Here is a 212,500-nt window from a genome sequence, read left to right on the forward strand (position 1 = left end):
AGAATTAATTCTGGGGGAAATGGCATGAAAATGATCAAATTTAAAGTTATTGAATATCAGCACAAAATATCAGCCTTATCAGTCATATCAGTCTAATCCTAGTTCAAGGTTTTCTACAGTGATCTGGTACAGATCTATAGATATAGATCTATAGATATATCTCTCTGGATATATAGTAAATAGAACATGTTCCTTATTCCATGTTCTATAACTGTTCTAAATCAATTCATGATACCAAAAAATAGATGATAAATCAATTTATTCTGAATAAAAAAAATAATGTGAGTATAATAAGTGTATGTATAAGTAATAAATATCTCTCAGCTCTATGGCTGACAGTTATACTGCACCTCGCTCCCTGTGTGACTGTTGAGTGGGATAGCAAAAGCCATCCCAGGTTTCATTAAAGTTGATTTTTATTAAAATGCACTAAAGACCATCAAGGGATTGCATTTAATCCATGGGAGGAAAAAACAACATGTCTCAATGATTCCCTGGCTACATTCTTTGCATACATTTAACGTCTTACAAAAGTAAGTCCAATTCAGCATCAGCATTTTAAAATACAGTACAAACAGATTACTAGCTACTTACCCAGGAGGATTTGGTCAATCCCTGCCTACACCTGTTTAGAAAAGCCTTTATATGCATTGACGTAGACACAGCAAATGCATTTAAAACCTAACAGCCCTGCTTTGCATCAATCCTTAAGTGAACTTACGCTCACTAAAACAAGTATTGGCCAAATATGGCAGATTCAAATTGGAGAAATTATAATTTGAATCTTTTTTTTTTTTACATTTTCTCTTTCTCCGGGGAATCATAAAGTACTTTACATACATTTCATACATACATTATTTGAAAATGCATTAAATTATGATAATATCATACATTCGCCAACCCACGCGTGACGATGGTAAATCTTATCAGTGTGAGGGAAAACAGGGAGAAGTGGAGAGACATTTTGGAATGAGAGGAATCATTCCAGAGGTAGAAGTTAGTGGTTGGAGGTTGGAGGGAATAGACAGGAGAGAAAAGAGAATAGCACTTTACTGGTAGCCTGAACCACAACACTAGTTCATGGAGTAAAGTCTCCACCTGCTGGTCCATTGAAAGTACTGTTAGAGTCAACTCAGAGTTGACTCTAACATTGTGACCTGAGGATTTTTTTTCTTTCATGTAAAACCAATGTTTCAATTCCTTTGACAGACACCAATGTTAAATCCTTACACATTTACATTTTTCCCCCCATGTTGGGAAAGTCGACTCCAGCAACACCCTGCTTTACATTCATACAGATTCACACATTCACACTGGGAGCTGCCCAGTACAACCACAGTCTTCTACCGTTGGCTACTGAGGGGCTCCCTTGGAGCAGGAGGGGTCCTCAAGAACCAAGGATGTTGTTGAGGAAGGAGAGGGCATTATCCATTTAATGATAAATACATTCCAAGCAAGTCTGAGGATTTGAACTGGCAGCCTTCCAGTAAGCCCACTTCTCCAACCTCTAGGCTACCGCTTCCTTGACCTAATAGCCAGGCAGCTGGAGTCTTCAAGCATGATGAATTTGAAAGACATGCTGATAGTTACAAACCGTTGATTCATCCATTTTTTCTAGCTGCCTCCTCATTTTCAGGGTCATGGGGGGGCTGGAGCCTATCCCAGCTTAAATCAACAAGTTGGAGCTGCAGAGAAGAGCATCTTATTAATTGAGACACTGTAGTTTCTCCCTATTTGCCCAAATTAAATTCTGGTGTCAGGTATGAACAATTCTCCACCCATAGGAAGACATAGAAAATGGAAGCCTCTTTGTTATATCAACGTCACTCTTTTACCCAGTTTGGAAATATAGAGTGGTTACTGTACTGTTGAACAGGACCAGCAGAACAAAATGACAACAATCTAAGAGGTTGCCATCTTTGTGCACTTGATCCATTGCAGAGGATGATAATCCTTCTTCCACCCTCTGCCACATACTATAATAAACCCACAGCCCAAGAAAGGAAAGTTATATAGATCTATTCTGTTTATGAGTAGATAAGATAAGAGAGTTCAACAGACAATGCATCTTCCAAGGGTGTGACTACAGAGATAGTCTTGTGTTATCTGTCTCTGTTTCTGTTAGAGGTTTGCCTCAGATCATGGGGTGTTCTCAGATAAGAGTAGACCAATAAGAACCAATGATCTGAAGTTGAAAATTGCAGTCAAACCAATCAGCAGTTTAAAGATTGGCTTACAGTATCTGTAAAAATGTCTTTGTTCATAACACTGAAAGTAGGCAGATCATCTGAGAAAAGGTCAAGAGACTTTGCAACCTGTACATTGGGCACATACAGCAGTTTTACATACAGTTTTTACCTCCTAGGTCTGAAGCTCCAGTCATGCTGCTGCTCGGTCTGGTTCTCCTCTGCCTCCTGGCCAGCTCTCCCTCTGCCGCTGCCCCATGGCAGGACTCTGTTTCTGGGCTGGGGTCGGTCTTCACTGGGTCTTCCAGGAACAAGCTGCTGCTCATCTCCTTCGACGGCTTCCGCTGGGACTACGACCGAGACGTGGAAACCCCTAACCTGGACAAGATGGCCCAGGATGGGGTGAAGGCAGCCTATGTCACGCCACCCTTCCTCACCATCACCAGCCCCACACACTTCACCCTGCTCACAGGTACACAACGCTGATTTGGGGGGAGGGAAATTGTGTGGAATAATCTAGCAAAACCTCCAGTTCATACTAAGAGTAACTTAAAGTAATTTATGATGACAGAACATCACTAGTACAAAAACAGAATCGGTCACTCTCAGCTTTTGAAAACATCAGTTTCTCGAGAATAGAGACCCAGACCTTCTTGCAACCCATCACCTGAAGTACTGCCTCAGGTCAACATGTGCATTCAAACTTAAAGCCTGTGTTTCAACAATTTCAAATGCCATTAGACATGGCAAGACTATATCTACAATGAAGGACTTGCAAAACTGAATTAAGTCTTACTGTTTACCTTGAAACAGTAAGAAGAGCTCCTAAAGGTTACTAGACTTAAGGAAGCTGATATTGTCCTGTATCAATATAATCTAATCTATCGTACCCCAATGAGCAAACTCTATTCTATTATAAACCTAGACTACTCATAAAGCTGTCATATTTTGCAATCTCTTTCATCTATATTTTCCCCTTTTCATCAGGACGATACATTGAGAATCATGGGGTAATCCACAACATGTGGTTCAACACCACCACTCAGGAGAAGAAGCAGTACTATATGACTCAGTTTGTTGATTCCTACTGGGACAATGGCAGCTTGCCCATCTGGATAACAGCACAGAGACAGGTGCTCAAGTTATCCATCTATCTATATTTCTACCTGTGTGACCATATTTTAAGGATTTCCTGGATTTTCTGTCTGTATTATCTAATCTGTCTATTTATTAAACATTATATGGGCTCAAAGCATTTTGTTGAACGAGCTTCACTGCCTTCTCTTTCCATAAATGTTATAGCAGTTTGTGCTTCATCCTCTCCCAGGGTCTAAAGGCAGGCTCCCTCCACTTCCCTGGCACAGCAGCCACCTACAAAGGACAGACTGTGGAGGTGAGGGAAGTGGAGCCTCGTTTCTACAACTACTCCAACGAGACAGACTGGAGACTGAACATTGACAAGGTGATTGGAGAGTGGTTCCACCAACAGGACCTGGACTTTATCTCCCTGTACTTTGGAGAGCCAGACAAGGCTGGGCACAAATATGGACCAGATTCCCCGGAACGCCGGGAGATGGTCCAGCAAGTGGACCGCACTGTGGGCTACATCCGGGACAAGATCCAAGACCACGGCCTCACCGAGCGGCTCAACATTATCATCACTGCCGACCACGGGATGACCACAGTGCTACGAAATGGATTGGTTGAGGAGATCATCCTCTCCAAGATTCCTGGCTTCAGCTTCAGGGATGTCAAGTTCCATCTTGTAGATTACGGTCCTTCTGGGATGCTGCTTCCCAAAGAAGGGATGCTGGAGAAGGTGTATCAGGCTCTGAAGGGAGGCCACCCTCACCTCCATGTGTATAAGAAGGAGGAGATGCCAGCAAGACTGCACTACAGTAACCACCCTCGCCTCCTGCCCCTCATCCTCATCGCTGACCCTGGATACGTTATCAATGGGGTGAGAGTGTGCACAGACAGGCCAAGTACATTTATTCACAGCACAATATTGCTGAAGCTGAGTGTTAAAGAGCTATCTCTGCATCATTGTTACCAAGGATCTGTCATTATAGAAGCCTTGCATCACAAATCTCAACCACGGCTGGCTCCTTCATAGAGGTCCAGTGGAGAATTGGCTGTGGGCAAATGACTAAATATAAAACAACTACGCATGAAAAATAGAGATAAATGAAATAGATTGTTGCATGGCTGTAGGTCAATTCAAGTGAATTTACTGTGACACGTAACTGTCTTGTCTTTAGTCCTAGTCTCTACTCTAAAACACTGAGTTGTAGCTTGAGAACTCAGTTAACCTGAACAAACACTCAGTTAACCTGAACAAACAGGTGTTTTTTAGCTAACTAGCCAGCTGGTTAATTTAGCAAAGCACCAATGTTAATGTTAATATGTAACTACTAGCCACTACTAACGTTAGCTTCTACTAGATACACTATGGTTAGCTAGCTGACAAGCTGACATTATCATGACTTGATCAGTTCCCCGTCAAAAACAGCATAGCTATCCACTATGTCTATTGAATACTGTTGAGACGACCAAGTCTCAAGAAACACAACCAGCTGTTGACAGCTGTTAATGCTTATATTCCAATATGGCTGCTAGAGGGTGTCCATTTAATGACCGTTTTTTCATGCCAAGAATTCACAAAAAGTAATCAGTGTATGCCCTAGAATTTTATTCTTGGCAGGGTAGAAAGTCCTCTGAGACAGTATTTAGACCACCATCGGACACTAAAACTTTCCATTGAAACTCTCCCTATAGTTATTGCCTGTGCAGTTCAACAAAGGAGAGCATGGCTTTGACAACCAAGTGATGGACATGAAGCCTTTCTTCAGGGCAGTGGGGCCTGACTTCCAGAAAAACCTGATGGTGGGGCCCTTTGAGACGGTCAATGTGTACCCACTGATGTGCCATCTACTGGGGATAAACCCAGAGGTCAACGATGGACACTTGGACAATACCAAACACATGCTGGTCCCTAAGAAAGACACAGGAGGAGACAATTATAGTAAGTTAATTTCTGCTGTTATCATTCCAGATATTATTTTGTTTTTTGGTCTGCAGTGCAACTTACTGTTAGTGCTGAACAGTGAAGCAAATTTATAGTGGTATTGCAATAAGAAAGAATGCTCTACATCACAGAGGCTAAAATTGGCATTTATTAAAGCAGTGCTAGACAACTTTGGTCACCTTAGCCCTGAAGTGATGAGAATGTACACACCAAAATTATTTAGAGCATTGGCTTTGGTGCTCCACGCTAACACTTTAGCATACTCTGCTAAGTGATGGTCGGCAACTAGCATTATCCAACTTAAGAAGACTGACCTTTCAGCAACAAAACGTTGTTCGTGATTTTCATCATATAGACTGTAGATTTATACATTTTAAAAATGAAATATAATTTACTCAATATAACTGATGTAGCCAGGTTTATTTTTTGGAACTATTTCAAGTGATCAACCACATATCCCTTCACTGCACACAGATTTTTAGCTGTACACAGTCAATGCTAGCTACTATCACACAACATAGTGTATGCTAAAGTGTTAGCATGGAGCCTATCACTCAACATAGTGCAAACTATGCTAAAGTGAGCCAGCAGAGCCAATGATCTGTATGATTTTGGTTTCTATATTCTCATCATTTAACTAAGTTGACCAATAGGACAAACTCCTAAAATCTTGGTGTATTCTTTTGCTAATGTAGACTGATGAAGAGCAGATGGACTTTTGACTTGAAAGAAAAACACATTTTAGGACATCAGCAAAGGCAATGCTTCCAACAGGTCTTATCGAGATAGCAGATAATCTGGGCCATATAAAAGATAAGATAGTGAACACTGGAGAAACATAGGGTAGATGTCTTCTAGATAAGAGATCGCAATCTAGCATAGTGATAGTCATCAGGTGATCACACAGTGCATATTACATCATCTAGCAGCTGTAAAGTCATTTCTTATCAACAGGTAAAAGGTTGTTTGGTCCATGTCTGTACATATTCAAGCAAGTTTGGTGATCATACCTTCTCTGCTGACATTTGTAAAAATCTGTGTAGAAATGCACCAGCCTCTTTGTCTTGTGTCTGTGAATGTATCTGTTTTTTAGTCTGTTGTTTGCTTGCTTGGCTGATTTTTGCCTGCCTTGTTGCCTGATTATCTGTCTCATCTGTCTGTTATCTATCTGTCTGCTATTCCAGACAGGAATATCCAGTGGCAAGTGCTTGTCGGCCTGTCAGCAGTGGCTGGGTTTCTTGTATTAGTGTTCATAATGACCACTACCTACACCATGTGTAAAAGGACCAAGGCTGAAAAGAGGTTAAGTGTGGTTAAGCATAATTTAATTTGTCCCTACATATTGTTTTTCCAGTCCCAAACATTGCAAAAAAAGTTTGAAAAAAATAGTATGATACTGATGTGATTTTATATATACTTACTAACACATTAATCACATATATAGGTTAATCTGCATCTATTCAATTAAAAACAAAAGCACACAAATTTCACTAAAATCCATCATTGTTGTGTTCATTCTACCAAAGGGTGGCAACAAAACCCCATTATGTTTACTGTCCAGTCAATCCCCAATCTATTATCTCTCTCTCTCTCTCTCTCTCTCTCTCTCTCTCTCTCTCTCTCTCTCTCTCTCTCTCATCTTTCTAACCTCTCTTACTCTGTCTCTCTCTCTAGACTTTCCTATTCTCACTCTACCACCACTCTCTTTCCCTGTTGTCATCCCCCCCCCCCCCCCCCCCCACCTCTCTCATGTTCCCTACTAACATCTTTCTTTCTCTTCCCCCAGTTACAAAGAGAAACATGCTGCTGGTAAAGGAGAGGAGGACATGAAGCAAACCAGTTTTTGAGAATTTGGACAGGTTTTTTGGTTGTTGTTGTTTTTTTAATCTTCCGGAAGGAGATACAGGAAATTATAGTATGGTCACTGTAAGCATAGGCGCCGATTCCGTGGGTGCTTCCGGGCCCGAGCACCCACGGAAAAGGCCGAGCACCCACGGGGAAAATGCACTTGATAGGCCTACTGTATATGCGCCAGGGCCAAATTTACATTGACTTGATAGCAAACTCCACCCGCTGCGCGGCATAGCCCACGTTGCAAAACAAGTTGATCCAAAGTCATAGTTTTAATGTGATTGGCTAACATTAGACGCAGTGCGCACTGTCCAATTGAAAGTGATGTCATATTCAAGTATCGCGGTTAATCTGACGTCAATGGTGAGTGAAAAACAAATCAAATTTTTAATATTTAGTAGCTGTGTGGGCCTATGTGTTGATGGTTATTTAATTGACTGTATTTTACTGTGTGCGCTTGTATGCTTTCTTTGCGTGTGTAACGATATTATAACTTGTTCGGCTTGTTAATAGGCCCCTTGTAGCCTATACTGTTATGTCAAGTTCTTTATGAGTGTACTATAGCAGCGGTGTCTCACAGCCACGGTGGTGTCGGATTGTGCACATGGCCTATGATTTATGTTCATGTGAGCCTTTTTACTAAATAATTTCGGTGGCATTGATTATTATTTTCCGTGCGTTTCATGGTGTGTATCGTTAGTTAAACTTTTGATCTCCAATGTGTGTGTGCGTGTGTGTCGGTCGCTGTTAATTTCCTATGGTGCTGAAATGCGTGCGTTTGACTACTTTTTCCAAATCCGTATAGTAACAAGTCATGTAGGCTATGGTTATTGCAGAAGGTTTATCTTGGGCATGGGGGTGGGGGTGGGGCATTCAGCTGTTTTGAGCACCCACCGGCAGAAACATAAATCGGCGCCTATGACTGTAAGTGATGGAGGAGAACTTCTTGGTCACGGCCAATAGAAAGTTAGTATGAAAAGAAACTTGACATGTTGCCTTCTAGAGTTGGCCTGAGTGTAATTACTGCCTTATGATTTAATGTGTCTACCTGGTGGAGAATTCAAGGTACTGTACTATTTAAGAACAGACCCAAACATTGGTTTATGCTTCCTCTTTGCTTTAGGTCAACTTCACCAAAAATGAATTATTATTAACTTTGCAGTAGTAGTATGGCTCTTTATTACTTTTACTAAAATGACAAATAGAAATATAATATATTTTGTCCTTTGCCTTTATGGATAATGTGGCATCCATGCTTTGGGGCAAAGTGACATATTTATGCACATTTACATTTATGTGCTATGCTTGTAGCTGGGCATTGCATGAGCCTGTAGCACCACCAATTGACCATGTTGTATACTGAATTTGAATGGCAGTCACTTTGGAGTAGAGGCCTGAAAATGGGCGTACTTTTATGTGTTGAATAAAAACCTGCATAGTGCCCTTATAGCCAGTTATTGTGAGAGCCAGTTGTGAAATGCCTGTACGGCCATTTTCTTGATGTAATTTCATGCAGCATCATTGGAATTCAGCTACTATAAACGGTAAAAGGGCATAGCAAGTCAGATTTCTTGTATGACTTTTGACATGAACATTCATTTATGAGGGGCACTTGTGATTGGAGGGGAAAATCTGGACAGAAAACAATGAAAGGTGCTCAAAGACTACCATTAAAGTGCCTCTTGAGCAAGGCACTTAACCCCAAACTGCTTCAGTGGAGTTGCCTAGTGGCCAATAATAAAAGACTGTGACTGTATTGAGCAGCTACCAACTTGTGTGTAATTGAATGAGTATGAAGAGTGCTGAGTTTGTTTAGACAAGCATATGTGGAAAGTAAAACAACCACATGTGAATGTCTTTTAATCACATGCTAAAATATGTTCAGCACATGCCAATGTTGTGGACAAGAATGGTCATCAAAATCTCATTCCAACTGTAAGCTGTAACCAATATTGATTTCTAGAAAAAGGAAAATATGAATCCAATAAAAATATGGTTCTGTAAAGTTAAAAAAAGGAACATTGTGTTTGAGAAATCTCTAATATTACCTAATTTTAGAAAGCAATGTGTTATATTACCTTGTTACTTATTAGATTCATATACTATTTAGGCCTAGGAGTTGAGTTGAATGATATCCAAGATATACCTTGAGAGGACACAAGGAAACAGCAAACCAGGCTGCTTTAACAGGGTTTCCGCGGGTCCTTAAAAAGTCTTAAAAAGTCTAACATCCAATAATCTGAATTTTAGGCCTTAAAATGTCTTAAATACGATTTTGACAGGTCTTAAAAATTTATTGCATTATGAAGTTAACATTACTTTTATAAAGTTGCATTAACTTCAGTCTCGTTTTTAAATGTGTTTTTGGGAAAAATGTGTATTGATCACGCTGTAACAAAACTACAAAACGAAACCAACATGGAATCAATAACGACTAATGCAAACTGTGCAGCCTGGTCAGAATTTATCGGAGCAGACCCAGCTAGTGTGTGGCGTTGTGGTGTGTGGGCTAACGTTACTTTCATCTAAAATGGGCAAGTGCAAGTTCAACGAGATCTGGCTCGAGAACAGCCAATTTAGTGCTTGGTTGAAGCCGGTTGAAAACACATTTGAAGCCCGCTGCACCTTGTGCAAGAAAACGCTGAAATTAGGAACGATGGGTATAAAGGCATTAGAGTAAAAAAACAAAACATAAAGCCACCGTAAAAAGCCAGCAGCAAACGCCTGCCATCACCCAATATTCTGGAGCATCAAAGTCCAGATGCAACTCCTGCAACTCCGGTAAGCGACCTCCGGACAGCGTTTGGATCTACGCCAACATTAAAAGCGGAGGTGCTCTGGACTTTACACACGGATCTATAATATCCTATAATGCAATAAACAATACATATAATAAATAACTGTATATGTGTGTGAGCTGCTAGGGATTCACTGACTTGCTCACGGACACTTTGGTTTTTTGCTGACATGGGGCACAAATCATCTGGTTTAAGGATGGTGTCTTTAACTACTAGTCCATCCTGCTGCCCCAATATTTATTGTTATATATTTATTTATTTATTGTTAAAAATGCTCATATCCTTTGTACTTTTTTTGCCAGTATGGACGTGAAATAGGTCTTAAATTGCATTCATAATGGTCTTAAAAAGTCTTAAATTTAACTTGTTGAAACCTGCAGAAACCCTGTTTAAGAGAACAACCTCTTGGTTTTAAGTTATTACTTTTTTCATAAGCCCCAGCCTTCCCTCCTGTAAGTTCAGAAAGTTCAGCAACACACTCTCTCTCTCTCTCTCTCTCTCTCTCTCTCTGCTCTTTCACACCCACAAAAACACTCTCTCTCTATCCACGCAATCAATATGGAGTAGTTATAAAAGTATAAAAGTTGTGTTCTGTTCATGAGCAGATAAGCGCAGGCCAATATCCCATATTAAGTACAAACATTAATAAGGGGTGTATCCACTGAGATTGTAAGATATAAGAGATATAGTCTCACATTATTTGTCTCATACTGTGTGCATGATGCCAGTGTCAGTCATATCGTCACAGTTAAGAGAGCGGAGCAATGAGGGCTTCTCTTCTGAGATTAAGGATTGTAGTCAGCCAAATAAAAACGGTAGTGATTAAATCAGAGAGAAAGTAGACACTGGCGGAAAAAGTCAAAGAAAGTTGGAAATCAGTGGATTTTCAATTAAATCAATTAGATCTGAAGCCCCAGTCATGCTGCTGCTCGGTCTGGTTCTGGTCTGCCTCCTGGCCAGCTCTCCCTCTGCCGCTGCCCCATGGCAGGACTCTGTTTCTGGGCTGGGGTCGGTCTTCACTGGATCTTCCAGGAACAAGCTGCTGCTCATCTCCTTCGACGGCTTCCGCTGGGACTACGACCGAGACGTGGAAACCCCTAACCTGGACAGGATGGCCCAGGATGGGGTGAAGGCAGCCTACGTCACGCCACCCTTCCTCACCATCACCAGCCCTTCTCACTTCACCTTGCTCACAGGTAACAAAAACAGACAAAATAAGAAATAACACAGTCATCAATTTGAGGTAAACATACAAATATAATTTTCATGTACATTTATTACTATTTACATTTATTACTATTACTATTATTTATTACATTTGATACTTTAAGCCTGTCTTCCCACAAAGGGAAAATAAATATTTCTAGGTAGGCTTGTTCTCTGTAAAGCCCTTTGAGACATGCTTGTGATAAAGGGCTATACAAATGAATGAACTTGAACTTTATTTTAGTGCCATTTTTGACACCATTGATCACAAAATCCTAATTGATCGTGTAAGAGAAAATCTGGATGTATTCGATTTTGATTCATACTTGGAGTCAAAATATGTTTAAAGGCTGTAGTATTCCCAGTGGTCATGTCTTTGTGGTTTAAATTAGTGATACTGTAGTCAAGTACTGTAGGTGACTGAATTGAGAGAGGGTCACTTTGAACAGTTGCACTGATTTTTGTGTTGATTTGACAAGCATGTGAGAGGGCGTGAAGTGACAATCCTCAAGATCCTTGTTTGGTGTTTTGCACTCAATGTAGGCACTAGCTCAACATAATAATAAAGACACCCAATGTAAACTGTGGCTAACAAATGATAGCGAAACCTAGTCCAAAGAAAACAAGGCAAATCTGCATCGCTCCTCATTGGAAGGCAGTGCCTTCCAATCCCTGGAACAGCGATACTGCGGCCCAGTCTTCGAGCCAGACCTGGGAGTAGTGCTCAGCCCAAAGAAGGAGTGTGGGGCCGCTGCCTTACAACCTCACTACCTCACACAAAGTGAAGGGTAGAGCTTTGGTGCAATGTCTGTTGGGCATAGGGCAGGGGCAGGCTTAGACCTGATACACCTTGGCAAAGGAAACTGCCTCTCAGATTGTGGAATGTAACTTCCCTGGGGGTGGGGGCGGACCTGTGCTGGTGCGTGCGGGAGGTTAAGAAATGTCACCTAGTTATAGTCTGGCTCGCCTCCACACACAGTGTCGCCAGTGGAACCAGCCAAACTCCTTGATAGGGGGTGGTCTCTCACCTACTCAGGAGTTGTCTGGGTGAGAGGTGCCAGGCAGCGGTGGGGATACTCATAAGTCTCTTGCTGACTGCTGCATTTCAGGACTTTTTCCCACAGGACAAGAATGGCGCCTCAATGTGACTATGAGTTGAAAGGGAAATTGACTGTTGTTTGTGCATGTGCACCTAACTGCAGTTGAGAGTACGCAACCTTCTTGGAGATGGTGGGTGGGATGCTGGAGAAGGCTCCACCGATGGACTCCTTCTACTGGGAAACTTCATTGCTCACTTTGGCAAAAACTGGGAAATGTGAAGGGGCATGATTGGGAGGAATGGCCTACCTGATCTGAAACCGAGAAATACATTGTTATTAAACTTCTGTGCTAGCCATGGATTATTCATGACAAACGACCACATGGAGGCCCATACGTGTACTTGGCACAAGAGTGCTTTGAGCCAAAGGTTGAAGACTTTGTAGTTGTTTCATGAGACCTGAGGCCATGTTCTGGACACTTGGGTGAAGAGAGGACCGAGCTGTCAACTTATCACCATCTGGTGAGTTGGATCAGAGGGCAGGGGAGGCTGCCAGACAGACCTGGTAAACCTAACCATGTAGTGAGGGTTTGCTGGGTAAGCTTGGTGGAAGATTATTTGAATGATTTCAACTTTCCCCTCCAAATGGGCTTCTCCAATCCAAGAAGGGGGCTGTTGTTAAGTTGAGATTCAGCAGAGAGGTACCAGCACGCCAAAAGGCTGGAGCTGCTGCAGTCACAGAGGTGAAAGCCCAGGTGTAGGAAGAGTTTGGCTATGGAGAATGATGTTCAGTTGGCCTCAAAGACATTCTAGCAAACCATTTGGTGACTCAAGAGGGGAAGGCAGTACATCACCCAGGGCATTCTCTGCAAGGGCAAGGAAATGTTGGCCTCAACTGGTGATATTGTAGAAAGGTGAAAGGAACACTTTCAGGAGCTCCTAAACCTGACAGACATGCCTTCTGTTCAGAAGGCAGTGCTGGAGAGCAGTAGTTCTCAATCCTGGTCCTTGTGGTACCCAGAGCCCTGCTGGTTTTCATTCTAGTCATCTAATCACGGACTGATTTAGACCTGGGACATCAGGTGAATGTAATTAACTTCCTGGTAGGATGGAAACCAGTGTTGGAAATTAGCACCGGCCACCGGCCAAATGCTGGTGAATTTCTGAAGTGGCCGGTAACTTTGATCAACCTACCAGCCACGGTGGCCGGTTAGCTACGTCTCCTTCTGCATCTCGAGTCTCGACCAATCAGAGTAAGGTTCGGGCCACTGACCGCCAATTTGATTAGACGTGAAATTCAAATTCAAAGCTGCGTCTAGTCTGCCGCAAATTGCATCAGAAGAAGAAGAAAGAAATATGAAGGACTAATGTTATTTAAACAACAATGTGGCGTTACATTGCGGGTGTAAAGAGAGCGGCTGATGTAAGTACACCTACGCAAGAGGAGACAACAACTCTCGAACCAAAAGTTAAAAGGCGATTATTTTTAATGAGAAGTGGAGAAGAGCCGACAGTGGGGAGTTACGTGACTGGCTAGTTTTCGATGAGACTAGTCAGTGTTTTGCTCCCACTGTTGGCAACACGCGGAGAGAGAGACAGTAGCTGCGGTATGAGACTTTTTGTTTTTCATTCTGAATGAAATCATTCCGAAGGAAGATTGTCACGCAAGTGTTTACATGAGCGCTAAATATAACGATCGCATTGAGATGTGCGTTTACATGCTCCACAGTATGTAATCAGAATAAAAGTTTCTGACATGCGCAAAACACCGAACCACTTAACACGGGCTTATGTTTTTAAAAGATGGACCTGCGTTATTTATTTACTGCTGTTCTTTCTGATGAAGCAACAGTTTTATCACAACATACGACTCCATAAGTGTCAGAAAAAGACGTTTTGTTTTGCCCCCGCAATGATTGGGTCCATTTGTAATTTTCACCGCGTAACCCGAAACTGGCCCGGAGAGGACTTGATATAAAAACGGGCTGCACCGCCCACATCAAGCCCGAGCGCCCCGGGGTTAATAACAAGCACATCCATTCGAATCCTCCCGGAAAAATAGGGTAACGTAATTGACGTTACTTGCGTTAAATGCGCGAGCATGTGGCGAGATAAAGTGATCGGAATGAGTGTTTACATGACGAAATTTTTCGACCGGATTATGAAAGGGTTAAACCACCCCTCTCAAACGGAATGAAATTTCATTCAGATCGGCCAGTTTATTCTGATTGAAGCGTTTATATGAGGCATTTTTATTCTGATTGGGCTGCTATTCTGATTAAAAGGCTCCATGTGCCTAAGCAGACCACAGCAGTCTGTCTCTGTTAGTCTACCTGTCTGCCACTGAACCAGCCTGTGTCACATTGTGGCCGGTCTGTCAGCATTGTGAGCGAAGTCAGGCCACTGGGGCTCAAACTAGTGTGTGTGTGTGTGTGTGTGTGTGGTAGATTGTTATGAGTTTGTTAAAGTTTGATGTTAAAAGACTGTTAAGGTTCTGACTTAAAATGGATCTACAGTGCACCGCTGTTTGGGTGTCTGTATTTTGTTTTTGTGCATTTGAAGTGTGTGTGGTGTGAGGGAGAGAGAATTAAAAATGGATAACCATAGGTGAATATATATTAAATTAATACTTGTTATCTTGTTTTTTCAAAGCAAGACAAACGTTACACAAAATTAGTTACACACAAAAGTGCGATTACAAAATGGTGGCTGGTAAAAAATATGAGTGGCTGGTAGAATTTAGAACTTTTTCTTCCACCAGCCACTTTGGCTGGTGGAAGAAAAAGTTAATTTCCAACACTGATGGAAACCAGCAGTATTCTAGGTCTCAAGAACCAGGATTGAGAACCACTGCTGTAGGGTCTGATCCCATCTCGTTGGCAGAGAGGTCACTGAGGTTATCAGACAGTGGGAAGTAGTGCAGATGCCATGGGTGGACGAGATCCGTCCCAAAATTGTAAAGGCTCTGGATATCAGTGAGGTGTTGCGGCTGACATACTTCAAAATTGTTTGGATTTCATGCACAATCATTTTGGACTGGCAGACAGGAGTGGTGGCACCCATCTTTTACACAGCGGTGTGTTCCAGCTATCGAGGGATCACACTGCTCAGCCTACCAGGGAAAGCCTAGGCCAAGGTGCTAGAAAAGAGACTCTGGCCAATGAATTCATGGCGAGAAATATCCCAGAACATGGGTTTCAGAGAAACTCAACTATTTCTGTTGTTATTACTTCTGTGCTAACAAAGCACAACACTGCCATCTAGCATTTCGATGGTCTACGCACAGAACTATAAATGCTCGCACTGCCATAGACACCTGCACTGTAGCTGCGGTGACATCTTGACGTTGAGCCATAAATTAGCCTTCAGAGTGTGAATGCAGGACTAGAACCTGCCTGTGAATTTGACTTTACCAATGAGAACAACTTGGAGTCAGAGACTTGACCCCCTGACGCCTTACCTTCCACCAATATACGATCTTCAACTTCAATTCAAGGAGTTCCAATAGCGGCCACTAGGCCAGCTGTCAAAGGACACAAAAATCACAAGCTGCAGCCTCTCATCAAAGGCACAACCAAGTTCAACTAATGCCTCAAGTCTACAGAAACAGAATGGACTCAAGCCACGCGATCTTCAGTAAGCATAACCTGACTCAGTAGCGCTCATATCGGAAGAATCAGTTGACTTGAATGTGACTTGAATAATGTCTTATATAGGCTTATATAGGCCTACCAGTCTCCCCTTGCTCTCCTCTCCTTCCCTACTCAACCCTGCATGCCTGAGTTGTTTGCCATCAGACATGGCTTTCTGTCATTTCATCAATTTATTTTGTGCTTTTTTTAGTAGTGTGTAGTCAATAAATGTGTGTGAAATATTCCTTTGGCTCTTCTGTGTGGACATGTTTCTAGCTCGTACCTTCAGAATACATTCAGAAGTGCAATCATTTGAGATTATTTGAAGTCAACTTGATTTCAAAAAATAATTTCCCAGGTTAAATGGGTGGTGCCCCGATTGAACTGTTTTATGGAAGAAATTGATGATTGATATCCTAATCAATTCTAAATACTAGTTAATGAGTACGACCCGTAATCACAACTAATTTTCAAACCTAGAGAGCACACCCTCACCTAAGGCAATCCTGTCTACATTCGTTTTGTCAATTTGAAAAAAGCCTATGACTGTGGTTTGTTGCAGTCGGGATAAGATTCAGCACCTGTTGTGGATGATGTCATCCTTGTGGCTTCATCGGACTATGTTCTCTGATGTGCACTGGAGCAGTTTGCAGGTGAGAGTGCCACGGTCAGGATGAGGTTCAGCACCTCCAAGTCTGAGGCTATGGTTCTCTCCCGGAAAATAGTGGCCTGTCCCCTTCATGTGGGGTGTAAGCAGCTGCTCTAAGTGGAGTAGTGTAGGTATCTCAAGGTCTTATTCATGAGTGAGAGTAAAAGGGAGATTGTGAGATTGACCGCCGCTTAGATGCAGCAGCTGTAGTAATGTAGGCATTGTATTGGATCATGCTGCTAAAGAGAGAGCTGAGTCACAAAGCAAAGTTCTTGAAATTAGGCCATAGTGAGCTTTCTCTTCAGGGTGGCCAGGCTCTGACTCATGACAGGGTGAGGAGCTTGGCGATCTGGGAGGACCTCAGAGTAGAGCTGCTGCTCCTCCTTATTGAGAGGAGTCAGTTGCAATGCTATGGGCACCTGGTAAGGATGCCACCCGGCTCAGCCAACTGGGAGCAGATCCCAGGGCAGACCCAGGATGCAATGGAGGAAATACATCTCCCAGCTGGCCTGGGAGGACGAGCTGGAGGGACTACATCTCCCAGCTGGACTGCGAGGAGGAGCTGGAGGGACTATATCTCCCAGCTGGACTGGAAAGAGGAGCTGGAGGGACGACATCTCCCAGCTGGACTGGGATCATTGGGATCCCTCAGGAGGAACTGGAGGAAGTTGCTGGGGAAAAGAACATCTGCAGCAGATCAGTGTTGCTTGCCCTGATGCCCCTGAGCCAGATAATTGGCATGAAAATGGATGGATGGATTTATTCGTCCATCAATATAAAATGCATATTTAATTTATTCTAGGACTTCAATAATCAATTTCAAGAGTCACTACGCACTATGTTTTGATTGTCTCCACCCTGACACCTTTGCCATTTTAAAAGACACAATGAAGGTTTTGCAAATAGACAAGGGAGATGGAGCAGGAGCAGTGGACTAGTTTGCAGAAAGCAGCGGTGGTCAGTCTTATCGTTTAAGACGTGAGACTGAACAGAGTGAGTGACAAGCTCTGAATGCAATTTAATTGGATACCTTCTGCATAGTAATGTTGACATTCTGACAAAGATTGATGCCTGTTACCATGGCGTGGCCAATAACATCAATTCTGATTGTAAAATAGTCTAAAAATACTCAAATGTACTCCACTCAAGTCTGATGTGGTTATTTTCTTTTATTTTTCCCCTATTCATCAGGACGGTACATTGAGAATCATGGGGTAATCCACAACATGTGGTTCAACACCACCACTCAGGAGAAGAAGCAGTACTATATGACTCAGTTTGTTGATTCCTACTGGGACAATGGCAGCTTGCCCATCTGGATAACAGCACAGAGACAGGTGCTCTAGCTATGTATCTGTCTGTCTGTCTGTCCGTCCATCTGTCTGTCTGTATTTCTGTCAGTAGCCTACAATCTAATCTACCTATTTATTAAAGACTATATGGGATCTAACATTTTGGGTGCATTTTGGCATGTTGTTGGTGATTGCCTTCTCTTCAAAAATGTTTACATAGCAGTTTGTGCTTCATCCTCTCCCAGGGTCTAAAGGCAGGCTCCCTCCACTTCCCTGGCACAGCAGCCACCTACAAAGGACAGACTGTGGAGGTGAGGCAAGTGGAGCCTCCTTTCTACGACCATGCAAACGAGACAGACTGGAGGCTGAACATCGACAAGGTGATTGGAGAGTGGTTCCACCAACAGGACCTGGACTTTGTCTCCCTGTACTTTGGAGAGCCAGACACGGCCGGGCACAAATATGGACCGGATTCCCCGGAACTCCGGGAGATGGTCCAGCAAGTGGACCGCACTGTGGGCTACATCCGGGACAAGATCCAAGACCACGGCCTCACTGACCGACTCAACATTATCATCACTGCTGACCACGGGATGACCGCAGTGCTACAGACTGGAATGACTGAAAAGATCATCCTCTCCAGGATCCCTGACTTCAGCTTCAGAGATATCAAGTTCCAGCTGCTGGATTATGGTCCTTTTGGGATGCTGCTTCCCAAAGAAGGGATGCTGGAGAAGGTGTATCAGGCTCTGAAGGGAGGCCACCCCCACCTCCATATGTATAAAAAGGAGGAGATGCCAGCAAGACTGCACTACAGTAACCACCCTCGCCTCCTGCCCCTCATCCTCATCGCTGACCCTGGATACGTTATTAGTGGGGTGAGAGTGTGCACAATCAGGTCAAGTACATTTATTATCAGTTGGGTGAGAAAGTTCATTTTATTTTCCATCTGCAAGTCACACTCTTTGAGAATCTAGGTTATACCCATAATTGACATACTAAGAAAATTACAGATTGAGACTTTAAAGGTAATATTTTGATTATTAAGAATAAGACCTAGATCAAATGTGGTAACAGAATGGTGATTCTCTAGTTCAATGGGTAAACTTAAAGTGCAGAGCATGGCACCAGCACTGCCGGTGTTTCAGATCCCACTGGGTCCTCTTCAGATGTGACCTTTAGACAAATTTAAAGCAGAAAGTACCGTTCAGACGGCAATCAAGACTTCTGATGTCTTGATTGCCCTTTGTCCCTCCAGATAACTTACAAGTAAATTATTACATGATACTGTATCCTGATATACCTCATATCACACATCTTGCTAATAAATCTTTGGTTTCTGTGGCTGTATAGTCATTCCCACTGCAGAACAACAAAGGAGACCATGGCTTTGACAACGAAGTGATGGACATGAAGGCCATCTTCAGGGCAGTGGGGCCTGACTTTCAGAAAAACCTGATGGTGGGGCCCTTTGAGATGGTCGATGTGTACCCAATGATGTGCCATCTACTGGGGATAAACCCAGAGGTCAATGATGGACATTTGGACAAAACCAAGCACATGCTGGTCCCTAAGAAAGACACAGGAGGAGACAATGATAGTAAGATATCTACTGTGATTATTTCAGATGTCATTTTATTTTTTAGTCTGCAGTGCAACTTACTGTTAGGGCTGAACAGTAGTGCAAATTCTTATTGATTAACCAATATACAACACGATACGATACGGTACGATACGGTACGCTACGATGCGATGCAATGCGATGTGATTTGATGCCATGCGATATGATACGATAGGATTGCTATTTTGGGAGAGCACCTATATAGAAACCTAGCTAGGATGTTACAGTAAAAGGGGAGAGAGCAGGTATATCATCACGGTTATCAAATGGGCTGCTTCCATCACAGATTTGTTTTTGATTTTGTTACCGAGTCATTTCCAAGCATATTATTGGTCTCAACAACATTAGGCTAAAGGGATGGCTGACCATGCTGGCTTGAAACAGCCTGTTCAGCAGTTAAGAAACAGAATTATATCATCAAAAAAGCTTAAAGTAGCTTAATTATGACCATTACATCAAGCACCCAAACACCCAACTTCAGCTTGTGTACCTAGGCTTCTTCCTTCCATGTACCTAGGGCTCTAAAAGGTGGAAGAATGTGGTGTTGATGTAGCTGTAAATATAAAGGTGGGTAAACTATGACTTCCAGTGATCATCACAAGGCAAACCACCACCAATATAACTACAAATCAATTGTTTGTTTTTTCCCAGAAAAACATTATTCTGTGCCATTACGGTTTATGTCAACCTAAAAAGGTGGATGAACTGATTTGGGTTTACTGTCTAGATAAGAGATCCCAATCTAGTCATCAGGTGATTGTAATCACCTCATAACACGGTATATTACACCATCTAGCAGCTGTAAAGTCATTTCTTATCAACAGGTAAAAGGTTGTTTGGTCCATGTCTGTACATATTCAAGCAAGTCTAGTGACCCTATCTTCTCTGGTGTCGTTTGTAAAATCTGTGTATGCACCAGCCTCTTTGTCTTATGTCTGTCTTTCTGTGAGTAACCCTTTTTGTTTTTTAGTCTGGTGTTTGGTTGACTTTTTACTTGCCTTGCTGCCTGGTTGTCTGTCTCATCTGCCTGTTATCTGTCTGCTGTTCCAGAGAGGAATATCCAGTTGGAGGTGCTTGTCGGCCTGTCAGTACTGGCTGGGTTTCTTGTACTAGTGTTCATAGTGACCACTACCTGCATCATGTGTAAAAGGACCAAGGCATCATGAGGTGAATAATATGATTATATGATTGATAATAATGTTATCATCAAAACATGACACTTTTAAGCTAATCATTGCCAGGTCTCCCAGCAACCCTTACTCCTTTAATTTCTATGTTTTTGGTAAAATCTTTCTTTCTCTTTCCCCAGTTATGAAACCTGGTGTTGATGAAGAAGAGAAGAACATGACGCAAGCCAGTTTTTGATAATTTGGACAGACAATGTTTTTATTATCTTACACTAACAAAAGGCAGCAGTTCATGAGCAGCAAATTACAGTATGTTCACTGTAAGTGATGGAGGAGAACTTATTGGTTAATGCCAATAGAAAGTTGGTATGAAAAGAAACTTGAGATGTTGCCTTTTAGAGTCTTACTTGCTTATGATTTAATGTGTCTACATGGTGGAGAATTCAAGTTATTGTTACTCCACTACTATAATGCGGTTAGAAAGAAAAAAAAATATTCCTTCATGAAAAACCAATCATGAAAACTCAAAAGAGCTGATTTTTTCTTCCTATCTGCTTTGGCCAAACTAATTATGGAAAAGAATTACATTATCAGCACGAGAGGTGAAGCAGGGATGTAAAACGCGTTTTTATTGCTCCGTTGTTTCTACTTGCTGAAATGTGAAATGAACTAAGACAAACCGGTCTATGAGTTAGTGTGCGGCAAACCTAATATCTATTAACTATGCTTCTCCTGTATACCTGTCTACCTGTATCACTAGAGCTGGAATATGAGATATATGCACATTTACTTGCTCAGTATATATTTATGTGCTATGCTTTTAGCTGGGCATTGTGAGAGCCTCTAGCACCACCAGTTGACCATGTATCATATGGAAGAGTATATGACCCCCAGTGATATAATGGTAAATCAAAAGGTGGGTAAACTATATGGCACCTCAGTTGGTGAGCATCATGAGCCAAATGACCACCAATATAACCAGAAATTAATTATAAAAGCATAAATTTGTGACTTTTCCTTAAATGACCCTATCTTCATATAACTAACATCAGTTTGATACTACTTAGTATGAATGTATAGTATGGATTTCTGTCATAAAGCTTTATGTCAGCCTAAAAAGGTGGAATTGTATTCGGCAAATACAACATGGATAAACTGAATGACACTGGCATTGAATAAAAACCTGTATAGTATCCACGTCTCCTGGTTTGAGATAATACTAAGTCCAAACCTCATCCAGCAGGCTGCCATAACTTAACATAACTCAAAAACAAAAACTCTCTCTCTCTCTCTCTCTCTCTCACACACACACACACACACACACACACTGTCATTACAGGGTAGTTATAAAAGTGCAGTTGTCCTCTGTTCACGAGTAGAAAAGATAATATAGGCTATATATAATATCCCAATATCCCATGTCAAAGTTTTATCTTATGTCATCTTATCTAAATACAAACATTAAATGGAGGCATGTCTGCAGAGGTTGGTTGTGAGATAGGCGAGATAATAGTCTCATATTATTTGTCTCATATTGTGTGCATGAGGCCAGTGTCAGTCATGCTACTGCAGTTAAGAGAGACATAAGACATTGATTGTGCTCTGAAAATAAAGATTGCAGTCAATTCAAAAAGCTAGTGAATAAGGTACTGAGAAGATGCATTGGACTCGAATATGTATAGTTTACTGTCTATTGTATGGCTTGAAGTCCTCTTGCAAGTCCCCTCCCCAACCACACACACACACACACACACACACACAGTCTTATTAACAAAATCAAGACAAACATCGCCCCCATGCGGCTACAGACCATACAGCATATAGAACAACAACAAAAGCAGCACAACACGGAGGGAATTATCCATTTAGACTGGACAAATAAAACAGGCACCAAATCGGAATTATTGATACAACCTCATTCATTTGATATTGTAACGTTTTCTAACGTTTTAGCTCGACGCAGTGTGCGTGTGTTTTCAATTCACAGCACCAGGAAACTAAACGAACAAGAAGACCTGTCAAGGATGTACGGAAACGTATTTGTATGCGGCCTTTGTTAAGGCTACAAGGCAGTGCCTGGGAGCGAAATATAAATACCATTTCGTGTTATGAAGAAGATAGGATATTTTTGTCTCAACTATCCACACTTTGGTCAGCTGTGTGTTTTTCTGCCGCAGCCTCCTCTGGTATTATGAGTGTAAACAAAATGGAGGGTAAGAAGCTCTGTTTTTAAAAATTTACTGGCTTTCAACGACCTGTAGCTTGGTTTAGCGTTTTCGTCGTGGGCTTGAGTCATAGACTGTTAAAAGACTGTAATTCGGTTGTAGTTTAAAGTGTGTGTGTGTGTGTGTGTGTGTGTGTGTGTGTGTGTGTGAGAGAGAGAGAGAGAGGGAGAGAGAACGAGTGGAGGAGAATAGTGAGATTCGGGAGTCGCGCGTCAAGCTAGCTCACTAGACAGAATGATCTTACCTTCAAAATAAAAGCATAAAGTTTGTCCCAAGGTTTTGTTCATGTGCACAACAAATGTATCAAACTACTCAATGTAGTTATTCCACTATATACATGTGTGAAGCTATAGCCGAAAAAACAACATTATGCTATGTTGTTGGTGTTGTCTTAATTCTGGCTGACGTGACAGTGGTAGATTTGGGACACTCCCCCCCCCTCTGATTTCGGATGTTTTGGTCCAAGGAATTGCCCAATCTCCAAACTAATAATTCAGCATACCACAAAATGACCGACTCGGGGGATGCGGACTGTGTTCCCGGGTCCTCTGGCCTCAGCAGCGGTGGCGGGCTGAGTTTTCCCCCGGGCAGAGGGCTCCCGGGCCGGTCCAGGGGCCTGTCCTCCCCCCCTCCACCTGGAAGACTGACCTCCCTCAGATCCAGGGACCTGACGCTGGGAGCCTTCAAAAAATCAAAGGTAATTGATGTTTTGTGCCAGTAGCCTATTCAATAGGGATGGAACGTATATCGAAATTCAATATATCGCAATACAGAAATGTGACAACATGTATTGTGGGCTCCCCACTTTTTTCTCCCTGACAGAAAACCTTTGAGCCAAACATCAAAGCTGTGAGGAAAAGCAAGGATGAGTGAGTGACTGTCAATAAGGCAATTGTCATGTTTTATGTGTGTTTTTAACATCGCACATTTTAGCCTGCTATAGGTTTTTTTCATTGAGCATAAACTTTGTCATATTCGGTTCTTTTCCAGGTTACGGGAGGAGATCCACATGGCACCGAAGAAGGAGAGAAGAGAGCGGGAGGAGAGGAAAAGAGAGAACAGAGGGAGGAGGAGAGAGAGGCCTCAGACCATCCAGTCTCACTCCATCTTCGAGCAGGGTCCCGCCGACTCCATACGCAAAACAGGTTCACACATTACTGTTCTTTTCTTTTCTGTCTTCAGTGAGATGGTAACATGCAGATTGGAGTTTTTGACTTTTTCATATTCAGTTCTAATCTTTTCATCATTGTGACGGATTGTTGAAAAGTGTCATTTCAGTTTCGTTTATCTTCTCTCTCCCATCCTCCTTTCACCACCCGTTCCACCAATAAATAAACAAATGAATGAATCAATTAACTCAGTCACTCTCCTCTCCTCCCCTCCCAGCCTGGCGTGGTGCTACAGATGTGTGTGACTCCACAGCCTCCCCTGTATGTAAATTTGTTAAGAAGGAGAGGAGAGAATCAGAGGAGGATGAGGACGAGATACTCAGTAAACTGCAGCGAGATGATGTGAGTACTTACTGCTGTCTGCTATACCTTGACATCACATTTACACACTGAACGCGCTTCACACCTAGTTAGTTTTAGAGCAGTCATTCTATGACCATGCTATATCTATTTTACTTGGATATTACTTAGTTATTGCCAGTCATTACTGCGTAATTAATGGCCTGTAATTTAAAGGGTTACCTCAATTATTTGTCTAAAATCTCATTCCACAAACAGTGGCATAATGCTTCGTTATACTCATTGCCCCTTTAATTTTGTTAACTTTCCTCTATTGCACTTTGTAACTTTGTCTTGAACAGTGCTTTAAAAATGATGATGATGATGCTGATGATGATGATGATTATTATTATAAACAACACCAACAACAATACTAGTACTAGTACTACTGTTAATAAAAATAATAATAATGATCAGCTCATTTGAGTTTAATAATTGATATTTTGTCTTCCCAACTACAGTTTATAGATGACCCAGGTCTGAGGAACGATGCCAAACTGAGACCCATTCAGCTACCTCTGTGTCAGTCCAGCAGCTTCATAAGGACAGAAGCATTGACAACCACAACATGTAAGAACCTCACCTCTTGCTAAAGTTGATCTTTTATATTATTGTCATTATATTAACATGGTTATATTACGTGGTTATTAATGAGGCTGCTGCAAGGCATGAATACCTGTTTCTGCCAGGTGAAAAGGTGTTTTTGTTGTCGTTCTGGCAGGTAAAGAGGACCCTCCACTCTTCAGGACGCCGTCCTCCGTACCTCCAGGTAGAGGGGTCCAGAGCGCGGCGGAGCTGCCCAGGCCAGAGCAGCCGTCGCTGGTCCAACTCTTCCAGGATCTGAGCCTGTCGGGTGGGGAGGAGCTGTTCTTCATCCAGCTGCCTGACTGTATGCCTGGCAGAGCGTCTGTCAAGGCCGACTCTGGCGTCGGCCCTACGACGGAGAAACCAGGCAAGAAAGAAGGCAAGGCAGAGGACAAGAGGGCCGCGCATCTAAAAGCACAAGTGAGTTAATACAGTGAACAATCACCTGTGTTAGCGACACGTCTGGTGTTGCTTTTCTGCTTTAGAGGCCAATACTTTAACCAGAACATAATGTGTCGTCAAGATTTGTTGACAGATAATTGCTAAGCTCATATTGGTCAAACCCTATTCTGAACCGGTTGTGTTGAAAAGTAACACTCTCTCTCTCTCTCTCCAGGAGTCTGTGGTTAAGGAGGACTGTCCTGTGCTGTCCGACTTCCCAGAGGGCTTTCTGGGTAAACTCCAGATCAGGAAGTCAGGCAAGGTGGAGCTGAAGCTGGGTGACATTGTCATGGACGTTTCTGAGGGAGCCGCATTCTCATTCCTACAGGTGTGTATGAGTGTGTATCATATATGATGCATATATGATGTTGCTACATTGGACTACTGCAGTACTAGACAGTCATTACTGTTAACCAACTACGTATAGTACATTGGACTGCTGTAGTACCAGACAGTCATTACTATAGCACACTGGACTACTGCCTACCAGATACTCACTACTGTTACCGACTGTGGTACTCTGGACTACTGCAGTACTAACTCATTACTGTTAGAAACCATGGTACACTGATAATATCTCTTTCTTATGCACTTGTTTTACTTTGCCAAATAAAAGCGATTCTGACAACTAGGCCACCCTGCCACAATTAAAATTGAATCTTCTCCTTCCCCTTGCAGCAACTGGTTTCTGTGCGTCTGTCTGACGGTCGAACCGGAGACATGACGGTGTTGGGGAACGTCCACCACAAACTGGTCTTGTCTCCTGACTTCCAGGCTCTGCTCCGAGAAGCTCCAACAAAGCAGCCGCAAGGACACCGATAATCTGTCTGCTGCCTGCTACATGCTAACCCGACCCAGGCATAAGCTACAGACTTTTTTCTACAGGAAGGAAGGACATTTCTACTTTGACTTGAACACAGAGACAAGCCCTGGACACTGTTACATAAGCATTGATGACACAAAGTATAGATGGCTGACTTCTCATTGAGAGGAGAAGATACTATCCATACTGCACACTCCAGCACAGCGCCTATCAGGATTGTGAGATGGGTCTAAAATATTTTTCTAATATTTTTCCATCACAAGTTGGTCTGTCCTCTTGACCATTACGCTCCAGTCCACAACTCTCCAACACACCAGCTATCAGGACAGATGACTCATACTGGGACGACCCATGTGGATGTTTGTGCTGGTCTTGAATTTAAAGGCTCTTATCCAAGGATGAAAAGCACAGGAACAACCAAAGTACTAATGATTGTATTTTAGGTGCATTCAACCGACCGTTCATATTTGCCCAGTGAAACAGACCAAAACTGTGGTCCCTTATTGATTTCACCTATTACATCCATTTTAATAATGAAGGGCAGGTGTACATGAACAGAAAGAGACGGTTAAATTAGAATCTTTTACATCTCGAGACAATTGAAACATGGATAAAAGTGGCAGCCACTTAATATTAAGACTGTGGTCCCAATATTTTGTAGACTATTCTCTTACCATGTTGGTAATGTGTTGGGGTAAAGACACATTTTGGCACAGACTGATACTGTCCAAAACAAATTTGGACTGCTACACAGCAACCGCCAATGCACTGATAATGTATACAATGGCATTTGTAACTTTTATACTGTTTCATTAAGAAAACTGGGGTCAAGTAGTATTTTCAGTGTAGCTGTCAGGTTTGGTTCTTTGCGTGAACCTGATTCGTCCAGCCACAATTTAGTTTTAGTTTTTCAATCAATCAATCATAAAAAAGTACAAATTTACTACAACTGTTTTTTATCAGGTTAATTAGACTAGTGAAACAAACACTGGTGTTCTCTTTTTTCATGATACTCCATTGACTATAAGTATTTATCATATACTACTTGACCCCATTTATCAGTCTGTACATAGGATTTGCCTTTTTTTGTTGGTCTTTTATACTGTGTGCTTTCTTATAAACTTCGTTGATTTTTTGTATACAATAGTGCTCATTTTTTAAAAGAAAAGTTTTAATTGCACTACAGAGACCATAAAGAGGTCATTTTGTAGAAAAGTGTAGGTAAATGTTTATTCAGTAAAACGATACAAAATACGTACTTAATGCAGTCTGGTTATACTAAATACATTCTAGAAGCAAAAGGAACTGTCAATACTGTAACTGTGTTCTTCATAACTTCACAAAAGACCCATGACTTGAAAAAATCATGATATGCAGTTTGATACTAAGATTAACAGCTGATACTGGCCAGATTTACTTTGACATGAAGGATGTTTGCCTTATTGTGTCACAAAGAGAAACAAGGAGAAAAAGTATGGAATGAGATTTTTGCCGGTTTAGATAAACCATAAACTGATCAAATCCACATATTTCCTCTGTAATATGTCAAAACATGGGTGTCATTTCCCCTACCTCCACTTCACAGTTAGTAAGTGCTGTGTATTTATTGGACAAGATACAGTATTTTTCAGTTGATATTTAGAGGGGATGTGACCCAATACGCCACTCGACTCAGCAAAACATAATTCTTTGGATGAAAGCGCTCTGAAAGAAAGCTTATCCTTTTATGATCGACAAAAAACGCCAATGTTTTATTGCAGTCAACAAAAAAAAACATCTCATATGAGCTTGATTGGAGCAATGCATAATTTTATAGTACTTGTGTTCAAAAACTGTCAGCTGAGAGTATTATTATACTGGATTTTGCCCGGACTTATGCCATAATGAATGACAAATATTTCACAGTTTGAGGTTGCTACTGTACAAGCTTATGACGCACTACGACGATGCACAACTGCTCAACACTACAGCCAGTGATGGAAAGAGTTTGGTCAGGTTGCATTTATGAGAACTGTATTGCTGAAAAATCCAACATCCAAACTCTTTCAATCAACGTTTTAGCATGAAATACAAAAAAAAAAAACATAGAACCGCGTGGTTGTTCTTGGGACGGCAACTCTAACCTTTACATTCCCTCAAGTATACTGTGGTTACGTTCAGGGCGATGAAACCTTTTATTTTGAAACATTGCAGACAGAAATGTACAAAGCAGAACCTGTGCCTGTTTTTGAAGACCTCCTCCAATCATCTATCGCATCATTCAAGTGCCTACAAAAAAATCTGAAAACACTCCATCTCTCTGCCTGGTACAATCCCAGTCAATATCATTTCTGGGATGTATATCTGTAGCTTTTTCAATGGATGTGAATGAAAATCATTTTTACAGGAGAGGGGCTTCAACAAGCATCAAGGAATCATTCCAGCTCTACACAATTTTCCATCTGAATGTTAATAAAAGTTTTGCCCTGTTGAACCTAAGACGCGTTCATGACAACTGGGAAGTTTACGAAGGAAAAACAAGGAGAGGACAGCGTTGGGTCCGAACCTTTCCCGTTTCCAGTTGTCACGAACGCACTTTAGCTCCTCTCGTCTCAGTAGATAAACACGTCTTATGCCTTCTTCGTACCCTTAACAGTCTTTGCTGAGCTAGATTTCATGGTTTTCCCGGCTGTTTTCGACGTCCCCGACGCCTTCTTGGCCGCTTTAGCTTTAGGCTTCGCCTTCTTCGTGCCTTTCTTGGCCGCCGTGGTTTTTTTTACAGTAGCTTTTTTCCTGGCGGCCAGCGTTTGCTCGCGGAGGAGGTCGTCTCGTCCGATCTCCACCATGTGGTCCTCCCACGACTTCATCTCGTTCTTGTAGCGGATCTTGTCATCCTCGGCTAGCTGTGTGTACACCTGAGACACGGAAAGAGAGGAGAGGGGATTTGAGGGGAATTTCTGGTTTCATGTACATGCAGCGGCAATGGAAATCTATATGAAATACAGTAATTCATAAGTGATTGTGTGTTCAACCTGTCTCTGATGGCTGAACAGATTTCTCCAGTCCTCCATCAGTGACTTCATCTTTGCCTGAATGACAACATCAACATCATTATTATTAGCAATATTATACAATAATCTTTGTTGTCCATAGGCATGGAGATTCTTTTTTGCAAGGCAGGCACACAAATCATTTACATGAAAACCAATACATTTAGTTGTGGATATCACTGGGAAAATAAATACTGGTTCCAACACTTAACTGACTTCAATTTTTGGTCAACTTCGGAAAAACGTTTTTTTAAATTCAGGTTCAAATTTTTCAGTAGAGTGAGTAGAAGGGCAGGTAGACTTTACATGATTGTAGGAAGGTATTGTACACTCTACACAATATGGTAGACTTTTCTATCTACACAAAAATGTCACAGAAGGGGGATGCAAATGCTTAATATTTACTCTGAATATTGAGATTTTCTCTCACACACAACTTGATTTGTAGACCAGGGAATCTGCACCACAATACTTTGTTTAGGAGGAAAACACTACTATAAATGTGTGTATTCCTGGTACAGTAAGGCACTTTGGATAAATGCGTCAACCAGATGGCCAGTGTTAAATGTGGTGATCCTGTGCCGCTGTCACCGACCTGCATACTGATTCCTCTGGCCTCCTCAAAGTGCTCCGACATGAAGATGTTGAAGGAGGAGCGAGGGCGTTTGGGCTTCCCCAGGCTGGTCAACTCCTGAACGAGAGACAGAGAGGGAAGAGAGAGAGACGATGACATGAAGAGGGTGAAGTCAAGCCACCTGACTGTTACTGAATCCTCACTGATTAATTCCTCTGCACTTAAATCCATCGATTCATTTTTCCTGACAATGATCTTGGGTCTAAAATCATCATATCTCTCTCTTTCCCTGTCTCTTACCCTCTTCTTGCGGATGGCCTTCCTTTTGGCCATCCTCTGCCTCTTCTCCAGAGCTTGCTGTTGGAGCTGTACCGGGGTCAGCTGGGCCTGGTACCGCTGGAGGTCCACTTTGAACTGCTCCCGGGCCCGAACAGACGCCTCCTCAAATGGCTACAGGGGGGAGAGAGAGCTTCAGTGACGTTTCTTAAAGCTTAACACAAGCTTTGGTCACAGCATTAGACTGAAACACTGAGCTTGCACTCACAAATGGAAGAACTTGCATTAAGTGCAACAGCAGAATAAGTCAATAAACACAAATTCCATAATTCCTAGGCACCAAGTAATAAAGAAGAACAACAGTGGATAGACCAAGGCACTAACAGGTGATTCCAACTGAAGCCATCCATATTAGGAATGTATCCACTCATTGTACAATAAAGTATTTTGGATAAAAGCATCCACCAAATGGCATTTACACTGCAAATGTTTAGAAGTAGATGTTGGAAATACCCGTTTTTGTTCTGGGTTCATCGTTCTCCACTGTTGAGCGATCCTCCTGATGATTTCCACCGATTTGATTTCTGAAGGGAAACAATAACAAGATTGTCGTCACCATTATGATTCTGTCATGTTCATGACTCCAGATCCAAGAAATCTCAGACAGATCTACTTCAGGTATTTCCTGTGCATTTACATTTTATTGTGATTTTAATGTGTTTTCCGAGTAATTTTTGTATTTTTACTGTTTTGTCATCCTTTATCTTACCTTATCTTTTATTATAGCTATCATTACTGCCATATCAGTACAACACGGTCAGGAAATCGTCGTTAGACATACACATTACTGACACACATAATAAAAAAACAGCAGCATCAAAAAAAGCATCAAATGTTTTAAATCTACCTGGGTATTGTTTGGTAACGAGGGGCTGCTGTTGCTGAACAAATCTCATGTATCCATTCAGAGGTCTCTTTGGAGGGCTGCTGGCTTGAGAGCTCAGACACTTCACCGTGCTGAGGTATGGAGCAGGGAGCACACTGGTACACCTAGAGCACACACACACACACACACACACACACAATAAATACTCAAGATGTAGACTGAAGTGGGCCACCTAAGTGTTTAATATGCAGATAAAACCCTAGCATTCATGCTCTCTTGTATAGAGAGAACTTCACACCAAACTCCATTCAAAAATCTGGCAATTCTATGGTGCCTTGCTTATCAGCAAAACTACATAACTGTTAGAACATAACTCCACACATTCTACAAAATCATTAGCCGGCACTCTTCAGTTCGGCATACTTTAAATACACCAAGCAGCACATTTTATTTTTTTTTTAATCAAAAGTTTTAGAATTGGTTCGCCTCTTATTCCTCCAATCGTCTTCCACCAAAATGCAGTTTGGGCTGATTTTATTGAAATTAACTGCTGCTTACTGGATCATCTCTATGCCGAATTTACCAGGAGACTCTACCGAATCGTAATCGATGTGAAGCCATGTTCTACCAGGTGTGTACATTTGCGGATAAGCAAAGCAAAATTAAACTGCTACATTTTTGAATAGATTCGTTGTAGCATTTCTCCACATAAGAGAGCACAAGAGAGAAGGACATGAGAGAGAGAGGACATGCACATGTACAAGGAAATTGGATTTCTATTCCAATCTCTCTCTAGCTCTCTCCACATGTGCATTAGTTACAATGTAATGAATCCGTCTGGACTATGGCTAATATTATCTTTTCTATTACAAATAGCTATAATAAGGCCAATACGACTCACACAACACGTCAGGCAAATCTGTCCATTCAAACTTGAACGACACAAACGTCGGTGGCAGCCATGTAACAATAAAGTTAATCTGGATTGAAATTTGGCAGGCCATGAGGTGGTTATATTTAGTTGGCTGATTAGCCATTAAACGCTGACAATAATACAACAAAATAATTAAATTAGCACCTATACCAGGGATGTAATGGAGGGTAAACCCCCCTAAACTCAGTTTACCCACCTTTTTATTTGCAGAATAGAGTTAACCACCTTTTTAATCTGATATAAACTGTTGATATGAAGAGAATACATCACACTAAGTAGGGTCGAACTAGTAGGCTAAATGGGGAAAATTATAAGCATATAAAAGTATAAGGGGAAAAGGCATATGTTAACCAATGTCAGAAAGTGACTGATTTTTATTAACAACAGTGGTTGACTGGAGGTCATGGTTCACCCATCTTTTTATTTACCACTACATCACTGACCCATATCAACCTCTCAAAACCACGTTTAATAAGATATCTTATTTCTGATGATAACAATAGGAGCTGCAATATCTGTAATAACAACACAGCAAGTTAAAGCTAGCTGACTAGCTCTCTCGACAACCGACGGTAAAGTAACTTGAGGTTAGCTACCTTGCCAAAGTAGTTCTGCACGACAAGACACTGAAGGACTTGGCCAACAGGCTAACACCAGTCGTCATTAAGCTGAAAGGAGCCATGTCTACATGAATTAACCTAAAAAACGTTACGCAAAGTAAGAAAAGACAGACTTCTTGTCCAAGTCGATCAACGGGTTTATATTTTCATGCATTAGATAGTTTTACGTCAGTCCAGGCCTCGTCTTTCTCCCCTCTGCTAGCATGCATACTGCAGAAGGCGCCTTCTGTCTCTCCCGGTGGATTGTGGGAGAAGGTCAGAGCCAGAGAGTATCCAGGCGAAGCGAGATGTTTCACTCCGGCTCACTTCCGTCTTCGCTTAAATCCTGTTGGACAGGCTAGACAGAAAGGCACGATTTTTTAATGCATAATTGTTTATTACTTTCTACTACTTTTGCGTCATTTTTATTTAACCGTCAATGCAATGCAGTGATATGTTCTTCATTGTTATACTGACGCCTGTATTTTGTACATTTGCATTGTTCATTTTAAAAAGAAAAGATTAAAAAAAATATGTAGCCTACTTGTCAACACACTTTTCTCATTAGTGCCTTTATCAAACCACCTGCTCCTCCTTGACTTTCATATAAAACAAGGTACTGACAGTTTGACAACAGCACAATAGTGTGAATACAGCCTTCATAAGCTATAGGCTACTGACAATGCTGTGAGACTTATGCATGTCTTTCAATTCATTTAACAGGTGTTCCTGTTTCCCGCATGCGTAGTGATGTGATTTATGAAGGCTCTTGCATGAATTAGCTGCAGTATGCATTTTCTATCATGAAAATGAATCGTGAAAAACGAATGGGAAATTTAATTCCGCAACGCAACGTTTCAGCTCTATTGTGCAATGATCCAGTCTGGCAGACAAAGGTTTCCAAAAGCTGGAATGGGATGCAAAAAAATCGTCTTTGGTTTGAGTAATTTGTGATTTGCAGCAGTACATTCAGCACAAAAGCTGGCACTATATAACACTAACACAGCCATGGAATGATGATCAAACAGGTTTTGATGTTATCAATTTGTGTATCAGTAATGCTCTCTGCAAGCCAGTACACACTTCTTTTTCGGTCTGCTTGTGAAGGTTCTTGTTTTCTGTAATGACCTAGCCTTCCTGTAACTCTGAGCATGTATTTGTATGCCTATTTATTGTACAGTAAACAGTTAATGTTGCAGGCCATAATCAAAACTGAATTAGACCACATTAAAATCAAACAATCTTATTAATGCTTAAAGGAATAGTTCACTCAAAATTGAATTCTTTGTCATAACTCACCCTCATGTCAGTTGAAACTCTGGTGAAGTTCGTATGTCAATATAACACACAGCGACTTTGCTAGTGCTGCTCCGTAGCAGCCTTCTCCAAACCAACTGGAGTGAATGGAGACTGTTTCTTTAGAGTGCCAAAAAGGGCAAAAAATGAACAGAAAATTGCTAAATGCAGCATAGGCCAAGTGTTCTGAAGCCAAACGATTGAACTGTTGTCCAAAAGTCCAATATTCACCTTGCTATTTGGAGTAATTTTATGCTCATTTTTTGCCTTTTTGGAACTCTAAAGAAACAGTCTCCATTCACTCCAGTTGTTTTGGAGAAGGCTGCTACGGAGCAGCGCTAGCAAACTCACTGTGTGTTATATTGACATACAAAATTCACCAGTGTTTCACCTGACATGAAGGTGAGTGGATAATGATCAATTTTCATTTTGGGGGGTGAACTATTCCTTTAAATTATACCATGTAAGCACAAGGGCGCGAACAGAATGAGATCACATGGTTACATGATTAAAAAATGGCTTCCATCACATCAACATTAGTGTGACAAAAACTGAGTTCGACCATAAAGTAATGATAAAAACTGTACCATTCTTTAATTCAGTACAAAAGGTGCCAAACAGGCCTCAAAGACACAACTGAGAAACTTTGTTTACACCGGAACAGAATATTGGATTTTTTACCCCTTTTGTAGTGCAGATCTGATCTGAAAAACCATTCAATCTGCATTACATAGAGTTAAACATTAGATAGATAGACAGCTAGATGGCTAGATAGCTAGTTTCACTACAGGTCAAACATAGGATAACGAATATAACCCTCAGATATTTAAAAATCCGATTTTTTGTGCCTGTGTAAATCCAACCAAAGACCCAACATCACAGCTATTCTCAGGGGAAACGGGTACATAAATAGTTTTTAATGACAGCTTTACATGGTTCTTGGATGATTTTCTGTTGTTTTTTTTAAATGCAAAGAATAAAACAATAATATAGGTCCAGAAGTTTTTTTTGTTTTTTTTTAATACTATACAATAAAATAAAAATATCTGAATGAAAATAATAATAAACCTACAAGGATGAAGAAAAAAGAAAACAGTAATACATGATTTGATTCGGAAATTTTCCCGTTTTCAGGGCAACCATAACAGTACATTATTTCATCTGCTACAAGACGCAAAAGAAAAAAGAAAAGGAAAAACCTCCGCCACCCGCCAGTAAATGAAAGAGGAGTTGTAATATTGAAGGGAATATTTTGACGTTTTGAATTTTAGCTACTTGTCTTTTACTGTGTTCCGACTGTGGGAAATAGAGTTCGGCATTTGCCCTTCAATGTTTACATGTAGAGGCTCAGTATCTTTCTTGCTGGCTGTTGATGGGACACAATAGCAGGGACTGAACCTGTGATTTTCCAGTTACGGGACAGTATCTCCAACAAAGGCTTGTAGTTGAAGGACATATGATACTTATTTCCTGGCTTTAGCAATGAAAGCTGTAAAATTTGTGAGAAACCTGTGCTTTATAAATACATCTTACTTGACGAAGAATCATAAATGCGCTAAATTTCAAAATGTCAAGGCATCCCTTAAACGATGATACGCAACATTTATCATCTGTGCAAAATAAAATCCCCGGCCTTCTTTCGAAAAAAAAATTAAAATAAAAATCTCTTAAGTGATGGTCTCAGATTATTATTAATGATGATGACAGTATGGTATGATGGATGTTACCTAAGATTACTTCATGATTCCTTACTATAATTTACAGTGTGTTGTGACTTTAAAAAAAAGAAAGGAAAAAGAAAATTTCTCTGCATGGTTTTTTTTTTCGTTTCTTATTTACATGGCATACTTTTGGGTCCAATCTTTTGCTAGTTTGTTGTATCTGAGGAGGAAAGAAAAGAGAGAAAAGTGAGTGCATCTATGCATTATCAACAATGACAACATCATATACACATAGAACTTTTTTTTCCCACTACGTTTAAGTGGTTCAATGACAACAAAAGTCTGACTGTGCAGTATTATGTTTATTTCTGAGCCGCAAATCTTTCTAGCAATGGCGTTGGCTCGCTAGAACGTAAGCACCAATTTAAAAATGTCATTACAAAGTGCAAATAATATAATTTGGATGGAGAGCTTGTGAAATTGTGATGGTCAAGCAGTCTCATTTGTGATTACTACAGCAGAATAAAATGGAGCTAATATCGCGATTCATTTTTCGTATTGTCACATTTTTGTATTGCGTTATACAGAATCTTTATATATCGTCCCATCCCTATCCAGTATTGTGACATCTTTTTCCTTGGATTTTCTGTTGATGAAGTTTGAGTTTCGCTTAGAACCAAAGATGTCACTAAATTTAAAAACACAAAAACAAAACAAGAATCTCACAGATGTCAACTTTAATCCTGGTACTGACCCGATACCTGATGCTGGTATTGATATTGGTGCACCACTGTAACAAACCACCACATCAGCCTGTCAGTATACTCACTTGTCTTTGTCGTTCTTGTAGATGTGTGCTATGTCGGGAACTAAGGGGTCGTCTGGGTTGGGGTCACAAAGCAATGAACATATGGACAATAAAACTGAAACAGAGTATCAAAATCATTACATTAGTAACATGTAAGAGGAATATAGACACAAAATATGTATGGAATGGGCCTACTTCTGGTCCCCTAAAGTGACAATAATGTCTGAGGAACCTTTGTCTCAGGGTGGGAGACTACATTTCTCAAATGGGTCTCAGTGTTACATTTTCAATCTCAAATTCCAAACTTTGATTTCCTGACTGCATGAGAAGATCTTGGTCGGTGTTCAGTATGACTGTCAACTAGATGGCTCTTAACAACAGCAAATATCACAATATGTGAGATATGAAATGACAGCAGCAAGCATATAACTATAAAATGTCTAGTTGTGTGTATTAAGATGGGCATTTTTTCCATGATTCTCCAGATGTTTTGCCTAGTTCCAAAACTCTTCAAGATCCGGAAATTATTCTGTTTATTTTCTATTGTTTTCCAGACTTTTGAAGGAACCTCGGGTCCAACCATGAAGGCTGAAGAAGTTTACGATCCTCTAAACTGAAGGATAACTCAACAAGAACCTAGGAATCAGTAGTACTGCCTGGTCCAACATAATGCAACCTTAACAACACCTGGTAGTAATGACAGAAACCTGGCTACAAAGTGATTCACTCCAAAAAGAGATATTCACCATTTTAAACATATACACATCATGTCACAAAATAATCATGTAAGTCATGAAAGTTTGTGGGGGGAAAACTCATCACAAGCATTGAAGCCATTAACTATTTCAGGACATTTGCCTTCAAAGTACTGATAGTTTGCAGTGTTTTATGTGCTTGCTTGATTTTTTCTTGCCAGACACTTGAATAAACACAAAAATTAACACATCGGATATATCACACATTGCATGTTTCTTCAAGTATACTGAAATTTATTTGAAAACGTATTTACCCACATCTAAATGAGAAAGCAACGTGTAGTTAGAGATAACTTAGACCTTTAGCTACTGTTAAGAGTGTAGTAGTTACCTTTAGATACAGCTAGTACTATAGTAGTTACCTTTAGATACAGCTAGTGCTATAGTAGTTACCTTTAGATACAGCTAGTGCTATAGTAGTTACCTTTAGATACAGCTAGTGCTATAGTAGTTACCTTTACACACAGCTAGTGCTATAGTAGTTACCTTTAGATACAGCTAGTGCTATAGTAGTTACCTTTACACACAGCTAGTGCTATAGTAGCTCCTTTAGATACTGTTAAGGCTATAGTTACCTTTAGATACCGTTAGTGCTGGAGACCACTGTGACCGTAGAATGTCCAAGCAGATGCTCCCATTGCTGTTTATATTTGGGTGATAGATCTTTGTTGTAAACGCTACCTGTAAAAACAAAATCAAACAATCCAATTTCATTCACATAGTACTGTGGAAGCTGAGATGTTTCCAGTGTTTCCTATGTAGCCGTTTGTAGCAGCCACACAGGTTGTAACTTTTGGTTTTAATTTCACATCTCTGCCATTTTCAGTCCCAGATTTGGTTCTAGTACAGGTTACAGCACAGAACCTGTTCTTATTTTAACACTTTATGCCTACCACTGCTGCATGAATATATAGGAAACAGTCATGATTTGGTAATAAACCTTTGTTCTCACTAGAAAAACAGCACACTAAGAAACCTCAACATTTTTAAAACCTCTAAAAGTGAATTTTAGACTTAAATTGGTCTGTTTAACTGTATTCAATACCTTTTAAGTCTTGGGTTAAGATCTTCAGATATGATTTAAAAGATATAAAGACTTTCAGGACCTGAAGACACCCTGACTGTACAAAGATCATCATAAATTACACAGTACAAGACCACAAAGCTTTGAGTAACCAAACCAGTTCTTGCCTTTGGTGGCTTGAAGGGGTAGTCGGTGGGGAAGTGGATTGTGAGAAAGAAAACTCCTCCTTGGTAAGGACTGTCACCCTGACATGAAGAGACAAGAGACCGGTGTGTCATAAAAACATTTTACACTTTGAGCATTATTATTCAGAATCATTGCTGTAGCCATGCACGTGAATGTACAGTGGATGTTGTCGCCCAAAAACAGGTACAAGAGAGCAATTGGAGGTTTGTGTGGAAAAAAGTTGAGGAAAAAAGGCAGAGAAAAGAGAACTAGAACCTGTGATTGATGGACTGTGTTATGTCGGATAGGACTGTGTGCATGTCACAGATAACTTTACCCTGACTAATCACCTAACTGGTGTACCTAATTATCTTCGCTGAAGAATAAATATCTACACTGAAGCCATAATGACTTCTTCTTTGGCTTCCTTAGCCAATGAGTAGTAAATAGCAACAAATGTGGTTATTCATTATTATAATTCTGGATTCTTTTCATCAACATAGTCTGACTGTAACCAAAAGAATAAATAATTTTAACTTTAGTACTACTGTTTATCAAATAAGATCAAGATCAAGTTCTGATGAAAGAAGTGTTTATGAAAGAAGTGTTTATGATTTTTGGAAGCAATTCAAATATTGACCAAAAATTTTTTTTCAGAAAACAAACTAGTTGGTGTCAACTAAAAGCTTTCATAAACTTTCATAATACTATGAAGCTGCCAAATACTGCACAACTGGGGCTGGAAAGTCTTTTTTTTTTTTTTTTTTTTTTAAGAGCCACGGTGGCTGACAGGTTAAAAAAATAGAAGCTGCCAACAACGGTTATGTGGCAGGTTGAGTAAATGTAATTAATAGCCAAAGCCTAAATTTACCAGCATTTGGCTAGTAAGTGGTACCAATTTTCCACTCTGTGAATGATGAAGGTGGGAAATTAACACCAGTCATCAGCCACCAGCCACTTTGACATGTAACCAAACATCATTTTAAAGACCATTCCATTGTAAACACATACTTGGCTGGTGAAACAATGAAAGGGCGTGGTGAATTTTGTCATTTACTAGTCATTGTGGCCTGTAGAAATAAAAAACGTCTCACCCTGTGTATAAACCATGTACAGGTACAGGCTGGGAACTGATAGTTTGAACAACTCGCCATAGCTTCTAATGGACAGTTCCTAATGTACCACGTGAGTCTTTATCAGAAGACTGAAAGCCTAAAGTGATGGCGTAATACTTACCGGACCCATTATGGTAGCCTGCCAATGAAACACTAGAAGCAAATGAGGGAGAGAGAGAGAGAAAGGGAGAGAGAGACAGTCAGAAGAATGCTGTCAGAAGTCTCCAACAAAATGTTCATCAATCATTCACTCAATTCGACTTCATCTGCATGACCTCATGCCTTTGCCCAGGTTTCAGTATGATTGTAGGATATGATGGCAGCTGGCCTACATCTATTACCAGTAGATCACACAGTTACTAACAACAGCCACTCCCTTCTCCGGTCTCTGGCTGCATTTGGATTATTTAAAAGGTAACCAATCCAACTGACCACAGGGGTTTTTTCCATAGAAAACCTATTTTGGTGGCAGTGCTGCAACTGGAAAAATGTTAGGGAGCTGTGGGAAGAATTCAGTTCTGGGACACATATTTAGTCCCAGTTCAAATCGAAACTGTAGTCATGACCTTTGACCTTGAAGAACCACAAAAAGTAGTGGCTGCGGGGGCATCCTATTGGCTAAGGCGCATACCATGACGTCCTGAGTTTAAATCTGACCAGGGACCTTTGTCGCATGTCACCCCCCTCTCTCTCTTCCAATCTTTCCTGTCTCACTCAACTGTGTACTATCAAAAACTAGGAAAATAAGGCCCAGGTTGAAAATAATCCTTCAATATTTGATATGTTTCACAGAGGTTTTGATAATATGAAAGCAATGTGTGTACTCACAGTCTTCCCCCACTGGTCCAGCAGAGCACTGCGCTGGAGGGTCTCTCTGCAGATCCTGCAGCTCCTGAAGAACACAGAGGACATTTAGTCAGTCATTCAGCCAGTCAGTCAGGTAGATATCTCTTTTTAAGTGGTAATCCTTGAAATTCTCTTTTTTTTCTCTTGTCATATTGGCGACATCTTGACATTATCTGTCAATCAAACAGTGTGTCCAGCACTGTGACGTCTTTTTCCTTGGATTTTCTGTTGAAGTGTGAGTTTCTGTAGGTGTCGCTCTTTTCTTTGTCTGTTCAGCCATGGTGGCTATTGCTGCTCATGCTAACTACCCAGTTCTTCTTCCATTTACTGTATTCCAAACAAACTGGAAACGTAAAACACATCACTTCCTGTGCGCCAGAGGTTTTTTTCCCCAGGAAAGTTCTAGCCAGAGATATTTTAAAATGGAGAGGAGATTCACACTTCGTATACTTCCAATTTTACCACTGGCTTATGAGCGCCCCCTGGCACAGTAAGTAAATGAGTACAAAGAATGACTAAGCGTGAATGGGGCTACATAGCTAATGCCAATTCATGTGAATCTGCAGCTATCAGGCCCCAATGTTTTAGTGGTGTTGGTATTAAGTCAGTCCCAGCATCTCAGAATACCACAGCTTGCATAGCCACTTACTGACAATTTCAATAGATTTTTTTCTTGACGCATCTTCCCTAGCATTATAGCTAACCAACACTGATTGGCCAAGTTGGACTTTGTGAATAAAAATGCTGTTAACAGTATCTATGAGGACACTCTGCCCCAAAATGACTTAAACTAGTCATAATTTCTCATTTTGTAGAAATCCTCCATAGACTCATTATGGACTTACTGTGAGTGGTCTGCCTTCTGCTACACCCACTTTGACCTACCTGACACTGAGTTTTTACAACAGCAAATGTAAAATCTTCCATGAACTGCATATAGGTTGAATCACTACTGTGCTATTACATCATATATCATCATCATCATTTCATTTTCCAGTACAATTCCTGGCCTCCAAGAGTACCAGAAGTTGTTAGGGGACACCTGCTTCCAGTGTATTTTCCTTTTGAAAGCAATTGGATATATTCGGTATGCCACATCTACCGGGGATGTGATCTGGGCAGCGCTAAATAGCAGGAAATAATGGCAGGGAAAGCAGGGGAACAGGGCATTCATAGTTAGAAATGAACGACAGTGTGTGTTGTGAATTAACTTCCCTGGTCTCTGCAGTGCTGCTTGTCCACCGCCAAGAGGATAACAGGGTTGTTGTCCCGTTACTTAGACAGGTTAGAGAACACAAACAGTGACAGCTTGGAAAACAGTGACAGATTGACATGAGGGCAGCCATCCAGGGTAGTTATTAAGCTAACTTCGCTAACTGTTAGCGACCTAGCCCGAAACTTTGAAGTTGTCATCGGACGTCGTGTCGTTTCTTGGCAGTGTCAACAGACAAACTGTGTCCAGAAATATTACAAAGTACGCCAGAAGTTTTTTCAGTACACGGGCGACACTGAAACATTCGTAAATAAACCTTTGTCGGTTAGTAACTCTAGCCACTGCTGGGCCAAATAGCTGCCGTTAGCTGGCAACCATAGCTAGCTAGTCAAACTTACCTTCTGTATTCTTTTCAGTGCCATGTTGAAAGATACAACTTGCCGCCTCAACTCACTTCGACTCGTTCTTTGTGTTCAACCGTTTTATTATTGCTGGGGAGCTCAATGAATCTAATTTATTCCCTGAGTAGCTAGATCACCGGGGATGTGTTTGTGTTTTTATGAAGACCTCTTTTGTTTCCGCTTTCTTCTGTTTACGGTTGGTCCGCTGAAGTGGATCATGGGAAATGTAGTTCTCTATGTTGCATTCAGGAGAAACCGTCGAAAAAAAACTTGACAAGGCAGAAAAAAAAATGCTTACACTGTTCACACGTTTTAACTCGTCCGAGGCCGTCAAGACACAGTAATTGAAGTTTCATGTAGCCTTTGGTTGCTCCTGATCAGCTATTTTCTATTACATATGCAAAATTTGTGAGTGATACATTTGAGTTCATGTTTTACAGCAAAACAAACATTGCAACGTCAACCACAAACCAAAAATCCAGCAAGTAGGCTACTTGCAACTTGCCATCACAAAATGACTCATATAAATGAAAATCGTTCAATCATTTTTGTTTCATTTGAATACTCCTACATGAAATAACCTCTAATTTGTTATAAATTAGGCCTATATTATATTCCTAACTTTACAGCATATTTCATACTGCACATATACCATATATTTGGTACATTATAATATCGTACATATTGTCTGCTGCTGTTTTGCACACTCTTATTGCTGTAATCCGTTCCTGTTCATTCATACTTTCATTCATACAATTTCTTCTTGCATGTTCTAGTCCTGATATATTGACTACAGGTACTTCCTTGTTGGTGACATTCAGAATTTAGGAAGTTGGAGAAATCAGTGTCCACCAAACCCTGAGTATTAACCATCTGACAGCTGATGTTAATGTGATTTTCAAGTTGTATTTAACAGATGAAAGTTGAAGTGAACAGTATTTTCTAGTAATTACCACCTGAAAGCTGAGGTGAACATTATTTTCAAGTAGGTATCTCACATCTTTCCCAAGACTTGAATGCAGCATTAAAACACAATGCAATTGTGCTTTTCTCCCAACAGGCGGTGCTATTTATGTGGACTCTCCCCATCTACAGTAGCCTATAGACAGCAGTGTAGGATTAGAAGCCATGGGCCTCTGCATAGGCTCGGTTTGCTGCCAGAAAAATAGATCAATAAATGTCTACCGCATTCATTATCAATAGCATGACTGCATGGCAAGCATGAAAGGCGTCTTGTCTGAGGAACTTAGCAGATGCACACAACACAACCTGTTTTCACGATACATTAATATACCAATGCAACAGAAAAAGAAAAAAAATCCAGGCAAATCTTAATGGATCAGAGAAATCATGTGTTAAGAAAGTTGAGTTAAGAGTGAACCTGATGCTCTCGTTTTGTGCTTTTTTCATGTTGATACCTAACTACTGCTTACAGCAACTGCTGTTTTGCATCTTATCAGGTCTATTGAGGATAAAGTTTCCTGGTGTTTGCATAAGTTCATTCCATAGCCATACTTACATTGAATTACATTTTTACACGCACATTTTGTGCATTTATTTATACGTGAGACATTCCTAATTCCATAAAAACATCCTGGACAGACCGCCAGTCCAACAGATAGACTGACAATCACAATCACATGTACGGGCAATTTAGAGTCTCCAAACCACCTGACCTGCATGTCTTTGGACTTGTGGGAGGAAACCGGAGCACCCGGAGGAAACCCACGCAAACACGGGGAGAACATGCAAACTCCACACAGAAAGGACCGGGGCCGAGATTCCAACCCAGGACCTTGCTGTGAGGCGACAGTGCTAACCACTGAGCCTCCATGCTGCCCACATGAAGGTTTTTTTTGGCAAAACTCCTGAGAATTTGCATGATGGATTTTACACTCATCAAACATTCACCCGCCCATGTTGTAAATTTGAAGTCACAGAAAAGAATTATAGATGTGCAAGCCAATATTTGAATGAATAGTTCACCCAAAAATGAAAAGTTGGTCATTATCTACTCACCTTCATGTCAGGTAAAACACAGGTGAATGGAGACCATTTCTCTAAAGTTCCAAAAAGGGCAAAAAAAAATGACCATAAAATGACTCCTTTTTGGGACTCTAAAGAAATAGTCTCCATTCACTTCAGTTGTTTTGGAGGCACTAGCAAACTCGCTGTGTGTTATATTGATATATGAACTTTACCAGTGTTTCAACCGGCATGAGGGTGAGTAGTGACAAAAAAATCATTTTTGGTTCAATCACTATTCCTTTAAAACATATTTCCTCAGATTTATCTTTTCTGGAATGTTTTTCAACTTATTGAATCTGTCAATGCCACTTCTCTGTCACAGATCTACAAATCACTGCATCAATGCACCAAAGTCTCTGCAACAACTGTAGCACAAAGAAGGAAAATGGGGGGAGAAAAGAGGTTACTTTCAATCCCATTAAATAGACTAGACATTTTTTAATTGCAAAAAATAAATGCGTACAAACACTCATACAATCTCAGTTCAAAGCAATATATTGTATAATGAAAAATTCAACTTCATCAGCAAAACATTTCAAAATAAATTCATGCAATAGACAGCCACTTATTATTTTTTAGCATTCAAGAGACTCAAAGTAGTAGAAAATTTGGATTTATGGATATGATAAGATTACCATTCTATCTGTATTTTCAGCGGTTACGTCTTGATGGATGGGATGATGGATGTGCTGCAAAACATCAAACTCCTTAATGATGAATGTTCAAAATATTGAATAATATGCTTTATCACCCCCTTGTGGATTTTAAATTAATATAAAAAAGGTCAAAGTCATTTTCAATAATTGAGTAATTTGTTTTTTCAATGGAAAAGTGTGTGTAAGTGTGTTCATGGATGAGTATGTGGTCTCCAGCAATGGAGGACTTAGGTTTAAATGTTGGAAACCTCAAATCCATTTTGATCCATGACTGGAAAATGACTGATCCAACCGATCTATGGAGTTTGCATATAAAACAGACAGTGTAGGCACCAGCAAGAGTAGACGGTACACCTTCACCGTTCACATGAAAAAGAGAACATATTGTAGAGAATATTATAGACAACATATATGAGCTGTAAACCTTTAGGATTAAAGTTGTGTTTCTGGTTAAATATGTGTTTCTGAGTTCTTCTCTCAGAGGGAACAGCAGTAAATGTGAGAGATGCGAAAGAGATTGTTAATAAAAGTATGGAAAGTCAACTAAGCAACGTAAAAGGAGTGTCATGATTACCTTTTAAATGATGTTTCATATTCATTTACTATCAGTTATGATAGTTATGATTACTGAAAACTGAAAGCAGTCAATTACTATTATTAGTCATATTATTTGTTATTAAATTGTAATTCTCTCTTTTTTGACATTGTTTTGTGCTGTGAAGCGTCTTTGAGTACCTTGAAAAGCACTAACTATCATTAATGGGGTGTCCATAATGTCTATAATGTGCTGCTAATAATGTCTATGATTTGATGTCAACAATATTCTGCCAATAATGTCTATGATTTGATATGAATAATAATGTTTGTAAAGTGCTGCCAATAATATCTCCACTGAAATCTGAAGTGCGTTCTTCAACTCATGGTAGAATGATATCAACTTTAACAGATGGAGAAAAAAATTATTTTTCTTTGAGCATATTTCCATCAAAATGTTTTGGATGTTATGTCACATTATTTGACCTGCAGTCTTGCATCCTCTCTCTCATAACACACTCTTCCTAGATATTTTCTGTTGTTTCATATGTTGTGGAGGTGGAAGATCACCTGAAGGAGGCTGTCTGTTCTGCATAAAGTGACATTTTCATGTTCCTCTGTTGGCCCTTGCTGTAAACCCTGTTGACAAATGTAAAGATAATGGAGCAACAGCAAGAAAAGAATGTGCTCTAAGATCATGAAACAGTAAACCACAAACCAACACCCCTACTGGAGAAACGTATTAAACTGCTGAGGTTGAATGACTACAAATCTGACAATGCTCTGCACTGCGATGTAGTTTTGTGCATAAGCTAACTTAGTGTCTCATTAGCCTATCAAATCATTTGCAAAACATTTTTCCATGTAGTAGAATTTGCTCATAGGAGATTTACTTACTCAAAAGTGGACAGAAAGAATTATGATTGGTCCAGAGAGATGACCAATGAAATTAAAATCGTTACGTTAAAAGTGAAATCCCCAAATTGTTAGTTAGCTTACATTAGCAGAGCTAACATTACTGCTCACTGTTAACTGTTAGCTAATGTTTACTACATTAAGGCCACCTCACTTGGCAGAATGAACTACTGTTCACTGTTAGCTAACTCGCTTAGCCAGTTATGTTTTAACATAATAGTAATCCTAAAACTCACCTTTGTAAGAAATGTGTTTCTACCTTGAAATGGAGAGCATCACTAATGTGACCTTTTCAAATGGAGTGGAAAGCTGTGATTCCAATTTTTTTTTTTCTCCAATCATTCCCACCTCTGATTTCATTGGTCATCTCTCTGGACCAATCATAATTCTTTCTGCCCTCAGAACACGTTTGAATAAGTAAACTCCTATGAGTTAGAATTCGCAATGCATTGCTGCAAAGAACAAGTCTCGGGTAGAGCAGCTCTCAATACCACCTCATATCTGTGAAAGAGGAATGAAAGTGACTCATGTACATGGTGTGCTTGTTCCTTCACCTGCAGTCAAATCCAAACATAAATGCATGTATGGTTGATAATCATTTATTTTATAGGGGATACGCCAGTGAGATTGCAATCTCTTTTCAAGGAGATCTGATGACAAAAACTTTTACAAATCCTACAAAGGAGGATACACAATGACAGTCACTCACACATGACAACACAAGGCATTCAGAAAGATAATGACATACACATCTGAAGCAAAACATTATAGCTAAAGGTTAGCTAGTACTGCTAAGAACATTAGATGAGTAAAAAAAAAAAGGTCAAGCAACAAGCTTATAGTGTGGATGGAGAAAGGAGGAGAAACTGATTTTTATTTGTCTCATTTTTGTTTCAATCACGATAACGATGCTATCAGTACTGGCAATATTGTTGTCTTTGTTAAATCTTCCAGACACAAATTATGTGAAGATTTACATTTTAAGACTTTGTATTTATATCATCACCAGGCAGGAGGGGGGCCATGCATACCAGTGCTGAACCAGCGCTTCTGTTATTTATTGTTATTTAAAAAAAAATAAAAATACAGCACTTTGTATTCTACATGTGTTGTGTTGATTTATAGAAAATAGTTCTTCTTTGACCTGCAAAAATAACTCTGAAATGTTCCATGCTGCCGTGCTGACTCTCCCCAAGGGGGCCCCTAAGACATTTGCGCTTGAGGCCACCAAAAGGCCAAAGCCGGCACTGCTGCTTAGCCCCAGGTAGGGGCAAAATGTTCCTTTAAAACCAAGAATTTGTGTGAAGATGGCAGGGATTAACCCCTCCAGGCTAGTGCCCAATATCCATAACAGTTTTGACAGATGGCATATCAAATCTTTGGGCATCTATATTTTTTATTATTTTATTTTTTGACCTGTATTATATGCTGTGACTAGCTGAGTGGACAGGTATGATTGCATTTTTGCAGGTAGACTTGGTCAGTGTGGACTGTACATGTATGATAATACTGTATGTATTCAGTTGTAAGATGAAAATAAGTCTTGTTTCATGAAAATTTCAATAAACATAATTTACAAAAATAAAAATCCATTGGTAATGACCAGGTTGTTGGCAGAAAACTACTTTCCTCCTGTTTGAATTTCTATATCTTATTGTGATACTTCAAGCAATTGTAGTTTTGCATGTAAAGTCAGGGAGGGAATTTGGTATGAAATGGGATGGGATCAACCTTGACAGCACCATTAGGTGGAGCAGAATGTCATGGCCTTGGCCTCTAGGTCCACCTTATATAATACAGACAGACATCATGCATGATGGCAGCCTAATAATACTGTCATAAGCTGACATAAGCTCACAGCATAAACACCGCCATTATGTTGACACGAGCAGATCCAGGAGGAACTAGAGCTTCACTTCACTGTAAACACGGCTGCAATTTGTTTAGCGATCCCAGTATTTGTGTTTATGTGAATTTAGCCCAATTAGGGCGATAGCTCGATCTTTCCGACAGATAACCGTAATTGTCGCTGCGATTAGGGACATGGACTTGTCTCAGATTATGGTAGAGGAGGCTCTATATGACAGGTTGATAGACAGTGGTGCTCGAGGAGGGATGATCTGAGGTCGGACTTCAGCAGAAAGCCTTACCCTTTTTAACAGAATTCATTACATGCAAACTTGTTCAACTCGTTTTGTCCAGGGAAGGCTTACTGGACTGGGTTGTGCGTTTCACATTCATGTCACTGTCGTCCTGTGAAAACCTTATAACTCAGAGGTGTGACCAAGTCAACTTTGCTCAAATCCCAAGTCAGTCTCAAGTCTTGAGGCACAAGTCTCAAGTCAAGTCCCAAGTCTAAATGTAGATTACCAAGTCAAGTCCATGTCATTAATGTCAAGTCTCAAGTCTAAATGTAGATTACCAAGTTGAGTCCAAGTCAAGTCCATGTCATTAATGTCAAGTCTCAAGTCTAAATGTAGATTACCAAGTTGAGTCCAAGTCAAGTCCATGTCATTAATGTCAAGTCTCAAGTCTAAATGTAGATTACCAAGTTGAGTCCAAGTCAAGTCCATGTCATTAATGTCAAGTCTCAAGTTAAATGCAAGTCAAGTCAGAACAAATCAAGAGTCCAGTATCAATTTAATATCTTAAAAAAAACGAAATATCTAGGACTTTTCAATGCAATATGGTTTTAATAGGATAAAAACTTAACTCGTCCAGCTGCATATGATCTTGGTGAGTAGTTTATATTCTGGTTTTCATGGCGGTGAAGTGCCGAATAACCCCCATGTTAAAAAGTAAGTGCTTGCTTTAAAAAGGACCGAGTTTGGTTCCTTTAAAAAGAACTAGATGTGAAAACACCCAATGAGACTCTAGATGGCGTTATTCTATGCCACGCCAACAATGCAATGGCATCCAAAAAGCAACTTTCTATTCTATTGCAATTGACAAGTCATGTTCCCAAGGCTTTCAAATACAAGGTAGGCTTATTTAATATGATTCATTTTAGTATTGAACTGACCAAACATTTTGCGATCCCCAGGGAACCCAAGTACATAGAGAAGTGAAATTGACAACAGAAAGAACCGCCCTAACCTGTAGACGCTCCAGCAGACTCTGTACACACATATAGGCGGTTCTCCCTATAGGCTGAATAGGCAAATGCCTCAGGCCTCAAGCATGCTTTGATGTATTTTTTCTACTTTCACAAAACCAATCAAAAGCACTGATTCGGGGGAAGGCCCACCCCCAGCAAAAGATGGATGTTATTGGCTGAGGCCCCCTTGAAAGTCTTGGCTTTATTTATATGGTGTCAACTTCATAAACAGGTTTTTGCACATGGTTGAAACTGGATTGAGGAAGTTTATTCATGCGGGCACAAATTGCAAATTAAAATGGTCATTCATTTTCCTTTATGGGGATATGAACTTCAACATTCAGAAAACTTAAATATATCCCTAAATGAATAAATACTTGTGTTGTAATTGTCAGTTGTGTTTAATACCCCTCGTTTGCTCCATCCACACAGTAGAGTGAGAAGGAATTTAGGGCAGAATAAATCTCTCTCTATCTCTCTCTCACACACACACACACACTAGACTGGACCTCGAGCGTCGCGACACTGGTAGGAGTGATTTACAGCGATGGCAAATCTACGGCATCGAAGCTGCCGCAAAGGTATGAAAAACGTATGTTTTTTGCAACAGTGATGGCAAAGTGTCGCAAAAGAGTAGGCGGCTAGGTGCTGTTCGTTACGTAGATAGCCGCCTACACTGACCTGAATATCTATCGCTGGTGAGGAATCTACAAACCTCCTCCAATATAATGGATTTTAATACGATAATGCGTCGTTTCTGTGTGTGTTTTCAACGAACAACCTTTCGCGTTGAAGACGGTTGCACGGCAGGTGTGATGTTCTGTTCGACAGCCCTATTGTGGGACGTGTAATGAAAGAAAGGGGCTTGTTTATAATGTACAATATCGAGCTAGCTATCGAAACTGGGACTAAATAGCCTCTTTGTGCGGTTTCGGAAGATCATTTTCTCCTTGCCATCCCACCTGCTTCTGTAATTGCTGACTGAGTACCTCTTCCGTGTCGTTACCATCATTGCTAACGAGAGACAGAGGAGTGTTTACGTCTCTCCAAGCGAGGAAGTGGAGCTGCGGCAAGGTAGCTGAATTTAGCCTGGACAACACCGGAAGCAGGGCTATTTGTCCTTCACAATATAGGCGCAAAATATTTCTCTTTTGAGATGGAATTAGTTTTGTGGTGTGCAGAGCAACAACCTTTGGGAGGAAAACAACAATTGTGTTTTCACTGATTACGGATGTATCTGTGTTTGTATTCAGTTTGGTGGTTTGTGTTACTGTAAAACAACACCTTCGCCCGTGGTGTTTTATTTTGGAATCTGTGGTCGGAATTCTTGCTTTTTTATTCCAACTGGCTTGACACTGGTAGGAAGTGGGATGTGGCCAGGATGTATTTATGCTGCTGTTCGAGATATGAAAATCATTGAATCGGCGCTGCTCTGGGAGCTCTGCTTCACTATCGGACACACCGGAGGTTACGGCAGTGTTGACTCTCCGTCGGTGTTGTTGTCGTTGTTGTCGGTGCTCAGCAACACCGAAAACGACCAAAGCTGCTGGGCTGGCTCGTCTGCATTGGACCATTTCCATGAAGGCTTCTCAACCTCACGACACAATAATTTCTCAAAATTGTGTGCGGGTCTATATTCTCTGATTACGTAATATCAATATGTGAATCGATAAAGTCACATCCTTGACTTTTATTTTTTATTTTTGTCTTGGACAAAAGACTTTTTTTTTATTATTATTATTTTTTTTTATTTGTACGAATGTCAACAACTCAGCATCAAGTGATGATGGAGTCTTCTCTAGCCCTGGGTAGACTGGAATTGACCCCCAGCCCCTCCGCTGTTGGGGTCAGCCTGGCCCCGCGGCTCTCCGGCGGACCCCCGGCGAAAGACAAGAGCGGCCAGCGGCCTCTGGGGCCCCAAGCTCCGGCACACCTGAACGGCTGCGTCCCGCTGTCACATCAGGTGGCGGGTCACAAGTACGGGGTGGATAAAGTGGGTAAGTTAACCGGACAAGAGTCCAATTTCTCTACAGGTTCAATGATTGCAAGCTTCAGTCATAAAACATGAAGGATTTTATGTAGCCACGATACGTTCCGTTCCAACGTCATGCCAAATTCTATTAAAAATCTGGCAATTTCATGTGGTCTTGCTTAACGACAAGCGTACAAGCCACATATAACACAATTTAAGGCATATTATAAATCATGTGGATCAAATGGTAAATTCGGCGTGCATGTAATCCACCAAGCAACTCCTTGCACAAAAATCAACTTTTGTAGTCTAATTGTTTCACACTACTTGCTACTTGCTACCTCCCATCACGTTGTATTTAGTTGGAAGAAGGTTGTGGGAAGAACAAGTAAACGGAGATAGAAAAGTTGACTTATTGAAATAAGTGCTGTTTGCTGTATTGGATGTATGCCGAATTAATGAGCGTGTCCTAACGATTCATTAAAGGTGTTAAGTCATGTTCTACCAGGTACGTACGTTTGCTGTAAGCGAGGCAACATTTAACTGACGGATTTTTGAACGGTGTTTTGCATGACATTGTTTTGCTACAAGAGGGAACGGCACGTCAGGGCTATGATTTATGCACCTGTGGAAATGAAGCATCTCTCTGTGTCTGACTCTCTCTCACTTACTTCTTCACTCTGAATTAATCATGGTAAGCTTTTCTCACGTTGCTAACCTAACCATGCAACAACAAATGGGAAGAAAAGGCTACCATGGGAAAGTCATTGAAAACCCCTGATAGTATATGGTGTCTCTCTCCTCCTGATATTTTCTCTCGCTGACATACACACACACACTTGCGTATATACACTCACACTCCTACACGCAGGACACCTGATGTTATCAAAGACTCCATTGTACATTATCAGGTGAGGTGTTGAGCTGAATTGATCGTGGATGATAAATCGGTAACGTGTCAAGTCCGGCACAATCTCGGCTGGATTAGTCATCACAGTCAGCTGCTGGTTCAGTCAGTTACCTTACTGAAATCCTGGAACATACATCTCCATGTTTTGGGACAGAAAGGTTCATCTTCAATCCATGCATTTACAATGGAATAAAGATGAACTTAGTCTGAAGATACTTCCGGAGGCCTGCAGTCACCCAGGGTGCGGCCAGCGGGCCAAACCTGTCCATCCACAAAGCTCTTTTTGGGAAAGAGTTCCTTATTCTGTTTGGGCTATTCAAATCAAATCTAATTCCAGTCCCTGTAACTGTAGCTAAGCATGATGGACTTGTCTGCACTCTTTACCCCAAGTGACCTTCTCTGGTGTTCATACCAGTTAGGAACACATGAAGAAACAGCTGAATATGAGCATCAGTCCAGACTGCGGTTTGTTACGCTAGGCTTTCCAAGCATGAGGAACTGCTGGCTATCAGATGTCAACGTCTGTCTCCTTATACCCATAAACCATTGCATTTTAGGGTAATTTCCTGTAGTTGGTTCAGATTATATTCTCACCTGGTTCTCACTGCTAACAAACCTCACCACAGTTCTCTTGTTAGAGGACTAAGACTCGCATTTTCAGGCGTCGCGGTGCGGTTATTTGGTGCCACCTGAGTTCACATGGCATTGTTCTCACCTGCTCAAACAAACCGAACTAAAGGAGTAAAAACTCCAGAGTTCGAATAAACTGCCCCGAGCATTAATAACTTACTTATTACAAGCATATTAACAAATACCACAATGACATACAGCCTAAGAAGCTAAATGAGTGAGTATGTTGCATTTTTTGGCCCTGTGGTCCACTCCCGGCACAAAATGATGCCCTTGGACCGCCATGTCATATAGTTTGTGCATGCTTATACTGTCTGGCACCGTGATCTACTTGTAAGATAGCATGGCTTGTGAGGCTTGAGAGAGACTGGAAAGATAGACGAGAGAATGGTTATGACTAAGGATGTGTGCAGGACTCAAACTCACATGCTCTTACCTCAGTTTCCCTGTGTTATGTACAAACCACATAAAGCAAAAAAACACTCAGCTTTTTGAGATATTATTTTAAGACACAATTTATTATTATTGTTGTGTCTTTTGCATGTCCTTCCTCTCTGTCTGCACTGTCTACCTCCAAATAAAGTAGAAATAAGCCATCAGTACAATTTATATTTGACAACGTAATATTTTAGAAGTTTCATATCTCACTCTCAGAGAGAATAAACCTTACATCAGAGAAGAAACCTTCCATCAACCGCGTACAATCAAGTTAACAGGCAGATACAATAGCTGTGACACAGTGTTGAGACCCAGCTAGGCATCTCCTTTCTTCTGCAAGTTCCTATAGTCATTGCTTGCTGTTGAACAAGTACTGGAATCCTGTTTAGCTTGTAATGCCGCAGCCTGACAACGACGCTGCCATGTCTCCCTCCCAGCGCTCCATTTCCCCAGGGGTTACAGTCTGGTTACTACACCGCAGGATTTCTTAAAATGTGGCTCCACTGATAAGTTCTTTCCTCAAAGGTGTGTTAGTCACGGAAATCACCCGGTGTAGTGTAGTCTTTGGTCGGAATGAAAACCTGCATACTCTACCTGCCTGCCCCCGGTCAAGACCCAAAAGGGATCACAAGCCTTTGACTGGTGGGTTCTTACATCTGGTAGGAAGTGCTTAGTTAATGAGGCAGGCTCCCAGGATGAAACTTAGTTGAATTTACATTTAGTTTAATGTACATTTGTGAGTCTTTAAATAATTCCAAATCTGACGTCTTTTTCTTTGGATATTCTGTTGATGCAGTTTGAGTTTCTCTTTTCTTTGTCTGTTCAGCCATGGTGGCTATCACTGCTCGTGCTAACTACCCAGTTCTTCTTCTATCTATTCCAAACAAGCTGCAATTTTCCATTTTTTACCCATCATGTAGGCTTTTAGATTGTAATAGAATTATTGTAATAGAGTCCAATAAAAATGTCTCATTAGAATCATTTGAGGTTAAGGGTTTCCCACAGAAAACCAGTGTAGTATTATTGATCAATTCTACAATGTAATCAAACAATATCCTCCATATCTATCATATTGGAGGTTGATGACTGGCCGATATCTGTTTTTTAATAAATCGCCAATATCATCCCAATATATCAGTCTGTCCCACTAACATTCTGAATTGCACTTTAGTTTAGGCCTACATCTATTGTCACTTCAGCACTGCGTCTGATTTTTTAGTCACGTTAGCTGTTAGCTGTATTATCATTTTATAGCATTGACACTTTAGGACAGTACTTTATGGGTGGTAAGTAACTTCCATCTGATAAGCTGGCACATCAATGAGGAACCTGATGACTAACATGTGATCCCAGTCATGGGATAGACTTTACTTTGATCGACTGACTGACTGACTGGTTCTTTGAATGGCTGAATAACTGGTTAGTTGGCTGCTTCAGTGACTGACGAACTGATTCACTTACTATTTGAGGGACTAACTGTCATCATTATATTTTATCGATAGCATAGGTTTTCCTTACATATTGTACACTCTACAATACTGAACCACCACAGCAGCAACTCAGCATGAAGTTACCCTCTTAGCCAGTGGCTTGGGCTTTTTAGAGTGGGATATAAACTTAGGATGCGTTCACAACCAGCATGTTTGGAGCAGTTTAATTCAAACCTGGAGAGTTTTCTCCTTTAGTTCGGTTCATGTGGCCAGGTGAGAACAATGCCATTTGAACCCTGGTGGCACCAAATAACGGGGCAGAGACGCCTCAATATACAAGTCTCAGTCCTCTAACAAGAACTGCAGTGCGTTTCGTTAGGAGTGAGAACGTACTCCAACCAACTACAGGAAACAACCCCAAAACACAAGGGTTTACGGGTAGAAGAAGAAGGATGTTGACATCTGATAGCCACCAGTTCCTCATGCTTGGAAAGCCTGGCGTAACAAAAAGAACAGAGGGCGAACCCACAGTCTGGACTGATGCTCATGTTCAGCTATTTCTTCATGTGTTCTTAACCGGTATGAACACCAGAGAAGAAGAGCGCAGACAAGTCCATCATTGCTTAGCTAACGTTACAGGGACTGGAATCGGATTTATCTATCTATCTATCTATCTATCTAAAATTACAGGGACTGGAATCGGATTTGTCTCATCCAGAGTTACAAAGTTACCCCCTTTTTCCCCTAACCGGCACTAATAACTTAACTATAACTACTGACTATTATGATTTGCATTTCATTTGCATTTATTATTTGCATTTACCTGCATTCATTTGCACTGTCTGCACTGCACTGTCTCTATTGCACTGCACTGTCTCTATATGTACATTACCTTTATCTTATTTTAGTACCTATTTCTTCTATTACCTTGCTGTACTTCAGTCATACTTGACATTTCCTTGGCATTGTCCGCCAATTGCTGCTGTGGCACCTGAATTTCCCCAAGGGGATCAATAAAGTGCTATCTCATCTCATCTCATCTCATCTCATCTCATCTCATCTCATCTCATCTCATCTCATCTCATCTCATCTCATCTTATCTTATCTTATCTCATCTCATCTTATCTTAAACACCACTAGCACACACTGCAAGCTGTTGTCACATTAACATTACATTTTAGGTATTTGTTTGAGTACTAATACATAATTATTGGGTTTTGGAGAGATGCTGTGTTTGAGAAGCCAAGCTGAAGTGGTGCTTGGTATCGGCGATGCTAACAGATGCCAATAACTAAATACAACAACAAAGCTATTTGATGATGAAATGCTATCAGGGGGCCTTTAGATTACAAATAGGTCTGACCTACATTGGAGGATGCCTCCCTTTTTTTTGTGGATTGATTATAGCTCTAGGCTATCATTTAGGATTTGGGAATGTGGTGCTGCTGTTAAATGAAAACCACAACCTGCAGAAGTAGGTTTTCCGGGAACGGAGAGAAGAATTCACACATGTATTTTTGAATTTATACAATGGGTTTTTAATCGGCTTTAAAGAGCATCGCTGGTTCATGCGTGATGTTTGAACTTAATGCAATTACAGCGTCTGATGCAAGACAGACAGGCAGAGGTGAAACTCCTGGCTTGATACAGAGCAGCAGTGCTCCAGCAGACCTAGCTTACATGTTGCTACATGTTGTTTTACCTTAATGTTGATGGGGAGCATTGTAGGCATCACAGTAAGACATAAAGTTTTTTGACCTGGAAGCTACAGTTACATGTCAATCAAGTTAGTTTTTAGATTGTAATAGAACCTCCAAAGGATGGCTGGTCACTAGGCTTTGACTGATATGGGATTTTTGAAGGCCAAAAAATGACAGTATTCAGTGTTTCAGTGAGAACTTTATTCTTGTCAGGGTGGAAAAGCCTCTGAAACAGCATTTAGACCATGAGACACTAAAACTCTCCGTTGAAATCCAGGATGATTATAATAATGAAATATATTCTTGCATACTTGTGTGGAATCCGATAAAAATTTCTCATTAGAATCAATTCCGGTTTAGGTCTTCCCATAGACAACCAGTGTAGTATTCAATTCTACAACAAATATTTAATCAATCAAACTGCATCATATCCATCATATCAGAGGTGGACAATACTGACTGGACCAGATCTGATTTTTAAAAAAAGGCCAGTATCAGCAAACTGACATATCAATATTAATTCCCCACCCTGATTGTAGGTGGCGTAGCCTGTGTTTCAGTTTGCAGTCAGCATCTGATGCAAGTTATACACGCTGCTGTGAAACTCAACATGATAAAAGCAAATATGTAGAGCTGATTTCTCTGTCTTTGAATTTTCTATACTGCATGTCTCTTTCAAATCAAATCTGCTTCATTGGTATGACTGGAAAGAAACCTGTGGTACCAAAGTATTATACTGTAGCATCAAGTTAGATGATATTATAAACCTTATCAGATGACTAGTAGTTATTAAACAAAAATCAATAAATATCAGTGTTATCAGCAATAATACAATAATAACTATCCAATATCAATTCAACTGTTCTATTCAATTAATTATAATATCCTCCCTGCATATAGATACGCACACTCATAAACACTCCCATCACATAATTGGACGTTTCCTCCCCACTTGTAGCTTTTCTTTCTCTCCCTTTTTTTCTCTTCATCTATCCCCCTTCTCTTTCTTTCCCTCTCTTTTTCACACTCGTATCTCATTAGGATTATCTCATCTGATTGGCTGACGGTGTGTGTGTCAGTAAGCCAGTTGGTCGTGACAGTGTTGAGGTTGATGTCTTAACACCACCGGCACACTTCTAACCTACCGCCTGATTCGTTGACTGGCTGACTGGTTGACTGACACACTTATAACACAGTGATAACCAGGGGTGTAACAATGGGTTTACCTGGATTCACCCAACTGGATTCACAGTAGAACATTGAACGTGGAATGGAACCTGGTTACATTAAGATACTTGATTCTTCCTAATATTAGGGTTAAAATAAATACATGAAAGTGGACAATGACACACTACTTTGCCCTAAAATTGTAATAGTAGTTTAGGAGTACTTATTCAGTTCTGATTGTGCTTATATCACAATATAATTTTCAAATCTACAGTGATATTGCATCTTGCAAGTATGACTCAATTTACAGTAGGCTTGGGTGATATCCAAAATGTAATATCGCGATGCTGTCCCGCCAAAATATCGCGACATACAATATTATCGCCAGGGTTTCTGGGGGGTCAGTCATTTTTTTGTTTTTTTTGTTTTTGTTTTTGTATTTTATTTCTTCTAAATTACCTCAAATTTCTAGGCTATTAAAAATATTATTATTACGTGTGATATTCGATAACACGGAAAATATAATGATACACGATATTATCGAATATCGGCACAAGCCTAATTTACAGTCATTAATGCCACTTAATATTGGCCTATTATGAAACAATTACAGCAACAAGTGTGTCAGTTGCATTTACCTATTCATTTGATCAAATGATGCAATGACCATTGATTAACAATCTTCAATAAAATTTGAAAAATGGATAATTATTATTTTTTTAAATCTTTTTTTTTTATTATTTGTGAGAAAAACAAACAACAAAAAAAAAAGGTCATTACAGACTCACATACAAAAACACATCCTTATAAAGAAATAATGAGATAACAGACCACAAAAGGGGGGGGGGGGTTAGGGTTAGGTTAGGGTTTTACTAGGGCTGCCCCCTAATAGTCGACCAAATGTTAGTCGATGAGAAGAGTCTTAGTTGACCAAGTTTTCATTGGTCAGTTAGTCGCAGGGAAACCCCCCCCCCCCCCCCCCCCCCCAAAAAAAAAACAACCTCAAACTCGATACGGGAGCTGCGCCTTGTCGTTAAAAAGTTATTAGACCAGGGTTGCACTTGGCGGGTGTATTGCCGGGGACCCAAGGACGTGCAGTGTCGGATTTGGTGCATTTTGGACACGTTCAATATTAATAAACTTTGAATAAACAAGCGGACAGCGCTCTGTGCAGCAGCGGGGCTCAAAGCAAGCGACTGATAGCCTATGCCTATTGTGTGGTTTTTTTGGGTGAACCACAGTGTATTTCACCGGTGTTTCTGACCGCTAGAAGCTGCGACTTGGGTGTGTTTTTTCCCGTGAACCAGAGTGTATTTCACCGGTGTTTCTGACCGCGAGTAGCTGCGACTTGGGTGTGTTTTTTCAAAAAAAAAAAAAATTTAATTAAATTAATATCATAAACGTGCGACGACTAGTCGACTAATGGCTTGAACTAACGACTACTAGTCGACTAGGAAAATCTTTGGTCGGGGGCAGCCCTAATTGTGTGTGTGGGTGCTAATGTGTTTATGTCTATCTATAACTCATATTCAACCACAAAGGTGACTAGCACATTTCCTGTTTATAAAGACAATGTGAGAAATTTTATATCTATGCAAACGTGCTAGGTTTTGTATATTGAGTGTGTGTGTGTGTTTTTGTTCTAAAGAGAATCCACAGATCAGCCCAAGAGCAGACTAATCCTTTCCTTCCCAAGTTGACTCAGTCCGTCTGTAATCAGCTGTGGTCGGCCTGTGATGATGTAACCAGGAGAATCATGTTTTTCCTTAGAGCGTTCCTCTTATATCTGTCTATACTGGCTGAAGGCATACCGGTACAGAATGGCAACACATAGAATGGACATTTCCATGAAAGGTCGAGCAATTTCAATGGACTTCTAACATGAGGAGTATGTTTTTTTTTCTGTTTTTTGATGATTAATCTAATTTCTTAGAACTGGTCTCCCTTTCAAAGCCCTTTCTGTTCATTGTGATTAGGAGGAACCAGTCAGTAGTGTTAAACAGAACAGGAGCGTCCAGTCTATCCTGTCTAGTTCTGTGATCAGGTCTCAGAGTTGGGGGCAATAAAGGCAGAGTCAAGTTTCTTATTGACCACTCATGAAGATCTACAGTATGTCATTACCCTACCTAGATGAAGGGCAAAGTCCCTCATACCTCTCTCTCTCTCTCTCTCTCTCTCCCTCTGTCTCTCTCTCCCTCTCTCTCTCTCTCTCTCTCTGTCTTCATCTCTCTTTTTCTGTTTTTTTATTGCCCGGTGGTTAAGCTCTATGTGTGTTTGATAAATGACAGAGAGTTTATGGCTTCATGTTAAACATTAGGCTAAGCGGTGTTACCGTTGGAAGCGTTGAACTGTTAAACTGTCAACGGTCAAATAGAATAGAATAGAATAGAACTTTATTGTCCAACCAAGGCAGGAAAATGGTCTTTCCAGCCATGTAGAAATGTAGAATACTTGAGCATTCCCAATGAATTGCTTGCTTTTTTTGATTGTTTGACTAGTTAAATAAGTTGTGAGCATATCCAGAAGAATGTGCGTCAATTGTTTCAAGCCTTTTGACCATTAAATCCTTCAGTCCACTAGTCAAGTCCACCAGAATGTGGAATTGCTCGCAGACCAGTTCTGTTTTCCGGGAAACTAGTTAACGTCACGGATCGGAATAGCAAGGCTACAGCTTTTTCTTTTTTTTTTTCATTCAAGATCTTCCTCTCATATCCACCCACGCAGCAGACACACACACAAACGCACTTCAGCTTTATAAATCAAATTGATATGATTTGTTCAAGTTTGACTGGGAAAAATCATTCCAAAGATGTGGAGAATGAGCTCGAATTATCAGAATATTATGAAACAAAAGAGGATAAAAACAAAAGTTGTACTGTTTGTGATTGAAAAAGACTGTTGGTCTTGTTTCCCTGAGGCCAAAAAGTAAAAGACCAGCTGCCCATGAAGCCAAATAACTGGGCCAGTCTTATGTACTCTCCAATAAAGCACAGAAATTGGTCATATTGGTCAGCTATTGGTAGCAGAATATATATTTTTTATGTTTTTCTCTTTGTCTCAGGTATTTTACACCAATGTATATGTAAAAGCAGGTAAAACCTTTAAAAATACATAAAGAGGACATAAATTAGTTGTGTCAACTTTTGGTTCTGTTTTTTGGGTTAGGGTTTATTTATTCTGATATTTTTTAACTGAATGATCAAGAATTGTATTTATTTATTGCTTGTTTATTGATTTATTATACATCATCTGGTAAATTCAGAGAGGTGATAGATATTCCCTTTCCAAAAAAAGAAAATAACCTTATTTTTTGTTTTATTTTGCAGGTATTTTGCAGCATCCAGATGGAACAGTTCTGAAGCAGCTACAGCCTCCACCAAGAGGTCCACGAGAGATGCAGTTTTACAGCATGGTAATATAGACACACACACACACACACATCTACATTATGCATACATTTTATACACACACAGAGAACTGCTCACACAAACACAGATATTTACAGCACTTGTCAGTTAAATATGGACTTGATTCACAGTCCATTGTGTGTGTGTGTGTGTGTGTGTGTGTGTGTGTGTGTGTGTGTGTGTGTGTGTGTTGGCCCACACAATACAAGTAGCCACACACACACGCATTCATAGATCCACACATTCACCACACTTGTGAGTCACATATAGACTTGTTTGACAGCACATACAACACAAAGTGCAACACACACACGTGGTTATGTCTTCACAGCACACACACACACACACACACACACACACACACACACACGCACATGCAGGTAGCATGACAACACACACTGAGTGACGTGTGCCTGCAGGCTACTGCTCTAGCTGTTTGCTTTAGGGCTTAGTAAAGCTGTCAGCCTCAGCAACTCCCATACAACCAAGAGTGAGTCACCGCATTATCTCTGCCCCGCTCTGACCAAACTAATAAAACCAAATCTCAATGCATATATTAACTAACACACTGGTGAATAAACAGTTTATGTAGTTGTAGACCCACAGTGTCATTTCAAATTGTGATTCCCCCAGGATTCTATTCTTGTCAGGGTGGAAAAGCCTCTGTAACAGCATTTAGACCATCACGGGACACTAAAACTCTCCACTGAAACCCAGGCTAATAATAATAATAATAAAGCATATTCATGCACACTTGTGTGGAGTCTGATCAAAGTGTCGCATTAGAATCAATTCAGGTTAAGTACTTTTCATAGGCCAACTTAGGTGTAGTGTAGAATAATGTTGAGCTATAGTGATATAGCTCAACATTGTGATATGGTCTAGTTGATATATTACCCAGCCGCTATCAGCTGACATCATACTGACCAAGGGTGGAAGTAGCTAATTATCTGTAACAGAGTACACATATTGTGGCTCTCCATCAGCAACAGAAACTGGACTGTGGAGTCATTCACAGTGAAGGGACAGTCAGCAAAGAAGAGAAGAGTAATCTTTGTTTGTGTACTTTATTTTTTCCAATGGAAAGAAGTTTGAACTCTGTCCTCGTCCTTTTTAGAATCGCAGGGAAAAGATCACAGCTAACAATGTTCTCTTTTCTAAAAAGTAACTCAGTAACTTTTACTCTTGAGGACTTTTCAAATGAGCTACTTTTTACTTTTACTCGAGTAGATTTTTACACCAGTATTTTTACCTCTAGTCAAATTTCAGTGAGGTGACACAGACCAAAATCTTCAAATCCAATTAAGAAAGAAAGGTTTGGGAAAAAAATGGAAAATAGAACCCTTACTGGATCATCCCTGTTTAGTAGAACTTGGATTACAGCTAGAATTTCTCACTGCAACTTTGACTCAGTGGTAAAATGTTATCATGAAATGATCACAGAAAGACTGTATAAATGGTATAGAATAACAAATAGTTTCCACAACACACATACACATACAACACAGTCCTGAATTGGTTATGAATTTTCTCATTTAAAATAAATGAGCCTCAGTCATGAAGCATATGCTGTTACATGCTAGTGTAACACTTTTGTATGTGTGTGTGTGTGTGTGTGTGTGTGTGTGTGTGTCCTAGGTGTATGCGGAGGACTGCTATGATCCCTGTCTACTAGAGCTCCAGAGCCATCTGCCCAAATACTACGGCACCTGGTCGTCTCCTGACAGCCCCAACGGTAACAAAAACTGTGTGTGTGTGTGTCTGTGTGTGTGTGCGTGTGTGTGTGTGTGTGTGTGTGTGTATGTATGTATAGAAACATATTCACCAAGTGTGGTCAGGGAGGAACCTGCATCATATCAGAGACACGTTGTATACAACACTGACTGGCTGATATCTGATTTTTAATAAAAGACCAACATCTATCAGCAGACCAATCATCAGTCTAACCCTATAGCACACATTTTGACGTGAGCACACATTTTGACGTGACCACACTTGTGCCTGTGACTCAGACCTGTACCTGAAGCTGGAGGACGTGACGCGGCGCTTCGTCAAGCCGTGCATCATGGACGTCAAGCTGGGCCAGCGCAGCTACGACCCGTTCGCCTCGCAGGAGAAACGGGAGCAGCAGATCCGAAAATACCCGCTGATGGAGGAAATAGGCTTCCTGGTCCTCGGCATGAGGGTGAGTAAGACCTGGAGTCTGACGTGACGGATTTGCACTTCTCTTTGAAGTCTGTTAGAGTCTGTAGAGTTTTTCGGAACGGGATTTGGAGGTTTGACATTTCAGCCCAACCATCGTCAGTACTGTATGGACCAAGCATAAGCATTAATGCAGGTTTTTATTTTGGGTGTTGCAGCCCTTTAAAGCGCGGGTCTTAGTCTGACCCCTGCTAGGTTCACACGCACTGTCCCGCTGCTTCCCTGACATTAGAGAGGGATAGAAATAGATAAAAAAAAGAAAGAGAGAGGTAATAAGGGGGAGGTGGAGAAGTGGGGAAGGTACGTATATAAATATATATGCATATGCATATATACGTATATATCAGAGAGAGATAGGATCAGCTTCATTACTTGTGGGTTGTAGAAAAAATAAAGTTGGTGCCTATCAAGTTTCTTTTATCAGTTGTTATATGAAAACATTGAAACTCTTACTCTGACTGTTAAGTACGGTTAAGTTTCATAACTTTAGGGGCCTATTGAACCCGTTTTACTATTCTGAATACTGACAAAAAATATCATATCGCAACTGTTTTGCTAAATATTTTGATTGCGATACATATTTCAATACATGTGGACACAGCTTTTCACTATATAGCTCCATGGGTAGAGCAAGGCACTGACACTGCCAGGATTGGGGGTTTGTTCCCGACTGAATCACCCATATTAAGAATGTATGTACTCATGGTGCTGCTTCATTTTAATGCGTTTTTCAAGGGAATTGTAACTTGATTTTAAGGTTAAACAAACCTAAAGCTAACTAACCCTAATGGCCTTTGTCTCTTGGACCCAAATCTGAGAATATTTTTATTGTTAGATATGATTTTGTCCAGAATTCCTTTACTGTCTGTATTGTAGGTAGAGAGATAACAGAGAAACTATGATCAGAAAAGTCATTCTTCTACATTCTCTAATTGTGTTAACTTCTTGTAAATGAAATAATGCTGAAGCTTAACAATTCATCAATTTGCTGGGGACCCCCTGGAACCCCCTCAAGGACCCCTGGTGGTCCCCGGACCCCACATTGAGAACCACTGGTCTAAAACATCCCCAGCATAACATTACACAGATAGCCAAAACAATTCTATCCTGATGGTAACAGTTGCTGACTAATTTTACTGCCGGATCCCAGTTTCTTTTAGATTTAACTCCCTTCACCTGTCATTTGATTGTGCATTTGTTTTACGTGGCCCGGCTTCCCAGTCGGGTGGAGTCTTCCATTTTCAAGCGCTGTGATTGGCCAGAAGGTCCAAACACCGCCCGACCAGCAAACGTTGGTGTCAAAAACGACCCGAACCAGTTGTCTAACCGCCCAAAACGTTGTAGAACCCACTGGTATTGCTCTGTATTTATTATTTCAGAGATTGAAGAAAAAAATTAAATTGTGTTCCGGCCCAATGACGCCCCTGGCTATACTGATGAACAATTGGAATTGGGTCAATATTTAACCCATTTCATACTTACCCATGTGATATGTAAAATATAGCACCATGTTCGGTTTCTTTGCAGAGCTGAACAGCAAACAAATTCATTGTTGCATACGGGTGATCACGCCCGCACACACACACACACACAATATATATATATAAATATATGTACATATATATACACACTGAGCTCATTGTCACATCCTAGACTAGGCAAGCTAAGCGAATATGAACTAACTCGCCCTGATCGCCCTTAGCTTCGAAACACACACACACACACACACACACACACACACACACACACACACACACAGAGTTTATCTCCATCCATGCAAATAGCCATTGTACATGCTATGCTCTGTGTGGTTTATCTGGTGCTTTCCCAGGCTATGGAGCAGAAAACACACATTATAACACTGTCTCATTATAGGGCCCGCATGGGAGAGAGGGTAGGAGGGAGACAGACAGAGAGAGAGACAGAGAGAGAGAGAGAGAGAGAGAGACAGAGAGAGAGAGAGAGAGAGAGAGAGAGAGAGAGAACAGGAAATGGAGAGCTTCTTATCTGTCGGAAAGTATGAGGGTGAGATAGTGACACATTAAAGAGAGGGTTGATATCTCCTCCATCAGTTTCCTACATAACCTACTGTCACCACCATCGCCATCATCATCATTAGCGCTGTCTGCCCTGCTTTGGGGTTTCCTGTCCTATCTCTCAGGGGCAACAAGAGAGGATAGTACTTCTCATTCGGTACGCTGCACGACGTTTTTCTGCAATCGTAACAAAAAGAAATACAAATCTGCCATTGGGGTCAAATAACTGCAAATCAATGCAAGTTTTTTTCAGCGTTTTTCTTTAATAAGTGGAGTGTGATCGGCAAGAAAAGCATCACTTCTGTCAGACGTTCTGAAGTAAATTATTGTACCTAGGATCTGAACTTCGTTATATCCCACATCATATACCATGTAAATGAATATCTCTCATTTGAAGATAGTTTGATGGGTCTGCACTAGGCTTGGGCGATATCCAAAATTGAATATCACGATATTGTCCCGCCAAAATATCGCAATATATGATATTATCGCTTAAAGTATTATTATTTTTGTTTTTTAGCCTACCACAAGTAGATTATAGGTTTATAAGATTAAAAGCTTGCACAATTTGTGATCTAAGCAACACATGGTACCATGGCCAGGAGGGGTGGGTAACGTTTTTTTTTTTGTTTGTTTGTTTGTTTGTTTGTTTTTTGGGGGGATGGGGGGTATTCAATATCACGGGAATATCGATATTTATCGATATATCGATATTTCAATCACGATGTATCGCTGAGAAGTTTCTCTGAAGAGTGTGTTTCTGAAGCAGAGGTGTCCCTGATCACCCTGAAGGAGCTTTGAAGTGTTTCCTGAAGAGATGCAGGTCTAACCCACCCTGTGAATCCAGTACAAACTAGCCTATTGAGTGATGAAGGATTGTCCTTAAAGGCCTAATAGTGTTTGTCTTACCTCATACAGTCAGCCATTGTTCGGGGGCAGTTTCATCACTGCGTGTCCGACCCTTTGTAAACCCATCATAAAGCTGCTGTTTACCTATGGATCAGCTAAGTGCTCTGACGTTTGCCCATATGGAGCCTGGAGGAAGTCTTATGCAATTGTTTGATCTTCTCCGCTGTAGCATAGGCTGAGTAGAAGATAGGCCCTCGCTTTGTAGTGGGTATAAGCTACATGTGATTGTTACACAGGTGACTTGGATTAGGCTGATGCATTGATTTGCCAATACTCATATCGGGACGATGTTGGTGTTTTATTAGAAATAAGATATCGGCCCATCACTGGCCTCCGCCTCCAATATGATGGAGGTTCCTTCTTTACCACAGCTAGTCCAAGGATCTTAAGCCCTGATTTGTGCCGTTCTCTTTCCCTCTTTATGATTGGGAGAATATGACATCAAACTGTCTTGAAATTTACAGTTTAATGTTCAGTAGCAAGCACAGTGTCTTTGGTGTCCCAAAGATGAAGGAATGACTTGCAAAGCAGTTTTAAAAGTTGAAATGTTACTGAAATAAGTGTCACTTGTTGGATTAAACCTATGCCGTAACTACATGTGAATTCATTTTCAAGAGTCTGTTTTCTCTTGTATGGAGAGAACATCACGGCAACATCTGTTAAAAAAATCTGGCAGTTTCATGTGACTTTGCATATTGGCAAACGTACACACTGTTTACGACCCTTTACAAACTGTTAGGATCCACTCATCAGTTCTGCATGCATCCAATACACCAACCTTTACTTATTTCAATTCAACTTTTTGAATTGGTTCGAGTTGGTTCTCCTCTTATTCCCACAATCCTCTTCCATCAACATACACTGTGGAGGGCAGAGTGTGAGCCAATCATAATAATTGATAAGTGCTGCTTGGTGGATCACACGAATGCTGAATTTACCAGTGGCTCCTGACGATTTGTAAAAGGAAGGAGGAAAACTCAACCATAAAACACTTAAACACTGTTACAAAACCAGCTGTCGGCGATGTACTGCACCTTGCATTTCTGGGAAGATCAAGGATACAGTTTGACAAGACTTTCTCTCCTTCACAAACAGAGAGAACAGTGCAAAACGGAGCTACAGTGCACCTTGGATCAGGTTTTTTTTTTAAGCATCTGTATCTGCCTGGCACTGAGCATGGAAAACTCCCAGTCTTATCGCTGCTGTGTGTTTGTTTAGAGAGAGAAGAGACTCATTAGCGGTAATGATGTTCCCGATGAAGGAGTGATAGTCGGGGAGGAGAGAGTTACGGAGAGATTGAAAGGAAAAGATAAAGACAGACAGGGAGAATATTCCTGGTCCAGATGTCATAAGTAAGACAGAAGGCTAACTGTGGCGTCATTAATGAGATCTTAACTTTTTAATAGCCTGCCTATACCAACCTATACACACCCACAGGACCAATGCAAAGTCAGTGCAGCAGGACCGGCCTACATCTGAATTTCCCATTATCCATGGCCTGAAACCTGAGTATATTGAAGTATTACATGTTATAATAGCCGCTGATAGTATGTGGCTTTGCATGCGCATCTCTGATCTCAATCAGCTAATCTTACAATTTGTCACTTGGGTACGAGCGTCATTTGATATCTTCAATGACGCAAGCACATTTTGTCACAAGATCTCTGCGGAAAACCCTGAAACGCCATTCTCTAGTGGTTTAGTGGCTTAAATGTATTAGAATATCCTCCACAGGTGCCTAGAAAATGAGTTTAAATGAGTTACATTAACACAGTAATAATAGGCTATTGGCAATAATTGATGCAGTTGTTCAGTGTTGGGCTCATTACTCCAAAAATGTAAAATGCAAAGTAATATTCCTGTTGTTATTACTCCCTGGAAGCAGTAATTAGTTGGTTAGTTGTAGTACTTTTCCGTTACACATTCAGAATTGGTGATTGCATCTTTCCTTCTCAAATCAAACCTCCAAATGGCGCTGATGTCCAAAGTTCTTGTTTGTCTTCTTGCTCAATAAAATCATAGTGGGAGTACTTCCACCATGAGAAAGTCAACTTCTACCATTTCACATCTAGTTTAGTGCGAGAGGAGGGTGACTAATGATGAGGAAATCTAATCGGGTGGGGGGATGGGGGTAGGATCTGGTTTTCATTCATTCATTCATTCATTCACTTACTTTTGTTACCACCCAAACTCTACGCTTGTCTTTTAATATCCAGTCACACAAGGGCACATTAATGTAGCAGCTCTGAAGAAGCCAGGATCTTTAGGTTTGACTCACTGAATCATAAGGCGAGTCATGGGCGAGTGTAACCGCAGTGATGGTGTTTCACCACAAGATGGAGGCAGTGCTGCACCTATTGCTCAGAGAAAACAAGAGATAACTGTCATCCATCCAACTGTCACTCCAGGGTCACAGGAATATTTTGTTACATCTGTTGTCAAGATGCAGTGACCTCTGACCCTGTTCTGCTTCCTATTGGTTGCTTGTTAGGTCGGTGACGCACAAAATGAAGCTTGTTCTACTGTTGGCCTTGTTTGCAGGCAGGTGTTCACATGGCTGTGATCAACACACACACACACACACACACACTAAAAGTAATGTATTGTTGTGTTTCAGGTATATAAGGTGTGCAGTGACAGTTTTGAATCCTACGACCAGCACTACGGGAGGGGACTGGTGAAGAGCACTATTAAAGATGGTACGTGTGTGTGTTTGTGAGGGATATTACATCAGCAAATAGCATTTCAATTGTAAAGTGGCATATAGTTAAGAATCTAAAAACAAATTTAATCTACAAATTGTCAAATGGACCAAAACCTTTCTCTCCCTCTGTGTCCTGCTTCAGTTTAAAGATACTTAGCAGGCTGAGATATGGAAACAAATAGATGAAAACAGCCACTTCTTTAGTCTTGATTATAAATGTTACAATATAATACAAATATATATTTACTATATTTATTAGCTGACATTATCCATCTCTTTGTCTCCGCTCCTCACCTCCTCTCATCTTCTCTCCTCCTCTCTCCCCACCCTCTTTCCTTTCCTCCTCTCCTCTCTTTTCTTCCTCTCCTGCACATTCGTCTTCTCTCCTCCCCTGCTCTGACCTTCATTCCTCCTCTCTTCTCTCCTCACCTTCTCCTCTCCTCTCTTTCTTTACTCCACTCCTCTCCTCTCCCCTCTACTCTCTTCTCCCTTCATCTCCTCTCCCCTCCTCTCCTATCCTGTCTTTCCTCTCCTCCTCTCTTCTGTCCTTTCATCTCCTCTCCCCTCCTCCTCCTCTCTCCTCTCCTTTCCTCTCCCCTCCCCTCTCCTCTCCCCTCCTCTCCTCCTCTCCTCTCCTTTCCTCTCCTCTCCTCTCCCCTCCCCTCCCCTCCCCTCCCCTTTCCTCTCCTCTCCCCTCCCCTCCCCTCCCCTTTCCTCTCCTCTCCCCTCCCCTCCCCTCTCCTCTCCCCTCCCCTCCTCTCCTCTCCTCTCCTCTCCTCTCCTCCAGGCCTGTCTAAATTCTTCCACAACGGCGTTGGCCTGAGAAAGGACGCGGTGTCGTCCAGCATCCGCCGGGTGCAGCGCATCCTCCACTGGTTCGAGTCGCAGCGCCAGCTCACCTTCTACGCCAGCTCCCTGCTCTTCGTCTACGAGGGTCTGCCCTCCTCCTCCTCTTCCTCCCCCTCCTCCTCCCCTTCCTCTCTTCTCAGCACCCTGTCCATCAGCCCGCCGGTGGGGAAAACGGTCGTGTTGTCGTCGGCGGGCGACGCGGATGCCGGCGGAGGAGAGGAGGGGAAGGAGCGGGGAGAGGAAGTGGCGGAGTACAACAACAACAACATCCGGGTGGCGGCACCCTGGGACTACAGCCTGGCTACCATGTACGCCAACCACCGGAAGGGTGGTCACCACCACCACCACTGCGCCAAGGAGCATCTCCACGGCAACGGCGGCGACACCGCGGCAAGGAGGACGAGCCCGGCGACCGACGAGGACGAGGAGGAGGAGGACAACTCGGCGTGGAAGCTAACGGGCGAGACGCGGCTGCAGCCGCAACCGAATGGAAACGGAATCAAATCGCAACTGGAAGGGGAGGGGGAGGACGGAGAGGGGGAGGACGGAGGCGGGAGGAGGGAGGAGGAGAGAGAAGGACAAAGGAGCGACGCGGGAGGGGGAGACGGAGACGTGGAGGTCCGGATGATTGACTTTGCCCACGTTTTCCAGAGCGACAGCCGCGACCACGGCTACGTCTACGGCCTGAAACACCTGCTGACAGTGCTGGAGCAGATCCTCCACGACGCCTCCTAGGTCCGTCGGACACGGGCCGCTCCTCCTCCTCCTCGCCCTCCTCCTCAAGCCTTTACCTCCTCGCCTCCTCTCTCGCTCCCGTCAGCTGCTGCCAATTCTAAAGCTGCACCGCCGTCTCCTTTCCCTCTCAACACTCTTTTTTTTGGGCAGTTTCGCTTACATTCGTCTCAAAAACCCCCTCGGAGGAGAGAGGGAGGAATCAAAGAAGTGAAACGTGAAACGGAAATCAAGCGTGACATCATTGTCGTCATCTCACCTATGAGTTTGATGGTCTTGTCGGTTGTGTGTGTGCGTGTGTGTGTGTGTGTGTGTGCGCGTGTGTGTGTTCCATCTGTTTGTAACCAGAGTGGAGGTGATAACAGCTGGCCACTCTCTTTCCTTGTGATCAGCAGCACTATATGCACTAATCATACCCATGAAGGCATTGCGACCGTAAACAGGACATGGCTTCAGCTGCTTGGTTTACGATGCTCAAGCAAGCACACAAGTTTTCAATTGAATCTCACTTCAGTCCATTCAAAATAAGTCAAATTGAAAATAGAGTTTGACTGATTCGGGTTTGTTGAAGGCTGATACTGATATTTTTGGATTGAAGCTGCCCATAGCCACCAATATTTTGTGCTGTCATTCACTATCTTCAATATTTACAACCAGTGCAGTATTGATCAATTCTACAAAAAATATGTAATCAGCCAAACTGCGTCATATGCATCATACTGGCATGGATGATACTGATTGGATCATATGCAATTTTTAATAAAAGAACAATATTGGCCCTGTATAATGGTCTAAACCTAATAGAAACAGAAACTCAACTCTCATTGGCTAACGCTAAGGCATTAGGTCTGGATTACTTTTCGACAGCTGGTTTGACGCAACCATCTTCTACTGGTCAATAGGTTTTGATAGTTAAAAACTGACCAAAAACCACCTTTTGTTTTGACTGAATGCAAAGTGTACCAGTCAGTAGGTGTTCATTTCTCAGATTAGGTGTAGGGTTCTCATCAAATCAATTATCAACAACAATCGGGCTCTAGAGTCGGTCTAGAAAGCTAGCTTGAGTAACTAGCTGGCATGAACTCTCTAACCACCAGGCCGCCCTGTTGCAACAATTAAAGGTGCGATCACACCTACATTTACACACCTGCAGTTTTCTTTGGTCCAAACCGTAGAGGAAAAGTTTACTTTGTCGTGTTTTTGTATTCAGTTTAGGTTCACACTGCCCAATTACAATCGAATCAGGGCTTGCAAACAAAAGTCACATGACTCAGAAGTAGCTTGTTTATTGGACAGAGTTTTGGTGACCTGTCATCCTGCCAGGTTAGAGAGTCAAAACAAATCTGATTCCAGTCCCTTTAACTTTAGCTAAGCATGATGGACTTGACTACACTCTTCTTCTCTGGTGTTCATACCAGTGAAGAACACATGAAGAAATAGCTGTATATGAGCGTCAGTCCAGTTCAGAATTCGATTTTTTTTTAATTGCTCTATTTTCCATTGTGTATTACTATTAACTCAGTTAACTGATTTGTTGATTTGCAACAACATTGACATGCAACTGAATTCTTTAAAAATGAACTGCTATGGCTGGGTTCAAGATGGCCTCTTGAAGGGTTTATTGACGCAGAGTTGCTGTAAATTTGCTGAGCATCCGGTAAACCAAGCAGTCTGAGTATGTCCAGTTTTAAATTGGGTCGTTGTTTTGGCATAACTCTTAAACATGTCGTTTGTTTTGTGTTTTTGTTGTTTTGAACCACTGTCTACAGGTATCTAACTCAGGTAAATTTACTGTAATCAAAAATACTTTCGTTATTAATATTACTACTATTATTCTCTCTCATCGAGACGATCCTCATCCTGTTCGGTTGTTCTGAGCTATTGTTTTATACCTAACTTTACTAGATGTTTATGCTTTTGTTTTAATACCTTATCTCATCCGTTTTGACCTTACCGAATCATTTTATCGACCTCTTACCTTTAGCAGTGATTCCACAGACAGTGTGTGATATTTTAACATGACTGTTTAATCGTTGATGTACATTGTCGGCTGCCAAATCGCCCCGCCCTTTCAGAAACCTGTGCTCTTTGCCGTGTTTTGTGGTCGATGTTTCCTCAGATGATTTTGATCGGTGTCGCCCCTCTTTCTGCCCTTGTGTGAGGGATGGGATTATACCGCTATTGTCATGCGAAAACCTTGTGACCCCAAATTTTTTGTTAATTTTTTTTTTCTTTAATCGAAAGGTTACGTTGATCCCGAGTAAGTTGGAAGCAAGTGCCATCACCCTAGTATCAATGAAACCATAAGTTATTATATTATTATAGAATGAATCGGTTTAAAAATGGGCATCGATATGAAAATCAATTTTTTTTTCCCAAATCCTGGAAAATTTTACTGTTTTTTTTGTGTTGTTTTTTTTAGGTTTTCACCCGACAGGAGCAATATGTTATATGACACATGACATGATGTGATTAGGTGACATGTCGTTGTCTAATATATGACATGTCATAAGGACTGTAAGATTGTAAAAAGAAAAATTGCAATGCGCTGCTTTGATGACTAAGGACTAACAAACTGACCAGAATGCTAAAGAGAGAAAGACAGGAGAGAGACATAGCCTTGATTTAAACTGTTGAAAGTTGTCTGTTAGCTAGACTGAATGTTTTTTTTTGTGGGGGGGGGGGTTTTCACTTGGGTCAGATGAGCAGAGATGCCAAAGTAGTGGTTACTATAGGGGAACAGTCCGCGTGTCATTTTACGAAAATGTATACAAATGTTGGATACACTAAGTACAGCTGCAGATCTCCTCAGCAATCTGTTAGCAACTTTTGAACCGTCACTTGCATTTGTTCGGGTTTCCAGTAGGTAGTTGGACTGAAGCTGCCGATATTCTGTATATCTCAGTATAATATTCAGCGTTTCCCCGCAAAATTCTATTCTTCTCAGGGTGGAAAAGCCTCTGAAACAGCATTTAGAGCATCATGGGACACTAAAACTCTCCACTGTTATCATATCGGCAGTGGACGGCACTGACCGGCCAATATCAGTTCTATTGAAAGGCCCAATATATTGGTCTAATCCTATTTTCCAGTGTGAAATGCATTTTTTCTCTATTACATCTTTGACACACTAGGACAAATGCGCAGAGCAGCAGGTATAAGACGCATGCAGGTGACGGGTTGAAATTTTCTAAGGAGTTGTCAGAGAAGATCTTTGTCAAACGTTATGTAAAACTTCCTCACTTTACCTATCCCATAATACTAAAACTAAAAAAGGTCTCCAGGTTGTTCCAATGCGTTCTGCCCTTGTACAGATTTCCATGACATCGTATCTGCTTTTTACTTTGTGGTCTTTGAAATCTCACTGCCCCGGTTCGCCACAAACCGACTTCGATTTTTAATTTTTAATTTTAACCAATAATATGCACTCACCTCTTCAGTTTATGTAGCTTGTAATATATGGATATAACGAACAATATGAAAATCCTGATCTTTTGCAAAGTGTAAATGAACTAGATTCGTCGCGTTATGATTTTCATCCAATCGGAACCAAAAGAGACTGCGAACTATTAGAGTATATTATTTTCTCTAACATTCTTTCTTGTTAATAAACTTGATAACTTGCTACATATTATGGAATAATCAAGGGGGGGAGCTTCGGGGGGGGGGGGGGGGGGGGGGTTAAAGATGTTTACAAGAATTGGAGAAGAAATTGTTTTTTTTTGCCCGATTTCTTTTATCACTGCCTTATTTCTGTTGTCGTCGTCTCCATGTTGTCCATGTTTTGAATACTGATTATCGATTATTGCTCATTCTGGCAGCTTTGTGAATCTACACTCATTGGAAACTCCACCCTGTGTTTCTAGCTGGTTGTATCATTGCTTACTAAGAAAAACCATATTGTGCATTTTTGTACTGGGCATTGTTGATGTAATTGGTTTAATGATTGATTGATTGATTGATTGATTGATTGATTGATCAAATTGCAGACAGTGATGCAACAGTTGGAAGTAAATCCATTTTATCGGTGTAAGTGATCCGAAAATCAGGCCATGAAGAAGGTGGACAGTTTTACCAACAGCTACGACCAAAAAAAGCATACTTCTGAAATTGCCATCTGCTATTGGCTGATCTGTGGTGCCAGGTGATGTCACCTGTTATACTCTATAGAAGGCGACATCACCTGGCACCAAAGATCAGCCAATAACAGATGGCAAACTCAGTAGCATGGTTTGAACCATTTGAGGTCAGGCTTTTACACAGATTTGGGTTTGGGGTTTAGTTACTCTTTAATGCACATTTAAATTCTTGTCGATTATGGGTTAGAGAGATTCTTCAGCCAATGGAAACATGAATTGTCTAAAATGTGGAAGTCCGTGTACAAAACAGTCTGGGTAACACCGCCCACCTCCTTCACCTCAAAATGTTGCGAGCGTAATGTCTGGATGCACCTACAATACTGGAATCTGATACAGTGTCACTATCACTGTCAGAGACTTTCCCTAAGCCTAAAATCTGACACCAAGAGCCTTGGTAATATGTCAGTGACAGTCTTTTGCACATAAGAAGAAGAATGTTAAAGAAGAATGAGACTCAGCATCTTTAAATTTGACCGTTTTCACGACCAAAAAATGTCAAGTGTTCATGGCTTCCCCCTTAAATTCTTATCAGGGTGGAAAAGCCTCTGAAACAGCATTTAGAGCATGAAAAACTCTCCACTGAAACCCATGATGATAATAAGAATGAAAACATATTCATGCATACTTGTGTGGAGACTGATCAAAATGTTGCATAACACAACCAGCAATTCTACAATAAATATGTAATCAATCAAACTGCATCATATCCATCATATCAGAGGTAGATGATACTGACTGGACCAGATCTGATTTTTAATAAAAGGACAATATCTAGTCAGTATCGGTGCATCCTTTTCTGCTGTTTCACGAGTTATGATTAGGATGTAAAAGACAAAAATAACATAATTTGTATACAGCTCAATTTGATATTTTCCTGGCAAAACAAAACTCTTCTCATGGCCAGGAAGTTAGTTTGACATAAAATGAGTTATCTTTACATTCAATAAGGCCAGGACTTTATGATTTTTGTTTGTTTGTTTGGTGGACTTTTTTTATTTTTTTTCATTTTTATCGGTCTGTGATGCACTGAAGACTAATGGAAAAGCCGATATGTAACATCTGTTTTTATTTCCGTTTGCTGTGAACAAAAATGACTAACCAAGCGGTCGCTCTCCCTTAATGGAGGCCGAGAAGAAAAATGCAGGGAGGGACGACGGCCAATCAGAATCCCTCGCTTTCAGTTGGGGTCATAGCTCCGACTGAAGCCATTTTGCATCCCCTCTTCTGCATTTCAAGTGTCAGTTTAATTCAGTTGGGGATGTAATGCTGCATTCACGTCATGTGGGAGGATCCATCCGAACTACTTGACAGTTCACGCATTCTGACTCATTTTATGCACTCAAATGGAGGATTTCTGTAGACTTTGGTTGCTGCTGATCGTTTTTGTCGCACTTCACACACATGCAGTTAGTGAAGATACATTGTACTTCATGTTTTACAGCAAACCAAACATTGTAATGTCAACCACAAAGCAAAAATCCAACAAATAGTGTCCTGTCATAACATTTTAGGACACTAATTTTATTCAGTACATCATTCCATACACTTGACTGGAGGTCCATCACCTGAACATGAGAACTCACATCTGCCGTCTTTCCCACGGGACGTGAACGCAGCATAACATGGTACAAGTGAGAAACTCAGTTTTGACCAGAATAAACTATCTGTACTCAAGTAGAAGTAAAAAGAAGCAGTGTAGGAATGTACTTTAGCAAAAGACTAGTGGTTCAAAAATTACTATCCATTTGGTATATAAAAAAAACAAAACCATGACCGCATTATTTATAAAGAAAAAACAAATCCCTAATTCTGAATGGCCATGATATCCACTGGCATTTTTCTTCTGGGTGAGAACTTCCTCTTTTTATCCACTTAAGTGTCTTTATGTAATGCCTGACTGCAACGTTCAGGTGCAAAAGCCACAGTCAGGAATTGCCGAAGCTGTAACAGTAACGTGTAAAAAGCTGAACATATGCATACTTCCCTCCCTGGAATCCCAAACATGTTTTGGGGATGATTGGTCGACCCTGCAATGGAAGCAAAGCTGTTCAGTTCCTCATTGTGGCTTTTTTAGTGTTTTCATTTCCATAGACTGGATTTAATATATCTGACAAATGAGCCTAAAGCAGAAAATATCATCAGTGTACATAAGGAGAGGAACTCAAATATAAAAAAAAATCCTCTACTAGTACTACAAACCTTATATTCATTATTTTTTCAACAATAAAAATATTAATCAAAATATTTGATGAATGAATTGGTTGATTGCTGGAATGATCATTTTTGTATTTTTTTGTTTGCGTTTCATTTGAGTGTGTTTTATATCCCGTTTCTCCAGATATCTGCTGCCTTGTCCCATAAAGCACATATTCTCTCCCAGCATAGATTTTACTCCATACACCAACCTTAATGTTTGTTGAGCCCATATGAACTGTTTTTTTTCCCTGAAAATGAGACGTTTATTTTGAAAAATAACACTAAATCTCAATGGGGCTTGTCTGGATTCATGATAGACATACTGGTATGTATTTTCAACTGGGGGCAAACAAGTGGGGCAGTGTTTAGGTCTAAGTTGGTTAGTGCATATTTCCACTAGGCTATGGTAGCCTCAGGATTTTTGGGACTACAGAATCTATTTATGTGAATTTTTCATTAAAAAAAAAAAAAGCAGGTAATCATAGCCATGCAGTCTGAAACTGGTTGTGTTTGACCAACTGTTGGTGACTGCCAGTCATCTTCTGTTTATCTTGATTTTTCCAACTCGGATTTGTTTGGGACGTGGCATGGAAACATTTCTTGGGAATAATCTCATTGGTTAGTTAAACCTCAATAGGTGGAGCCAGAGCCATGGGTGGAGCCATGAAAACACATTTTTTCAGAGCACAAGTTAGCTAACTGGCAAACTTGAATGACAAAGAAAGAACTCTGGTCAAAATATAAATATAAATCTGAATGTCAGTGACTTCTTGTTTTCATTCATGACCATGACAATTCATTATGTTGAAGGTCAGCAGCTAGCTAACTAGCTTCCTAGATAGCTAAATGCTAGTATGGCTAGTTTGAACTTGGAAGGTCAGCTAGGCTAAGTAGCTAACCTAGATAACTTAGTATGGCTAGTTTGCATTTTTTCAAGTTAGCAGAGCGCTAGGCTTCATAATATTAGCTAGCTCCTCTTTTACCTCGTCTTTTTCACTGGCTACACAATAAACAGACATGGACCTCCTGCAGCTTAACAGCAAACTTGCAGTACAGGTGAATGTGTGTGTTTTTTTACCAAGAAGGTTAAAGGTCACCATTGCATCATAACTCTTAAACTCCTGTAGCAAAATTTTCTCAGTCCGACTTTGGAGGGCGTTTATGTGAAATTTCTGATATATCTGATAGCACATGAATGCACAATAACAATACTTACACTGAAAAAATTTGGTTTGGCTCCGCCCATTGAGGTTTAACTCAGAGTGTTGTTTTCAGGCTTTTCTTTCAGCGCAGACTTCTTGTGTTAGGATGGACACACTGCAAAAATATTTGCCCCAATTTGAGTATTCCAAAAAAATGCCAGAGATCTGAGTGATAATACTGCATCATATTCAGTTTTTCTCTTCTAATCCGAGTAGCCCAAACTTGAAAGATACACACATACACACACTTACAGTGGGTGATTAGATTAGTCTTAACACCGGTAAATTGAATCTAAAGTTCAAGCGGCATAGCAGTCAGATGAGAAGTTACACATCTTACAGGTAAACTAACTCACATTTCCCCCAAAAAATGTAGTTAACTTCAACTACAACTTAGTGCTGCCTCAAATCGCCCCCCGTATATCTAAATATATAATCCAAAATGCTATATATACGCTTAGAAAACACAAAAAAACTTTGAAATACATCATTCAACATCTGCAAAATGTGTGTTATGTTGTCTACTGTGGACTCAGTTTCCTACCATACCATACTGTATAATTTTGTACTTTGGATCATTTTGAGTGTAGGTGTCAGGTGATGTCACATTTTCCAAACAGTGATGTTATGAAATACATCATTTTGGAACAAAGCGGGGTGAAAAGTATGCCACACGTCTGCTGATGACACTAAAAAAACAAAGCGTTTAAATAGTGTTGTCCCAAATGAAACACATCTGGAAGTCTCATATCACAATCGGAACGGGATTTTACTAATTATGACTTTTTTGTACATTGCATTATGAACTGTACAATATGTAGAAGATTCAATAACAAGCTGTATATTTGGCAGATGAATAACTATTATTACTAATAAAATGTATTCCCAGTGATTGAGCTGCATCTTGCATTGTCTTCTGTCATCACTTAGCCAACAGGACCTTATGATAACTTTATGACTTTATTGTCAGATAAAGATTAAGTGCCTTAGACCAGTCTTAGATATAAAGATATCAGAGGGGGTATGAAGCTACACAGAATTCATGACAAAGGGATCATATTTAATACAGCAAAGTACCATCACACAATCGCTCCATTACTATTTATGGATCAGCTTTTTACATTTGTAAGCATTGCGTATCATAAATAAAAGGGTTAGGGTTATTAGGGTTAGACCAAAGCATGGAGCCTATATAGATCTTTTATTATAAATCAGATATCAGTCAGTCAGTGTGGTTCACCTCTGATAAGATGCAGTTTGATTGATAATGTATTATGGAATTGATCAATACTACACTGGTTATCTATGGGAAGCCCTTAGACTGGATTTATTTATTTTTTTGATATGAAAATGGTCAAATTCAAAAGTACTGAACATCAGCATAAAAGATCAGCTATGACTATCTTCCATCTAAAAATATAGATATCGGCCTTGACAAAACCCATATTGGTCAAACCCTAATAGCAAAAACAATGTTACTTCAGCCTTTCAGTAAGCAGTACAAAGCACTGAACACACACACACACACACACAAGTTGTGGAGAATTAATTAACTTGTAATACTAGTCACAAAGCCTTAAGACTTTTATGACCTGCCTGAGTTGAGGAATCACAATAGTTTTATTCATCAAAATACAAAAATATCATTTATATCAAACCTAAAAGTTCTTAACATAGAATGTGTTCTCTTCTGCTATATCTAAAGTTTGTTGGCACAGTCTGTTTTTGAGCTGTGCTGATGTAGTGATCGCTAAAACACTAATTAAGCTCCCAAAATGTACAAAAATGGTCCAGTTGAGACTAAATTAAACAAACAAATTCAAAGTTGGTGAACAAAATTTAAAACACATACTATTATCTACATTAGTAATCCAAAATAAAGCAAATGTAGTTTTCATTAAAAAAAATCTTGAAAGATACAGACATCATGATTTTCACAAATTGTTTGCTGTGCATGCAAAACATCTCAGATTTATATCTGTGTTTATCATATAAAAATATATTTCATAATAAAAAGAAAATCCCTGAAGGGATACCAAGGGATATAAATTACTCTGCGTTAAACAAGGCAAATCCCTCTGTTCTCAAAACTTATATCGAAAACAGATTGTGTTATGATCCAATTTCACTGACCATATAAGCATGAAATTGTAAATTAAGTAGAAAATTTGGGTGCGAGATCAAAACCATCCATCCATCCATCATAGTCTCTGTAGCATAAAATAAGGCACAAGATATTAAATTAACTTCCCATTGATAGGCACGATCCCATGAGTTTAAAATGAATAATGAATACAAGTTCCTTAAATGCCAAACCTTTTGATGGCCCAGCACTATCTGTAGTTCGATATTGTGCTACCCATAATTCGAGATTGATCAAAGGAAAAAAAACAAGACTAGGTCAAAACCTAGTATATGGCTGGACCGTGTATAGGTGTGCCACGTGCCACGGCCGACCAATGGCCCGCATTGATCCTCCCGATCCAAGCCCCGTAGCTCTGGTACCCATCGGTGCCGAAAACGGCATTCGCCGGACACTCGGTGACGCATCGGCGTCGGGACCCCCGCCGAAATCTCGGCCGGATCACCGGGAACAAATCGGCGCCCAGCTATCGGCACTGGCCGGAACCGTGCTCCCGGGAAACTCCGGGAAGCGTCGGCAGTAAGCCCTCAGCGCGCCGAAACCTCCATGCTTGTCTGTGTCTCTCTCTCCGCCGACAGAACAGAGGGCTGTCAGGTGGACTGAGCTCGCGCATATGCATCAAAATAAACGGCGATATGATATAATTGTATAGATTCTACTTTAGCTTCAGTTAGCTTCAGCTTACATGCATGATATTGGTCAGCCTGCTTACTGTGTGGGAGAAACGGGTTCCTGATCTCAGCGGAGAAACAAGATGGCGGAGAAAATGAAACTTACATTTCTGGCTCTGTGATCCTATGATGTGCCACGTGCCACGGCCGACCAATGGTGTAACTTCATCACTCAGTCAGTCAGTCACTCAGTCAGTCAGTCACTCAGTCAGTCAGTCACTCAGTCAGTCAGTCACTCAGTCAGTCAGTGAGTGAGTGAGTGACAGACATTCGCGTTTATAGGGCTGGCCCCGCTGTTGCGGTCCAGCCAAAAAATAAACACAGTAAAGACACACATACACACCTATGAAATGCCAGAAAATCAACTCGTAAAATATGGAACAGCTTCATATTAGGGCTGCTTATGGTTATTTTCATTATCGATTAATCTATCGATTATTTTGCCAATTCATCGATTAATCATTTTGTCTATAAAATGTCAAAGATAATGACAAATGGCCATTGCAACTTACCACAGGTCTTAAAATGGCTTACTTCCAAAAAAAAAACCCAAAGTATTCCTTTTATAATGATATGAAACAGAGAAAAGCAAGCAAATCTTAGCATTTGTGAAGCTGTAACCAGCAAATGTTTGGTATTTTTACTTAATAAATGACTAGAACGATTAAATCGCTTATCAAAATTATAATTGATTAATTTTCTGTCGATCGACTAATCAATTAATCGACTAATCGTTTCAGCAATACTTCATATAGTCATCTACAATGAGCTGTTAACATGTCTTCATGTCCTACATTTCCCTTCTCCTCCTCTTTCATAAAGATTGACTGGATATTTGATCATTGCAAATTTGAACGTCAAATACATTTTTTCTAGAATATACAAACTATCCACTACCGGTTTTGCTATATGTGAAAAAACAGATTGTTTATTCCGTTACTGTTTTCTACTGTAAAATGTTTTGGGATGGGGTGGACAACTGGAGGTGGATGGAGACATTCTTCTTGCTGTGACTTGAGATGAGTCTTTCTCCAAAGGAGTTTCCACTCACTATAGTCTCTTCAAGGCCTGTGGGTAGTACTTCAGGAAGATCCTGTGGGCGATCTCGTAAGTGTCTCCCTGAGGTTTGGTCGGGTACTTTCTGCCGTTGTAAACAAAGCCCTTTTCTACCTGGAAGGCAGCCTGGTTGAAGGTGTCCTGCTTAAACGGCCGTCCGCTGTCCAGGCACTCCACCAAGGTGTTGACGAACAGGCTCCAGCGCTGGGCGTAATAGTCCTCCATCAGGCCTCCCCACTCTTTGCTGGCGTAGTCCAGGATCTCACCACTGGGACCCCATAAAGTGATCTGGTTTCTGGCGTTCATGTCATAGAGCTGCGCCTCCTTCTCGTCCAGACCCAAGGATCGTGCCTGCTCCAGCCATGTCCCCAGGAGGAAGTTGCGGTCGCTAGACAGCAAACGGTTGAGCTCGGGCAAAAGGTCGTAGACCAGCACACCGCCTGCGGTCAGCAGCTCTGGCAGTTTTTGGCTCTGGAAGGCCTCTGCGATATCGAGGTAAAACGCTGATGTGAGTACTTGCAAGACCTGCCGTGTCACATCCACAAGATCGTACCGGAACGTTTCCTTGGACACCAGAGATGGTGCCACCTCAATAATCAGTTTCCAGGCTTTGTACAAGTCGGCCGGATCATACCAGATGCCGGTATTCATGCGAAACGAAGGCCGGCGCACCAGTGGGCTGTGGTTGTGGTTTCGGTAATGCGGCACAGTGCAGTTGTAGACGCTGGCAAACAGAAGCCTCCACGCAGCGGTCAAGTTCTCGTGTGTGCTGCCGTAGCGCCGGATAGCATAGAGTGACGCCCACTTCGCCAAGTTCACCGGCTCCTTGCGCCAAGCCAGTTCGCTCATCAACTCGTACACAACGGGATTCTGCTCGATGCCCTCGGGCGTCATGCCTAAGCCCACCAGGGTGGAGTTGGGGAAATTCAGGGCTTTGAACGGCCCGGAATTGATGCTCTCCACTGTGCCAAAGAAACCGCTGTTGCCCCCGAAGTTGTTCAGCATGCACCAGATGAAGGGCTGTCCGTAGAAGGACTCGGTGTAGGAGAAAATTGGCTCAGTCTCGGCAAACAAGTCCAGCACAATCATACGGCCGAGGGGCACTCCGTGCAGAAGGGCCTTAATCTGGGCCGGCTTCCAGAACGCTGCGCTACTAAAGAACAGCCAGCCTTGCATCAGCCAAATTGCCTGAGGATCAACTGGGGAGAAAAAATTAGATTTGGATGAGGGAGAAGAAAGGGACAGTTCTTGAACATGACCGGTAAACATTAGTGGGGTCGAGGGGGGCTGTCTGTGCAAGACAATTGGGCAGTAGCGTTCAAAGACATGACAGCAACTATCACATTTACAACTTGCAACGCTAACCGAATGGTCACCCAGAACTCACCTGCGGTCATTGAGGCAAAGACAGAGCGACTGACTGCGGACAGATAGGTGGGGTCGGAGGAAGGAGGAGTCATCTCGTTAAAGGTGTCTGTGTTGTAGATGTGATCCGTCCCGAACTGTTTCACCACCTGGGACAGGTAGAGGGAACCGATGTGAAGGAAGAGGGGGTCACGGGGGTCTAAGACGTAGGCGCAGGAGTAGCTGCAGTTGAAATGAGCCCAAGGCCCCAATCGGGTTACATTCGCTTTCGGATACAACCTGAAAGACAAGAAATACTTTAATGATGCAAAGGTTTTGGTTTCTACATCGACTTGTGCTTTGTGTTCTGCTTGGCTTGTCTGTATGGACCGAAGTGTAACGTGAGGAGTAATGCTGGCAGTTATTAGTAGCCATATCCTCATAGAGTGGGTATCTGAAATGAACGCATCTCGGAGGAAATTAAACTTATTAAACAGGGAATACCTTGAGTTTAGAGTTTCAAGATGCTGACTTGTATATAATTTCATTCATAGTTGTCTGCTGTATACAATAGAAAGCTGTAAAATTGTAAAATGTTGACAACCACGAGGGACAGGCAGCAATATCCAGTGAGTGATTAGATTCACCTGAGTATTCCTTTGGGAATATTCCCGGAGAAGGCTGGCAAGACGGGAATCATGCCGAAGGATCTCATTCGCTCCAAGATTTTAAACTGCAAACACAGATGATTTTATCCTCAAAAACGTAACAAAAAGTCCTTAAGACACAATGTGCTTTACTTTCATGCCAGCAAATATTTTGATATCTCATTTTGTAATGCTTTTCTCACATATTCATAGCTTAATTTTTTTTATTTAAATTGCATGACAAGCAAGGAATTGCCAGTACTTGGAGGTAGAGCTGCTTCACATGCCAGGACTGCGGTAGAGGCCCGCCAAACTCGAACATGTTTCCCATACGGTTCCAGGCAAGAAAGGCGGGGCCAGAGAAGAACTCTTCAATCTCCGACTGGTTCAAACCAAGAGCGCGGTAAACCTGTAGGGAGATATTAATTTATTGTTTACATGCTGCATATATCGAGGTAGGCATCAGCATAGTAGTGGAGTATCATGTATCTGCTTCTGAGGCAAGTTAGATTTGTTAAAAAAGTTTCTCTTCTTTCCTGCTTATGAAATTCATTCTTCATAGCTTGTAATAGTCTTCATGTCATCCTCTTCCTTCTGAATACTTCCCCCTCTCCCTTATCCTCTTCCTTGACTTTCTCTGAAAATAAGATATTTCTCATTTGTTAAAGAAACAACCATCTACCTCATCTCCTTCGCTCCACTTTCTATATCTAGCACTTCTCTATCATACATGATCATTTTAGGAATACAGAAATATCTGTTACATCTATGGGACGGGCCCCGTGGCTCTGTCCCTTGCACCTCTTAATATGGTTGCTTGTAATACTTACACTTAGTTGCCCAATTTCTTACATTTCTCTGAATGCCTTTCAATAACCCTTAGAGAGTGGGTGTGAACTTGTTGCTTCCAATCAAAGGTGGGTGTAAGGGCGTCACTTGTTAGCTAGCTAGCCAACTAGTTCATGAACATCGAGGCGTCTGTGATTGCAACCTCGACCGTTACTCCAAATACCATGCCTCTTTATCAATATGCGTTCTTGTGTAATATCTAACCGCCGAACCACAATTCCAAAACAAACAATTGAGAGGATGGAGATTGGATAAAGATCCTGGAAGTTTACTTGCCAGTCGAGGAAGCATCGGATGGTGACTTGACCGACAAGAACGAATGGAAAACCCCAAGATTCATTGCGCGAACAACGCATCATGTCCTGACAGCTGGGAAAATTAACAGCCATGTATTTTAATTGATCGCACGCACAACATGAAGCACACAGTCCATCTCAAACTGTAAGGAAGCGTCTCTGTGCTGATTTTCATGAGAAGATTGTGCTCTCCAAGACAACTTGGGAAGAACGTTCTCCGCAAGGTCACAAGTATCGTCTTGGCATTCTTGGATTTGATAATCAGCTAACACGCCTTGTAGCTGCATTGCATTCTGGTCTATTGAGGCTTCTGTCAGTGGAGAAATTTGTCTCTCTCCTCTTCTACGATGGATTTCTCCCTGTATGATTGTTGAACGTCTCTTGGTACAAAATGGTGGCTCTAGAAAGAAGCCCTCGCTCTTTGATTCTGAGGGACTGACACCAAAATCTGACATTTACCGCTGATGCTTTATAAGTTTATCAAACTTCATTGTAGCTGCACTGGAAATATCTGGACGTGACGTCACGTTGTCTACGATTGGCCAGTTATCCCCAGGAATAAGAAAAATACACCACCAAACAACAAATGGACCCAGAAATGCAAGGTACATTGTCAATAGATATTTTTTAACAGTGTGTCTTTTGCTGTTTACCTCTTGCCACAGGACCTCTTGGCCAGTGAAGGCCAGTGGCAGATTGATGCCATTGAGCGCCATCCAGTCGATCTCTCTCTCCCATCGTGGCCAGTCCCACCACACAGAGGAATAGCTAACAGTGCATACGTTCTGATAATACCGGAATCTGGACCATGACACAAAAATAACATGCTTAGTTTAGTTGGTTTATTTTATTCTCAAAGTAATACAACACTGAAAGTGAAGTGATGAAATGCAGAAAGAAAACAAAGAAGAGAAGATCATTACAAATGTGTGCAAGTGAGATAAAAAAATAAATAAACAAGGGGTTTCTAGAAATTACCTCACCTCAAAAGAAACAAAACCAAACCATCAAGCAAAGCAAATCAAGATGCAAAGCAGACAGCTGAATTGGATAACAGAAACTAACAAGCTTTTGTTACCATCAGGCTTTAAAGTGCAGTTTGTCATTCATATAAATGTGAATAGTAATGGTAAAAAAAACTTCATGCAATGCATTTCAGTAACAATGAAGTGCAAAAATGTTTTCTGTGATATCAGTGTTTTTTTTGCATCCGTTGGCCTATTTTGGATTTCCTTCATTTTTAAAATCAATATGTGAGCTTGTGTTGGGATTGTTTTTGCCTATAATTTTTTAACCCAGGCACCTGAGATAAACCTCCTATATCTAAGGACTTCTCCTTAGAGCGCTGACATCTTTTACTTGCGCTTACTTGTGCACATTTATCATCTATAACTTATACAATCAGAAAATTTATAACATATATCAACGTTATATATATGACAAAAACACAGATACTGTTTTACACCACTGCATATATGAGCCTAAATTACCCGCAAGTGGAAAACACAAGCATACAGAAAAGTACACCTTTGCACTCTACAAAAAAGGAGCTGATATAAGCTCATACCTAGCCATGACTTGCTCTTCGCCAATAAAGGTAGAGTAGTCATGGGAAAAAAAAAACTGTGCCATGCTCGCCATGGATTCTACAATCTAATCAGTGTGCACATGAGATAACTGGGGTGAGCTGATGCGAGCCTAATGCACAACAGATAATTGAAAGGAAGGGTCCTTTAAAGGGCCCTGCTGCCGCACAAGTGTCCATAGCTCTCACAGTAAACAATGAAAAGTAATGTGTGACAATGCTCCATTTGTCACGCGCCCATGGGTTTCTAGCTGTGGCTGTGCTGTAATGCAGCAGAGGGGGCCGGGAGACTTTTGGGGGGGGGTTGTACGCACCCCCAAATGCTGCCACCGTAGAATTAGAAGGGATAGAGTGGGTGTTATTTGATATAGCGTGGCAATCTCCTTTGGTACACTAGAAGGTTTGATGATGCTGTCATGAAAATAGACATTGCTTCATTTACTGGACAGTTTCCATACCAAATGACCATTCTGTAATGTTGATTTGAACAGGAATGGCTCTTCTATCTAGTCGAGTTCTACAGCTACCACTGCGGGAAGTTGGCACACATCCGATGTACACCAGCGTGAAATGCATTGGGTGGGAAAACAACATTTTCAAAGAAGCCGTTTTGCTGATGTCAGTGAAATCAGTTTGTCAATGTGTTGCACAATTAGGAGTTCCCCAGGGCATAGGCCCTATACACAAGCCCACACACACACACAGGGGGTATAAAAAAAAAATGCAAGAACACCAGCCTGTGGAGTCACCTGCCTCTTCAGAGATGTACAGAAAAAGGTGAGGCATGATAAGGACTTTTTTCTAGTGTGACACATCAAGGACATGAAACCAGGAGGGAGGAACTGAATCAGATGGCTTAAGAAGACAATAGTGTGTTTGGTTTTGTTGTTGTTAATTTTGTGGAGAGCTCTATACCCAACCTTACTTTCAAAGAACTCAAAGGCTGGCATCTAATCTTGTTTTTATGGCCCACGATGAATAAAACTGAGATTTTGTTGATACCACACCATACCATACCTGTTGGTACCATACCAATATGAAATAATCATACAAGCCCTCATGCAAGCCCCCAAATCTTTTCATATCAATGGTCTCTCCCAAACAGATCCACATTAAACCACTGACACTCATTTGGTAAAATTTTATCCCAAGGAACCCCATCTGAGAAGATGTTTTTTGTTGGATATGATTTGGTACAGAACTATAGAAATGTCTATGGGTGATAAATGTCTGTGGGGTTGATAATAGCAGAAAGGGGCAGATTCAGCTATGATCAAAACAGTCACCCACTCTCTCATTGTGATAACTTGTGAAATTAATCTATTCCTCATTTTTGCGTGGACCCCATGGAGCTCCCTTCAAGGGCCCCTGGGAGTCACAGGAACCCTTTGAGAGCCACTCTTAGAATACAGAAAAGCCCCATACATTCCGCTCTCTCTTGCAAGGATAGAAGTTCACGCCAACGTCCATTTAAACACTGGCAATTTAATGTGTCCTTGCTTGCTCGGCAACCTTACCAACATCGTAGACTATGACTTAAAACCGTTAACGTATCGTTAGGGTCTTCTGATAAATTCGGCATGTAAGTGATCCACCAAGCAGCACTTAATTAAAATAAAATCACAGCTGTTTGAATTAATTCACGCGGCTCGCTTCCGCCCATCACCGTGTATTTTGGCGGAGAAGACTAACGGGAACAATTGTAGAAGTTGACAATTGTAATTAAATAAGCGCTGAATGCTGTGTTGAATGTATGCCGAATTTAAGAGTGAATGCTAATGGCTCCTAAAACAGTCTTAAATCGTGCTGTAGGATGTATGTACCTTTGCCGATATGCAACAACACAGAAATTGGCAGAATGGAGTTTGGTGATAGAAAACGGACTCCTTCACTCACTTGTGCTGGGTGTTGATGCGCAGGACGCCGGTGAGCTGGGGCAAAGGACGGGGCAAATCCAGCTGGTCGCCAGACCAAGAGACATGGCAGTTGCAGAAATACTTCAAGTAGTTATAAATGCCAGATGCTACTGCCACCCCGCTGCTGCCGGTGGCGACTATCTTATTGTTTTTAGTGGACCGGAGCTCACACACATCCAGGCTGTCGTTAGAAAGGCTCTTGTTGACTGATATTATGAACTCCGTAGATCTGTTCCCCAGCAGGCGTTTAAGTAGCTCGACCACTGCTCTTCCCTGTGTCTTGTCGCTGGCTTTCGGTTTTAGATGGTCTAGAGTGGAAAATTTGCACTGTACCGTTACAACAAGACAGAACACGACGACCAAAACGACACCGCAACCGCTCCTGAGTGACATTTTGGTTCCCAGTTCAGTCAAGCCAGAGTTTCCCACCGTAGCATAAGTTTTTAAAAAACAAGTTTATTTCTCGCATTTGCAGACAACCAGGAAGCGTCGGTTCACCGAAATGCTCCTGGCCAATCAGAAAAAGAGCTGCCCGCTCAACCATAATTTACAGCCAATCACAGACGAGAGTTCTTATAAAACCAGTTTCAATGGGGAAACCACAGTTACTAGGTTATTGTCCGTCATGTGATGAATCTGTCACATGAGAGGAGGAGAAAGTGGCTTGAAATTAGGTCTGCAGGATGATAATAACATGGTCATGCTATATAAAGCATCAGGTGAAACTTTCACCTTGCTGAATCATTTTATGTGCTGTGCTCCAGGGCAGATGGTTAACTTATTTGTTTGTAAAAGGATTTATTGAATCTTTGTATCCCCAGGGCAAACAGAAGTGGATGTTTGCCGAGCAAGAGTTTGCGGTTAAGATTTAAAATAGGCTGTTGCAGTTACTGTTGATGGGTTGTTTGGCTCATATGTAATGTAATTGATCAATTAGCCAAAGCCTCCAATTCACATTTTGTCACAAATTCCCTTTGTTTCAATAGTGGAGCATGTGAACACTTTTGCTCCAAACTGATACTGAACTGAAAAAAAGTGACAAGTTTGATAGCACAAAATGAAAACAACATGTTACCCTAAACAGAGTATGCAATAATGTAAGTCCTTGGTTACCAGAAATTGCAACATTTTTACAGAATGGATCTTCTATATTTTAGAAATACTGAATTTAATCATTCTTAATGGTAATGATTTTTTTTCACCCAATACATTTCTCAATGTCATCTCAAAAACAACCCAACAAGAATTTACACACTGATAAAAAAACAAGGAAGAGAGGCCAAGTGCTGCAAAAAGGACTGACATTTCACAGTGACCAAAAAGTGCAAAACCACAAAAAGTGCACAACAGAAAACATTTCAGTTGTAATCCATGACCATCACTTTTCTTCATGTCATGTCTTCATCAGATCAGCTACTTATTCCTGGCCTTTTGCCAACAATCTTTTAACCACTCTCCAACAAAAGTAAATGAATAGCAAGTGTGACAGCCCTCCCACTCTGTTGCGTGCTTCCTGGTTGTGTTTCTGTTACAGGTGATTGACAGGCAGAGTTGGGAGTGTCCCTGATGCTGATGTGGGACACCTGGGATGGGTGGATCCCAGGTTATTTAAGATGGCTGCTCTCTCTTCCTCATTCTCTTTCTCCTCTCCACCCTTCTTGGTGGTTTGAGCTTATGCTCCCTTTTTGGTTCTTTTCCTTCACCATACAACACCCCCACACCACACTTTACACTCACCCCTGCAGTGCATTCACTACTGATGTTACAGACTTACACCCTTATTCTCATTTTGGATAATTTACTTATTTAGGTTACAATAAATATTTTGTTGTATTACTTTAAACATGTGTGGTCTCCCTTTTTGTCAAGTCCATTGAACCTGGGCTGTGACAAAATGGGGGCTCGTCCTGTTTAAGTTTTGTTGAGTTTGGCTCAATAGCGATTATGCCTAGTGAGGTTGTGTTGTTTGTGCCTTTGTCTTTTGCAGAGTGGTAAGTGGTCAGCAGGTTACTCTGGCTGGGTCTCAAGGCATATTTGGGGAGATTCACACACATTCTTTGTTAGGTTGTTTGTTTGTGGTCGATTTGAGGTGAGAGTATGAGTTGTCCCCAGTTTTGTAGTTTTGCTCATGGTTGATAAGGTGAGTGTTCTGAAGTTGATGTTGAATTACTGTTGTGAATACTTGGTTGTGGTAGCCATTGTTTGAAGGAGTTTTCCCCTGTTAGGCTCAGCGGTGAGTCCTGTTTAGGGGGCTTACCTTGGTCAATTCTAGTGTGGCGGTGAAAGTGGGTAGAGCATTTGTCTCGGGAACACCTCAGTGGGTTCTGGGGGTCGCTGGCTTGCCAGTTGCTCTCCAGCCCCACTGATTTAGAGTGTGTAAGTACCCCCCACAACTAGCTGCCTGAAGACTAGGGCTGAGGTTGGTTAGTTAGCTGTGTTTATGAGTTATTTGAGGGCTGGGGAGTCTCCTTATGTGGTTTGGCTATCCTGATCCTTGTGTCTGACACAGTAATGCCAGCATTTGTTGAGGCTAAAACACTTGGCCTTGTTTTGCTCAAGCTTTCAGCCTATGTTAAGCTTGCAGTTTGGTCATGGCTTCTGCGGTTTAATTTCTTGATTCTCCTTGTGAGCGCTTACTGGATCAATGTAGGCTACTAAAGAACAGCTGTTGAAAATAGCTGAGTACTATAAGGTTGAAGTAGGTGATAAACGGTTGAAAGATAAAATTAAAATTTTGAACAGCAAAAAGAGTGGTTGATGATGCAACTTGAGCATGAGAAATTTAAACGGCAGAAGGAACTTGAACTCCAGTTGGAACTGGAAAAAATAAAATACCAGACTGAGCAGGCAAAATTAGAACTGGAACAGTGTAAACTGAATCTGATCAAAGAGGGTAAGTTGTCTGATGTCTCATGTCGGGGAAGTGGTGGTTCCACAAATCATAATAGTTTTGACATCATCAGTAATTTAAGGTTGTTGCCAACATTTAATGAAAAGATCCGGACACATATTTTTCACTGTTTGAGCGCGTTGTGGACGCACGTGATTGGCCTGATGTAGAGCGCACCTTGATGCTTCAGTGTGCTTTTACAGGTAAAGCGCAGGAAGCATATTCCTCTCTAAGTCCTTCTGAGGGTAGTGATTACACCAAAGTTAAAACCGTCGTTTTGAAGGCGTACGAGTTGGTTCCGGAGGCTTATCGCCAGCGGTTTAGAGCCTGCAGGAAAACCGATCGTCAAACACAGAGTTTGCATGAGATTTGGTGTCTCACTTTAACCGCTGGTGTTCTCCTTCAGGTGTGGACACATTTGATGAGCTTTGTGATCTGGTGATTCTGGAACAGTTGAACAATTCCTTGCCTGACTCTATTGCTACATATGTGAATGAGCGGAAGGTCAAAACTCATAGCGAAGCAGCAGAAGAAAGTCGGCGGCTTTCTTCTCACACACGCGCACTAAAATGTGGGCGTGTGTGCGTTACTGTGTACGCTGTTGGTTTGTGTGTCTGCGGAGGGAGGGGGAGTTGTGTGTTTCTGTGTGGAGATCCTATACTTGGAGACTATTGGGATATACGTATTAGACACATTAGGAGAGTAAATACACTTTTTCCATTCTGAATGAAATAATAAAATCTAGATCTAATAGATGTACAAATGTGAGAACAGGAACACCGCCAGTTAACTATTACCCATTAGGTCTATTTTATTGGGTAAAAAACAACACTAAAATAGTTTTTTCACTAAACAGCAAAAAGTTTTATAACTTTATTTTTAGCTTAAAGAAATGTTTTTTTCCACATCCACAACAGACGAAAACAGGAGCGTTCTCACACATCCCAGCAGGGATTCTATCAGCGGTCTTCTTACAAATGGGGGTAAACAAGAGATGGGGAGATACATCAAAAGAATAATAAAAAAGGGGTGTATTCCTCGTCAAAGCCTATATATATACCTGGTCTCTACAGACATTAAGTGCTGTATTTAGCTGTCAGACATCCACTCTGTCAGACAACCCAGCTGATCTAGGCCTGCTAGACCTACCAGGCCACGCTCCCAGACCTAGATCCTACTACGCTTCGGCAACCTGCAAAAACCGAAATCTTTTTTATCATGGCATCCGTATCTAGTAAGTGTCTGAGATCTTTCTTATTTCAAAGTATCTTTAAATATTATTTAAGAGCATTATGTATATTATTTTTAATCCAACAAGGTTTGTTAAAACGGGTGTTAACAACATTCGGGGATCCCGCGGAGAGGGAAATCCGGGGTTGTGAGAAGAACTCAGAGATTCTGCAGAAGGTAAGTATTTGTAATATTAGCCTACAATATTTGTAATATTAAATACTGCTGTGTGTCTAATAATAATAATAATAATAATAATAATAATAATAATAATATCGTTGTAGCAAACTGCAGCATCATTCCAGACACACCCAAGAGACCTTCTCTGAAGAGATTTTTGCCCAAAAAGAATACCTCCACCAAAAAGATGGTTAGTCTCTTATTTAGACTATTTTCTCCTTATTACTACACACCCTGATTTCAGGGTTTTGAATTGAGTGTGTTTTTATTTTGTGTAAGATGACACTCTGAACAACATCGATGAGCTGGCAAAGTTTTTTTTTTTTTTCACCTTCAAGCACGTCCGAGACCAAGAATAGACGACCTCTCTCGCCGTAAAAGATTGAGCTTTGAACCTGGTGAGATTCTCTTGTTTTTAATTGGATAACAAACAGGGGACTTGGACGTGTAGTCAATTAAGAAAACTTACACATTATTTTCTGTTTCAGCATCCTGTGACGAAACTCTGGTCGCGAAACGACCTGCGGCTCAGACTTCTGCAGGACCAAGCATTGCCCAGGAAGAAACTATTTGCTTATCCTCAGATTCGGAAGAATGGACAGATGCACAAATTCTGCCTGGTGAGATGCTAATGTTTTAAGTAAGACAAATTTTGCTAAACTGGTGTAGTGAATTAAAAATCTTACATGGCAATATTTATTTTCGATTTCAGTATCCGGTGACGAGACTCCACATCCACAGCTCCAGAACCCCCAGCCGCAATTGCAGAACCAACCCGTGAAGAAGCTGTTCATCTGTCTTCAGAACCGGAGAGTTGGTCTGAAGCGCAAATTCAGTGTTGGGATGACAACGATTTTCCCCAGGAAGAAGGGCAGCGAGTAGGATCATTCCGTACATCCTTCCGGGGACAAGGGCATCGAGCAGGATCATGCTTCTGGGGACGAGAGGCCTCAACTGGACCATGCCAAGAGGTCGTATACGTTCCACAAGATAAAATTGACCGTGTGGTAAGAATGGCTAAGGCAATATTGATGTCTGTTAACTATGTGAAAATTGCAGAACATAAAGCATGTATTGAAAGAAAACGACTAGCTCGTATAATGTTAAAATATTCCAAAATACAACAAGCTAACGCAAAACAAATTGATCGGTTAGTCCTAGGCAATTGCCGCAAAGGAAATCGGGTGACTAAAAAAATGGAGTCAGTGTGTTTATTTTATGTTCTTTCATCATGCCCCCCAAAAAGTGTCTATGTAAATCAAAATATGGTAGGCGTAGTGGATATGTTACTAGTGATGATGATGATTTGGATTATGATAATGATAGACACATGACTCCTACAAACCTTGACTTTGAACCCACCACACCCTTCAAAAGTTTGTCTGATATAGAAAATGAGATTGACACCATGTGGCAGGGTATAGAGTCGGATTCGGAGGAATCTGTAGTGCCTTTAGAAAGTGACAACGAATCACTAGATTTTGAAACGTCTCTCCTCAAAAACATATCCGATATTGAAGATAGTGTTGAAAGCATGCTGCAAGATGTAGAACAATCTCCAGACCTAGATCCTGAGTCCATGTCTCCTGCGGATAGTCTTAAACTTTTGCAAAGCTGGGGTATGTTTACAGGGAGCGTAATAGAAATTATAGAAGATTTAGACCATTCTAATTTAGATTCTGAGCAGTGTAAAGCAGGCGGGAGGTACTGTTCCAGCTAAAAATGGCGCAACCTTGAACAACAAATTAAGCCCACAACTAATGGAGCGTATAAAACAGGCGGGTGGTATGCGTGATTTTACCATTACTGAAAGACGAAAATGTAACAGGGTCGAAATATGCCAAAATGTAAACTTGCGAAGCATTAGACTGGATGATTTAAATTTAGCGTTGTTGAGACACAAATTAACGTAAGTAGTTAATTTTTCAAACAGCTTAGCAGCACCTGACGGTATTTTAAATGTTGTCCTAAAAGGTCCTTCTCTGTCTAGTGCCGTGTTAAATGCCGGAAACAGCTACAACGCAGAAACCTTTTTAAACACGATTGAACAGGTAATGCAAAGCAATGACAGAATGTTGTCAGATGAAGGGCTTGAGTTTGTGGTCCGTATAGCCCTCAAACGTGGAGGCGGCGGCGCTCGGCGTAAGTTAGGGAGTATTCCATACGATCAAATTATTCAAAAGAAAAAGGCTTGTTTATACATCCCAACAAACACAGACAATAATCTGTTTTTCTATGCGTATAGCTCGCTTTATGAACCCTCATCAGACAGAATCTGAAACTTTAGAACAGGCACGTCAAATCCACGTGGGGGTAGGATTTGATTTGAACAACACATGGGTATCAAGATTCTAGTCTTCTATCACAATGATGGAACTAAAAAACTATAAATGTATCAGACACGTAAACAGCCCCACCCTAACACCTTATGGCTTTATTTCCACGACGAACGTTATTACACCATACAAAACAAAAATGAATTTTTCGCAAGTTCCTATGTTTGCGATTACTGCTACAAAGGCTATAAAACCAAGGCCTATCACAAGTGTAAATATTTTTGCAACATCTGCTTTTCTGACGACTGTCACAAAAACCGAGAATCAAAAAACATGCGCTGTCCAGACTGTTTGCGACTCTGTAGGTCGACGTATTGTTTTGACAAACACAGAAGTATTGTAAATACGACCCAGCGCGGGGGAAAGTTCAGACCGCGCAATCGTACCAAATACTGTGCCGACTGCGGCCGTGTGTACGCTGTAAGTAACAAAACAAATGCTGTAGTCCATAAATGCCAGAAGGGAAAATGTGGCCATTGCGGAGATCTGTTAAGGTCTGACAAAGAACATCAGTGTTTTATTCAGCCTGCAAAGGGTTCAAAACCGCAGACTAAATACATCTTTTATGACTTTGAGACACGAACAGATGAAAACAGGCATGTGGCAAATTTTGTCTGTGCCATTGATTTTCGAGGCAAAAAATGGTGGGAGGTTGGTCCAACATGCATCGAAGTCTTTGTCCAAAAATGTAGACAGCCAAAATACAAAAATTACACCTTTATAGCCCACAATGCATCAGGATTTGATAACTACATCATGCTTGACTAATTTACAAAACAAGGTACCACACCCAGACTGACAATGCGCGGTAGCAGAGTTTTGCTGATGTACGATGTAGCGTACAAACAGATGGATTGACTCATACAGTTTTTTACCAATGCGTTTGTCTAAGACTCCCACGGCATTAGGTTTTGAAGATGCAAAAAGGATACTTTCCACACTTTTTCAACACCCTTGAGAACTACAATTATGTAGGAGCGTACCCTGAACTGCGCTTCTACGGCTATGACAACATGTCAGATAAAGAAAGATCTGATTTCATGCAGTGGTACACTACTGTTTGTCACGAGGTGTTTGATTTCCAATTCGAGCTGCGTAAATATGGAATAAATGATGTCGTAGTATTGCACAAAGCATGCACAATTTACTGCGAAGCGTTTATAGAGTGTACACAGCTAGATCCTTTTAACTACACCACTCTAGCCTCCTGCTGCATGGCCGTGTTTAAAACACATTTCTTCCTGGAAAACACACTGGCACTGACGCATGACGGCGCCTACATCAACCAACACAAGACATTCTCCAACGCGTCTATTCAGTGGCTTGAATTTGTTGTGGCCAAAAACGACACCGAAATTCATCACGCGTTAAATCATGGTGAGGAACAGTTTACGTAGATGGCTTTTGTGAACATGACAATCACCGCACAGCTTACAAGTTTGCAGGATGTTTTTGGCACGGGTGTCCGAAGTGCTACAACCCTGGCCATAAAAACCTGGTCAACGGTATTTCATTTGGTGTTTTGTACAGACGGTTAATAGAAAAAATACAGGCTCTTAGACTAACGTACAAACTAAATGTGACAATGATTTGGGAATGCGAATGGGGGAGTCCAAAAGAACAGACCCTGAAGTGCAGGGTTTTTTGAAAGATGATGCTCCTGAAAGACTTGACCCCAGAAAGGCATTGTTTGGCGGACGTACTAATGCATACCAGTTGTACTACAAAGCGGCAGAGGGTGAAAAAATTCATTATTATGACTTTACCTCCTTGTACCCTACAGTGCAGTCCCGCAAAAGTTGCGCGATCGGACACCCCAAAATTATCTTTCGCGATTTCGAACCTGGACCTTTGGATTGGTAAAATGCACTGTGCAACCTCCTCGTGGTTTGTACCACCCAGTACTCCCATTCAGATGTAACAACAAACTAATGTTTCCCCTGTGTAGGACATGCGCTGAGACACAAAATCAGACCAGGGATTGTAACCACAACAATTCTGAGGGCTCTCTCAGGAGTATGGGTCAGTTTTGAGCTACAGAAGGCCATTGAAAAAGGGTACGTAGTTGATAAAATTGACGAGGTATGGCATTTTCCACAAAAAGAACTTTGTTTAAGGAATATGTAAAAAGGTTTTTACAACGAAAACAGGAGGCTTCCGGGTATCCCAGCTTTGCAAAAGATGACGAGTCAAAGGCTAAATACATTAAAGAATACCGTGAAAGAGGGTATCCAGTTAAAACCTGAGAAAATAGTTGTCAACAAAGTCGTGCGAAGCATCAACAAACTGCTGCTCAATTCTTTGTCAATGCGTGAAAATCTACCCACATGCGAATTAGTAACAGATCCTGAACAATTTGCCTGTTACATGTTTGGAGATCAATATGATGTTGGACAATTTGCATTTGTGTCTGATCATGTAGCGATTGTTCAGTGGCGATATGCAAACGCACAGGCAGCTAAAACCAAAGACATAAACATCTTTATCGGGGCCATGACAACTGCATACGCTCGACTCATGTTGTACGATTTAATGGAGAAACTAGGGGAGAGATGTATCTATTCCGATACAGTGTGGTGTTTGTGTCCAAGGAAGGAGACTGGGTCCCAGAGTTGGGGCCTTTTTTAGGTGACCTAACTGATGAGATTAATGGGGATACGGGAGAGGATGACTACATTGTGGAGTGTGTCAGGTGGCCCAAAACGTTATGCATATCAGACACTGCACAACAAAACCCAGTTGAAATGCAAGGGTGTCACTCTAAAGGCCTGAAATGCCTCTGTTGTCAGGCATGACACCCTTGTAGATCTAGTTAAACAGTTTGTGTCCCATGACGATCATGATGAAAGAACTCAAAATATAATGACAAACGGACACCATCGTAAGAAATAAAAAGACCTTTCAGCTTAAAAACACTTCAGTTGAAAAAGGACTTCAGGTGGTGTACACGAAGCGTAGGGTGTTTCCAGATTTTACAACATTGCCTTATGGTTTCTGAAATGGCTGTTAAAGAAATTACCGAATTTGATTTTAGACTACAACATCCTTTTAGTTTAATTGTATCAGGCCTGTCAAACAGCGGAAAGACTTTTTTGTAAAAATGTTAATTGAAAATGCAGACAAACTCATGTCTAAAAACATTGTTTATATCTATTCATGTTGGCAACCGATATATGATGACGTGTTGAAAATTAGAAATGTGAATTGTTGAAGGTTTGCCTGTTTCTCTATGTGATGAATCTTTGCTACCTGTACATAAAAACAACCTGTTAATTATTGATGAATGATGCTAGCAAAATGTGTTTACAAAGTATGTGCATCATAGGAATTTGAGCTGTTTATTTAGTACAGAATTTGTTTTTTCAAGGGAAAGTTAGCAGAACAATTAATTTGAATACCAAATCTAATTCTATTTAAAAATCCTAGAGATAAATGTCAGGTTTTTCTTATGGCTAGACAAATGTTTCCTGGTAAAAGTAAATATTTTATGGAATGTTTTGAAGATGCTACAAGTGTGCCTTATGGGTATCTTTTGATTATAAAGCCAAGACCTCAGATCATTTACGTCTCAGAACAGATTTGCTCTCTGATATGCCTGTTGTGTACATGCCTAAAAGCAAATAAAGCAACATGTCAGAACGTATAAGAAGAAATTTGTCTTTATTACGATTGTTACATAAAGCGTCGCCTGCTCAGGAAAAGCTTATTATTCAATCTGCTTCTACAGACTTTATTTTGACATTGTGTGAAATAGCTTTCAATGTTTTAAAAGGGAAAATTCCTTTAACAAAGACACAATATCAAAAGTTAAAAAAGAAAGCGGGGATTAAACTGATTGCTGATAAAAAGGTGTTTGACCAAGAAGAAAAAGCTGATAAAGCAATCTGGCGGATTTCTCCTACCTCTCTTAAGTGTGGCTGTACCGTTTATATCAAGTCTTATTGCATCAAGAGGGGGGGTAGAAGATCATGGAGCATGCTCAGAAAATGTTTCTAGTGCCTCAACAGCAGTTAAATCTTTTAAGACAACAACCGGCTCAACAATCTATTTGGCAGACTGTAGAAAACGAACTGGACAGATCTATTAAAGACATCTTGGAACAAAAAAGCGACTATTTACATGAAAAAGCCCAAAAATACTCAATCGCCTTGCAAAGACTTCTAACAATGGTAAAGCAGGGAGCGCAAGAGAAGGAATACATTAACTTTATCTTTTCCAAACAACGTTGATATTGATGCTAATACTGGCAGCGATTCAGAGCAGACTTATGCGGATACAGATGTTACAGAAAAGTCGTATACAGAAAAAAAATGCAAGACTAAAGCGCAACACATTTTGGATAAAATGTTAATGTCAAGACATATTACTTCATGGACCAAGCAGGGGGAGTTTATTTTTAACGGAAGTGTGATGAGGGGTTCCCGTGTGCGATTTAATAAATGTTACAGCTTCTCACAGTGTTCCTGATGATCAAAGACCTATAGGTTGGGAAGAATTTTTGCAATCTTTAGCCTTATTGAATATCCCTTATCAGTCGTACCCAGTGGTAAAGTCAAACAAAAAATTACAGAATATTAAAAAAAAAATTGCCAGAGCCTTCTAAAAGGAAAAGGCACCAATGGCTACCCCTTTTGTAACCCCTAAAATGAGTTTTTAAAAGTAGTTATCTTTTTGTCAAAGTTGTAGGCCTACTGTGTTCAATGTAAATGACAAAGATTAATAAATGAAACAAACCAGCATATATCGTTTAGAGTTGTTTTTTATTTAGACATGTTTATTTAGACAATACATTTCCTGACTGAACACATTGCACACAATTAAAAACACTATTGCTACACACTACAGAGGCTCATATTTTTTTCACAAATTTACAAACCATAAAATCATTCCTAGACAGATTGTTACTATATTTATTCATTACTTCATCATAGGATAAGCCTTTTTCCATGTGGTAAAGAAAAAAACACAATGATGACCACAAACAATAGAACATACATTCTGCACTTGTTTTATAGAATACTGTATAGCCTTACAATTGTTGTTGAGAAATGTAGAAATAGATTCTGGAAAATGAGAATATGAAGGAGGGTTGCCAAAACTGTCAAAGAAAGATCCAACACCTTGTTTGTTTATGTAAACTGCTAACCAATGTTGACCACTCTGGTAAGAAGGATCTGTATTCAACACTAGCATAGCAGGAAGTTTTTTAATAGATGTTTTAGGAAGCTGATCACTGGCAAACACTCCTAAAAAGAGTTTTCTTGGCTATTTTATTAACAGAGGCTGTTAGTTCAATTGTATTCATTCTGTAGTCGTTTAGAGTGACTAATAGTAATCCAGTAACACCTGTCTACGATCAGATATTTCGATGACTGAATCAAATATTGAATAACATATTAAATTAACTGTTCGGTTGAGAGCGTTTCTAAAACGTGCCTCTAGCCTGACATTGCCGTTTTTAATAAGTGAGATATGCTGTCCGCAACCTTCATCAGGAGTCATATTAAAACAAAACAGGCTATAACCACGGCAAAATTCATCCCGAGTTATTGATAAAGGTTCGTTTTTAAGAAAATAGAGGATGTGCAAGCACAAATGAAAGGTATGTTATTGCGCCAAGGAGGAATAAATGTACATAAAAAGTTAAATAATGCTAGTTTTCTTATATCATGACTGTCAACAACAACAGGTCAATATTGCAGACAGCTCTGTCCGTCAGTTATATAAAGACAATATTGGCCTCTGTCTATTTGCATCAGTCTTCTGTATGCTTGTAAGTATGTAATCTTTCTCTGATGTAATCTTTCTCTGATATTATTACAGCACTAACCCAGCACATTTTTCTGTGTTGATTTTTTTTAAATGGCAAGGTAGGCTAGGACTAGTTGTTTTGCAGCTAAACTGACTGCAGTCTTGTTTCATTTTCAGTTGGTTTTATTGTAGCATATATGCAATATTATATTTGTATGTAATGAAATGCATACAAAAATACATTTGAAGTGGGATATATTACCAAGATATGCGTATAAATATCTCAAAGACACATGCGATGCTCATGTCATGCAACTGCTGAATTAGGGTACTGGCACCTTTTTTGGTCCAATTCAGACATTGGTCATTGCAAAACCCCAACCAAAGGCTAATGACATGGACATTATTTCTGCAGCCTTATCAGTTGGACGTTCGCCACATTAAAGGCGTAGATAACGTGCTCGCAGATGCTCTGTCCCGTGGGCTTTTGCCATGAGTTGTTATAATTCACTGTATTCAACTTTGCCTCCTCCGCTTTCTTGTCTTCTGTCCTTCTCCCTCCTCTTAAATTGCTCCTAGGTACCAGGTTGCTGAGGTGGGAACGGGAACGTTAGACTGGTGTCTGGAGTAGCTGTGTAGTATTCAGTTGAGTGTTAAACTATAATGGTAATGTATGCCTACTATGTTTAAATATATTTGTGTAGACCTAATTTATTGGCTACAGGGGACTGATGTATATATAATTGTTTTCCTGTCTTGGGAAAAGGGAAACTTATTTCTTACATTTTGTATTTTCTTCAATTGGGTACTGGGTGGGACCCTGTTCTTAAGGGGGGGGGGGGGGGGGGGGGGGCGGCTGACAGCCCTCCCACTCTGTTGCGTGCTTCCTGGTTGTGTTTCTGTTACAGGTGATTGACAGGCAGAGTTGGGAGTGTCCCTGATGCTGATGTGGGACACCTGGGATGGGTGGATCCCAGGTTATTTAAGATGGCTGCTCTCTCTTCCTCATTCTCTTTCTCCTCTCCACCCTTCTGGGTGGTTTGAGCTTATGCTCCCTTTTTGGTTCTTTTCCTTCCCCATACAACACCCCCACACCACACTTTACACTCACCCCTGCAATGCATTCACTACTGATGTTACAGACTTACACCCTTATTCTCATTTTGGATAATTTACTTATTTAGGTTACAATAAATATTTTGTTGTATTACTTTGAAACATGTGTGGTCTCCCTTTTTGTCAAGTCCATTGAACCTGGGCTGTGACACAAGGGAAAGCAACTTTATTTTTATTGTAAAATTTAGAAGGCATTTTGTCCGAATGCCATGACAGTGTGGCCTAGAGGTGTCAGACATGCTGCTGAAGTTAAGTGTTCAGTAATGTTTTTTGTAAATCAATTCTTCATTTAAAGGCCTAATATAGGCTACCCTAGAGTTTCCCTTACGATTGAATATCTGATGGATCTTAGGGAGCTGCTAAACCCTAAAGTAGTTTCATCAGTATGGTTTTCATTGGAGAGTTGTAGTGTCCCATCGTCTAAATGCTGTTCCAGAGCCAGTACTGCCAGTTCCAGCACTATTTATCTAGTGTCTGCACGTTTTTGAGCCTCTATTCATACAGAATCCTTCATTTATAGGATTACATGCTCCTCTATGGGTTGAGAAAAATCTATGATCTTTGGGCTCGTGAAACCCTTTCAAAATCCATTGGATAAACTCAAAGAGCTCAAGGCTAATTTTCCTAGTTTCAGATAAGTTGATATTTTGGAGATGCAAAGTTTTCATCTGACATCAACAAAAACTTGTTCACTTTGATGTGAATCTTATTTGTAGGACCTACAGAAATGTGAATGTTGGCAGTGGCACAATAGAAAAAAAAAGAAGATAAATCAGCAAAACATGGGTACCAGTTCCTGTGTGAAGGAGTGAAGTTCTCAAAGATGTAAGACACTTATTCATTGAATTTGACAAAAGTAAAAAAAAACAAACACAAAGCAACTTGCCTTCCCATAGCCATGTGAGTCCAAATTGGATCTTGTTGTTTTTATCATTATAATGGAGAGCAAAGAATCAAGCAAAACGTGCTAGAAATCTATTTGGAAGCCATATCTGGATCACATCAGGAAGCATTCAAGATAAATGCTCCCTTTAAGTTGATAGTTTGGTGATCCAGGTCTAATAATTTATCACATTAACAAAATAACGTCTCAGTCATCACTCCATTTTATCCCCAGAAACTGTGTCAATATACCTGGTTTGGAAGTGAAATGATATTAGATGCAGGGACTTTGCCACATCTTAGGGTTTAGTAAACGGACGCCCTCGCTCTTTGGTAATGATTTCTACTCTCTGTGCCTTGACAATGAATCAATAGGTAATACGAGGTCATATGGAATCAGCTCCTTTGCAATTGGTCAGAAAGCTTTCCACCCCTTTTAAAACATATTAGCAAGAAACAAGAGGGCAACAGACAACCGGCACGATTTGGGATTACATGTTCGAGTATTTGGACCGGTTGGACAGCTTGTTGTCGTGCAGTAGCTCAAGTGACAGGAGATGGAGAGGCTGCTGGTGTTCCTGGCCTTGCTCTGTGGAGGCCATGCTGAACGTAAAGGTGAGACTTCCCAGGACACAACAACTGATAGCATTCTCACGTCTGAAAATCTGGTTTTTGTCACACATCCAGACTCTATGGGAAGCGCATGAATTGGCCATACGGACCTTTATAATTGTTTAGTATTGTGAAGGCATCAGTCCTATCAAAATTCCTGTTCCTATAATTCCTATTTTGTCTGTTCTTGTGGAAAATACACAAAAACAGACACACAATATGTCAAAAATGATCAGGAGATCTAAATGATGATTGTATATTGTCAAGTTTTGACAATATCTTTGAATGAGCACTTCGTATCTGTTTGGAAGCAAGAGATGTTTGAGATGTGTGCTGCATTAGAATTTTAGTATTTAGTATCACATCTCTATTGAAGCCTTTGGCACTAAAAGCAGCTCTTCAAAAACTGATAATGTTGTGTCCACTGAACTTTTGTCCTGTGTTTCATCATATGTTGCTAAATGTGTCAACAGTACAAACTTTATAAAGGTATAAGCAAACACGGGGATGTGGAAATAAGGGAGATTGGATTTTTCAATTTGTCCTGGTAAAAATCACACAGCCATACACAAAGATCATTTTCACTGAGTAAAACACCTCTGTTTGTCCAGTATTTATTTATTAGCTATGCTATGGTCAATGAACACACAGAAGGGAAACTGCTACCAAGAGTAGAAGTAACAAATTATATTAACTCTTGTTCCTGTAATTCAGTAGCTTTTTGTGTACTTGTAATTTTTTGAGTACTGTTTGAAGTCATTAATTTCACTTCTATTTCAGCATGTTTTGACAGCAGTGTTGTACTTTCCTACATTTTAAACCACATCCACAAAGTACAAATTTTGTGGGCTGTCCATGAGCATTGCATCAGAAACTGGCCAAACGTAAATTGCATCTGCATGCAAACCTGTTAAAGCTAAAGTTGCCTGCCAGCTAAAGTTAACTAAATGTAACGTTAAATGACTCAAACCCATCCATCCAGCTACAGTGTTTTTGGTTTGTGTTAGCCTGGTTATTGTTTAGCTAGTCTATTAGCCTTGCTAGCTAGCTGGAGAGCTAATAGCTAAAGAAACAGAATAATGGGGATAGACATGATCATTTTTTAAAAATCACATATCGAATAATGATGATGCATTTCAGAATTAGATTTTTATCATGCTCAACATTTATCTCATCACATTTATCTTAGCTCAGCAGTTTGAATAGTTAGTATTGAACTCTCTGCTTTTGTTTTTTTTGCATTTCATAGGAATGATGTAGGCTAACTCAGTAGCTTTTACTTTAAGGACATTTTTGAGTCACTTCTTACTTTTACTTACGTAGATTTTTACACCAGTAATTTTACCTCTACTTGAGTAAACTTTCAGCAGAGTAACAGTATTTGAGTAGGATATTTTGGTATTCTTTCCACCCTGACTGCTACAAATCTTCTTGTCACACAGTCATATGTTGACCAGACCTCATTAATCCTCATTAATCCTCATTAGACCTCATTAACCCTTTTCATATGAAAACGTCCCCGACTCGGCAGTAACGCTAATATATTGACCTTTGTCTTTGTGTATTTTCACAGTATACACTTGTTCCCATCCTAATGTTCATCATCTCTTAATAATCCTTTGCAGATCTCTCAGAGAGTGTTTTCACCTTCCCACTGGCCACAGGGACGTCCCATGTTAAACTCACTGCCAATGTTCAGCAGCCCATCGCTGCCATGACCGTGTGCCTGAGGTTTCACTCTGAACTGACCCGCGCCCAGTCTCTTTTCTCCCTGGCGACCCCGACCGACCCCAACGCTCTGTTGCTGTACAAACCCTCCGTCGGGGTGTACAGGGTGCACATCAAAGGAACCTCCCTCAATATCGGCGGGCAGCCGGACATCACCGACGAGTGGAACTCGGTTTGCTGGACCTGGGACTCCACCAGTGGCTTGACCGCAGTGTGGGTCAACGGCAAACGCAGCGCCCGGAAGGTGCTGAAGCGCGGTGCTACTATAAGCGGCACGCCCAGTATAATTCTGGGTCAAGAGCAAGACACTTACGGTGGAGGTTTTCAGGAGAATCAGTCCTTCGTAGGGGACATCACAGACGTCCACTTCTGGGACAGCGTCATCTCTCCCTGTGAAATCAGGTTCTACATGGAGGGCAATACCTTCGCTCATGGGAACATTCTCAACTGGAAAGACCTGCAGTGCACCCCCACTGGCACTGTCCATGTGGAGAAGAGTGACTTTGATAAACTGTCATGCTATTAAGTCTGTTAAGACTGCAGTATATTAGCTGCTGTCTGAGATTAGCTTGCTACAAGGAGTAGGAATCTAAACCAGATGTTAGTTCATCAAGCAAATATTCAGTATTAAAAACACTATACAGTACATTGTGTAATTAATTGAAATTGGTCCCTAATTTGGGGGATATTAGTCCTGAAATCCCAATAAAACCCATCCAACACCCAGGATTTCAGCATTAAGGGGTTAACAGTGCATCCTGCCTTCAAATCAACTGCTGTTGCAATAATTGAATGTAATGATTCAAGCATTAGTTGGCAGGTACTATCTGCCAAGCAATGTCTATGCATGTTTCCACATGTGCCTGTGTTTGAATCTGGTCTGTACATATAGGAGAATGTCTTCAAAACTTACCAATTTATCAACAAAAAAGAGAGCCATATTGATGTGATCTAGGGATTCAGTGTAATTGGTGAAGATGAAACAATAAAAAATGTACTTTTCAATGGCTTTAACTGTCTTTGTTTTGAGATGTGGCAATACAGATAAGAGTAATATACAATCTCACATCTAAAACCATTCAATGCTTGGGGTGCAGCTCAGTTGCTGGCATTGCTACCAATCCCTGTCAGTATTACAAGAGTCATCGGTTCTTACCAAACATGGTCTTGATTCATTTGGTTTCTTTACCTGCTTACTCCTTTTCAGGGTCACAGGGTGCTGGGAGCTATCCCAGCATGCACTGCATTGGTCCCTGGACAGGTCACCAGTCCATCACAGGTGCTAACACAGATAGAAAGACACTCACATTCATACCTATGAACAATTTACAGTCTCCAATCCATCTGACTTGCAAGAGAAAACCAAGGAGAACATGAAACCTCCACACAGAAAGGATCGAGAATCAAACCTGCAACCTTCTTGCTGTGAGGCGACAGTGCGAACCACTGAGATACCACTCTGCCATTACATTATTACATTTCAGAACAGCCATAATTTAAAAAAGGCAGTGTTGAAGTGCTCTTTTGGGTTTGCCAAAACTATGGGTTTTCGAACACCAATACTGATACTGAAATTTTTGGATTGAAGCTGCCAATATTGATTGTTTTATCTTTAAAATGGACCATTTTAATGCCAAAACATTACAAAAAAATTACAAGAATTCAATGTTTCCCACAAAATTGTATTCCTGTCAGGGTGGAAAAGCCTCTGAAACAGCATTTAGACCATCATGGGACACTAAAACAATAAAAAAGAATGAGAATATTAATAATGCTACTATTACTACTAATAATAACAATATATTTGTGCATAATTGGGTGGAATCTGAATGGAATCAAAATGTCACATTAGAGTCACTTCAGGTTAAGTTCTTCCCATAACCAACCAGTGTAGTATTGATTAATTCTACAACAAAATAAATGTAATCAATCAAACTGCATCATATCAGAGGTGAACCACAATGACTTGCCTTTATCTGATGTGTTGAAAAATGCCAATATCGGTTCCATATATCATATATCAGTTCCAGATGTCTGCATGGCACCCACCCTGCCTATTTATTTGACAAACCTGAGGAAGTAAACCTGGGAATTGGTTTTGCCTTTTTTATGTCCAGAAGATGGCGCTCTAACCTCATAACATATTTTAGCATATATCAACAGATCAGCTGGTGTGGAAAACATGAAACGAGACCTCATTCATTTTCACTAGGGTTCGACCCATATGGGTTTTTGAAGATGCTAGTTCCAGTATTTTTGTATTGAAGCTGCCAATATTGTGCCAATATTTACATTTGACCATTTTTATTCCCCCAAAATGACAAGTTTTCAGTATTCACCCCACAACTTTATTCTTGTCAGGGTGGAAAAGCCTCTGAAACAGCATTTAGACCATCATGGGACACTAAAACTCTCCAGTGAAATCCAGACTAATGAAATTATTTTAGTGTTAGCAGCTCTTTAAGGCAGAGTGGCCCACCACACATATTCAATGGTAGGGAAACTCTGGGATACATTACTGCCTTTAAATGAAAAATTAATTTACAAAAACATTATTGAACAGTTAAATAAAAAAGAAATAAAATGTGCAAAGAAAATACAACAAAGTCACAACAGAACAACAGAATCACAATGTGAAATGACAGAATTTGCAATTTCTGAACTTTGAAACATTACTTTCCCAGACGTGAGTAGTAATCTGTATATGTAACTAACTCTATGAGGGAATGAGAATGTAAGACTTAACAAGACTGAATATACCATTATTTTCACATGTGACCTCAATGGTTGTTAACTATTTTATGCTTTTTTTTTTATTTTACAAATTGTGAATTTACAAATTGAGAATATGAGAATATACAGGACCAAATGATTTTACAGTTTGTGTACAACTGGATTTCACAACTGGATATGATGCTGTCCTAAAGATGGATATTTGTAATGCCACAAATTAATGCTATGGAATGAAATCACTCACAATTTGGGTCTGGATCATATAACAGCCAGAAGAAATAAATCAGTTGTGAATGCCTGTGTAAATTCTTTGGCACAAGTTACTCCAACAGTTAGTCTCCATATGTTTTTGCAAACATACATTCCTGCTGATTCCTCTGTCACAGAAAGTGCAGCTATTTTTTTTTACCCTGTAAAGGAGGTCATTTTGAATAGCCTAGTACTTGGGGTGGGAAACTACCTGGAAGAGCAAGTCCAGCCCGGCTCCTTCCTACTGTTGCATACCAAGGTACATCATAAAAACATTTATCATTTCACAGATGCACTGAAAAAAATATTTTAAACAAATGGAGCTGAAGAAGATGTGTTGCTAGCTACTTTGGTAACTGTTTGGTTTATCTATTTTGTAATGCTACTTTTATATATAAGCCAGTCTTCCAGGTAGACTTTCCCACCCCAAGTGTTCAAAATGGCCGCCGTGTGAATAAGGTCAATAGCCAGTTCATGAAAGCTTTTCCATTTGCTGTTCTAAACACTCGGTGTCTGGTTGGTCTTTCCAGGTTCTTCTTATATTTATTCCAAGCAAACTGAAAATGTAAAATGCATCACTTCCTGTGCGGCATAGGAGTTTTCCCAGGAAAGCATGAGCATGCCAAATCAATTAGGATAGAATCCACATGGATGTTGTTTATCCCCCGTATAAATCACCATGTCATGCTTCAAACTTCTCCTCACGCTGAATCCTTTACTGTATATGGCAAAGGTAGGCTATCAGCAGTCTCCTTGATGAGTCTTCATGTGCTTTTGAAAGTGAGGGTTTGAAAAAAAATCTTTACAGCACTCATAAACGCTTTGTGCTGTATTAAAGATGTGTAGCATTTTTAAACATCAATATATCATAATTGTGATACCTTAGTATAATTAAAGGTCCCATATGGTGTAAAACAGGATTCCCCTTGCCTCTGTGATTATAAAGGAGTTGGATGGTCTATCTAAACATGGTGAAAGTATCAAAACGCACGGTCGCACTAAATCCACACAATCCATATTAGAAAAGCAAGCCTCTAAACGAGCCGTTTGGACTTCTGTAACTTTGTGGCGTCACAAAGGTTCACTCATTATCATTTTTGTAAGAAATAATAGTCTAACAAAGTGTTTTGAGCGGTTGTCATTGTTTATTACCGGAGAGTTTTCCCTACCTGTAGCCGCCGGGCCGCGGCGTCTCACGTTTCACTCTTGAAACGGTTAGCCAATCAGAAGAGAGGGTCGTTAATATTAATGATCCTTAAAGACACAGCGACAGAAACAGCCTGTTCTTGGTAAGGCTCAGAGAGATGCTGGAAAATGAACGTGTCAAAATGGATTGAGAGTGTTTTTGGTACATGACACCACACACACAGCTTTGAATGGACCTAAAAAAGACATAAAATAAAACACTGGAAAGTGGAGAATATGGGACCTTTAACATAAACAAATAGTCAAGATGATTGGTAGCCTCTATCTCACACCACTGGTGTTAGTGCGAGTGATTCTCAAAATTAAATCATATTTCCCATAAACCTTGATGCTTCCTGTCCCCCCTCCCCCTCCCCCTCCCTGGCGTCTTCGGCTTTACTGAAGAGGATCAACATGTTGGAAGTGATTTTTTCCATCGGCCTTTCACTCCTTCCATTATCCTCCATTGCCAGAAACTCTGAAAGCTTTAGCTTCGTTTGCACTGGTTGAACAGCCTATTTTTTACAGCCTGTTTTTTATTAAATATCATTTTTAAGTCATATCAATTTTTGACCAGTCACTTGACCAGACCCTGACTTGGTCTAGCTCCAAACCAGGAAAACCTTCAAAGTTCACTTTATGTCAGATATGAAACATAAGATGAAAAATGCAACAACTTCATACAGATGCATTTTTTTATTAACTTTATCAAAGAATTGCATGCTCAGGTACTCTAGTGGTTAAGATCCCCCGCCTCTAGAGCTGCCCACTCACCTTTTGTTATAAAAAAAAAAAAAGGAAGAAGAAGAAGCATTGCGATTTCTGCATTGCTAGAGTGAAAAACAATGTCATTGTAATTGTAGGTATTATTACATTAAAGCTGCACTAGGCAACTTCATGCTCCAAATGGCAATGAGAGGTAGTAACTGTTTGAAAATGTTTTAAATCATTACCCAGAAATCCAAAGAGACAAGAGAGGCTAAAGATCTAATGTTGGTAAGTCCAGCTTTAGACGGAGCGCTGGTCACTGCTGTTTAGGAGACAGTTTGGATTTCACTCTTAAGTTTTGATTCGTCACTTCCAGTGTGGAGAAGATTTTGCAAATAGGGTGAATCTATGGTGTCTCAGTTAGTGGGCGTTGGACGCTTTTCTCTATTGCAGCCCCACTTTGTGGTTTAGGCTGATAAGACAGGTGTATTTTTACATAAAAATCTTGCCTAGTGCAGCTTTAAAGTTCCATGTTATCTTGTTAGTTCTGGTTAGTTCTTACAAATAACACTGTGAAAGTCGCTCATTTCGACAAACACGTTCCCCTCAGAAGCGTACTCTAGTGCTCTCCAGTTGAGGACATTGCCAGGAGCGAAGGACTTCCCTTCTATATAGAGTCTGATCTCACAGGGAGAGAGGACCCTGTCCCACAAGTGGACATCCGTAATGTCGCCTACAAAGGACTGCTTCATATGAAACCCTCCACCGTATGTATCCTGCTCTTGTCCTAGAATTACACTAGGCTTTCCCGTTATGGAAAGGTTTGCCCTGAGGAAAGCCCGCACGCTGCGCTTGCCATTCACCCAGAGTTGGGTCAGGCCGCTTCCGGACTGCCAGGTCCAGCACACCGAGTTCCATCCGTTCTTGTCGTCCGGCAGCCCGAAGAAGTCGAGGTCGGCTCCTTCCACGTGAACTCTGTATTTCCCCAGCTGGTGCGGCTTGAACAGCAGCAGGTTGTTGTCGTGAGAGGGCGTGGCCAGGGAAAACAGGGACTGGCCTCGGTGCTGCTCAGAGAAGAACCTCAAGCAAAGGGTCATGGCTGAGATCGGAGTTTGGGTGTTGGCAGAGAGTTTCACGTGAGATGTGTCGCTCTCCTCTGGGAATGAAAACACCTTCCCCGACAGATCTGGAAAGGAGGATAGAATTATTTTTATAGTAGCAAAAAAGAACGAAGAAGATAATAAATGAAACGAAGAATTAAGAATCAAAGAATTGTTACAGAGAGCTAGTATACGGTAAGCATCCCTCACAAACGGAAGAGAATTAGGGCCACGTGAAAAATGTGTTTGAGCTCTGAGATTCAGAACTGAGTTTAAATCCAGATTTCATAGAATAAAGTCAGAACTCAGAATTGTCTTGAAACTCAGAATTCATTTTTTTGTTTCTCAGAATTCTGCCCTAATCCTCTTCCGTACGCTAAAGATTTTTCGATTGATTTGATTTCAACTGACAACACAGCAGCCCCATTTCACACAGCAAAAAGTATCATCAAATTCAAATCTGCTTAGCTGCTCATCATTTCCTTTTCATGCAGCTAATTTGCGCGTAGTTTCTTCTCAAACCGGCCGCTGCAATTTCTTAACAAAGTGCTTTTTCACCGTCAACATCCGCTTTGCAGCCGGAGAGAAGGACGATAAACAGCAGCACCGCTGCCATCATGTTCCCACTGCAGAGGTATGAAGGACGCAGAACGCTGTGGAAAGAATAACATGACATGGATGCTTTCATTATTTCATTAGTGCATAAATTTTTTTTAATGTGGATATCCCCAGTGGGAATCTAACCCCTGAAACTGGAGAAATTGATTGAAGCATGTATATCATCAATGCAAATTAGTTGAATTCTTACCTTAATGCTTTTTTCTTGTGATGAAGAGAGAGTGTTCAGCTCCAACCTGTTCGCCCCCTCGGTTTTATGAGACTGACTATCTTTTTGCCCATTTATGAACAACCGAAAAGGTAGTGCCTTCGCCTTTGATTGGCTCCTCATCACAGCCGGCATGCAAAGACAAGTATGCCCATACTATGCATTCACTTCAGCTCACAGTAAAGATATAGGCTATTGGCTCCGAGGGTAAATTCATCTGATGAACTTTGAGGAATGTAGACCCTATAGTACTGACTGTTCCTTTACAGATGGTACAGACAGATTTGAGAGATACAGCGCACCTGCCTCCCTGCTGAAGTCACACATATAGCTGCACTAGGCAAGATTTTTGTGTAGAAATCAGAGGTGGGGACTCAAGTCACATGACTTGGACTCAAGTCAGACTCGAGTCACAGTTTCAATCACTTGAGACTTGACTTGATGCATGAAGAGAAGACTTGAGACTTGGGTTCTGGTGACTTGGAACTTGACTTTGACTTGTACTTTGATGACTTGAAAAGGTTTCTAAAGTCTTGAGAAAAGATCTTGTGTTTGTGTAAATGACTTAGACTGAAAGTGATGAGATTTGTTCCAGCAGACGACTGAATTTAAATTCTGTTTTCTGAATTTGTATGGAATGACTGAATTTATTGAAGTTGAAACTGATTATAGAAATCAAACTCATGATGCTCTTACCAGGTTTTTATCCTATTAAAACCATATTGCATTGAAAAGTCCTAGATATTTAGTATTCTTTAAGATATTAAATTGATACTGGACTCTTGATTTGTTCTGACTTGACTTGCTGTTCTACATTTAGACTTGAGACTTGACATTAATGACATGGACTTGACTTGGACTTGACTGGTCATCTAAGAGTTAGGGTTAGGGCTAATTTAGACTTGGGACTTGACTTGAGATTTGTGCCTCGAGACTTGAGACTGACTTGGGACTCGAACAAAGTTGACTTGGTCACACCTCTGGTAGAAATACATCCATTTTATCAGTCTAAACCACAAAGTGGGGCTGCAGCAGAGAGGAATGTCCCATCCCAACTAATTGAGACACCATAGACTCGTTCTATTTGCCCAAATGAAATTCTGGTGTCTGGTACAGCCACTTCTTCCTCCACAGGTAGTGGCAAATTGAAACTTAAGAGTGAAGAACGTTGTGTATATGACAAGTAAACACACTTGAACTTGAACTTGAAATCCAAACTGTCTCCTAAACAGCAGTGAGCAGCGCTTCAGAGGAAGCTGGACTCATCAACATTAAATCTTTTCCTCTCTCGTCTCTTTGCTATCCTTTGGTCTAAAGCATCACGATAAACATGAGCGACCTGTGTGCAGTTCACTGACGTCACCTTACAGGATTTCTGGGTATTGAAGTTGAAATTTTTCAAACAGTTAGCATTTGAAGCCACCAATGTGTGAAGTTGCCTAGTGCAGCTTTAAATCACATAATTGCTGCATACAACCAGTTTTTACCCTTTATTTTTCCAGGGTAGTTTTGTTTTTAAGCAGCGCCTCAATTCACATTCATACAGTCACACACATTCAAACCTGGCAGATGCCCGATACTGCAACATTTTCTGTACATATGTATGGCCATCTGTAGACTTGTTAATGTAAATACGATTATGCGCATAATGCACATTTGTACATCATGTATCTATGCTGGAAATTCACATATCTGCTTCTTCAGCTTTCGCACAGTGTTATATATACAGCATATACTGACATTGTCATAATGGTGGCACTATTTCATACTGAATACATATTAATATTTTTATATTTTGTAACATTGTGTTTGTATATACTATATACATATATGTTTATACATATATGTATTTATATATACTTATATATTTACTTACATACAGTCTACTTAAAGTGTTGAAATCGTCAGCAACATCTTTATATAAACCCACAATTCTTTATGTCCTATTTTATTGCTTTTATTGTGTTTTTAAAAAAGAATTTTTATCACTTATTTTTACTTTTATCAATATTTTTATATTCTATTTTTGTGCTTATTGTCCCTGGAGGGATGATGCATTTCAACACTGTACTGCTTGGCCTGACAGGGGCGCTATGATTAAAGGTCAAAATATCAAACTTTGAAAGTCCATAACTGCTACACCACCGGTCCGATTTTGATGAAACTTGGAGGGATGATACATCTTGTTACTGATTGGCCCAAGGGATGCCTGCATCATTCATATATTCTATTTTTCTTTTTCCCTGCTGAATTGTATTACTTTTGCTGCTACAACAACCTAATATCCCAAGGGTATCAACAAAGTTCATCTCATCTTATACAACCTCACCACTTTGTTGGTCACTAAATGCCTTGTTCAAGAGCTCATTGATGGCAGCTGTTGAGCCAGGGGAGTGTGATCGTCATTCACTTTTTCTGCTCAGATTTTCTGTGGAAAAACTGAAGATTGGTGAATACCACCTGCCCATCTGCCACATGACCCACTCAAAGAGCTTTGAAGCCCACCAATCCTATATCCCAATATTTTGAAAACGGAGGAGCAGGAGGTCTGCGATTCTCTTCAAATGTTGCATTGTCTTTCCAGGTTGTTGTTTCCAGCGGCGTCCAAAGCAGCCGTATGGAAAGGGGAGATTGGGAAGTAGGTGGAGTGGCTTGGCAGCAGGGCTTTCATTTCTGCCCTTTTTTCCAGAGGTCACACTGTTCCTTCCACACAACACAATAGCGTCCTGTAAATCCCAGCGGAGTTCACCCTCTCTCTGAGGAATCAATTACTGGAGTAGCCTTCTCAACTATTATACAAGGGAGAGATATTTTTCCTGCCGGAATGGAGTTAGAGTTCCAATTAGAGGGAGATACATTGAAACAACAGCATAGTTTCAATTAGAAAAAGTCAATTAGAAACCAACAATAATGTAAGACAGGACACAAAATGAATCCCCAAGTCTTTATTATTGATCACAAACACATTGACTTCCATGTCACCGGTTTCACTGTTTAATACAATCCATGACTCACCAAGAGTTGATCACAACATTTCATCTGAACACTTAGAAAAATATGTTTTCACTGCAAGAAAATAATGACAAATCATACAATAACAAAATAAAGATCAAATTCAAGATCAGACTTTTTGATTGCCAGACTAACAGGATTGTTGCTGTTTTACCTGTGCCTCACTTTGCATGTTCATTAACAGATATGTTTCAGTGTAGCACAGCCCACTCTAAATAATAACCATTTTTCAAGTTTTAGCAGTCCATCAATAGTGATTTGTGGGAAATGAGTTCACTTTTATGATAGCATAATGTACAAAAATGTAACAAGGCTAAGATATGTTGAAAAATAAATATGTAATTTGGACAAAATTCTATCGCAATGATTAACGTCTTTCGTCAGTGTCGTTTTACTTGATTTTTCATGACAAAATATTCTGAAGCGACTGGAAGAGATTTCACACATTTCACTGGACATTTTAAACACAGTTTCAATGAAAGAATGCTTTATAACATCAATCCACACAAAATGACCACAGAAAGAGCCACGAGCACCGAGGATAATCTGGGAAAGCACTGATATGATGTCTTCATCTCATCAAAGGATTGATTTGATATCTTCTGAATATAACACTGGTTTGTAGCTAGTGGCAGCCATGGTAGAAGTCCCCCCATCCTGCATGTATAAAGCATTAATACTGTGATTGCCTGTGCAGCCTATTCTTTCTTTATCCATGCTATTTGCATTCCAAATGTCTGGCATTTGGGATGCAGCAACAGAGTAGCAGTAGTGCTTCAAGCATATAGTAAACCGTGGGACTTGTACAATGGTTGCATCTGTAGATCCTATGATTGCACAGGAGTTAGAAAACAGTTGGTCCATAGTTTCCATGGAGAGTGAATCTTAAATGGGTTTTCCACTGCGTAACTGTACCAAGCCATATACATACTTAGGGTGAGTTCACACCAAGCAGATTTAGAGCGGTTTATTTAAAACTCTGGAGTTTGGTTTTAGCTTTGGTTCAGTTGGCCAGGTGAGAACAATGCCATTTGAACTCTGGTGGCACCAAATAACGGCACTGAAACGCCTGAAAATGCAAGTCTCAGTCCTCTAACAAGAGAACTGTGGTGCCGTTTGTTAGGAGAGAGAACGTAATCCAACCAACTACAGGAAACCACCCCAAAACACAAGGGTTCATAGGTAGAAGGAGATAGACCTCTATCTTAACTGGTATGAACACCAGAGAAGGTAAATTACAGAAAAGAGTGCAGTCAAGTCCATCATGGTTAGCTAAAGTTCCAGGGATTGGAATCAGATTGGTTTTGACTCTCCCTTGGCGCCAAAATCTCTAACCTGGCAGGATGACAGGTTACCAAACCTCTGTCCAATAAACAAGCTGCTTGTGAGTCATGTGATGTTTGTTTACAAGCCCTAGTTTGCTTGTAATTGGGCAGTGTGAACCTAAATGAACCGAATGGAAAAATGCAACAAAGTCAACTTTTCCACTATGGTTCAGACAGAAGAAAACCAACTGTAGGTGTGACTGCACCTCTACACGGGATGGTATTTTCTTCCATTATGTTCTGCTGATTGTTTCAGTACAGCTACACTAAAAGCATGCTGGTAAGGTACCGAACATATTGGTAATGGACGACTTTTCAGTATGGGTACAGCATGGTACTTCTGCAATGGAGAACACTCTTCACAAGGGGCTACAGTACGTTACAACTCATACACAACACTGCACAAATTGCCACTAGAGGGGGACAGAGGGCTGCAGTTGGGATCATGCACACACACACACACACACACACACACAGAGGAGAGGAGGGAAGCCTGGGGATTCTGCTTGTTCATGATGGAGGTGTTGATCACTCGTCAAATCGTCCCTCCAGGATGCTTTCAAAGGAGAACGGGACAAATTTGAAGCCCTGGCCGCAGTAGAACTTGTTCTGGAACTCCACCCTGAAAAAGGACAAGACCGAGAGGGAAGAAATCAGTGACTGGAATTTGGAATTGAAATGAACCTACTGATAAGACGATATTTTGCACCAAATTCGAACACAGTCATGTCATGCCAGCGGAAATCCCAAGTATTGAGTGTTTCCCCCAGAATTGTATTCTTGTCAGGGTGTAAAAGCCTCTGAAACAACATTTAGACCATGATAGGACACTAAAGCGAGGTCGGTTCCTTAACGTAGGGTGAGGCAGCTTTCAGTAAATTAAGTAAAAACCCTTTCTGGTCACCCATCTAAGATAGAAGAAGAAGCTTCGGTGTCTACAGAAACAACTCAAAGCAGTACATGATGTACCGTACTCACTGTAGCAAACACATGAGTATTGTTTCCATCTGTTGTCTGGGCAGTGTGGCAGTCTAGAAACCTACGTTTATTCTAGTTGTAACAGAGAGTTATACTTTGCTATATGGAAAGCTCAATAAACATGTTGTGAATAAGCAAGAGACTCGTGCCACCGCTTCCTGAACATGAGTTGAAAAAACCTCAAATAAACTTCCGTTGCTGCAGTGTGGAAGCGTGGCAAAGGGAGGGGGGAAATCCAGGTGGAACTCTTTGATTTCCATATTCAGGAACCCGCTCTGCCCATTAGCCCACATCTCTGGCTTTAACAAGCTCCGTGTTGCACAGTTATGAGGCCCAGATCCTTCGGCAGCAGCCAGCAGGAACGCTTTGCCTCGACTGTTGCGCCTTCGCATTGTTGCTGTTTGCATGACGTGTTTAAAACGTTCGGAGATGCCAGAACTGTGTATAAATGAACTGGGAGAGTCAGCGGATGGGACGTTTATGAGGAAAACAGTCTGCATCGGCTCAGATCGGTATGCGACCAAATATGGCTGCAGTGACCAAAGGCCGTTCAGAGCCAGACCGATCTGTCAGTGGCACTTCCCTTGATATTGCAGCCAATGAAATTAGGCTCTGTCGTGCTTCCTGGTCATGTGGCGTCACACGGGAACACATCAGACCATAGACGATAATGATCATACGTTTGTATGTTTTCATTCCAAAGTGTCAAAAATATCAAATTTTGGCGAAGACCTGCTACTTGGTGTTCATTGGTCAATATTAAAAAAACAGTTATTATACAGTTACACTTATATCTACTATAAGCAAAGGTCTGTCTTAAGATGACTCATAATATTAATGATAACCCTTAATGTACTTTTTGATGCCAGCAATCATTTTGTAAGAAAGTGAGTCATTTTTTTCAAATGGTGGATATCTCATATTGGAATGAAACTCTACAGTAAATGAGTTAGAGTTGATTGAACTTTGCCTAATCTCTACATATCAGCTAAGTTAGGTCAGTATGATTATATCCTGATTTATTCTAAAAGGCATTACAGATTCTAAGGCAAACGTTGCATACAGTGAATCACAAGATTTTTCTGTGTGAGTGAATGTGTGAGTCAGTGTTCCCAAACTGACCGGATTGACTGTTTTTTAACTGTGACTGTTACTGTGTTGTAGTGTTTTCCGAATTTTTCTCAGGACAACATCATTGACTTGTATCCACAGTTAGCGGAACACTGTAATTCCCAAGTCTCGACAACCTCTGATGTCTTCATTTATCGGAAAAAATGGACAAAACAAAGATTGGGTTTTCAATTCCCTCCTGGCCTCAGCAGGCGAGGGGAGCGCCCAGGAATGTCTCCCAGCCGTGGCAAATATTTGGCCTGCCAAAGCTGTGAGAGGGCAACACTTAAAAAGAGGGAAGAAATGAGAGATCCGCTCATCTGCCTCTCCGCGCAGCTGTGGAGGTGGAAAAAAACGCTGCAAACCAACACGCACTGCGGTTGACTTGCTCTGGTGTGTGTGTGTGTGTGTGTGTGTGTGTGTGTTTCTACAGACAACTCATCAGCGTCTGCGTGTGAACACTGGACACCAGAGCAGAGGGTCCAGGCTGACTGCTGTTTATGTTGAACGGGACTATTTCCATTCGCTCACCTTTGCGAGAAATACTCCACTACTCCTTTTAGCCTTTACTTAACTAGGGGAGGCTTGTGGAGCAGGCGTGTTGTTTTTCTGCTTTACATTCATACAGTGATGCACATTGAAACCTGGGAGCTGACCAGTAAAACCACAGCCTTCTGCTGTTGGTCACTGTGTGGCTTCACTGCAGCAGTTGGAGGTTCAGTGCAATTTAACTAAATTACCGGGGATCATTTTGAGCGACCAACTCTTTTCCAAGGAAAGCAGCAATTGGCGGCTCAAAAAAGTCCCTAGAAGGTGCCAGATGATGTCATATGCTAATTTGCATATGAATATACAGTATTTTCTATAGTCCCCGCTCTAAGTGGAGGGAGGGGACTACACTGTGTATGTGTATCATCAGACATCATCAGGAAAATTTTCCCAATGATTATTGATATATATATCAACAATTTTCAAATGAAAACGCTGGCTGCAGCCTAGCCTAAAAGCTTATTGAGTACCCTATAATAATAAATAATAATCATAATAATAAATCATCATGTAATATGAACCATTAAAAAGGAATACTGAGTGCTCTGCTTTTTTTTTTTTTTTTACATAAGCATGTATGAAAATGCCTTTGTGAAATGAAAATCGGTGTTCTCCACATTGATTAACGTAATATTACATCATCTTCAATAACAGAAAGCATTACTGTCAGAGAGCAAAAATAATAATTCTACGCCAATTTAGGCTTAATGTTTTTTCCATCATAGAAAATAGCCAGCAGTGCACTGCATTTAACTATACATTTTCTCAAATTAAGATAACAGGAGCAAGATTATAAAAATAAAAACTTTGTCTATGTATTAACTTGAATTGAAAATTTTGAAAACACTACAAAGGCCCACTATAGGGCTAGTATACAAAAGTTAAGACTTGGTTACAGCATTGTATCTATACAGCTACTGCCTAACACTTACTTTAAGTGTTATTATTCAAAAAGATGAGCAAGTCATTTTGTGGATGTAAATGTGAATGCCTTCTGATTGTTGTAGAACTTTGATTGCCACATTTGAAGGATAGTAGCCCAACCATTTGGCGCATTAAAAAGCAAAAAAAAAAAAAAAAATGTTTTTGCTTGATTTGCTAGTTCCACAGTCATCTCTATCTTTAAGGATTAAGTTCCATATTAAAGGCATGTAGCTTATGTAGGTATAAGATTGTCTTTTTTCATCCACTTACTCTATGTATCCTTTTCATATTCATTTCAGCATCAGTCAGTGGTGGGGACACTCAGTTTAAAAGCTTTATCGCAACCTAGCTATTAGGCTGCGTTTTCATATTCAAACAAAATTTCTGACTTCTGATATGATGTGAACGCATTACTGCATACACCTTCACCTATACCTTCACCTCCAATACCTAATTTTTTACATTTCATGTATTTAGCAGAAACATATCTATATCTATATCTATATCTTACTTTTACATGATACTCTATCAATACAGGATTGACCTTGTGACCTGTGAGGCGCTCTAAGCACCACACTGCCAGCCCATGTGCAAGGAGGGATGCACGCCGACGTCTTCATCTCTCTCACTACACAACACATACAGTAGGCTTCCAGGAAAAACAGCACAGCCTGAATCATAGCCAGCTGCGAGGCGGTCAGATCACTTTTCACTAGTTTACAGGAACGGCAGACGAGAGCTGGTGTTTGACAGGAGCGGAGGGCCGTGAGCTGCGGCTTCCACTTGAACCTGCGTACACGGATCAGCCCCGAGAGCGGCGGGTATAAAGCATTAACGCCCTGCCGCTGTCCAACAAAAACACACAACACGTTCTCCCCCTCTTTTGCTGCAGTCATTTCAAAAGCATGAGGTAAGGCTCTGCGTTAATAGCACCAACCAGACAAGACGGATTAAAGAAAATAAACGCGCTGCTGTCACTTAACACGTTAAAAAGGGAAGGTGCTGCGGTACAGAAGTGCAGAGTGGGCCTGTTAATCTCAAAGATAAAACCAAGGGGGTTTTTTGTTTTTGTTTTTTTTCTGTTTTCCCATAAGACCGTTTTCTTGATAGAGCGGGAGGAGAAATGAGCCAATAGAAAAGTGGATGGTCACTAAGAAAAGGCAGAAATGGCTCGAGGCCAGACAGCGAAGACGGACTACAGGAGTCCAGAACCTTGTCATCTGTCAAGCTCGACTGCCCCCATCACCCTGCAGGGTGTCATTTCACCTGTCATATTCATCTTCATGTACAGCCAGCGCCAAACGCTGTTTCAATGCAGTGCATTGAAACAGCGTTCTATAACTGCATTCTATAACCAAAATGACTCTTTTGCTTCAAGCGTATTTCTGACCAACAAGTGATCGATTCTATTTTATTTTCAATTTTATTTGTTAATGTGATAAGTGTTTCTTTTCACAATAACTTAATTCGACTGCAATTACCTTTTTTTTTGGTGATTACTGTAGCTTGTGTAATCCATTATTCCCCAACTGTTATGTAAGTGTTAATATGATTTTGGTGGTTTGGTGGTTTTAATGTGTGTTTTCTTTTAACAGTAGATTTTCTGATAACAATTACCATTTCTGTAATCTTTTAATAAGTAATCTGTTATTCTCCAACTGTTACATGATAAGCGTTAATATGTATCTGTTCATATAAGTGTTTTTTAATACTAGTGTGTGATAATGAAAGTGCTGTCCTTTAACACTATTTTATTCTGATTACAATTTCCCCAACCATTATTTGATGAGTTTTAACATCTATCTCTTATTATGCTGTTGTTTTTTCTTTTAATATGATAAGTGCTTTCTTTTTCCAGTAGCTGTATCTGATCACAATGGTAATCCGATTACTGTCATCTGTTATTCTGCAGCCCTGGATATCGTACTCCATGACTTCACCATGCTGTGTGTGTTGGGTCAGTCGGGTGGAGGCGGTGCTAGGAGGCGATGGAGCTGGATGTGTGATGTGTTTGGGGTTATCTGGAGTCCTATACGCTCAGTTTGGTCAACTACTTTTGGGGCAGCAGTGTTTAATGTTGCTGACATTCCTCACATGCACAAAAGACTGAAGTGCAACAGACACATGGTTCAAAAGGTGAAGGGTGACAGCCTGGTGTGGGTATGTGTTGGATCAACGTTAATGTGTGTATGTGTGTGTGTATGTGTATGTGTATGTGTGTGCATGTGTGCTTATGAGAGGCTGTGTAGGACATCATTTGCACGTACATATATAAGAAGCACCTGCACATGGGTGTTCCTCCCTGTATATGTATTCAGTGTTTTACATATATATATATATGCAAATGTATCATGTGCTTATGCAAGTATTTTGTAGTATGCATGTATGTAAAAGTGTTTCATATGTATTTCATTTATGTGTGTGTGTGTGTGTGTGTGTGTCTAACCAGTGGAGGCGGAGGGCGTGCAGGAAGGCGGACAGGCCCTCCATGATGAGCAGGATGCAGACAGTGAGGGTGGCGAAGGCCGAGAAGATGATCGCCAGGCCGAAGAACCCGCCCCCGCTGCGGGAGGACAGACCCAAGTGCATCACCATGGACCACAGCACCTCCGACAGCTCTGCAGGCACAGACACAAGAATTTCATCAGTCTGGCTTTCAGTGGAGAGTTTTAGTGTCCCATGATGGTCTAGATGCTGGTTCAGAAGTTTTTTACACCCTGAGAAGAAGAAAAGTCTGGGGGAAACACTGAATCCTTATAATTGTTTTAGCATGAAAATGGTCAAATGTATAGATATTGAGAATTGGCACAAAATATTGGTTATCAGCAGCTTCAATACAAAAATATCAGTATCAGTAATGCCCTTCCAAAACCCATATCTACACCTGTCCAACCCCAGTTCAGACTTCATGAAACATGGTAATAAACAACAAATTGTTGTAATTAACTATAATGAACTGTAGTTTAAAATTAGTAGCCCAATCATTTGTCTGTATTGTTTCAATATGATAATTATATTCTGCCATGTATTGTAATTAATAGTTTTAATAAAGATGTTGAGTGACAACATTGTCTTCAATCTCATTTGACATAGAAATAGTTTCATTTTATTTTATCCAGACTCCAACATGAATAATTCAGTGGCTCAGTTTGCCCTCAAGCGGCTCAATTTACCCACTTGCTAGGCTCAATTTACCCCCAACCTGGGGCAAATTGAGCCAAGGAACCAAGTTGTATTTTCATTCTTCTTTCGTTTAGCTATATTCTTACCAGTTAATTTGAAAGTCAACATCCTGAAATATGGGCTGAAGCATTTGTTTTAGTTCTGTCTCATTTTACCTTGCCAAGATAACATTTTTAGTAAAAACTGGCTCATCTTACCCTGCTCTCCCCTACATACTAACATAACGCTGTGTGTGTGTGTGTGTGTGTGTGTGTGTGTGTGCGTGTGATACTCACGTGCATGAGCCAGACTGAGGGCCCAGAGGCGCAGGTAGGAAGCAGTGTTGGAGATGCAGCCCAGACAATACTCTATGGTGTGGATGGCCTGGTGGACAGCTACATCTCCAAAGTCAAACTGGAGTGGAGAGACAACATGCTTGACACAAGCTCTGGACATATTTACATATTTTTTACATATATATATTTACATTTTTATGCATTTAGCTGATGCTTTTGCTTTTGTCCACAGTGACTTACAATGAGTGAGGAGGTAGCGGTTATGGGATGGTCTCTCTAACCAGCATGCCAAAGTTAAACTGTAATGGCACAAAGCAACCACACTGCTTTGTCTCCCTGGCTATTTCCTTACCTAGCATTTCTGTATCATATCATTACAGGCAGGGACATGAGGAATATTTGTCCTATTTTTTGCCTGCAGCTTTGATCGCAACACACTCCTTGGTTGCTTGTAATGGATAAGTGATACGAGCATCAGCTAAATGCATAAAATGCAAAAATGGATTTCAAATCTGTGGACTGCAACAGAAAATGTACATTATTGAAACAGTAAAATATCCAGTATGTCATTGCTAACACATTTATCTAAGAAACCGGTCATCTTAGCTGATCAACTGAGCCAAGTCATAACATAAATCACCATGAGAGATCATTATCACCCAGCTCATGGCCAATCATAACAATCTGAGTGTCACCGTGGCATGAACAGTGGAAACGGCTTGGCATGGAAATTCCGTTATCTTCTTAATGAGCATTGTTCATAACAGGCTGCTTTGACCTCTGACCCCTTGCCACCGCCTCAGCTCTAATCAGGCAGAACACAAAGAGCAAAGACGTCTGGTCTGTTTGGCTTTTTTTCTTCTCCCCCCCACCAGCAGGATCACAGTGCAGGGCCTTGTTTGTGTATTGTAAAGGCCGACAAAGTTCCTCCACTCACTCCGTCCTGGAGCGAGGGTAGCCTTTCCTGTATGAGGTGGGCTGGGAGGAGGAAACATGGGAATCAATCGCTCGACGTCGCCGTCGTTGGGGTTTGGCTTGGCGCGGGCCCGGCTTCCTCTTTCCATGCTTCTCTTTTGTCCTCGGATCCGTGCAAAAGAGTTCATGGAACCGGCGCTCATTGTTCCCGTTCAAAGGGTCTCGGACGCAAGTGCACTAATGAAAACAACACCGGGCCCAACATGCCGTAATGGCAAAATGCAAGGAGGCGAGCGGCTCGGATGATAAAATGCTGTCCCCGAACATTCCAGCTGAGCGCAGTCATGCGATTTTACAGAGTTTAGAATGTTCAAGAGGGGAAAACGTAGGATCTGTGATGGAGGAAGTGAATTAACACTAAATTAACAGTTCAGTCAAAAGAGAGTTTTGTGCAGCCACACACTGCTTCTGACTGATTTGCAGTCCACATTGAGTCACAAGAAAAACCCAGGTGCTGATTTCCAGTCAGTGTTAAGAGTGCGACTCCTCCTTTACGAGCACACTGCAAAAAAACATATCCATCTCAACAAGTCATTTAATCTAGTATGGAGTCTTAAATTCTTATTGTTCTTAAAACAAGTGAAGAAATCTGAGATTCAGGTAAAACAATTGTTTCCAATGCAAATAAGCTTGTTTCAATTTGTCCGTGTTGCTTATTTTTTAAAGATTTATTTTTAGGCATTTTCATGCTTTATTTGACAGAGATAGTGAGAGAGAGACAGGAAAGTATGGGGGAGAGAGAGGGGAGGACATGCAGCAAATGACCGCCGGCTGGACCCGAACCCGGGTCGCTGCAGGAAGGATTGAGCCTTATATGGTACGTGCTCTACTCGGTGAGCCACCGGGGTGCCCGTCTGTGTTGCTTTTTAACATATCTTCCTTAAACTGTGCAGTACGTGAGAGTCTGTGCATGTTAGGGTTAGACCGATATATCGGTTTGCATATATACAGGGCTGATATTGGCCTTTTATTAAAGGTCCCATATTCTCCACTTTCCAGTGTTTTATTTTCTGTCTTGAGGTCCATTCAAAGCTGTGTGTGTGGTGTCATGTACCAAAAACACTCTCAATCCATTTTTACACGTTCGTTTTCCAGAATCTCTCTGAGCCTTACCAAGAACAGGCTGTTTCTGTCGCTGTGTCTTTAAGGCTCATTAATATTAACGACCCTCTGTTCTGATTGGCTAACCGTTTCAAGAGTGAAACGTGAGATACCACAGACACAGCAGCTACAGACAGCTACAGGCAGGGAAAACTCTCCGGTAATAAGCAACGACAACCGCTCAACCGAAAAAAACACTTTGTTAGTCTATTATTTCTTACAAAAATGATAATGAGCGAACCTTTGTGACGCCACAAAGTTACGGAAGTCCAAACAGCTCGTTTAGAGGCTCGCTTTTCTAATATGGATTGTGTGAATTTAGTTGGCGACCGTGCGTTTTGATACTTTCACCATGTTTAGATAGACCATCCAACTCCTTTATAAGCACAGAGGCAAGGGGAATCCTGTTTTACACCATATGGGACCTTTAAATATCAGATATCTGCTAGTCAGGGTCGTCCACCTCCGATATGATGAGGTTCATCCCTGACCACAGCTACATAAAAACAGTCTGTAAAGCCTGCAATGACATTTTATTTTCTTTAAAGCAGCTGCTAACCACCTAAAAGAATGTCATTAGTATTAGTTTTAATGGAGAGTTTTAGTGTCACTTCATGGTATAAATGCTGTTTCCATCCTGACAAGAATAACATTTTGGGTGAAACACTCAATCCTTGTTTTTTTTTTTTTTTTTTAAGGTTTTTGGGGCATGAAAATGTTATCGTGAGATAAGCTTATCGTCCCATCCCTACTGGGGGGTGAAAGGATGAGCGTTGGAAGAGGTACTGGGATAAAGGGGGATGCTTTTTCGGGGGTTATTGGTTTGAGTAGCTTCTCTGTTCTTTGAATGACCCTCCAGGACTTACCAAGCTCTGTGGACTAGTCTAGTAAACGCAGATCATAGAAGTGTTATGGGTGATTTATGAATTTTCAGGTTACATGGAAAAGTCTAACTGGAGAAAATATTTCCTCAGCATTTCAAATACAGTGCATTGATTATTCCCAACATTGTAGTTTGGAATTGAAGTGATTTGTTTCCAACCAGAGTTTTCCCTGCAGCCTGCCTGAGAATAATAAAGTTTTATTCTGACCTGACAAATTCTCCAAAAAAAATACCTTTTTCCTTATTAATTGTATTATGCTATTACACTGGTGTAACGTTAAATGCATCAAAATTACTTACGGACTAAACATGCAGCTAAACTCTTTTTTATTAAACAGTACATTTTCTGTCTGAACTGTACCAACTTCAGTCTCTAACACACACCATGAATTCAAAAGAACCAAAATACTCTTTCCAAACACTCACTACTAACTGGTATAATATTAAATCACACTACACAACCCAGAAAATATATTTTTTTCACTTTTACCAATGCTAAAACACAGCATCTCTCAGTCAAGAGGAACTCTCAGTGACTCATCACACATTGTAGTGTCACAATGAGAACAGTGAGCAGTGTAATGTCAGAACTCCCAGGTTTAAAAGAGGGTCCAGTGGCCCACAGAGGCATTTGGTTTCTGAGCACGATGGAGGCGACACAGCAAACAAGACGACAAAGAGGCAAGAAGAAGAAAGGCTGGGAGATACAGCAGAACCCACAGCAGCAGGATGCCCAGGTATGGCCCTCCCACAGACCAGCAGGGAGGAGAGCCTACCTACCTCCTCTCCCTGAGGAGAGAGAGACCGGGGTCCCACACCATCTCCAGAACTACAGGAGACAGGAGAACAACTTGACCAGGCGGAGGGAACGGGTACGGGCCCAGGAAGAGGTCTGGATCCGTGCCTGGGCTGAGGAACAGACCGCGGTCCAGAAGCAATCCGGCCCAGAGAAGTATCAGAAGATAATGGAGGAAGAAAATTCTCTGAAGCGGGCTCTGGGCCTGGACTTCCTGATCCAGACCCATGAACAGCCCCAGGAACAGGCCATCAAGACTGACGCTCAGCTGGAGGAGAAGCCTGCTGGTCAGCAGACCCAGGCTGCAGAGGATTCTCTGTCAGACCTCCAGCTGCAGCTGAAGGAAGCGCAGAAGCTTGCAGAGCAGCAGGCCAAGAAAATCCAGGCCATTGAGCAGAAGAACAAGGCTCTGCACAACAACATCGAGCAGCTTAACGAGGATCTCCAGAGAGAGAAGAACCTCAGCGCTCAGGCTGAAGAACAACATCAGGCTGCCATGCTGCAACTGCGGCTTAAATTTGCTAAATCTGCCATCCAGGAGACAGATGCTAAGCTGAAAGCAGATGCACTGAAGGACGCTCTGCGAAAGGAAAAAGAGGAGGCAGAGAAGGCCAAAAACATCACCAAGCAGGCCGTGGAGGAGACCCAGAAGGCCGTTGAGAAGTGCCTGGCCGCCCAGCTGGCTCTGAAGCAGGCTGAGGAGAAGCTGGAGAAACATCTCCTCCAGTGGCAGCAGGAGAGGGCCGAACTGATCAAGGCCAAAAATGACACCCAGCGGGCCATGGAGGACAAGGAGCGAGAGTGGGCTGAGAGAGAGCGCTTTGTGCTGGGAAAGATCGCAGATCTGCAGCGGGACATGAGTGAGACTTTGGAGAAGAAGAAGAAGAAGAAACGTGGCCTTCTGAGAAGACTCGCTGATGCCCTGACTCCCAGCCGCAAAGAGAGGACAAGGAGGACAAGATGGAGTCAACCTCCAACTAGGACTCCACTAAACCTCCAATTCCTCAAGTGAAGCACCATGACACCTGTGCTCACACACCTTGCACTTTGCATCCTGAATAAAAGATATCAGCATGATATCTAAAATAATGTACTGCCTGTATAGTTTTACTTCTGTGAGAATTGTAAGTTCCACTACAGTCAACAGTGTGTGTGTAACTAAACTACCAATTGTTTATGTGGTTTTGCTATTTAAATGCTGTTAAAAACAGGGCCTTCTCTCTCCTCCCTCTCTCCTAAACGATCAAACTCAGAAATGTAAGTGGAGCTACTATGTTACTCTACATTTATCTTATCCTGGAGTTGCACCATGGCCTCTAAAAGAAGTCTTAACATATTGCTGAAGTTTGATATAGATGGGTATATCAACTTTGCAATAGGCTACTGGATGTGAGAATCTAAAAGCTAAAGGCAAATAGAGGGTATTAAACATGATGCAGCCCATAATTACAACCAATAGAGAAAAACCAGGGAGGGAACTTAAATTCTTACTTGTCAACATTACAACCAACCAAATGCTTATGAGGTTAAGGGTCAGAACCACGATAAATATTACAAAGTATTCCTACGATCCAAGAATGCTCATGTATTATGTAATCAGAATTGTTCCAATGATTATGAAGAGGAAGAAGAAAAAGAAGAATAGGAAGAAGATGAAAGATGATGGTGATGATGTTGATGATAATGAATACTCAGGGCGTTATAGATATGTCAGCTTATTTTGCATTAGCCTTCATTCCAAGTCCATTTATGACTTGTTATAGGATCTTCAACTAGAGTCTTAGTCTTGTGAGTCTAGGACTTCTAGGAACTTTCTAGGAAATCCCTGAAACAAGTCAAACTGCATCGGAAACAGCTGGAATTACCTCATCCCATTGGTAATTTTCTTTTAACTTGTTTTAATAAAAATGCAATTATAAGAATCAACATGTGACTAAATGACTTGTTAAGATGGACATTTTTTGCAGTGTGGCTTGTACACAATATCACATACACACACACACACACACACACACACACACACACACACACATATACATATATTTTACAATCACCCACAAATGCATGCCTTATATAGTTGAGGAGAGGAGTACAGGAGGTTTAGACAGATCAAGTTCAAATAAAGACCACAACTACAGTAGGTATCACAAGCACAGATAGACAGGCAGGCTACAGGATCCAGACATGCTGAGAGGACACCAAACTTGGGCTCTTACCGGCTCTTCCTCTGCGTGCTTGAAAGTAAGCAAAGGTCAGAGGTTAGTGGCGGCGTTCAGGAGCCGATGGGTGAAAGTGAGATGAATAAACTGCATGTATCATGCTTGGTCAGTTTTGTCAACTCAAAAGACAAGGAAAGACAAGGGGGGGATGCAAAAGGCTCAAAAAACTGAATTGATTGAACATGTTTTGGCTGTGTTGCCATCATTGTTTATTTTTCCAGTAAATATTGAAAAAGCCTATGGACAATCCCTCGCATCAAACTAATGCTGCACGCTTATTTAATGCTCCCATCATGAATCTCATATTAAATCTGAGGGAAGTTTTGACTCGAAAGATTAGATTTTCATTTAAGGGATTTAGGGATGGTCTTATCCAGTGCAACTTATAATGAGAGCAACAGTAGAATATGTTTAAATTCCTGGATCGTCAGCATTGCCAGTAACCATGGTAAGAAGTGCAAAGTTCAGAGTGTGTGAAAAGGGAGAAAGGGTTAAAGTTTTTTTCCATATTGTTGCATCAATAATATGAAGCAAGTAAGTGTACAGACGCTACTACTTTTTTCCTCTCTTCTCTTCCCAAATCCAACCATTTCTATTGAAAGTACTGGGCAGGTTTGTCCAGCCTGATACTCTTACAGTCACTTAAAACACTGCTACTCCCAACGTTATGCAATATCAAATTCCACACCCTGTTGTTAAATCATGGCTACTTCAGCGAGCGCCAAAACCTTATGCGTGAAAGGATCATCACATAAAGCAATCTTATAAGATAAGAGTTGGGCAACACGCTATCAAAACATAAACACGGTGAGATTTATAATGCGGGAGACACCAAACCTCTGAGTCAGAGGGAGAGAAAAAAACACGAGGGTGATATTTTCAGAAATTCCACTCGCTGCTCTAAGGGCTCGATGGGGCTGGTTCTCATGAAAACCACCTCACTGTTTATGTTTCTGAAATGGAAAATCCATCTCTTATCTGCTCCATTCCATCCCATCCCATCCCTCCCTCTTTCCCTGCACTCGTTCGTGCCCACATTACCCCCATCTCTGGGTAACACCCATAAAAAAAAACGACTGCTTTTTTATATGCAGGTCCAAGAGGGAGTAAAGTATGATGTTAGTGAAGAGGGTGAGGCAGAAGATACAAAGTTTGGGCGTTTTTGGACTATTGTCCTTTTTTAAAAATCAGACATGGGCCAGTCAATGTGATCCAACTCCGATATGATGGACATGATGCAGTTTGTGAGATTACATGTTTGTTATTATATAATTGATCAGTACTACACTGGTTGTCTGAAGGAAGCCCCATTAGAACTGATTCTAATGCATCATCTAAATGCTGTTTCAGGGGGTTTGGGTATAACACTGGAAATTTTGTCATAAAAATTGTCATATTTCAAGATATTAAAAATAGGCACAAAATATCAGTAGCTTCAATCCATCGGTATTGGCCTTCAAGAACCTATATCTGTGGGACCTGTATCTCCCCTACTCTGTATCCCTTACAGTTTTCCTACTGTTTAATTAAAGAAGACTAAGGGGAGTTGACTGTCTACCTTGGCTGTTTTTCAGGAGACTGAGTTCAGGAGGAATTTGCATTATTCTCTGCTAAGTCAGTGGGTGGATCATGTTTTAGTGCCAGGTTGCAACATCATGTGCTGCAAAAACATGACTTTTGCGGGAAAAGGGCATAGCAGGTAACAAGACTATAACGGACAGACAAGATTTCTTTAAGAAATGGGTTGAATGAATGAATATGACCTCTCTTGAACAAGGAAAGAAAATCTGCATTCTTAACCTAAGAGAGGACAAGACATTACAACTCCCACGTTTCAGAACCAATGTGGTGGTGAAACCAGTGATTGACAAAGCCTCCAGTCAGTAAAGTCCAACAAAATCAAGTCAAGTTCATTGCTTAAGTCAGGGTTCCTACACAGGTCTGGAAAATATGGAAATGTATGGAAAACGATTTTAGTAGTTTCCAGGTCTACATACGTTTGAAAATTACACAAAAAAAGCTTGGAAAAGTATGATAAATTATTGTTGTACTATCCCTATACATACGACATCTTGAATATTCTGATATTTGTTGCTATGAAGAATAATTTTAGAGTGATATATCTTAGTAGGGGCGAGATGACTATCAGATAGGGATGGGACAATATATCAAAATTGAATATATTGAATTGTATCGTGAGATAAGCATATCGTCCCATCCCTCCCTGGAATTTTGAAACTGAAACTGTGTAGGAACCCTTTAACATTCTTTGAACAGGTTGATGGTCGCTGAATTTTGATGGACTCACCTCATCGCCCTCCTCCGAGTGCTGGGAGAGCTGGTCGTGGTCCATGATGCCAGCCTCGTCCTCCGTGGGCCCGTTGCCCACCCGCACCCCTCCGAATTTCTGTGTGCCCTGTTGGGTGAGTCCGGTGCATGATGAGGACACGCCTGTTTGCTCTAAAGACTGCTCTAGATTCTCTGCAGGGGTTTCTTCCCTCTTCTGGGACTAGATACAAAAGCCACAAGAGCTGTGTCTAGCTTAAAGCAGGCCTTGGGGTGTACGCTTTGTTCTTATTTTGTTTAGGTGGGGGACGGGCACCCAGTAAGTGAAGGGTTTCATTCCAAAATGAGATATATCCACCACTCGAGAAACATGACACCTGTACTTACAAAATGACGCTTAGCAAGGAAATTTAAACAAATTTTGGTACTTTCTAAAGAACAGTAAGCTAGTGAGTCAAAGTAAAAAAAAAACTTTGAAATGTATATAGAAATATACATTATACATACTTATATTTTTCATTCAGTCATGTCCATGGAATTCATGATGTTGGAATCTAACCCTAGCTAACTAGCTTACCTTAGCTATAGGCTAGTATGGCTAGTTTGAATTTGGAAGGTCAGTTAGGCTAACTAGCTAACCTGGATAACTTAGTATGGCTAGACGGCATTTTTTTTCAGTTAGTAGCAAGAGCGTTAGGCTTCATTAGCTTCCTCCTGGGCTTCAGTGTAATGTTACTTAGCCAGAAAAACCATGACTGTTTGACTCCGACCACTGAGGTTTAACTCAACCAATGTGATTATTTCTGCCTCCAGAGCAGCTCTGCCTCTGAGAAATGATTGCATAACTCCAAAATGCTATATTTTAGAGATATTCAATGATGAGCTTCAGGTAATGATTATTTTTTTAAAATGGATATATAGCCTTTTGGAAATGAATTCACATTGCAGATCAATAGCTGTTAGGGTGCCCTCAGATTATAAGGTATGGTGTTGAGCAAATTTCCGATCAAAATATCAAAGCTTTTCCAAGGCATGCTTTAAGCATAGTTTCATGGCACAACCAACACAACCAACCACAACATTACACAATACAATGTACGTTGAAATGAATGGCAGAATAGAAGTGAAAGAAAAACAAATGGTTATATCAAAGGTTAAAATATAGGTTACATATCAAAGGTAATAGTAAGGTTATAGGTGGGGTCAGAGCGACATACCAGGTGCTTTTTCCACAGGTGCTGACGCCGAAGCACCATAGTTTTCACAATCAGCATACAGGGTACACATGCAAGGGCAATCAACACCAACAAAACCTGGATCCCCATCTACAGATTCAAACAGAGAGAGGTTAACAAGGCGTTGGAGATGTGTAGCGTTCGTCACAAGATGCTAATGCCCTGCACAAGTCCTGTCTGAGGCCCAAATCGTTCTTCTGTCCAGTTCAGGAGAGGCATGTAGCTGCAATTTTGGTGTCTTCATTCTTTTTTCTTATTTGAATTGAAAGTTTACACAGCAATTTATGTGTTTAGTAGGTTTCATGACCTTTGGGCCTTTGAAACCTGTTAAAAAACATTTTCATCTGACAACAGCGACATGTTGATCTGATGACAGTAACCAGTGAAGATGTGACAGTGAACCAAGAATAAAGGTTGACTGACTTCCTCTGCTCTGCCTGTACTAACGTTGGCTGTTGAAAGAAAGCAGGTCAGAAATGCAAGATCTTCTACTGTAGGTCAACTGCATCTACGTTACTTGCAACAAGGGTGGGGAATTAACACCAGCCATTAGGCAAGTGCTGGTACATGGTACTAGTTAGAGACTGGGGGTGGGAAGCCGGGAGAGGCAGAGGGGCGAATGGGTGAGGGAGCACCTGTCCCCGGTACAGGGGCTTGTTGGTGGGGTCGTTGTAGTTGAAGAGACACATGTTGATGAAGTGGATGAGCAGGCTGGGCGCGTCCTTGGAGGTGAAGGCGTCGTAGGCCGTCCACTTGTAGAGGACCAGCAGGATGAGGTAGCCAAACAGGCTGGCCATGAAGACAATCTCTGGGATGAAGCCCAGGAAGATGTTCAGCGGCTTCTTGAAGTACCTGCAGTGCAGTAAAGGGGAGGAGAGTCAGACTTAATGTACGCCATGTTGTAACAGATGCTTTACATTGGAAATTAAATTAAATTCAGTACAACTTTATCCCACATGGGAATTACAATTCAAGCTGAAAGATTCCCCGATTTCACCCCTCTGTCTCCCCCTCTGGCGGCAAGAAGTATTTGAAATGATGTTCGGATTACAGCCAGTAAACCCACCCAAGTTAAAATGCCATACCCTGACAGGATAATTTGACTTTCAATAACTGTAACTTTTGTAAAGAAATTAGGCAATAATATCGCTTATGACAGTATAAACACTGAGACTTGACAGTATGCTTATAGTATGTCCCATTAGCATATCAGCCAAAAATTATTTTGCTCTTTGGGTAGGCTAGTATACTAACCAGCTAGCGGCACTCTGCTACAAAGCTCAGGTAACCTGTTTTGGCTAATGATGTTGGAGCCGTTTTTTCAGCATCTGCCATAGCTGGAACGGGAAAGACACTAGCGGGCTAGTTACCAATGCTAGCTAGATTTCCATATGTAAAACGCGTAAAACGTCCTGTGTGCAGCCAAGATTTCGTCCTACTTGGTACAAAAATACTGCCAATTGGTATTGTGTAAGCTGACTACACTCAATGATTACTTCACCATTTTTTGGGTTTCAAAACTCACTTTCTGGCCCGTAGTCTGTTTTGGAAGAAAAACAACCTGTCAGAGAGCTGCTGATGCTGCTGCCATTCCTTGGTGACTGATAGAAGTCGATGAAAGTCATAGAATACTTAATGCCCCTTTGAAATTTGAGGAAGTTATTTAAAGACACTTGACTCAAGAAGGAGGGTTTTCCACTTGGATAAGATTTTAAGACTCAACACTAGACTAAATGACTTGTTAAGATGGACGTTTTTATGTGTATTCAAGCAGTAATTACAACTAAAAGGGTTCTAAGTAGATACCTACTGTGGTGCCAGTGGCTACAAACAGATCATATAAAGTGACTATATGACTGACCACAACAACAATTGTACTTCAATCTACAGTTATGCGTCCTATTGAAGAATCCTTGGGCAATATACCCTATACCTGTTCACTCATTGTTGGCAGATCTGGATAAGAGCATCAGCTAAATACATGTAAAGAATGTGGAGAAAGAGAGAGAAGTGGTGAAAAGCAAACTGCATAGTATGCCTTTCATGACAAACTGTCTTTATTCTGTCTGGAGTACAATGCATAACTCGTTTCAAATTAAAAATATTAATTTACTTCATTACTTCCGTACATTACACTATCTGGGAAAAGCAATAAATGACTGTAAAGTGTTACCATCCAACAATGGTCTTAAGTGTGGCACTTACAGGTGGTTGAAGAGACTGAGAGACACTCCAAACAGCATGTGGATGACACCCAGGATCACGGACATCTTCATCTTGAACGAGTTGAGGAAGGTCAGCTTGTTGGTCGCAATGTTCCAGATCTGGAGATCACAACAGGTCCAAATGTTCAAAATTGACCAAGAAAATCTGACTGTGCCTGTTCTTTCTTATATTTGTTACAGGGTGCGTTAACACCAAAATGTTTGGAGTAGTTAATTTGAACTCTAAAGTGTTTACTCTTTTAGTTCCCCACTCAGTCCAATAAACGAGCTACTTGTGAGTCCATGTGACTTTTGTTTACAAGCCCTAGTTTGCTTGTAATTGGGCAGTGTGAACCTAAATGAACCGAATACAAAAATGCAACTTAGTGAACTTTTCCACTATGGTTTAGACCAAAGAAAACCAACTGTAGGTGTGATCGCAGCCATAAATTCTTCTTGTTTTTGTAAGCATGCAGGTCTTACCGGGTCAATTCCGAGTGGATAAGGCCCGTTGAATACACCGGGAACGGCTGGGTCTAACTGTAGCACTGAATTCCCATCGAGCGTTTCAACCCTAGAACAAATCAGCAGGAAATAGGAAATGAAGGGTCATGAAATTCACTCAGAACATGAATGAGCAAGTAAGAAAAAGAAAATCAGAAAAATGCCAGGGATATGGTGTATGACAATACTGGGTATTGGGTAGTAACTGAATGAATCTGATTAGTATATGACAGGGTCCATACTTTCTCCAGAATTTAATTTCCTGACATTATATTTCTTCCATACATTTCCAGACATTTTTGTGCAATTTCCAAACTTTTTAAGACCAGGAAATTATCTAATTCATTTTCCATACTTTTCCAGACTTTCCAAACCAATGTACAAACTAGGGTCAGAAAGGAACCTCCATTATATCGGAGGTGGCTGATATCCGATATTTAATAAAAGGACAATGTCGGCCCTAAGTAGGAATGGCTGACTTACGACCAGTTGGCTCCTTTGGTGCTAAACATGGGCCGGACACTCCAGCCAGAGCCGAACATGTTGAGGGATTTGGAAAAGCAGTCGTTGTAGATGATGCCGGTGTAGATGGAAAACATCCCCATCAGCAGGATGATGTACCGACCAGCAAACACCATGTTGAACATCTGCAGAAAAATCATAATAAAATGGATTAAAATGGTAGGAAATACTACTACTACTACTACTACTGTAGCAGCGTTACACATCAATGTGACTAAACACCATTTAATCTCATTTTAACTGAGTAAAATCAGAGGCTGAAACCATTTGAATAGTATCATTCCAAAATGAGATATCCACCATTTGAAGATCTTGGTTGACAAAATTATGTTAGGTGGGTTTTGATCTAAGTATGTTTTTGCAAATTATGGCTTATGAAATAAAAAAAAAGCTCAAAGGAAATGGCAAAATTCAATACAATTTCCCCAATATTGCAAAAATGTATGCTTGCTCAAAGTGGAAAATGAAACTTGATGGAAACACATTTGTTGAGAAAATAATGATTGAATTGTCATGATCATGACGACAAATTGTTGAAACTCATTGGACGACAGTTCAAAAATGGCTTTAGAAGTTCTGAATTGTTGCCTGTAAAATATCTGTCCATCACAACATTCCCAGAAATGTCATACATGTTGTTTCTAATGTGTGTAAGTCTCCATTGTGGTTAATACATCAGAATATCACCATGTTGTTTGACAGTTGGATGGAAACATAGCTAGATTCTACGTAGGTATTCGTCTGAGAGCACAAGGTACGGTTCATTCAGATTATCTATGCATTTCTAAGAGTCTGTATTCCTTTACCTCATTGTCACTCTTCTGGGAGAGGAGGCGACTCTCTCGGATGACGAGGTAGAGAGCAGCAGCGGTCATCAGCGCGCCGTGACCCATGTCGCCAAACATGACCGCAAAGAGGAAGGGGAAGGTGATGATGGTGTACGGAGCTGTAACAGGTGACACACAGTAAGAAACCTGTCACACAACAGGGCTGCACTATTATCGTAAAAAACAACATCACAATATCGACTGCTGCAATTTCCAAACCACAAGATGCTGCATGTTTTAAGTGTTTCAAACAGCCACGTACATGATATTTTTTCATTTGCATAATCTCTGGCTTACAATTTGAAATTTGGAGAGAGTCTTACTGTAACTATGTACAATTATGTCAACATACAATCAGACACATCAATACATCAGGGGAGAAAATCCATATAATAAACTTTTTCTACATAATTTGAAATGCTAATGTTTAGGATTTGTTCAGTTTGAAAAAAAATGAGAAATTATCTTCCATAAAAATGTCAGCTTTTGCTATGTAGGGATTGCAATTATCAGCATTGCAATTTCAAGACTTTTTCAATGGATTGTATGGCCCTAACTGAATCCAATGAAAATGAAACCATGGAGCTTTGGAGCAAATAATACTAAAAGTGCAACATGAAAGTAAACATAAAGAAAGTATGGTTCTATTTAAAGGACAGTAGATAACTAAAGTCCTTGGTTGACAAAATAGAATTGGGTTTTCTAGCCAATAGCTGGGTTTTCATCCAAGCATTTTTTCATAAATTGATATGTTGAATGGTATATTGAATAAAAGCTGAATCAGCAAAATTAGAAAAAAATTTGGAACTGCGGAAAATGTTTTTGCTGATTCAGAAATTGCTATTAGAACTGACTTGAGACTAATATTATGGATACTGAATTAAAATCTAGCCTAATATTATGGATACTGAATTCAGATGTAGAGTTTCATTAGTGAACAGTGAATTCCAGTATAACCTGGGTTGATCTCCCGGTAGTTCCCGATGCCGTAGGCATCAACAATGTTCTGGAAGCCTGAAGTGAACTTGTTGGTCTTGTTGAAGGTGGGTGGAGTCTGCTTGGTCTGCATCCTGTTGAGGATGGACGGCACTGTCGAGCCGCTCCTCTCCTGTCAAACAGACCCACCACTCGTCAATATCACTCTTTCTTACTGTGCATGTGGTAGTTGTGTCTATAGCTGGCAACATATCCACAATCTGTAAGGGTATAACTGTGGATTCCTTTTCAAAATGAGGAATAGTTTGATTTCACAATAATGTATTTCACTACAAATTATCCCAATGAAATAATGTATAAATTTACACAGTTATTAAATTCAGTACTAAATCCACAGCAACAAAAATCTTCCTCTATATATATATACCGTATTTCCTCTAATATTGGCCCGGGCCTTTATTTACCTCAACTGCAGAGGGTACCAGGCCTTTATTGGAAGCAAGCTTATATTAGAGACAGGCCTTTATTTCTAATTCCCTCTGTTTGATAAGTATATTTGCTCCTATTTTAGTACGAAGCCTCCTTGTTTTCTGATCTGCTTCTGTTAAGGTACGTTAGGTAGACGTTTTTTTGTTACTGCAATGCATTACGATAATTACGGTAATCGACGACGGCATGCTCCAGAGACTTCCGCCGGCCGAGCCGTCTTGTGGCACTTGTACGTTACTACAAACTACAGTTACAAACAGGCACCAGGAGTTTACCGGTATCCACCGTTGTTTGCATGTAAGCTGAAGCTAACTGAAGCTAACTGAACCTGGGCACCGATGTGTTCCCGGTGATCCGGCCGAGATTTCGGCGGGGGTCCGGGGCTTGGATCGGGAGGATCAATGCGGGCCGTGGGTGCGGTGGAGAGGCAGCGGTGGAGAGAGGAGACAGACACGGTCCAGCCATGTACTAGGTTTTGACCTAGTTTTTTCCCCCGGCCTGTATTTGAGGCCGGCCTTTATTTGTTCGTGTCGACCACGGCCCCGGCCATTATCGGAGACCCGGCTTTTAATTGACTACAGGCCACTATTAGAGGAAATACGGTATACTGTATATATATATCTTTAAAAAGTTCCTTTAACAGCTTAATCACAAAGTGCTTTGCAGGGAAAAAATACAGATAAAAATGAGATAACCAAGAAAGAACAAATACACCAAAAATGATGGATATGGGGCCAGATCTTTTTTATGTAATTGTTTTTTCCCACTTTTGAGCTTGTTTTGTTTCTTATGTTCTTTTTTTGCTTGTTCATTTCATGCATGAATTTATTTTCTGCTAACCAATTTTCTTTTGAATGTGTTTTCTATTTTTTATCTCCCCCTAATATATTTTTGTATTTTCTGCATTCCTGTGAAGCACTTTGGTTTTAGATAAGTGCTATATTATTATCATTAGGAGTAGTAGTAGTAGTAGTAGTAGTAGTAATGTTATCTGTGATGGGAGGCACTAACACAAGGGAGCGTTACATCAAATCTGGAGTATAGGTAAATCGTTTCATAGATAAACAATGCAAGGAAGGGTGAACGGACCAGATGACTCAGAGCGACCTCCACAAACCCTAATGAGTTATTATGTTTGGCTGTATGCTACGATTTCTGTAGTAATGGTCTATTCCTGTTATTTCAGCAAGCTTTGGATAGGAGAGTGAGGCTTCAGTGCTTCAGTGACCTCTGTGTGAACCACTATACAAAATCAATACAATTCTGTCTTTGTTTCCATGGTAGAATGTGAGCAGCATATCATTGATACTGTATGACGATATTGCACTGTTCCCACTGTTTGCAACACACAATACAAAAATGTGTAATGACTCAACAGCAGGCAGTGACAGCACGCAATAACAAACAGGAAGCAGAGTCATGAAATCAAGTGGGTGGTGGAAGCCAGGAGAGAGTACCAAAATATCCTGCTCAAGTAGAAGTACCATTATTTGGCAGAAATTTTACTGCTATACTGCTATTTATACTGCTGTAAAAATCTACTCAAGTAAAAGTATAACATAGCTCATTAAAAATGTAGTCATTGTAAAAATTATTGGATTATTTTAAAAAACAAACATTACATATGATCTTTCCCATAATATGCAAAAAGGATGAGAGGATAGAGAGATATGCACATTTTATAGACTATGTTGAGCAGTCATTATTCAATCAAAGATAAAAAAATAAACTGATATTGTCCATCCTCATTCAATAACGTTACAACATTGATGTTTCTTTAACTATTAGCTATCCAACTAGCTAGCAAGGCTAGTGAACTAGCTAGACAGCAGCAAGCTAACACAAACCAATAACACTGTCTGGATAGATGGCTTTTTGGCTAATGTTAACAAAGCTACTATCACGGATACGTTTCGGCATTTAATGTTACAGTAAGTTAACTTAACATTTCCTTCACATGCTTGTACAGGTTTGATGCAGATACAATTTATGTTTGGTCAGTTTCTGAAGCAAAGCTGATGTAGCGCCTATACATTTGTACTATGTAATGGATTTTTACTTAATAAAGTAAAATACTTCAGTGCAATAATTAAGTTTTTTTTAGTGTCCTATAGCACAAAATTACCATGATATATCTGTGGGGGTTGATAGGGTTGTCAATATCAATGACCCAACTATAGCTGCTGAGATTTCTGGCTTTCAAAACTCACTTTCTGGCCTGTAGGCCTACTCTGTTTTGGAACAAAAACTCCCCACCCATCGGAGTTTCAAGACACTCCCTCTCTGCTCTAATTACCTAGCTTGCTTGTCTGTACTGTGAAAATGTAAATGTATTACTTATGTCAAGTACAGGCCACCGTAAGCTCTGACAAAGACCTGACGATGTTGTTGCAATTGCCTTGGTTGCTGATAGAAAAGTCATAGATTACTGAATGCCCCTTTAAGTAAAATGAGCGACTTCGAAAAATACTCAAAAAGTACAAGTGCACAAAAAAGATACTCTATCACAGTATCGACAGTAATTGGAATCTGTTACCATTGGTAGGAGCATAGACGTTAAAGAGAGACAGGAAGGTCACCAGTTCATATCCTGGGTCAGGATATGCAGGATATTCATGCTACCTCAATAACAGTAGAAGACTGGTTGTACTGGGCAGCACCCAGGTGTCAAAGTGTGCAACTGTATGGGGGTGAACCTCAGCGTTGTTGCAAAAGAGCATACATGGCCATATGAAAAAGCTAGATACGCGAACTCACCGTCCCTCGGCGCAGGGCGAACTGGATGGAGTCCAGGTCAGAGACGGGGCACCACACCTCGGCGATCAGACACTTCTGGGTGACATCGATGTTGCAGAGGTTGAGCGTGTGGTAGATAGCCTTCATCTTCCTCACCTTGATGAACCACACCCTCATGGTCTTGGAGGCGGCCTGCAGCACCCGCTGACGGTGGTCCTCCGTTTGGTTCAGCACCTAGAGGAGCAGCATGGGAGGGTTGAGGGATTTGTCAATCAACGTACATTTTCTGCCCAAATAAGGGATTCCGGTTCCATTGCCTTGTCAGACTAATGGGAAAATGTATAAGGGTGTAAAATGATCATCCCTAACTATGTCCGATGCTAACACTGACTATTTTGCTTAAAATCTTTAAGAAGGATTTAATATGTATTTCTTTATTTGTTAAGGCGTGTGTGGACCAGTTTTGAAGCCGCAATGAACAAATGTAAAAAATCGCTAGCATTAACTAGCTTAGCATTTCACATTCAAGAATAGAGAGATGGCTCCCATGACACAACATCCGCACCTAGTTTGTTAGCAAATATGTTTTTTTAAATAGATTAAGTTGCTAACACATACAATAAATTAGCTAGGTATCACATATTTAAAGGACAAAACGATTGGTAAATGGGAACCAGAAATCCTATTCATTTCCAGCAGAGGCGAAAATGACAACAACACTTAAGTGGTCTATAAAAGTTAACATATCTTCTGTTCCTTGACTTTGATTGGTCTTAGGCCTTGAGGATGCTATAGAATGACCTGAGGTGTGGTGGTACATTAGTGGTAACCATGATGCAAAGACTGTATGTTTGTAATTTTATATAAATTGGTAGGGCACTCTTATTTTCTGAAAATCTCTGGTATGGAGTGCACCGGTTTGGTCTCATTGTGTTTGTGAATTCAGCTAAAAAAAAACTGTTTACATCTACCTGGTTCTGATTTCTTCAGCATGTTTTTTAAATTACATAGTTATTCTGAGGACACAGTGATGTGTGCTACATCTTTTGTGAAGGTACTGTAGTTTTGACCTTTGCTTGTAATGTTGGCGATCAAGAAATTCTTCTATTCTACTGTTGCACTCATTGTACGTTACTCTGGATAACAGTGTCAGAATTTCTTCTATGTAAAATTGGGTAAAATGTTCTTTTGTGTGCATTTCATGTGGAGGACAGGGTCAGATTAGGGCAGCGTAACCTTCTCTCAAGCAGAACCAAGAGTTTTTTTCCAGGCTTAATAAGGACAGAGTTTGGGGGAACCACAACATTATGAGAGAGGAAAAAAAGTCTTTCACAGATAAGAACTAATGCACAAGAAAACGCCCACCCACACTATGAGGATTTATGTCACTGGAAATACATTTTGTCAAGGAAAAAGTACCAGCAACCTGAAAACAGACATCCTGTTGTGCAAAATGTCTGATTCATTTCTTTGTTGTTTAATAGGCAGCGATACAAAGACCCATTTTGAAAGAATTATTAATAAAAAAAAAATTGCACTGCAAATGGAAATGTGGCTTAAACAATACACAGGCTTTACTCCAAGGTCAACTACCTCAAAGGAAACTGCAATCTCTCTCTCTCTCTCTCTTTCTCTCTCTCTCTGTCTCTCTCTCTCTCTCTTTTCATCCTTGGACACTTTTGTTGCCGTTTAGTTAATGTTATCCAATTCAGTTTTGTTTCTTTGTCATCTACTTTTCTTTGATACAGCCTGACATCAGATGTAACAAATATTCCTCTCTATCCCTAGAATTCTACTTATGATAGAGAAATTCTAGGTAAAGATGAAAGGTACAAAGGTTTTTTTTTTGCTCTTCCTTTGTGTTCCATCATACGATTAGTTGAACGTACCATTTGGAGGTCATCAATGCGGGTGTTGACCCCAGCCAGCATCTCCTTCCTCTCCTGAGGCGTCTCCGGACAGGGGTACAGAGAGGCGCGGAACCTGGTCAAACACACAGATCAAACTTACAGCATCTAACACACACATTGCTGAACTATGCTGTTTTCGCACGTTGGCGGCCCCTAATGGTAGGGAGCGATAATTGAATTTTCACTTATCTTATCTTCACTACCCAGAAATCCTTTAACATGACGTCAGTAAACTGTTTACCAACCCGGCTGGTCTGTGATGCTTTATACCAACATAAACCAAAGGGACGAGAGGCATGAGATAACATTTTCCACAAAAAGTGGAAATATCTTCTTTTGAGGTAACTTAATCTTTCTTTTATAGATGGTCATAAGAGATGCATTTTCTATTTTAAATTTGTCACTTGCTGTGCAGAAAAATGTTCCATAGTGGATTTTTATTCTATTTTATTTCCTTTACTTGTCGATTGGTAACTAACAATAACTTGAATTGGAATCAGTTAGGATGATGATGATGATGAATAATGGACAGGTATATGACACCCACCCCTCACAGATCTTCTTCACCCTGTTCTTCAGCTGGTCACCTTGGAAGAAGATGATGAACACTGACTTGTGAACTTGGTCTCCCTGTCAGAAAGAGAAGAACATATTATAGAACAATCAGTACTGTGTGTTTGGTTGTGATGTGGCAATATGCGAATTAACCATTTTCCTTTGTATTTTTGTATTCTTTGTGTGCTTCTTGACATTTGTTTGTATTAATTATCTGTTTACTATAGTCTATCTGCTTTATATCTATGTTAGCCTGTGCTGACCGTGGCGGGGTCCTCCAGAGGATCCTCGATTTCTGCCTGACGTAAAAAGACATTGCCGCGACACACCCTCCACAGCATCCTCTCAAAGGTGGGAATCCTCTCCCTGCTGATCACACCGGCTACAAACCTGCACAGACAAAAGACACAAGTGTTCAAGATAGATATATGCAAGTAAATTAAAATCAAACAGATATACGTACATAGCAAGCGTTTAGAAAACTAGAATTTAGGAGATGGATCATTGCCCATAGGGATTGGACGATATATCAAAATTCAATATAATTCGCATGCAAAAATGTGACAAGACGTATCGCGGGGCAGAAAAATGAATCGCGATATTAGCTGCATTTTGTTCTGCTGTAGTAATCACAAATGAGATAGCTTGACCATCACAATTTCACAAGCTCTCCATCCAAAGCTCTCCATCCAAATTATATTATTGTCATTTTGTAATGACATTTTTAAATTGTTGTTTACATTTCAATTGCAGTTTCAAAATGTGTACCCACATGTGCTGCAATTCATATTTAATGAATTCATATTCATATTTACCCCAGTCGGAGCGGGGCCCCGCGGCCGCCCTCGCTGCCCTCCATCAGGGCCGACGACTCCTCCAGCAGGTTGGGATCCTCCATCTGTCAAAGCCGTTAGGAAGACCATAGTTAGCCTAGTTTATTTATTAACACACATAAATGATGATGGTCTCTTGACTGAATGTTTGCCGCACTGCACTGTGCATTTTTTGCACTTTGAAATAAATAGGACCTATATCGTACATAAGCAACCTCATCCTTTGATTTTTTAATAGAGTACAGATTTTCTATTAGATCTTGCGTTTCTCTGAAATCGGCAACCACCTCCTATTATCATTTGTTAGCAATGCTAGCACAAGTCAATGGTTAGAAACCAAACCTCTTAAAATCACTTGCAAGCCATTCCATATACTTCCATAGCTGTAGTAATAGTAAGAATACATAATAGAACTTGCTCAAAGCACTTGAAGAGGATTTTGAAAGCAGTTTCATACCCCATTGACTTGCACTAGCATTGCTAACAAATGCTAACAGGAAGCTGGTGCTGATTTCTCACAGACAAAAACTCTGATGTCAAAATGTTTTGAATATTATAATAGTGGACATGGTTAGTGATAGATAGGATAGGCCTCTAAAATCACTGAACCTCCCCTTTAAATAAGGACGGGCAGAGCACCGTCTCTCCAAAACTCCAATTGTTATAATATTATCTCTCAATCTTAACTAGGCTGAATCTTCTATAACTTCCCTTTTCCCCTGGAGAAGCATCTACACTGCACTGGAAATCAGACAAAATGACTTGAGGTATTGGGGGCTAGAGAGAGCAGCAGAGGGATATGGAGAGAGTAGATCAGTGTGGTTGAAATGAGATATTTCTGAGAACACACATTCAGGTGAAATCAGTGCACCTCATCAAAGAACTGCTGCGTGCGACGCAGGATGTGCTTGAGCTCCGTCAGCTCCAGGAAGTTCTTCTTCAGGGCTTCCTGGTTGGTGTTGATCTCCTTCAGCTCGTTCTCCAGCTTCTCGAAGGTGGCCTGCAGGAAAAAATCGGTAATGTATATAAATTACTACATTGCAAGTCAGGGATTTTAATGAACAATCCAGATGGCATGTACAGTATGTAATGCTTTATTACTCCCATAAATTACTGATGGGGTGTATTATTCCCATCAGATTCCAGAATACGTCTACCACACAAAGTATTAGCATCAGTCTGGACAGTACTAGAATGGAAAGAGGATGTGGGAGTTCACTGAAAAACAATGTAGGTCATTTGCTTGGTAACTACTTCTCCCAATCACAAATAAAGTTGATCTGCACGGAAATGAAATCACAGAATCACTGCAGTAGCAACTACATTAATAGACCATCTGGACAGGGCTTATGGCTGCAAAAACATTTTTTTCCATCTTGCATTGTCCTGTTAAATCAAAACCATCAAATCAAAATCTGCCCCCCCTTGGAAAAAGATAAGATAGTTTGGTAACACTTTACATTAAGTATTCATTAACTAATGTTAACTAATGCATTTACTAACATGAAATAAACATGAATAACAACATTAACAAAGACTAGTTTGTTAAATTCACATGAACTTGTTATACATGTTTGTTAATAATAAGCATGAACAGTGACATTAACAAAGATGAGTTCAAATTAAATGCACAATAAACTGCGTTAATTAATGTTGTTATACATGTTTGTTAATGTTAACTAATGTTTTTACTAACATGAATTAAGCATGAACAGTGACATTAACAAAGATGAGTTAATATTAAATGCACAATAAACAACTGCATTAAGTAATGTTGTTACATGTTTGTTAATGCCACTGTATTGTCTACATTGAAACCCTAACTCTTCATGTATTACTTAAACATATCACATTGAAGTCTGGTGTTTCATGCAATTAGCAATTTGCTCTCCCGACCTCCCCATGGTAATACTAACGCCATCTGGAGAGAAAAATATTTTTTCCATATTGTAGCTCTAAAATACATTCAGTAACTGTAAATGAATCATCAGTTACCTCTAGATCAATCATGTCCCTGGGGAAAGGGACTTCTGGATTTTCTCCAGTGTCCACCATTGGGATGTTAGCCTTCTTGATCTCCTTCTCCACAAACCCTATGGACCAGAGAGAATCCATTATTGAAGCCATTAGCATCAGCGTAACACTGCTGTTGGGTAAAAAACAGGTATCTGCATTTCTGTAGTCAATGTACATTTTTTAGAGATGGAGAAAACAGTGCGTATTTTCTCACTGACAGTATTTTTGAAATGATACGATGGGGTTTTAACAGGTTTCAAGGGAAAAGGGGACAAGAAAAATAAAAACATGAAAGCTGCATTTATGTGAGTGATAAAGGATCAGAAATTCAAAACTGATACACATCCCAAAGCCAGATTGAATCAGAGTAAGATGCTACACCAAGCTTTTGGCCAAGGCTGAGTGTTCATTTGTCTTATTACTTACTCAATTTCCTGTCCATCTCTTCACATCTCCTCACTTCATTGACAAACTTGCGCTGGAACACATTCACGTCCGGATTCAGCTGCGAGTGGAAAGGGAGAAAAAAATAATTATGACATGTTTATGTTTTTGGCATTTGGCTGAAGCTCAATGACTTAAACTGTAGAATAAGTTTAAATGTCTAGATCATAGCACAACAGTTAAATCAGCACACTTAAAGGTGCTCCCAAGGGTTTCAGTCTAACACTATTTAGCCAAAAAAACTGGGGTTCGTTGGCCCCGCCCATTGAGGTTTAACTCAACCAATGAGATTATTTCTACCTCTAGAGCAGCTTGCCTTGGAGAAATGTTTGTAGAACTAAAAACCCACTGTGCCTCTTTGCGTGGCATGATTTGAAAATGAAAAATGAAAATGCTTACATCTCTGAACTGGACCATGCCCAGCTCTCCCAGTTCGCTGACGCAGCAGTAGGCTGCCTCTGACTGGAGAAAGAGCTGGGCCAGGGTCATCTCCTCGCTCCTGAACAGCTCCCCCATGGTGACCTGGACACACCTCTTCAGCTGCAGAGAAATACACCACACACCTGGGACAGGAATACACAATGATTTTGTTTAGTGTTTTTTTTTTAAATTCTTTGGTTGACTTAACTTGTATTTCTTAAAACAACTATAGTAATCCTCTAATACATTTTAGAACTACTATACTGTACTGTTCTATACTGTACTGTACTGTACTATACTATAGTATACTATACTAATAATAATATATATAATATATAATATACTAATAATTATGTTTTGCATAATGCCGCCACCTATTCAGGTAGCCCAAGCCTCTCTCTCTTATGGAGAGGACGTGACGCCGAACTCCATTCAAAAATCTGTCAGTTTAATGCTTCTTTGCTTATCGGCAAAGGTACATACCTGTTAGAATATGACTAAGACGTTTCATGAATCGGTAAGGTCATTTTGTAAATTTGGCATAGAGATGGTCCACCAAACAGCAATTTTTTTTCAATAAAATTTCAACTTTTAATATTGGTTCACGCTGTTCGCTACCGCTCTCGACTGTGTATTTTGGTGGAAGAAGATCGTGAAAATAACAAGCGAACCAATCCTAAAGGTTGATATTTTATTAAAATAAGTATGGCTTGGTGGATGACATGTATGCCGAATTCAAGAGTGGCTCCTAAGAGTTTATTAAAGCTCTTTAGTCATGTTCTATCGGGTATATACCTTTTACCTATAAGCAAGGAAACATTAAACAGCGAAATTTTTTAATTTTTTAGGTAACGGCACGTAGTCTATCGCCTAACGATCGACAACACTGCAAATACAACATGCACAAAGCGATGGACAAAATATCAGGCTACTAAATCGCCATGCATGGCGAACAGCTAAATTATTTCCCTATGAAGCTGCGCTATCTGAATGCAATAAGCTGCCGAGAAACACGAAGAGGCGAGCCTCGGTGATGTCACAGCATCCTTCCTGCTGCAGTGCTGCCCTTCATCTCTCAAGGACGCCATGATGCTGGAGCCTGGCCTAGCAGCCCTAAGAGCATCTGTCATCTCCAATGACACACAATCTGCTGTCTATTTTTCAAACGCTACTCACGATATCAAATTACACAATGAAATTAAATTATATACTTTGTTCTCTAATGTAATGCCATTATGTATTATGCGAGAATCATGATAAAGCCAGAATATGATTTGACTCGGTTATTCTGTAGGCCTAGTGTAACGTTACTATTCTGTGGCAATATTTGGGAACAGGACGAATCGGCTCATATGACAAACATAACGCCATACATTTAATTCCTTTTGGTAAAAATACATCCTTTGCGATCATAAGGTACTATGAGAAACGAGCAGTTGTCATTTTCACAGCATCACGCAAAAATAACGTCAGTATTCGTACATTGACGTATGGAACACGTCCTAAAAATGACCAAATTTCAAACATTTTCAGATAGTCTAATTCTTCATCTACTTACAGTTGGGATCTGGACCTTGGCAATTTCTCCAGTCCTGTCAAACCCTCCTGTCTCAGCACCGAGGCTGGATGCTGGATGCTGTGGTCCAGGCAGCTGCGTCAAGCCACACAGAGTTAGGCAGGCTAAAACCGGAACATAGGCGATTTTAACTTCAAAATAAAAGCATAAAATATGTAACAGAAAATTTGTAATAAAAAGGCACAGCCACTGTACCTGTAAGAGTGTGTAGTACGCTCAAACAAAATATTTTGATCTATTTGCAAGCTTTATGTAAGTGGATTAAGTAGCCTATTTCTAACTGAAATGAAGTGTTAGCATTTTTCAAACCCAGATAAATTTAAATGTCTGCCATCCGTGCTCAAAATGTCAGTGCATTTCAAATGTGTTAGTTTAATAGCCACACATGTTGGTGCTCTGTATTACTTAAAAACGTTGCAACACAGGTTAGTCAATAAGGCTTTTATTTTGGAAATCCCGACCTTGTTTTTAATAGATATTATGACAGGCACACACACACACATACACACACACATACATTTAAAATATTTATTTATGTCCACAAAAATTACAAGCATACAAAGGACATAAACACTATTAATGCAATCAGATATTAGGAGTCAGTCAGTTACACACACACTCACACACTAACTGATGAACACAGAGGGCTTTTAACAAATAGGCTCAGTAGAGAACAAGAAATACAGATGAAAACAGAAATAACAAAAGCATATCACAAAAGCACAAGCACAAAACATACTTACTACAGCTTATACACGCTGTGTATAACCTGTTTTGTTGTGTGTTATTTAATCGCATCTCTGAATGGGCCGAGTCTAACAACATCATAGCAGACGAACAAAATGGGTTCAGAAAGACATGGAGTTGTCTGGATCACATTGCCACCTTAACCACAATTATAGACTCTAGGAAGAAGCTAAAGAAGCCAACTTTCTGCTCCTTCATTGATTTCTCTAAAGCTTTTGACCATATTGACCGGAACTTGCTCTGGGATAAACTGTCATTACTGGGCCTAAATGGTAACATTTTGAATTGTCTTATTGCTATGTATGAAAAGGTGAAGTGTTGTGTCCGTGTCAATGGCTGTCTTACAGACTGGTTCCCAGTTGATATTGGAGTAAAACAAGGCTGTATTTTATCCCCCATTCTGTTTTCTATGTACATAAATGATCTTTCTATGTCAATCAAAGCCTTAGGTAAGGGTGTCTGTATAGATAAGGAAAAAATATCCATCCCCTTATATGCAGATGACATCATCTTAATTTCTGAGACTGAACATAAATGTTGACAAAACAAAGGTGGTGCATTTTAGGAACCCATCAGCTCCCTTAACTTTGTTCGGATTTTCATGTGGCCCTTCACCACTAGAAGTCGTTAAGGAGTATACATATTTGGGGCTGATCCTAACAGAGTTTCTAAACTTTGACAAAACTGTTAAGCATCTGGCAATGCATGCAAATAGAGCTCTGGGTGCTATCATAGCCAAATGTAAATCTATGAGTGGCCTTCCTTTTACATGTTTTACCAAACTGTTTGAATCTCTGGTTTTACCCATTCTGACATACGCTGCTGCTGTTTGGGGTTACAGAAGCTACTCTTGTGTTAATGCTGTCTTTAACCGAGCATGCAGATTTTATTTAGGAGTTGGTAAATACACCCCAACTCCTGCCATACAGGGTGATATGGGTTGGAAAACTCTATGGCAACGCCAGTGGTCATGTATTTTTAAGAATTGGCAGAGGCTTTGTAGCATACCTGATAGTCGACTCTGTAAACGTGTGTTTCTGTGGGCTTCCCAATTGACTAATGTAAAAAATTATATGTACACTATGAGAACTTTTTTTAGCTCCATGCATATGTCCCACCTTGCCCGCACAGATAGAGTCTATTCAAGAAATGACTTAAAGAATTTGACATTGCAGTATCAGAGAGTGATGAACAGAAATGGTTTCAGTTAATAAATAAACTTAAGGGTAACAAACTGTGTACTTATTGCCTATTTAAAAGTGCTTTTGATACAGAGCCATATGTACAAAGTATCTTATCAAGGCAGCACAGAAGCGCCTTTGCTAAATTCATATGTGGAATTGCACCTTTAGCTATAGAAACTGGTAGGTACACAAACACCCCAGCCGATAGACGGTTCTGTACCGTATGTAATAATGGTTCTATTGAATCAGAAGCCCATGTACTCTTACACTGTGAACTCTATACAGACATTCGTTCTGAATTATTTTTTCAACTTTCAAACCATGTTGCAAATTTTAATGAGTACGATGATTTAAATAAATTGTGTGTAGTTTTAGCTGGTAAATATTGTATCAACGAATGTGCCAAAGCTTGCCACCTCATCCTTAACAGAAGACGTTCATTCATGAGTGTCTAAATTTTATAAAGCAATACTAAGATTGTTTTATGTTCTTTGTGTTTGTGTGTGTGTAATATGACCTCTATTTTTCGTGTGTGTGTGTGTTATGTATGTATATGTGTATCAATGTATCTGTACGAATGTATGTAATTATGTGTGTGTATATTTGTTTGTATATATATATGTATATATATATATACATACATATATTCTAGTATTTTTTTTATGTGTATTATTTTTATCCTGTGTCTCATAACTCTAAATGAGTAGTCCTCAACCTTCTTTTTTATTGGGGTACTGTGTTTGTTGCCCTGTTTGTCGTGTATGTTGAGGAGTGACACATAAATAAAAAATTATCTATCTATCTATCTATCTACTTAAATAACTGAGGGATGCATGGTTGAGATGCATACAATATGGTGAAATATATTTAGACTATGTAGCCCCCCCCCAAAAAAAAACTCTGATTATAATAATTAAGATAAGATAGCACTTTATTACTCCCCTTGGGGAAAATCAGGATAATTATCATGCACTCACAATATGCTTATAATACCCCTTGTAATTTATCATGAGCAGCACCTCAAGCAAAGTGTTAGCGAGAAACCCTTCTGAAACGTCCTGAGAATAAGGTCTACCAGATGTGCTGGAATTGCCCACAACTGGCCAAGTGTTGAGTCAGTACTAACAAGATCCTCTAGAAATTTTCCTCTTACAAACAGGCTCAGTGGAGTTTCACCCCTTCACAGTTCCACATGGTGTGAGGGTTTAAACCAGGACACTGGCCTGCTGCCAGTGAGCAATTTTGGAAGCATGGAACTCCCATAATGTACATAAATTACTGCCGGAGGCTTCTACGAGAAACAGCTTTTCAAAGATAGCTTTCTCCCTCATTCTGAGGTGCCATGTGCTTTTCATAACTCCTGTACATTAGGATAGTTTTCAAAGTATTTCCTTGGAAGAGAAGAGAGTGCCACATGAAATGAAATATCAAAGTAATGACTGGAAGGCGCTCTTTGGTAATGGGGTTTTCCATGGATTCCAAAGAAGAGGACTACTGTTCAAAGCATTGTCCCAAAATTATTATTCCGTTGCTGCTGTTGGACCTTGATTCTGAGGTGTTAGTACCTAAAAAGATGGTGTGGATGATTGGAATTAGTAAAACAATCCATTTGCTCTGTGTGCTTTCTGAATCAACCCCATGACTCCAGCAGTTGATTGGATGAAGTGACTATCCATCAACACAGAGACTATTTAAAGCAGCCATGGTGCCGTCTTGCTTTCATTATTGTCTACAAGTAGAAGTCTATCTAAAAATATAAAAACTAGTCATTTTGTTGATCTTTGGTATATTTTCCCCCACCACTGCAAACACTTTAAGGGATTTCAACCTGTGTATATAATGGTCCTCAAACTTCTACACATTGAAGGTGTTGAAGGGTTTAGTACAGAGCTCTGCAGATGGATCCTTTAGAAACTCCATAAGCATTATTTTTACATTTGAAAAGACTGTTTATTGCCTATGTTGGTCTTAAAAAGGACTCGATTTGCTCTGGTCTTGGTCTTGACTTGGTCTTGACCCCCTTTGGACCTGGTCTGAACTTGGTCTTGGACTTGACTTGGACTTGACTAAGGTGATCTTAACTACAGCTGTGCTTCCACTTATAAAATGGCTATCAAAATGAGATGTGGATACTTGACTATTGTGTAAATTACACACTGCTGGAAGATTTTTTTGTTGACATACCTGCTTCATCAGATAGAGTCTAGTAGATGACACATAACAAAGGTCATAGCTTGGATTTGATGTCATGAGCATTTAGTACGCACCTTGGCCTGTTGGGGCAACTCACAGTCTTGTGGGACAATGTTCTGCCCTGAGTTAATGTCTTAGGCGGAAATTATACCCTTAAGGGCAATTTAGGAAAATAATTCTCAGAAAAACCATAACTGCAGCTGATTAAATCAAATGTTACATAAGTCTCATGAGTGGGGATTCGTTTTCCCCTCATGACAAAGCCAGTGGTAAACGCAGCTGCTTGCTTTTAGCAGCGCTCTACTGTATGTGCAAGAGTTTTGATCTTGCAACTTTTTCAGCAACACCATTCCTGCTATTCATTTATGAATCACTACTTCTTGTCCTCCTCCACAGCTGCAACCATTCTGTGTCATGCTGCTTGAATGCACACAGTGGTGGAATACTGAATGTAAATTTGCAGGGGAATGCTAGGTGTGTAATCCTCTCTACTGTGCCTTTACACAGGATGTGAGTTCCTGTTGTTGTTGACACCAATACCATTGACGCATTTTAGGCTTGTGCATTTACTGTACTTCATACCTCCATACAACAGTTAGGAAATTGTGAATAAAAATGTATGCTAATGTGCCTGTGTTGACACTCGGATTACTTTGGGGGCGCTGGGTCAAAGCTCAAGATCAAGATCAGCAGAGGGAGCACTGATGATAGCCTGAAGGGCTGAAACATTTGCTTACATTTTCTTTTGTCGTTGTTTTTCATTTTTTGCACCATGTCAAGTTAAAGGAACCTTCTTTTTTCTTATCCCAGCTTCTTCATGTCCCTATTTTGAGGCTTTATGCCCTAACTGGCTAGTGTGCAAACTCCTTTTCCCCTATGAGGGAAAAGGAGTTCTTGATCCATGCCACACTTAGCACAGCTTCACTCTATACTGAACATGCTCTGCAGAAAGGGGGGGAAAGGAGTGGAAAAAACGAATAGATCCTGTCTGACATTCCTCCTGCTGCTGTGCCTGAGCTTGTATACGAGGAGCTCAGCACAGCCCCGCTCTAACTATTCCAGCCATGCTGATGGGACAAGGCCAGACCGAGGGGGTGTGTTATCCGAGCATTGGAGTTGGGGGGCTGGGTTTCCCATTTGTAGGTGGAGTCTCATTGATCTGTAGGTGTGGTTAGGGAGGAGATAGGGGAGGGGTTTTAAGAGAGGGGGAGAGTCCAGGGGAAAAAAAAGAAAATAGGGGGCTGGAGAGGAAAAACGCCGCTGGCTGGAGCTTGACTGGAGGGTTTCTCTGCCTGCTGTGGCATTCACATCCCAGCGCTCATGTGGTAACATCCAGCACCGCTCGGCTTCCCCTGCACACTGGCCTGAATCCAGGGATTAGAAGGAGAGAGGGCAGAGAGACGAGGGAGAGGGAAAGAGATAGAGAGAAGGAGTGTATGCATGCCTGAAAGAGATAAGTGGAGGGGAGAAACAGTACAGAGGACCAGAGAGCAGAACAGACCCAGAGAGGGAGCAGCAGGTGAGAAAGGGAAGAAATCAAGAAAGCAGAAGCAGCGGTGAAGAAGGTTGACTGGTTTTCAAAGCGCCCCGACATGGCAGCCATGGAAGCACTGGAGACCTCGAGCGCCCACCTGGAGCCACACACCCTCACCGAGATCTCGGATGACGAGGTCAACCTCCCACCATCGGACGACGAGGATGATGCCGGCGCCACCAGGAAAGAGCAATCCGCCCTGGGCGCGGAGGGCGATGCCGCCGACAACAACGAGGACGAGGCGGCCAAACTGGACCCGCAGGTGAACGGGGTGATGGTGCTGTCGCTGCTGGACAAGATCATCGGGGCGGTGGACCAGATCCAGCAGACCCAGAACGGGCTGGAGGCCAGGCAGCAGGAGATGGAGCGTTCGGTGACGACCATCCAGGGCGAGCTGACCAAGCTGGCCAAGAGCCACAGCACCACGTCCAACAGCGTCAACAAGATGATGGAGAAGGTGCGCAAGGTGAGCGTCAACGTCAAGACGGTGCGCGCCAACCTGGAGAAGCAGGGTGGCCAGATCAAGAAGCTGGAGAACAACGAGGCCGAGCTGCTCAAGAGGCGCAACTTTAAAGTCATGATCTACCAGGTGAGAGAGAGAGCGCTTGTGCGTACGTAAGTGTGTGTGGTTTGTCTGTGTGAGGTACGAAGTTGTGTGTGTGTACATGACACCTGATTGGCATAGGGATGGGTGTGGCACGCTTGTGATCCAAGGGTAAAAAAAAACCACTTGGGTTCCTGAAAGTGAATGAAAGCCCTCTCGCTGCCACATCACTTTCCAAAATTGCGGGTAAAAATGATTCAATGGCGGTTTAAAGCACCACTGATGGTTTGCCACAGATGTTATTCAATTTGAGGAGGTGCAAAGGCTCAGGCAGAGGATTTTAGGGAGTGGTAAAAGCTTAAGTTGAAGCGCTGCTGGCAAATGCTCAAGCGACAGGCTGTGCTATCTGTCATCATCGCCCCATGCAAGATCACAAAACATGCTATGAATTAATATGTCATTTTCAGATGATATTTAAGAGAAAAAAGTTCCTTCTGCCTTTTCTCCCTAGCTCTTTTTTCTCTGCCTAGTACTTCTTTATCATACATGATCATCCCAGGTACACAGGAATATTCATTACATCTATGGTCTGGGCGCTGTGGCTTTGATCCTTACAGACCTTATGTGAAAATACTGTGTGAGGAGAAGTGCGCTTTAACAATTGAATTCTTACATGTTGAGTGTTGAGCCAAACATCAAATACAATACAACTAAAAAAGGAGGAGGCACATGCAGAAATGGGGAAAATTACTGGATACACCACGAAAAATGTACGCATTCCGGCAAGAAATGAACGCTCTACGGAGGGCTTTTCAAAATGCATTGTGTTTCAGTCATTTTTTTCACCAATTTTGGAAGTGCTACCTCGCTCTTTCCTGAGTAGTCGTATCGGACCTTATATGAAATTTTTTTTAAATGAAAATAACATAGACAGCAACACTGTCTTTTTAAATGAGAGATTCTATGATCCATGGATGTTTCCAAGTTTCCAAGTTTTACAAATCCAAGTAAATGCATCTAATACACAGGCACAATGATTCAGTATGTTGTCGACTGTCTATCCAGAGATCATGGGTGTGTGTCTGTGATTGTTATGGTCCAAGATGTTGTTCCACACTATGGGTCATATGAGCCCCACCCGCCCCGCGCCCCACCCCAATATACTGTACATTGGTTTGATACTTTATGTCCACTACAGGTGGCTTCCAGCTACTTTTCCTTCCCTAGCACACCATGTTTAAGCCTTAAGAATACAGGCCTTCACATGGCTGCCCAAGTCATACGGAATCCATTCGGAAAGTCATTTCACTCTTTCCCTTTTTTTTAAACAAAGATGGAAAATACCACAAGCACACTCAAGGTCCTGTTTAAGGCGGAGGAGTGGTAGGAGAGAGGAAGAAGGGAGTGAGGGAGAGGAGAGCTTTGAATGGCAGATGTTTCATTGGAAAAGACAGTGTGTAAGTTTCTTTTTTTTTTTTTCAGGGGAGTTGAGCAGGGGAGCCCCATTTCTTTTTTTAGCCCTGCGAGGCTGCAGTGTGATGTGTAATAGCTTGCAGCTTTTTGCACAGTGGCGCGAGAACATTCAGAGTTTCCACCCTTGACTCAGACATCGTGGCTCGGACAGTCCTCGCTCGCTCTCTCTCTCTCTCTCTCTCTCTCTCTCTTTCTCTGTCTCTGTGTGTCTCATTCTCTATCCGAGAGTTGAGCAGATGTCAAATGAGAGGGGTGTCTTAGGCAACTCTTACTGTCTGGCTATAAATGATTGTGCATTAATGTTAATCTAACACACACACATACACACAGAAATATGTGGTGAGTGTACAAAATACCAGTACACACACCCGCAACACACCTGGCTTTCTCCTCCTGGCATCACATCACCACATTTTCTATATAATGATCTGCAGATGACTCTTCAGAGCAGGGCAGAGCTCTCAATTAGAAAAGACTCATCTCCATCATCACATTTGAGGGAATTTGATGATTGGATTATTTCTCAATCCGAAAGGGTCATAAATCAATATTTTAATGAGCAACTGATAAAACCGAGGAGCTGAGGGCTGCAAGTTTCCAATACAGTGTATGTAAAATACGACAAGCTGAAAAACAAAACGGGTTGAGATTTTGCTGGCGTTAGCCAACAGCTTGGGCCCTGTGGCAAGAGAAACTCCCCCTGAAATGCCTATCTCTAGCTTTCTCACTAACTCAAAACACTGGCTTTGTTTATGGTTGCCAGCTATGACATAACCTCAGATTCATCTTCATTAAAAAGGCAAACCACAATGTGTTTTTCTGTTTTCAATTTTTATGTGTACTCTCTCTCTTTTGCCCTTCAAGGGCAGATTCTTTCAAAATCAGCACTAGACGGCGAAAGACTCCACCAACACCCCCTCGTGAACTCTAGCACTGTTTTTTTGGCTACTTAGGAGTGTGTGTCAACACATAAATACTTGCCCTTTGTGAGGATTCATTAGTATGGTCGGCTTTCCTCCATGTCCAAACACCTCATTGCCACTCATCAAGAAGCCTTAATAAGGCTACTGTGGTAAATGGACTTTGGTTAGAGTCCTGTAACAAAAGAAAACAGCTTTGATTCCTGCAACAGCCATGTGTTGGTCAACACCAGTGTGCTTGAGCAAGACACTGAACCCCTACCAGCACATTGTAACAAGGTCTGGATGAAAGTGTTAGCTATATAATTTCAGCACAATTAATTCAGAAGGGGTGAAGGCTTGGTCACATCTGATTTCACCAAAAGAATTTGAAAAAGGACATCATGTCATGATGACATCATGTGTGATCGGGAGGGCATTTCAAAAGTTAAGAAGGATGCTAATAGCTAATACCTACCACTTGACACTGAGCATAGCATCGGTAGCTAAGTTAGCTGTTAGACACCAGCATGCTAGTTAGCTTGTATCACTACGGGTAACGTAAAAACATCTAATCATTATGCATATAAGTACAAGCTAGTCCTGCCTCGTGACTGAAAACCATGCTGAATCTCTTCTTTGCTTATTTTTGTACTCTGCTGGATGACTGTTGTATAATTGGATGATGTGACACTTCCACGATTAGAGACTCCTCCATGTTGGGTTTTCTTTCAGAGGTGAACATGCCCAAAGTAGCATTTCTATTGGACAGGTCAGAGTTCGCTACTCTTGAACTCTGCGCAAATGAGAAGGGACTAAATTGCTTCACAACTTGAAATTATGTGTTTTTTCAATGGAAGTGAATGAGAAGCAAAGCAAATTTTCACGGACTTTGGTACATAGTTTGACCGCGCCTTAAAAGTTCCCCCAATAGAATTACATTCTGTCGTGTCCCCCTCCCCAACATCCAGTAAGGTGCTTGGTTTCATGGTGATTGGTCAGAGAGTTTCCTTCCATAGCTGTTTGGGACTTCTTTACTGGTCCAAGCCAGTCAATAGTGCCTTGTGGACACTCATGGCATTACATAATATTTTGGCCACTTAACAGTTGCTGTCATCCAGAACAATTTACAACAGTAGAATAAGCAGAAATTCTTACATCATCAGCATAAGTGGAAATAACCTATAAGAAGAAATGTAAGAGTCAAAGCCACAGTGCCATGGCAATAGATCTAGAGTAACAAATATTCCTGTGTCCTTAGAATAGTGATGTATGATAAAGGAATAAGAGCTGTGAAGAAAAGGTAGACGGGACGGGGAGGAAGATATGGAGTGGGAGGATGTGATTCAGGAGGATGTGAATTGTTCTTGAAGGATATGGAGATTTTCTTCTTCCTTACACCGGCAGCATAACTTGCTAGACCAGTGTTTCTCAAAGTGGGGGTCCGGGAACACTCAAGGGTCCTTGAGGGGGCTCTCCAGCAAAACTAGGACTGGCTTAATCTCACAGTAATTTAATTCACTAGGAATTACCCCAGTTAGAGTAGTGGAAAATGACTATTGTAATTCTAGGGTTCACTCTCACAGCTATTATCTTAGTGTAGTCAAAATTAGAATTCAATACTCCTTCCCATGTAGGAGTCCCTGGGTAATAATTTTATCCACTGAGGGTTCATGACCTAATGTGTGTCTATTTGGAGTCTGTGACATGAAAATGAGAACCACTGCATTTGACCCATGCAGCCTAGCAACAGATATTAACATGGCAGTGTTTCTGCTTCTAGACATTTTTCCAGTGCGCTTCTCAAACTTCAATCCCTTTTGATTTGACAGCGTATCAAAGGCAGCTCATGTGAGGTAGGGCACACAAGGTTTTGACTCAGACACTCCTAATTTGAATTTGGGAAGAGTCTAACTGGGATTCGTGCCCTGGGGAAAAGCCCTGCCCCGGCCCTCAGCTGATAGTAAAAACACACTGTAACTCACTGGTGTTTACTGTTAAAAAGGGGTAGCTCGCACAGGGAGAGGACACAGCTTGAGCGCTTTGTAGTGAAGCACGGGGTGTTTTATCTTCGCTTTATTAGTGGCTGTCGACCCGCCAGTCACCGCTCCACTCCCTATAGGGCCCCCTCCACAAGTGTGGTCCTGACTAGGGTTAGACTGATATACGGCTTTGCAGATACTGATCTTTTATTAAAAACTGGATATCGGCCAGTGTCATCCATGACTGACAAGATAGAGACAGTTTGATTGATTACATATTTAGTGTATAATTGATCAATGCTACACTGGTTGTCTAAAGGAAGGCTTTAATGCAACATTTCGATCTGATTCCACACAAGTATGCATCAATATGTATCTTATTCTTATTGGTTTCAATGGAGAGTTTTAGTGTCCCGTAGTCTGTTTCAGAGGATTTTCCACCCTGAGAAGAATAAAATTCTTGGGGAAACACTGAAGCCATATCATCTTGGAGGATTTTTTTTGGCCTGAAAATGGTCAAATTTAAAGATATTTGATATTGGCATAAATATCAGTAGCATTCATTCCAAAACATATTGGTATTGGCCTTCAAAAAGCCATGTTGGTCGAACCCAAAATAACCAGGCTTCCTTTCTGTGAGAGAGAGGGAGGGTAGTGTATCACGAATGCTAACAATATGCTGAAAAAGCCACTGGTATGCTAAACTACAATGTGGTAGGGGTGAAAGAGGAACCTAATCTGTGGAAACTCTGTCAGCACATCAGTGAAAGTGACTGTCTCCCTGTTAGCACAAGCAGCTGTCTTCCTCTGGGAGTGTGTGTGTGTGTGTGTGTGTGCGTGTGCGTGTGCGTGTGTGAGAGTGTGTGTGTGTGTGTGGGTGTGTGTTTGCGGGTGCAATTGAAGCCCAAATGTCCAGTAAGCCCTAGATTCACTCCCTTAGATCTGTGATCAGTTCCTTGACAGCTGAGTCCATATGCTGCTATGCTGCAGCCAGAGAATAGGGTTTGCTGCACTTACTGTGGATCCAACCTGGAATGTGGCAACTGTGTGTGTGTGTGTGTGTGTGTGCGTGCATGCGTGCGTGCGTGCGTGCGTGCGTGTGTGTAAGAGACAGAGAGAGCACAAGGCAGAGTGAAAGGAGTGTGCTAGCCGTTCATGTTGCTAAAGTGGGGTCCTTGTGGGGGTTTGAGGTTAGGGAAATTCTTTAGACATGGTTAAATAAGAAAAATTTAATCTAAAAATTCAAAATTCCTGCACAGTACAATTCTTGGTATGATTTGGGGAATCTAACCCGTGTCATCGCAGTTGAATGCAAATGTTTACGCCCATCTACCACCCCAACCTCCATAGCCTTTTCCACTGCCTCCTTCACTTAATCCTTTCGTGGTGGGAAATCATATTTCTCTCACTTTTGGTGCACGGAGCACATATTTGCATTAAGATATCATGCTCGTTTAGGCTAATGAAATTTCAGATCAGGCCATTGAGAAGTTGAGATATTGCAGAGTCAGCTCAGTTATTGACCTACACACAAACACTTGCTCTTTGCTTTTTGAAGCTAGTTAACTAGCCAACAGGGTAGTGTTAACTAATACTACTAATGCTAGCTTCTACTAGATGCATTAGCTAGTGTGCGAATCAGATGTGTTTACGAGAAAATGGTTAGCTGACCAGTCATTATTTGCTTGCTAACAAGCTGCTACTTTCTAAACACAAAATTTACCAGATTTAAAAGTGGCAAAATTATTAGTTGCCAGCTACAGTATGTCTAATTCTGTTGAGACAGCCAATGATAAGAAACACAACCAACCATTCACAGCCACTTGCCAGGTGTGGACATCCAATATGGCTGCCAGAAGTTGTGTTACTTCACGTGGGGGAAAAAGCCCTCTTAGCAGATTGAAGTTTTGGTTAAAACATTTCTCAGAGGCTGCTATGACAGCTATCTGAAAAATGCAATCTAGCCAAGTTATCAAGGTTAGCTAATGCTGACCAAGTTCAAACTAGCCATACTAGAGTATAGCTATCTAGATAAGCTAGTTAGCTAGCCTGCTGACCTGAAGATCATGAATGCCATGGTACTAAATGAAAAAGAAGTTATTGCATTCATATTTTTTTAGATTTTGACCAGTTTACTCTTTGCCATTCAAGTTTGCCAGTTAGCTAACTTGCGCTCTTAGAAACTGCTTCTTTGGCTCCGCCCATTGAGGTTTAACTCAACCAATAAGATTATTTCTGCCTCCCGAGCAGCTCTGACTCGCTAACATTTCACTTCACTAACATTTCATTCACTAGAAGAATGTAAGAATGACTATTCTGATCAAAAGTTTGCCTCTCTCCACTGTTATCGCTCCACCTACAGTAGAGAAAGTTATATAATTCTGAACTGGATCACACTGAGGGGGGGATCAAACGGAAGTCTGTGGCCTATGTAGGCTATGTGTATTTGTTCATTGTTGACATGTCAGAGTGAGCGAAAGAATGAATTGATCATTATGAGGAGAGTGCATGGGATACTGTGTGGGAGAGAAAGAGTGAAAGCAAGGGAGATCTCCATCCACTTTGCACAGGGAGTGGATGGGTGTGTTCTGATGAAGAGCAGGGACCATATTTAGACAGCTGATTCATAGCACAGGCATCCCTCGCTCTCCACTCTAACCTCCTCCTTCTCCTCCTCCTCCTCCTCCTCCTCCTCCACTGGATCCAGTCAAAGCCCAGTTCCTCCCTCTATACTCCCCGACTCCTCCACCCACCAGGCCAATTCATTCCTCCCCACTCCGCTCCACCCTTCCCTACCACCCTTAGTACTCTACCACTCCTTTTCCCCTCTCTCTCCACTTCCCTTTCATTTAACGATTTTTCTTTTTTTGTTGGGTTATTTTAAAGTCGAGCAGATTAGATTTATTGAGTTCATCAGGTCGTCTCATTGAGTTTGAGATGTTTTACAAGAGCAACCTGAGAATAAAAAAGCATTCATCGGTCAAACAGAAATAGATTAAAAAATGCAATCACAAACATCATAGAAAATGTGAGATAGCATTGCTTTAAAATCATCAATGGGTGCAAGCAATTCTCAATTTCAAAGTGCTTTGTGGTCTGTTATATATATATATATATATATATATATTTATAGAAAGCAGTCTTGCCATGTTCAGAATTTAAAACTAACCAATAGTTAGTTAGAAGTGGAAATGTGAGATAAAGGGGAAACTTCAACCTTATAGATAAATATAATATATAAAACAAAGAAGATCCAGTCTGCAAAGATTTTAACCTTTTGCCAACCATGTAATTAAGTTATGTACTATCCTCTCAAAGAGTGTCATCATTTGCTTTAAAGTGTTTTGTAAGAGTGCTTTTCTCAAATGAGTGGAACTCTCATTTTGTAACAGTACTCTTCATATGTTTCAGTCATTTGGATATTTCCTTGGTTTGAGCAAGACCCAAGCCTGAGGGATTTCAATTTGCAAGTTTCTACAGTATTCCTCAATCTCTTATGGATCTATGACACTTATTGCGCTCATACTGTAGCAAGTCGCTCTGGATTGCTAAAGCTGATCAAGCATCAGCTAAATGCCTAAAATGTAAATGTAAAGGTACATCTTTTTTCCTTTAATACCACAGTTTTCATCCAACCCCCTGCTTTCCTTCCCCTGCATTCTCCTCTACCTTCCACTTCTCCTGACCTCCAAAAGAATCAGGATCTTGGACTCTGGAAAGAACAATCTGTCAGAGCAGATTTTGCTCATCCTTCTCTTCTATGCCTGCTTTCCACCGCTACCACAAAAAACACCTGTTGCCCCCATCCACTCGCGCCCTATATTTCAAACAACAGCATCTTGACAGCGCTGTCAGATTTCCATCTCGTTTTATCGCGATCGCAGCTCCATCCAAATGAGTCACAAACGAGGGAATGCGCCGTTCCGAACATTATGCCTTCAAAAGATTCAAACCAGATCGGCAACAGTATGTAACATAAAGTACAAATTTCGCGAACGGCCTGGGAACGCTCAGGGCCCCGTATTGCTTTGCATATAAATTCATCAAGAGCAAACCCATTCTTCTCACACAGGTCTATCCAGATCCATATATGGAAATGTGAGCAAGAAATGTTCCTGTTCTCCCAGCTCGGTTTACAAGCCAGACTGTGTGTAACATTGTTTCGGCAGGGAGAATGACTTTTTGGTGGGGTGTTTTTTGGCTTCGGCACAGTAGGTAGGGGGTGGCGGGTACGTCAAGCCCTCTTGTCAAGACATCATAGGCTTGAGGGGGGCTTGTCGACAAAATGGAGAGGAAAGGAAAGAGAGAGACAGAGAGAGAGAGAGGGAGGGAGAGGATAAGAGACAGAGAGGGAGGTAACAAAGGGGATATGGAGAGAGAGAAAGAGAAGGGGGGAGCAATCTAAAAATAGCGACTATCGCATACTTGTTTGATTGTGAGAAGGAAAGGGCCTTTAGGAGATTGGGTTCCTGTTTGGTTTGCAGGTCCCAGGCCGGGCTTGGTCCACTGTTGCTGACATTCAGCCCACAACATCACTTTAGTTTTTACTTTATGACAGTTGGACACTTGTCATGAGTCAAAAAAGAACAACTTTTCCACCTTTTCACCCTGGATCTGATGTCTTTACCTGGCACTTCTGTGATGCTTCTGTGCATGATGGACTTGTCTTGCTCAGCTAGAATACTTCAGTATTCTTGTGCATCCTTTCAAGGAGTTGGGAAATGTACTCCTCGGCCCATATACCGAGGAGGCATTTCACCTTATCTTGACTGCAAGTTTGCCCTCGGTTCCTTTTGTTATGCTAGGCTTTTCTAACTGTGAGTAACTGCTGGCTATCAGATGTCAACATCCGTCTTCTTGTATCCATAAAACCTTGCGCTTTGGGGACGTTTCCTGTAGTTTGGTTTGGATTCCATTCTCACCGCTATTAAACCGCACCTCTTGGAAGAGGACAGAGACTCACATTGTCAGGTGTCTCGGTGCGATAATTTGGTGCCAACGGAGTTCGAATCTCATTGTTCTCACCTGGCCAAATGAAGCAAACTAAAGAAGTAAACACTCCAGAGTTCAAATAAACCGCTTGAAGTGTATGAGGCAAAGCTGTTCAAAAACCACTTCAAACTCCTAGGCCCTAATGGAAGCAAGCATAGAGATAACATAATGCATTTATATCTCTATTGTATGAACTGAAGGGTCTTATCTCTTGACTTGTATGAAGATCCTGAGCTTGTTTATACATTCGGTTGTAGATTCCCTGTGAACACTGGGGCTTTCCTTTCTGCTTTTCTCAATAATTATCCATATAACAAAGAAAGTATTCTATCACACACTGAAAGGCTTCAGGCCCAGTTCATTACTTCCATATCCATGAGATGTTTACATATCTAATAGGTTGTCATGGAGCAGGCTGTTCAGAAATAGTTTCATATCTTTTCTGAAAAGCTTGACAAATCTGCAGTAATGCTGTCCACTTGACATCAATAGAGAAATTATTTTTCAGATCCTCGTCTTACCCAAAACCATTCTTTCACTGACCAGAAGTTTTTCCACATGAGTCAGACTTTGATGACTCATGGACTCATGGCAATGAAAACATTAGTTTGTTTCATCATATGATCCGCTTCATCATATGATTCCAGATCGGAATCCTCTCACGGTATGGCTAATGATATTATTAGCCCTGAACAGAGAGCCCTTTATGAAAACTCACGTAAGCACGTAGATTTATGATGACATGAATGTCAAGGTCACTTTGTCAGACTTTATAGTCTGGTTTTGACCTCGACACTTCCGAAAGTTTATGGGATGTTAAGCAACTGCAAGAGCCCTACTTAGTGGGTGAGAATTTAGCCTCATTGCTCTAATGGGCATGTTCAATTGGATTTTGCTTTGAAACAATGCAGATTAGATGTCATGCAACCAATGACAGCCCAACATCACTTCAAAAGTCCACCAAATATACACATTTAATTGAAACTGACATAATACATTGAGATGCTACAGCTGTGCAAGGCTGCCTTTAACATAAAGCTGCACTGGCCTAACATTTGACTACGCACATCGGTGTCCTTCCATACTTAGAGGCTTAAAGAAAGGAGGAGGACACGTTGTACAGGGGAAGACAGCAGCAAACGCCAGAGGAAGAAGCCACTTCTTCTTGCAGCCCCATAAATCTCTCCATAAACACCAACCTCCTCCATTGTTATTGGAAAGAGTAACAAGGGGTGGCCATGGGAACAGCCACCGTCATCCCTCGCCATCCAAGTCACTGTTAGCCAAGCGTGGGGAACTGTACATAGACCCAGAGAGGGCCAGAGACAAGGGAGACGGGGCTGCCAAGCATTGGCTACTCGTCCCATAATAATCAGATCCCTTTTTGGCAGAACTCAGTTGAACTCTGCGATTAGGGCTTGAGGAAAGTGGAAGTGAGAAAAAGTAAAAGGCTGCTTGACTTTAGCTTGTCTTATTGTTGAAATGCTCTGGAAATATATATGTGAGATATATGAGTTCTGAGTGGTAGGCTTTGTTTTGTGTGTATTTGTGGAAAGGTAAAAGTCTTGGATATGGGACGGGAATGGAACATTCATAGCATCCATATGGATGTCATCACACGGGGAATTATTAATGATAGGGTTCTGTGTTTACTCATTACTAAGGATTGTGTGTGTTTGTGTGTTTTGGTGTGTGTGTCTCCATATGCACGTGTGTGTTTGTACATGAAAGTACACGATCAGAATGCCCCCGGACGAAAGTATGTTGGAAAAACAACCTCCAGTGATCGCTGACAATGGCAAGCTGTGTCTTGCAGTGACAGTTGAAGGGTGTACGTGTGAAAACAGCACAGAGCTGCCTAACACACACATGTCTGCAGCCATGGCAACTCTTTAAGAAATCCTTATTTGTGCTAGATTCATGTATGTATCCTTACAAAGCTGCTGTGTCTGAAAAGGCAAGAGGTGATGCTAACAATGATGTGAACTTTAACCATTGGCTATAAAGCAAACCCTGTTTTCGCTGCATTTATGCAGCCTTTGCTGGTCTGAAACTTGAATAGACAAGGGGGTTATGCTGCCTTTAAGTGCTTTCGGAAATATTGTAATTATGAGTTGGCCACACATGAATAACCCAACAAAGAAGCAAATATGTCTGGGAAAGAGGGAATCTTCTGAGATACCTGAATTGCAGAGATGTGACGTTTAGGGAGTGGAGAGCATGGAAGTCAACAATGGATGTGATGAAAGTGATGTAATATACTTCTATAGTATATATTATTGTTTATATATTAACCTATTATTTTATGTAAACAGTTAGTATTGTTGCATGTTTCTGTTTTCACTTTTTAACTTTTAATGGTCACACATACAACAACCTTTGGCTAATAAATTTATTAAAACATCATTTACATGCTTGGTGTGTATTTTCTAACAGCCATCAAGGAATCACGTACAGAGTCCATTTTGTTATTATTTCCAACTACGACTTCCAACCTAAAAATCGGAGCTTACCAGGAGACCTTGAAGGCAACAGTTTGAGCATCTCCTATAAATTTCCATCTGGGAACACTTTGTCTTCTTCCAAGGAACCTTTTCAGATGATAAGATGACCTGGCAAGTGCTTTAGCTACTGTTGTGTGTGGGGGCGTGACCCATGGGTGATAGGGGACCTCCAGGATTTGAGATGTAACACCTGAATTAAAAGATTACCCGTTACATTCTTTGGAGAGTTGATCCTTCATGGAACACCTTTACATGTTTATTTTGGTCTGTTGTTTTCATCTTTTTCATCGTTTCATTTAGTATATAAGCTCCTATAGCTTGTGAGCATTCCTTATCAAAGACTATGGGCGGTGATGAAGTGTTAAATGAAAAGCTTGGTAAACTATGACCGCCAGTCGGTGATCATCATAAGGCAAACAACTACCAATACAAATAAAAATTAACGATACATTCAGAAAAGCATTAATTTATGCCTTTTTTTCTTAAAAGACCCTAAATTTATATAACGTACACCAGTTTGACACTACTTAGCATAGTGCATATGAATTTACAACACAAAGATTTATATCAGCCTAAAAAGTGGGTAAACTCTACTAAAGTAAACTGAATTTAGGTGGGTTTATCCTCCACTACATCTCTGTTTATGGTTATAGCATTTAAGCTAACAAGCTAGCAAAGAGGAATGCTAACAATGCTTACATGTTGTTTTCTAGTCAAATTAGGTGCCATTAGAGGTTTTTTTTTCCCCATTTGTGATTAACACCTCCTAAAGAAAAATAACAAGCTTAAATTTCAAAATGCCAAGGAGTCACTTTAAAGCAAATGGCATGAAGAGGTGATTGCAAAAAGGGATATCAGTCTTTCTATCATTTATAACTTTACTTCCTGGTTCTTAGTGTAGCCTATATGACAGTCATGACTGACTGAAAAAGTCAGTCAGTCATGACTTTGATCCATCTGACTCCTCACTACTGGCTGCTTTCAATGTTGATGCAATGTTGATATTCTACTGATTGTAAAAAAAAAAATGTTTAAATGGAGGAAAGGAACAAAGAAAGAAAGGAGGGAAAGAATGAAGAATAGAAGGAAGGGGGAGAGAGAAAATGAAAGGAAAAAGGAAGGATGGAAAAAAGAAAGGATGGAAGGAAGCAATGGAGGAAGGGAGAAAGGAAGAAAGAGAATGAAAGGAATAAAGGAAGGACGGAAAAGAGCAAAAAGAATGGAAGGAAGACAGGAAGGAAGAAAGAAAGAAAAAGAGAAAAGCAGGAAGTAAGTAAAGAAAGGAGGAAGGAAGCAATTAAGGTGAAAGGAAAAAGGAGAGAATGAAAGGAAGGAAGGGAGGAGAAAGAAAGAAAGAAAGAAAGAAAGAAAGCCCAGGTCGCTGCTGTGTTCCAGTGCTTCTCCGTGCAACAACAGGCCTGGTGACTCATCCCTCTCTCTCCCCCCTCAGGGACCTGTGGCATGCCATCACTTTATATAGCAAACTCTCTCTCTCTCTCTCTCTCTCTCTCTCTCTCTTTCTCTCTCTCGCTCTCGCTCTCTCTCCCTCTGGGTCCCATGTCCCTGATTAAAGGGGAGGCGAGGCCAAGTGGAAAACGGGAGGAGAGTAGGGAGTTCTCTCCCCAGAGTTTTATGCTGTGTGTGACCATCACACTCTTTCCCATGGCACTCACATGAGAACTTTGCTCGCACGCACACACACACACACACACACACACACACACACACACACACAGTGCATGCCCACACATCTATCACCCAAAGGAGCCTGGGATCTTGGGTGGGCACTAGGGTTAGACTGATATATTGTTTTGCTGATACGGCCTTTTATTAAAAATGTAAAAAAAATATATGATGGAGGTTTCTACTTTGTTTACTCAGCAGCTTCATGGGTGGCAGTCTGTAAAACCTGCCTTAAAGGTGCTATGTGTATCATTTTACACATCAATATATCATTGTCAAATTAATTTTCATACATTGGTATAATTACCGTAAACAAACAAGACCATGGTGGAGCCAATTGGTAGCCTCTATCTCACACCAGTGGTATTGTTAGTGCTAGTGTTTCTCAAAATTAAGACTACATTTCCCATAAACCCTGTTGCTTCCCGTTCCTGTACTTCGGTTAAAGATTTGTCTTTGGCTTTGCTGAAGACGATTAACATGTTGGAAGTGATTTTTCACTATTTCCACCAACTCTGAAAGCTTTAGCTCCATTTGCTCTGGAAGAACAGCGCCCTCTTCCTGTTTTGTGCCGTAAAGCGATCCAGCAGATTTTCTGCCAAATCCAACATGGTGGTTCACAATGTAAAATGCAGTGTAGAGGCTGGTAGAGGCTGCCAATCTTCTCTGCGATGGTCTTGTTTGTTTACCGTAATTATACTAATATCTCAAAATGAATGTGGTAATGATTTATTGGTAATAATTTCAAATGCTACACATCCTTTAAGAGGAAAGGAATTTCATTAGTCTGGGTTTCAGTGGAGAGTTTTAGTGATGGTCTAAATGCTGTTTCAGAGGCTTTTCCACCCTGACAAGAATAGAAATCTGGGGGAAACACTGAATACTTGTAATTTTTGGGGATTTGTTTTTACATGAATATGGTCACATTTAAAGAAATTTAGGGTACATCAGCACAAAATATTGGCTATCAGCAGCTTCGTTAGGAAAATATATATCTGTTGAACCCTAATAGGTTTCCCTAAGCTCTTCAAATGCATAACTTCATTTGTGTTTTTGCAGTGAAATGATAGTTTGAAAGAGAGATTAAAGACAGATAAAGGATCAATCACAAACCTGACCCCAGTTCAGATCCCAGGACCGAGCTTCCAAAATACTCCATGGCTGTTTTGTACACAGTAGCCCCGGACTCGGCCAACAGCGTCTGCATCCGAGCTTGTGTCGCACGTAGCCAGTTGTTGGCGGTCGAGCGCGCGGCGCAATTAATTCTTCGAAGTGGAATATTTCCATTTGGAGGCCAAGGAAACTTTCTTTCATCTAAAATTAGCAGTCTTTAGGAGACGTTTGATTTGAATTTTTTTTTGTTTGTGTGTGCTTTGTGGAGCCGGGGTGGGGTGGAGCTTGTGTACGACGGGGTATAAAGACTTTCAAATGAGGGAATGAAAGGATTTATACATGGAATTCTACCTCCGAGTGTTTCACATGGGACACTGTATCCTGGAATATAAGATAAAAAAAAACATCTAGTGTATACTTTACTTTGGATAAAACACTGAAATACTCTTTTCTAAATATATGTTTGTACATCAAGTAAAGAGAGTGCTGACTTTGTCCTCATTTGCTCTTTTAACTGCCCTCGCTGGTGCTTGACATCAGCAGTTATATCATGAGGATTCCCTGTTTGGATTTACTGGAAAATCCCCTCGTTGCGTGTGAGACGGTGTGTGTGTGTGTGTGTGTGTGTGTGTGTGTGTGTGTGTGTGATGGCGTGCGTACACACACATGCGTACTGTACATAGACAAGGCTTTTCCACAGCTACAGCAGTAGGGGAGTTCTTGGTTGTGGTTTGGGCTTAAACAGGAAAACAGAAACAGAGAGGGGTGTGTTAGAGCGGGATTCCTCTCTCTCTCTCTCTCTCTCTCCCTCTCCCTCTCTCTCTCTCTCTCTCTCTCTCTCTCTCTCTCTCTCTCTCCCTCTCTCTCTCTCTCTGTACACATGGCTGATGAGTGGTTGCAGTGTGGGCTGAGGGCGGAAAGCTTCCATGGTGCGGTTCTTGTCCTCCACATGCACACACACACACACACACACACACATACACATACACATACACATACACACACACGTATACATACACGATCATACAAGCACACATTTGGGGACTCACACATACAGTCTGGCAGAAAGACAGGCAGTCATATGCACACACACACATACACACACACCTTCATTCAAGTACACTAACACATTCATACACACGCACACACATGTCCACGTCTGCATAAACACACATGTTCATGTAAGTAAATATACATGCACACATATACACACAAACATTCATGTAAATATGCACTTTCACACACACAAACACAAGTTCATACAAGTACACACACACACACAGGCAGAAAGACAAGTCAACAGTCATCCATACACACACACACACACACACACACACACACACACACACACACACACACACATACACCCCTCCAGCGTCAGGCCTGCTCTCTGACACATGGTTGTTTTTCAGTGAAACAGCTTTTTCCTCTCATCTGGAAACATTAGAGCTCCAGTCAGACAGACTGCTGTTACCGTGGAAACGACAGTGAAACTGATGATTTTTAAGGCGAGGCACCACAGGTGAAAATGATCGCTTTGGCTGGATCAGACAATTTGGAGATATTATGATTTGCTTCCATGACTACAGTAGTTTCATAAAATATACAAAACAATAATCAAAAATCAACCATAAATGGATAATATATATGTTGTTATACCAGTGGCATCAAGTACACCAGTACAAATTTAGCTAAAAACAAGCAAACATTTGAAGCTACAATATACAACTTTTCACCATGAGGCAGGCGTATTAGCCCCGCCCTCCTCCTCCTCAGTTGGTCAAGGTCCTGCCCCAACACTTGTCACTCATCTTGACGAGCTGTCTACCTTCAAACAGCATCTAAACTGAGGCTGAAGTAACCAGTAGGGGTTAGCTTTTGAACGTTTAGCTTCGCTGTACTTTCTTTTCTGACTACCATTGTTGTTGTTGCTATGTCTTACACTGCTCTGTGGCTGCTAGCCTCACCTTGATAGTCACAACTTGCTCACCACTGGCCACGACCACAACAACCCCGAAACATCCGCAACATCACTTAAAAGACCATTTAAGGCAAGGGGATTTAGGCATGAATGCACAGACTGATAATGTAGAATAATTCCTATTCATTTACTGCTATTTTAATGTGAAAAAGTTGCATATTACAGCTTTAATCACGAGTTTGAAACAGTCAATAGGAACCTGCCTGAGGACCTTAGGCAGCTAATTTGTGAACAGGTCACCAATGTAAAGACACTATAATTTGGGGGTTCTACTGTGCAGCACAGTACAGTAGAATAGACAGCGAGTGAGGAGAGTCACCATGCAAACTCATCATGAAAGAGAAACGCTGCTTTGTGCTGACAACACACGGCATCAGCCAGCTGATCTCAGCAAATGACACACCCACACACACACACACATACACAAACATACACAACAACAGTACAATGACTGGTGGTGGATGACTGGGCTTGATCTGATACACACATCCTCAATTAATTTGCAGAAACACACTTAAAGTCCTAATCTGTACTTCTACTATGGTGCCCCCTGTTGAAATACTGTTACCCCACTACTAGCTTGGTTTATGTTCATTTTCTTTTATTCTTGGAGTATATTTTCACTCTAAAATTGCATGTATTTTAATGATTGATGGTTTTACATGCCATGCCTCCCTAACAATATTCTTGTGACCATACAGCGATTATGTAACCCAACCCAAGTCCAACGGAGCAAATGAGTGTATTATTACTAGTATTATTAAGAGTGTACTATTAGTGTGTTATTATGGAGAGTGAAATAGTGTGTGTATTCATGGGTTTCTGCACACACACACACACTCATAGTGGGTGGTATGGCTGTTAGAGGGAGAGAGGGAGAGTAAAAGCACTGTAAACACCTTTCAGACGAATGACTTTTCCACCAGCCATGAGTCACTGCAGCGATCTCTCCATTACCGAAAGACGGAAGAAAGAAAGAGGGAAAGAAAGAAAGAGGGAGAGAAAGAAAGAATGAATGAAGGAGGTAAACAGAGGACAAGAAAGTAGAAATGTAGATAGATAGATAGATAGATAGATAGATAGATAGATAGATAAAGTTACATACTAGGGAGTTTCACAGTGGTTATGTTGCTAGGGACAACAGAACAGTGTGTGTGTGTGTGTGTGTGTGTGTGTGTGCTGCAGCAGCAGTATATTTGTGGTGGGAGAGTGGAACGCAGCAGTGGTCAGAGAAATCCGGTGCACTGTGGACGTGCACACACACACACACACACACACACACACACACACACACACACACAAATCAACATGAAGGCATAACAAGAGATAAAGAGCAAAGAGCGCAGCCCCATTTTGTGATGAGACACAAATCATGAGGTGACTACTCCCATCTCCCATTGCTCCGGGACAGATTGACTCTCTCTCTCTCTCTCTTTCTCTCTCTCTCTCTCTCTCTCTCTCTCTCTCTCTCACACACACACACACACACTCACAGTGTTTTGCAACGACTCCTCCCCGACAGTCATTTTGTAATTTACGGTTTAAGTGCAAATCAAATATGGAAATAGTCTCCTCGTGCGTGTTTTGCAAGAACTGAGGCAAGATGTAGTTTCACTCCAGTGCCTAGACAACCAAATACACACACACACACTCTCTCACACACTCATACACACAACCATTACATACCTCGTTCCTCTATTTTCCATGGCTCTGAGTGTACCTTCCTGTCTTTGGTGCAGCAGCCCCATGGAGAACAATGTCCCATTAAATTAGGAGGGTCAGGAAGTCAACACACCAAGGTGAATGCCTGCACTTCCCGATACACACTTTTCCATGTACTTTAGACACACGTATACACACACACACAGACCATTCCCTCCCGTACCCATGCTTAGAAGCAGTAGAAGCCCTCTTATGTAAGCACATTACCCGGTGACATTCCGTCTTTTGAATTGACAGATCGGGGTTTCCCAGGCAGACGTTGCATGTCCAGGCTCCTCGACAGTGTATGAATCAAAAAGAGCCCAAACAATGAAATAATTCAGCTGCTCTTAGAGAAGAATAGACAAAGCTTTAATGGTGAAACCCAACACGTTTCAGCTGTAGCCTTTGTCAGGGTTACAGGATTGCATGCATAGTCGACAAGAATTGTATTCCATGACATCCAAAATGGCCACTTCAGGGCCCATAAACCAATCAGATGCCAGTATTTTAAAAAAAAAAACAGGTGTCACCTGGTGAAGGAGACACCACAAGGTTTCAACCCCTTAAGGACACTGAATCTCATCTTAGAATCCATCTTGGATCCTTCTCTTGGCCCAAGATGAGATGATTTAAAGAGGTATTAAGTAATCTCTGACCTCTATAGGACCAGTGGGAATTGCAACAACATCGGCAGACCTTATCGCCTCCTGCACATGTCCTGCACAGCCCCCTCGGCCCTACTGTCCCCTTGATTTATGGGCCTGTAATTGACAGAAACAATAAAGTCACATTTTCACAATAGACAGGAATAAGCTAGCTAATTAGAGCAGGGATCTAACAGAAACAGGAGTAATGATACTACCTTGATCTTTCATTTTAAAGGACTTTGCCCAGATGGAATGAAAGGAATTAGTTGAAAATATTTCCTTTAGATGTTTTAATGTGTTGTAATGCTCTTGACTGTAAGCTTGCTATGTCCTTACCGTAATGGGTTGAAACCTTATAGTGCCTCCTATAGGAAAGAGGAACCTAGGGTCTGGAAAAGACCAAGCGGAAGACCAAGGAGATCCTTAAGGGTTTCAAAGTTCCTTCAAGAACCTCCTTAGATATATGAGGAGTCCTTGAGGACCCTCAAAGGAATGGGGCTCCTGCAGGAACCACGTGGTATTACGTACGGTGACTCTAAGAACCCATTCAACAGTGAGTGTTCTTCTACCAACACAAATGGACATTAGGTTCCTGGAGAGACCAAAAAAGAGTACAAAAGGTTCTTTGAGCAAACTTCGGTTCTTGGAGGAACGCAATTGGAACTGGCAGTTTTTAGAGTGCGCACCAAGTGATAGCAGTTTTGGTAAAGGTACGGTGGCCTAGTGGTTAGAAACGCAGTGCTGTGACCTTGATAGTCTTAAAGTAGGTTTGATTCCCTGTGATCCCAGATGTCCACCATGCTGAAGGGTCCCTGAGCAAATACTGAATCCCTACCAGATCCAATTGCACCACTCAGTACGGAGGAGTCAATGGACAGTTACAAATATCTAAAAAAGTCACAGGATATTATAACTATAATTAGAACTCTAATATTGTTGCACTTCTGACAAGCTGTGAGGCCATAAACACGGCTTGGATCACACATTGCTTAAGCGATCTACAACACCCACAGCATCGTCCTTCAGATCAAAACAAGATGTAATGAATTTACAGTGCGGCAGGTATTTTCCAGCACCCCCTCCTGTCCACGCAGCTGTCCAGGAAAACCAAGATCCCTGGTCCAAGGTCAAGTTTACCCCTGATACTGCAATACAATACCTTCATAAAACCACCATCACACCACAACAGAACACAATAGACCCCTCTCCACAGCACTCATTCCTCCGCCCTCCAGACAACACTTTGATGCTATCATCTTCCTCCCCGGGCAGATGGTTTTCCAAGACTCTGAAGCATCATCCCACTTGTGCTATTACTCGATTCATACGACAGCCGAAAGGTATCCCCCCCCCGTCCTCCCCCTTCCCTGAGGTCTTTTGTTCAGGCTTTGGTGTGTTCCTGTTTTGCAAAAGACCATACGAGGGGGAGGGGGTCAGGGGGTAGAGGGAGAGGGAAAGACAATACATAGAAATACTGGCCCTCATACAGACCTACAGGAGCCCAATCGGACGTGGCTTTTGCTGTGATGGAAAGAGGAAGACAGCCCCCCCTCCCCTCCCTCCGTCCTCCTTCCCTCCTTCCTCCTCCCCATCTTTCCATTAACAAGCCAGTGCATTGTATGTACGAGGTGAAGGGAACACATGGGAAAAAAGGGAGAGAAAGGGCTTCCTCGGCTGGAATGCGAGAGGAGAAGGGAGAGACGGGGCAGGCGGGCGGGAGAAGGGAAGGGCCAGAGGAGTGGACGGCGAAAGAGGGAGAGAAGAGCGTGATGTAGCGGTGCTGTGCAGGAATGCTCTGTCAGGGCGGGTCGGGGTCAGGTGGAGTCAGGTTATAATAATGTGTTGTGTATGGTCCAGTGGTCTCATGCAGGGGGGGGTTAAAACTGCACTAGGCAAGAGTTACACAGCCTAAATCATAAAGTGGGGCTGCAGCAGAGAAGAGCGTCCCGTCCCCACTAATTGAGACGCTATAGATTCACCCTATTTGCTCAAATTAAATTTTGGTATTGGGTTTGGTCGCTGGCGGGAAATCTTCTCCGCCCACATGAAGTAACAAATCAAAACTGTCTCCTAAACAGCAGCAGAGAAGGCTGGACTCACCAACGTTAGATCTTTTGCCTCTCTCTTCCCTTTGGTATCCTTTGATATAAATGCAGTTGTGTCACAGAACTCCAAATTTGGAAATACATTTGGAAATAAGTTTGGACTAAATTTGGACCTTCATGATTTCACCAGCCATGGTTGATAGGAGATTTGTCTATAGACATAGTACACTATTGAATAGTCATGTGCACACATACTTTCAATGTTTGGGGTTTTCTGGGTTGCTTTGTAGCACAAACTATTAGAGAAAATTATTGGAATGGAGACATGTCATCTGTCTTCTTCAGTGGTTGTTCATGTCTGTACAGCCGGGTGATTCAGGGTTTCTGGGTGAAAAGAGAATGAGTGAGAGTTAGAACATGTGTCAGCCTGTAGAGAGATACATAGCATCATAGATCCTGACGGGAAAGGCCTGGAGCTCTCTCCGTTCCTCTACATCCAGTCAGAGTGTCTGTGTGTATGCGCATACGTGAACTGTAGCTGTGTTTGTGTCATGTGTGTCTTATCTATGTGAGCAGAGTGTGCATACCTGTGCGCTCCAACTGTAATTGTATGACAACTCAACTCTGAGATCCAAAGCGTCTCTTTGCTGCCAGCTCTAACAACAGAAATCCCCCTTCCTTTTCCCATTTCCATATTTCCATTGCACTATCTCCGAGATCATTACATTTTCCACTGTCGTGTCTCCCTCCGGCATGTTATAAATGAGTAAACCCCGGAGTCTTGTAACAGATTCCACTTGGCCTCGGCCATCAGCGCACACCTCTGTTTAGACTGGCCCCTAATGCCTCTATTGTGTAGGAACCCCTGATGATGGTGAGTCATGTTCCTCACCTCATTTGGTCTGTGTGTGCATGATTTTTTAAATGCGAACGAGTACACGCACATGCCAAGGAAAACACACGCACATACACATTTGACTGAATAGAGAGGGCATTCCATTCCCTAACCCCTAACCCTAACCTAATCCCTCAACACTACATGCCTAACCTTAACCTTAACCCTTACCCTAACCTAATCCTAATTCTAACTTTAACCCTAAACCCAGTTAAGGACTGGCTAAATGTCCTCACTTTGGAAGATTTACCTCATAGTTCAATCAGGTATTTGGTCCTCAGAAGGACAGAAGTGCGAGAAAACAAACACACACCAATGTAGTTTTACCAGTAACCAATTACCAATTCTCAAATTTCCAGGAGATCTTATGATACGTTTATTAATGACACCTCAGCCAAATTCTAAAAACAGGATTAAAGATGCTCAGATCAAGCATACATCAACTTTACAAGGTTCATCAACTTTAACAACACAAAAACCTGCACTAGTTTTGGGAGTTGCTGCGTAGATCTCAAGAAAACCTAGTCAGCTTGTGAACATGCTCATTTAACAACATCAGCTTACTCTGGAAGCCTTTCCTCCATGACATTCCAGTTACTTCTACCTTTTATACTAATTATTATTTTATCTCTTCCCATCTGTGAATCCTTAAATTGACCCATCGCACTAAACATGCTTTAACATTCTTTATTTCCTCTTCTCCACAGGATGAAGTGAAGGTTCCCTCCAAACTCAGCCTCTCCAAGTCCATGAAGGTTCCCGAGGCTGTGGGGGGAAGCAGAGGAGGCAGCCTGCTGGAGCTGAAGGAAGCCATGGAAGAGCCCGGAGAGGAGGGAGAAGGAGACAAGGCAGACAGACCCCACGTGGACCTCTCCTCCGATGAGGAGGAGGTGGAGATCGAGGAGACCATCGAGGAGTCTCGCGCCGAGCGCATCGAGCGCATCAAGCGCAGCAGCCTGCAGCGCGTACAAAACCTGAAGACGGTCTTCTCCAAGGAGAAGATGGACAAGACCAGGGCAAAGACCAAGGAGAACCTGGAGAAGACCAAGCAAAAGACCAAGGACAACCTGGAGAAGACGAAGCAGAAGACGAAAGAGAACCTGGAAAAGACCAAGCAGAAGACCAAGGAGAACTTGGAGAAGACCAAGCAGAAGACCAGGGAGAACCTGGAGAAGACGCGCCACAACATCGAGAAGAAGATGGGCAAGCTGGGCACGCGCATGACCGTCAACCCCGAGCGCAAGCAGAAGATGCAGACGTCCCGCGACAAGGTGAAGAAGGCCTTCACACCCGACCACCCCGTTTACGCCCGGTCTAAGACCGCCGTGTACAAGGTGCCTCCCTTCACCTTCCACGTCAAGAAAGTCCGAGAGGGCGCCGTGGAGGTGGTCCAGGGCACCGAGATGGTAGAGGTGTCCCAGGACGCTGATCCCTTCAACGGGGTGGACGCCGAGGTCGAGGAGGGCGCCGTGGAGGTGGAGATGGAGATGATAAACGGCGGAGGGGAGGAGGAGGAGATGGAGGACGAGGAGGAAGAGGAGGACAGCCATGACGCCCTGCTGGAGAACAACGAGGATAGAGATAGAGATAGAGATAGAGACAGCGACTAGAAAAAGAAAAAGAGAAGCAAGGTGGAAAGGAGGGGGGGTAACGAATTAGCCAAGACCACCATGAAATCCGTAGCACCAACCCTCAGGTAATTTTGTAAAACTGAATGAATTTGGGAGGTTGAGAAGAATACAGACAACCTTGTTTTAGCTTTACTTGACTGAAGTCCTTTCAGATTTACAAAAACACCTCATGGGTTGGTTTCACAGTCAGTGTCAGTTTGTCTTTGGGTGCTATAGGTGACCACCAAAAGAGAAAGAGAGGAAGAAAATGACAAGATGAAACAGACAACAACTTGGGATGTTGTTGGGGTGGGGGGGTGGGGGTAACGGATAGATGGGCAACAACAGAACTGACATGAACAAATGATCACTAGCAGGGGATACGGCCATTCCCCTTGTAATAAAGGAACTGTATAATTTGCTTTCATCATTTCCTTTACCGTTTTTTTTTTTTTTTTAATTCAAAATGCTAATCACTCACAAGGGGTGTGAATGGGAATGTGGAAGTTACTTATCTCCTGTCCATTTGTATTTCAGCAACACTCATATTATTGAACATAAAGCAAAATGATCCCGTGAACTGTGTTTGGGATGCAGCTCTCCCAACAACCACATTATATTCCTAAACACATCAAGTAGATATTCATGCTCATATCCAGAAGCTTCCTTGTGTTATGAAAATATTACATATCACACACGTGAATATTCTTTCCACCCCCTTTTTCTTCAACTGTTTAGATCACTAATACTGAAGTGTTATCTATTTCCTTACTCTGCATAATTTTCATTATATAGAAGCACAGTGAATCAGTTGTAATGTTTATGTATTGATGAGCTCACACTCAGTATTTGTGTATGATTGTGTTTGTGATCACACGTTATATTTGGCCTATGTCATCTCCTTTTGGTCATTGAGAGAATGTGATATCTTTTTTCAATACACCTTGTGTCATGCAATATCTTCTTGCAACATTTTCTTACAATGTTTTCAAGGAATAACCTGTATCCATGGAAATGTTTTGCAACAGCATACTCAAATGAAGGTCTGCAGAAAAAAAAAGAATTGCTACACAAAGCCTATTCTTATTTTTAGGCACACTAGATTTTACTCAATGTTTTTCATTGCTATCATGTGACGTTTTAGATTTCTTGCGGGTTTTCCTATAAAAAACTTTTCTGTGTTATTTGAAGATAAGATAAGGAGCAATAGTTTTATCAAGTCCCATAAACCTCTGTTAGAACCAGTTTTGATTGTTGTCAACGTTGTGTATTCTCTGTACCTGCCTGTACACATGGTTTGGCTTCTATAGTCTATGTGTATTACAACCAACTTCACTCTTTTTCCCATACACTTGTTAGGGCAGTAAGTTCTTCATCCTTCCTTTGGTCTGATACTGACCCCTAGTGTCCATTCATCTCAATATACTTTTATCAGTTCCAATATAAAGGTGCATTTCACCAGATCCTAAATGAACATTTCATCAAAACCACAACTCTTTAGATAACTTTAATACGTTTTCATTATTGTCCATATTCATTTGTTTGCAACAAGATCTATAAATGTGTTTTATACCTATTCACCGTCACAGGTGATATTCTATGAGTGCCTAACAAGAATACATTCACAAATTACTACTTTCATTCCTCAATGTTCTGCTCTGAATGTATTTTGCAGCATAGTCAAGGTGAATTTGTCAATCCAAAGTAACGGAAAATACAGTTTTCCATAACCGTTGCCAAAGTTTACCAAAATGCCTGAGTATTTGTGATGTCAAGTTTCTTTTTTCCAGCTCAGACAGTATCACAGTTTCATTTTTATTCATTTTTTTTTGTATATAATGTGAATCACTGCCATTGCAGATTATAGCGCATCATGCTTTTATTTACCAGAGAGCCTCTTGCCTTTTGCTGGTTGCAAAACGTCTGTGATCAGAACAACTTTCCTGGGCCAACCATGTTTTGACACCCACATTATGACACTGGCACAGTTTCATATCAACAAGTGATGGCTTTTTCCAAAACCACCCCCAAAAGAAGGCGCAATTGTGGTATAACTGTTGGTGTTTCAGTGCTAAAACCTAAAGTGGCTTACTGATGCCATGTTGCTGTGTCTGCCAGTCAGCAGCAACAACATGCAGCAGTGCTGAGGCCTGTCAGTGAAAAACATAATGTAGTTCAGACCTAATTGTTTTCTTGCTTTTGTTTCATGTTGGTAACTGATTTCTGTACAATGTCTCATTGCTTAACCACTAATGTGTTAATTAATAAAAGCTATTTGGTTCACAATTTGGGTGTTTTTCTTGAAAGCAAAAAAGTGAAGGATGACACAGAAACAAACATGTCTGGGTCAAAAGACATGTGTGGCCTAATGAAATTTGGTTTTGAAAAATGAAATTTAGCCAGGCCATTTTTTAATATTTTACTATTTTTTTACGCATGTCAAAGAAAGTATTGTCATTGCACTTGGCAAATAACAAATATTTTTGGAGGGCCAAAAAATCGAATTCAAATTAAAATTTAAAAAGAATATGATGGAGGGGTTTCGGACAGGAGTTAACACACACACACACACACACACACACACACACACGCACGCACACACTCACCCACCCACCCACCCACACACACACACACACACACACACACACACACACAGCATATCTGTGTTTTTGACAGCTGGTTGCAGGTTGGGGGTGGGGCTGGTAGCGGAAATGAGTGGCAACAGCTAGCTGCTAGCAGGACTGAGCCAAGCTTACTAGAGTTAGCAAGAGTAGGACCGGAAATGTAATGTTTTGTTTTCAAAATAAAAGCATAAAATTTCACTTTCACTTTTGAAAGAAAAAAGAAGAATGAGTTATTATGGGGTGAGCACACCAACAAAAATGTAATCAAAACACACACTAGAAATAATCGAATATATCAGGAGTTAAACTGTAGCTAAAAATAGATACGATTATTATTCAATGTATTTCAATAAGGGTTTTATTTTTATAGCTAAAGCGGAAGTCGTGTTTTATATTCTGACTAGCTTAATGCTGGTCTGCAACAGCTGCTTTCGCAGAAAACTGAAGGCGACTGGTTCAGTTGGCGATGTGACAGATAACTTTAGACAGCCAGTGTGAGGTTAACAGATCCTGTGTGTTGCTGTCTGGTGCTTGCCCATGGTGTTGGTGTGAGGTCCGATTGTAGTCTCTTAAAAAGGTAAGTTAAAGAGCTACTCGTGGCGCATGAAAGTGAAGTTTTTGGACGAGTGCAGCACTCAGGCAGCTTTCATGCTATGCTAGCTAGTGGGATAGCTTGGGTTAGCTAGCTACGCCGTTTTCCCCAAAAGTAACAAACGTAAAGCCACCAGGTTTCCACCCATGCACACGCACACTTCTGTTCAGCAATACTTCGAGATTATTTGTAAGTTTGCTAAGTTGCTTTTCTGCAGTCAAACGGTCAGTGGTTCGCCAACTTGTCATGCTGAAAATACATAACTAAACGTTAGCAAGCTATGCTATCTCTCTCAAACTTGTTGAAGAGCAAGCTTCCCTCTACCCCCGATACGTTCGTCTCTCTAGTGTATGGAGAGAACGTCAGGCCAAACTCCATTCAAACACCTGGCAATTTAATATGGCCTTGCCTACCTGCCAACGTGCATGCCTCGGAACACGTGAGTCAAGACATCCTGCATAGTTGCTGTATTTTGCCAAATTCGGCATCTATATAATCCACGAAGTAGTTCTTATTTCAATGACATATCAACTTTTATAACGGTTTACACTCCTCCGTGCCGCCCACCACGATGTTTTCTAGTGGAAGAAGACTGTAGGAATAAGCGGCGAAAAGTTGCTAAGATAATTGTTACAATGTACTGCTTGGTGTATTATTATTATTAGTATACCGTATTAGTATTATTAGTATGCCGTATTGAAGAGTGGCTCCTAACGATTAGTAAATTAATCTACGTCACGTTCAACGAGGTGTGTATATTTGCTAATAAACAAAGACACCAAATTGACAGATTTTTGAATGGCGTTTGGCGTGACGTTCTCTCCATGCAAGAGAGAACGGTACACATTGGGACCAGCTTCCCTCACTTAATTTTTTCGGCGAGATAGTTGGACAGAAAAGACAAGGTCGCTCTCCATCTGCTGCAAATTAAAATCTAACGTTGCAGAAGTCAAACACAATTTCACTTGATCTAGATGATCAATAAAGATCTGGAATGACACGGTAAAGTGATGGTGAATAAGCTGCAGCTTTTGAAGCATGCATTACTGTTTTTTAGGGATTTATCCAAGATGCTATCAAGACAGTTAAAGGAAAACACTTGCATCCCTTTGGGGACTGCACAGCACTGTTATAGGAGTGCGTTCGGTCTGAGGAATGGGTTTGTATTGTATTGTATTGGGTTTGTATCATCCTCCTCCTGCCTTTCATCCTCTCCCTCTACTCATTCGCTCATCCTCCCGGTTCCAGAGGAGGACCATGGCGGTGTGGATCCAGGCCCAGCAGCTGCAGGGCGAGGCGCTGCACCAGATGCAGGCGCTGTACGGCCAGCACTTCCCCATAGAGGTGCGACACTACCTGGCCCAGTGGATCGAGAGCCAACTCTGGTATGCACTAGGCCCAGGTCTTTCTTTCTACGTTGGTGGTACTCAACCTGGGGGGCAGGAAGTGATGACCCATAATGGGCCATGACATTATATTGGGGGTAGAGTTCAATTAATATGGATTTCTGAAGGCCTGTACCATGCGTTTTGGATTGAAACTGCCACTAGCCAATATTTGTGCCTTTAAATTTGACCATTTATCATGTGCAAAAAATTACAAGTTTTAAGTGTTTCCACCAGAATTTTATTCTTGTTAGGGTGGAAAAGCCTCCTCAACCTGTAGACTATAGAATACATGAACTCCTAAATTGAGTGGTATTGTGCTTTAAAAGATGCTATGTCTATAATTTTTTCATGAATGTATGGCTGTGACCGTACAATCTAATGCTAGCGAGTTCTTGGACTGGACCTAAGGATTGTGAAACTATAAGTCAAAAGCTGCACGGAAGGGAAATAATGAAATCTGTTGATAGAAAGCAGCTGATAGAACTTGCACAATCTAGCGCCAAAGGTCATCACATTTAATTTGACATTTAATATATTAACAACAGATAATTTAAGATACCAAAAATACAAGAGTTGGAGGATGGGTACCTCTGGTATATGCTGCATTATTTTAAGACAAAACATGTTTCATTAGGCCATGTGATCAGTTTTAGAAAAATTGTGCAATCATTTTTGAGCCCAACCCTCAGCTTTTACCAGTGTTTGTGAATAGGCAGTTTTCATCATCCATGTGATACACATGGTTGCAGCAATTTACTGTGACAAAGTAGTTTGGCTTGAGGAAATCATTTTAGAAATGTATATGCAGACATAAAGATTTAGGTATCTTGAGCATGACAATCAACCCCGCTCACTCATTCTCAGTGGCTGTGAATAGGTTAAAATTGTAGAAATGTAATTGTGTTTTTCCCAGGGACTCGGTGGAGCTGGACAACCCAGCAGAGGAGGCCAAGGCCAAGCGTCTGCTGGACAACCTGGTGGCCGAGCTGCAGAGGAAAGCCCAACACCAGGTTGGAGAGGACGGCTTCCTGCTCAAGATAAAGCTGGGCCACTATGCCAGCCAGCTCAAGGTGAAACTCGGCTAGCATAGAACTATGAAACAGAACTATGGGGGAATGACCTTTATAGGGTTAGACCAATATGACCATTTTCATGTCCAAAAATGGTTGGTGGTGTTGGTGGAAAAGGCTCTGAAACAGCATCTAAACTCTCCTTTGAAAGCCATACTAATAAAATTCTTTTAGGGTTTGCGGCTCCTTAAGGCAGGGTGAGGCAGGTTTTAGAGACTGACACACCTGAAGCTGTGGAGTAAAATCCTCCCATAACACACTAGAATGATTTCGCCTGTCAGATATCTGAAATGAACATAATAATTACAAAAACATATTGACTAGCTATGGTCAGGGAGGAACCTCCATGACGTCTGAGGTGGACGGCACTGACTAGACCATATCCAATTTTCAATCATTTCAATATCGGCCCTATATATCGGTCTAAGCCTAAAGCTTTCCATCCCAGAACTATGGTGGAATGAAAACCTGATCAGTGCTTCTCTAGTTTGAGTTGGTCCATTATAAACCAGCCCTAATGAAGAGGGCTGATCTTGGGCAAGTTTGTTAAAGGGGAAGTATCTTGTGGATAACAAATGACAAATGGATAATCTAATGTTCAAGTTTTTGTTTTGACAAAGTTTTGTTTTGAAAAAAATGTCACCTCTTAAATGGGCCAGTCAGAACATTCAGTTTGTGAGGTAGAAAGCTGACTTTACTGAGTCGACATTTGGGGCAGGGGGAGGGGTGGACCCTCTAGTGCTGCCAGCCACAAATTCCGTCATTTTTTATATTATTGAAGAAATTGTGTTAGGAACTTCATATCAAGTTGATAAATCGAGCTGTTGTCTGAAAAATGTAAACATATGGTCAGATTAGCTGCTAGCTGTTGACTAGCGCTGCATTTCATTATTCATTTAACAGGCCCTACTTCTCTTCACCTCGGCGCTTGGTAATACGTAGCACCACTTGCAGAGCAGGGGGCAGAGTCCCAGGGGGAGCAGAATATTTTAAACAGAACGCACTTGCCCTTAAGCATATTAATAATAATTAATAATAAAAATTACACAGAACGAAGAGTAATAAAATATTACAGATGCGTTAATTTCATAATTAAGTCTAAATCTGCGCAATATTGTTTGTTTACTTACACTTGTATATCGCAATGATGAATGATCATAATGATTTCTGGGCAAGATGCGCTCCTGAAGTCTAGATCATTGTTGATCATTGACTCGCTCCCTCAGCCCATGAAAGGCTGACGTCAGAAAGTTCACTTGCGTTATCAGAGTAATGGAACGGCACTGAAGATGGCAGCGGGGATTCCCCTGAGGGGAAGTGCTGAAGGGAAGGTTAAAATGGGTTAAAATGACTAATGGAATGCAAAGTCAATGGCCAACTGCCTTTTAGGTAGTCCAGTATTAGTAGACATCAGAGTACTGGGCAGGTAGTACTGGAGGAGGCGACTTCCAGTCAACACTCAGGGAATAAAAGACCCTTGTGCCCAAAATGGCCTGTAGCTCTTAAGGTGGGGGAGGGACACTAGAGAATAACTACTACAGTATTTATACATTTTTAGACTCAGGGTAATGATATAAAATGATTAAAAAAAGTGAAAATATGCCCTCCCTTTAAAAGAGCATTGCAAGGAAAGGGACTTAACATGAACTGGACAGAATGAGGTTCTAGCCTTTCTAGCCTTGTTGCTAGCGTTTTAGCTATGAATGTAATTTGGTAGAGTTGAGGGATTTGATTGATGGTGATCAATGCTTAAAGTGTGTGTGTGTGTGTGCGTGTGTGTGCGTGTGTGTGCGTGTGTGTGCGTGTGTGTGTGTGTGTGTGTGCGTGTGTGTGCGTGCGTGTGTGTGCGTGTGTGTGTGTGTGTGTGTGTGTGTGTGTGTGTATCTCCTCAGAGTACGTATGACCGTTGTCCTTTGGAGCTGGTGCGCTGCATCAAACACATTCTCCGCTCAGAGCAGAGGCTGGTGCAAGAAGCTACGAATGTAAGTGTTGCCTGGGATGTATATCTACAGTATCATGATATACAGGGATCCTGTGTAAGTTCAGAAAAATATTGTCATTGAACGTCAAAAACCCATGTTGGTCATACCCCAGACAAAAACCTTCATATCCAGTCAATAAAGTAAGATCTGGAGAAAGTATGGACCTTTTTAAATGGGAAATGTCTAGGAAACTTGAAGGTAAGTTGTATTATCTAATCGACCACTGTGTGTCTGTCTGTGTGTCCCCCTGTTTGTTGTTTTTTAGGCCAGCTGTGGGAGTGGTGGGCAGGCCATGGACAGCTTGTCGCAGCGCCACCAGCAGATCAACCAGGCCTTCGAAGAGCTTCGCCTGGCCACGCAGGAGACCGAAAACGAACTGCGAAAGCTGCAGCACAGCCAGGAGTATTTCATCATTCAGTACCAGGAGAACCTGCGCATCCAGGGTGAGAGGGACACACACACACACACACACACACACACACACACAGATGCACACAGCTAAACAATTTCATCTCTAATTCTCCATGGACTTTAGGTGAGGTCTGGTCTGCTAGGGCACTGGTTCTCAAATGTTTTCATGTCACGGAGCCCAAACAAACACACATTAGAACTATGGACCCCCATTTGATAAGATCTAGTCCCAGGGGCCGATATGGGACGAGTTTTGTTGTTGCGTAACTGTCTTTACTGTAAAATGGGGAAATAATAGTGGTGAAAGTGAAACCTGTGATTGCAAAGGTCTTTCTTACACAGTACATTCTCTCACTGGGATGATTAATAGTGAATGAAGTTTCATGAAATGAAACTATTCCTCAATTTGATGAAAACCCCCTTAAGGGCCCATGGGGGTCCCCAGACGGCACTTTCAGATTAACGGTACTAGGATAGTAATTGAAGTATCTGTACTGTATCATTTGATGCTAAGTCAAATACCACAAGCAAACCAATGTGACTGATTCTGATTTGAACCATGATACTCGATCTGGTTTATAGTTTTGATTCTGTACCTGAGCCCATTTGAGCCCAAACCAATCTGTTCAGTTTGGGCCGGGTCACGTTCTGGTTTGGACCCAAGAAAACCAACTGTTGGTGTGATTGCACCATTAGGTTTAGTTTTGGTGGACCTCTTTCTATGGTTCTAGCTCATGTCTGGCTTAGCTTGAATGTGCCTGATCAGATCTCTAATCAGGGCAGGAAGCTAAAAATGTGTTATCTGTTGCCAGGGAGGCTGTTGGTTTCAAAAATAGACAAACTTACCTTCCTTGTTGTCCTGCTAGCTGGTGTTTTTATTTCCTCCCTGCCTCTAATACTGGTTCCTTCCTCGTTAGCCCAGCTGAGCAGCCTGGCTTCGTTACCCCCCGCAGAGCGCACCCAGCGGGAGACCACCCTACAGAGCAAGAGGGCCACCATGGATGCCTGGCTCACCAGAGAAGCCAGCACACTACAGAAATACAGGCTGGTAGGGAGACACAACACACACACATGCAAAAAAAGGATTTAGGTCATGAAATGGTACTTACAGGGTTCCTAGAGGCAAGATGACTATTTTCCTAAAGTATTTGCGTGAATGACGGTACACGTAATTATCGAAGCTGCTAGCTATCTACGGCAAGATTTTTGGAGGATGCAGTCATCTCTGTTTATGAAATGGATATTGATGAATAACAGATGTTTGTTTTTCAAAATGGATTTATTGCACTTTGTAATGAAACCCTTCAAATGCAGCCTGGAGTATGGTGTGCACTGCAATGCAGAAATGCAGATTTGTACTGGCGTGGAGCCCATGTGACTAGCCCGTACATGCCATACCAATAAATTCAAACTCCTAGAAACTACAATCAATCAGAAATCATTAGATAATATGACCTCATTTGCTTACGTGTGCTGCCAGGTTGCACTAGTGTTGCCCATTCAATTACAACGGCAGGGTTAGCCTTTCTAAATGATCTGTCATTGTGTGACTAAGAGTTCTTCTCTTCTGTACTGGCTTCAGTGGATAGTTTGTATGTCACATGGTCTACATGTTGTTTCAAAGGCCTTTCCACATCGCTAAAAACAATGTCTAGGGAAAACATTGTGTAACATTTGTTCGTTTGCAATTTGTGTGTGTCAGCATCTGTGTTTATCTATATTTGTGCGTGTCGATCAGGAATGGAAACTACCTTTCTTGTCGTACTGGTCACAAGGGTCACAGTGGTTGATAAATCCATTCCAAAACTCACCAACCACTTTCACTGTTTTACCAGCCAGCTAGACTTTCAGAACAAAATAACTGTCTGTCTATCTGCAAAAGAGGCCTGGTAAAGCTGGAGACACACTAAACGGCTTTTAGGTGTACAAGCTGGGTTTTGAAATCCAGGATTTTCAGCACCTAGCCAAGCTATCATTAAGTCAGTGGTATTGATCAACAACCCTATTAACCCTCTGCAGATATAGTATGGTCCTTTTTATGCCATGGGACAGTAAAAATCTTACTTCTTACACCTTTAATCTCCTACCTCCTGATCCAGCCAGGAATATCACCATTATTTCAAACATATTTGATTCTGGACAATCTGATGTATACCTATAGTATGAGCTGGTCAACAACTCAACGCAAGATGGAAAAAAAAAAAAATACGAAAGCCTGTCATTAAGTGTGTGATGTCAGAGTCTGTTAAGTCTTGTAGTGTGTGCCCGGCCTAAAGTAGACAACGTTACAAACCACAGGCAAAGATTTCTCAGCATTTGGCTGGTGGTGTGTATCCAGGACCTGTCGGAGCAGCACCAGAAGAGCCTGGCCCTGCTGAGGAAGCAGCAGACTCTGATCCTGGACGAAGAGCTGATCCAGTGGAAGAGGAGGCAGCAGCTGGCCGGCAACGGGGGGCCGCCTGAGGGGGGGCTGGATGTCCTCCAGTCCTGGTACGTACCGCATTACGTTCACGTTTTAGCCATTTGGCAGACACACCTATCCAGAGCAGCTTACAATGGGAGTACAGGAAGGGCTTCAGTGTCACTTTAACAGGAAACATGGACACATTCTGTTTTTTGTGGTGACCTGAACCTGTGGATATTCAGTTATGGGCTGGTCTCTTTGCCTGTTCTCACTTTGTCCCTGCTGGCCACCGTACACTGTGAGCCAAACAAATCAAACCAATGGCTCTGTATCAAACAGGCTCCTGTTTGGCTGCCTATTACACTGGTTCTACACAAAGTGGTGGCGTATTTCTGTGAAAAATGTTTATTAATTATTTTGGACGGTAGAACCTATTGGCAGGTAATTTATCTTAATTTTACCTGCCTCGATCAAGCGTAAACTTTTTTGTGATATTAAGGAAATTTTATCGAAATTAGCCATTTTCATTCAGCCTTTCTAATTCGATACATCATAATTTGCAAAAATATACTTGGATGGGTACCCGGCAAGTGATGGCAACCATGTTTTTCCAGTTTTTTGTTTTTTTTTGGTCCTTTGGTTGTATCTTAACACACCCACACTGTCCACCAGGTGCGAGAAGCTAGCTGACCTGATCTGGCAGAATCGGCAGCAGATCCGACGTTGTGAACATCTAACCCAGCAGCTTCCCCTGCCGGGCCCCATGCAGGAGCAGCTGAGCAAACTCAACTCTGACATCACCGAGATCATCTCCGCCCTGGTTACCAGGTACCATGGATAGAATTGATCTTTGACTGGCATCGGTTGGGTGTGGCGAAGTGTGGCACACGCCTTGCCTTATCCTTACTGAGTACAGTTTGATGTTGTTTTATCATTATAATAAAGACCAAAGGGTTTGTCAGTTATTAAGTTATTGGTCCACTTTTCCCTAGAAAGGTAGTCTGTATAAGCAAGTTTTGCTGCAAATTATATTTATTGCAGGGACTTTGCCACAACTTGGCTAAATGAATTGACACCTGTGGACTGATCCATCCTTCTCTCTCTCTCTCTCTCTCTCTCTCTCTCGCTCTCGCTCTCGCTCTCGCTCTCGCTCTCGCTCTCTCTCTCTCTCTCTCGCTCTCTCTCTCTCTCTCTCTCTCGCTCTCTCTCTGTAGTACCTTCATCATCGAGAAGCAGCCACCCCAGGTGTTAAAGACCCAGACCAAGTTTGCGGCCACGGTGCGGCTCCTCGTGGGCGGGAAGCTTAACGTCCACATGAACCCGCCTCAGGTCAAGGCCGTCATCGTCAGCGAGCAGCAGGCCAAGGCTCTGCTGAAGAACGAGAGCATGCGCAAGTGAGGGACGCACGCACAAATACGTACATAAACCTTAAGCAATATTGGCTTAAATAACAAGCAAGGAACATATAATAAACCAAAATATTACATACAGTTCCTTATATACTCTCAGGCATAACATAGAATTATGTTATGCTTTGGATATGAATCTGTAAAGCTAAATGGGAATATTGGGTTATGGAATATCAGTCATACATACTTATAATTGCAAATGATTGAACAAATTCAGATTGTTCCGGGGCAGTTGATTCATGATGTGAAGTTCTTTGGTTAAATGTGTAATCCTGCTTTGTTGAACATGTCACCTCGGTAGTGACAGCAGTGGAGAAATCCTCAACAACAACTGTGTGATGGAGTACCACCAGGCCACCGGCACCCTCAGCGCACACTTCAGGAACATGGTAAGCTCTTTCTGTAGTGTGAACATTACATTTGATGAAAGAGGAATCTGTATGTTGTCTTTATTAGTGGGGTTAGAGCGATACAATATTGGCTTTTATTAAAAATCAGATATGGTCCAGTCAGTGCCGTCCACCTCTGATATGATGGATATAATACAGTTTGTTTGATTATATATTCATTGTATAATTGATCAACACTACTAGTTGTCTGTGGGAAGCCCTTAACCTGAATTGATTCTAATGAGACATGGATACGAGTTGCTATTATCATTCTGTGGCAATGGAGACTTTTGGTGTCTCATGGTCTAAATGCTGTTTCAGAGGTGCTTCTAGTTTAGTTTATTTTATTGCACATATATATATATATATATATAAAAAAAAAATCAAGTTACATAGAGATTGGAGAAAAAAACAACACAAACAAACAAAAAACAGAAAAGATGTGCAGGAGGAGCCAAAAAACCCCATAAGGGTTGTCAAGTGGCCCTCCGATTGTGAATCAACCATAAGAAAACAACAAAAAAAACAATGGCAAAAGGAGAAAGTTGCAGAAACATCACATACAGAGCCAAATATCAAGGAGCTCAGAGTGGTGAATATTAAGAAAGGTGAATATAAAAAAAGAAAAAATTTAAAAAAGTGGTGGGTGTTTACGAGGGTAATGTACAGTATATATAACGGCGGAGAGTAATTCTGATATTGCATTGCTTAATTGGACCAAAAACAGCTGAAAAATTTGCTTTTTTAATTAATTTAAGTTGGAGCAGATTCTAATGTGTTCAGGTAAATTGTTCCTCTGAATCTAATGGAACTTCTGGGTGAAAAACTAAATACTTGTTATTTTTTGGCATGAAAACTGTCAACCGTAGATACTGAATATCAGCCCATACTGTATTTATTTACAGTATGTTGTCGACCCTAGGAAGAATAGCTGTTACTTTGGCACTAACTAATGGGAATCACAGTAAATGATAAACACCCATCATCAAGTACACAATTAGTTCAAACGAGTATGATTTAACAGAGGCCCGAGGTGGTTCACTTGTGTGTGTGTGTGTGTGTGTGTGTGTGCTTCAACCCAGCACAAGCCGGTTATGGGTAGCTGTGGCCACTGTGCAATCACTGTTAACAGATTGCAGAAGTCATGTGGTTGTCTTTAAGTTCTGTTCAGTATTTTGACCATTAATTTACAGCATGCAGATTTTAACATAGGCTGCATGCTTTGTGGCTCTGAGGCCCTTTTTTGTTTTGTAAGTCTAGTTCTGTGGTGGAATACTGAAATTGGTTGGTGAATTTGGGGTTTCACCAGCTACTGTGACTGTCGGAAAGTTAGTTGTAATGTAAGTTATTGGATCTAGTGGAAAGTAGATGTCATTGGATTTGTCAAATCTGTGTGTGTGTGTGTGTGTGTGTGTGTGTACAGTCACTGAAGAGGATCAAGCGGTCGGACCGTCGAGGTGCAGAGTCGGTGACAGAGGAGAAATTCACGGTCCTGTTCGAGTCTCAGTTCAGCGTGGGGGGCAATGAGCTGGTCTTCCACGTCAAAGTAATCCGACTGGACATTTTACACTTGACACTTTATTTGACTGACGCTCTTACCCAGAGCATCTTGTATTAAGTCAGCAGGTAGGGGTCATTTTGACAGGACACATGGCTGTTGGGGGGATTAAACCTGTAAACCTTTTTGGGTAATCGACGGTCAGTTTGACTGCTGCTGCTGATTTCATCTCCACTGTTATGATCTTGAAAAATGACCATAGACAGAATTGAATTGCAAAACTAGAGTTAAAGCTCTTGGAAAAAATATGTCACACCTAGTCTTACAAAATGACTGCCAGTATAAAAGTAATTTTGTAAAATGTGTTTTTTTTGGATTGAATCATCTAATCATCATATATTTTTGAAATATTAAATTAGGAATTTCAACTAACATTTTTAGAGCTTAATGTTATGCCATCTGTGTTTGCTCCATTCTATGAAATGAATGTCCTTAAAAGATGTTTTTTATTGAAGGATGATTTTAGAAATATATCGGCTATTATACACATTTATAATCGTGACAAACTCAGCTTAATAGTTTTATTTGTACATAAAATATTGTGTTATCTATACACTTTTCTTGCAAATGATTCGTACCATTCAACACTGATTTAACAACTGAATAGTTTTTAATAATTCCAGTAAACTCTTCTCCCCTGAACTCTTATTTTTACTTTTCGTTTTCCCTTTAATAGACATTATCACTGCCTGTGGTGGTGATCGTCCACGGCAGTCAAGACAACAACGCCACAGCAACGGTCCTGTGGGACAACGCTTTCGCCGAGCCGGTGAGTTGGCTGCTCCTGGAAGGTCTATTTGCATACTGGATTTTCATATCTCGACATTATTAATATTCGATTTTCATATTATCTCACATACTCTGCTTGTCAGGTATTGATAACGTAATGTCATGTTAAAGCAGCAGTCTGGTACTGAAGTGCCATGCCACATGTTGACTTTGTTTATGTTTTGATTCACTGCACTGAAGACATTTTCTATATTCTCAAATGGGCTGAGTGAGATGTTATAGAATATAACATCTATAAATAGAACGGTGATTGGCTAAATTCAAGATTGGCACTTTTTTGGCTCTGTACAACTGAAGCTGTGCTGGAGTACTTTTCTTGCCCCTTTTTCACACCACTGTTTTCCTCATCCTTCACTGTGTTTTGATTTCCGTCTCTCTTCTGTTCCTCCTGCACCTTCGCTCCCTTTCATTTCTTTTTCTGTGTTGCAGAAATGTATGTTTTCTATTATTATGTACTTTTGTCATTGTGTTGTTGTTCCTTTTATTTTCATTGCCAGATTGGGGCAGGGGATACTGTGTTGATGCTGATTTCTATGCCTTTTTTTTTTTTTTTTTTCAAGGGCCACTAAGTAATCTATCATCTTTATCAACCTCTATTGGTGACCAGTAGGAATTGCAACAACATTGATAGAACTCCTATACAAGTGTCTTGCTTAGCGCCAACCCCTCCCTTGTTCTATGGTGTGTCTTGAAACTCCAGTGGGCAGGGAGTTTGTGTTATACAAGAGACTATGGACTGGAAAGTGAGGGTTTTTTTTGTGGTTTTTTTTAAAGATTATATTTGGCATTTTCGGCAGTTGAAAGTGGAGAGAGACAGAAAAGATTGGGAGAGAGAGGTGAATGACATGCGACAAAGCTCCTGGGCCAGATTTGAACCCAGGACGACATGTTTACATGGTATCTGACCCCCCAGTTTCATTCACCCTTCCCTCGCTCTCCCCTCAGGGCAGGGTGCCGTTCATCGTGCCGGACAAGGTGCTGTGGCCTCAGCTCTGCGAGGCCCTGGACATGAAGTACAAGGCAGAGATGCACAGCGGGCGCGGCCTGTCAGAGGACAACCTGGTCTTCCTGGCACAGAAGGCCTTTACCAGCAGCAGTAACAGCCCCGAGGACTACCGCACCATGACCATATCCTGGGCCCAGTTCAACCGGGTGAGGGCAACGCTTGACTAGTGTTGGAATTACAAATTAGTGTTGAGGAACGGGGCCCACCTTGACATTTTGAATGTTATTCTAACCCTAACCCATAGAAACCCAAATGTCAAAATCAAGGCAATTAGTCAAACTAAAATATGCATGTGAGCATTAAAGTGCCTATTGGTTTGAATTTAAAACATCCTCTCTCTCCTATATTTCTTGTCCAGAAATGCCATTAACCAATAATCTCTAAAACAGAATATGTTTGATTGTACAGGAGAGCTTGCCTGGACGCAACTTCACCTTCTGGCAGTGGTTTGACGGAGTGGTGGAGCTCATGAAGAAACATCTCAAGCCCCACTGGAATGATGGGTAATGGCTGAAGAATGCAAGAGTTCATGATGTTTTTTTGTTTTTTTTATCTAGTTAGGTATTAAGTTGCCCTCCCAGCCAACATTTTAAGATCAAGATAAGATGAAAAAGTAGCATTGTAATGCCATGGGTGAATCCATTTTTATGCCTCCGCGCCGGCGACAACCGTGGCTGGAGGCATTATGTTTTCGGGTTGTCCATCCGTCCCATTATCGTGAACGCGATATCTCAGGAACGCCTTGAGGGAATTTCTTCAAATTTGGCACAAGCGTCCACTTGGACTCAAGGATGAACTGATTAGATTTTGGTGGTCAAAGGTCAAGGTCACTGTGACCTCACAAAAGACGTTTTTGGCCATAACTCAAGAATTCATACGCTAATTATGACAAAATTTCACACAAATGATAAAATGATGACGTGATGACATTTTATATCCAAAAGTTCAAAGGTCTTCAGACTTCAAAGGACTTCACTGTGACATCATAATGTTTTGCTTACCACTGTAGCTGAGAAAATTATCTTGGGTCATTCTACAAAAACGTTGGAAGTGCTGTCACTTACTTTTGCAGACACCAAGATCCTTGAAGTTGACCTAATAATCACATTAATTATATATGTTCAATAAATAAAGACTGTCCTTGCAATGATAAAACAAAGTTTATTGGCGGAGGCATACAACTGCGAGGCGGTTATTTCGAGTTTGTGTGTGTGTTTGTTTGGAATCAAACCTCTTACCCTGACAGCATTGCTGCCACACTCCCCATTGAGCATGGCGCTATTAACCATTGAGCTATACCAGATAACACTTGACTCAAACATCAACATGGTGTCAAAGACTGAAAACGGTATGATAAATAGTGTTTGTGTGTGCGTACATGTGTGAATATTGTTCACAGGGCCATCCTTGGCTTTGTAAACAAGCAGCTGGCTCAGGACATGCTGCTGTCCAAACCCAACGGCACCTTCCTGCTGCGGTTCAGTGACTCCGAGATCGGAGGCATCACCATCGCCTGGGTGGCCGAGAACCCCAACAAAGCAGGTAAACACACTGCACACTAGCACTACGTTCACACTTGATGGGTTGACCACTTTTTATACACTGTGGGCGGTGCCAACTTTCCCAAATCCACGTGGTCGTCAAGTGTGTGTTCCCCAAATCCAACTGGTCATCAAGTGTGTGTTCCCTAAATCCACGTGGTCGTCAAGTGTGTCCAAAAAAATATGTGAATGTAGCAGTGAGTAATTCAGTGTCTTGCTTAGAGAAACTTCAACAGGACACAGCTGTTGATGGCCCTATTGGCTGTTGCAGGGTCAAACCTCTGACCTTTCAGTCACTGGACAGTCTCTTTAACCACTGTGTCACCCTGCCATCCAGTTCCCTACCCTCTCCCTCGGTACTGTAGAGTCACATCTCCCCCTGCTGGCAGTAAAAGGTTGATAATGCTGTTAAGTTTTTCTCAATGGGGATGTTTTTCTGGAACAATGTGGGTTCTTAAGTTATATCATTGTCAAACTTGTCATCTTGACTTCTGATTCCCCCACTAAATATGTCATATTGTGAGATTTGATGATAATTGAAATACTTGCCATTAGAGATGCACATTTTCCCAAAACATCTTGATCGATTTGCACTGTTAGTTAACGATCAAATATCGATGTTTGTTAGGCATGGCAAGTTAGAATGGCAAGTTGCCATTCTACTGTGTATTGTATGTCTATCACTGTCCGCTCACTGAATGCACGGTCCTGTTGTCCCTGTACCCATGTGTGTGGTTCCATCAGTATGGGATTTTGAAGGCTGATACTGATTTCGATTGAAGTTGCCAATATTTTGTGATATTCAATATCTTAAAATAACTAACCCCAACCATGTATGGCTTTATGTATGCAAGTTCCTATAAATGATAAATTCCTATAAATAAAGTCCCTATCTTCCGCTAGGTGAGAGGTTGGTCTGGAACCTGCTGCCTTATACGACCAAGGACTTCTCCATTCGCTCCCTGGCCGACCGCATCAGTGACCTGAACCACCTTGTATTCCTCTATCCTGACCGGCCCAAGGACGAGGTCTTCGCCAAATACTACACCCCGCCACTCTGTATGTGCCACTCCCACCTCATTTTTATTCACATGAGCATATCACTGCTGTTCGGTAAAAACCACAAATCTGTAAAGAATATGCTTCAGCAAATGAAAGAAAGAATACTTGTCACTGATGCCAATTTATTTTTGAAATTACACAGTGGTGTTTTAACATGTTTTAGGGCCCAAGGGTGATGAAATGCACTCAATACATAAATGTAAACTTTAAATTCAAGTAAGTTTAAAAAGAAATTGCCGTTTTGTGGTTTGTACCCAATGGCAGTGATATGCCATTTCAATGAGTGCGTTTATGTAACCACCAGGGTTGAATAATGACAACAAACATTGTGGTTTCTGTGACCTGAATCATTGTTTCTACACAGCAGTCGTTCTGGACAGAAATGTTAGGGATTAAGTTGGTAATGTTTATGGTTTGATTTGCTTAGTTGGAACAGAATGAAAGATTTCCCCTCAGGTGTAATTTGACATCTAAACATGTAAACCAGGGATTCTGTACAACACTAATATCCTTGTTTAGTAGACTGGAACACCTGGGGGGGGGGGGGGGAACTGCTGTCTCTTTTGATTTGGGATTTCAGCCGACAATATGGCAATATAGGGTTTTGAAAAATGTACCTGCACGTTTTAAGGCATTGTGTCTCTGTTGCAGCGAAAGCAGTGGACGGCTACGTAAAACCACAGATCAAACAAGTTGTGCCAGAGTAAGTTTCTCCTCTTTTATAAAACTACTAAACCTCACATCAGCCACAAGCCACCTAACCCACCCCAGAAATCTCATGTGAATCTGACAGAACTGAATGAGTGGCAAGTTCCTAAGGCTCCATTTGGGTATTAGAATCCCAGTGACAGCAACTGTCATGAAATGATTTCTGGAATGAAAGTAAAACTCATTTTGGAATATGACACAAGTTAGTAGGTAGTACCAAATACTATCATTCATTAAGGAATTTAGTTTTCAGGTGGCTTGTTTTTCTGAAAATGAATATACAGCATTTTGGAATTCAAATACCCTTCTATCAGCTAGGGACCACAGAAGGAATCATTGTCCATCTTGAACTTGTTTCAGCGTTATGGAAATTCCTTCAGTGGTTTGTGTGGCATATTTTCTTCCCTAGATTCACCACACCTAACCCCGAACCCACTGGGGGAAACCCCACGTTCATGGACCAGGCAGCTTCCCCCTCTGTTGGCCACCCCAACAGCTTCGGCATCTACCCTCCTATGTAAGTGCACCACTTGCATTCATTTATTCACACATCAAATGATAATACCCCTCAAAATGAACCATGAGTAACTGCAAAAATCTACTTTTTGGTGCCAGTTATATTGCTGCATTATTTTAAATGCATTTTGTCTTTTTATGTACTCCACAGTTGTAATTCTTTGCTACATTCCTAGAGTAAGTCCTGAAAGAACTTGAGGTTTAAATTCGAATAGGCAATAAAAAGGTGAGGTCGCAGGGAGAGGTTACTTCTAAGAGTTGCACTGACCACTTTGTTCATTTGTTCAGTTTTGTTTCTAATGAAACCAATGACAATGATCTACTGATGTTTAAAAAAGCTATATGTAGCAGCTCATTAATTTTCCCTACCCACATTTCTTCCAGCTGGTCTAATAGTGTAGTACATCGTCCAGTTTTGTGAACCTCCATCTATGAATGAATGAATGAAAAGCGAAGACATATATACATATATCTAAGTATTTATCTCTGCTGTCGTCCTGCCAGGAGCGAGACCATGTTGGACGCCGAAGGAGACTTCGACCTGGAGGACACCATGGACGTGGCCCGCCACGTGGAGGAGCTGCTACGCCGGCCCATGGCCAACCAGTGGAGCAGTCAGCAGTCCTGAACCTGGAACCGCCTCAGACCTTCAGACTTCCTCCGTCTCCTCCAGCAACACCACCCACGCCTGTTAATCCCTGCAACCAGGGCAAGAAATTCACTGTCTTTGTCCATCAGTCACTGCGGCAGATGTGGCAGAATTCACTAGCCACTTTCACAGGTTTACAAGCCAACTAGATTTTTAGAATAAAGCAGGACCTTTTAATTCTTGTTGTCTACTTTGCCAAAGTTGAAGAGCAGGCAAACTTCCCATCAAGAGTATTTGGCGGTGGCTGGTGTTTATGTCCCATCCCGCCTGCCGTAGTATTAGAGGGCCGTAGTGCGGAGCTGGTTCAGGTCAATGCGGTTTTTATACAAAACTGAGGGTTTTCATTTGTACGCGTCAGATAAGTTATTAGGTGGAACTGGGAGAAGTCCACTTGAACCATGGAAACTCGCAGTACACAAACTATTCTGTAAATTAATTATTTTTCTAGGTTTTGTGTCCCCCCTACATAATTAACATTGGGAAATTTGACTAATGGCTGCCAAATTAAGTCTTGTCATCTAATACAGCTGTTATGTGTCAAAAATGTTTTCTTGGTAGTATGTAGTAGCTCCAAAAAAATATTGGAAAAAACAAAGTACTCAAAATGGAATTATACTTTTGTAACTGTTATATTTTGGTGTTTTCTGCATAACATTTTATGCTTTATTGCCACTGTTTAAGGCCATACTCTGATGGTAACACAATCTCAAACCAGCAGTGATGTTCTTGTAACGCATTGCCTTACAGTATCATGTTAAAATAGTCTCAGGCGCTATTTTGGCAACTTAAAATTAATCACAGCTTATTCATTTTAACACTTTGACCAAGCTTTGAACCTTAAAATTACAATTTCTGTTTTTATGTGATATTTGGTCTTAAGTTCTTTAACCCTTAGTAGTCTAAAATCTAGGTGAAATTGGAATGCATACTTGCATAGTTGTCGATTTTACACAGTGGCTTGAAACTGTGTGCCGACACAGGTGGGGTTGAGGGATAATGACAAAAAAAAAGCTGATAATCGTATATCATGATTTTATATTTCCACGATTAATAATGGTGTGATTCGGTGATATTGAAGTGTTTGTTATATTTTCAATTCCCCTGAAAATGATATATCAAGTACATCATCTGTCATTGGGAGATACTTTTGTTTTAAACCAGATGACAAAACAAGTACAGGTTCTGTTCAAAGTTTGCCTTTGGATTGTAGCTGGGCCCCAAAGTAATAAAGTTGTAATTCTTTACTATTTAAATTTTGTAAGTAAGGACCACAATCGGAGTAAGACGGTCAGAGTGGAAACAAGACTTTGTAGCTGCTGCTTCACTGAGAAATGCAGCACTGAAAAGTGAAAATAAATGTTATGTAAAAGTACAATAAAATAACTTTGTTTACTTAAACGGACAAAAATAATAATCCTGATCAATATTCATGATCACACTGTTAAGCAAAATAATTGTGATGATACATTTTTGTTTGAGTTGCAATTACCACCTCTGACTCTGTTGCCAATCAGTAAGTGAATACTGATGATTTGATGTCCCACTTCAAAATACAGTAATTTGCTCCTTATCATTATTTTCAGTCTCTAAATGGTTTAATGCTTCATTTCCCATCAGGCTTTCAAATCAAAATCGTACAGCACAATTTCTCCAAGACCTAGTTTCAATAACAGGGTTCCGGCTGGCCATGGAATTTCGGAAATATCATGGAATTTAGACAGGGAAAGTCAGGTAATTTGAATAATTCTCTGGGGAAGTCGGAGGAATATCAGGGAATTTTACGAATGGGTCACTTTATAGGAATTTATCAGAATGTGTTTTTCAACCCCGTATGGCTCCCATTCACTTGGCATTGGCAGTAGGTATATTTTGCTGATGCTTGCGTTACCAAAGAGCCAAACTATGCATTCCATTTTCACCCAGTTCACTACTGTCAGGCCAAGGAACCATCTGAATATCAAAAACAGGACTCAGTCTTGAATCATGCATTCCAATATCAGATCAGCTACATTTTATGTACCTAAAGATTCACTATGAAAAACCACAGAAGTTTTAGTATCTAGAAAAGGCATGGTGAATGTTCACTCATACTATTTCAAAGATTTTCAAGGGAAAAATCCCTTAAATTCATCATTCAATGTAATTCTAAAAAGCATCCAATCTGTATAAGTGCCATTTTTTAGGACTTAGGTTACATAGTGTGGTTTTAAAAGTACTGATTTGTTTTAATTGTGCCATCAGTCATTTTGTCAGAATAAGTGCCATTTTTTCAAATATATTTTAGTTTTGGAACAAAGCCCCACTGTTTGGATTGTGCTTACATGTCTTACAGTGGCAGTGTTTGCAGTACTGCACCCCCACTGCGCATCAAAATATATGTATCATGTTTTATGAGCCTGTGTGAAATTTCTAACAATACTTTTTGAACCCGATCCTGACCCGTCGCGTACGCCGGCGCTCCATGACGCTCAGCCATAAATGTCAAACTCTATTGTATGTGTCGTCGTCTTTTTAAGAGTGAATTCCACCATCTAGTATTGCTTTTGGAAGCGAGATGGTAACAGCTATGGAAAATGACTTTACATTTTCGCGGGGGAACTTAACACATCTTGCATGTACGCGTTTCTTATGTTGTCAAAACAGAACCTTTAATGTGAAGAGCTTGTGCTTTGTACATCCTGCCTGACGGACGAGGCTCAGTTATCTGTCAAAACATGCCTTTTGGAAAAATGCTTATACCTCATACTTTTTAATACGTATTTCAGTACTGCAAGTTATTTTTTGCTAGGATAATCAGACAATAGCTCATGAATGAATGTTGATTATATGGTCAACGCTGCTTCTCAATAGTTTCCATTGTCATGCCACCAACCATAGCCATATTGTGTCAAAATGTGGACCTTCATGGTAGATGTGTTAAGACCGTGCTAAATCGTATGTATGTCTGCAGGTAAAGCAATCCCTAGTTTCAATATCAAATGTTTATTTTCTCTTATTTTCTCTGAAGATACAGACTCTGTTAAGCTATTTCTCTGTGCCTTATGACAGCAAGGATTGTCAAGGGGCAGCAGTGTCCATACAGGACATTCTTAAAGCCATTTTCATTAGCACTGCACTTCTTCTACCAGCCTCAACCAAGGACTGTCTAATGCCTTTCAGCAATCGAAATTCACCCACAACGAATCAGTTGCTTCTCAACGACACGGCCAACCTCAGGAAAACACACTGTGAAATTTAGGCATCCTTAGTTCACGCTAGTTGATTCCAAATAAGGCAGTGACACACATGATGACTAGAGTGTAGATGAAATACTTTTCTAAACTGTTGCTTGCGCTATTTTTTTGCCTCTGCTTCTTGTTCAAGAGATTGTCAAATGGAAACCGAAGCAGATATTTCAATCATGTACAAAACCGTCAAAAGTGAACAAGCACTTTGATGCTCGCACCAGCATTTCTTTGATGTTCTCGCTAACGCAGCAATATTCTCATCCTGTTTGAATCAAGTCAGTACTTAAATAATGTATAGATTTGTCTTATGTGTAATTCAACTGTATAGCTTAACTTGCTGTAATCTGTCTGTCGGCTATCGTAGTCTTGTATAAACTGTCCTGTTTGGAAATGTTTACTTCCACATTGTGCTACATGCAGGACCTTTTATGTTGGGATTATGGAAATACAAATAAAAGTTTTATAATTGATCTTATCCTACTGGTTCTGTGCCAATGATACAATGTCAGTGATAAAATGTAAAGTCATGGAAAACACCATCAAGGTTGCCAATACCACAATTGCATGAAACCATATCACCATATATTTTACTTTAAAAGCAAAAAACTTTTTTTTAAATTTATCTTTCATTTAATCAGGTAGTCTCATTGAGTTGATCTCTTTTCAAGAGAGTCTTGAGAACAAAATCCAATGATAAAATGACAAAATACACAATACAACTCAAACGGCAACATACAGGAACATTAATTATAAAAAGAAAATGTGAAATATCATTGATTTGGAATCATTGAGTGGGACAAGAAATTCTCACTCCAACACTTTGCAGTTTGTTCCATTTATAAGGTGTATAATAGCAGAAACCAAAGTAAAACTAAGCAGTGCTGTGATCTGGTAGCATAATTACTGGATTTAAAAGACTGTAGAGAGGTGAGGTAGAGGTGTGGCTTCAGAAGTAGAGCTTCTAGATAAATATAATGCAATGCATTTCCTTTCTTCTTGTTACAGCACTGGCAAACGTTTTGATAAAAATCACAGTGGTGAGTATGAAATTTATCTTGTGTAATAAAACACAAGGTACTGTGGTAAACTTCATGCAGTAGCTCCAAAGTAGAAGTAAAATGTTTTTCGTTTTATTAATATTAAGAGAAGCATTCTTCAGTTATTCAGTTTTCTGTGCAAAAATCCAACTTTTATCCTCAGTTTTTGGGTCAAGCCATTTCTGAAAGTAATTTATATGACTGCTGGGCCTACTTTTCAAAAACCTGCAAGCAATCCACCTACAGTCCGAAGGCATGCAATTCGGATTAATTTTTTTTGTAAATGTGGACCACCACCACTGGCACTGTTCCCAAAATCCACACAACATTAAAGAGACGTGTCAACCATGACAGTCCAACAATATCCAGAGCCTTCAGCATTTCGTGAGGAGTCTCATCCATCCCCAGCACGATATCCCTATTTCTTGAATTATTTATGCTGGACAGTGACAAAGCATTCAAGGTTCCTTAACAATGTGGAAGTCTAGTATCTGTGGGAGCGGTAACTCAACCTGGTAATTTATTAAGCTCTTAGCGTTAGAGGATAATTCTGGTTATTTTCAACCTGGGCCTTATTTTCCTAGTTATTATTATTTGCCTAACCCTTGTAGAGCTCGAATCCAAACAGTGTAACGTTTATTGCACTTAAGTTAACTTTCATCACAGTCATTTAGATCAAATCAATCCACGTAGTGAAATGTAGTTTTCACAGTGACAAGCGAGGGTTTTAGTGAGGAGGGTCCTTGTGAGAGGAGAACACTCATCATGCACAAGCTTTGTCTCCAGAGTGCTCATCATTTGATACGGTTTCAGTGAAAACTAACTAGGTAACAACCAATCGTAACGCTTTGAATTTCTGCTCCATCACTTCCATAACTACTAAAAATAAGCAGCAAACAAATATGTGAAATTAGTAGTAGTTAGACTGCTGTGCACTGGTTTTCTCCATTTTGTTGCTGCTGGATAGTTATAGTTATTGGAACATCTTTGTGGCATTTTACCAATGTTAAGCTTCAAACTAAAACTTAATTTCTCTCAAGTTACTTAGAAATGGATACGCTACTTGACACAACAGTGCAAAAAGCTGGAAGCCACTTTCACTACTTTACCAACCAACTAAATATGTAGCATACAATTATATCTCCAAATGATGGTTGGTTTTCCTGTATGGACCATTCTCATATAAACTTTCAAACCCCACTTCAAAATCTGGAGACAATGAATATTTAGTATGTGGTTACTGCGTGCTTTTTCATATCACAATTAGTGTTGGTTGCATTGTAGGCACTGGTATGGTTTCTCCCCGGTGTGCGTCCTCATATACACAGCCAGATTTCTTTCCTGAGAAAAGGATTTTTGACACTTGTGTGGTTTCTGTGCTGCTCTGATGTCAAGCTGAACACCAGGTTCAGAGGTTTGCCATGGTCTTTTCTTTGGCAGGTGTCTCTTCATTTTGATATGTTTCAACTCAGATGAAACTGCGGTGGATGACTCGGCTTGTTCGCTTGTGGCTGCAGAAGAATCTGGGTTTGCTACACAGAGCGGCTGGGAGTTGGTGTGATCAAGCTGAGGCTCTGAAGGAGGAAAGTATAGACGAAAGTTGATTTAAACTTTTTGTGAAATCTCTATTAAGCTCAACATAAGAAAAATTTCTAACGCATCTTCCAATGCAGTCTGTGGTAAATGAAGCCATAGTTTGGGACTGATCCTGGTTGGCTCTGGTTCTGCCTCTTGGTGATGGTGCTTTCTTGCCATATAGGCCTGTTACTGTGATTCAAATGTATCATGGTGAATTCCATGGTGTAGCGATTCTCATCTGCAAATCATTCAAAAGTAATCCTCTGCCCAAAATCAGTATACGTATACAAAAATCATATTTGACACTCATGCAATATCTGTAACTGACAACTGTTATTTATTAAATCTTCATTTTACATGTGCTTTCATAAAGGTACATGTCAGATGTTATGGGACATTGGTCATTTTGAGAATCCACCACTTCAAGAATTGGTGTTACATTTGGTTTTGTCTTCCCAGGAGCATCTGAAATACAATTCAGCTTCCTGAAATTACATCCTGGCCGGCAAATGTGGCATTTATTTCTCTGTTTTGCATTCTATTATATCTTATATGCTGAATTTGATCACAAAATGAACAAGAGGCACACAAATGGTTTCTTTGTAGTCTGAAATATTTCCAACGTTGTTACAACATCATTAACTATAACCATCCTGTAACAAACAACAGTGTGTTGTTAATTGAAAAATGACATAGTCTCATCATACAGTCAGATATAAAGTGTTTGGCCAGATAAAATGTGTTGACTACAAACGTGATAAAGATGCCCAACAATCTAAAAACTTGGCTGGCTCACAATCTCTGGTAGCTTATGTGGCGTTCATGTCACTTCGTGTCTACTGTAAATATGAGCTGCCGACTGGGAAAACCCATTTAAAGACAATTCAAGCGTGATTGGAGTTTTTGCTCATTTTGTTTACAAGCAGAAATCGGAAATAAGACGCCCCCTCCTGTCTCACGAACAAGACAAAACTTCTTTCAAAATGGATACGTTTATACCTTGATATTTGCGTTATGATGCAACTTTGCAAAAGATGATTGTCTGCTTCTCATTCACAGTCATGGTTTAACCTTTACTGACTGAATTAGAAGTCTCCAAACTTGTTTTCCATCTGGAATTGAATGGGAGTGAATGAACCCGAGAGTCAGAATTAACATTAAAGAGATGTAAAACGTAACAAATGAGCAAAAAAATCCAATCACACTTGAGTCTCATAGTAGTAATTACTAGTAGGATTTATGGGGATTTTATTGTAGACTCTGATATCTCCCACTTGGCATCATAAATTGTAAGTGTATCAACACAGGCGGCAAACATGGCAGCAAACGCACCAATGTTGGAAGTCCAGGGTAATAAAAATCAAAATTATCAGTTACACTCACAGTAATACAACCAACTCTGGGTATAAAAAGAGCAATATTCACCGCAGTTCGTCAATGGTTGATTTTAAATACATAAATAAAATTTTGGATGTTACTGTTAAGTACAACAGTAAAACTATCTGTGGCTCTGCATGTGACAGTCTAGAGAAGCCTTCTGACTAAAGCAACAGCTGCACTCTTGGCACTGATATGGTTTTTCCCCTGTGTGTTTCCTCATATGAACGACAAGATTGCCCTTCTGCGCGAAGGATTTCTGACACTCTTGGCACTGATATGGTCTCTCTCCTGTGTGTATCCTCGTGTGAGTGACCAGGTCCGACTTCTGGCAGAAGTTCCGCTCGCAAAACTGGCACCTATAGGGTTTGTCCTCCGTGTGGATTTTGACATGTCTTATCAAGGTCTTGGTCAGAGAGAAGCATTTGCCGCAGTGAGGACACTTGTACGGTTTCTGCGCTGTTCCCGCTTCGAAATGAACGTTCGGCTCCGAGGATTTCCCCGGCTTTCTCCTCGACAGGATCCTTTTCACATGGAGGTGTTTCAGCTCGGACCAGAGTTCTCGGTTCCTCATCTCCTCCTCGCTTTCGCCGTGTTCGCTTGGATTCACTGGAGGGAAAGGCTGATTGTCACTCGTTTCTGATCCAGCAGGCTCTGTTTTGATCTGATCAACTGTAAGTATGGCGGAGGAGTCTCTATCTATATCATCGACGGTCTGGATTTGGTAAAGACACAAAGGCTGCAGAGATTCTTGGTCAAACTCGCTTTTGTCATAGGGAGGAATAGTAAGCGGAAATGCCTTAATGTCCGATTCAAGACTTTGGGAGAGCATCTCACCCTGACTGGAGCCCGCCTCTTGCTCCATGTTACTGATAAGCGTCTCTGGTCCAGAGTGTTTTTCTACATGACGATCCAGCGCCACCTTCTTAGTAAAACACTGGCCACACTCCCCGCACCGATACGGTTTCTCCCCGGTGTGTTTTCTTATATGAACGACCAGGTTCCCCTTCTGCGCGAAGCACTTGTGACAGTCCTGGCACTCGTACGGTTTCTCGCCCGTGTGGATCCTGGTGTGAACGACAAGGTCGGACTTGTGGCAGAAGTAGCGGTCGCAGAAGCGACACTGGTACGACGCGGACTTGTCCTCGGAATGTGTTCTGACGTGCCGCCGCACCGTCTTCTTGGAGGAGAAACTGCCCGCGCAAACGGGACACTTGTACGATTTCTTCGCTCGGGGGATTTCGATTTCCGTCGGCGTCTCTCGGTCGCTTTCGCTGTTTTCGCTTGTGGCGGGAGAGGAGTCGGGATCGCCTGCGCTGAGGATTTGACAGTCGTCTGTCGGCTCTGATGTGGCGTTTTCTGGCTCCGCCCGGCCCAGACCGGGGTTCCACTTGGCAGGAGGCTGCTGGTGACCGGATGGCAACTTGTCTTCTGTGGCAGAGATCTGTAGTGGGTCTAAAGCAAAGGGAAAGACAACATTAACGAAGACATAGGTATATTTTATTCAATTTGTATTTCAAAATTCCATACTTTTTCTAGATCTTAATTTCTTGACTTGAAAATATTGGTCAGTGTTCAATATGATGATTCTTTTTACAACAAATATCATATGTGACATGACATTAGATCTGCACCTGAATTAACTATACTTTTCCATACTTTTTGTCTAATTCCCAAATTTTCCAAGAAGTGAAAATGCTCAAATTTCCAGACTACTTCTGGACTTTCCAGACCTTCAAAGGAACCCTGATGTAGACTTGAGGGAACAGTCCAGGTTTTTAAACAATATGAGTATAATTTTATATAATTTAACACAAACTGAATTTCCTTTCAGTCCGTCCAAGAAGCACTTGCCTTAGTGTTTTGTTTTTTGAGAAACCACATGTATTATATTACAAACATTTTATTTATGATTTTACAACATGGTTTACTATATAGCAGTACAAACAAGCATGTCTATTGCTAAAAATGCTAATGACTTCTGCTTCTAACATCTCAAAAACCGAAAATGTGGTGAAAGTATTTTTTGAATTAAAAGGACTCCTGACCCACGATAAACAAGACAGGAGAAGTCATGGAAAGCGGACTAACGATTAACCAACCTGCTCTGTGTGACTTAGCAACATCCAGCAGCTTGCGGCGACTGTCCACCACCCACTTTGAATGGGAAATTTCCTCCTCGTACTCCACAATCGTTCTTTCCACGAGCTTAAAGATCTCCTCGGCCGCCGTGGACAGACGCTCGCTGACGAGTGCTCTGAGCAGCTGCATCTTCAACGCTTTCACCATGGCAAGGCCTTCTCCGCAGCCTGAGTTCAGTGTGAGTACTTTGGAATCAGATACGAGCCCTCAAGACCATGTGTCACTCCTGACTGGTTCAGAACTCCACTTCAACCTTCTGCGTCCTCTAGATCCCATCTGGCCCTGGCCATGTCTGGAAATACAACACTGTATTCCTGGTAGGAGAATGTAGCAGCAAGACTCAGGAGAATACACTGGGGATCTGAAAGACATTTAAAAAGTAATGTGTTTAATTCAGAGGACAAAAAAGATCAATAAAATCTGAGGGGTGGAATTCTATTTCAAATAAATGAGCAAAACCTCCCAGAGCCATTAATTTAGTGTCTGTCTATGTCAACTGATTTAAATTATGCACACAAAAAAAAAACTTGCAAAATGTAAGGTTCTGGATGGTTTTTTTTTTTTATCACATCCAATCATTTTTTTTAACATCCTAGAACAAAATCTATTTGCTGCTGTTGCCAGGCAACAAATATAATTCCAGCCAGTAAGCAGAGGTTTGCTTAGCAACAAAATTAGGTTCAGGAAGTAAAAATGATTCACTCAAGCACTTGAGACTTTTCAGTGTCCTATTTTGTTATAAAGGCTTTAAATGTGGGAAAACGAGGGAGAGAAATAGAGAAATGGACAGATGAATAGACATAATAGACTCCTATTTGTGCCATTAAAAACACTGATATGATTAGCCCACTGAATACTCGTATTACTATACTATGTAATGTGTGGCAGAAGGCTCTTACGGCAAATATTCAGAATTTTTATTCAGCAAAAACACTGATTGTGTCATTAAAAACTACTACTGTTGCATTTTCCCCATCTATGGACTCTCCAGTGCTCTCCAGCATTGACCAGTGATCAGTGGTTGTATCTCAAATCTAATGCTTTCTCTAAGGAAGACAATGTTTAAGTGGCAGGTGGTCTTGGTCTTAATGCACACCAATTATTTCCCATAGGAAAGGTTTCTGTTCATTTTAAGTTTTGTGTATATCCACTGCATACTGTGACTGACTAGGATGAAAGCAGTATGTGCTTGAATAAATGTAGCGGTGTTTGCATTATCAAATGGATAGAGCCAGTCCTCAATTCTGATTAGCCGAGTCATGTTGGAAGCCTTGTAATGTTGCATTCATGTCACATGGGAATAAACACCTGAACCAATTGACAGCCCAAACTGGTTTGAATCTGTCAAACGCCATGACAGAAGTTTTCTGTAGACTGTGGTTACTCATGATCAGCTTTTTCACACATGCACTTCCTTTCTGATACATTTGAGTGTATGTTGAGTGAATGTTTTACAGCAAACCAAACATTGTAGTGGCAACCACGAATGAAAAATACAATCCAAGCAGTTGTTGACAATTTATAATTTAGAATCACAATATGATTTGTGTGATGAAAGTCATTCATTTATCCTGGTTTTATGTGAAATGAATATATATTTCCCTACACATTTCGGGGTCATTGCCAACCTCAAGTTCCCATATAGTATTTACTACCTGAAAGCTGAGGTGAACAGTATTTTCTAGAAGTATTTACCATCTGAAAGCTGAGGTGAACAGTATTATCTAGAAGTATTTACCACCTGAAAGCTGAGGTGAACAGTATTTTCTAGTAGGAAGCTTGCATCTTCTGTTTCCCATGGTACTTGAATGCAGCATTAAATACCTGATAAACCTGATTTGTTTAGCTACTATTTATTTAATTTATTCATTAATTGTTTTTTCTTATTATTATCTATTAAAAATAAATATCTAAAATTGGTGATCTTTCTTTTTTTAATACAACGATGAATGACTGGCGTTTTCTAATAGCAATAAGCCACGATAGGCCGTGATTTAGAACAGGTGTCGTTAGGCACGATGTAAAGTTGCAGTGACAAAATAAAATAAAACGCGAATTAGCCCAGATGCATACAATTTTCGCTTGTACAAAAAGGACGTTACACCAAATTCCATTAAAAAATCTGACAATTTAACGTGACACTGATTATGGGCAAATGAACAAAACTTAATAGCCTCTTCACAGCACTGGGCGATAGACAACAGTGTGAAGCTGTTCTAAAAGTTGACCTTTTGTTGAAATAACTGCAGTTTGATGGGTCGTATTGTATGCCGTTTTTACCAGTGGACACTAACGAGTCATAAAAAGTCATACATCATGTTTTATCAGGTATGTACGTTTGCCAACAATCGAGGTAACAATAAACTGACAGAACTTTTTAGTGGAGTTTTGGCGTGATGTTCTCTTCATACAAGAGCACGGTACATATCGAGGTTCGCTTACCTCCAGCGACACCATAAACTGAACGAAAGATTCCCCGAGCTATTAGTCGTTTCCCTCTTCTGACTACAAGCATATTAAAAAGTCAAGTTGCTCACCCTGATGACACTGTCACTCCCCTTTTCTCGCTCAGCCACTGTTGGCTAACCACAGTTAGCGTTAGCTAATGAAGGCTAGCTAGCTAAGTTACGCTCATACTACGATAGCTGTTCAACAACAAACCACTACCACATACTGTTGAGTAGTATTGTTCATTTTAGTTTATCGCGACCGTATTAGCTATTACACTATCTAGAGCTACCCAGCTAGCTGGCTTTAGGCTGGTGGCCACAGCCCAGGTCAAGTCATGATGCTAAAAACATAGCTAGGCTACAAAGACGAGACGTGCGAGCTCTGGGTACATTCGTATTTCGGAAGTGAACGACTGCGCATGCCAGAGTCCATGTCGTGTAATGAATATTTAATAATACACCCTCCATCCCCCATGCGTTTCATACAAAATCTTTAATTTCTCTGACGACTGATCAGAAGAAGAATTAACCACAGCCCATATCGCTATCACTCACGAATACCTATGAAATATCTACGAGATTCATTATAATTATCGCGCCGAACTGTCCTCCGTCCCCGCTTGCGTCCTCAAGTCGATCATCTTTTGTTTAGCCATCTTGGGTTACTAGTAGAGCCTCACCTGCTACTAATTAAAATGAGACTTAATCATTCGAATTACAAAAAATCACGACATTTTTTAGCCAAATAGTTGATTGTGCGTGCTTTAGACCAGTTGCCTCAAGTTTCTAAAACGTTAAAACATTTATGTTTAACGTTTTGTTCGTATTGTTGACTTTAGAGTGCATATACGTGTATTGTACACCAGACGGCGCCATTCACCTTCCATATTTTCTGTTATAAGCAACATTTTTCACACCTTATCTCAGGCAGCTGAAATGACTGTAGATAACCAATGCGCTTGTAAAGTGATTTAAATTCAAAAACATACTTAAACCAACTAATTAATAGTTCCACAAATTTGTCAAATGGTGAAGAAGTACTGGGCCACGGTGTTCAGTAGTAGTAATTCAGTAGTGAGGCCATAATGGATATTTATTTTCAAGGCCGTGTGCCTGTGAGCGCGAGGCCATTGTGCGAACGGGATTAATGAGAGTGATTTGTGCGGTGGGGAACAGCGGGCCACGCTGGCTGGCCGGCCTGCCCGTTCCTGTTGTTCTGGGGTGGGAGTTTCCAGCTATACAGCTCAGGGGAAGCACCACAGGATGTCCTTTTTCCTGATTCCTCAACCATAGAATGTGTGTGCGTGTATGCGCGCGTGTGTGTGTTCCATTCAATAACAGATTGGCTAACATCTTCCCAATTTCTCGATAATCTGTGTCATTGCTTTTCTTCCAGTTTTGATATGATGAATATGATGCAGGTTGATTGATTACATATTTATTGTAGCATTGATCAACGCTACACTGGTTGTCTATGGGAAGCCCTTAACCTGAATTGATTCTAATGGGACATTTTGAAGTATGTACTGTATGTATGAGTTTTAGTGTCCCATGATGGTCTAAATGCAGTTTCAGAGGCTTTTCCACCCTGACAAGAATACAATTCTGGGAGAAACACTGAATAATTGTCACTTTTGGGGCTTTTTTTGGCATGAAAATTGTAAAAATTAAAGCACAAATTATCAGCTGTCGGCAGCTTCAATCCAAAAATATCAGTATTAGGATCAGCTTAAACCCCCCCCAAAAAATCAGTCTAACAAATCCTCCACACTGCTTCTGTTTACAGCAGGGAATCAACTGGAACCCGGTGTCCACTGATCCACCGCCAGACGACTCCCAGTTTACCATCAGTGGAGAACCATGAAGCCCATAGTGAAGCACTATGAAGGAATGAGTGCGACAGCTGCTAGGGGAATCCTACTACACCGTCAGGTCACATGGTCCACACACACACACACGCTCTATCCCTCTGATCCCCCCCCTCCCCTCCCCTCCCCTTCTTTCTGTCTCTCTCTCTCTAATGCTGTGTACAGTGAGAGAGAGAGAAAGAGGGAGGGTTTAGGGGAGGGGGAGGAAGGAAGAGGAGGAGGGGTAGCAGCTGAGAGAGAGAGAGAGAGAGAGAGAGATAGAGAAAGAGAGGGGGGGAGCGAGAGGAGGAGGAGGAGGAAAAGGAGAGGCAGCGAGCGCTGTGAGCCCAGCTTACAACGCACCAGATAGTGAAGCGGGGAAGACGGGAGCGTGGAAGAAGGGGAATAAAGGGACACAAGCTCCTCTTTCTGTGTCAGTTGAAAAGGAAAAAGGAGGGGAGGGGGTTGCATCCCGTCTGTGGTCAGAAAAGAAGGAGGGAGGGAGAGAAGAAGGGAGAGCAAAAGAGGGAGAGAGAGAAATATCCAAGAGCAAGCGTCTTTCCAGAGGACGTCGGTGTCACGGAGGAGGAGGAGGTGATGTGTGTGTGAGCGCACCGGCGATACCTTACCGAGGAGTGTGTGTGTGTGTGAAGTGAACCCACACACACACACACACACACACAACCCACCCACCGGCGTTTTTTTTTACAAG

At 41.0% G+C, this 212,500-nt stretch overlaps 12 protein-coding genes, 1 long non-coding RNA gene and 1 pseudogene across 28 annotated transcripts; 8 read left to right on the plus strand and 6 right to left on the minus strand.

Moving 5' to 3' along the window:
- The first annotated feature begins 2,381 nt into the window (after positions 1-2,381).
- enpp7.1 (ectonucleotide pyrophosphatase/phosphodiesterase 7, tandem duplicate 1) lies at positions 2,382-7,061 on the plus strand. Its single transcript, XM_071924675.2, has 6 exons — positions 2,382-2,658; positions 3,174-3,319; positions 3,514-4,146; positions 4,965-5,211; positions 6,399-6,516; positions 7,001-7,061. Exons 1-6 carry the CDS (start codon positions 2,382-2,384, stop codon positions 7,059-7,061), a joined length of 1,482 nt encoding a protein of 493 aa, XP_071780776.1.
- A 3,721-nt stretch (positions 7,062-10,782) lies between these two features.
- Positions 10,783-23,101, plus strand: LOC139931244 (ectonucleotide pyrophosphatase/phosphodiesterase family member 7-like). Its single transcript, XM_071924693.2, has 6 exons — positions 10,783-11,059; positions 17,581-17,726; positions 17,927-18,559; positions 19,035-19,248; positions 20,338-20,443; positions 22,808-23,101. Exons 1-6 carry the CDS (start codon positions 10,783-10,785, stop codon positions 22,881-22,883), a joined length of 1,452 nt encoding a protein of 483 aa, XP_071780794.2. The 3' UTR covers positions 22,884-23,101.
- Positions 22,269-27,428, plus strand: LOC139931247 (DNA-directed RNA polymerase III subunit RPC4). Its single transcript, XM_071924696.2, has 9 exons — positions 22,269-22,642; positions 23,121-23,351; positions 23,477-23,523; positions 23,645-23,799; positions 24,041-24,165; positions 24,624-24,732; positions 24,884-25,167; positions 25,364-25,516; positions 25,867-27,428. Exons 2-9 carry the CDS (start codon positions 23,163-23,165, stop codon positions 26,008-26,010), a joined length of 1,206 nt encoding a protein of 401 aa, XP_071780797.1. The 5' UTR covers positions 22,269-22,642; positions 23,121-23,162; the 3' UTR covers positions 26,011-27,428.
- tfam (transcription factor A, mitochondrial) lies at positions 27,276-32,578 on the minus strand. The gene is made up of 7 exons (XM_071924691.2): positions 32,307-32,578; positions 30,798-30,940; positions 30,404-30,474; positions 29,915-30,064; positions 29,636-29,731; positions 29,023-29,079; positions 27,276-28,905 (listed from the first exon to the last, which is right to left on the minus strand). Exons 1-7 carry the CDS (start codon positions 32,390-32,392, stop codon positions 28,621-28,623), a joined length of 888 nt encoding a protein of 295 aa, XP_071780792.2. The 5' UTR covers positions 32,393-32,578; the 3' UTR covers positions 27,276-28,620.
- Positions 32,579-34,174: 1,596 nt separating this feature from the next.
- ube2d1b (ubiquitin-conjugating enzyme E2D 1b) lies at positions 34,175-41,765 on the minus strand. The gene is made up of 7 exons (XM_071924682.2): positions 41,591-41,765; positions 39,962-40,025; positions 39,255-39,286; positions 38,021-38,098; positions 37,405-37,510; positions 36,096-36,189; positions 34,175-35,486 (listed from the first exon to the last, which is right to left on the minus strand). Exons 1-7 carry the CDS (start codon positions 41,612-41,614, stop codon positions 35,441-35,443), a joined length of 444 nt encoding a protein of 147 aa, XP_071780783.1. The 5' UTR covers positions 41,615-41,765; the 3' UTR covers positions 34,175-35,440.
- Positions 41,766-50,261: 8,496 nt separating this feature from the next.
- Positions 50,262-70,479, plus strand: ipmkb (inositol polyphosphate multikinase b). Its single transcript, XM_071924697.2, has 6 exons — positions 50,262-50,820; positions 60,397-60,482; positions 62,116-62,212; positions 62,490-62,662; positions 68,242-68,323; positions 69,116-70,479. Exons 1-6 carry the CDS (start codon positions 50,583-50,585, stop codon positions 69,910-69,912), a joined length of 1,473 nt encoding a protein of 490 aa, XP_071780798.2. The 5' UTR covers positions 50,262-50,582; the 3' UTR covers positions 69,913-70,479.
- Positions 70,480-73,589: 3,110 nt separating this feature from the next.
- LOC144542964 (uncharacterized) lies at positions 73,590-78,338 on the plus strand. The gene is made up of 2 exons (XR_013507531.1): positions 73,590-75,997; positions 76,088-78,338. It is a non-coding gene; the product is annotated as an uncharacterized LOC144542964 (long non-coding RNA).
- A 2,822-nt stretch (positions 78,339-81,160) lies between these two features.
- On the minus strand, positions 81,161-88,389 carry naglu (N-acetylglucosaminidase, alpha). The gene is made up of 6 exons (XM_071924690.2): positions 87,934-88,389; positions 85,106-85,253; positions 83,570-83,716; positions 83,308-83,393; positions 82,704-82,960; positions 81,161-82,515 (listed from the first exon to the last, which is right to left on the minus strand). The coding sequence occupies exons 1-6, from the start codon at positions 88,344-88,346 to the stop codon at positions 81,311-81,313; spliced, it is 2,256 nt and encodes a 751-aa protein (XP_071780791.1). The 5' UTR covers positions 88,347-88,389; the 3' UTR covers positions 81,161-81,310.
- A 10,419-nt stretch (positions 88,390-98,808) lies between these two features.
- On the plus strand, positions 98,809-105,204 carry LOC139931229 (C-reactive protein pseudogene; annotated as a pseudogene).
- A 4,900-nt stretch (positions 105,205-110,104) lies between these two features.
- On the minus strand, positions 110,105-111,269 carry LOC139931228 (C-reactive protein-like). Its single transcript, XM_071924673.1, has 2 exons — positions 111,212-111,269; positions 110,105-110,739 (listed from the first exon to the last, which is right to left on the minus strand). Exons 1-2 carry the CDS (start codon positions 111,267-111,269, stop codon positions 110,105-110,107), a joined length of 693 nt encoding a protein of 230 aa, XP_071780774.1.
- Positions 111,270-116,344: 5,075 nt separating this feature from the next.
- atp6v0a1b (ATPase H+ transporting V0 subunit a1b) lies at positions 116,345-146,822 on the minus strand. 15 transcript variants are annotated; one of them, XM_071924702.1, is made up of 22 exons: positions 146,706-146,822; positions 146,289-146,367; positions 145,842-145,939; positions 144,718-144,846; positions 143,829-143,911; positions 143,277-143,403; positions 143,006-143,088; positions 142,438-142,531; positions 140,570-140,782; positions 137,345-137,495; positions 136,367-136,506; positions 135,522-135,685; positions 135,018-135,108; positions 134,536-134,654; positions 132,966-133,182; positions 132,313-132,420; positions 131,114-131,225; positions 129,631-129,646; positions 128,807-128,831; positions 122,836-122,953; positions 121,824-121,995; positions 116,345-116,438 (listed from the first exon to the last, which is right to left on the minus strand). In XM_071924702.1, the coding sequence occupies exons 1-22, from the start codon at positions 146,820-146,822 to the stop codon at positions 116,345-116,347; spliced, it is 2,550 nt and encodes an 849-aa protein (XP_071780803.1). The 15 variants fall into 15 exon arrangements, with proteins under 15 accessions (XP_071780803.1, XP_071780805.1, XP_071780806.1 ...); XM_071924704.1 differs by lacking the exon at positions 129,631-129,646 and having other exon boundaries at positions 128,807-128,824; positions 131,118-131,225; XM_071924705.1 differs by lacking the exon at positions 129,631-129,646 and having other exon boundaries at positions 128,807-128,817.
- A 6,860-nt stretch (positions 146,823-153,682) lies between these two features.
- Positions 153,683-180,318, plus strand: cavin1b (caveolae associated protein 1b). Its single transcript, XM_071924687.2, has 2 exons — positions 153,683-154,549; positions 177,130-180,318. The coding sequence occupies exons 1-2, from the start codon at positions 154,019-154,021 to the stop codon at positions 178,030-178,032; spliced, it is 1,434 nt and encodes a 477-aa protein (XP_071780788.1). The 5' UTR covers positions 153,683-154,018; the 3' UTR covers positions 178,033-180,318.
- An 806-nt stretch (positions 180,319-181,124) lies between these two features.
- On the plus strand, positions 181,125-201,803 carry LOC139931238 (signal transducer and activator of transcription 5B-like). Of its 2 annotated transcripts, none has more exons than XM_071924685.2 (19): positions 181,125-181,237; positions 182,502-182,633; positions 183,550-183,706; positions 185,599-185,688; positions 185,954-186,131; positions 187,017-187,147; positions 188,438-188,589; positions 189,176-189,331; positions 189,718-189,897; positions 190,214-190,301; positions 191,725-191,847; positions 192,536-192,628; positions 193,594-193,800; positions 194,063-194,157; positions 195,054-195,196; positions 196,099-196,254; positions 196,909-196,960; positions 197,375-197,482; positions 197,986-201,803. In XM_071924685.2, exons 2-19 carry the CDS (start codon positions 182,506-182,508, stop codon positions 198,107-198,109), a joined length of 2,361 nt encoding a protein of 786 aa, XP_071780786.1. In that variant the 5' UTR covers positions 181,125-181,237; positions 182,502-182,505; the 3' UTR covers positions 198,110-201,803. The 2 variants fall into 2 exon arrangements, with proteins under 2 accessions (XP_071780786.1, XP_078146823.1); XM_078290697.1 differs by lacking the exon at positions 197,986-201,803 and adding an exon at positions 197,658-197,698.
- Positions 201,804-205,470: 3,667 nt separating this feature from the next.
- Positions 205,471-207,638, minus strand: LOC139931226 (uncharacterized). Its single transcript, XM_071924672.2, has 2 exons — positions 207,452-207,638; positions 205,471-206,804 (listed from the first exon to the last, which is right to left on the minus strand). Exons 1-2 carry the CDS (start codon positions 207,636-207,638, stop codon positions 205,471-205,473), a joined length of 1,521 nt encoding a protein of 506 aa, XP_071780773.2.
- Between the last annotated feature and the right edge of the window lie 4,862 nt (positions 207,639-212,500).

This window comes from Centroberyx gerrardi, chromosome 20 (genome assembly GCF_048128805.1).
Source record: "Centroberyx gerrardi isolate f3 chromosome 20, fCenGer3.hap1.cur.20231027, whole genome shotgun sequence".
Classification (NCBI taxonomy): domain Eukaryota; kingdom Metazoa; phylum Chordata; class Actinopteri; order Beryciformes; family Berycidae; genus Centroberyx; species Centroberyx gerrardi.

What these genes read in the sequence shown, in the direction of transcription:
- enpp7.1 (XM_071924675.2), top strand. Translation starts at nt 2,382, where the DNA reads ATGCTGCTGCTCGGTCTGGTTCTCCTCTGCCTCCTGGCCAGCTCTCCC. An exon ending in ACACTTCACCCTGCTCACAG is followed by an intron (nt 2,659 to 3,173) that starts GTACACAACGCT and finishes CCTTTTCATCAG; the next exon opens with GACGATACATTGAGAATCAT. An exon ending in AGGACCAAGGCTGAAAAGAG is followed by an intron (nt 6,517 to 7,000) that starts GTTAAGTGTGGT and finishes CTCTTCCCCCAG; the next exon opens with TTACAAAGAGAAACATGCTG.
- LOC139931244 (XM_071924693.2), top strand. Translation starts at nt 10,783, where the DNA reads ATGCTGCTGCTCGGTCTGGTTCTGGTCTGCCTCCTGGCCAGCTCTCCC. An exon ending in CAAAACCAAGCACATGCTGG is followed by an intron (nt 19,249 to 20,337) that starts TCCCTAAGAAAG and finishes CTGCCTGTTATC; the next exon opens with TGTCTGCTGTTCCAGAGAGG. An exon ending in GTGACCACTACCTGCATCAT is followed by an intron (nt 20,444 to 22,807) that starts GTGTAAAAGGAC and finishes TGTGTGTGAGAG; the next exon opens with AGAGAGAGAGAGGGAGAGAG.
- LOC139931247 (XM_071924696.2), top strand. Translation starts at nt 23,163, where the DNA reads ATGACCGACTCGGGGGATGCGGACTGTGTTCCCGGGTCCTCTGGCCTC. An exon ending in GAGCCTTCAAAAAATCAAAG is followed by an intron (nt 23,352 to 23,476) that starts GTAATTGATGTT and finishes TCTCCCTGACAG; the next exon opens with AAAACCTTTGAGCCAAACAT. An exon ending in GTGAGGAAAAGCAAGGATGA is followed by an intron (nt 23,524 to 23,644) that starts GTGAGTGACTGT and finishes GTTCTTTTCCAG; the next exon opens with GTTACGGGAGGAGATCCACA.
- tfam (XM_071924691.2), bottom strand. Translation starts at nt 32,392, where the DNA reads ATGGCTCCTTTCAGCTTAATGACGACTGGTGTTAGCCTGTTGGCCAAG. An exon ending in TGAACCCAGAACAAAAACGG is followed by an intron (nt 30,065 to 30,403) that starts GTATTTCCAACA and finishes TCCCCCCTGTAG; the next exon opens with CCATTTGAGGAGGCGTCTGT. An exon ending in AGGCCATCCGCAAGAAGAGG is followed by an intron (nt 29,732 to 29,914) that starts GTAAGAGACAGG and finishes TCTCTCGTTCAG; the next exon opens with GAGTTGACCAGCCTGGGGAA.
- ube2d1b (XM_071924682.2), bottom strand. Translation starts at nt 41,614, where the DNA reads ATGGCACTGAAAAGAATACAGAAG. An exon ending in ACCCCTTCAAGCCACCAAAG is followed by an intron (nt 37,511 to 38,020) that starts GCAAGAACTGGT and finishes TTGTTTTTACAG; the next exon opens with GTAGCGTTTACAACAAAGAT. An exon ending in AGCACTAACGGTATCTAAAG is followed by an intron (nt 36,190 to 37,404) that starts GTAACTATAGCC and finishes ACTCTGTTTCAG; the next exon opens with TTTTATTGTCCATATGTTCA.
- ipmkb (XM_071924697.2), top strand. Translation starts at nt 50,583, where the DNA reads ATGTCAACAACTCAGCATCAAGTGATGATGGAGTCTTCTCTAGCCCTG. An exon ending in TCCTGGTCCTCGGCATGAGG is followed by an intron (nt 62,663 to 68,241) that starts GTGAGTAAGACC and finishes GTTGTGTTTCAG; the next exon opens with GTATATAAGGTGTGCAGTGA. An exon ending in GAAGAGCACTATTAAAGATG is followed by an intron (nt 68,324 to 69,115) that starts GTACGTGTGTGT and finishes CCTCTCCTCCAG; the next exon opens with GCCTGTCTAAATTCTTCCAC.
- naglu (XM_071924690.2), bottom strand. Translation starts at nt 88,346, where the DNA reads ATGTCACTCAGGAGCGGTTGCGGTGTCGTTTTGGTCGTCGTGTTCTGT. An exon ending in TGAAGCAGCTCTACCTCCAA is followed by an intron (nt 83,394 to 83,569) that starts GTACTGGCAATT and finishes CTGTGTTTGCAG; the next exon opens with TTTAAAATCTTGGAGCGAAT. An exon ending in CTTTGCCTCAATGACCGCAG is followed by an intron (nt 82,516 to 82,703) that starts GTGAGTTCTGGG and finishes TTTTCTCCCCAG; the next exon opens with TTGATCCTCAGGCAATTTGG.
- LOC139931228 (XM_071924673.1), bottom strand. Translation starts at nt 111,269, where the DNA reads ATGGCAGCGGTGCTGCTGTTTATCGTCCTTCTCTCCGGCTGCAAAGCG. An exon ending in CTGCAAAGCGGATGTTGACG is followed by an intron (nt 110,740 to 111,211) that starts GTGAAAAAGCAC and finishes CCTCCTTTCCAG; the next exon opens with ATCTGTCGGGGAAGGTGTTT.
- atp6v0a1b (XM_071924698.1), bottom strand. Translation starts at nt 146,822, where the DNA reads ATGGGGGAGCTGTTCAGGAGCGAGGAGATGACCCTGGCCCAGCTCTTT. An exon ending in GTGAAGAAGATCTGTGAGGG is followed by an intron (nt 142,532 to 143,005) that starts GTGGGTGTCATA and finishes GTGTTTGACCAG; the next exon opens with GTTCCGCGCCTCTCTGTACC. An exon ending in AGCCCCTGTACCGGGGACAG is followed by an intron (nt 132,421 to 132,965) that starts GTGCTCCCTCAC and finishes TTGAATCTGTAG; the next exon opens with ATGGGGATCCAGGTTTTGTT.
- cavin1b (XM_071924687.2), top strand. Translation starts at nt 154,019, where the DNA reads ATGGCAGCCATGGAAGCACTGGAGACCTCGAGCGCCCACCTGGAGCCA. An exon ending in TTAAAGTCATGATCTACCAG is followed by an intron (nt 154,550 to 177,129) that starts GTGAGAGAGAGA and finishes TCTTCTCCACAG; the next exon opens with GATGAAGTGAAGGTTCCCTC.
- LOC139931238 (XM_071924685.2), top strand. Translation starts at nt 182,506, where the DNA reads ATGGCGGTGTGGATCCAGGCCCAGCAGCTGCAGGGCGAGGCGCTGCAC. An exon ending in AAGCCCCACTGGAATGATGG is followed by an intron (nt 194,158 to 195,053) that starts GTAATGGCTGAA and finishes TATTGTTCACAG; the next exon opens with GGCCATCCTTGGCTTTGTAA. An exon ending in TTCGGCATCTACCCTCCTAT is followed by an intron (nt 197,483 to 197,985) that starts GTAAGTGCACCA and finishes TCGTCCTGCCAG; the next exon opens with GAGCGAGACCATGTTGGACG.
- LOC139931226 (XM_071924672.2), bottom strand. Translation starts at nt 207,638, where the DNA reads ATGGTGAAAGCGTTGAAGATGCAGCTGCTCAGAGCACTCGTCAGCGAG. An exon ending in TGCTAAGTCACACAGAGCAG is followed by an intron (nt 206,805 to 207,451) that starts GTTGGTTAATCG and finishes CCTTTGCTTTAG; the next exon opens with ACCCACTACAGATCTCTGCC.